The sequence below is a fragment of the Sciurus vulgaris genome (assembly GCF_902686455.1).
Source record: "Sciurus vulgaris genome assembly, chromosome: 8".
NCBI classification, from domain to species: domain Eukaryota; kingdom Metazoa; phylum Chordata; class Mammalia; order Rodentia; family Sciuridae; genus Sciurus; species Sciurus vulgaris.
The window spans coordinates 145,107,379-145,391,098 of record NC_136468.1 but is presented as its reverse complement, the minus strand read 5'-3'; the positions used below and the strand labels follow the sequence as shown (position 1 = coordinate 145,391,098).

General features: G+C 52.9%; 2 protein-coding genes across 15 annotated transcripts in view; one reads left to right on the top strand and one right to left on the bottom strand.

The window, feature by feature from the left end:
* Positions 1–42,324: 42,324 nt before the first annotated feature.
* On the top strand, positions 42,325–274,914 carry CUX2 (cut like homeobox 2). Of its 14 annotated transcripts, none has more exons than XM_079149491.1 (23): positions 42,327–42,672; positions 174,784–174,938; positions 184,312–184,422; positions 187,826–187,873; positions 220,590–220,668; positions 239,266–239,400; positions 244,535–244,658; positions 246,190–246,266; positions 247,026–247,092; positions 248,272–248,320; positions 252,056–252,160; positions 254,456–254,647; positions 254,739–254,797; positions 255,622–255,670; positions 255,744–255,864; positions 256,716–257,381; positions 258,011–258,112; positions 261,930–262,714; positions 263,303–263,462; positions 266,177–266,446; positions 267,558–267,746; positions 268,638–268,911; positions 270,585–274,205. In XM_079149491.1, the coding sequence occupies exons 4-23, from the start codon at positions 187,838–187,840 to the stop codon at positions 271,372–271,374; spliced, it is 4,329 nt and encodes a 1,442-aa protein (XP_079005617.1). In that variant the 5' UTR covers positions 42,327–42,672; positions 174,784–174,938; positions 184,312–184,422; positions 187,826–187,837; the 3' UTR covers positions 271,375–274,205. The 14 variants fall into 14 exon arrangements, with proteins under 14 accessions (XP_079005614.1, XP_079005615.1, XP_079005617.1 ...); XM_079149486.1 differs by lacking the exon at positions 174,784–174,938 and adding an exon at positions 164,830–165,551 and having other exon boundaries at positions 42,658–42,672; XM_079149480.1 differs by lacking the exon at positions 42,327–42,672 and adding an exon at positions 43,256–43,351.
* A 5,327-nt stretch (positions 274,915–280,241) lies between these two features.
* PHETA1 (PH domain containing endocytic trafficking adaptor 1) overlaps positions 280,242–283,720 on the bottom strand; it is a 6,720-nt gene continuing 3,241 nt past the window's right edge. The window contains exon 4 of the mRNA XM_079150808.1: positions 280,242–282,240. Within this exon, the coding sequence (XP_079006934.1) occupies positions 281,581–282,225 (645 nt within the window). The 5' untranslated portion in view covers positions 282,226–282,240 and the 3' untranslated portion in view covers positions 280,242–281,580. The remainder of the gene's footprint in view (positions 282,241–283,720) is intronic.

Sequence of the window (283,720 nt, the reverse complement as noted above, 5' to 3'; positions counted from 1 at the left end):
CTCCGGCCAGGCCTCCCAACCTGGGTCTCCTGCTGAATGAACTATCTTATTTAGGGGACAATGGAAACCTTTGTCCGTCTCCTTCCCGGGGTGGGCCACTGTCTGTAGGAGAATCCAGATTACCCTGTGGGCCGGGCTGGCGATTACCCCTGCGCATCCCGTGCGCCCAGCCCCTCCTGGAAGGCGCGGGGCGCAGCAGGGCCGCACAAAGGGAAGAATGTTATCGCGGGGAGCCAGGGCCGCCGGGCTTGGCTCGGTTGCAGAAAACACACTTCACTCATGCAGAACACGCCAAATTGAAAAGATCGCGGGTTAATCAAATCCTTTTCTCCTCTGTTTTTATCAAACTCAAGAGGGGCTGCCCTATTAATTAGAAACGCTTTTTCATGTAAAACACGGGTGCTTTGGAGATAAGGAGGGAAGACCCTTGATTCCGCCTGCACAATGATGTTTCAGTTATTTCATTACAAGACGCCACGTTCATTGCCGGCCCCGTGGACACGGCACACACCTCCCCTCGTTCCCGGGGCAAAAGTGCCTGTGATTCCAAGAGTTTTCCTATCGGTGAGAGACTTTATTTTACAGGAGCGGGACGCGCTGGGGATCCCAGGCGTCTACGTAGCACTAACAGAAACATTTAGGCTTGCGACCCGTGCTGTCCTGCACGGTAGCCACCAGCCTGTGGCTCGTTAAATTGAAGTTAATTAAAACAAAAATCCAGTTTCTTGGTCTCACCAGCCAGATTTCCAACACTCAATAGCAACTTTGTGGCTACTGGCTCCCGTACTAGACAGCAACGCTGTGGAACCTTTCCATCCTTCCAGAAAATTCTATGGGACAATGTTACCTCTTTTAACACACTTGAAAAATCTATTTGTCATTTGGGGGGAAAAAATCAAAAAGCCTTCATCCGATGCATTCTCTCTTTTGGAAAAAGAAAAAATACCAAAAATCTCGAATCCAAAAATCTAAAAATCTGAATTGTTTCAGAATCCAAGACTTTTGAGAGCGAACAAGTTACAAAATTTCAGTGGACATAGACTTTGTCTCATGCGTAAATTACCAAAAACGGGGTTCGATGTCAGCCTAGGTATTATACAGGGACTTCAGGGAGTTTCTCCTTGCGACCTAGGTTCCCCTCCCACGGGATTCCTCATTATGTATGTGAAGACACCCCAGGTCTGAAGTTCTCCCGGGGCCAGTCACTGTGGGTAGGAGAACGCGAGCTGCCTCGCTCTGCAGGAACCCTGCTGGGCACGCTCTGCCTGGCATCCATTCCCCTCCTTTTGGCTAAAGCTCCCTGATTTTCCTTCCGGGAGTCACCTGCTCCTTCTCTCTGACCACATGGCTCTGCTGGGGATGACCCACTGCCCAGCCCCGGGCGGGCCCAGGATGGCGGAAGCCCCACCAATCACACTACGCCTCTCCTGTGGCCCTGGCAACGGGTTCAATGATGGCGGCCCAATGGGAGGGACCCCTGGGATATCTGCTGGGAAGGGCAGTAGTCAGGAGGTGCTGGCCGCCATCATCACTTCCCCAGAGAGAGTGGCCTGTAAGCAACCCCACTGCGGAAGAAAGCAGAGCTGGGAGGGGGAGGGAGGAAAGGGTCCTGGTGATATGCAGACCTCGAGGGGTGGCCACCTTAAATGACAGATCCACCCTTGAGCTTCCCAACTCTTGTGCTGAGGCCAGTGTGGATGGGCTTTCTGTCACTTACGAACCAAAGATTCCAGATCACCCATGGTCCGAGGATGGCGATCCATTTGCAAAGGAAAAGGAGGCTGTTTTTCTCTTCAGATGCATTTTTATTCTCAAACCGCTATGAAGATCCACGTCAGGGGACAGGAGGTAGCAGTTCCAGATGGGTCTCCTGCTCCTTCCAGGCTGACCTGATCAGACTGAGGAGCCCCCTGAGCCCCCAGGACCAGGTTCACAGGCCGAGGCTGCACCTGTGATTCTCTTTGCTAAGAACTTGGATACAGTCAAAGCAGAGACTGATGGAGCACTGGACAGTGCACCCCCTGGGCTGCTGAAAACATTCTGCTCTCACCCTTCCTGAGACCCAGATCGTTTAAAACAAATCCACCTGTCACTTGAAGCTGGCTCAAGTAGGTGTCTATCCCTGCAGCCAAGTGTGCCTGGCTAAGGGACTCTTGGACGTCTGAAAAGATATTTTGTTAGGATCAACTAATTCTGTTCCTAGGACTTTAGTAATTGAAGTATGTATACAAGGATTTAGCTATGAGGACATTTAAAAATACTCTTCTGCCTCCTATTAAGATATTGGGAGACCCACACACAATTACAGAGGGACTATTCAACACACTCTCAGACACAATGTTAGGCGCTCCGTATTTGCTGAGTAAATGGATGAAATACAAAATTGCCTTAACATTATGTCAGAATAATATATTTATTAACATGGAATATAGTCATGAAATATTAAATGAGAAAAATGTTCAAAGAAATGATGTATTCTGTATGATCCCAAAATTTAATAAGAGAATCACCATATATTTGCATATGCACCAAAGAAGGTTTGCAAGAATAGAATTTTGTGGGGGTTTTTGTTTTCGTTGCGTTTGTTTGTTAACATTTTCTTCTCTTTGCTTGTTTGCTTAGTTTTCGTTTTGATTTTTGGTTGTGAACAGTGTTCTTATGATCAGAAAACGCCGGCTTCATCCTGCCTCATCTAAAATAGTCAAATGGTGATGTTTACACCAGAACAGTGTTAAGCCTTCCAGTGATCTGGGATCAAGCAAGAATCTTCACTTAGTCCGGACAATCAGGGTAGGAGCAACACCCTTAGGAAACAGCATCCGGCCTCCCTCCCGGCCCCTCCCCAGGAGACGCTGGGTTTCACCTTCCTGCTTCCCCAGTTCCTAGCTGTGTGATCTGGGGCAGATTGCGGCACCTGCTTAGGCCCCAGCTCCTCTGTCTGGAGATGAGGGTGATGAATGCTCAGTGAGTTGCCAGAGGCTCCAACGAGCTGCAGCAGACAGGGACCAACTCAGGGCCTGGTACAGAGCCAGGGCTCCCCAAGCAATATTACTAATACTAATAGGGCAAGAGTAGTGGGGTTGGGAGCAGGATTTCCACCCCATCAGCAAGTACACTTCTGACATACACCAAAGCAAGCTGAAAATAGGGACTTGAGCAGGCACACGGACACCGAGTTCCACTGTGGCACTCTTCACTGAATCCAAAAGGTGGAAGTGTCTGTCCACAGATGACAGGAAAACAAAATGTGTCTATCCAGGCCATGGAATATTATTTGACCATCAAAAAGGAATGGAGCACTGACATGCCACAGTGTGGATTGACCTTGAAAAGGCGATGCTGGGAGAAGCCAGTCACAAAAGTTGCTTAGTGTGTGAAGCCATTTACATGAAATGTAAGAAGACAGAAATCCAAAGAGACAGAAAGGAAATGGGCACACACCTGTGCTCCCAGTGACTCGGGGGGCTGAGGCAGGAGGATTGTAAGTTCAAGGCCAGCCTCAGCAACTCAGCGAGGCCCTGTCTCAAAATAAAAAATAGAAAGGACTGGGATTTGGCTCAGGGGTAAAGCCCCTTTGGGTTCAATCCCTAATATGTCCCCCTCCACCCCCAACCAAAAGGAAGTTCGGGGTTATCAGGGGTTGTGGGGAAGGAAGGATGGGAGGAACTGTTGCTTATTACAGTTTCTCCCTGGGGTAATTAACAGTGGTCGCGCAGGATTGTGACTGTACTCAATGCCACTGGATTGTATGCTTAATGCTGAAAGTGCCTCACTTTGTGTCACGAACATTGAACCATGGTAAATTCAGAATTGTGATCTCAGCTGAATGCTTGCCTCGAAAACTCACACCTTCCCTTTGAATTCAGCAACCTGCTTGGCGACCAAACCAATGCTAACTGCCAAATGCAATCGTCACACCGATCAGGTGCCGGGACCCTGTCCGTGAGGTAAAAATGCAGCCCCCTGTTCTGCCCTTAGGCGAAGTGTTTGGGTCCAGCTGCTGAGCTACTTGTTGGAAACGCAGAGGGGAATGAGCTCACGCTGACCCGGATGGAGTTTGTTTGTATCTGGATCATTTAAAGGGGGGGAAAATAACTGTGATCTCTGGAGGAAGTGGGAGGAGGATCTCCGGTAACCTGGAGGGAGGCCACTAACCTTGACCTGGGGTGTCGGGAGGGTTCCTGGGGAAGTTGCATTTATGCTAAATCCTAAAGAGTAAAGAAAATTGGCAGGGACACTGCCAGACACTGGGTCAGGTCAGGACCTTTTACTTCAACCTAAGCACTGAAGCAGGTGGCGATTCTCCCCATGTGCACTTGGGGACGTCTGCTTCCCTGGCGCCCCACGCAGGAGCTGCTCTCCATTTGCAGTGGTCGGAAGAGTGTTCCAGAAGGAGGAATCAGCAAGCAGGAAGGCTCAGAGGAAAAATGGGTGTGGATTCTCCTCGGACTTCCAGTTCTCGAGTGGCGGGATCGTTGAAGGCGTGAAGTTCCACAGGTAAGCAGGACCTTGGTCATTCGAAGAGTTTGGACTTGACCTTCAGGGCAATAGGATCCATTGAAAGGGCTTACGGTGGGAAATGACAATGCTATTCTACCGTATTTTTTGAAAGACCTTTCCCAATTAAAAAAGTGAGATATTATTAGCCTTAGTGGCTAGGGAAATTGTTTAAAAAACAAAAAAACAAAAAGCAAACCCCGCAGGCACGATTTTTAACTTGACAGTGTTTCACAGACACGCTGGAGTGGGGTTTTTTTCCTTAATTCATTATGCTGACACTAACCATCAAACCCCATTCCCTGGAGCTCAGCTGTGTTGTAGCTGAAAACTTGCTCAGTCTGTTTACTCCACACAGCACCCAATTTTCCAAATCTCTGCAAATTTGCCCTTAACAGTAAAATACTGGGTACAGAGCATCTTCCCACTCCACCCAAATTATCCCCCTTGGCGTATGCTAACAGCCTGATGCTATGATTGCTGTTGTGATGGAAGAGATTGCAGCCGGGTCTTTCCAAGACTTTCCAGAGGAGCCTGTGGGCATTTTCTGCTTTTACATTGTCCATATCGGGTCAGGGTTGCTGGGCAATTCATGTGCCCCCCTGTAACAGTCAGGAGAGGCTGGGTTATGCTGCAGTAACAAACATCTCCTGAAGCTTCACGTTTCCCACGCGGGTTCCATGTTGGTCACGGGTAGGCTGCAGCTCTGTTTCATGGGCTCTTCCAGCTGGGATGCAAGCCAGGGGAGAAGCCTCTGTCTGGGGCATCACAGGTCTGGTGGCAGAGGGAAAAGAGAACATGGTGAACCACACACTGGCTCCCGACCCTTCTGCTAAAAAGAAAGCTGAGCTCATTGTCATTGCCCCCAACTTGGGTCTCCAGTGGACTGCCTTTTAGCCCTTCTTGCTCATGATGAGGATGATGAAGAAAATAATTTCCCTAAGTCCCGTTCCTTGAGGACAACTTGCCCCTGGCTGTTGCGAGGGTGCCTTATTATCAGGGAGGTGGACCCTCCCACAGATTGAAAAGCTCCCCTCTTCTTGTCTCTGGATGGAGACCTGCCTACATGCGACAGCAGGTTGCTGGGGTGGGCCGGGATTCAAGGGCCTCAGCCCAGAGTGCACGCTCCCAACCGCTGTACCTTTGCTCCCTCTATTGTATGGATTCCTCTCTTGTCCTTGTTCTCAGAAGCCATCAGTCCCGTTATTTATGGCCTCTGTCACCTCTTCTCTTGTTCGCTAACTATCTCAAGCTTTTTTATGTCTTGCTTGGGCTATGGAAGCATCCTCTCTCATCTGGTTTCTCCTTTGCCTCATCTTAGACATGCTGCCTTATTTCTCTTTGGGAAGCCTGAGCTTGCTCATGCTCCTCTTCTCCTCAAGAACCTCCAGTGGCTCCCCATTGTCCACCGAGACACACTGTGGTTTGGCATTCAAGCCTCCAGGATCTGACCTGGCCTTGTGCTCCCACTGGCTTGGACTAATTGTTCCCAGCTCACTTTTCTCCTCCTTGCCTTCGTCCTTAGAGTTTCTCGCACTGCAAGGGTCTGAACGTGGTTTGTCCCCCAGAATTCACACGTAACGGTTTGTGAGGTGGGGGCTAAAGGGGAGACCACCCCAGCAGGGGTTAATGCTTATCTTTCTAGAATGGGTGAGCCCGTGGGAATGGACTAGTTCTGTGACAGTGAGCTGCTATAACTGAGCCTGGCACCTGCTCTCAGTCTTTCCCACACCCATGTCCCCCGCCCCCAGTCAACCACTCCCCACCTCCTTTCCTCCATGATGCACTGCAGCACGAAGCCCTCGCCAGAAGCCAAGCAGATGCCGGCACCCTGTGCTCGAACCCCCAGAACCGTCAGCTCGATAAACCTCTTTTCTTTATAAATTATCCCAGCCTGGATATTTTGTGATAGCCACAGAAATCAGACTTAGATACATGTTGTTGAGCATCTTATTCCATAAATGCAGACGGGTGTATACATGTTTAACCACCACCAAGGTCAAGGCGCTGGAGAACCTGTCCAACATCCTTGAGGCTCTCTCGGCCCCTGCCCATCGGCTCCCACCAACCTCATTAGAGGGCATCACCTTTTCATTCATTCTCCTGTCCTTACACTTCACACACAGAATTCAGGGTCTGCTCCTTTTGCTCAACACAATATCTGTCTTGTGCTTTTGATAACAGCATGAAGAATAAACTAATGTGTACAAATTTAGAAGAAAAATGGGTATTAGTAAAATGAGGTTTTTCAGTAAGAAATGACACGGAAGACCTGACCAGGCTCAGGACATTCAAGTCCTCCCCAGAGCAGGAGATGCAGAGCTAGGAGGAACCACGGGCTTGATCGGATCCCAGGGAAGACGGCCCGGCGGGAACTTTCCGAAGGCGGTAAAGGGTAGAACCTGAGTGGGGGTGGGTGGGGTCCGCAGGGTCTGTGGTTTTGTGTGAAGGTGTCCGTCTACACCTGCCCCACGGGCCAGAATGCGGAGTTTCCCTCCTGCGAGCCCCCAACTCACGAGGCCTCAGGGAGGAGGGGCGGGGAGTCTGCGACTGGGCTGATTGGGCTGAGCAGGAGCCGCGGCAGGCTGGGCAGGCTGGGCCAGGCAGGCCAGGGCTCTGGCTGGCTGTAGCCAGCTCAGCTGCAGGCTGCCAAGGCCACGTCACCCTCCTCTCACACTCCAGCTCTCTCTGAGATGTAAATGACAGTATCAGAGTAGAAATTACCGAGGAGGGACAAAGTTCAAGGACCGTGTTAGTTTTCTGGCTAATTTTGTGTCTGGAGGGTGATTACCCTTGGCCTTGCAGAAATTCATTGTGAGGCTCGGCTGCGGGTGTGACTGTATGGACGAACACTTGCCTGGTGGGCGTGAGGCCCTGGGTTCAATCCCCAGCATGGAGAGGAAGGAAGGAAGGGAGGGAGGGAGGAAGGAAGAAAGGAAGGAAGGAAGGAAGGAAGGAAGGAAGGAAGGAAGGAAGGAAGGAAGGAAGGAAGGAAGGAAGGAAGGAAGGAAAAATCGTATTTCCTTATGTAAAACCCTGTTTCTGCACATCTGCAAGCAGCAATGGAAGACGGCTGACCTGACCCCCTATGGGTAAGCTACATCTAACTCAGGGACTAGCCTGAGTTATGCATGCAGTAGGTGCCTACTAAGAACTTCCTGAGTTGAAGAAACATGGACAAGAGGAGAGGAGGAAACACACAGAGTGCGGCAGGAAGGCAGGGGGCAAGGAGAGGAAAGGGCGAGAGAGTCCTGGAGGGAGCCAGGGAGGGAGGGCTGGGCAGCCCGGCACAGGGGCAAGGGTCTCTCTGGCCCGGTGCTAGCAGCGCACAGCACAGTGCACAGCAGGCCACGGGCCCCGGGCCAGTGGCTGAGCCCCGGTCCGCTCCTCAGAGACACAGACCTTTCCTGGACCGGCGTCCCATTGGCTACCTGTGCGGGGCTTGCTGAGTGGAGAAGCTGCCCTGATCCAGGAGAGCCAGGACACCTGGGGCAGGCCGTCCCCCTTTGAGCTTTGCTTCCTGATCTGTAAAGTGGACACCCAGGGGGCCGTTCCCTCAGCTCCCCTCAACTCCGCAGCTTACGCTGGACCCACTTCCCCGGACGCCTGCCGACCCGCCTGGAGGATCCCCCTGTGCTGTTCCCCTCCGGAGACTCCGGCGCGTCTCTGGGCTCCTTAGGTGCACCCTGATGCCTGGCTGGACCAGGCAGCCTCTTGGCGCGGATGAGGCAACTACGCTGCTTCTGCCCCAGATTTCCCGCTTATTCTTACGTGATCATCATCAAATATTGGGCAACTCCTGGAAATGCGGTGGAGAACCTGGGCACCCAGTCCGCCGCCTTCCAGCCCAGGTACCCCCTGACTTGGCTTCACTTCCTGGTTGGCTGGAGCGGATCCTCAAGTAGCCTTGTCAACAGTTCACGTGAGTATCACATTGGCGGAGCCTCTAATTATCTGAGCCTGGCTCTTCCCTCCTTTGCAACACGGGCAGTGTCTGGGCTGAGTGTCCAATGACCGAGTTGCTGCTTTGGCTTCCGTGATTCTGAGGCTGTAATATTTGGAGCTGGAGAAAAATTTGATTCTGTTTTGCTCAGGTGATCCCTGGGCCTCACAGGGGGATTGTTCTAGGTTTCTTCCTTGCATCTTCTCCAGGGCAAGGCAGCGTGGAGAGAGGTGCCCAGCCTGCTCCCAGCTGGTCCGGCCACCCCGGCCCGGGTGCCAGACATGCAAGGAGGGAAGCTTTCGAATAGCCTCAGCCCTGCTGCCAGCTGCTGCAAACCCACCAGTGACCCTGAGCAAGGACACCAGCTGCCCCCAGGACACCCATGGATTCACGAGAGGATCATAAACTGACGTGGCTTGTTAGAAAAGGTGGCTGGAACCACGTGTGTGTCTCCTCGTTGACTTTCCCTGAAAGGCGACAAGTCCTTTTTCCTGGGTATGTGGGTCGGTTTCCTGGCCCAGGATGCTTCCTGAAGTTTCTGGCCTCGCTCGTTATTTTGTTCTACTCCTTTTTTTTTCTTTCCTGGTGAGCATCCACTTTCCTAACGCCAGTGGTCTCCCTCGGAAGCGATCTTTCTGCTCACAAACTGTTACCATTTTCTCCTTCTCTTTATTCCCTACCAGTTTCTCAAGTTTGCCTTCCAGTGACTGGTTTTGAATTTGTTCTGGGACAAAGGGCTGAACCCAGGCCTTGTGCATCCTGGGCAAGAGCGCCACCACTGGGCTATATTCCTGGCCCCTTTTAGACCTTTATTTTGAGGCCTGGCCTCACTAAGGTGCTTGGGCTGACTTTGAACTTGCCAGTCTCCTGCGTCAGCCTCCCGAACAGCGTGAATTACAGGAGTGTGCCTCCGTGCCTCGCTGGTTTTGATTTTCTACAAAGTCAGTTTTGCACTTTGATATCTGTTGTTGGGATGTCCATTGTCCTTTTGTTTTTAAATCTCTTGTCTATACTGCCCTTAGAAATTTCTTCCCCTTTTTTTTATTTTTTGGATTGAAATCGTTCTTATTTAAACCTTCTATTTTGTACATGAAGTAACTTGTAGTTTTTTTTTCTTCTGAGCCTACAGTACCTTTCGGAGGTAGGTTCTTCCTTCCTGCGTTCTGTAGTTACTTTTCGGAACCCTCGGTTGACGCACTCTTGTTCGTTCATCTTTGCTCAGGCTGGTCGGATCCTGTGCGTGATGCCTGGGGTACTTCTTGTCGCCCACTGAATGACTGACTGATGGAACGGCCCCACCTGATCCCACCGCCACTTTAGAATCTAAACCCGGGGAGGGCAGGCCAGCTTGTTTGTAGAGCAACTAGAGTTAGTGTCCAGCAGACGCCTTGGGTCGCCCAGTGCGGGGCTGAGCGGGGATCTTCTCTATTCTACTGTCCAACATCTAAAACGGCCACCCATCAGGTGCCTGTGTCAGCCTCTTCCCTGGCCCGTGGCCCTTCCCAGAGACGTTCCTCTCAGGATACAAGTATCTTTGACTTTCTTCCCTCTATTCCACCCTCCTCCCCAGTGTCCCCTGGAAACTCCAGTCTCTAAATGGCAGAGGTGCAGGCCAGCAAGAAGGAAGGTACTTCATCTACAAAGTCACACCCCTCCGCTGTGGAGACAACCCCCCAACACTCACCCGGTCCTGGGCCTCAGAGTCTGGGTTCGCGAGTGGGAAAGGGGCTGAGTGTTTCCCCGTCTCCTTTGGGTCTGGAGGGCTGCCCTGTTTTGGAAGATGAAACTTGAATAGGCTTCTGACTGTTTATCACAACCCGCTCCATCTGCCTTGTATTTATGGAAATTCCTCCCAGATTCTGGCAATGGGCGCCTGCCAGTCTCAGTGTCAGCCGAGTTTTTGATTCTTCCGACTTCCTAGGTGTATCCGTGGGAAGCTGGGCAGATGCATCCTAGAGACCGCTACTCTGACATCAGTTTTAGTCAGCCACACCCAGCCTCTTCCTTCCAGAGCTGCCTTTCACTCATTCACTCATTCAATCAACAAACATTTGTGGAGCCAGGTGTGACCATGCATCAGGAACAAGAAGGTGAATGGAACTTTGTTGGCCTTGAGGTTACCTTTGGAGAAAGTAGATTCATCCTTATCAGATGAGTACAAGAATGGTATGAAACGCTGAGACCTCTCTAAACCAGAGAGGTTAGGTGACCTGTGTAAGGTGGCACAGCGTATTGGAGCAAGGTTCTCCACTGTGCTTCCTGGCCTCCTCCTTCCCTTGGCCCTTTCTTCCCCAGCTCTTCTCTTGCCAGGTGATCCATGACCACTGCGCCCTTCCTCAAAGATATTTATTTTCAGGACCCAGGGCTGTCTCCATTCTCACCCAGCCCAGTCATTCTCATGGAGCCCCTGTCCAGGCTATGGACACCTTGTCCACACACTAGAGGTAGTGTCTAGAGGACTCTGCTGTGCATCTCCCAATTCAGTGGTCAAATGGCTGAACCTATTTGCTTTTCTCCTTTGACCAGGGAGTCCTTAGAGCACCTTGAGACCTTGAGATCCAGAGAATCTGACTCAAAGTCCTAATCTGCCCCCTCTTTGCTGTGTGTCCTTGGCCAAGTTGCTCACTATTTCTGAACCTCATGCCTTGTCCCTTGTGCAAATCAATTTGGAGAACTCTGACTCCTCTGCCTTTTTGTGGGAAATTCAAGCAATCCTTAAGGTGTTAAAGGCTCTGACAACTCCTACATGCAATAAACCTGGGAATTTTGTTGATCCCCCTATTTCCTATGCTTTAACCAAGGAACCTTTTGGAGAAAGCAGATTCATCCTTATAATATTAGGAATTTCCCTTTTCTCATGGAGCATGTTTTACCAACCCACCAATTTTGTGTCCTTGAGGACATTCTCCAGGAGCTCCTGGTGCACACCATTCCTGAATCCTATCCTGTAGCTCCCACCTTGGAAAAATATACCACCAATCAAGTCAGCTTCCCAAATATCTGATGGGGCAAGATTCACATTGGCTATGTCCTTATGGGACACTAATACCAAAAGCTCTGCCATTGTTTTGTACAAGATTAGGTGCTGATGGGGAAGCAAAGCATAGGGACTTCTTTTATAACAACCAAACAGTCTTCAATGTGTATTTTCTTAAATCCTTGGTTTATTGCAGAAGCTACAATGCAAAAATCAATTTTCTTAAAAGACAAGATGAGAGAGTTCATGCGTACTCACCAAAGGTTATTTTGAAGAAGGAGACACTTGCAACTAACCTGAAACCTCATTCCCGTTACGGGTTCCTTAAAAAACATCGCGGGCTTTCAGGTTCCCTAAAGACCATCTGCTTCCCTTGTCCAGCAAGAAAGATGACGTGGAAACTACATATTTATTCTTTGCAATCAATGCTAGGGTCAGAGGTGACCTGAGAATGCCAGAATTCCTCCAGCCCCTTCTGTTCCCCCACCCTCCCTCCCCGTGGTGCCCACGGCATCTCTGCTCCAGCAAGCCCTTGCCAAGCACGACCCTCGCCTCCTTCCTGCCTATCCCTCTGCCTTTGCCACTGCGTCCTCCTTGCTGTGAACACTGTCTCCTCTCCTGCAAGAACAACAACATCAACATCAACACACGCCCCTCCCTGACCTGCTAGGAGTCTCACCTGATGTCACTATTGCCTGATTTAATTCTTCCAGCTACACTTTGAGGAGGAAATTCTTATGCACAATTGACAGATGAGGAAACCGAGGTTCCCAGAGCAATGTGCCCACTAATGGTTCTGTGTCCTTCCTGCCTCCAGCTGGTTTTTGTTGTTGTTGTTGTTGTTGTTTTTAACCAGGTGAAGTTTACATATTTCTTCATCACCCCGGCAGACACCCCTTCCTCCCTGCCCCAGCCTCTAGCCATGTCCACTCTGCCCTCCTGGTTGGTTTTGCCTGCCCAGAATCCAACTCCCTTTCTGGAACAATGCCTCACATTCCTCTGGGGAGTCACCGTCTTCTCACAGAAAACAGTCAAGGCTGGTCTTCCTGGAGGGCAGGGGCTGGTCCCGCTCGCCTCTCCACTTCTGGCTGGGGTTCTCTGGGCTCCAGGAGACCCCTGCTACTCAGAAGCCCTGGTCTGCAGTTTGTACATCTTTGATGAATAAAAAATGGGAATGTGAATTAATTATTACTTAACACATTCAGTTCGGTTGACAAAAATCTTTCAAAACACAAGGCCCCCAAAGCTGGAGCCAGCTGACATGCCCATCAACGGGTGACTGGCTTCACAGAGGATGAGGGTTCCACAGAGAGGCCAGTCAGGGAGGGACAGCAAGGGGCAGTGACCTGGGAAGATGGCCTGGACGCTGCATCAGAAGTGGAAGAAAATTACAGAGGAGGCCAGTGGCACAAAAGCACTCCTGTGGAAGAAAAGAAATAGGTGCATGCGTGCATATAAACATGACGGATTCTGGAGAACGTTCTAGAAACACGCCTACATTTTAACAAAACTGATCTCTGGGAAAGATAGAATTACAGAGAGCTTTCTCTCATTGCTGGGAACTTATTTAAATTACAAAAAGACAGAATTAATGTGAAAACTTTTAAGTCTCACACAACTGTACGGCATCTGCAGAAACACCCCGGTACCCATGCATGGTACAGCAGGAGAGCCCCAGTGTGGAGTGCCGTCTTCCACAGTCAGTTCTTCACAAAACACAAACATAGCGCAAGCGGAAGTACTTTTGGAAAATAAAAACCGGACCGTAGACTCAGGAAACTTTCCCTGTCTACTGCATGCCTTGTGGTGGGCATCTTGCCACGTCAGTTCGTGGGGTCCGCTCCCTTCTTTTTCACTACTTCTCGATATCCTGCCACCTGTGTGCTCCGAGTGCATTTGCCAACTTTGTCACGCCGAGGCTCAGCCCTCAGGTGGTTTCCAGTTTTTTGCTATTATAAACCACAGTGCAATGTACCAGGTGAGTTGAACTCCCCAGCTCATGAGGTGAACAGCTTCGCTCTGCCACACATTCCTGCTTTGATGTATTCATCTCAGGGCCAATTGATCATGCACTGAAACTCCAATACTAAGAGCCAAATAACCTTTTCTCTGCATAAGTTAATTATCTCAGGTATATCATTATAGTAACACAAAGCACAAAAGGTAAATTCTCAGAAGTAGAATCACTGGGCTGTGTGGATGGATCTTGCCAAACTGTCTTCCAAAAACATTGGTTGATTTATCCCCATCTTCTGTGTGACTGGGATTGCCTTTCCCCCACATCCTCACCAACAACAGATGTTCTCCCACTTTTTAATTTAATAAAGATTAAGTTTATTGTGGTTTCCATCTGCCTATTTTTTCCTTTGTGGTGCTGGGGATGGAACCCAGGGCCTCGACCACGCTAGGCAAGCGCTGTACCACCAAGTGCAAGCCCAGTCCCAGACACCTTTGGTTACCAGTGCACTCGAATTCCTTCCCTGCTTAGTGCCCTTGATGTTGTTGTTGTTGTTTTTCCTTTTCTTTTGTGAACATTTATATCCTTTGCCTAGTTTTTGTTTAAGGGCAAGTTTTCTGTTCCCCTAAGGCGCTCCCTTTATCCTTCCATCATTGGATGTTCTGATCACTAGTAGCTAGCTCAGATCTGCCATCCCTTACCTGAAGGCTTTGGGAAGGCATGTTCTAGGATTCTGATCTGCTTCCCTCTTGGAAAGATATCAGGGCTGTGGGCCTTATCTAACCCTCCCAGTGAGGTCTGGGACACCCTGGAATCAAACACGTCAATTTCTGCAGTCCAAGGAATAAACATTCCCACAAAGCAGAATGAAAAAGAAATAGAGTTAGCTGTTCATATCAGGTTTTGCCACCAAATGTGTCACCCATAAAAACCAGTCTCGGGGTGTTGGAGACTGTAGACTTTGGGCAGATGGATTGTGGATCTGCATCACTTTTTGTTTGCAGGGAGGGGAAAAAAAAAAAAAAAAAAAACAAGGCCCAATGAAGGTAACTTTAAAATTAAAGTCACATCTGTGCGGGGAAGTTAAGGGAATGCCACAAGCTCAGGATCCCTTCCCCCAGCTGCAGACTTCAGAGCACTCAGGCAGGTGGGACGGGTGGGATGTCTGGGCTCACCTGGGCTCTTGGCAACAGGTGTGCACACCTCGTCTTCAGCTCACTGGCTCAGCCCTCTCCGCAGCTGAAGCTCCATTTCCATTTCCAGCTCAGCACCTCTGATCCTGCCAGCCCTGCCATTCCCGATGGGGTCCAGCAAGGACCAGCTTCCCACCCGACCCTTCGCACTTGACCACTGCCTGCAGTTTCCTTTGCTGCACGCCAGAATCCAGACATGAATTTGGCCCCATGGAGCATCCTGGTATGATGTCCTCCTGCCTCCCCGTGTCCACAGACGGAAGTCGGTGGTTCCCACAAGGAGGCCCCCGCGCTAATCCTTCCCCCAATATATAAAAACCAGGTACTTCCAGGAACTGTAAATATGAATCTACTTTAGGCTTTTACAGCGACTGTAGAATTGAATAATCATAAAAGACACTTCTTACATGCAGATTTATGCCTTCCCTGCGTCCCCACCCCCAGTTCCCTACCAATAAAAAACACATATTTTACCAAAATATATGTCCCATCCGTGATCCTGGAACACCTCACTAAGTGACTATATTTATTGGGAAATGATTCCCATTAATTTCAGGCATCATCCTAATATTATATTTATGACAGACCATGTTTGTGCTGGCAAGGGCCCCCGCCTGGCTGCAGGCTTACATTCTCCATTCCTGCAAATACATCTGTAAACATTGCCTGGAGGGATAGAATCGTAAAAACAAAATAGGTTATCTTTGGAAAATCTGTTAATCCTCATCAAATAAGACAATGGCCCGCCTGGGTTAAGAAGCCAAGCGGCTTCAACTGAGGTCTAGGCCGATCCTAATGCCACCCCTCCCCCATTCCAAGTTATGCTGCAACTTTTCGTGCTCAGGAGACCCTCATGCTGGATACAGCGTGGCCTGAAAGCCTATGGAGTGGACAGTTGCTCACCCTGTGGAAGGAGAGAGAAGACCCAGGAGGGGAGGGGATGCTTGTTCAGGGAACCCGGGCGGTGAGATGTGAGCAGAGACCCAGATGGAGGGAAAAAAAGATGTCTGACTCAAGGAACAAGATGACTTTGGACAGGTCAGAGGCTTGTCAGGGACAGTCCCTGATTCCAGGAGGGAAAGGCTCAGGGCTTTTGAAATTACAGGGATCTGAGATGTACTTTTCAACGGTGCCATGCGGAGGGATGCAGGGCACCCCTACCACCCAGCACAGTCTTGAGTGGGGGATTCTCCAGGGAGGAGGGACACAGGGCTTTGCTGTGGCTTCTGTCCCTGAGGGAGCTATTACACCTGCCCTTCCTTCATCCCTGCATCTGGGGACAGTGCTGTCCACCCCTCCCCCAACTCAGTCCAAGGGCCCGGGTGCTCCCTAGCACTTGGCTCCAAGCATGGACTTGGCAAGGGCAGCCCTGGCCGATTGGCCATCTCTCGAAAAATCTCAATCTAAAGAGAGCACATCCGCTCCGGCCTCAAATTTCCAGGTGAAATCCTGGAGTGGCTTTCTGTAGCCTCGCCTTGAGTCCTAACCTTGATCCCGGACCTTCTCTGGTCCAATCTCTGGAACCAGGACGACGGGCTGCTCTGATTCGCCAGCCTTGGGTCACGTGCCAATCCCAGAACCAATCCCTGTAACCAGAAGGAGGGCGAGCTCTGATTGGCAAGATCGGACACCAAGGGGTGTGTCTAGGGCGGACAAAATGCTCTGATTGACCAGGCCCGAGTCACATGGGCATCAGGAGCCCATCACGTGCAGAGTGGGTGCAGTGCTTATGTCCTTGGCAGGACCAAAGGACCCACTGCAGGTGAAGCAGCCGGGTTGGACGGTGGGCAGCACAGATGGTGACTTGGTCATTGTGTTCATTAGTATTATGGTCTGCGTTTTTGGCATCAGGAACTTTTCTCTCTCTCTGGTCTGTTTTTATCTATGGATTTTGTTCTCTGGAAGACCTTCCCCATCGTGTCAAAAGGGGTGCCGGGCACTTAAGCTCCACCTAGTGATTCATTTGGTCCTTCAAACAACCTGAGGAACTGAGCCCTTTCGTTACTTTCATGTCACAGACAGGAACATGGAGACAGACAGGTCACTCAGGCTGCAGACTCCCTGATCGTGGCTACTGTGCATGGTTGGGCACACCTCTCGTGTGCTCCGGGTGAGGACGTGGAGAGGAACAGACCCTTGGTGTAATGGTTTGCTTGGGCTGCCGTAACAGTGCTCCTCCAACTTGGCGGCTTACAGCACGAAACTCATTCCTGAGGACCTCATTCACCCTCAGTGGCGTCCCTAAATACCCTGAGTGTTCCGTTCACTTCGGGCTCTGGTGTAGGCATCTGAGGTGATCCGTGCAACACAGCTGGTCTCCAGGAGTCAGGGGTCTGGGCTGGCAGCGGGTAAAGCAGGCAGGCTGGCCCAGGAGTGGGACGGAGCTGTGACTGTGGTAAGTGCCCTGTGCTGGTGACTGCCACCACCTGCTTCTATTTGCAGAGAAACTCACTCCCTTCAGGAGAGAAGCTCTGGCCTCACAGGCCTTCAGAAATGTCAGGGGTATTTTTAGCCCGGGGAGTCGGTGCGTCCTGCGGCAGATCAGAGAAACTAGACTGCTCTTGGGAGAGGAAATGAAAAGCCACGAAAAAGCTGCACATCAGTAGAGGGGCTGGGCCCCAGGGAGGCCTGGGGGCTTCAGGAGAGAGCAGGCAGGCTGCTGGACAGCTGGAACTGTAGAAGGGGTCACACGTGGAGGCTCAGGGCCTAGAACCTTCCCTAGTTCACTCCTGGAAGTGTCTGAAGGTCTTCCGGAAAGTGCCACCTTAGCAGGTGTCCACGGGGAACAGCACATGCCGTGAGATGGCCAAGTGAACAGACCACACAGCAACAGGTCTGTAAGTCATTCGACAAACCTATGGGCTGCTGCCTCGGAGCCCCCATACCATCAGTGCCTGAATGGTTCAGATATGAGGTGCCCAGCAGACTCCTGTGTGAGTGACCGGGTTATGAGCGCCTTAACTTAATCAGCGCGTTAGCCTCCTGATGGGGATTAACTGGGTGGAAACTGCAGGCAGGTGGGGTGTGGCTGGAGGAGGCGGGTCATTGGGGTGTGACTTTGGGGTGTATATTCTGTCCTTGGTGAGAGAAGTCTCTCTGTGCTTCCTGGCACCATGTCCTGAGCCGCTTCCTCTGCCACACGCTTCCACCATGATGTCCAGTTTCACCTTGGGCCCCAGGGAATGGAGTCAGCCATCTGTGGACTGAGACCTCTGAAACCATGAGCCCCAAATAAACTTTTCCATCTTGAAAAGTGTTCTCGTCAGGCCGTTGGGTCACAGCAGTGAAAAAGCTGACGAAAACAATGCTCAAAGCATTCTGTTGAACGAAGAGCACAGCCATTCCCTGGGTGAGTGTTCACGGTGATTTGGAACCACCGAGCTCTGTGCTCCCTCTGAACCTCCAGAACTGTGAGCAAAACCAGCCTCTTTTCTTTATAAAGCTACCCAGCCTCTGGTAGTTCATTATAGCAATGGAAAACTGTTACAGCCAGACACCACAGAAGACACCCTAAGCTCTGAAGACCCCGAGACACCCCTCCTCACCCCTGCAACTCAGCTCTGTGTCCCTCCAGAGGCTTTTGCAACAGTTTACTCTGTCCTGTGTCCCTAAGACAAGCCACTCAGCCACCACCCTTCTTAGTATTTTTCCGTGTGCACAAATCATATGCACGATTATCACTTATTTTATACTTTTCTTCAAATGGACTCAGGTTTTTTTTTTTTTTTTTTTTTTTTAAAAACTGTAAATATATGTATTGGAGAAGGAAACTTTATGTTGCTACTATAAATGAAACACCAGTTTTTCTTTGCAGAAATAGAATGTAACCTAAAAATAAATATATAAATATTAAATTTTTTAAAAAATTCACTGTTCAACTCGGCACAGTCTTTATTGTTATCTCCCCCACTGATTTTTTTTTTTTATTCCTCATAAAGGGAAAAAAAAAATCACAGGAAAAAAAAATCACAGTGGAGAAATGTGGCAGCTGTCACCCCATCCAGGGGGTCAGGTTTATGACACCAGAAAGGGGGCAACCTGACGTCGGGTGCCTCCTGGTTTGATGCAGCAGGACACAGCCTCACAACTGCCCCATCCTGCCCCAGCGCATGGTCCACGTCTCATCCCAGGACCCATCAGGACACCCCAAAGTGACGGACGCCCTCCGAAGTGGACTCACAAAACGTCAAGGTCGAGAAAGACAAAAGAAAGGCTGCACACCATTCCCGATGAAAGGAGACGCGGAGACGCGTTGTCGTCAGTTTCATCGTGTCAACTTAGGGTGGCTCCTGGGCTGGAAAAAGTCCCTGCTATATAAAGTGCGGCCCGAGGACACCTGGGCACATCTGAAGATGGACCTGTAAAATCCAGACTGTGGAACTAGGGCTTCCTGAACGTGCCCGTGATGCAGCGTGTGTGCACAACAGTGACCTCGTGCTCTGGGGATGCACGCAGGACCGTGGGGGACGGCAGGAAGCCACAGTGGTGCAGGGCCTGGGAGGACGGCAGGGAGAGAGGAGAGAGGGCACAAAGCCGGCATTTGGCAGAGCTGGAGAAGCTCAGAGAGTGTGTTTCACTTATTCTTCCTGCCACTCTATTGTTCTTTTTCCATGATAGAATGTTCTGGAAAATGCCCGCGCAGGGAGAGTGAAGGCAACTGCCATGTCGGCAGAGGGGAAGGGGACATTGGGATGTGGCGTGCGCCTGGTCAGCGCCATCTCTGATTCTCTGCCTCTTCTTGTCCTCCCTCCCCGCTGGGCAGCTGCGGGTCACTGCCCCCTCACGTCCCTCCGAGGGACTGGTGACCCTCATCAGCATACAAAAGCCTCTGAAAAGTCCCGCAGCATAAAAATATGAGGAGTGTGTCCGCTGGGCTGAGGGGCTGCCCTCTGTCAGCCCCTGCCTCGTCCCTGGGGATGTACCATCATGCCCATTTCACAGATGGGTCTCCGGGGCTCCGAGGCGCAGGTCCCTTATCTCGTGCTTCCCGGGCTGGCAGAGCAGGCTTGGGAATGTCCTTCCTTAAATGCCCGTCACACCCACTGTTGGTGCCCCAGTGCAGCAGCTGGCGACCCAGTGGCTGAGAGGAGGGACTCTGTCACTCAGATCCCACTGCCAGTCTGGGCTCTGCCGCCTGCTCTCTGTCCATCAGGAACAGGTTGCGCTGCGTCGGTGGACACAAGTCACCCAGAGCAGCGTCTGCAGGGCCTGGGAGGGACGGAGACCCAGAGCCGGCGAGTCACGGGTCAGGCGCGCCTAGAAAGTGGCGGGTGCAGGATTGGAGGTAGCTGGACCCTGTCCTTGTCATCTTGGGCTCGCCTCCTGATCCTGGTCCCACCCGTCCCCCTATCTTAAGCCTCTTCCTGCTCCCGCTGGCCTAGCCCAGGCCGCAGCTGGGTCCATGGGGAAGGCGCCATTGCCTGGCCTGGGGCGGCGCCTGTCCATGCCCCGGGACGGGGCTCTTCCAGGCCCTGTGCATGTCCAGCTCACGTCCCAGCTGGGGACGGTGGATGGTCCCACTGCCACCAGGCCACCTGGCTGCTGCTGTGTGGGCCCGACCAGGGCATTCCTCAGACTCACCCGCCCGCCTCCTTCAAAACTGGGCCACACTGGGCCCTGGCGCGAGGGAGCGGAGCATCGATGACGTGCACAGAGGGTGGGAACCCGCGTCTGCCTAACTGGTGTCTCACACAGTCGGACGCGTCTGACTGACTGATGCATATGTATGAGGACCGGTGCGTTTCCATTCAAACCAACGTAAATTACCTCTGACCGATATATTTTCCTGGAAATCAATGCATTTTAACATGAGATAATATTTATGAAATTGAATTTTTTATTGAAGCTAATGCAATTCTATTCTATTTTATGCATTTTTATTAAACTAATGCATTTTAAATTAATCCATTGTATATTAAGTACAACAGACATTGGTACTTACAGTAAAATAATATATGCCCGCTGAAATCAATACAGTTTCAAAACCCAGCATTTTCCATTTAACTGAAGGATGTCAAGAATACACAGCTGTGACTTGGGGGCATGTAAATGTGAAGTCCTGTCTCTCTCTCTCTCTCTCTCTCTCTCTCTCTCTTTTTCCCAAAATCATTATCACGTAAAAGACATGGTGCCTCAGGATATGGCCAGAAGCCTGGCGGACTCCCACAGCCTGCTCGGTCAGACGTGGGAGTCGCCCGACCTTCTGACCCAGCGGACAGGTACTCTTCATAAGATGTGACCCGTCCCTTATCACTACTAATAAAGCACCAAAGTTTGCAAATTGCTTCCTTTGAAAAAAATAAAAGCTAATATTTAGCATCGGTCAGGTTCTTGGCAGAACGAACGACACGCCTCTGTTGGCGTTCAGAGAAGACCTTAATAAAGAGACTGTTTATTAGGGCGAGGGCAGGTGTCGACAAGGAAGTGGCCCCTGGGGGCCCAGAGGGAGCCGCCAGCAGAGAAGCTGTGCAGCCTGGCAGCCCCTGGGGAGGGAGTCGCGGATAAACACCCCACCTCTGTCTCTTCCCCCTCTCTGATCTCTCCATGCCTTCCGAGGGCCAAACCCACCAGAAGCCAGAGGACAGGGGGGACCAACCACTGCGGCAGCCCTGGGGCCACACAGCGTGAGCTGGAGAGAGGAAGGGCAGAGCGAACCTGGTGGTGATGGCAGCAATCAGCACACCCCCTGTTACATGCCAAGGGCCCTCTCGGTTAATGCTCACGGCACTCACGAGGAAGACACTGTTCCCCTTTCCAGAAAGGGGAAACTGAGGCTCAGAGAGATTAAGTAGGAGAGCTAAGGTTTGGACAGAGATCCTTCTCACTTTACTGAGCAAGGGGACTTCTGGAAAAGAGCCTGCTCTTCAGTAAAAGAGAAGTTTCTCTTTAGCCTCATTTTACACCCCTTTCCTTGCTGCATAGGACTCTAATGTGAAGATTTGATGTCTGGGGTTGTGGCAGCCATCTTGTGACCATGAGGGAAGATTTCACTAAAACACTGAGTGTGGCAGAGCAGAAAGAGCAAGAGAGTCTGCAACCTTGTTGACAGTCTTGAGTCTCTTACCCAAGCCCAGAAACTCCTACATGCAGGCTTCCTGCTAACTAACAATACACACATCCTTGTCTTTGAAGCCAAGGTGGGTGCAGTTCACTGTAATTTGCAGCTGGAAGCATTCCTGATACACCATTACACATACATGGCTTGAATTTTCATAAGAAAAATTATGAACACAAAGTCAAACAGAGTAACTATTTAACCACACCCTTCTTCCCCCTTCAAATTGGTGATGGGATTTTTTTCCTTTCAGATAAAAAACCAGAGGCACGTGACTTTTTAGGGTCGAACTTGCAACCTGTTGTGTCGCATGTCCACGGGGGTTTCTTTCACTGGGCGCAGATGGACAGGCATGTGTGCACCTTGCCGTCCCATCACTGAAGGCCCCACATGCACCCCTCGCAGACTCGATGTGGCTGCTGTTGCATTTCCTGTGACGATTCTTTAGAACTGGGTCCCAATACCCCACCAGCTCGGGGCTGCTCTGGGTCATTCCCCGACCTTTCCCCAGAGCTCTCCACGGATGCCAGCATCTTCCTTCCAGAGAGGAGACCTTTGCTCTAAGCTTCCATCTTGGTCCTGCCTCTGGACATGGATTCTGGCACCTGGAGCCTTTGGGAAATTTGTTCCCCCCTCTGCAGTTTTCCGTGGTGAGATTCCCTAGCCTTCCCGCTCACTCGCCCGTTAGTGTAGCTCTGATGAGTCTCAGTTTCCTCATTGGGAAAATAGGAGCTGGGTGAAGACCCACCTCGTGGGATTGCTGGTGCTGGAGTTGGGGAGGCTGGGATGGAGGACAGCCCTCTCTTTGGGAGTCCATGGAAGTTCTTGACGTCCACGTGCAGGACAGCTGGCTTTAGTGGGGGATGGGAAAATTTAGATCTTTTTAATGTCTCCTCTTGGATGAGTGACTGGGTTATGAATTCATTCCTAACCTTGATGGTCCAAAGGGTGTCGATGGGAACCAAAGGCATGGACATTAAAGCCAGGGAGACCTGGTTCTAATCCGGGCTCCACTTCCCAGCTGTGTGACCTTGGGCAAATCATTTGCCTCTCTGAGCAGCCTGTCTCCTTTGGAAAATGCAACCAGCAAGGGATGCCTCATAGGCTGGTTTAAAGATTAAATGAGATTATACACAGAAAGCCTCAAACACAGGGCTCTCAAGAGCATCTGCTGTCTCTCTTTATAGCCGTCATTTTTTTTTTTCTTGTCATGCCCAGAAATAAGTAGGGAAAGATGAATCCAGAGTCCTCTGGTCTACGTGCTGTTTGGTCTCTGGAGACAGATGGAGAGAGGAAGAAAGTGCGTGGAGGTTATTGGTTGAGTGGGAAAAATTCTCTTCTTCAATAAAAGTGATCTCAAAGTTACAGAAAAGTTAGAGGGGCTCGGCTATGAATATTTTCATACTGTTTCTAGGTTCCCAGCTCTTGGTGGGCTGAGACCTACTGAACTTCACACCCCTCTGCAGTGCTGAGCATGAGGGGGCGCCCATTAAATGCTTGTTGCTTCAAATGGATCCCTGAGTTGGTCAGTCCAAGCTGCCACCGCAAAATACGCAGTCAGGGGCCTCGGCCAACAGGAATTCATTTTCTGTCAGTTCTGGAGGTGGGAGGTCTGAGATCAGAGTGTCAATGTGATGTGTCGCCATCCTCTTGCTGTGTCTGCACGTGGGAGAGAAAGACAGAAAGCAACCAGGTCTGATTTCTCTTCTTAGAAGGGCACTAATCCCACCAGACCGTCCTACTCTCATGACCCCATCTCCAAATGCCATCACATCTGGGATTAGGGATTCAACATAGGAATTTGGGAGGGATACGCTTAATCCATGTCAACACCCGAAAATTTTGTGCTTCAGGTACAAAGTAGGCTGAATTCGAGTTGAGAAATGTGCATGAGCATGCTTGGATAGATAGGAGGACTGGGAGAGCAAGGGAGTCTGGGCAGGGCAACCCAGGGACACTGAGGTCCACTTGGCTCTGGCTGGCCAGTGGTGGAGCAGCCGAGGGCTCAGGAGCTGGAGTTTATTGCTTTGGAGCCACTGATGTGAGACCTGGAGCAAGTGTCCTACCCACTCAGGGTCCAAGTGTCTCTATCAGTCAAACAAAGACTATCAGAACAAGTACTGGTTTTGTCTTTCTTAAGATGGCCTCTTGGTTTTCTCTGATGAACTTCTATCCCTGTAGCTCTGCCCCTCATTGTCACCCAGCCCAACTGAGGGATTGGGCAGTGATGTGGGATCTGGGCTAGGGGTCATCAGGATTGGCTCAGAAAGCATATGATCTAATCTGGACCAATGAGAAATTTCTCCAGGATATTTGATGGAAGCGTTGGGAGAAGAGTCTTCTCCTTGGGGTTGTTAGTGGGGAGGACGGAAGTCGAGGTTCTAGCAGTCAATACTGCCACCCTGAGAATGAAGCCAAAGATGAATAAGTCAGATCCCACGGGAGAAGAATAAAAAAAATCTAAAATTCAACTTCAGAGGTGCTTGATCCACCTATGCCTGAAACCCTTCCACACCATTAAGCTTTCCAGTTAAGCCCATCAATTATTGTGAACTTAAGTCAATTTGGGCTGTGTTCCTGACAGTTGCAACCAGAAGCATGCGACTGTTTCTAATGTGCTGGCTAGAACTTCTCCAGTGTTTCTCGCCTCTGTGGTTGTCACCTGGGCCTCTCAGGTTTGGGATGACAGGCTCCCAATTGTTGAAGCGAAGGACCACCTGTCAAAATAAATAGCAGGACACCCTGGGAAGCAGCCCCGCGGCCTTTCAGCTTGCTGTCCCCTCTTTCTCCTCCATTGTTTTCAAGTTCCCAGGGGCTTCCCCACCAAGCGGAGGGCGTGAGGGGGAAGGAGAGCCCGCCCCGGAAGTCAGGCGCATCCCCTGGCACGTGACCAGAGCTGGCCAATGAGAGAGGAGCGGAAGTCTGCTGGGCGGGGCTCGGGAGAAGTCTGCATCATCCGCCAGCGGCCCCTGCGCTCGTCAGCCTTCGGTGCTGTGACAAAGTGCCCGAGACGGAACCTGGAAGGCGGGGAGGTTTACTTGGGGTCGCGGTTTCCGGTTCCTCTGGGATTCAACCGTGTGGACCAGCGGCCCACAGGAGACTCGGGCGACCTTCGGCCGCCAGGGGAGCAGAGAGGGACGTGCAGCCACTTCGAGAGCCGCGCGGGACGTGAGGTGAGTACCAGGGGCCTCTGAGTGAGGCCGGGGTGGTGCCCAGGACCTCTAGAGCGCTGTCCCCTGCTGCCGTAGAAAGGGACCAAATAAAATGAAAGGGAGAGGCCGGCCCGGGCGTGGGAGCGGAGGCCGTGCGGGCTGCAGACTGCGAGTGGAGAAGCTCCCTGAGGCCCGGGCAGGAGGCCGGGTTGGGAGGCCGGTCCTGGGCGATGCAGGCTTCAGTTCAGGGTGACCAGAATGGGGCGAGCCAGGATGGTTGCCCCACGATGTGCAGGCACTTCCCGCAGCTGAACCCTGCATCAGGCGGGGAGTCCTCCATGGCGCATTTTAGCACCATCTTTAAGAGGAAGGGAGGGAGGGAGGGAGGCCCGGGGTGGGTTTCAGGAACGGCTGGATCCAGGATTCTGTTTGACTGTCAGGCTCTCTTTTTGACCAGAGGGGCTTTATTCTCAGCTGGCTTTCCCTGAGTGGTGACAAAAATGGGCCCCGCCGGTTTCAGGTAGGAGCCAGGAGTTCGGCAGGAAGGGAGCACCTCTGTGCCAGGAGTTCTGAGAGCCCTGCGGGGGACTCTCATTGGCCTGCCTGGCTCCCAAACTTCCAAGCTTTCCCTGGCAATCGCTGGGGCCAACGGGTGGGAATGATCTGGTTAGCCACTGCTGGGGGTCAGGGAGGAGCGCCCCACAAACCCCAGCGAGGGAGAGTAGGCAGGGACGGATCCCAGAGAAACCCAGGGGGCTTTTGCCAGCAGCCCCCACACCCAAGTTAAGTGTTGCATGAGTAGCCACCCAACCCCTGCTCCACCTTCATGGGGGCCGTGCCCTTCTGTCCTTGCAGTCTTTCCAGCAGAGCGGGTCAGTACTACGTACACTCATCATTCCATCCCTGGGTTTGCATAAAAAAACCACGTCCATGAAGTAGCAACTGCAATGTTTTTCAATCACACAGCAAAGATATTTAAAAATATCACCCATATGTGTTTTAAATACAGGCAAATATCTGGCAAGGCAGCCGGCTTCACACCCGCGTGCCATTCTGAGTTATAATCTTCTCGCTTCCAACTCTCAAAATCACACGTTGAAGGCCAGACAAGCCCAGAACTCTGCTAAGGCTGTGTCTCTCCCCAGAATCTCCCCAACCCACCCAGCCCAGATTTCTTTCCTGGTGCAAGAACTATCTGTGATCCCAGAGAGGAATTTAAGGGTCCTGGGCTTGAACTGAATCATTTGCCTATGACTGAAAATATAGAAATGGGACCAGGAAGTTATAATGACCTCCAACCCAACTTCCATAGACCATGGTGGCAATCCAGTGCACACCAGCCCCTGCCTGCCAGCCAGTCATGTCGACTGTCTTATGTTAGTTTTTAAAATCCAACTTTACTAATATGTGATCTTATAACTTAAAACTCCCCCCACTTTCTTACCTTCCAGATTTATACCTTCCTTTAATACCCAAAATGAGGTCTTTCTTGAGCAGCATGTTATTCCAACTCAAACTAAAAATGTATTTCCTTTATATGGATTTGCATTTCTTAATGCTGGGGACACATTCTGAGAAATCCATCAGTAGGGGCTTTCATCATTGTCTGAACATTATAGGGCCTACTCACACACACAAAGATGGCAGTGATGTCAGTAATATAGTCATGGGGCATTGCATATATTCAGGCAGTTGTTGACCAAAGTGTTGTTTTGTATTACTCAAGAAACACAGAGGTAGGTCAGGTTTGGTGGGATTACTGTCTCTGTGATATCAACTCTATACCCTGCTGTCCTCTCTGTGGTCTTTCCCATCAACCTCATGTCTCCAAGATGGCCACCCCAGCACCAAGTGTCACATCTAGACACAGAAACATCCCTAGTAAACCTTCCTCAGAAGCACCCTCAGGTCTCCCTCAGATCTTTGGCTAGACCAACATCACGTCTGCTCCTAGACCAGTCATCAGTGAGGACGATATGAGTGTCTGGTTAGTTTGGACTTCAGATCAAGGTTAGCTCTGATCTGGGGAGAATGTCGTTTTTATTCTCCTGAGTCATGATTGGAAGCTGGGGTATATTTTGAAAGCACAGTGGCTATGCCAGCAAGGCATGGGAGGCATGGCAGTTGGGCTGATGTAACAGACCCCTCAGTGCCTTGCCTGGGCCCCCCAGCCCTGTCATTCTAGTGCTTGTCTTCTGACTGCCAACCGTGTGACCTACATGTCATTGCCAGGGCCTTTCACAGCTGCTGGAACCTGCCTTACCCATCATTCCTCCCCAGAGATCCAGTAGCAGCCCTTGGTGATGACCAATGGGTGTGTGAATACTCCAGTTCCCCCACTCCAGAGGTGGGGTGGCTCCCAGGTTCCTGATGGGTGACACTCCGGGTCAGTTGTCCATAGTGGTGACTAGCTTAATGAGTCATTTTTGAAATGGGCTTCTTTCTTCTCCCGTCTTGCACGTCCTACTCTGTCTCCTCACAGCAAGAACTTGCATTTGAGTCCTTATGGGGTCTGCTGTTAAGGGATAGGACCGCCTGCTGCAGAATGAAGATGGAGGAGGAAAAGGGGGGCTAATGAAGAGAAGGAGGGGAGGATCACAGGGAGGAGAGTTTCAGAACTTCTGAAAGTCCTTAAAAATCTCACCACGCTGAAGCTCTCTGCCTCTCAGTACCACAGTGCAGTCGATGGCTTCTCTTTTTCTCCTGAACCCTTCCTCTGGGCTTTGGCTTCTCGCTCCTCCTGGCCAGCACCCTGTGAGCTTGCTGGACCTTCACTCTGCCGGCCGTGCCGGGCTTCCCAGCTCCCTTAGCCTCAGTTCATCACCGTCCACTCAGCTTCCCGTGAAGCTGGGGGAGGCCCACAGCCCTTTACAACTCAAAAATCATAAGCTCTGAAATATGAGAGGTTTTATTTTTAAGTTTGTGGCAAATTTCTTTAGCTAAAAAAATCAGACCAGGTGCAATGCAGACTTAAAAAAGAAAAAAAGCCCACTTTATGTGAAGAGTTGCACGTTTGCTACAGAAATATTATGCTTAATTGTGGGCTACTGCCCAGACCCTACACATGATGTAAGTATGCACTATCCTAAACACCTGGAAAATTGTGAATTCCAGAATACATCTGGTTCCAAGGGGTTTGGATAAAGCGGGTGATGAAGTTTGATGCCAATGATTGTCATCTCCATTTCACAGATAAACTGAGACTCAGCCAAGTTCAGTGGCCAAGGTCAGAGTCAAGGCCATTGCCAACCAAGCCCTCGATCCTGTCAACATTCACAGTTCTTGCTGTACACTTGTACTCTGTATATTATTATTTACTTCATTTATTTCTCTGCCCTGGGTCACTTTTTACTTAGATGTATTTGTATAAGGAAACTTCCTATCACCTCAGTGGAAAACTGGTATTTCTTGACCTATTTGGAAAGTAGATGGAGAAAAGTATGTTCAGAGTAAAGTAATAAATTATTGCACGTCAGAGGAGCTGAGGCTGAAACCTGCACCTGCTTTCTCTCTCTCTCTCTGTTTAGAAGAAAACTTTCCAAGGGATGGGGTGGAACAGACTCTGCAGAGCCTGACTTATGTTTGTTCTGTGAAGTGACCAGAAAGGTCAAGAACTGGCCAGAAGAGCCAAGAGCCTCAGATGACCATCAAAAAAATTGTCCATTGTTCTGTGGAGGTGGGAATGGGATCTGAAGTGGAAACTGAGTTGCTTTGCAGAAATGAGACACACTATTTCTTACACATCTGACCTGTGAGCCAGTGTCTGCATCTGATGCTGTAATCAGGTGTCCCTGTCTGACATGTGAGGTCTTGGCTGCCCCGAGGAGTCCCCTGGCAGCCCTTTGTCCTGGTCCCAGATGGCCCCACATGCTGAAGCCTGCTCCTTCTACTGCTACTGGGTGGTCTCTTCTCTTGAGGCTTTCTTTGTAGAGGACAGGGACTCTCTTGCCTCATCTCTGGGATTCCCAGAAGAGGCCACAAATTTGTTGGCATCCTAACAATCTCTCTGCCTGAGAATGTGCCTTTTCACCTGATTACGAACAGACCTGTGGATCTTGTGTTTGCACTGACCCCAGCTCATGGAAGCTTCCTCCAAACACACCCAAAAGAGCATCTGCTACCCCTGCACCCTCAGAGCTCCCAGCACAGACCCGAGGATTTGAGAGGTGCCATGGTTGAAGTCCTGCTCAGTTCTCTCTTGGGCACGTGGCAGGACTGTCTTCATTTCTTTGAGGATGACCAGGCGAGAAGAGCCTGCTTTAGCCAACGGATTTTGCATGTCTCTTCTAGGTGAAGCCCTTGCAAGATGATGCACAATTTACTGTATTTCTATTTGTCCTGCTAGGAGCCCAGTGACAGGGGGCTGTGCTATCCTGGATGCCCCAGTGAGGATGAAGGGGCAGAGCTTCTGCTGACCCCCTGTGGATACACAGCAGGAACCAGACACAGGCACTTGTTATGTTGAGCCATTGTGGCTCCAAGGACGTTGATATGGCACATCCTAGTCCCTCTTGACTGAGTCAGAGAGGAAGCCAAGACAAGTCCTGCTTTCTCCAAGAGCCTCCTTGTAACTCTTTCATGGCACCATCTTTAATCCTAGCTCAGCTGTCCACAAATGCATCCCTCTGTTCCTTCCTTTGTCCCGCTCTCCTCCTCCTTCCCTTCCCTCCTTCCCTCCCTCCTGCTTCCTTCCTTCTTGTTTTTAAACAAGTATCTCTTGAACACCTACTCTCCTCCAGTCACCCAGAGTTCTGCTACATTGGCACTTGGCTCCAGGTTATTTTGTGCAGTCATCTTCTGATTGGCTCCTGGGAGTCAGCTGCATGTTCTGTGGACTGTGGTCTCCCTGAGGACAGTAACTCTGAGGACTTTCTCAGCACCATGCGCTGAGTGGGGTTGATCACTGATTTGCTGACTGACAGGAGGATGGTGTCGTAAGCGTGTGGTTGTGCTTTTTATGTGCGCAGTTGTGCGGACCCACTGATTTTGCACTGGGCTTGTGGGGGAGCATCAGCACTCTCCAGTTGGACTGTGTCTGGAAGGCTGTGAGAATCCCACCTTGCAGCCCGTTCCTTGTTCCAGGTCCTTGGTCTCAGAGATGCTGGTGGGTGTGCTGGCCATGAGATGGGCAGACCCCAGGTGGCTGCGCTCCTGTCCTCGCAACACTGACAGTTTGGTCACTCTAAGACATGAAGACTGAAACCTACCCACACGAGCAGTAGTCGGCTCCAACAGTGACCAAGCACTCACTACACACCAGATGTACCCCTGATGTCACTGCAGACACCTCCCCGTTCCCCATAAGGAAACTGAGGTTCAGAAAAACAGTTTCCAGGGATCCTCAGAGACCCTTTCCTTTCCCATGAGACCAAACAATCCTCCTGTTTCACTTCAGCATTTTGAAATGTATTTTGATCTATTTCAGATATGAGAAGATATAAAGAATAACACTTGTATACCTATTACCCAGCCTAAGAAATAAAGGTAACCAGCTAAAGCCCCCACCTATCCCTCCCCAAGCTTAGTCCCACCATATAATCCCTATCCTGAATTTGGTGTCTAGCATCCCTGTGGATTTATACTTTATTAAAATATGAGTGCATCCCTAAACAACATAAAGTTCACATAAACACTGTCATACTGTTGGAATTCCTTTGCAGCTTGCTTTCTTCACTCAGCATTCTCTCTCTGCAGTACTAGGGATTGCCTCCTGCATGCTAGGCAAGTGCTCTACCCCTTTCCCAGCCATTTTTATTTTTTATTTTGAGATAAGGTCTCACTAAGTTAGCCTTGAACTTGTGATCCTACTGCCTCAACCTCCAGAGTGGCTGAGATCACACTTTTCTGTTAGGAATTTTTGTGCTACCAAATGTGCATCAAGCAGGGAACAGTACTGTCCTTTTACAAAAGGGAAAAATTAGATCTTGAAGGAGCCAGATACTAAGGGGCTTGTCTAAAGCCACAAGGCCTCATGGCTCTGGCTAGTTGTGTACAAGACCTAGTAGTACCCCAGAGTTGCAAGCCAGGATACAAGCCAGAGCACCAGGGAACAGTACCCTTGGACTGAGGCAAGTCCTATCATGGCAGTTGGAAGGCCCAAGGGAGGACTCAGTGGGATCAGAGCCTGTGGACAGGCAGCCCACAGTCTTAGGTCAAGGGACCATACTGGCTGAAGATATAGACGTCCCTTGGTGTCCACACTATGTGTCAATAGGGGTAAATCAAGGTTGGGGAGACCACAGGATTGGCTTGAGAGGGGTGCAGGGTCAACTTCTAGGGAGATTGCACCTGATCCAGTTGCTGCAGTAACAAATAGGCCCCAATGCAGAATGGCTCAACATAGGAGATGCTGAGTTTTTAAAATCATTTTCTTTTGCTTTGAGATGAGATCTTGCTATGTTGCATAGCTGGTCCTGAACACCTAGGCTCCAGTGATCTTCCCACCTCAGCCTTCTCAGTAGCTGGGATGACAGGAGAAGACCATGGCACCCAGCTAAGAGATGTTGGGTTCTTAGCTACAGAGAGTCCTCTGCAGGTGGCCCTGGGCTTAGAGGCTTTCATGACCCAGGCTCCTCCTGATATTGTGTCTTGCATCTTCCTCCTGAAGGGGGATAACCTAGGCACATTCTTTCCATGATGAAGGCAAAGGTACACAAAGGCAAATGGAAATACATGTATCTGGAGACACAGGCCCACAGCTGGAAGCCAACACTTATGCCTCATTCTGTTAGTCAAAACTGGTCACACCACCAAACCCAAGATCAAGAGGCAGGATAGGGGCTGGGGCTGTAGCTCAGTGGCAGAGCACTTGTCTAGCTTGTGTGAGGCACCCTGTTCAATCCTTAGCACCACATACAAATTAACAAATAAAGGCATGCTGTCCCTCTACAACTACAAAAAAAACTTAGAAAAAGAGGCAAGAAAATATGCCCCACCTATGGTGGAAGGGTCATTATAGTATCACAAGGCACTGGGCATGAACACAGGAAGGGAGAGTGAGGGATCAGGGCCAGGGCACCATGCGCCACAGGTAGGCTTTCTTCCCAGTCTCTGAAGGAGAAAGCTGATACTCAGGGGTGTTAGGCAGCTGGACTTAGACCACACAGCCAGCTAGCTGCGGATTCAGGATTCAGACCCAAGCACTGTAGGGTCCTGAGTCAGGGCTCTACACTATTCCACACCACAGCAAACGCTGATTCCACAGTGGGCAGAGCACTGGACAGCCCTTTCCTGGTGAATGACTTAAATAAAGTGTGGAGCACACAGTTTCCTACACCTAATCTCTCTTTTACATTCGTCGCTTGTCTGGGCCACCATCTGTCCCTCCATTCTGCAGCATTGCTTCAACAGTGGGGTGAGGCCTTGCCAGCCAGGTTCCCTCCACCTTCCTGCCACTTAGCAACATCCAGCAGATGCAAGTTCTCTAACACAGGCGCCCACGATTAGCAGATGCTCTTTAATTAGCGTAATTTCCATTACGTTTATTGCCTCCCTGAGATTATCTTAATTCCACAGCCCTCTGGGATACACCGTATGTGGCCACTTGCCTTCCTGGTGATCAGGAGAAGAGTGGGCCTGTCAGGGACTCTCATGGTGGAGGACTTGACCTCTAAAACCAGACTTTGGTCCCTAGGAAGCTTGCAGAGTTGGGAGCAACTGGGAGGTCAGAGCTGGTAGGACTGCTCCATGGGAACAGGGAAAGGGTGAAATCCAGCCTGTCTGGATTCTAGTTTGTTCTGGGCAAGTTATGTCACCTTTGTGCCTCAGTGTTGTTATCTGCAAAGTTGGAATTACACCTTATGAAGTCAGTGTGAAGTTAAATGAGTTAGTCAGTGCTCAGAACAGTGCCTGGTACAGAGTGGTTAAATCACAGCTGTTACACTAGGCTCCTTGGGGTCAGCTACCAGTCCCTCCGCTCCCAAGTGTCAGGGCTGAGCATGGCAGCCTGCACTCAGAGTACTCACTGGAGCCACAGCAACAGGAAGGACCCAGAGTGCAGGTGGGAAAACCGAGGTTCAGGGAGGGAGAGTATGTGCTTGAGGTCACCTGTAAAATGTGCCAGAGCCAGGATTTGAATCAGGTTTCAATCCAGGTTCTTCTAACTCCAGCCTTGCTTCTTGTCACCTCTGGACTGGATTTTGGTTTGAGAGAAACAGTGACAGACTTTGCCTCCTAAATGTGGATTGTTTCTTCCCACTGTCTTGTTGGCAGTTTTGGCCCACTGGACAGGTTCAGGGAGGAGGAATGACGTGCCCAGGGTCACATACCTACAAGGGGCAGAACCAGGATTGGCATCCTCATTTGATCGTGGGTCTGACTGTGGTCCCCTTTGGCAGTCTGCTGAAATACACAGCAATTGCTTTGTGTCCATGGTGTCTTGTGTTCTTCTGAAAACCTGTTTTGAGAATTTTGCCCCATTCACAACTAAGCAGATGAGGCCTGAGAGGAGAAGGCAGCTAGTGGCAGAGATCCTTTTGATCTTCTTTCCAATCCCTACAGCCAAGGAAACTGCTGTCTGGGGAATGAATAGGAGGAGAGAGAGGAGCCCTACAGAGGACAGGTGTCCTCATGGTCTACTTTGTGCCCACTGAGTTTTCATGGGCCAGCTTGGGGACTGCCCAAAAGACTCACCCTGGTCCCAGGGCTGCCAGGGCTTGGCGTGGGGTTGGCATATACACTCACTGACCACCAGGTGGGGCTTTTGCCAAAAGCCGTCTTTCAGGAAGTCCCTGGAGCTGCCACAGTGCCCCACCCAGGGAAAGCACAATTGGGCACGCACACCCTCACACATTCACATAGTATGCTCACTCACGTGCACTTGCGGGCTGTGCAAATGTGTGAGTAAGCAAACAAAGCATGTCTAAGTTTTTGGCTTGTGTGTAAATGGTGGAGAGATGCATATGTCTGTGTGTGCATGCGTGTGCAAACCTGTACCCCGTGAATGTGTGCAGAGGGAATACAGGCACACATGTCATGCATGCAATTGTGATCAAATGTAGACAGAAACGTGCATGTCTTGTGCAGCTGTGTGCACATGTGTGCAAATATATACCTGTGTGGGTGCAGAAAAAGGGCATGTGCACACGGGAGTGGCTTAGACCCTGGTCTTGGGCTCATCCTAGAGTCTCTTCATAGACTGTTTGGAGGCAGAGGGGTGGAACAGAGGGCTCTGGGAACCCCTGATGCCTGGAACATCTGATGGACACAGTGGAGCAGGAGAGGTCATGGCAAGAGGATTAAATTTGTTTCCTGGGTCAAGGAATAGATGTGGGGAGGGCTCTCTGTTCCATACCTGCTGAGTTCTTTAGTCCTCAAAAATTTCTGGAGTTGGAGGGATGGAGACCCAAATTTCAAAAGAGAGCTTCTAGAACCTTCATCCTGGACCCTAAGGTTTCAGCCAGTATGGCTAAAGACTCAGTGCAAGAGACAGTGGCCCTGTGTACCACCCCAGCTCAGCTCCTCATCAGCCAGGAAGCAAATTCAATGTTCCATGGAGGTGATAGAGGCACTTGAGGGGGAAGGGGCGGTGTCAGAAGTCAGGAAGTTGAGCCCTAGCATCAAACAGCAGGATTTCACTCCCAGCTCTGTGCCTCACAGGAGGCTGATCTTGGGAAGGTCACTTACCTTCTCTGAGTCCCCATTTCCTCTGTCATGAAAGTGGGGGAGTGGCAACGCCTCCAGGTGCTGTGTGAAGAGGAAATCAGGTGCCCGCTGGAGCCACCTGGGCTTAGGGAAAGCAGTCATAAATGGGGGCAGCATCATTGTTTTTCTGTCTTATGAGGCCAAGTGGATCATCTGTGGGTTTGTGGAAACCAAGAGCTGAGAAACCAGAAGGTCCAGAAGGCTGACAGTGGCAACCTGGACATTTCGTCTGTCTAATGTCATTTTATCCCCTTCCCTCACGCCTGAGCCCAAGACCAAAGGCTGCACATACCCCCACTCAGCTTGCAAATCACACTTCACTGTTGTCCTGCTAAATGAACTTGGGTGGGCCATTCTGCCCCTGTGACCCCCAGTCTGCTTGTCTGTAAAGTGAATGCAGCCATACTTGATGTGAGAATCAAGGTGAGTGCCAGTAAAGCCCCCGTGCACAGTAGGCACCATTATGACAATGACAGTGACCACGACTGGGTATGTTTCCCCTTCTTACCAAAAGAGTAAAACAGTTCCTTTTTGTTGGACTCATGGCCCATTTGGCTGACTGGATTAAATGTGAGAACCTTAGATTTAAAAAAAAAAAAAAAAAAAGAAAGGAAGGAAGAGGAGGAAGAAAGAGCTGGGGAAGATGGAGAAGAACCCAGAGGGGAAGAGCAGAGAAGATGGAATGAACAGTTGTAAGGGGAGAAATTAAAAATAGAGATGGAGCGGCCACTTTAATGAAGGGAACTTTGGGGAAAGAGAGGAGCCCAAAGGATGTTAAGGAGGAGGCCCTTGTGCCTTGCTCCTGAGAAAGCCTGCAGGATGGTCTTTGCTCTCCGTGGAGTCTGTGGTCTGGGGCATGGGGTTTGCTTTGGTGAATGGGTCCAGGGCTCAGGTCCTCGCACAGCAAAGGGGAGACTGCTCTGGGGGATGACAGGGCGACAGGTGGCTGCTCAGGTCAGATGGTGGGCCAGGTGAAACAGCCAAATAGGCACCTGGGTTCCCCGGTGACTGTTCCTGAGGACCTCTGTAACTGCGATTTAGACACGAAGCTGCTGAAATAGGGATGCAGAACTGGGAGGCAGGTTCCTGCTCTGGGGTAGGCTTCTGTGTGTTTGAGGAAGAGCCCACGCCAGTGCATAGCAGGCTTCTAGAAACTCTACCTAGTAATGTGTCTAAATCTTCTGGAAGCTGCCAAATGCCACGTGGCATCTTATTTTGGGGATACTCAAAATTTAGTACTGGTTCTGGTACAGACCCAGTTCTGGAAGGAATCCTGGGCTCTTTTAGGACTAGAGCTATGAGGATGCCTAAAAAACAAAAAGGCGTGGTATCGAGGGGTTGGCTTTGTCCAGGTTTTCAGTTTGAGCGTTGTGTACTGTGGGGGAGGAGCAGGCTGAGGCTCCGTGACTCTGGTGTGCAGGCTTCTCCTGGAGCTGGTCCTGTGTGCGGTGTGAGGTAGGGATTTGACTGCATTTTTCCCTGTGGATAGCTAGTTTGCCCAGCATCATATTGAAAACACAATCCATCATTTCCTCTCTTAAAGTCACTGTCATCTATTTGTGCAAATCTGTTCTATTTCTGAGCTTTTCATTTTGTCCCTACGTTTATTTGTCTGTCCTTCTGCCTCACTATCTTTGTTAGCACAGCTTTATAACAAGTCTTGATATCTGATAGGAAAAGTTCTTTCACCTTATTATCCTTCAGACTTCCCTGAACTGTTCTTGACCCTTGTGTCTTCATAAGCATTTTAAGATGGGCTTGTCAAGTTCCATGAAACTCCTCATTGGGATTCTGATTTGAATGGTCTTATATTTATGGACTAATTTGAGAAGTGCCATTATTAACCTGTTAAGTCCTTGGCCCTTGAACATGGAATCTATCCATTTATGTCAGATCTTCTTTTATAGAATGTTCAGTGGGTGTGATATTTTGTCAGTGTCCCAGGAGAAAGCAGACCTTTTTATCCCAACCAAACAATTTCTGATGATAAAAGTAATTTATGCTCATAAAAAATTAAAATTAAGGTCTGGGGGTGTAGTTGGGTGGTAGATGTACTTCAGTGGTAGAGCAGTTGCCTAGCAGGTGCAAGGTCCTGGATTCCATCCCCAGCACCACACACACACACACACACACATGCACACACACACACACACAAGTGGAAATTGTAAGAGGCCTCTAAGCCCATTTTCCAGAACTGAATCTGAAGCACTTGATATCTGGTTTTCTTTGATTTTTTTCCTATAACCACATTTAAAGCAAAGATGGGAATATTCAGTAATACTGTTCTAAAACTGCATGTACATAATACTGTTCTAAAACATGTTAATATGTGTCAACACATTTAAACAAATAGCACTTGGGCTGGGGCTGGGGCTCAGTGGTAGAGCTCTTGCCTAGCACATGTGAGGCACTGGGTGCTATCTTCAGCACCACATAAAAAATGAAATAAAGGTATTGTGTCCATCTAGAACTAAAAATATTTTAAATATTAAAAAAAAAAAAAACTGCACTCATCTTTCTTAACAATTGAATAGAATTCTGCAGTAGGTGTGGTAGTTGGGGCTCCAGCAGGCTACTCAGCTGGGACTATTTAATAAAGTGATTTCAGGCCACCCTCTTGTCCTCAGTGTCACTTTGTACAATTTCATTTATCTGTGGTGAACTGAAAATGTTAATGGAAAATTCCAGAGAGACTACATTTATATAACTTTTATTACAGTATATTGTTATAATTGTTCTATTTATGATTAGTTGTTCTTGTTACTCTTACTGTGCCTAATTAGTAAATTAAGCTTTATCATAGCATTTATGTACAGGAAAAACAGTATATGTGTCTGGTACTGTCTGGGGTTTCAGGCCTCCACTGGGGGTCTTGGACTTACCCCCTGAGTCTGAGGAGGCACTTCTGTGGCCAGGTGAGGGGGTGCGGTTTGAGGCACCAGGTGCAGCTAGAAGAGGAAGCCACACCCAGACTTGAAGGAGGGAGAGGGAGCAGCTCCAGGGCCCAGCGCCGCAGCAAGGGCGGAGGTAGTGGGCGACCTGTGCAGTCACTGCGGGCTGCAGGGAAGCAGTGAGGCCGCCTTCCTCTCCTCCCTCGGAGCTCCTGTGGGGCTCCCTTGACCAAATCCAGGAGAGCCAGAGAGCAAGAGCCAGCCAGAGGACGGGTGGGGGAGGGGAACACAGGGAATACACGACTCTTCATTTAATTAGTCCCAGACATTGGAGGGGAAGAGAGGCCAAGAGATTCTGTCCCTCTCGTGTTGCTCCTGTGCAGTGTGAGTGGTCATCAAGAGTTGGCACATGGTTAAGGCTGTAGGTTTGGCTTTCTGAAACTCTTTTCAGCCTGTTCTTTTCCCCAGCAGAGGCAGAGCAGCCTCACGTGCAGAGAGCCCCACCTTTCTGTGTATGAACCTAGGTATTGGACAAACCAGCCATTTCTCTTTCCATCTGCTCTGTGGGAAAACTGACCCCAGTCCTGTCCACAGCGAGGGCAACAGTGAGGAAAGCTGGCTGAGACTGCATTTACAGTGTTTTACATAGGTTAACTCACAGACTCCTCATCACTGAATGATCATTAGTGATTTTGGTTTACACACAACAAAATGAGGCACAGAGAGGTAAAATAAATTGCCTAAGGTCACAAAGCTTGTAAGAGGCAGAGCTGGAATTCACACCCAAACAGTCTGACTCATAGCCACAGTTCCTACCCACTATGTCATGCTAATGATTATTTATAGAGCATCCGACAACCAGTAGGTGCTTAATAATGGTAGTGTTTTTCAGTGCTGTGTATAAGGAACTGCCAGTCCGTTGCTTATAACCTGTCACGTCAGCCACTGGACCTTGGACCTGACCGTGGGCTAGCCTCCTCGGAGGACACCTTGCAGGTGCCACCAGACGTGCTGTATCCCTTACTCTCTGCTGGGGTTGTTGGTGCTTCCAGATGCCTTGGGAGTTGTAAGTTGTCTTTCTCCCTGCCTGGCAGCAGCGGTGGGCAACGCAGAGCCACCGAAGGACATTTTCTTTTGTTTCAGCTTTGATGCTGGGGATTTCGCATATCATTATGTTTGTGGCTAAGGGCCTGCCGTTATCTTCCCTGGGATTCTTTCACAGTTTATGAATTTTTTGAAGGATCCTGACTCTGGCTGCTTCTGCCTTCAGGATAGACTGCCCAAGCTGCCCTTTGCAAAAGAGGGTGTCTTCTTTCCATCATAATTTCATAATTTTCATCTTGATATGTGGATCTTTCAGACTCAGGAATCAATCAGGAAGCTGTTTTTTTTTTTTTTTTTAATCTGTGTATATATGTGTTTACAGTAGAGAATGTGCTAAGAACATGAAAAGCAGCTTTCCACAAGAAATATTTAAAATTTTAGTGATTTTAGTTCCCTAATCCAAGGCCATTGTCTGCTGAAAAAGTCTACATTTCCTGGCTTACTATCTTTCATTAAGGACCACCCATAATAATATCATTTCTCCAGCTAACTCTATTTAGCGGGTAAACACTTAACTGCTTAATTCATTATTGCTGAGGCTCAGACGGTTACAGATGCCTTTGGAATATAAGCCCCCACATCTAATAAGGCACAGGCTCACGATGCACTTGGAATATGGTGGGCAGAGACGGCTGAAATTTATTTTGTGAATAAAGCAATAAGCCACTAAGCAAAGCTAATATGTTTCAGCTCAGACAGAAAGACACGATCATTCAGTATTTATGTAGCAACCCATTCCTCAGTGGGACTGCAAGTTTCTACCATTAAAATTGTTGGAATTCTTCAGAGACCCACTGCATTAAGTCATTTAAAAATATCACAGACTTAAAACAATCTGAATTATTGGATTTTCTCGCTGCTCCACGGTAAGCATGTTTGCTGTGGCAATTTCCTTCTCGGTCAAAGGTGCAGCCTACCTCAGTCAGGAAAGTAGGAAAGTTCCAGGCAGAATATTTATTTGGAAACTCACTGATCCCTAATAGAAAAAAATCAGATCTAGACTTATTTTTTTAACTTTAAATTTTGACATAATTTCAGATTCCCAGGAATGTTGCAAGGGAAGTATAAAGAATGTCTGTTACTCTTAACCTAGAATCTGCAAATGTTAAAAATTTCTGTATCATTTTTTTCTTTATAGATAGGTAGCTATTACTTTCATCTGCAGTGCATGATGTCTGTCCTTTTATTCCTAAGTACTTTACTGTGTTTTCTGAAAACAAGGATATTGTGTTAGGTAGCCACAGTACAATGATCAAAATCAGGAAATTAACATTGCTACAATACAGTTATCTAATCAATTTGCTTTATTCTAAGTTTACCATTGTCTCTAATTAATGCACTTTGTTTAAAAAATCCCCAGTCATGTGTTTTAATCACTTGTCAAATCTCTTTAGCTTCCTTTAATCTGAAATAGTTCCTTAGTCTTGCTGTGTGCTTCGTGTGACATTGACATTTTTGAAGAGAACAGTCTGTTTATTTTGTAGCATGTTCCCTCCATTTGGGATTGTCTGATTTCTCCACACTTAGATTCAGATTATGCACTTTTGGCAAGAATATCACAGAAGTGCTATGTCCTTCTAGGTACATCATATCAGAAGACACATGATGTCAGTATGTCCTGTTGCTTCTAAGTCAGACATAAAGCTAAATAATCTTTTATTTTTCATGCAAAGTGGTACACACTTGTAATCCTAGCTACGCGGGAGGCTGAGGCAGGAGGATTCCAGGTTCAAGTTCAAGGCCAGCCTAGGCAACTTAGTGAGAGAATAAAAAATAAAAAGGGCTGGAGATGTAGGGATAGAGCACCCCGGGTTCAATCCCTAGTACTGAAAACAAAACAAAACAAAACAAAGCACAAAACAACCCAAACTTATAAAAAAGCTTGGTTTGTTAAACTTTGCTTGGAAGGGTTTCATACTCACTCTAGATTTTTTTATTACAGGTCTTTTAAAAACAGACTCAAAGACAGGGAAGCTGTAAGCTTTACAGATGCTCACGGGAAAACGTAGCCATTTAAAAAAATTGCAATGCGATAGTTATGAAATTTCCCTAAATTCATTTTGCAGAATGAGAGCTGTAATTTAAACGTGAAGTTATCAAGAGCTGAGATAAACCAGCATCACGTGCAATTTAATCTGGCAGGGAAACAGGCCACTCGGAATTGCTAACTAGGCCTAATTCATTACATCTTGGTGAGCGCTGTACTTTTGGTCTTATGAGTCTTTCAACTCCTGCATTAATATATTTGCCCAGACCTGGAAGAAAATGTATGGAGATGGCAACAGAAATACTGTATCCTTGTTTAAATCACATTACATTTTTTAAACAGCTCAAATGATTGCTCAGAAAGATCACACCTTCTTCCAAAGCATTTATGAAACAATTATTTACATTACATTAAAAACTTTAATTGCCTTGAAGCACGTGCTCCTAGACACAAATATTGGAAAATCATCAAAAATATCCATCATGATTCTTTCTCCTTTACAACTCTTCTAAACTTTATCTTTTTTATAACCCACTGTATTGATCTATTGTCCCTGACCAAGAGTGATGTCAGAAGTCCAAGCTGGGTTATAAAAAGAGAATATAATTTCCATTTGCTGTCCATAAAACCAAATGTTTGGATCAGAGTAAAAGGAAAAAAAATGCCCCCCTTTTTGGGTAGGGAAGTGGGTAGGGTGGTAGGCGGTGGAGGGAGTTGAGGAGGGGACATACTATGCAGGGAGGTCAGAGCAGATTTTAAGCGGTTTGGTGATGGAGAGAGGTGAAAGTATCAGCTTCCCCTTGGAGGTGAGATGCTGGGAGAGGACTGGGAATCTCTGGCTTGCACAGAAGCAAAAAGGGAGGGAAAAGCAAAACAAGAAACCTGGTTACTCCTGTTGTTCAGGGTCCCAGAAATTGCACCGAGAACCAGAACCTCCCCCTAGAGGTCTAAAGACCCTCTCCCAAAAGGCAGTCTTAATATTAAGGGACGCCATGTTGCAAAGGACCTGGAGTCCCCAGCTAGTCTAGGACACTGAGTAAGGATAACAATAGTGCAACCTCCATAGCCATTAAGGATTCAGAGCCCTCACAGCAGGGCTAGGGCCCCTCACAAGATCATAACAATAATGAACCACAGCCCGCCAGGGGACAAAGCCCTCCAGAGGGTTGGCTAAGAACCTCCTCCAGTAATAATCACAACTGTAAAAGGGCCTCCCATTGCAGAGTTGTGAAGAGCCCTTATAATTGGGTTAAAGATCCCCTAAATAACAATGATAGGAATCGCTATTGTAAAGAACCTGACCTCCCGCCCCCCACGGCGCCCAGCCATGGCAAGCCCCAGCCCCCCACCCCTGCCAATAATAAAAACTATATAATGGTGTGGAAAACTGCGTGCGATGGCGGTAACATTTCCCGTGACTCAGTGGCGCCCTCGGGCGGCTCCCACCCACCAGCCCGCCAGAGCGTCTACTTAACCCCAAGTTTGAACTGCGACCCTTGGATCCTAAGCTTAGCTAGCGAGGAGCAGCCCAAGGCACGTGTTGTCTGTGCTTCCATTGCAAAAGGAAAAAAAAATGCATTGCAAACTATTAACTTTCTTTAAGTATGTAATGCTGAGAGCAGGCGGGTAGGCAGGTGCGGGGGAGAGTAGGCGCCCCGCATGCCTGTCTCCCCTTCCGCAGCCCCCCTCCCCAAACTTCCCTTCGCATTGATCAGCACGTTACGTCAGTATTGATAAGTTTGCAAAAAGCCAAAGTCAAGTGCAATCGCGCGGCACACCGACCCCGGACTTGGGGGGGGGGAGATGCAGCGAGCGCTCCGCGGCCGGGAACCGGCTGCAGGCAGGGCAGCGGCAGCGCCGGCGCCTCCCGGAGAGGCTGCTTCTCCCCCACCCCTCCCCTTCCCATCCCCGGCCGCCTCCCCCGGGCGGGCGCCGAGCTCCCCGCCCGGCGCGCTCCGCCCGCGCCCTCCGGGGGTCGGGGGGGCACACGGCTCCCGGCCCGGCGACGGAGGCACGGTAGCGGGCGCGGCGACGCCGAGGGGCAGCGGGTGGCAGGAGGCCGGGGGGCGCCCGAGGGACCCGGGGCGGCGGCGCAAGGGGCCCGGGCAGCTGCCGGCGGCCCCTGGGCTGGGGGGAGTCCAGCCCGGATATTGAGTGCAGCCATTGAGAAAAGCCAAACTCTTGTGTGTGCGCGTCTCGAATAGCCCCCAAGATGGCCGCCAATGTGGGATCGATGTTTCAATATTGGAAGCGATTTGATCTACGGCGACTCCAGGTTAGTGCGGGCAGCGCCGGCCGCGCGGCTGTGGGGAACCCGGGCGCGCCCTGGGCGCATTGGGAAGGTCCCCGGGCTGGCGGGCGGGCGCCCCGGGGCGGCGGGCGGCGGCTGCCGGGGCTCGCCAGGGCTCGGCTGCCCGCTGCCCATCGATAGGTATTAGGAATTGATCTCGCCGCTGCTCTTTGTTCGGTTCAATCATTGATTAGCCGCCACGACCATGGAGAAGCGCTAGTGAGCCTGCGGCCGGGGAAGCGAGCCGGTGGACGAGCGGCCGAACGAGGCGCCTGGAAGGCGGGTGCTGCGGCCCCTGCCGGGGGGCTGCCGGCGGGATCCCCGGCCGCCCCCCGCGCGCCGCACTTTGCGCGCCTCCCAACTTCGCCGCGCCGGGGGAGGCCGCAGAGCGCGCCGAGTGCCTGTCCGCGCCCGGCTGGGGCTCGGCGAGAGAGGGAGGGAGCTGGCGGGTAGGGAGGAGGAGGAGAGAGGAGGAGGCAGCCTGGTTGGCGAGGAGGCGGCTCCGCGCCCCGCCGCCCGCCGGCACCTCCACCGCTGCGGCCGCCCTCCTGGCTGCGCAGCCTGGACGCGCCGCCACCCGGGGGCCACCGCCGCCGCCGCCGCCGCCGCCGCGGGACTGGCAGCCTGCGCCGCAGACCTCTTCTCCTTGGGCCGGGCTCTCGGGGTTTGTCTTTGCTTCTTGCCTTCCCCCGCCCCAACCCCTTCCCAAGTCTAGGTATGAACAGGCGGCGATGGGCCCAGGCGCGCGCAAGTTTGCGCTCCTGCCTCCGGGGCCGTGCTGAGCTGGGAGCGGTGCAGAGCAGGTGACTCCCGGCTCTCGGGCCCATGGGAACTTTTAAATGGGAAATTCCCTCGCCCGGTTCTGCCTCCTGCTTCTCCTCCCCGCTGTTCCCTCTTTTCTCCGTTCTCCATCCTCTTCTTTCTTTCTCCTCTCTTTTTACCTTTCCTTTCCGAGGGCGACTCCCTCCCGAACCACAGTAACCCTTTTCTCCTTCCCGAAAGGCTGTGTGGCTCTCCCAGATTTGGGAGTGTTTTCTGTCCGCCTTCCAGGAGCCTCTAGGGACTGAGGGCATGTGGAATTAGGAGTACCCCGCCCTGGAGGCACTGTGTTCTTTTCCGGGAATGCCCAGGACGTCCCTGAGAAGCTCCCCAAGCAAAGTCGAGACCAGTACAGAGAGAATAAGGGGCGGGGAAATGGTGCGGATAACCGGGGTGATTAGAATGTCCTGCCTTGGCCATGACATTCGTGACATTCGCAGAAGACGCGAGGGCATCGGTCTGGAGATAAAAAGGGACCCACTTTTTTTTTTTGTTTTGTTTTTAAATCCGCCTGCACATCTCGTTAAGTTTCTTTGATAAGTGGCTCCAGCATCCCCCTCCTCCTGGCCACTTCCCAGTCTCCCTCCTTCCTAACCCCCCACTCTTGGCTCCCCTCCTCCCCCAAAGCCTTGAGCTGGAGAGAAAATCGGGGCACTCAGGCATGCAGTTAATAACTGCGAGTGCCTTGCAATTCCAGGTCCTCGCTTTGCTCCAGTTGGGGCTGCAGTTTGGTGGCCGGCTGAGATAGGCAGGGCTGTGAGCTGTGCTTGCTGGTTTAAAGGATGCCAAAGTGGCCTTTCTAGAAGAGTGGGGGTTGGGGGGAGGGATGGATAGAGGAAGGGAGAGAGAGGGAGAGTGTTGGGCAGCCACATTGGGCTTGGCACGAAGGCCAATGGTAATCGCATTCCCTGCTAATGTTTGTAAATGAGACCCGGGCACGGCTGGGGGACAGCGTCTTTATTTATGATTGATGTTCTGTAACATAAGGAATGACAAGAACGTGGCAGACAAGAGGAGAGGAACCAGAAGGGCTGGCGAAAGCCCTTTACAGAGTCCTATTGTTATTCTGGACTGGAGAAAATTTCCGCGGTGAGATTTACAGCACTGGTATTTGCTCCCGGTTGGCCAGAATGTCAGTTAACACAATTTTCATTAGATAACTCGTTTTCAATCCAGGGAGCTGGGGCTGGGGTGGGGGGAGGCAGGGGCTCTCTAGGGGTGGGTGCGGCACTTGGGGGCTTATTTTGGAGCTGGGTGGCTTGAACCTCATTCTCTTCATTCTTTGCTTAGGGGTCTTTTGTGGAGCTGTTGAGGTCACCCAAATCTTGGTTCCAGCTGGACTCACTCGCATCTGGGGACCCTTTGTTAGGGTTTTAGAAGATGCTGAGGTGGTGAAACTGATATGAACTGTAAAGGATGGAGGGGGGTGATGGGGAGGCTTGTGCAGGTGATGGAGAGACAGGGTGGCAAGACCTCTCGCCCTGCAGGGGTGCATGTGGGGGGTATGCACTCACACAATGGTTTTGTGTCTGCCAAAAATATGAAGGCTCCTGGTGACGGGGTAGCTCATTTACATCGATATTAAGTGGAAGGGGTGTCCCCCGGGGAATCTGAAGGCTGCATACTTCCAGAGAACAGAGAAATAAACGTGGCAGCCGTGGCATGCAAACGTTCGTGCCTGCACATCTGCCTGCTTCCCACCCCCATCCTGAAACCTCTGTTGTCCCCCTGCCCACGGTGCAGCTCCTCCATGCTCTCCCAGGTGGCATTTTTGTTGGAGATGGATTATGAGCCTCAGCACTTGGCCTGGGAGCCTCTCTGATGCGTAATGCTAATGACTCTACACCACATTTTGTATTTTCATTTTTCCCTCCCTGCTTTTTCTTCTATAGGGGAAATAACCCCAAAAGAAAACTTCTGCTGGCTTATAATTCGGGTAGGAGAGGCAGGTCCTTACCCAGGGCCCTGTGCAAGCTGAGGGCTTTGGGCCCGGCTGCCTGGGAAGAAGTGTGTGGCTTTCATTCTTAGTTGATCAGCTTGGATGGTTTCTTACAGCCTGGTTGCTGAAAGTAAAGTGGCTGAGGCAGCAAAGGTGGTCCCTTGTCCCCAGGCCGGACCATGATGCTCAGAGCAAACTGTCTTGGCAAGAAAGGTGACCTTATGCCAGGCTGGCATGCAGACCTCTGGAAGCACATATTTTTCAAATATGGAAGTGGTTCAGTTATTATTCCTTCCAGGGCAGCCTCTGAACACAGCGGGATGTTTCCATCTGATGAAAGTCAGTCAACAAACTTAGGGTCCTGTGGATTTATGGTAACAGTGATCTGGCCTGGAGGCCCCACTCTGGCGCCCTTGAAACTGCCTCCCCCTTCTCTTCTGTTTTTTTCTCCCTTTGCTTCTAGCAGCTCAGGAAACGAGAAGAAATAAACTTCTATCCAAAGATAATGCTGGGCATATTTCATTTGGTTATAAGATTGCTTTATGGTGAACATTACTAATGCAGTATTTTTTTATGGCTTTTCTGTGTATAATCGTCGTAACCGGATTCATACCTTTATGACTTCCTTTGCCACCTTTTTTTTTGACATGATGTTCTGGGTTCAGTCTCACAGGCCCTCTTTTCTTTCCCCTCAGGAGAGGGTTCCTTAAGCTAATATGAGTTGGGGGTGCCCCGTCCAGATGAGGGCATGCAGTCCAGCTGCACATCTGTGTTTCTGGAGGTGGCAAGAGCTTGGCTGCTGGGACCACATAGCACAGGTTTTGGAGGAAAAGGTAAATTCTGCTTGTGGTGCCAGCAGTGAAGGATAGGACCCACAGGATGGCCAAGAGAAGCTGCACTTGTCTAAGGGGTTTGCAGAAACTTCTGGAGGGCGCACTCTCTTGGTGCAGGGAAGTGAGATGGTGCTTGATGGAATGTTTTTCCCTGCTCAAAGTTTAGAAAAGAGCGTGGATGTGATTAAAATATTATAACCTTATGATATTCTGAAGTGCATAAATTTTACATATCAGCCACAGAGAGTTTAGACATCCATTAGAGCCTCTGACAGCTTGACTTATCTAAATGTGCTATCATTTAACAATGTGTCAAAATTTCTCTTTCTATAGATGACAGCAGTAAATAAGCTATCAGTCCTGTTGGCGGAATCCTAACTTTGAAAACTTTGCACTAATAGAGTTGCTGCTGGGCGGGAGCCTGGGATGGCAGGACTCGGCCTGAGCCCGGCCCAGCCCCAGCCCTGAGGTGGGTGGGTGCCAGGCTGGGGAGACGGAGAGGGAGGACTCGTGGTAGGGCGCCTTCCAGCAGCAGCTCTGGGAATAAGACAGCCAAGTTGTCCAGGCTCCTGGACACTCTTAAGTCCACCCAGGAGCGACCCATTCCATCTGCCTCCCCAGTTCCTCATGACACACCTGTGGGCTTTTTCTGAAGAAGGACCTGGGAACAGGTGTCAGTGTTTATTTAAGGATCCCAGTTGTCTTCTGGGCACCCTTAAATTCTGGTTTTTCAACTTGACAGAAATGGCTTCTCAAAGATGGGCTCCCTCTCCTGAACATCATCTCATCCCACATCCGTTTTCCTGTTGGGGTTGTTGAAATTTATTTTATTAATACCTGAATTCACTGGAGAAAATTGAGAAACCACAGACAACCCTGAAGAAGCACATCAGTGTCTCAGTAGCTTATTTCAGTGAACTTGGGGCTATTTTGACTAGAGGGTGCAGCATTTCTGATGGGTTTTCCCTCCCTTTCTCCCCCGCCCTTAAAAACCTCTCCTTTTAAAAAGAGCATTCTGTCTTCAAACTTGACGTTCTGTCATGGTGACCTTTCTTCTGGTGGTTGGGATTTCAAACCTGAGCGCCTTGGCTGGTGCTGAACTTGGGCCTGGTTGATGGTAATGGGCCTGCCTGGATTCTGTGGTTCTCTCTGCTGCTTTCTGCAAGAGCTTGTTTTCTAGCTGCTTCCTGATTGTCTCATTCAGAGGCCAGGCCTGGCATAGGTGGAATTTGTGAAGGGAACGGGCCATGGTCTGCCTTTGATCCTGGCCTTGAGGTTGGAGTGTGTTCACCTTTGCCCCGTGGCGGGGGTTGATGCTTTTTATTTATGACAGTGGTTTTTATGGAGGATGAAGGGAAAGTGGAGGGGGCTGGCAGCAGAAGAAAAGAACCCAGGAGCCCAAGTGGCCTCTGGCACTCCCAGGTGATTCCTTGCACTTTGGAGCCTCCCTGTGTCTCATCCACCCACCAGGTTGTGGTAAAGATGACGGGTGGGCACCGTGCTTGGTGCAGAGAAGTGCTCTGTCTTCTTGTGACTTCCCCCAGTCTGATCATGGTTGTTGGCAGTGGGGTGGGGGTAGGGGACAATTGGCCTTTTAAGTCTTTTTTTTAAGACAAGAAATGATGTCTAGGATGGAGGTACTTGCTTTCTGAGCCCCCATAAGCCCTTGTCAAAAATTGTCTATAGTGTTTTGTAGAATATGTACAGTATATTTTTATCATGCTTAAAGTTCCTTTCTCTTGATCATCCCACGAGATGGGCCCTCCTCTCCAGTCATGCTGCCTTCACTCACTAGTCCTGCTGTGGATGGCCTTCTTGCCCCTTGTTGCATTGAGCACATTCCCACCTCAGGACCTTTGCACTTGCATTTCCCTCTTCCTGGAACTCCAGATCTGTGTGGAGCTAGCGCCTTCATTACTTTCAGTTTCTGCCCAACAGTGGAGACTACTGAGCCTCAAGACTAAAGGAGTTTCAACAACTCTTGCCCCTTCATTATGCAAATGTGCGCTGGAGTCTCTTAAGGTCACTGCAGTTTCTCAGGGCTTTGACCACAGAGAGTTTTGACTTCAGAACCTTCTGGAGTGTGGTGTGTCTGGACACACCAGGCGATGCTGGCCTGTCATTAGATACACATGGCCATTTTTTTCTGTAAAGACTCTCATAATATACTTCAGGCTTTGTGAGCCACACGTCTCTGCAGCAACTGCTCCACTTTGCCCTTATAGTATGAAAGCAGCCATGGCTAATAAGAATGAAGAGGCATGGCTGTGTGCCAGTAAAACTTTATTTACAAAGACAGGGCACAGGCCTCCAGAGTTGTCCTGAGGACTGTAATTAGACCTGGTCTACTGGCCTAGGTGATGGACGCCATGCAGACTATGGCATGGCTGAAGTTTTTACTTTCAAACACAGTTCCCAAAACTAGCTCTTTATCTTTTCCCTCAAGAGGGAAGCATACCTAACCAGGGTGGTGAGGGGCCTGGCTGACTTCAGTTCCTGGTTCCATCACCTGTCAGCTGTGTAACTTTGGATGAGTCACTTAATCTCTCTGTGCCTTTCTTTCTTTATTGTTAAATGGGACTAGTAATAGTCTCCACCTTCTAGTTGTTTAATGCTTCGGATATAGACACATCTAGCACAGTGTGGGGCACACAGTTAATGCTTTGTAAGTGCCTTACTTCTTCTTGCTGGTATTTTTAGAGTGTGAGAAAGGGGTGAGAAAGGCAGATGAACATTGGTTGTTGGAACTTGCTGGCCTTGCAGGCTGTTCCAGAGATTTCTAGGCAGGTTTCCTCTTCTCTCTTATGTATGGGGATTTACTGTGTTAACATATTACTAATGTTACTTGTAATGTCTCATATTTTTGGAGCTCTGACCACAGAAGTTGCAGACAGGGAGCTGAGTCTGGGCTGTGTATGTATTTGTCTGGATTAGTGGATTTGTGAAAGTTGTCAGCATTTAAAACATGGGAGATTTTACTTAAGAAACCCAGATGTCCAGTGTCAGGAACTCTGACTGGGTTAGGAACTCTGGCCACACTGGGCAGGTCTCACTGAAAAGGGATGTTGAGACTCAGGAAGAGCATTCCAAGCAGAGGGAACAGCAGTGACTGAGGGCAGTGGAAAGGATCCTGAGGAGAGTCAAGGTCACTGGCTGTCAAGGTCAATGGCTGCCTTTCCCAAGTGTCTAGTGTTAGAAGAGCCTTCTTTTCCAGAAAACCCTAAAGGCTCCTGACAGTCCTGTGGAGAGGTGGTTAATAGGGTGCAGAGCCCACTCGCTGCCTCTGCTTCTCCCCAGGAGCTTAGTCACCTCCCAAAGTAGGCCTGGGGCTACCAGCCTGGGCTCTTCCCAGCCTCCCAGGCTTTGCTGTCCTTCAGTTCAGCCAAAGGAAACAGCAGTTCCCAGATACACATTTGTCATTAAAAAGAAAGAAAGACAGAAAAAAAAAAAAATCAATCCTTTGGCCTCTCTGGCCTGAGCTGGTTGTCTGCCCGAGATGCCTGGAGCCCAGCAGTGCTTAAGACTCTGCGAGCCACCGTCGCTAAAACTGAACCTGGCGAATGGCTCCCCGGGAACCATTATGATCGATCGATGTGTCCAGCCGACTGTTTGGGTGGGGTGCTGTGGGTGGGGAGACCACAGGGGTCACCAGGGCTGCCCAGCCATGGGGCCAGATTTCCCTCAGTGTGACCGTCTCTCAAAGGCCACAGTGCTGGGGACACCTACCCTGGTGTCTGTTGTCTATTAGAAGCATGTGTGGGCCCAGGTTTCTGAGTATGTGTGGTGTGAGCTGCAGAGGCCACCCACCTCTCTACCTGCAAAGATGTTGGGAGTGGACTCTGGAGCCAGGCAGCCTGTATTCGGGTCACAGCCCTGCCACTTACCAGCTGCTGCCCTGAGATGACTCACTTAAGCTCTCTGAGCCTTGATTTCTTCCTGTGTAAAACAGGGATGACAGTAGTGACCCTCTCCTGAAGTGAAGGAGCCTTGGGAGGACTGAGTTAGCAGATGCTGGCGGTTGAGACCTGGCCCCGCAGGCCTGCACTTGGAAGTGTTGGTGATGTTAAAATGAGGAATGATTACTGCTTCATTTACTGTTTCCAGGAATGTGTATTCACCATGGTTGATAATTATATAACTAGTAACAAATATAATAAGTAACATAAGTAGTAACTTGATACCTCAGTGTACAGGGAACTCAAGGTGGCAGCTCACAGTGACCCAGGAACAATGGGAAGGGTAGACAGCAGTGTCATTGGACAGGCGGTATGTGATCAGACATTGGAAATGTGTTCTGAGACAAAAGTGGCAGAGGGACCCCAAGTCTGTTACCAGAAGGAGGCTTCCTGAAAGAGGTGACCCCTCAGTAGATCTCAGAGATGCGGTCAGGGAGTGGCATGTGCCAGGCCTCTGAGGTGGGCAGGATTGTGTGGTAGCACCTGAAAGAAGCAAAGAGGCAGACCCAGATTCCCAGCAGGCTGAGGGCCCCATCCTCGATCTTGCTGTCTGTCACCTGGGGGTAAAATAAGATACTATGCGCACGGCTCCTAGTGAACCCTCTCTCAATGGATGCTTTGTAAATTGTCAAATGCCAGAAAAGCTTTGGGTATAGTTTTATTTTTTTTACAAGGTATTTGTCCACTTCCTGATCCATTGGAAGATGCCCTCCACACCCATCTCCTGACTGTGCATAGGGCTGCCAGGTTTGAAACCTGGCTCTTCCACTTCCTAGCTGTGTGTCCTTGGGCAAGTTATTTTCCCTTGCTGAGGCTTGATTTTTCATCTGGAACATGGGTGTAGTAATGGTGCTCCTGATGGTGGCCACGAGAAGGTGCTCTGCAGCTCTCTGACTATAGGGAGTGTGACTGGCCCCTGCTCCCTGCCCGGAAACCAAGCCATGGCCACTCCAGCTGCGGACTGAGTGCACAGGGATTCCGAAGCTCCTGGAACAGTTGTGACTGGCCTGCCAATTCCGTGGCCGTCCAGGAGCGCCACCACCCCCTGCTGCCCTTCCTTTCTCTTTTACTCTGTCCCTTCTGACAGGCACAGGTCTTGACCATGCATTTCTTTGCCACAAATCCCATCTTCTTTTTTTTTTTTTCTTTTTTCATACTTTTTGTTGTTGATGGACCTTTATTTTATTTATTTTCATGTGATGCTGAGGATCTAACCCAGGGCTAGGCAAGCACTCTACCACTGAGCCACAACCCCAGCCCATAAATTTATGCTGTTTTTGTTTGTTTGTTTGTTTGGTAATGGGGATTGAACTCAGGGCACTTGACCATAGAGCCACATCCCCAGCCCTATTTTGTATTTTATTTAGACACAGGGTCTCACTGAGTTGTTTAGCACCTCGCTTTTGCTGAGACTGGCTTTGAATCTGTGGTCCTCCTGCCTCAGCCTCCTGAGCTGCTGTAATTACAGGTGTGACCCCTGCGCCAGGCTAATGCCGCCTTTTTGTCTGCTTCTCGGTGGGCCACACCCTCCCACAGACAGCAGTCTGTTGTGTTTCTCCATAATGTTCCCAGAACTTGGGAGATGCTCAGTTGAGGTCCCTGGCATGTCCTGTTGGGATGCTGGGAGTGGCCGCTCTGAAGAGGGGACCAGTCTTCCTGGTGGCCTGCCCCACTTGCCCACAGGCTCCATGTGCTCACACCCCCTCCCTCTTGGTCCCCAGTGTTTCTCCCTCTCGTCTCCCGCACCATCCCCGTTGTTCAAGCCTCTCGGCCTCTTCACTGCCCTCCAACACTAGTCCGTTCCCCCTGCAGGGCCTTGGCACTTACTGCCTCCTCCACCTGGGACCCTTTCCCTGACATCCACAGCTCCCCTCCGTGGCCCATTGTCCTCCGTTGACGTTTCCCCTCTTCAGAGAGGTCCCAAACCTGCTTTTCCAAAACAACCTTCAGTTCCTTCCCCTGCTTCAGTTGATGCCTGATGTCTCTTCTTATATTTTCTTACTCCCTGGGGAGGGTGTGACATGATAAATGCACAATAAACGTTTGCATGATGCAGGAAGGGTGTGTGGGCCGGCTGCCCCTGAACGTGGGGCACAGCAGTGGTGTCCACCTCCTCCCAGCCCCCAGCTGCTTCACCTCTCCCCAGCTCTTGAAATTTGCTCACCCCTGCCTGGGAGTAGGGTATGGGCCTCTGGCCTGCAGTGAGTAAGGTTTTATCTTTAGCTCTGTCAGTCTCGCTTTCGAAACTGGTGACCCCAATTCCAGCCTGGGAGGTGGCTTCCATCCTAATTAATACATCCATTAATTAATTGCCGGCAGGCTGCGGGCCATTAGTGATGGTTTGGTGGCCTCAGTCTCAGAGAGCTCAAATGTTTTTAAACCAGGTAATGTTTTGGACCTTGCCTAGTTCCCAGGCCCACCTGATCAACGCAGAGGACATCTGGAAGGGGTGGACCCTTGGGACAGTGACTCAGGGGTGGGAGACTTCCCCACTCAGCATCCTTAGAGCTCTTACTTGTAATCTGGTGGGAGACCAGGACTTAAGTCTGTCTTCCTCAGAGGTGAGGGAATTGTGTTTCTGCCTACAATGGAGCTTCCCTGGGCTGGCCTGCCAGGGCAGGTCACCCACTCATTTGTCTACTAAATTTTATTCAGCCCTTGCTGTGCCAGTGCTGCCCAGAGCAGGCAGACCGAGGCCCTGGCCTCTTGAGCTTCTGTTTTATAATTTTTGGAGATAGAAATACTTTTCTTCAAGGTTCTAAGAAATAAAGAGCAAGAATTAGATGCAGCTTGGGGCTGGCTGGGTAAGCTGTAAGCCTTTCCTAAATAGTGACTGTGATTAATCACTGCTTGTTATCTTTATGAACAGATATCATTACTATCATCAAAACTCAAAGGTCTTGCTGGTTGAATTTCAGTCTCTTCAGGAGAAGCACCTGAGATGAATATGGGCCTGGAGTGGATAGAGCTGGTCTCGTTGCTTCCTTCCTGGAAGGGCTTGGGCAATCCCCTCGACTTTTCTAAGCCTCAGTTTCCTCATCTGCAAAACGAGAAATAAACAGCCCTCTCCCCATAGGGACACTGTGAAGAAAGGTCCTTAGCACCTGGTCAGAGCATGCTCATTCCCCAGCAAACACGAGCAGCAATTATCGCCTTGGTGTTGTTATTATTGATTATTACCATTATTATTGTCATCATCACTCTTGGTCATTCACCTCCGGGGCCTGTCTGGTTAGTCAGAGGTGGCCAGGTCTGTGGAGGCTGGAGGCTTACTGTGGGCTGCCTGCTAGTATCAGGTGAGGAGAACTCATGTGGACTTCAGGTGGGTGCAGACACCCTCAGGGCACCCCAGGGGCATAGGAATCTTAAGGCCGCAACTGTGTCACCAAGTGCTAGAGTTACCCAGGCTGTCCTACTGAGAGCCAGTGGCTAGTAGCTAAGTGGACTGGTTCCTGAAGGAGAAGCTCCAGCTGGGCACAGTGGCACACACCTGTCATCCCAGTGGCAGGGAGGATGAGGCAAGAGGATTGCAAGTTTGAGGCCAGCCTCAGCAACTTAGTGAGATGCTCAGTAACTTAGAAAGAGTCTATCTCAAAATAAGAAGGGCTGGGGTTGTAGCTCAGTGGTAAAGCACCCCTGGGTTCAATCCCTAGTACTAAATAAATAAGTAAGAGAGAAGCTCCTGACTGGAGGTCCAGCCTCGCCACCGTAACCTTTGGTGGGCTTTGGACGTCAGAGGGAAGCTGTTGGGAGAAGCCTGGAGGCCTCAGTTTCTTTAACTAGTAGTTCTTGTGTCTTTGCGCTGGGCCAGGTGGACTAAAAGCCCTCTCCTGACATTATTTCCTTAGTTTTCCCAGCAGCCGTGTGAAGGGAGAGCTTCTGCTACCCCACTTTACAGCTGAGCAGACTGAGACCTGGGCTCCAGGGTCACATTGACAATAGGTGGTGGCCCCTGGGCTTAAATGCAGGACCCAGGACTGTTAGCCACCCTGTTCTTGCTCTTGCCCCACTAGTGCTGGCGGTGCCCCAAACAGGGTGGATGCGCCCCCCGCCCCCCTGTTCTGGTCCCCTAGCAAGAGGTCCCCACATATAGTCACTGTGCTTGTCTTCTTAATTTTCTTTTTTAAAAGTCCCTAAAACAACCTACCACTCAGCTTGTGGAAATGCATCCTGCCCCAAAGCCTGAGCAACTTGGGGCCGGAGGAGTTTTACTAACAACTCCAGAATGATTCCAATTCTGACCTGGAAAACGAGCACCACCTGACCATCTGCCCTGGGCACCCGCCCATCCATCCTGGGCACCCACTGGACCCAAGCCGCATGGCGCCCCTGTCGTCAGCCCGCGTTCCACAAGATGGAATTCTCGGCCTAGGCTGATAATAAGCAGGTATTGATTGCTGCCGTGGTCATTATCAAGATTTATTTAGTCAATATGGCCTCTCCGGTCAATAAATCGTGTCGTTGATAAAGAAGGAAGGAGATAGACTTGTAGGCTTTATTAAAAAAGTTTTTTAGATTTTTTTAACCACCAATGCCAGCCCCTGCCCGCTCCTGTGGTCACACCGGCTTCACACTGGACTTTGTGTCTAGTGTTATGAGTGCTTTCCTTTCACAGCAGAACTTTCCTTCAGGGCTGTGGTTTCAGCAAGGATTTAGGGCAGGGTTGTATCTGGAAGTGGCCCCCAGGTTTGGGATGTCTCCTCACTTTTCCGTACCCCCACCCTGTCAGTACCCTGTGTTCTTATTTAATCCTCATAGCCCTTCGGGGTGAGCTCCAGTGTTGCCCTGTTTGACAGATGAAGAAACTGAGGTCCAGGGAGGCCCATTCACTTGCCCAAGGACTCAAACCCAGACAGAATGGCTGGAGTCTTTGTTCAAATTTGACATACATCCAGCAAATAGCTAATGTTTTTATATCAAATGTTGTACTTTGGGCCCAGCACAGTGCCAGGTGCTGGTGTAGGCAAGTGAAACACATAAATGTGTAATTGCAGAAGTGGAAAGAATGGAGGAAAGAAATGATCATAGTGCTGAAATCCAGATGGAGGGGCACCCGTTTCAGGGTGTTTAGCTACCCTGGGTAGGTGACATTCGGACTGTGAGACTTGAATGACCAGGAATCAGTTAGCAAAGTTCTGGCAAAAGAGAATTCATGGCCCCAGCAGCAGCCTGTAGCCCTGAAGTGGGACTCAGCTTGTACAGCAAGGTGTTGAAGGGAGGCCATTGTGTGTGGGTGCGGGGCATGGAGGGCAGGGGAGGGGAAGGGATGAAGTCTGAGTGAAGGTAGGTCCCTGTGGTACAGGCCCTTGAAGACCACAGTAGAGGGTGGATGCAGGTAGCTTCTATTCTTAGGGAAATAGGAAGACTTTGAGGTTGGAAGCAAGGAGGAAGTGAGATCCAGTTTATCTTTGGGTCCCACTAGATTCAACCTGGTAGGGAACATTGAAGGGAGGGAGGGAACATTGGCGGGGAGGGAGGGAACATTGGCAAGTAGGGAAAAGAGCTTCTGTGACAAACTGGATATTGTGATCTCTGCTCAGAGGAGGGGTCTTAGAGGTGGCAGGGGTACATAAGTGTATTGAGGACTAGTAGCATTTGGGTCCAGAGCTTGAAAAGTTGTCATGGAGATGTGCCTGAGCCCTGAGCAGGGTGGAAGCTGCAGGTCCTTGGAGGGGCACGACTGGCTCCCTGTGCAGTTGGCCAGCTGCTGTGGGCTTAGAGGTCTTTCGTGGTGGCTGTGCAGTGGGGGAAAGGGGTGCAGAGCCAGTTCAAGGGAATGAGGGGGTTTTGGGTTATGTTCTGGGAAGAGACCTTTGCTTGGTGTCCAAGGGCCTGGTTTCTAGTATGTACCCAGGCATGACTTGTTAGGAAGGACCATGAAAGATGAGACAACCAAGGTGGTATGACCATTAGACTCAGGCTACATGGGGGTTCCTTGTGCTGGAGTCCACGTCCTGGCTTTTATATATGGGGATGCTGTGGGATGTCTACTCGGGGAAGTACAGAGGTATGTGGGCTAGAGTACAGAAGAGAGAGAACTTTCCTTACCTTTAGTTTTGTCCAATCCTTGATTACTATAGACTGGAAGTCTAGCAGGGACTGGTGAGCATCTCCTTACCATCTGTCCACCCACTACCTATCACCCACCAACATTTCATTCATAAATCTGTTCACTCATCCATCTGTCTCCAACACTCAGTAATTAATCCAGCTGTTTACTTTTCCATTCCTACTGACTAACCCTATCCATTGTGCATCTATCCATATTGTCATCCATCCATCCACCAACCCATCTACCCATCCACCAACTCATCTACCCATCCATATATCCACCCATCCACCTATCTACTCTTCCATCCACCCATCCATCATACATCCTCTATCCACCTATCCATCCACCCATACATCCACATACTTATCTACCCATCTATCCATCTATGCATCCATCCACCCATCCACCCATCCATTCACCCACCCATCCATTCACCCATCCACCCACCCATCTATCCACCCATCCATCCTCCATCCATCCACCCACCCACCCACCTCCCCCATAGACCTGTGAAGTAGACAAAGGGCTGCTAGAGAGGGCTCTGGGCTGGCAAGAAAGTGATGCTTTCCTGTAGGCTAGGCAGTAGATGGGTGGTCTCAGAAGGAGCTACCTCTAAGGAGATCCCACCGGAAGCACCATCCCCCAAGCTCCTGGGCAGATCCAAGAAGAACCAAGCTCTGTCCTGTAGCAGATTGGAGCTCATCAAGGTACTTGGGAGAGATTTTGGGGGCAGGGCCTCTAAGAACAGGGAGGTGAGCATGCTGGTCTCTAGGCTGCTATTGGACCATGGGCTTCCTGGTGTCCCTGTGCAGCACAGTCGGCAGCATCTGACCTCTACATGGCACTCAGAGCCTGTCAGAATGGTCCCCCATGTTTCATTGGACCACCTCCCATTTCCAAGAGTATATAAAAAGGAAAGAGTCCTATGTTTCCTTTCCCAGGAAAGCGAGTGGAGAGACCCTCATCCTCCGTGCTCAGCCGCATTGCTAGAATGTCTGCTCACACTGTCCATCTGTACCTCTGCCCATGGTTCTCCTTACAGAGCAATCCCTGCTGGTTTCCCCATGACCTCTGTGTTCTCTTAATTTCCCTTCAACCTCCTGCCACTACTTCCTGGAGTTTTCTCAGGCCCATCCCCTTCAGGTTGGCCTCTAAATATGCCCAAGGTTCATGTCTTCTCATTCTGTCCTCTTGGTCCCCTCTGTGACCTCCTCTCTATTCACATCACCACTATCACCCTGACTCTCCATTCTCTACCTCTGGGTTCCAGACCTATCAACCTGACAGTTCTCTTGACATTTCTTTCTTTTTAAAGAAAAAATGGTTGACATTTTTTGAATACCTGTATTAAAGATGTCTCCAGCACAAGATGACCAAATTATAATTCTCTTCACCCGGTCTCTATCTTAGGTCCATCCAGGTCTAGAGGACAGAAACCCAGAAGCTGCCCTGAAACCTGGAAGCTGTCCCCCTCCCCATGTCACTCACATGCAGTTTGTCACTAAATCCTGGGGTTTTTACCTCCTGCAGACCTCCAGTGTCCCTTTACCTACTCTTCTACCATTGGCACTAGGGCCTATGCCCTCAGCACTGCCCCAGGATTTCGGTTTATCAGTTTTCCTTCCTGGACTGCCTCCGCCCACCCCCCAGCTCTGCTGTATGATACCAGCAGCTAGTGAGATTACTTAAAATCCTGCCAAATACCATTTCTCATGGCTCCAGATTGCTTTTGAGGCAAAGTCCCCAGAGTGACCTTCTAGGCTCAGCAAAGTGGTCATTGCCCTCTGTTTCTGGTTTACAGTGTTGCTAATGGTGTGGCTAGTTCAATCCTCTGTTGAAAGCAGGATATTGAAGTCTCCATTATTAAACTGATTATTTTGCCCCTCATTTTGGTCAGTTTTCACATCATGTATTTTGGTGTCCTTTTATAGGTGTATATAGGTTTATAATTATTATATTGTCCTCATGGATTGACCCTTTTTTCATTATGAAATGCCCCTCATTCTAGTAAAATTAAAAAAATTTAATGTCCATTTTGCCTAATATTGGCATAGCTACTCCCTCTTTCCTATGGTTGTGTTGACATGGTTTTTTTTTTTTTTTTTTTTTGGAGTCTTTTACTTTCAATCTACTTGTGTCTTTGAATCTGAAGTGTCTCCTATAGATAATATAGAGTTGGATCATGTTTTTCTATCCAGTCTGAAAACCTCTGCCCTTTGAGTAGATTGTTTAATCCATTCACATTTAATGTATTATTGATGTAGTAGGATTTATGTCTGCATTTTACTTTGTTTTCTGTGTGTCTGATGTCTTTTTTTCCCCTTCTTTCCTGTTTTCTTGTGCATTGAGTGAATGTTTTCTCATGTAGCATTTAAAGTTTACTAATGAATTGTTTTTACTGTATTTTCAAGGTTTTTCTTAGCAGTTGTGCTCAGGTTCACCATATTCATGAGTCAGGTTCAGATTTGTATTTGTTTAATCAACTCCTTTGTGCCCTCTGCTCTTGATCTTGTTCTTAAGCCACATTTTCTCTGACCTCCACGTTCCCTCCCCCTATGACACTTCCCATCCCCACCTACCAGCCCTGTCAACCCCTCTTCCTGGGGAGCTTGCTCGTACAGCCCTGTGCTCTGTGGACCCCACCTCTCCAGCACATACCACTGCAGCTCTTGGACACAGCTCACCTCCTTTCCTCTGTGGACGCTAACCTCTGTGAGGGCATGGGGCAGCTTGTTCCCAGAACTGAGTACAGAGGACTGAGCACGTGCTAGGCCTCAAAAATTCAGTCAAATGAATAAATGGGTGGCTGTAAGTAAGGGTGACTGTGTGTGTGTCTGCATCTTCATGGGTACGTATCTTGAAGTGTTTGTGTCTTGGCATGTTTGTGTCCGTGTGTATCAGTGTGTTTCTGTAGGCATGTCTGTGTTGTTTGGAGTGTGTTTTGCAGGTGTGGTGTGTCTGTGTCCACATGTAGTATCTGTGTGCTATGTGTGTGTGTCTGCCGCATGTGCACTGTTGTGTGTCTTAAAGTGTGTGCGCACACACTCCCTCCTGCTCCCAGGCAGAGCTCCTTTTGATGTCTCCTGCTCTGCAATTATTTTTTGACTAGTTGGTGTAGCATTTAATGATTTCCCCAAAGCTAAGCCCAGCCCCCTGAGTATTGATCTCACTGCAGTAGAGGTGACACAGGGTAATGTGGGGCCAGCCGGCAGGTACTGCCACTGCAGAACTGGCCACCACACCTCCCCAGCCTTGCTCTCTTCAAAGAAAGCTCCTGGTTGGTAGCTTGGCATGGGGACAGAGTGAGCTCTTGCCAGAAGAACAGACTCTGCTCTCTCTAGCTGCATAAGACAGCCAGGGAACTGTCCCCTCAAGCCTCAGTTTTCTCATCTGTGAAATGGGGTCTTAATGTGGAGGAAGTGAGATAATATCAGGGCCTGACACACACTAGGGGCTCCACAAATGTTCTTTGGTCATCTGCTTTCCCAGGACCTCTTACCAGGGCTGCGGGAGAGATGCAGTAAGGAGGGAATGACTAAGAGATGCTTGCCTTTCTGGAACCCTTTCCACATGGCTTCTTTCGGGCAGCCCAAGGGTTGCACGTGTGCTCTGGTGAAGGCAACCGTGCTCACCTACAGGCACCCAGAGACATTCAGAGGCTTCCCACGGACACACAGCATTTCTCTGGCAGAGATGGGACTTAGCTTCTAGAAGTCTTTCTGGTGCTTCCGCAGTCTCTTGCCTCACTCTATCCTGCTGCCCCGCATCTCCCTGCGTTTGGACGCCGTACTCCTGACACATCCGGCTGTTGTGTGTGCCGTTCCCTCTTCCTGGGGCTGTGTTCCCTTGTTCTTTGCAGGCTCAGCCCTCCTTCTCTGACCCTGGGGTCCTTCCCATGCCACCCAGTGATGCCCCAGTTCCATGTCACTCTCCCCCATCAGAGGTGATCTCCTCACTCTATGTCAGAGCTGCAGTATGGGGTGTAATGTTTGTCAGGTGGGGAGGCCTGGAGGCCGGGTGACCTGATTAGAGGTCACATTTTAAAACTCTGCAGGAGAGCTGGTGTCCCTGGGCCTGCACCTCCCTGGGCCAAGAACAGTTTGCACAACTCCTACCCAGCTCAGGCTCACTCCAGGGACTAGCTGTGCCAATTTTGTGACTGGTGTTGAGGTGATTCTGCCTTTTCTAGCCTTAGTGTAGTGACTCCAGAAAGTGGATAGCATTTACATGCCCAGGAGCTCTGAAAATCCAAAAATATGTAATTTATTTTTTAATTAAGTAAGCACTTATCAAGGACGACTGTGTGCTAGGTGCAACTTAATGCTTCACAAATACCGTCGTTTAAATGATTTTGTTCCCTAACAATGCTATGGTATAGGCCCTGGTACTACCCTTTGTTTTTAGAGCCAAGGCACAGAGAGGTTAAATGACTTGCCTGAGGACACACAGCAGAGCCAGGCAATCTGTAGGGTCTGTGTGTACAGGCTTTCTTGCTTTTTCTGTTAATGCCCAAAGCAGAGACCATGTGTAGTTGGGAAGTGGCTACTGTATGTCCAGCTTCCCCTCTGCTCCCCAGAATCTACTGTATATGCAAATTGGTGCCATAGAGGTTTTATATGAGGGCAGGTTGCTTGCAGGGGACAGAGCTGGGAAGAGTAGGGATGGAGACCAGGATTCCTGGGAGTGGGCAGTGGATAAGCAGCAGATCCTGGATGTCAGGAGCCAAGGACAGAGCTGGTCACCATAGCAGGAGCCACTTAGAGGAGCCAGGTCAGTTTCCTGTCTTGTACCTCCTGGGGTTGCTGGACCCTGGTCCCTCAGGCCAGCAGTCTAGGCACCTCTCTGTCCCTCAGAGCACATCCTCTGAAGCCTCCACAAGCAAGGGGATTGGTCCCACAGCCCATGGCCTAGTTAGTGAAACTCATCTCTGGAAAGAAATTCTCTGAGCAGGGTGGCGCAGAGCAGCGTGGTGTCTTGTGGTGGACGAGGCTGCTGAGGTCTTCTGCCTCCCAGACGGGCAGCAAGAAACCCCAGACCCAGCTCCTCCTTCCTGCTTGGCCACCAAGGGAGGACAGTCCCCCAGCCCTCAGGTTGACCTGCTCCCTCAGTCTCCATCCACGTGTTTCCTTGTGCCCTGCCCGGGGGGTGTCCTTGTCGGGGCTGGCCCTGCCTAGTAGCTGAGCAGGCTCGGCCTGACTGCTTCCCGACGTGGCCTGCGAAACACGCCATCGCACGAGGACTCAGTGTTCTGAGCCTCAGCCCTGGGCTGGCTGCTGAGCTGTTGGGGGTCCTGGGTTTTGGTTTCTGGGTTTTCTCCCTCCATGGCCAGGTGGTGTGGTTTGCCACACCTTTGCTGCGTCCACATACGGTGACCCTAGGAGGACTCGCAGGCTGGCAAAGGCCAGTTAGGGCTTTCTTTGTGAGAAGTTCTTGTTGCTGGTCATGTCTCTCCTCCTGGGCCTCTGGGATTGTCTGTGAGGAGAGGCAGGTGTCAGGCCAGGCATCTTACGGTGTGCCGCGGTGCATCTCTGTGAATACATTAGTCATCTCCTGCTGCACGACAAGCCACCCGGTCTTTGTGAGGCACCACCGTGACTCACAGATACCGGGATGCGGAAAGGAGGATGGAGACTAACTGCAGCAGCTTGTTGCTGCTCCAAGGCACCTGGTCTTCTGGGTTGACTCAACTACTCACTCGCCTGGAGTGCGGTGCTGGCTGTTGGGCAAACCTCAGCTCCCTGTGGTGTCCCTGTGTAGCCCCTGGGCCTCCTCATAGCATGGGCGCTGGGTTCCCAGGGAGCAGGGTGGAGGAAGCCCTGGGAATAACCTGGCCTCTGATGACTAGCTCACTTCTGTCTACTCTGCTGGTCAAGGTAGTAGCAAAGCTTGTCCCAGGTCCAAAAGAAAGGGGCCTAGACCTGCTGCTGCTTCTTTTTTTTGGTACCAGGGATTGAACTTGGTCACTAGGCTACTGAGCCACCTCCCCAGCCCTATCTGGTATTTTATTTAGAGACCAGGGTCTCATTGAGTCGCTTAGGGCCTTACTTTTGCTGAGGCTGGCTTGGAACTGGCGACCCTCCTGCCTCAGCCTCCTGAACCACTGGGATCACAGGTGTGCACCAGCACACCCAGCTAGACTTGCTTCTTGATGGAAGAATGTCGAGGTCACATTACAAGAAGAACCTGGGTGGTGAGAGAGATCGTGGTGCCACCTTTGGAAAAGAACCCTGTCCAGTAAGGGCAGTGGTGGTGACCGAGTGCTGAGTGTGACGGGTTGTGAAAGGAGTGAGTGAAAGGAAGTGCCTGGGTAAGGAGTGAGTGACAGGTTGTGTGGAGTGAGTGACAGGTTGTGCGGAGTGGCCTAGGAGGCAGGTATGGCTTTGCCAGAGTCCACCATGATGGCCATGGGCCTGCCGGTGATGTTTCCCAAGATGCCAGCAGCAGCACCATCTTCCTTTGCTTTCCCAGCTTCCCCCCAGGGCCTTGGTGTGACTAGGCCCTTTCCCACATGGGACCCAGGCCTCCGCTGGCCCAGCCGGCACCCTCCTTAGGCCCCGCCGCCCCGCATGCTCCCCTCCTGCAGCCCCACGCTCCCACTCCCACCCGCAGCCTCCCCTTCCAGAAAGAGTGACTCCCACCTCAGCAGCCTGGAAGCCCTCCAACTACTTACTTTTCTTCAAATAAAAGCAGCTAATTAACATTATTCTTTAATTATTGCCTTTATCAACAAGGGGTCTGATTTGTACCAGCAGGATAGTTGCTTTCCCTTAAACTACCCAAGTGAATGCTTCAGTTCCTGGTGCTTTTGAAATGAATTTGATGTCATCTGCCCAGAGTCACTTAATGGGGACGCCTGGGTAATGACTGAACGCGCTAACTCCGTTAGCAGCCCTGGAAGCATGTAATTTGGCCCCTCAGGCAACAGCACTTTTGAAATCTCTGGATAGTTTTGAACTCTCTGTTCTTAATTAAATATGCAATTTTTCACGGTAACCAGGTTAATTCTTTTGTGTTGTGTTGTAATACTGTTAGGAATTTTCATAGTTCTTATTAAACATTATTCAGGCATTGTGAATTCCATAATTAAAAAAAATGAAAAGAACAAAGCTTGATTCACTCCTTTCTTTTCCCTGGCTAATTTATCAAATGAATTTTGCAAATTTTTCTTTCTGTCCCCAGACAGTGTGGCAAGTGTTTTAAAGGGGAAGGATTTAATTGCCCTGTAGGGATTGGCTGGTTATGAAGGATTTGGCTGTTTGATTAGTAAACCCAGTTGGGAATGGTCTAATGCTCCATGATCTTAAAAATTGTCTGATTGTACCCTCTCCAAGGAGGCCTCGCTTTTCGTTATGTAGAGCATCAACTTCACACAAGTGTGATTATTAGGTAGCGAGGAAGGGGAGAGAGGAAGATCTGACTTTAAATTGGGGATCTTGGGAGATTTTTACCCCCATCTCCCTGGCTGGGGAGGAAGGGAGAAAACAGAAGAGACAGGAGAGATAGTCAGAGACAGAGACACACAGAGATGCAGACAGACACACGGGCAGAGGCAGAGACTGCCCTTCCCAGTTCTCGGGCACTAGAAAAGATGGAGGGCAGCCGAGGGGGTGGGGCCTGAGGGGACATCTTACAGATAGTGGCCAACTGGAAAGGCCCCTCTTAGCTGAGGAGGCCCCCTGGCAGGGCTGCTGGGCAGGGCGGGAGGGGATGGCTCCCATTCTGGAAGAGGACCTGCTGCAGCCCTGTGCTCCCCTGGGCATGCTGGCTGGTGCCTGCCGTTCTGTCTTTGATAAGGTCAGGAGCCCCTGAAGAAGGGGGACTGGGAAGAGGCAGCCAGGCCCTTGTAGTGAGGGAGCAAGGCCGCCGTCTCCCAGTAGCCCCACTTTTGCCTGTTACCCCTCTGCAAGATGGAGTAAGTGACTCAGCCTCTTCCTGCTTTCCTGGGTCCTCTCTGTGTCCTAGGGGTGGGGAGGGCAACGAAGTAGGCCAAGGAGCCAGGACCAGGCCCTGTAGGACCTCGAGGGCCATGGAGGGGCTGGGCTTTCCTACAGGCAGAGTTCCTTTGATCGTGGAGGAAGTAGGGGACGACTTGAGAGGGGTGTCGCCAAAGGGCCGGGGCCAGGCCTGCCTGGGAATGAACCGGAGGAGGCCTTTGTGCCACCCTGAGCTGCTTCAGCCCTGACCTTGGGTGGCCAGGTCAGAGGACTCTGAGAATCATCCCTAGGAACTGGAAGGAGGTGGCGGTAACTCACATTAGACCCCATGGCAGTGCCCTCCTGATATTGAGTTAAAGCCACAAACCTGCCTGGGACCCTGTGCCCAGCCTTGGGTGATGTTTACCGGAATTCTCAGTCAGGCCACCGCACCCTCCCCTCTACTTGAACCTTCCTTGGCTCCCATTCGTTCTCATGGGACAGTCCAGGCCTTACCGTGGCTAGCAGACTTGTCTGATCACCTCCCACCCCAGTCCGCCTCCACCATCTCATCTCACTGGACTTCCTTCTCCCCGAGTCCCTGTCCCTTGTGCCTTCTTACCCCTACCTTTGTGCCCGCCTCCCCCCGCCTGGACCTCTCCACCACTCATCCTTCAGGAGGTCTCCTGAACCTCCTGGTTGGAGGTTGCTTGCCTGCCCTTTTCACTTTAAGATCCTGAAGACAACTTTTGTGTCTTCCGTGTTGACACTGGTCACAGGCAGGAGCTTGTGACCTCAGACGCTCAGTGAATATCTGTTAATGGCACCCCACTTATGCTCCCAGGTTTGGGGAGTGGGGATCTCAACTCCTCCTGAACTTACTGGACCCCAGCAGGAAGTGGGCTTCCCTTTAGTTTGAAGGTGCCGAGAGGAGCAAAGTCTACTCCCCTAGGCATGGCCCCACTTTGCCAGCCACAGAGGTTCCGTTGTCTTGCGAGGCGGAGACGTGGCCACCTCTCATGGGCCCAGGGGAGTTCGGCTGCTGGGGCTGCTGGGGCTGCCCTGAGATGCAGAAAGAGGAGAGGCAAAGCTAAGTCCTCTGGGTAGCCAGGCACCAGGGATGAAGAAGGATGTGAGCCTTCAGGATGGAAGGAGCAGCAACACCTGCTCCTCCCCATGCTCAGGATGCTGGGAGACTGGGGCCTCTGGCCTGCCCTGCTGTCCCTTCCCTGGCCAGCCGTGGGAGGCTTCCCCACTTCATGGCCCTGTGAAGCCACTCTGGTTGGTGAGCTGCTGCTTGGCTTCCCGCAGGCCCAGAGCAGCCTGCCCACAGATGCCCTTGTGCACGTGCGCGCGCGCACACCGCACACACCCAGGGCCCCCAGGCCTGCGTTTCCTCTGCTCCCTTTTTCTTCCAGTGTATTTTTATTCCTGTTCAAGTTGAGTCATTAGGGGACAAAGAGGAGCTGAGGAAAGCTTTTTGGGATGAGGAAGGGAGGGAGATGCAGGCCAAGGAGGGATTTCCAGGGAATCTCACAACTGCTAGGGAAAGAAGGACTTTAAAAATTAATTTTGTATTATCAAAGTTGCATCACCAGTTACCAGAGGGCTTTGAGTGTGGGCACAGATGGGGAGGAACATGCCCCACCAGGCCCAGAGCGTTCCCCTGGGTTCCTCCACCTCTGCCTGTGTGCCTCACTGAACCGCCGCTGTGACCCTTTGCGGGTCTTTAAGCAGGTGTCCACCCACCTAGCCTTCCATGAGGCAAGGGTTGCTGCCCGCAGCCTGGCCTGACCCTGGGCCTCTCCTGGGGTTTTGCTTTAAACATCACTGCATTCTGCTGCCACATACTGGGTCCTGCTCTCAGGGCAGAGGGCTGGACACCCCTGGCCCAGAGCCTGGCCTCTGTGTCGGGCTCCCAGGGAGTGCCCCTGGACCTCCGCTTCCTCTTCTCTGGAGGGGGCACCCTCCTGGCCTTGCTCAGGGGCAGGTGGACTTTCCTGATGCATTTAGCCCAGGGCTAGTGCACAGTAAGCTGTCAGGTGGCCGCCTCATGGCCCGGCAGGCCTGTCTTCCCAGGACTGTGCGTCCTTGCTTCACCCATGAGCAAACATGGATGGAGGTGCTTGTCTGTCGGCGCCGGTGTGGGTGCTCCTGCGTGGATGCAGATGGGTGCATACACACATTCAGATACCCACTCAACACCCGCACTCCGAAGCAAAGGGAGTGCACAGGCCCTCTGGAGGGGGAGAGTCCACAGGCATTTTTATTGTAATGAAAAATTTATCTGGAGCTTGTAATGAGAAGGTGGCACTTCGTGGTAGATAAAACACTGTCAGAATAAAAGGCCACCAAAACTGTAGGCCCAGTTCAGCAAAGAGGCAGTTGGCATTGAGGACATAGAGCAGGAGGGGCTTGGACCATGGCATGCATTTGGCCTGTCCATTAGTGGTCCACTGGACAAGTTTTTACCGAGCATCTACTAGATGCCAGCTCTGAACCACGTGCTGTGGATGCCCTGGGGATCAAAATGGACATGCTCTCTGCCCTTATTGTGACATCGGTCTCCATGATGTTTGGAAGTAAGATCCCTTAAGGACTGACATTAATCAAATCATCACACCTATTTGAAATTGTACACTCTGCTAAGGGCAGCAAGGGAAATGAGCTAGGAGTGAGGAGCTTGTGTAACAGGTACCAGATTTAGTCTGGAAGTCAGGGAAGGACTTCTGAGTTAGCCAAATGATGTGGGGTTATGACAGTTCAGATAGGAAGCATGTGCAAAGGTCCTGAGGTAGGAGGAAATACCTCAGGTTCCAGGAAGTGAAAGGTAGCCAGTATGACTGGATCTCTGAAAGGGCAGTGGGTGGGGCGTGACTGGGGAGGATGCACTGTCCTCTGGCTCATGATGCATGTCATGCCTGCCTGGACCCCATGGACATTCAGGGAATTCACCAGTTTACGGGGTGCAGCAGGCCAGCATAGGGACAGGAATAAAGTGCTTTCCCTGGGCTGATGGGAAGGGGTGGGGGTGGGCCTCGCCATGTTCAAATATATGCTGCTTTTCTGCTGTTTATTATTTATCTAGGGGTTTGTGAAAAAGAGAACCTCCCCCCTCAAAAAAAAAAAAGAAAGAAAAGGAAAAATACAAAAAAACAACCCCCCACCTAACATTGCTCCAGGCATGCAGCCTGAGGGAACAAGTCCTTCCGTCTCCAACCTTTGTGCAGGTGTGAGTGAGGAGTGCTGTGCTCAAGCTCTGGCCCTGCTCGAGGGGGGCTCTGGGGCTTGTGGGACAGGGATGCCTTCGGGTGCTTGCGTGCCCCACAGCTCTGGGGAGGCCTGGCACAGTGGGGCACTCTCCGAGATGGGGCTCTGCATTCCCACAACCCAGCGTGGTGTGCCTTGGGGGCTGGAAGGGCTCAGGCAGGCTGGTGTCTGGCATGGTGAGGGTGGGAGGGGGGGAGTCCAGGGGCTTTGGCAGCCGCCCCCACATAGTGATATTCTGTGCCTCACACGTTCTTATTAGCATCGTAATCGCTCCAAAATACTGATTCATTATCGCGCTGAGCTGCAGACTGAGGCAGTGGGGTTTGATGGTTCCACATGAGCCATTCTGGGCTGTTGAGTAAATATTGCTCATTCTGAAAAATTGGGTAAATGTGTGTTTATGCTGTCGACGAGCAAGGAGCCAGCCAAGCAGGTAGTTGGTGTCTGGGCCAGTGCCAGGCAAGGTGCTGGGGGACAGGGGAACAGACTTTCTGAGACAGGTCCAGCTTAGGTCTGGCTGGCCTCGGAAATATTCTGTTGGGCATAGAGGTTGGAATCAGGAAAGGGGTGTCACCCCAAGGTCAAGGTAGAAGGGGCCTCATGTTCCCAGGCTCAGGGAGCAGGCAGAAAAGGCCCAGGGTTTTCCCAGCTCGGGGCTGGGGGGGGATGCGGGGTGGTTCTGAACGGGAGGACTGGACACCATCAGTAGATGAGGCGACAGCCCCGTGGGAAGGTGCTGCATGAGGTCAGCGCCGGGGCCTCTGTTCTGCCACCAGCTGAAAGTGGGCACCCAGGTAAGTTTCCTGACACATCAGTCCTCAGTTTTTTCATCTATAAAGTGGGATGGTGACAGGTCTTCCCTGTAGGGTTGTTGTGGTCATATGCTTAGGACATTGAAATGGCCCCCTGCAGGAGAAACAGTAGCTATGAGCAGGATTCAGGGTGGAGTAGGAGGAGGCTCGGTCCAGGTCTGAGGTCACGGGTTCTTCAAGGTGCCAGTAAGACTCTGGGTTGTCTCTTCAGTAACGAGATCCAGACAGTATTTGGCATATAATTTCAGGGGGTTGTAGGGTTCCCTAGATCTAGCCATGTATCCTGAACTAAGAGCTCATTTCCGCTGTGGAAAACTTTGCGAGGAGGAAGGGAGGCATAAGATGTGGAAACTCCTAGAACTTGGTTTTAGCCCAAGGCTTGGGTTTTATCCTGATTCTGCCACAGATTTGCTGTGTCCAGTTGGGCAAGTGAAGACCTGTCCCAGCCTCTGTCTACACCTGATGTCAAGGTCTTTGCCTAGAAAGGAAAGAGCTTGGCCTATGGAAGCACTGGGTCTGATGCCTGGCACACTGCAGGCACTTAGTAAATATCATTGTCATTCCTCTTGATTCAAGGCCCAGGAAGGGCTAGGTATAGACGGGCCTCACGTTGCTTTTAGAGTTGGAGTATAATCATTTCATGGAGTTCTTGGTTCCGATCCTCCTGTTGTGTCTGCTGATTCTCGCACAGGGTGGACCAGGGTCCTGTGTGTTTTGTAATTTTGGATTGTGAGGTCATCTTAGGGAGGATTGTGTTCCTGTGAATTTTGTTTGACCTGGGTTGATCTGAGTGCCAGAAGTCAGCTGGATAGTAAATATTTTTGGCACTGCAGTCTACGTACAGCCTCTTATATAACTCCTCAATTCTGCCGTGTGCAGAAGCAGCCATAAACAATACATAAACCAAAGAGGGTGGCCAGATCTGACCCACAGGCAGATAATGATTTAGCCCAAAGGTCATGTTTTGTTCACCCCTGTCCTGGAAAGATTTTGTATTTGCTTTTGCTTAATGCCCAAACAGTATTACCAAGCAAGAATGATTTTTAAGGTTAATTTTTTGTCTGAGAGCAGTAATCTCAAAGTGTGGTCCATGGACCAGCAGCATCAGCATTTCCTGGAAATTCTTGGATATGCAAAATCTCCGGCTTCCATCCAGATCTACTGAGTCAGGAATTGGGGTGGGACCCAGACCCAGCAATCTCTATTCAACACGCTGTCCTGGTAATTCTGATGTGCCCTCAAGTTAAAGAACTCTAGATGTAGTATCAGGGTGAAATCCAAGCCCATGGAAGTATAGACCCATGGTGACAAATTCTCAGCCACAGCTTCTTTCTGGTTTTCTGATCTTGAGTCAGGACTGAGACTGGCCAGATCTTCTTCCAGCATTTGTAGGCAGCAGACTCAGGCTATGCTTTCATACTGGGGTGGGTGCTTGACTGCCAAGATGGTCACCTGTCCCCCGTTTCACTGCAGAGGGCACAGAAGTATCAGTTCTCCCACTTGGTCTGTTGTTGAGTTTACTTATCAGTTTTGGCTGTGGATTTCTCTTGCTTTCTTATGGAGCTGACCTACATATGTAAGGGATGCTAGTCTACTTAGTCCAGCTTTTCTGGGTGTTTAGTAGCACAAGTACTTCAGGTTATATTAGCCTGCATATTATCAGATACAGGGGTCCTCTCGTTGAATGAAAAGTTGAGTTTCTGTCCTAGAATTCTTCTTTAGTGTGTCGCAATCCCCCAGCTTCTCTGGGGACCTGACACTTGTCCCTTGCCTGGAGGTCAGAGACCACTTTGTCACTCACAGGGATTAGAAAAGGAACACATCTTGGGGGTCTCTCTGCCTCACCTTTGCCCAGAACTTGAGTCTAGTTCAGCAGTGTTTGGGTGAGCACATACTGGGCCTTCACTCTATCCAAGTTAACAGGTATATGTAGTAGAACATGGCACCCCATGGTCTTTGTACCTGGGGACTTTATCTCAGTCTCCTCCATGCTGGGGAACTTGTCTCCCTTAAGGGTTTATCTTAGGGGACTAGAATGGAGTCAAGGATTAGATTAAGAGCACTGGCTTTGAATTGTACAGGAATCAGGTCCAACACCCAGCTCTGCCTGTTATAAGCTGTGATCTTCACAAATCCACGTTTCTGAGCATCAACTCCTCCACCTGTAAGATGGTGTGACAAAGGGTCGTTGTAAGGATCCAGGGAGATGTTCACGTAGGACATTTGGCAGAGCTCTGGATCCAGTGAGTGCTCCTCATTGTGACTGTGGCCTGAGTCTGCCTACCATTACAGTGGGCTTGGAGAAGTCAGGTTGGAGAGGTGAGCAGACTTGGGTTTTCACGAAACGGCAAACTGAAGCTGTGGGCAGGAGGTCTTGAAGTAGGCGTACCTTGTGTCTGTCCTGCAGCCCCCATTCCTGTAGTGGCCTTCATACTTCCTGTGCCATGGTCATGTGATTCAACCCAGGGAGACAGGGAGCTGGTGATTCTAGGCCTGAATCCCCCTCACCACAGTGATTGGTCTAAAGGGAAGTCACATGACTCAAGCTGGGCCAATCAGAGAATTCCCTGGGATTTTTCAGTTGGGGTAGAGTGGGGAGTCTCTATTTTCTCTCTAGCTGAGTTGCTGGAAGGAAGAAAGCCTAGAGCTGCTTAGAGCCAGGGTTACAGACAGCTTCATGGGGACATAGTGAAACCAGCCTGCAGGGAGAGGCCTAGAAAGATGGAGCCCAGTGGGAGTCATCCCTGAGGCCACTTTGTTTAAGCTCTTCAGATTGTTTCTGTTATCTATGATCAAGTGCCCCCCAAATATGACTCCAGTGGAAGGTTTGGGAACTCTTGGCCACTCCATCCTTTGTGACCAAATTTCTGCAAAGCCATATCCAGCATACATCACATCCACCACCTGACCTCCCATGTTGTTGGAAGAACAATATTGAGGACCAGGGAACAAAGGTGGGCCACACTGGTTCCGCTCAGGGCTTTGGCACAGTGGGAGGGGTCCATCATCCAGATGTCATTCTTTTCAGCAAAGCCCGTTGGGACCCCCGGCAGGAGTCACCTGCCCTCCTTCCTCTCAAGTCTGGTTCACTGGGCCCAGGTTTCCTCCACTTCTTACAAGTGGCCCACAGATGCCCACAGCCCCCCGGGTCTCCCTCCGCCTACCACACCTGATGTGCAGCACAATGCTCCCCCTTCAGCTTTGATCTCAAAAAAAGATCATCTTGGAGAAGATGGTTCCGTGAGCGGTTTATCCAAACGCCACTTTTTTTCTAATTTTGCCAGAGTTGCTCTTTCCCCCCTCTTCCTTTTATTCCTTTCTTGGGTTTGCACTGGGGTTGGCTTCCTCAAACCAAAATAACTCTCACAATGCTCAGGAAAAGTGCTTCCTGTGGATGAGTGACATCCGTATAAAAGCCAGCAAGCCGGCCGATTTCTGTCCTTTGAAGACGCTTGTCAGCGAGTGCTGCGGTGAAGTGTCAGGCGTCACCCGGGGTGACTGTGGAGACGCCTGCAGCAGTGAGCTTTTTTCCAGAAAGCCTTCAGCCCAAACTTTGGGCTCTCCGGGGACGCAGGAACAGCATCCACACTCTGCAGAGATGAAAGGCGAGGCTGGCTGAAGCAGCTGGCGTTTGCTCCTGTCCCAGCAGGGCCCTGCAGTGGTGGCTTTGTAGCTCACCTGCTCTGTTCTCGCAGTTCAACTCTGACTGTCGTGCCTGTGCAGGGCCTGGAAGCTCCAGGAAGACCCCTGAGAGGAGACAGGGTGCTGGCGATGTCCCCACAGCTCCCCACAGGAGGGGAGGGCAGATTTCAGGGCTAAGAATGTAGCTCTGGAGTCAGACTTAGGCTGGGTTCAAATCCCCCAGCTCTGCCGTTCTCCCTGAGTGAGTCACGTCACCTCTCAGAGCCTCAGTTTTTCCATCCGTGGAATGGAGTTGTCGGGTTTAGTGAAGGTAAATAGGTTCTTGACAAATAAGTAGGCTTAGCCTGTGCCACACATGTAGAAAGTGCGTAGCAAACGGCAGCTGCCGCGTACTCTCCAGCTTTTCCCCGCTGACCTCCCTCACCAGGTTCCAGAAGGCAGCACTGTCCCCCCACCCCGTCTCATGTCCCCTGCTCGTAGCTGCTCTCTGTGCTTCGTCTATCCAGTGGGCTCCTGCTGGTCTGCCAGTGCCAGCTCAGGCCTCGCTTCTGCAAGAGTCTTTATCAGCAAGCCCTCCACCCCGAGGTGACCATACAGAAAGCCTGGGGTGTGCACGTGTGTGTGACCTCAACAACTGGAAATAGTCTCCTCACAGTCTGGAAGCGGTAAGTCGGAGACGGAGGTACGACTGGCATGGTTCTGTCTGAGCATCTCTTGGCAAACGGGCTGTCTTCCCTCAGTGCGTGTCGGTTTTCTGATCTCCTTTTCTTACAAGGACACTAGTCAGATTGGATCAGGGCCCACTGTAATGATCTCATTTTTACCTTAAACACCTTTTTAGAGTCTTTGTCTCCAAATAGTCAAATTCTGAAGTACCGGGGGCCAGGACTTCAACATATGAATGGTGGAGGCAGACACGGTTCACTCATACCAAAACAAGGTCACCGTCCTTAGGTGTGCTTCTAGACGACATCTGCATGGGCTTCAGTTCCTGCTGGATCCTGAGCATGAACGTTTGACTGTTTCAAGCAAGGCCCAGCATGAGCTCCCCTGGTGCCCTGCACGGACAGGAGGGGAGGGGTGATGGCTTCCCAGGGAATGCCTGTCTTCCCCTGCCTGAGGCCCACACCCCCACCCCCACATGGTGCCTCCTATCTCTGGTCTTACATGGAGCTTGTCTCTTATCTGCCCACAGCAACTTTGAAGGAGTGGGAAGCCAGAGTCTCAGGTGTCTGGGGAGGGATGGAGATGGACCGCTTGAGTGAACCTGCATTGAGGAGTCTCATGCATCCCCAGGGGAGCTTCAGAAAATCTCCTAGGGCCACAGAAGATGTAAAACTGCTGTTAACACTGTGTAGACTGGTGTGTCTGTTGCAATCAATGAACCTAACCTGATGCATGGTTATCACCCCAAGTTCATGGTCCAAGTTAGGGTTCACCCTCGGCATTGTGCATTTTGTAAGTTTGGACAAATTTTAATGACACATACCCGCCAGTGCAGTATTGTACAGAGTAGCCTCCCTCCCCTGAAAATCCTCGGTGTTCTGCCCGTTCACATCCCTCCACTCCTCTGTGCCAGACACCCACTCATCCTTTTACTCTCTGCAGAGTTTCATGTTTTCCAGAATGCCATATAGTTGGGTGTTTTGTTTTTTTTTGTGCTGGTGATCAAACCCAGTACCTTGTGCATGCCTGGCAAGCACCGTGGCACTGGGCTGCATCCTGGCTGGACTGCTGCTCAGTTGTAGTCATACTGTAGGTGGCCTTTTCAGATTGGCTGCATTTACTTGATGCTAAGCATTTAAGATTCCTCCATGTTTTTATCAAGGCTCATAGCTCATTTTTTAAAAAGCACCAAATAACGTCTCATGGTCTGGAGTTATCGCAGTTTCTTTTTCTGTTCACCTCTTGCAGGACAGACATCTTGGTTGCTTCCAAGTTTGGCAGTTATGAATAAAGCTGCTGTACGTATCTGTGTGCAGGTTTTTGTGTGACATAAGTTTTCAGCTTCTTGGGTAAATGCTAAGGATCCCAATTGCTGGATCATATGGTAAGAACATGTTCATTTGTGAGACCGACAGCCCGTCTTCCACAGTGGCTGTGCCGTTCCGCATCCCACCAGCAATAACAGGGTTCTCTCCGCGCGTATCCTCACCAGCGCCCCGTGTCATTGGCATTCTGGACTTGGTTCATACCAGCTTACAGGCAGCAGTGGTGTCTCATCGTCGTCTTAGACAGGAAGTGGAGCATCTTTTCCTGGGCTTGTTTACTTATGCTGTGTATCTTCTTGGGTGAGGTATCTGTTGTGGTCTTTGGACTGTTTTTTAAATTGGATTGTTTGTTTTCTTACTGCTGAGTGTTGAGAGTTTTTTGTATATTTTGGATGGAAGTCTTTTTTATAAGATATGTCTTGTGCCAATATTTTCTCCCAGCCTGTGGTTTGTCTTATTCTTTTGAAATTCTTTTACAGAGAAGTGTTTAATTTATGAAGTTGAGCTTATCAAATAGCTCTTTGATTGATCATGTATTTGGTGTCAATGTCACCAAGGTCATCGAGGCTTTCTTCTATGATATCTTCTGTGAGTTTTATAAAAGTCGTGCTTCATACACTTCTATATCCATTTTGTTAATTTTGGTGAAGGGTATGAGGACCATGTCTGGATTGATATTTTTACATGTGAATGTCCAGTTGTTCCAGCACCATCTGTTGAAAAGACAGATGTCTTTGCTCCACTGTACTGCCTTTGCTCTTTTGAAAAAGATCAGTTGATTGTGTTTATGTGGGTCTATTTCTGGGCTCTCTATTCTGTTCCATTGATCTATTTGTCTGTTCTTGCTCCAATACCACCCTGTCTTCATTACCCTAGCTTTATAGTAAGTCTTTAAGTCTGATACTGTCAGTCTTTGACTTTGTTCTTCTCCTTCAATATTTTGTTGGCTATTCTAGGTCTTTTGTCTCTCCATATAAGCTTCAGAATCAGTTTGTCAATATCCATAAAATGGCTAGCTTGGATTTCGATTGGAATTGCATTGAGTCTATATATCAAGTTGGGAAGAACTGACATCTCGACAATATCGATCTTCCTATCCATGAACATGGACTGTCTCTCCATTGGTTTAGTTCTCCTTTGATTGCATTCATTGGAGTTTCCTGGTGTTCCTCATATATATCATGTACATATTTTGTTAGAGCTTACCTTGCTTTGTTTATGTAGTAGTGCCTTATCCACACGTGTTTGTGTTCATGTTAAGAACTCACCCCCACCCCACACGGGTTGCTTCCTCTGCGTTTACCTGCCTCCGTCCATCTCTTTCTCAGCAGTGTAGTGCTGACTGTGGTATCTAATTTGGGGAAACCAAATTAGGGATAGGCAGGGAACATTAATGGTGGATTCAGCTCCAGGTAAAGCAGCAGGAAGCTTGTGGGGCCGGGTGGGGGACGGGTGGTGCCAGGCAACTGGGGAGACCTGGCCTTGCCCCAGCTAGATCAAATCAGTTTAGACACTGGGCTGGACAGTTGAGATACCCAAAGCTACTGACGGACCGTGACCCTGAGGCCTGCTTGTTTGTGGATCCTGGATCCTCCGCGTCCTTTCCCTAACGTACCACGACTGCAGGCTCTTCGAGGACAGGGACGCTCCTCCCTCTGTGCCCCACACTGGGGCCAGCAAGTTTTTAATGAATGAATAGCCACATTTGCTGTCACCCTTCTCATTCATTAAGGAAAGCAAATCATGTTCAGTGTGGCAATTATAGAAAGAACAGATAAAAAGAAGGAAATAAAAATTTACTTCTGAGATAAATATCACAGTTTCATTGGACCTTTGTCAACATGTAACAAGCACACAGAAAAGGACAGCATCTGTGTGTTCTGCTAGGTTAATTGTCACAAGATGAACATCCCTGGGCACCTAGAAACCCCTCTGTGTCCTTTCCATGCTACCAGCCACCCAACCCCAGGGGGACCCGTATGCGGATTTCTGACAGCTCGGACCAATGTTGCCTGCTGGGAACCAGCCAGCGTGTGTCATGTGGTGTCTGATCGGCACTGTGCTCTTGGGACTCACCTGTGCCGTGTGGCACTGTGGTTCATTTACTCTCTGGCTGCCCAGCCTCCTGTTGTCTGGTGAACACAGTTACTGGGGTGGCTTCCGGTCTGGGGTTCCTACCAACAGTACTGGTAGGAACGTTGGTGTGTGACTGTCTCTTAATACGCAGGGACACCCAGTTTTCTTGAGCTTGAGTCAAGTTTCCCGGGCATGGCACAGTGGCATTTGGAGCCAGGTAATTCTGTGTGTGGGCGCTGCCCTAAACATCCTCCTGTGTGTAGGATGTTTAGCAGTTCCTCTGGTCTCTACCCCCTAGTTGCCAGTATCATCCCCCAAATTGTGACAACAGCAGTGTCTCCGGGGACTGCCAGTGTCCCCTAGGGGGCAGGCAGAGTTGCCCCTGGCTGAGAACCACTGTGTACATTGAGGCCTGAACTTGCTGGGTTCCAGGGTGTGTGTGTGGAGCTTAGAGGCTGCCGAGTGACTTTCCAAAGTGGTCACACCACTTGTTACCTTATGTGTGACCTTCATGTTATCTCTAATGCATTGATATTAATTTATATAAATGTGGAATGGATCGGGCTTAAAATATGATTCCACTTCACATTAGATGCACAACCTAGTCTCATATCTTTTATTGTTTCTTCTTTGATTAGAGAGCAATAAGGTATTAAGTCCCTGCTTGTCTCAGGGATCTGACTTCTTTCATTTAACACCTGGCTCTGCCTTTTTCTAGAGGTGTGACTTTGGCTAGGTGACTTCACCTTTCTAAACTTCACTTTCCTCACTGTAAAACAGGGGCTCTAACACTGCCTGCCTCGGTTATCTGGAGGACTACCTGAATTGATGGATATGAGGCATGTGCAACTGGCACTTGGCCAGTGTTGTGCTATTATTATCCAATTTAGTGGCTATATAATATTCTTTCCTGTGGAGGAGCTCCAGTTTATGTCAGTAAGCCTTTGGTGCAAGGTCATAAATGGCTTTCAGTTTGAGCTGCCAGATTTTGAAATAAATAAGATACTCAGTTACATTTGAATTTGAGGTAAACAGTTGTTGGTATGCCTCATAATGTTTGGGATGTATTTATACTAAAAAAAATGTATGCATTGTTTATATGAGGCAAAATTATGTATTCCTTTATCTGGTCAAATCTGTGCATCTTGTATTTTCTAACAATTCTTTGAATTGTCCCTTCTGAAAGCTATAATAATCGGCATCCTGGAAGCTAAGTCTTCACACACGCCAACTGTTTCCCCACTTGGCTTTTCATCTGAATCACCCAGGGGCTTGTTAAGTGCAGACCCTGGCCCCACCCCAGGTCTCTTGAAACCCAATCCCAGAGGCTGGACTGAATCTGAGTTTTTCTAAGCCTCCAGGTGATTCTGAGCCAAACTTAGGAGTGAGTCCCTGGGGTGCTTGTCTTTGCCTCTTCTTTACTGGGACCCTGCTGCCCCAGACCTTCAGCTTGGACTGTAAGCTGAGGGGCAGCTCAGCATCTGTCTGCCCCAACCTTTCAGGAAGTGGCAGCTGAACTTTGGCAGTGAGAGGGAAAGGTGGGGTTGGGCACAGAACCTGCTGCATTGATTTGCAGCTCTTGGAAGCCCGTCATGAGGAAAGCGCAGCGATAAACAGCCGCCGGCAGCCGTGAGAGCCCAGCTGGGCCATTCAGGGGCTGGCCAGGTCTGGCTCCTGCTTTCCAGGACACAGTGCTCCTCGGCCCAAGTCTGAGGCCTCCTGGTGACACCCCACGGACAGGCCAGGTAAGGTTGGGCCTGGCCAAAGGCCAGGTCCCTGCGCTCCCAGAATTGCCCCCCCTTCATCCCGTCCCTGCCTGGCCAGAGACCCAGGGACTTAGGGTCTTTCATTCAGTCGCCACTGGCTTTCTATGGACCAGGTCTGGCCAACCAGGTGGGGGGCAGTAGACAGAGCAGCCCACACTAGTCCCCGGGAGCAGCTGCTCCCCACTCCCTGGCTTTTTGGGGGCCAGCTCCGATTTTCCTGTCTCACTCTAGTGGCACCCCTGGAACCACCAGGCTGCAGCCAACTGGACAGGGCAACCCCATCTGTGCAGAGCAGCCACAAAATGACAGCTCAGAGGGTCAATGTGATCAGGTCAAGGGGCCTTCGGAAGAGGATTCTGCTCTGAGAGATCAGAGGTGCTTCGGACTTCGAGATACAGTATTACGGAAGAGTGGTCTCCTGGTGTCCAGGAGGGATTGCTGGGTGAAGTCAGCTTCCTTCTGCTTTTTGGACACCCTGCAGACAGCTTAGGCTGAGGTGGACCGAGGCCACCCTCTAGCTGCACAGGGGTCCTTGGGTTGGGGCCCTGTGGGGTTGTTCTACATTCGTTTACTTCCAGTAGCCTGTGTTGGGTACTGACATTTTCTGGAGGAGAACGCAATGCTTTATTTTTTTATTCAAGCACTTATTGTAAACCAGGCACCTTTCTAAACTGAGTAAGCAGGATTGTAAGCAAGTCAGATAGAGCTCAGGGGCCTCATTACTTGCCTTTATTTGGGAGGAACCCAGGACTTGGAGAGGCCAAGTATCTTGCCCTGTGTCACTTAGCAAGAAGCCCCTGCAGGTTTAACTTTTACTGGTAAATGGACCAAATTGTCTCCAGTGGACCAAGTGGGAAGCTGAGTCTGAACAATGATGATGATGATAGTGGTGATTAACATTAGTCCAGGCCTTACTCTGTGCCCGGCACTGAGCTAAGTGGGTTCCTCCAAGTGAGCACTCTTACCCCATTTTTAAGTTGAAAAAGCTCAGAGAGGTGAATTCACTTTCTCAGAGTCACATAGCTAGTAAGTGGCAGAGCTGGGCTTTGAAACCATGACTTTGGATTTCAAACACAGCCACATATCATGTACGTACTTTTGGGGGTTCCCACTAGCATCTTGTGCACTGGAGCATCAAATTGTTAGAAAAGTCAGGCATTCAGTGGGAGCACCTGCAGTTGAGCAGGATGCGGATCTGAGGCTACTTCATCGAGGCCTCCACTAAGGAGCACAGCACAACTGGCAGAACAGCAGCAGGAGTGTTAACACCTGCAGCAGTGGTGCTCTTGGTTGAGCATTCAAGTAATTCCCTGTGCCTCCTGCCACGTAGAGATGGCCTGAACCCATCTGCTTCATCGTTCCCAATTGATGGGTGAGCAAACCAAGGCTGAGAGAGGCCTAGTCCATGTCCCAGGCTTGAAGGTCAGGAGGTGGGCAGGGCGAGGATCCAGACTCTACCAGCCACTCAGATCACAGAGCCCAGGGTGGCGTCCACACTCCTGGGGTCCCCCAGGAGCCCAGCCCGTGAGGCAGTGGCTCCTCCACTGCTTAGCAGACAGCTTCCAGCGCTGCCCCAGACTCTTCCATTTCCCCTCCCAAATCCTTTTTAATCAGGTGGCTGAACACAGGCCCCAAAATCATAATGCCAAGGCCAGCCCTGCTGCCTCTGGATTTCCTGCTTGCTTAGCAGGATGGAAACTTTCCTGTGGATGTGTGTCCATTAAGACAGGAGAGAGCGACACCACCTTTCTTTACTCTGCTCTTGTTTTGACCTTTGTGTGTGTGTGTGTGTGTGTTGCTGGGGTTTGAACCCAGGGCCTTGTGGTTGTGAGACAAGCACTCTACCAACTGAGCTACGTTCCCAGTCCAACATTATGACTTTTAACGAGACTTTAATTCAAGGTCAGAGAGTCTGGACATTGGTGAGAAGGCCCGTGCCCCTCTGGGCCCCCCTAGACAGTAGCGGGTGGCTGTTTTCAACAGTCCCGTTGCAACAGAGCCCTTCCTCGCACGAGGAGGTGAAATATTTGTGTTGAATGCATTGCCTGTTCTTGTTTGCAAAATGCTGCCATGCCCCCTGGTCGTTATTTATTTGTTCCTTTTCTGAAGTTCAAGGGAAATAATTTATTAACTTGGGAATTAGAAGTCTCTCTCCCCAGCCCCTCTGTCCCCCAAGGCCCAAGCCGGCCTGCTTGCCCTGCTCGAGAAGTCGAGAGAGGCTTCCCGTCAAAGGCACAGCCAGGCGAGGCCTCGGTGCACGTGGGTAATGTATTCACAGTCATGACACACGGACCCCGTGTGTCTTGAACCCCAGCCTCGGGGGACTGGCGGGGCCATGCCATCGACCTGAACCCCTGGACTGCCGCCCTGGTCTAAATCCATCAGGCTCGCCGGTCCCATTCTGGGAGCACTGAGTGATTTACGGTCCCTGGGAGCGGCGGGGGAGCAGGTCACTGGAGTTCATGGGTTAATAACAGGTTTGGTTTTCGATGTCAGCAGCTCTCTCGATAACGTATGAAAGAATCCTATTCTGTTGATTAGATTTTGAAATGGATCAATTTTTAATCAGCCAAACACCTGACTCACTCAATAAGAGATGCATTGTGGAGACGGGATGGAGGCTGGCTTTATTTACAAGAGTGTTTGTTTTTGGGGGACCATACGCAAATTCCCGCCCAGCTCCCTCCTCCTGGAAGAAATTGACCGGGTTATCTCCTACCTCCAATGGCAGCGTTTGATCCCCCCTCTGATTAGTTGGGAAATCCATGGGTCTGTTTAAGAGATAAGAACAGCAGCTAAAGGTTTGATTTAGTCATCTGTGGTTATTGATGGAAAAAGCATTTATTTGCCAATGAAGAAATTTTGCTTAATGTAACAGCAAGAAAAGGAGGGAGGAAACAAAAGGAGCCAGGCTGTGCCTGGGGGTGGTCGAGGCTTGTCGGTGCGGGGCTTGCTAGGGTGTTCAGAGCAACGGTATGGAAATCAGCAAATGAGCACATTGAATTTGTGGACCATTAATGATAGCGGAGGGGTGTTGCTCCGGCCACTTTATTAATTCACTCAGCAAACCCTGAGCCCGTGCTGGTGCCAGGCACTGTGAGGTGTCGGGAGGAGGCTGTCCCTAAGAGACAAGGCTCCTGCCCTTATAGAGCTTCCATTCTGGCAGTGGGGAGCCGGGCTGTGAGGGAAGGGCAGCATGGACAGGCACAAAGGCTGCTGAGCGTGAAGAGGAAGGATGTGGCTGTGCCCCAAGAACGCGCCTCTGGGAAGAGAAGGGGGAGGGGAAGGCTGGGGGACAGCCAGGGCTGAGCCTATGGCTGGCATGCTGGAGGAGCAGGGAGGCAGGGAGGCTGGGAAAGTAGGCAAGTCAGGTTTCCTCGCCAGTGCCCTGGGAAGCCACGGAGAGGTATGGGCAGCAGAGCAGCTTGTTCGAGTTTGGCAATGGAAAGGATCAATTGGAAGAGGGCTGGGGTCGCTGGGAGACTGCCGAGGGTTCTGCTGTGGCCATCCATCCAGTGATGATGGGGGCTCTGGCCAGGGACAGCATGGAGGAGGCGAAGGGGATGGATTCAGCAGCTCTGGTCTGGAGCCAAGTGACTGAGGATGAGGGGACAGCATTTGGGGCCAGCCTGCCAGGTAACTTCTGGCATAAGCCTGCTGTGGATAGAGGGACGATTGTGGCAGAATGTCACCTGTCTGTGGACCATACCTCGAACTTTTCCTCAAACTAACAAGCTGGGAACAGGTGGCAGGGAGGGTCTTGGGCTGTTAAGTCAAGTAGAAGTGGGGACTTCCCATCTCAGCACACCTTTTTCAAGCTGTTAACTCAGACAAATTGCCCTTTGCTGCGCACCAGTGAGTTAGAACAACTCCTAGGATAGAACTTTCCAGAAGGAGTTGTAAGAAACTGCCAGCAGTGGTTGCCCCTGGGACTTGGGTCTTAGGTGGGTGAGAGATTGACATTCTCCTTTGTGCTGAATTTTGCTGTCTAGTTGAAATTGTCCACATCATCTGTGACTCGCTGTGACACACACCTGTGTGAAGTGGCAGTGGCATCTGGGGCAAGGACTGGCCTCACCTCTCCCGTCTTATAGATAAGGCTCAGAGAGGGGCAGCCACTTGCCTGTGATTACATAGCTCTACCCAGAGGACTCCTGCTGGCCTCTCTCTCTTGCCCACTGGACTTGGTGGACCTTGGTGGAGCTGAATTTTGCTGGCACGAGGAGCGATGCCTCCCCCAGGGCTCTGCTCCCAGAACCTCGTTCCCAGGCAGCATTCCCAGCAACACTCCCTCTCCTGCTCTGCTGGGGGCAGAAAGGCCTGTGCACACACCGGGCTAGGTTCGTGTGGGTGTCCACATGTGATGTTCGGAGTGTGGTTTTGGCATTAGGTGGAAGGACACCTTGATTCACGATGGCGCATGTGACAAACAGGCTCTCACAAGCATCTTTATCCATGTGAGACACATGTGATCTCTCATCAAGAGATCTCAGTAGAAGGAACCATCTAATCTGTCCTTGCAAGTCCTGAGTTCTGGTCCTGGAATGTCCACTTGACTGCTGTGTGACCTGAGCAAGTTGCTTCCGTTCCCTGGGCTTCCATTGCATGTCTGTAGAATGACAGTTGTATCTGGTCTTCTTGTCCTTGAACAGCCTGAGCACACTCTCAGGGCCTTTGCACTTGCTGCTGCCTGTTTTCTGGGTGTAGGCCTGCCCCGCTCCATCAGTTCATCTGGCAGTTACTCCCCAGTTACCTCCTCAGGAAAGCCTTCCCTGGCCATGAACTATGCCCCACTGCACACACATCGTACACACGGCCTTCCCTCCGCTTCCCTTCCCTGCTGTACTTTTTCTTCCTTCACACTTGATATGACTGAACACATATTTCAACCATTTCTCTTGTTCATCGATCTCTCCCATTAAAACTCCACCTCCTAGAGGGCAGGGACTTTTGCTTACTGCTGTGCTTCTATACCTAAAAGGGCACTTGGCACATAGTAAATGCTCAATAAATATCTGTTGAAAGACCAGATAAAATAAGTCAATACACTGGAAGGTACTCAGAATAGGGCCTGGTACAGAGTAAGTGCCCAGCAACTGTGAGAAGTTATGAGTACTGATATTACCTGAGCCCCAGTGTCTGCGGCTATCAGAGGGAGATGTTGCTGATAACAACTCTCATGGAGCTGGGAACATTGAGTGGTGTCTGATGCAGTGATTCTTGAACGGATGGGGCTGTTAGGAATGAGCATGCAAAGTGAACCATCAAGGCCCTCCCCAGCCTATGGGGCTTCTGGAAAGTGGAGCAGGAGCCCTCAGACCTGGGGTGGTCCTCATGGATGATTGTGGTGGGGGGTACCAATCCTCTCCTTCACCTCCAGCTGTCATCTACCCAGACCGTCCAGCCAAGGACACCCCCTCGGATTTCAACTTTCTTGAGGGGTGTCTCAAATCCTTCCAAAGTTTGTTTGATTTTGATGTCATGTTTGCTGTTACTTACTTATTTATTTAGAAGTGCATGGGATCAAACCCAGGCATGTGCTCTGCCAGCCCTGGCATGCTGGTGCTCACCTGTAATCCCAGCTACCCAGGAGACTGAGGCAGGAGGATCATAACTTTGAGGCCAGCGTGGGCAACTTAGTGAGATCTTGTCTCAAAGAATTAAAAAGAAAAAAGGTTCGGGGATGCAGCCCCATTGTACAGTGCTTGCTCCCCTAGCAAGGCCCTGCGGTGAGTCTCCAATACAGTTTTAAAAAAAAAAAAAAAAAAGCGTGGGCAGTTCTTAGTATGTGGAAGAGCAAAAGACCAGTTGATTCCTGTTGTCCTGGGAATCGTCCTGGCACATTGCTTTTGGAGAAGAACCACTGCCAAGCAGCATGTGCTGTTGCAATTTCTGTAAATTAAAAAAATAGAGCCTCCTTGGGCGGGGAGGGGGGAGATTTGTTTGTTGGCCCAGGCCCAGGCCTAGGCCTGGCCTGGGACTCTGCCTTGCGAGGGGAGACACTGACCGGGCCCCTCCCAGAGAGGAGGGGCTGACACCCTGGGAGAAGGGTCGAGGCTGGCTGGCCCAACACCATGACACTGTTCATGGCAGTTGGGAGGGACCCTCACAGGAAAATAAGGGGTGACTGCAGGGTGCAGTGCCTGTATAGGCCAGAAGGGGCAAGATTCCTTGTCAGCAGGTATTGTCACTGTCCCTTAGCATTTCTAATGTCTTCCAGCAACCTTCTACCTCCTGGTGACTACCTCTGTGCCTGGGGGCTTTTCCCCAAAACCACAAGATCACCTCTCTTGTGAGCAGGGCAGGCCAGGAGTGGGGCCACCTCCCCCGCCCTCGGGAGCCGCCCTGCGCTCCAGGAGGTGGCTCCTCAGTGCCCAGCCTTCCCCTGAGTGGCAGGACTCTGAGTCTGCCCTGCTCTGACCTTGGGCGGTGGAAGTCGTAGCTCTGCCTGTGCTCCGCTCTCTGAAGGAGGATTATGGGTTTTCAGTATTGAGACTGTATTAGTTTGTCATTCGAATTCAGTCTGTCCCAAAGGGGCAGAAATGTCCCTGGCAAGGTTGGGGCTGTCTTTGGGGATGGCCAGTAGCTTGGTATAATCCATGTCCCTCTTCATATTGTGGACAAGGGCAATTCAGGCTTCTTCCTCAAGCCGACGTGAAGGGGAAAGAGAAGGAAGAGGGAGGTCACCATACATCCTAAGGCGACACTGGAGACACTGGAATCAGTCCGAACGAAGACTGAGAACTTCCAGGTGCACAGCCTGGAAGTTTGCTGGATTTCAAGCTTTAGTGGGAAGAAGGGTTACATGAATTGCACTTCTCTGGAGCACCTACTGTGTGCAGCACCGTGTAGGGCACTTTGGGGGCAGGCATGAGTGAGATCAAACTCCCCAAAGAGAGAGAAGCAACAGAGAGCAGCAACTCCAGGCAGGACGGCAGGTGGCCCCCGGGATGTCCGAGCCCAGGGTTTGGGGTCAGGGGAGAGTTGGCGGTCAGGTCAGCCAGGAGTTGGGAGAGAGCTGGGGCATTTGGAAGCCTTGACACCTCGAGGGCCCAGAGCCAGAGCAGGCAGATGCTCTGGGGACAGAGGGCAGCAGGGGCCAAGCCCAGAGGTGGGAAGCCAGGGCCATGCCTGGGCAGCACGGAGCAGGCCAGCTTGGCTCATGTGTGGAAGGGCGACGTGGGGGTTGGGCAGGAGAAGGCAGGAGCCAGCTGCTCCAGAGGAGGGGCTCCTGGATAGCTTGGTGGGCAGTGGAGAGCAGCGGGTGGGCACTCGGATTCTGTCCTAGGGCTTCACGTCTTCCACACTGTTGACGGTCAGGGCATTTTTGTGGTGGGGACTGTCCTGTGCATTATAGGGCTTAACAGCATCCCTGGCCTTCACTGGACGGCAGTTGCCTCCTCCTCAAGCTGTGACAACCAAAGATGTGTCCAGATGTCACCTGTGTCCCCTGGGTGAGGCCCACTGTGTCAGGTGGGTGGGAGCAGGGCAGCCAGCCAGAAGGCAGCCAGGGCACAGCGATGTGGCCCAGGACTGGGGAGGACTGGGGGAGGTGCAGGTGTGAGGGGACTCGCCGGATGAGGAGGTCGGGAGCCCTTCTTGGGGCCAGACTCTGAGGACGGGGGCCTGTGGGGACCATGGGACCAGGGCCAGATGAGAACAGAAGAAGGACCCTTGGTGAGGGGTTGGGGACCCCAGAGCTGGTGTGTCTTGGGGTGTTGCAAAGGCTTGACACAAAGTGGGTGCCAGTAGGGGGCCATTGAGTGGATGAGAAGCCAGATACGAGGAACTTAGGAGACAGGACGAGGTCGGGCAGGGGGTTGAGAGTGTTTCCTGGGCCATTTGGTGGCACCTGCTGTGTGCACACCATGGGCCCAGTGGCTGCAGAGCTGCTCTCCCTGGCCCTGGGACCTGGTGGGCTGAGTGCCTGGCTGCCAGGCACAGGAGGCACATGATGCTGAGTCAGTAAAGGGCCACACGTGCTGGGTGTGGGGGTCGTATTCTGGGAGTCCTTGGCTGGCAGAGGCCAGGACAAGAGTCTGGGCAGTGTGTTAGGGCGGCCCACTTTTGACCCAGAGGATTCGCTTATCCAAGGTCCTTTTGGTAGAAGCAGTCACAAGCCACCCTTGGCCCAGAGAGTAGAGGCAGTAAGCAGCAGGGTGATTCCCCTGGAAATGGTGGGGCATAGTTAGGGAAGGCTTCCTGGAGGAGGTGAGCTTGGTGCTGAGAATTGGATTGAGTAGGAGCTTGTGGCTGGAAGGGTGAGTGGAGAGCCTGTGCAAAGGCACCGGGGCCATGTGGAGGCGGAGCCTTGACCCACCCTTCCAGATCCTACAAGCAAACAGGATCTCCCTTGGGCTGGCCCATCGCAGGGAGGCCTGGCAGAGCAGAGCCAAATGACTGGGGTGGGAGCATTCCCAGAGCGTGCAGGTCTTCTGACCCCTTCCTCTCAGGGCTGCCTGGCACCAGCTGTTTCCAGAGTAGCAGGTGGAGGGCCCCACAGCTGTCCCCCGCCGCTGTGGCAGCTGGCAACCTGTGGATATTCTGGGAGTGTGATTTTTGAGTGCTCAGTGCACTGCTGGAGAGAGCAAACTTAACTTTTTCTCCCTACCCCTTTTTTAAGGCCAATCTAAAAAAGAAAAAAATAAATAGATTCCAGAACAGGCCACTGGCTATTACGGAAATAGTAAACAGGAGTTAGAGGCAGGGCAGAAGTGGTCTGTTTTAATTAGAACATTAAAGTATTTTAACGCTTACACTTTGTATTTTTGTGAACTTGATTATATAGCATTTTAAATACCTGTGAACGTTTTAAGGACTCAGCGATGAATTATTTGCAGTTTCACAGGAAACTTCTATTTTAAAAGCTGGCGGCGTGAGGGGCTGTGGAGGCTTGGCAGCGGTGCTGCATAGCGAGGAGCCTCGTGGCGGGCAGTTGGCAGAGGGCCACGGTGCCTGCCTGTCACTCCAAATCCCTGGTACCCTGCTGGACACAGGGCCCTGGGGAGAACTTGGGGCCCAGCGAGGTTCCCCAGGCCCCTGGGCACCCCAAGGCCTGCTGGTGCGATGCTGCCTCCCAAGTGCCTCCCAGGTGAGCCCCTCTGTCCTTTCCCTTCCCTTCCCGGCCCCCTCTTAGGGCTTCTGCCTTCACTGACCCTCCAGTCTCCCCCACTGAGTGTTCCGAGTCACCTCTTTACAGCACAAATCGGTCTTCTTGCCCACTTGCTCAGAAAAGTCCAGGAATTTCCGCCATAGCAGGAGGAAATGTCCAAGCCGTCATCAGGGTCCCCCAGGCCTTGGCTGCTGGGCCCAATGACCCTCCTGTTTTAGTCTGTTTTCTGTTATTGTAACAAAATACCTGAGGTTGGATAATGTATGAAGAAAAGAGGTGCGTTTAGCTCATGGTTTGTGAGATTGAAAGTCCTAGTCTGGCAAGGGCCTCATGGGGAGGGCGTCACAATGGTGGGAGCACATGGACAAGATCTCACGGGCCTCGGGAAGCAGGGGGCTTCAGGGTCAGGTCGCTCTTGGGCCTGAACTACAAGAGGTGCTCCAGTGATGCACCCATGTTGGCTAGTCTCCCCGCAAAGGTCCCCACGCCTCCACACCAGCACACTGGGACCGAGCTTCCGGTACGTGAACCTTTGGGGACACAGCATCTCCTTAGCCTATCACCGCAGCCCAGCCACGCGGCCTTCTTACTGTTCCCTGCCTTGTATCTATCTAGCCTCTGCTGTGTGCCGAGTTGTCCAGGCTCTGGTGAGGCCCAGAGCAAGCTGGGTGACCTCCTGCCGCATGGAGATGACCCCCCTTGCCCTGGGAGGGCGGCGGAGAGGCAGACAGATGTGCACTGACCGTACTGAACACTGTGCAGCCAGCATGGCAGTGGAGAGTGGGGCGGGCGGGACCAGGACGCTGTTTTGATGAGGGCCTTAGCGGTTGCGCTCAGGCGGTGACATCTGCGGCCTGGCTGGAGCAGAGTGCTCAGGTGTGCACAGGGCTGGGCTCTGGGATCCCATCGACCCCCCGGCTCCTCGCTTCTGGGGTCACATGGGGAGTTTGGAATCGCCATGTTGGAAATGCTCACACCGTGGAACCCAGCCGATTCCACAAACCTGGGGAGCCTATCATTGACCCTTTTTTGGGGGTTACTAAGAATTGAACCCAGGGCCTCGAGCACTGAGCTGCACCCCAGCCCTTTTGACTTCTTCCTTTGAGACGGGTTCTCACTGCTGAGTAGCCAAGGCTGACCTGGAACTTGCCATCCTCCTTCCTTGGCCTCCTGAGTAGCCGGTATTACAGGCCCATACCACCCCACTGACCTGTTGCTCAGCGTCTACCAGCACACGTCTGAAAGGGGCCATGTGGAAATCCAGGGGAGGGTTGGAAAGGTGGGTCGGCATTCCCTCATGGGAATGTGGGAGTACCATGGAAGCCTCTGGGGATAGGACTGAGTAGAAAGTGGAAGGAGATAAATCTGAAGAAATTCTGTATTTGCTTTTGGTTTCTGAAGTACTCTGGGTCTATTCTGCCTCAGGACCTTGCCACGTGCTGTTTCTGCTGCCCAGATTGCTCCTTCCCTGGCGGTGCCTTTGTCCCCCAGAGAGACCTCTGACCGTGTTTTGCTAAAGCTTGCCGCCCTCGTCTTAGATCAGCACCGCTGCTTCCCTCCCTGGTGTTTGTCTCCATTTGTGTTGGGTGTTGTCTGGTTCCAGCAGCGTGATTCCTGGGTCCCTCCTGGTGAACTGGAGGCAGCGTGTGGCAAGTTGAGGCCTCCCTGGTAACAGCCCTAGTAACAGACGCCACCAGCTCTCAACCCTGTCGGTGAGAGGGAGCACGCCTTCCGTTCCTGCTAAAGATGTTGCCGTGTCAGCGGTTAAACATCCCCATGCGTCGTCGTCATAGAGCAGTGCAGGTGAGTGGTTCAGGACCAAGGATGAGGAGTGCTTCTGGGATGGTACCTTGCTGGGAGCATGTGACCCGAGGTGCCTGCAGGAGGGGAGCATCTTGATCAAGGGGACGAAAACAGAAACCATCCCCGCTGGCTGCCGTGATGTTCCTCCGGGATCCAGGGCACATGCCTTAAATAATCAGGACTGTCTGATTATTTCCTTTTGTTTTCCTATGGAGAGAGCTTAGGACACATTGATGGAGGTGATCTGCATGTAGATCTTTCACACCTAGTGAGGAACCGTCTGATGTGTATTAGAGTCACTGCCCAGGGCCTTAGTGGAGCATGCGATGAGAGGGTCGCTCCACATCAGAGACCTGGGGTGGAGCAAGAGAGGAGGCGGGTCCGTTTCCAGACCACAAACCCCCTCCATCATAGAAGTTTCGAGTCCTGACCCTCCCCTTCCCAGCCGTGTACTCTTCGACCAGTAGCTTAGCCTCTTAGGACCTCGGTTTCTTCTGTAAAGTGGAGCTAGCAGTTTCATTACCTCGGTGGTTTACAGTAGAGGATCACAAGTGACACCGTCTAAAGACCCTCGGACAGTACTGAACTTGGGAAGCAGGCAAACAGTTACCCATTGGTATCAGAGCTACCAGTGACCACTTCTGAAGCCTATGGAATGGAAACATCATAGGATTTTTCTATCACATGAACTTCCTAAAGAAAACACCTGAATGACAAGTCTCCTTGGGGCTTCCTGGCCTGCTGACAGGTTGGGGTGATGCACCTTTCCTCACGAAGCGTACCTGAGTGCTTAGCCCTCGGCCTGGCTCCCAGGAGCTGCCACTAACTTGCTCACTGGCCAGAGAGTCCCTCTGCCTGCATGTGTGCTGCAGGAGAGTGGTCTTTGCCCTGAGTCGTTTGCCAGGTCCTCAGTTTGGTACCAGCCAAGAGGGCATCCTGGGCCTGGAACACCACTACGTATAGTAGGTGCCTAGTCGGGCTTGTTGGGATTTTATAAGAATGAGGGGAGGGCTGGGCTGTGGCTAGTGGGACAGCGCTCGCCTGGCATGTGTGGGGCCCTGGGTTCCATCCTCAGCACCACGTATAAATAAATAAAGTAAAGGCATTGTGTCCTCTACAACTAAAAATATCTAAAAAGTAAAAAAAATGAGGGGAGCTAAGTCATGCCTGGGCCTAAAAGCTTGGCTTCACCAAAACCTGCACACAGACATTCCCAGCTCTGTTCATTCGAGCCTGAAAGTGGACAGAACCCAGCTGTTCTGCACTAAGCTGGCAGTCAGGCTGTGGCATGTCCACGCCACGGACCCTGCCCAGCCACAGAAGGGAGGCTGTCAGTGCACACGGCACCCAGGCGGGGCTGGAAGGAGCCAGTTCCCTCCACATGGCATCCTGAGGAGGTGGAGTCAGGAGCAGAGAGGAGATGGAGGGATGGGCCCCAGGGACATGGGTGGGACCCCATGGGGATGGAAATGCTCTGCGTCTCAACCACCTTAATGTCAGTGTCCCGCTGTGACATTGTACAGTGGGGACGGTTGTCACAACTGGGCATGAATCCACAGTTAGAAAGTTCCGTTGCAGAAAAAGGGAAGGGCTGAGAGCACGTCATTCCATATGGAAAGCACAGAGGAGGGACTGTCCGGGGTCTGTGGATTCAGTCTTCAGAGCTCCGAGAGGTGGACACATGTGACATCCCCATTTGACAGACAAGGAAGCCAGCTCTGAGAGGCCAAGGGATGGCCTGAATACACACAGTGGTGCAGATGGGACTCAAGTCTGGGCACATTGGGCCCTAACCCTGAGTTCCTTCCTCTAGTCTTGTGGTTTGGATGCTGAGCAGTCACCAAGCTTACCTGTCATTCATGTTCTTGGGACATCTGACGATGGGATTTGGCAGTCTCTTCTCCAGTGGCTAACAGCTCTGCAGGGGGGGGGGGGCATGGGCCCCAAGGGGTCCTGGGCTTCCTGACCTTGAGTCACAACCCCTTTCCATTCCACCCCCTCTGCCTTCTCAGGGTGTTGGCATGTGACGTCAGGGGCTGCTCTGGCTGCTTGACAGGTGGGGGAGCTGGGGGCGTTCCGGGTGGAGGTGTGGCCTGCCCGGCTCTGGCACCTGGGGTAGTGATCCCAGCTCCCTCGGGTCATGGTGCCCCAGGCTGCTCTCACCTCCTATCCGGAGGCACGGGCTCTGGAGTCGGAGTCATCTTTGCTCTGCACATCACCAGCCTAAGGCATCCAGCTTCTCTTCAGGTCTTAGTTTCTTCATCTGAGAAACGAGAATAATAATGAAATTACACAAGGAACTGTATTTGGAAACACCGTGAGGGAAAACCCCGGCAGAATCTGAGATCTAAAATGAGGAACTGGCCAGTCTGCTGAGGCTCAGTGCCTGAGCAGTGCATGCTGGGAGGAGCGAAGCCCCTGCCGAGTTGTCCTGCCCTGTGGGGCTCCTCCAGGCCTGTGCTTGGACCCGAGTTCTGCTCGGCTGTTCATTTCCTGAGCGAAATGGCATATGTTATAATTGGGGCCACTGGAAGGACCTGAGAGGCCTCCTGCAGGAGATGACCCCTGGGCTGAGAGCCAAAAGATGACTGAGGGAGGAGGGGAAGGGAAGGGCATTGCAGGGAGAGGGGAACGGCAGGTGACCAAGCTTGGCGTTCAGAGGAGGTGGGAACATCCAGGGAACCGTCACCAGTCACCAGGGCGTTAATGCTTGAGCACTAAACAGGCACACAGCAACCTGGACACTCTGGCCCTCAGTCTTTTCTTCTATTAAAATAGCCCAATGTAAGCTGGAAGAGTCTCAAGGGCCCTGGCTGGGTGAGAAGTGTAGAATTCATTTTGAGAAATACGGGAAGCCATGGAGGGCTTGAGCAAAGGAGCAATGCAGATGAGTGTACCTGCAGGAAGGGCACCTTTGCCAGATAGAATGGAGAAGAGCAGAGGCTAGCTTTGAGTGGAGGCAGTGAGGCCAGGGAGGAGGCTGCTTGGTGACCTCCCCAGGGCCGAGTTGTAGAACTGGACTTCAATAGAAATGGATGGATTCAGGACATTTTTTAGTGTAGAAATGATGGAGCTCTTGGAGGGGCCAGGTGCGGGAGCATCTGGGGAGCAGGATTTCTCTCTTGGATTCTGGGCTGGCCATAAGAGGAAGATCCCTTTGCCTCTCTGATCCTCAGCCTCATCTGTAAAGTGGGTCATTTCCATCTCCCCCATCTCTAGGCGACCTTGACCTCAATGAGGGTCCAGTGATATTCAGCACCTCCCAGCAAATAGCAGGACCCCAAACCCCACCTAGAGGCCACGAGGAATCTCCATGGGATGAGGTTCTGGTGTTGGAGACTCCAACTCCCTCGTTCAGTCCAGTGGGGTGGACGTCCTGACTCAGCGAAGGCCCAGAGGAGACGGCTGGGGTCACACAGCAGCCTTCTGTCCTCCCTGTGCACCTCCCAAGCCCATGGAGAAATGCCCAGGACCACTGAGGTTGGCGGGTTGGGCCCTCATCCCTTTGGCCCAACTGAGGCCCGTTTTGACCTTTTATCCCATCCTGCCTGGAACCTTTCCAAAGGCCCAGATAATCGTCATCCCTGAGTTCTGGGCACCTTTTATAGAAGAGTGTTGTACTCATTCCTGAGGGCCTCTGTCATAAAGCACCACTGCCCAGGAGTTTAAAACAGAGACTGATCCCATCCTGGCTCTGGAGGCCAGAGGGCTGAAGCCAGGTGTGCTGCTGGAGGACGGTTGGCCAGCCTTGGCCTGGAGCTGCCTTGCTCCTTGCTGGCCTCCCCCAGCGACCCCCTGCACACACCCCTGCATCTGTTTTCTCTTGTGAAGAGATAGTCGCTGCATTTGGGGCCATGCTAGCCCCATGTGACCTCATGTTAATTTAAGTGAATAAATCTGCAAAGATCCTTGTTCCAAATAAGACCAGGTTCTGAGGACCTGGGTGTGAATTTCTGAAACCACAGTTCAGTTCAACCCAGGCACCGTTAGAAGACAGTGCTGTGCGGACAAGGAGTGGGACGTGGGCATGAGACCACCCGCTCAGCGGGGGGAAGGCTCCACCTTCCCACCTACGTGTGGCACTGACGGGAAGACGGAGACTTGCAGTCTTGCCTGCAAGCCGAGGGAGGAGCAGAGGCTGAGCTGAGTCCAGAGCTGCTCCTGTTCCCGGGTCTTGACAGCTCACTTCTCCTGGAGCCTCTGTGTTCTTCTGTAAGTGGGTGAGGACAGCGTCTGCCTTGTGAGGGTCACGGAGGCACCACTGTGGATTTCAATGCCAAAGACCAAGGCACCCAGGTCCTCCCTGTTTGGACAAAGAACCTGGGACTCGGGGTGGAACTGTGATTTGCCGTCATGGGCCCGAGGACCTGCTGACTCCAAGGACCTTCCTCAGCTCCAGCCTTGGCCCTGCCCCCACTGCCGACGTGGGCCTGAGCCCTTAAGAACAAAGCCCACAGGTGGGAATAGAGGGACCCTGCGAGGGGAGACCACTGCCATCCTGTCACTGGTAAAGGTGTGTCTCTGAAGACCAGTCCAAGGAGTTTCCAGAGACAAGGGACTTGACTCAGGACCAGCAGGTTCTTGGCATCCCTGATAGAACATAATTCAGCACATGCCAGTCGAAGGCATAGACAGGTTTATTTAGGAAAGTAGGTACATGTTCAAGGGAGAATGTGGGCTGTCTCTAGGGGGTAGCTGGCAGCCGGCTGGTATGGGGTGCCATATCTATAGTAGGATGGCTGCTCAGGTCTGGGGGCCGAGGAGCTACACACTCAGGCAGGTTCCCTGCACCTGCACTTCACCCTCACGTTAAAGAACGCATCGCCCAGGAGCTGCAGCGATCCTGGTTTCCTGCGTTTCCGTGGTTGATGGCACTTCTTTGAGACTCAGCGTCTCCCTCTCTATTCCCAGATTCCTATCTCAGTCCCACGTTACAGGTTGGGAAGCAGGCTCAGGCGGGCTGAAGTCACCCGCCCACGTGTGCACGGCCAGAGGCAGAACTGGCTTACGTGCAGGTACATCTGAGTCCTCGTCTCCCTTTCTTTGGCTCCCCGTGCCTCGGTCTCCCCATCTGCAAAATGACATCTTCCCTGAGTCCCAACTGAGAGCTGCCCTGACACCTGCTGCAGCAGGACCCCACTGGGTCTTGAGACTCGCACCACCTCGGCCCCACTCTACCAGGGTGGGGTCCCGCCTTCCCATTGCCCGTCCCTCACACCCTGGCGACTTGAGGTTTTTACACAGCAGGAACTATGTGTGGGGCGGTGAGCAACTTAGTGTGTGTGTGTGTGTTCACAACAAATATTTTATAATAGACAAGCCTCGTCTGCCACTTCCAAAAGTAGTGAAAAAAAAAAAAAAAAAAACCCACTTTGAGAAAATAAAAATAGCCCAGCGCCTGAGATATGGAAGTCACTGAACTCAGCCGGAAGTGGCTGCTGCAGGCTGTGGCTGTGCCAGTTCCTAGGGGCAGTGGGTCCCAGGCTAGACATTTGGGGGACAGACACCGGGCTCCTAAGGGCAAGTCCCATGGTTGGCTTGTGGGTGAAGTGATCGGCTGCCTATCTTTTATTTTTTGAGCCACAGGGGGAACCGTCTCGCTGAAATGCTTGTCTTCTCTCCCTTTTTTAAAAGTGACTTGACAATTGATAATTTTGCCCTGGCGACGGCCACCTTAGAGCTTTTATTTCTTGGAGGCCAAACATTGATGTTGTGTGAAATGGGAGCTTGGCGGAGCCTTTGTGCGGATCTCAAGCTTCCTGAAAAATTTATTTACTGTGACTGTGATCCGCAGGAGCGAATTGATGTTTATCTATAGTCCTTTGCGCCAGCAAGAAGGGGAAAATGCATAACTGCACTTTCTTCAGAAGCCTTGAGAGGCTGTTTAAATAAGTGTCTCCTGGTGGACGCCCAGCAGCAGCTGGGCAGCCCATGGCCAGGGCGTAGTGTGGTGTTACCCATGGGTCGCTTCGTCTCCCTCATGCTCTGGAGGAATCTTTGTGACCTCCTGGCCAAGGGATTCCTGAGACCAGGTTTTTAAAGCTGAGCAGATTATCCTGGCCATTCCAGAGGCAGAATCGATAACTCTGAGAGCCGCGGAGGAGGAGAGGCGGGGGCTGTGGCTGGGCCCGGCCTGAGCAGCCTGTGCCACCTCGCCTTGGCCAAAGGTCAGACATTTACAGGGACTGGGAGCTGTCTTCCCCTCCAGGTGGGTAAGTGCTGCCATTGCTGGAGCTCAGCGGGGTGGTGGGGACAGGGATCAGGGGTGCGTGCCTTCCCCCTGTGCCCGGCTCCCGGTGGCACCTGCCTGTTTAAGCAGTTAGAAACGATGATGTGATTGTTCACGCAAGTCCATCTTGCCTGGTGGACCAGAGGTTTGTGCAGCCTGGCAGCTGTCTTGTGTCGCCAGGAGGCCACTCTTTCTCTGGACTCCCTGGATGATGGGCCCCTCCCCAGCCCCCTCTGGTGCCCGTCACCTTGAAGTCCGAGAGGCTCGGCTCTGGCTCTCTTTTCAGGTCAGCCACAGTAGCCCCAGGACTCACCCCTCACCTCAGTGGTGGCAGCACTGAACAGACCCTGGAATTTCTTAGGGGCTTGGTCACTGTTTCTTGAATGACAGGCTGCGGGTCTTCCTGGGGAGGGAACAGGTGTGGTTAAGAGCATGAAGGTCAGATAAGCCTGGAGTCGAGTCACAGTCTGTTGCCCTCTATGTGTCCTCCAGCAAATGAACTGCCCTCTCTGAGTTTTGTTTCTTGATCTATAAAATGGAGTGAAGAGGGGTCATTTTAAACCTCAGTCTCCTCATTCGTAGAATAAGCATAGCAACACTACCTTCCTCGGGGCTGTAATGAGGTAAAATGGGAGGGTGCTGGCAGGGACTCACGCAAGGTCAGGTGCCGGCTGGTGTCCATGAGCTACGACTGCTCCTGCTGTGAAGATGGACCCTGTGACACTGCTGTTACTACGTCCCCACTTCACTCTCCGCCACCCAAGGGAGACTCACAGCCTCTGTCCGTTTTTGCCTTCTCTCGATGTTGTCACCCCCTTCAGTGTCTCAGAGCCATAACAGAGGGACACACTGGTACTGCAGTAGGAGATGCTGCATCTGGAACTGGCCTAGCGTGAGACCTGGAAAACGGGAGCCACTCTGGGGCGCGCTCAGAGCCAGCACCATGGATGACCCCGGCCCCAGCCCTGTGTCTGAGCCTCCTCCAGCAAGGGCACAAGGCCCAGCAGAGCTGGCAGTGAGGGCAGGAGAGAGTGCCAGGGGCTGGCTGGGCCTGCACGGAGGGGCTCGTGGGTGAATGACAGCCCAGGATAAGGTGCCACCGAGCCCCCTCACGAAGCAGAGCTAAGAGTCGTCCTGCACTCGGCATTGTTGTTACCAGAGTCTGGGTCTCATTCTCAGCCACACAGGGGCCGAGATGCAGCCCTTCTGGGCATGAGGGAGAACTGGATCTTGGTCTCCCTTGCCCATCACGGCTTTTTTCCCAGAAGCCAGTTGGGTTTACTCAGATTATCGTCAGCCCCTGTGCATGGGGCAGAGTGGAATGGGGGGCCATTGCCATGCTGGCATGCCCCTGTTTAATTTTAGGTGCTTTCCACCCATTTTCCATAGGAGAAAACTGAGTTTCACTGGTCCAAGGCCTCCTGGTCCTCTTGTCACATACCCCTTCTGTCGGATGTTGAAGTCTCTGTTCCCCAACCCAGTTTCCCTCCAGAGGGCTGCTCAGCTGCCAGGTGGGTGTCCAACTGGAGATAGAATTGGCCAGAGCACTGCCCAGGAGTTGGGGGCAGCAGAGGAATTGGCCTCACAGTCTCTGTACTCGGTGTAAAACTTCCTAAAAGTAGGGTCTTGCCCATCCATCAGGCAGAATCCAGTATTTTCTTTCCTCTTTTCTTCTCCTGCTAACCATGAGTCCTGACTTCTGATACCCCCAGAAAGTAGGTGTGGGATCCTTAGTTGTGTGCGTCGCCTGAGCCTACCAGCTGTGGCCTTGAAGTGGCAGCCCAGCTCCCTCTGTGCTGGGCCTAAGGGTCTCAGATCTCAGCTTCTGTCCTGGGCTGATGTGCCTTGTCATCTCCCCTTGCTTCTGGTTTCATCTTGGGGGCAGCTTCCCCGCCCTACTCACCTGCTAGTTCCCCAGCCCTCCCTTTTAGACTACAGCCTGGGGAGCCTAGGAGGAAGCAAAGGAGCCTGGATCTTTCTTTTTGGCTTTGTTTATTTAAAAACAAACTAATCTGAAAGCTGAGAGAAAGCACCAGCAGTAGAGGGAGCTTAAAAATTATATTAATCACAGCAGCAATAACTAATGCATATTCATGTGTCTACTCTGGGCCAGATCTGGGGAGCCCTTAGATAAATAAGAGAGCTCCTGCTCTCAAGGGGGTCACCGGGGAAGAATGCCACCCATTATAGCACAGAATGGCTTTTTCTATAGCAGTGGGCACCACGCTCAGCAGGTGGTCAGAGCCAGGTGCTGGAAAGGAGCCACAGGGGGCCTGAAACTTGGGTCTTGAAGCACGAGTTAGCCAGGCAGGGAATGAGGGTGGCTGTTTTACACCTGGACTGCCTGGGCACAGAGGGCGGGCCCCGGACTTCTTGGGGTCCTGAGGTGCTGCATCGGGAGTGTGAGTGTTGGCACAATAGGACCCAGCCATGCGCAGCCTTCGTGCATCAGCAGAGCATTTATTCAGTATGGAGTCACACCTGATGGACCCACTTTCCTGGTGGAAGATGAGCCACTGGCCAAAGGGGGAGCCTGTGCTTATATAGGTTACACTGAGAGGTGACTTAACTAATGAGCGTGTCAGTTTGGACACTCAGGAATTTGGGACCTGTGTTTTACTGGGCCAGATGGAGGTTCTGGGGTCAGAGCGGTCAGTATCTGGGAACGGATTTGTTTGGGGAAGGATCAATGCTTTGGCCACTTCCCAGAGACTCATTCCAGGCTTGATGGATGTCTCCTCCCCAGGGCTTGTCTTGTCACTGGGGAAGAATGTTTTGGGAAAGGATCAGTGTTATCAGTGTGTTGCCTTCTCTTCACTCCCTCTTGCTAGGCCACACTATTTTGGGGTTTGTCATTTTCCATATCTAATATTGAGTATGGAGTGGCTCGTGGGCATCTGGTAAGGCATGGCTTCCTGTGGACTGTTGTGTACAGTCTGAACTTTTCCCCCAAGGCTCAGGGTGGGGATTTGAGGGTTTAATTTCAAGAACTGTCGGGACCCACTGAGGGTCTGAGCTAGGGAGAGGAGCAGTGGGCACACTTGGGTGTTGCAGAGAGCTCTCAGGCCACGTGCACAGGAGCACTCTGGTAAGAGTCCTGTGGGGAAGACAGGCCACACTGTGTAGGGCTGGAGTAGGGACATTTCAGGGGAGATTCGACAGTTCCTGGAGGCAGGATGCGGAGGCTGCGTGAGCCATCTGTTGACATTTCTTTCTTCCACCCCACATTTTTACGCTCAGGACCCGCAGAGCCCTAATTAGCAATGTAGAGATGCATTAGTGGTTGAGAACGACCAGAGGGGGGCCTGTTGCCACTGCCTCAAAGCTGAACAGGTTGGAGCAGGGAGCCCCTGTCACCTCCCCATTTCTAGCCAGGGCTTACATGGGTCTCCCTCTCCTGGTCACTCTGTGCGAGTCCCAAGGAAGAAGACCCTAGCCATGCTGGAGGGATTTGGCCTTGGCCGGCACATGCTGGCTGTTCATTTATCCAGTCATTCAACAACCAGCTAAGGGCTTCTGCTGTGCAGCACAGGGAAGGCAGGGGACACCACAGGCTGCTCCCTGCCATCCAGGAGCCTCTGGATAGACAGGCCAGGGCAGGAGCAGTCAAGCCAGGAGCTAAGGAGGCCTCCAGAGCCAAGGGCCAAGGCAGTTTCCTGGAGGATGCCAAGTGTGACGTACAGCTAAGGGACAGCAGGAACTGGGGACCCCGTGTGGCACAGGATCTAGACTTCCAACTCTGTGGAGGGAAGTGACTTGGAAGCTCGGAGCTGAAGGGCGCTGAGGCACAGGTGTCAGAGAGACAAAGGGGGCCTTTGGAGACCATTGTTCATAGGGCCCAGGTTCTCCAGGATGCATGGGGCCAGGCAAGAGCTGAGGGTGGAGCAGGGCATGTTAGCGGGGACTGGGCCTTCCGGCTCGGTAAGTGGCATGCTTGGCTTTCAGAGACCATTGCATGCATTTCTTCTCCCTGGAGCCCCTGCCAAGCCTGGCGGGCCCTGCTGGGAGGTATGCCGTGAGCCATGTTTGCAGGCAGGGTGCTCCTGGGGTGGCAGAGGAGCCCAGTGCATACCCTGCCCCCTGGAAGCTGCTCCTCATGCTTGGCACTCACATTGAAAACAGGATTGGATCTGCTGGGATTGAGACAGAATCCCTGGGGGGGGGGGGGTGCCTGGGGGTGTCTCTGCCAACTTTGGGGCTCCTGATCCTCTGACCACCCAACTGCTTTATCAGGTGCTAAACCTAGGGCCCACAGTGGTGGTGTACACTCAGACCTGGTGGCCAGCGGGTCCCCAGGCCAGTGCCAAGGTGCAGGGTGACCCTGTGTCCTCTCCCAGCACGACCAATGGACAGCGCAGGAGGCGAGGTGCCGTCTGGCTGGATCCGGAGCCAAGGAGGTAATGCTAATGTCTTTAAAATTAGAATGAAAATGTTTGTTGCAGAGCAGAACCTGCGTCAGCGTGGAGTCCTGTGGGAAGGGGACGGCTGTATTGCAGCCTTTCGCTTTTATTTTTGCACATTCACTTTTTATGTGCCGCGGTGCTGCTGACGGCCCTCGCGCTGGCTCTGGCTGCCTGGCTGGGCTGCGCCGATCACTCCCAGGGCCTCTCAGTGGGGAGAGGGCAGGAGCTGCCCAGGGTGAGTGCCCAGGCTACGACCTGGTGTGTGTCCTGTGTCTGTGGCTTTGTGTGTGGCTCTCTGTGTGCATCATGGCTTTGAGGGTCATCCACAGGAGCCTGGGTCTTGACTCTGTGTGTTCGTGAGTCGTGCCTTGCCTCTCTGTGCTTGTCTTCGGAAGGTGGCCTTGTGTGGCTGGTGGTGGTCTGGCCCGTGGGTCTCTGCCTGTGTGTGAGTGTGCATCTTGGGAGATGCATGAGCGTGTGACTGAGGGTCTGTGTGGTTGCAGGCATCCATGTGCTTATCACGGGTGAGCATTTGTGAGTGTACACATACACACATGCATGTGAATATGTGAGTGTGCGTTTAACCATGAGCATGCGTGGGGGAGGGAGTTTGGGAGCGTGAGTGCCCGTGTGGCGTGAGAGCTCACGGGGGCGGGCAGCGCTGTGAGCACACACTCGAGTTGTGTGTGAGCACACTTGGTACCCTGGCTTTGGGAGCCCCAGCAGAGCCCCAGGGCAGCTGACTGTCACCAACCTCCTTGGCACTAGGACAGCACACAGGGAAGGAGGCTGCGCTCCTCCCGCAGCCCCAGCTCTGGCCTGGCGGCTCCCTCTGAGGGCTGTGGCCGTTTTTAACTCGCTGCACTCCAATTGAGAAGGCCTGGAGGCTTGGCCTTCTGTGGCCTGGCTGATAAAGACAACAGGCGACCTGCAGGGGAACTTGCTTTCCAAATATGAAATCACTTTGATTCAGAACATGCTTTCCCAGATGCACCCACTTCTGGCAACTAGGACCCCTGGTTGACAAACGCTGCTCTGCCCTGAGGAGTTCTTGTGCTGATCCTTCCAGGAAGCTTCCCCTAGCTGGGGGTGGGGGTGCTGGCCACAGCCCTGTGGATTGTCAGGGATTCCCCCAGACAGCCACACTGCAGTGGCCCGGAGCCTCGCCACCTGCAGGGTGTGACCTACCACAGTTGGTTTTCCCCAACTAGAAAACCCTTGCCCTTCAGGGAATGTGGTGGCTGCTGGGCTTCTCCACGGAGCCAGGGGAGCCTCTCTTTCATCTCTGTCCCTGTCTAGTTCATCATAGCTCCAGGAGCATTTTATTAAGGTATCACCTTCTGCAGAATTGGGCAGCTGGGGTGCGGGAGTCAGATACTACACAGTAGAAACCAGGTGCGGTTCAGAATGCAATATGGTCAAGCCAGTGCCAGAGGTAGGTCCAGAGCCTGGTGTTGAATACCATGTGGCCTTGAGCTTATCACTTAGCGTCTCCGAGCCTCAGTCTTCTCACCTGTAAAATGGGATTGCAACAGTGCCAGGCTCAGGGCTGCCTCTCACTTGTCACCTCAGGGTCTGTCTTGGGCATTGCAGGTTTGCACGGGCCAGGTGGCTTGAGCTCAGTGTCCCATCTGCATGTGATCTTGGGCAGTCAGATTATCTGTGCCTCAGTTGCTTTGCCTGTAAAGTAGGCTCATAGTAGTCCCTACTGCTTGGTGACACTGTGAGGCTGAACTTCACACCTAGCGTACAAGGTTCCGGAAAGTGCCACAGAGTGTTGGCTGTTACCGTCATCTCTGGAACACAGGACCCAGATGAGCACATCCCACCAGCACATGGCACTGTCCTTCCAAACACGGCGTGGGGCTCACTCCTGCGGCCTTGAGCTGGGCACCTGGCTGGGCGTGGCAGGCTGTGTGGCGCAGGTGGCTGGTGGGAGCCCCGCGTGGGCGGGCTGCCCCTGGCGCCATGTTTCATCTCTCCTGCAGTGATTTGGCAAGGTGGGCACAGCATTGGGTTCAGTCACTCTGGGCGGCAGCCAGGGGCAGGAGCCAGCCGGCAAGGGAGCCATCTGGCAGCTCTCCCCTCCGAGGTGCACCCAGCCAGCACGGCCCGTGGCGTCCACAGGCACCCATGCTGACATCTGAGCATCTGCAGCAGACAGTAGAGGGGAGGGTGGCGTGGTACTGCCCCGGAGCCTGGCGCCACACCTTGCCCTGCACTGCCCTCCTTGGACCCTGCCAGGGGTGCGTTAGTGATGAGTACTCAGGCTTATAGGCAAAGCACTCTACCCATCAGGCTGTGTGCCTGAACACGCTGTGCGTTGCCTCGTCCAGTCCTCGTGGAAACTCCTCTGAGTAGGTCCTGCCTACTCCCATTTTACAGAGAGAAGGTATCTTCCAGATCCATGTAGAAGTCCTGGTTCTTCAGTTGCTGGGTGACTTGGAGCCAGCAACATAACCTCTCTGAGCCTCTCCTTACCACACCCCCCTATAAAGTTATATGAAAGATTTAATGAGATGGTACAGCTAGAATATTTAGCCTGCAAGCTGGCAGAGCAAGTGATGTTTTTAAAACGTGATTGTTGTTATTATTAGTTTATCTTTTTACAAGGGAGCATTTCTTGCCAGTTTAACAAACTGACAAGGTTTGAAATCAATGCCATCTATGGGGAGGGACTTTTTCTATTAGCAACATGTGGGTTCTGAGTGCCTCCCTAGAGGGGGCGCTCCTCTCATCCTCTGGGCTTGTGGGGTGGAGCCTTGCCCAGCTCACTGAAAGGAGCGCAGTCCAGTGATCAGCCTCACTCTCCTGCTTTGGGCCACGGTCAGGTGGGCAGTAGTTCCCAGCAAGTGTGTGGGTGGGTGGCTGGGTGGGTGGAGAGGTGCTTCTGGGACCTGGCACCCTGGCAGCTCTCTGGTCGAGGCTCTCTCCCCCACTTCCCCTGCAGAGTTGTGGGTGCGGAACTTGTCCTGGAGTCACCCATTGGCCTGTGATGGCGAAGCTGGCAGGAAACAGACATTGGCACACGACTGGCAGACCAGGGAAGGGGTTAGTTGTGGTGGGCCGTGGAGGGATCTTCCTTCCTTCAGCATGACTATTGCAGTTTAGTACCTGGATGCAAGGAGATGCCCCATGGGGCCCAGTGAAGCAATAGAGCTGGTGGACAAATGAATCTTGAGTGGACGTCTCTAGGACTGCCACGGTGAGGGGGATTCTGGGGTTGTTCTCTACTGTAAAGAGTAGGAGTCTTATGCTTCCGTATCAGAGGAACTCATTTTGAACCCACTTAAACACAAAAGGGTTTTTATTGGCTCATGTGCCCTGAAGGTTCCAAGTAATGATTTCAGGCATGGCTGTATCCAGGCACTTGAATGCCGTTCACTCATCCTGCTCATCTCCTGGCCTAGCTCCCTGTGTGGGTGGGCTTTGTTCTCAGCCAGGGTTCTCCCCTGGCAGCTGTTTCACCAGCTTGCCAACTCCTTGGGCAGGAAATCAGCTCTCTCAGTCGCTCTAGTAAATGTCCCAGAATTCACAGATTGGACCCACATGGGTCCGTGCACTCGCCCGAGCTGTTCCGAGCACCTGCAGTGTCCTTCCTTTCTTCTCACTGTCCCACACCTGCCTGTTCTCCAGTCCTGCTTGGGCTCTCAGCTGCCCCAGCTCCTCCTCCTCTTGCCTCTGTTGTCTGTGCTCATGCTGTGTGCCTCCTCTGCCCACTCCTGCCCCCCACAGTGTCTGTTTCTTTTTTTCTTTTTCTGCTTTTTACCTAATTCTGCTGTGTCCCAGCTGCTGTGCGTTCATGGCAGGCAGACTGGGGTCCCAACAGGTGAGAACACGGTTTTTGCTTTCTTCCTCCCCATTCGTAGTGCAGGAAGCATGACAGGTGGCCGACAAGAGCATGCTGGTGGATTGGGGCATTATGAAGGTTTTAATTTAGAAGCCAAGTCCCAGGATGGTTCATGGGAGGCTCGTGGACAAGCAGAGTTAAGGGAGGCCCAGAAATCATTTTGCCGAGCCCTGTCATTTATAAATGAGTCCCAAAGACTTGGACAGGCTGCCTCACACAGCTTCCCTGGGTTTGAATCTCAGCTTTTTGCTTCTCTGGTTATGTGACATGGGGCAAGTTGCTTCACCTCTCTGAACTCATGGTTCCTCGACTGAAAATGAGGTGCTTCACATAAGACATTTAAGGAAAGAACCTGGCAGCGAGTGAGGGCACCTGGGCTCCTGGCTGTTGTCATCATTGCTGGGCTATTTGCAGAATCAGGTAGGAAGGGATGTGACGAAGCAAAGAGCAGCCCAATGAGCCCTGGGGACACTCCTTAGGGGAGGTCGGGATCACTGGGGACCAGAGGATCCCTGCCCACTCACTTCCACTCCCAGGCAGCCCTCGCTCTTGACCTTGGCCGTCCTGGTTGGAACCACTTGGACGTGCAGCCACTGAGGTCCTCAGAGAGTGTCAATTCTTCTTTTGGAGAAAGGACTTGGGGGACGAACAGTGTGGCCGCACAGGGATGACTAGGACGTCGGTCTCGGTTGCTTGGCCAGAAGCTGTCCTCCCGTCTGGGTTCTTGCCACTGCAGCTTGAGACCTCTGTCCTCTAAGCCGCAGTGGCGACTCAGCCAGTCGGCAGGGCTCACTGCTGCCCAGAGTAGGCCCGGGGCCACCCCGAGGGCCCAGGCCTGTGCTACTCATCGCCAGGCTTTTTCCCCGGGCAGTTCTGTTTATTCCCACCTCCTCAGAAATATTTGGGGTGATTAAAAGGAAATGTTCTTCTAACTGTAATGAAATGGGGGCTGGGGGTTTAGGAAGGACCAGCTGTGGCCTCGGTGGCCCAATGCCATTGATTTGATAATTGAGTTGATAGGCAGTGAGTATCAATTTCTTCCCTCTTCCCAGGGAGAGGCTGAGGACAAGGCGACGCTGCCATGGCGAGGTTTGGAATCCAGGAGGGTGTGCACCCGACCTCCCCCTCAGGGAGGAGCCCTGCCCCGGGAGGCGGGAGGTGTGGACCCCTGCCTCCCGAGCTGCCTGTCCTGGCACGAGGCAGTGGCCTTCCCTGTCACTTCCACTGTAGGTGGCCTTGTGCCAGTGGAGGCACCTCTCTGGCACTCGGGTCTCTGGTCTGCACGGTGGGTAAACAGTACTTGTGCTGCCTGGGCTCTTCAGGACGCCGAGAGCCTGGCAGAGGGGGGTGATGGGAGCTCTGGTTGCAGCGGTGATTTGAACCACTGATGACGAGTCTCCATTGCCAGTGGACATGGGAGCCCAGTGCCAGCTGGAGCCAAAGAAGGGTGCTGGGCTTTGACTCAGGCAATCCTGGATGCCTTCCCTGACATCAGTTCCAGCACCACGTGACAGTCAAGGGGTGGGGCAGAAACATGTTTCTGTTCCAGGGCATCATATGCAGAAAGACAAGGAGGTCCAGAAGTCTCTGGCGAGGTGGGGGCCAGCTGTTGTCCAGTAGGCCTGGAGAGGGCAGAGGGACAGGGAGGGGTGAGGGTGTGGCAGAGGGAATGGGGTGTGCCGGCTGGGCAGCTCGGGTGCCATGGCTGATGGGCAGCTGGGGTGGTGGTCTGCAAGGCCACTGCCCTTGGTTGGGCGCTAACTGCATGCCAGGCGTTGTGCTGGGTGGCAATGCACACCATCTCGTTGAATCTGCACCTCTGCCCGTTTCCAGGTGAGAAAATAGAGGCTCTTTGTGACTTGTACAGGTGCACACAAATGTATAGCAGCCCTGTCTCCTGAATCGCCCCTGGTGACTGTCCTGCTTGGGGCCTAGCCCGCAGGCCCCTCACACAGACCACCTGCCTGGCATGGGTCCGACAGGCCAGGCCAGTTTCTCCTCTGCAGAAACCTTCTCAGCACTCCACTGGGACACAGCTATCCTTGCTCAAGAATCTCTACCTGATTTAATCAGGCAACGTTGTCATGTAGACGTCACTTACAATTCTTTTCTCTGTGTTCCCAGCTAAATCTTTTTGTTGCCTCCGGGAGTTCCTGGAGCTCTGGGCTTCACCCGGGCAGGGCCGGATGCCACCCCTCCACCAGTTACTCGGTCCTTCTGTCCTCGGCTTGGGACAGTTGGAGGCGCTGGGGTGTCTGACCTGGCAGCTGAATGCCCATTCCCAGGTGCAGACTGGAGGGCACAGGAACGGGGAAGGTCTGGGGTGGACCTTGTCAGTTCCAGTGAGAGAAATGCCCGAAGATACAGTTCATATGATGGAACGCAAATAAATAAAGATCCAGCAATTAGGGAAGGCTTCATGGGTAACTCATTTAAAAGTCTAACTTTTTAACCTTTCATTTTTAGATCGTTACAAAAAGATTTACAGAAAGTTACAAAAACACAGTGAAGAATTCCCCAGATTCCCTGAAAGTTAGTATCCAGCCTAACCACAGAGCTGTGATCAAATCCGAAAACCAGCAAGGGTACAACACTGTCATCTTCTCCACTCGACTCTAGCTCGGATTTTTCCAGTTGTCCCAGTAGTGACCTTTTCTGGTGCAGCATGTGTTTCTGAATCATGCTGCTGCATCAAGTCGTTAGGGTCCTTTAGTCTCCATTAATGTGGAGGCAGCTCTTAAGTCTTGGTCTTTCACAACTTGACCCTGTGCATGCAAACTGGCTGTTTATTTTGTGGAAGGTCTTTGCATTGGGGGATGTAGGATGCTCACTCACAATGGGATGCAGACTGTATTCTGACCAGAAACACCGCGGGGGCGAGGCTGTGTGCTTCTCTGCACAGCTATCAGGAGGTACCTGATGTTGCCAGTCCTGCTGCTGTTGATGATAATTGTGGCCACTTGCTCAAGGCGATGTCTGCTGGCTTCCCCACTGAGGAGTTACTATTTTCCCCTTCTTAATTAATGAGTATCTTGTAGGGAAACATTTGGAGACCCATTCTCTTGCCCACTAATTTTAACATCTTTCAAAGTGTCTTGTGTACAACAGTTTTTACTGTGGGGTTTGCCAAATGGTGACTTTCTGTTTCCAAGCCCTTCTACATTTATTAGTTGAAGAGCCTCCCTGTCTGCCCATTATTTATGCAGTTATTTATTTACATCAGTGTGGACACATGGCTCGTGTCTTATTGTGTCCCCCTTCTCTGCCTTGTCCCTCTTTGCTCCATCCATCTCCCTCTCCTCTGCCACCCTCCATCTCTTCCTCTTCCTCTCTTTTTTTGCACTTTTTTCTAGCCAGAGAAGCCAGATCCCTTGTCCCCTAGTGTTTCCTTCCTTTGTTGTTGCCCAAGCATGTTACATCCCCATGGTGTCGTTTAATGCTCTTTTCCATCTCCTGGGTCTCCTTGGAACTGGTGGTAGCCCCAGAAACTTAATGAGAGGCCAGATTGATACTTTTGGCCAGACCACAGGGCAGGTGGCTGAATGCCCTTCCGTCAGGAGCTGCACAAGGTCTGCTTTTCTGTGATGTTGAGATTGATCAGTGGGTTCAGAGCTGTCAGCCTGATCCCTCCACTGTCAAGTCCCCCTGGGTTTTCCATCCACTGGGTTCCTGCACACTGATGAACATGGTTTGGGTCCATTCACTCAGGGCGACTAAACATGGATAAGTTGATTCTCTCTCCCTCCCCTCACTCTTGGCTGGGAGATCTCCACAGAGAAGCCACCCCATAGCAATTATTTGTTTATCCTGAAGAAAGTGTGTGCAGGAAAAGGGAGGTACATGCTTCCTTCTTTCCCTTTAGATGGGATTTTCCAAGAATAAGTTGCTTCCCTGGCATCCTCAAAGGTGGCAAAGGAAGGTTTGAAAAACACGTCATTAGAAGTCCACAGATGCAGGTATAATTGGATCATCCTAATCCATTTTAGGATTATTCCCATTCTCATTGTCCTGTCTCTGACATGTGGGGGCTTGCCAGGTCAGCTCCTGAGCCCCCTCATCTCCCCCAGGGCCTTGGAGTGCTTCCTTGCTTCCTGAGAGGACAAGTTGCCCCAGGTTCACTGTGGCCGTTTCCCACCTTAGCCTGGGAAACCACAGTCAGTGTGCTCAATGGCCATGTACTCAATATCCTGACCGTTTCCAGTGGTCCCCAGTGGATGGGATGGTGGGGCGGAGGGCGAAGCGGTGGCTTTGAACTTGGATCTCATCTCCGGGGGTCCTAGCTCAGTGACTCCACTAGGGCCCTTCACTCACTCCTTTACTCCGACTTCTTCATTAGGAAATGGGGGCATCCCTTTCCAGCCTCTGGCTTGGAGTTGGCATTTTCTTGGGGGAAAGTCTTTGAGGTCAAAGACACCCTTGTGGATCCTGCTGTGCTTCGTGTTGTGACAGAATTGAGCGCAGGGGCTTGTCACTGCTGTTTACCTCTCAGTCTGTTCGGGGGTGGGAAGTAATGAGAGAACTCACTAAGGGACCTCTTTCCCTATCAGAGCCAGACCAGAAAAATGACATATACTACTCTTTTGCCAGAGCAACTTAAAAATTAATATGGGCCTCTGCCTGCCACCCCCGCCTCCGTCCGAGCAGCCGCATTTTACATTTGAGATTAAAACTCACATTTCATTTTTATATGCTGTGCTTAATCCAATAATGATTTCATGTTACAAACAGCAATAATATCTTTCAGCATAGTTAATCAGAATAGACTTAATGCTGTCACTATTTATTAACCTTTGTTGAAAAGCAAGAAGTTTCTCTCTAATCTGTGATTGTTGGTCTTGTCAGGCTCTATCAAGTGAAAAAACAGTTCTGGCATTCATTAAAACAGTGTGAATCCTGAAATGACAATTGCAGCCGCATGGTATTTGGTGCATGAAATCTTCGTTGCGTTCGTGGGGATAACTGAGGAGGCTGGGGAGACACACAGGGGGACCCACATGGTCAGGAGACTGAGTGTTTCATCCCTGGCTTCCTCTTGGATAAAGAAACAATTCTTATGAATTGGGAAAGCGGGGCAAAGGATGTCGTGCCCAGGAGGTGCGGGGCCTGTTGGTGCCTCTCTCACCAAAGAAACACATCATTAGTTCAAGGCAGTGGGTTCAACTTGGATCCCAGATGCCTCACCTCTTGCGCAACCCCGCCCCAGGTTAGTGACCCACTGGAGCCATTTGTTCCCTTTCATCCCTCCCCAACTTCCTGTTCATCTAGAAAATAAGGCGGGTCTCCCCACCGCAGCACTTACTTGGAATTGGAGGGCATCAAAACAAATGAGGCCCATCAGAGGTCGACCCTCCACCCGGTGGAATCCTCTTGGTAAGTGATCTCAGTCAGGCATCCTCAAACCTTAGCACCTAAGAACCTCCTGGAGAGCTTCCTGGACCCCTGGGAATTGAGGCTGCCTGGGGTGTCTTGAGACTCTGCGTTTCTAGTCAGTCAGTTCTAGGTGCTGCTGATCTGTTGGTCCAGGTGTCACCAAGGGCTTTGTGGTGGGGGTGTTCTGAACCATGCACATGTCCTTGCTGGGCCAGCGACCCATTGACCTTGGTCGGTGGCTGGTCAGAGCATGCTTTATCTCAGGGCTGTGGTGGTTCTTGGGCAGCAGGGCTGCACTCACAGCACGGGACAGGCAAGTGGAGGCTTCCTCCTGTCCCAGTGGAGCCAGCGAGGACAGCCCTCCAGTCAGCTCCAGGTCCCTCAGTCATCTCTTCTGCACCTGCACTTGTCAACTCTAATGAGTTCGCTGACCACTGAGGAGCTCATTAAAATGCAGATTCTGACTCACTGGGGCCTGGGCGGGGCCTGAGAGTCTGCATTTCTAGCAGACTCCCCGGGACACTGATGCAGCCTAAAGAGAGCCACACTTTGGGTAGCAAGGCCCTCTGAATCCCTGAAAACCCAGCAGCACAGTCCTCTTCCCGGGCCTTCCTGGACTAGAATTAGAGTTTGAGCCTTGCTTACTGACCTTACTTCCCTAAAGAGAAATTTGCCTTTAGAAAAATGAAGGTTTAAACCTGCAGAAGGTTTCCCCTTCCATTTTTACTCTTGAGAACCCCCAGATATGTTTCTTGGGAAGCCCCTGTTAGATCTTTACCTTCCAAAGGTGATTGAGAGAAAAATCTAATCCAGTCGAGTCCTGATACCAGGCCTGGGAGGGTGTCCCTTAAGCAGGTCAGGTGGTGGTTCTGGGGTCGAGTGGGGGCAAGGGAGGCGGCCACAGCCTCCTTTCCCAAGAAGGGTCCAGGAGTGCAGTGAGTTTTGCCCATGTAAACGGAGAGGTGAGCAGGTGCTGTTAATTATTTAGGAAGAATTAAGCCGTCTGGGTGGGTGGGTTTTATGCTCTGTTTGGTAATAAAGGTTGCTGCAGAAAGGAATTTTAAAATCCACTATTCTCATTTGCCTCATATTGCAAAGAAGCCGAGGCTGGCTTTGACTGGTGGGAGCATCTGGAATTAATGAACCAGCTTCTTACGGTGCAGAAATCAATGTTTGCTGCATTAATTGCACGGCGCCGGAGCCCTGCCTTTTATCTGTGATGTGCAGAGCACGGCTGAGGAACCTCACTGAAGCAGTGTTCTGGGGCTTCGCTGACGCCCGATGCACCTGGCCGCAGGGAGCAGTGGCCTCTGTCATGGAGTGGCCGAGGGGCCGTGGGGAAACCTGGACAAACTGAGCCTCCGAGGACCTAACAGGGCAGGTCCTAGGAAGGCCACAGCAGGATGTGGAGCTCCACCCCTCCTTGGTAGCCCCACTTCTCCTGTCTCTTGAGTGTTTTCGGTTCATCGCTTTAGGTTAAGATTAGCCTCATAGAGGAATTGCATGTTTTTCAGCTGGTTCCCTCACTTCTCCTGTTTCTTCCGCACTATGACGTCTGGAACGCAGACACCTTCATTGAAGACGCAGCATGTCCACCATGCCCTTGGGGTGTTGGATGGCATCAGTCTGCTCACCTGGATGCCTTAAGCATCTGCACAGCCTCAGATGACCACCTGAGGAGGTGTCATTTGAGACACATTTGAAGGAACAAATAGGGGCTCATCAGGGAAGGAAGGAATTAAAGGCATCTGAGATAGGGGACAGCATGGACAAAGGCCCTGAGGCATAAAAGTGCTGGGCTGTGGAGCCCTGTGGTTCCTGCCAGCTGGAGTGCTGGAGGGGAACCTAGAGTGTGGCTGGCTAGAGTTCTAGCCAGGGAGGGGCTTTGAGGCCCTGACATGTCTGTCGAACAGGTGGTGGCAGTGCTCGAGCAGGGGACGAGACGCTGGGTGGAATTGGAGTTTTAACTTACATACTGTAACGTTTTTGCTTGTCTTAGTGTACTATGAGCTTTGACCACAATCGGAACCCTGTGCCACTCCTGTGTGTTCGATCCTTCTCCCTATCCCAGAGGCCTGCCACCTCTAGTCTGTCCCATGTCCCTACAGCTTTGACTTTTCCCAACATTCGATAAATGGAATCATCTTTTGAGTCTTGCTTCTTTCTCTGCACAGAGATTGTCTTGCATGTATCCATAGTTTATTCCTTTTTATTTCTGACTGGCATGCCATTGTGTGATCGTATCATAGCTTGTTTATTCGTCTTTTAAAGATATTTGAGTTGTTTGCAGTCTGATAGATAGGAATAAAGCTGCTTATAAACATTTGCATACAGGGTTGTGTATGACCATAGTTTTTAGCCTCCCTAGAGTAAATACTTAGGAGTAGAATTTCTGGGTGATTTGGTCAGCATCTTTCACTTTTTAAGAAACTGTCCAACTTCTGTTCCACACAGGTTGTAGTATTTTGCATGTGACCCAGTAATTCAGAGTTCCTTTCAGAGTTCCAGTTGCTCTACATGCTCAGCAACACTTGCTGTTATCGTTTTTTTTTTTTTTAACTAGCATCTTAATAGGTACATAGTAGCTCATTTTGGTTTTAATTTGCATTTTCCTAATGATTAGTGTCATTGAGCATTTTTCTTGTGCTTACTTGCTGTCCATATATCTGTTATGCTAATATGTCTGTTCAGACATTTTGCTCACTTTTTAATTGGGTAATTTACCTTATTATTTTTGATCTCTGAGAGTGCTTTATTCGTTCTGAAGATCAGTCTTCTGTCGAATATGTGATTTACAAATGTATTCAGTCTATGGCTTATCTTTTTATTCTCTGAAAGCACAGGATTACCATGAAGACTGCTGCAGCAGTGGAAGTATCTAACTCTGCCTTTCCCTGTCTCACTGGCCACATGCCAGCCATGCTTGCCTTCTTTCAGTTTCTTTTTAAAAAAATCAAGCTCCACACATGTTGCATCCTCCGGAATACTCTCCACCCTGTAAAGAAACCTTTGTCTGCCCCCTAAATCGTGAAGATATTCTCCTGCCTTTTCTGTTTTAGCATTTCTGTTTAGGTCTATGATCTGTCTCACTTTTTGTGTATAGTGTGACATAGGGGTTTGTGAATCATTTTTTTTTTTTTAAACTATGGATATCTGGTGCTATTTATTAACGATTCTTCTTTTCCCATTATATTGTTGAGTTTGTTTATTCAAAAGTCAAATGAGAATCTAAATGTGGGTCTGTTTCAGACTCTGTAATCTTCTTATTGATCAATTATGTATTTCTCTATAGCATTTCATCCCTTTATATTATATTATCATAGTAGGTTTTGAAATCAGAGTGAGCTCTCCAACTTTTTGTTCTTCTCTTTCAAGATTTCTTTGGATATCCTGTTTCCTTTGCATTTCTATGTGAATTTAGAATTGACTTTTCAATTTCTCCAAAGGCAGACAAAACAACCTCCTGGGATTTCATTGACTCTACAGATGACTTTGGGAGAATAGGATTTCTTAATGATATTGAGTCTTTCAGTCCATGAACATGGTATATCTCCCATTTCCTTTCCTCTGCTTTTCCCCCAACTTACTCTTGTTCCTCTTTCAGGTTCCTGATTTTAGTGGCATCTCCTCAAGGAGGTGTTCCTTACCCCCTGACTAGGTGATGTAGTTCCTGTTATGTCCTCTGGTGCCCCTTCTTTTCCTTCTTGGCACTAATCACAATGTTCATAGTTACTTGTGTGATTATCTGTTTTGCACTTGTCTCCTGCACTGGACCATAAGTTCCATAGGGTAGGGACTAGGTCTACCCTGTTCACAGACTAGCATACACTAAGTTTTCAATAAAAATTTACAAATGAATGAATTCCTCTCTGTTCTTTTGGCATAGATCTGCAGGTCACTGACTGTTATCATTCACAGTTTGACATTCACCATGGTCCCTGTTTGCAGGTGGAGAAGCTGAGACCTCATTCTCCAACCCCTTTCTTGGCCTTCTGCCTAACCTTTAGTTCCTGCTGACCTGTATTTTATGCTGAGAGCTCCTATTTATTTGATAGGTAGATGTGTGTCATGATAAAAAAAATTATACGCCTACAGAAAACTTTTAGGTAATGAATACAATACAGAGATTTAATTTATTTGGAGGAAAAAAAAAGGTGTTGATTTCACAGCATCAGTCAGAACATTAGAAAAACCAGTGGCAGAATCTTGATTAATTAGGTTGTGCTCATAATTAGGAAATGCTGAGGCCTGCAAAACATCAACAAGTGGCAAAAAAGTGATGAAATTAAAAGACTCTCCTCTCTCTCTCTCTCTCTCTCTCCCTCTCTCTCTCTCTCTCTCTCTCTCTCTCTCTCTCTCTCTCTCTCTCTCTCAAGGTTTGAGGAGTTGGCAGTTTGGGGTATTGTGTTATTAACTGTTTGGTTTGTGGACACTACTTGGATATATAGATTTCATTCCACATTTTGATCCTAGGTTAATAAATAGACCCCAGTGTTAATTGACTCCCAGGATAAGCATTTGTAAAGAAGACTTTGGGACTAACTTTCTGGGGAGTGAGGTTGTTGGGATGAGTTGTCATTGTGTGCTATAGAGCATTGGGGATTTAGAGCAAGATGAGAGAAGGTGTTCAAGAACATAGAGCCCTGTGCCAGCATCCTGAAGGAGGGGTCAGTAGATGTTGTTTCCTCCTAATTGAATTTCTGGATTTATACAAACAAATCAAAGTCCCAGCTGGAATTTCTTGGGGGCTCTCATGAAGAACAATTGAAAAAAAATCTAACTTTGTTACAAGCTAAGATCATAATTTCCTTCAACCATAGTAGCTTATGTTTCATACAGTGCTCTGTCTCTTTTTAGTTGCAGAATCACCTACAAATGCAGGGGAAATATAGTCACCATTGTTATTCCCATATCACAGATCAGCAGACCGAGGCTCAGGGAACTAACATGACTAGCCTGAGGTTACAGAACTAGTAAGGGTAGGATTCAAGTGTAGATCTCTGGACAATACTCTGCACCTTGCCAACAGGTCAGTACACGCTGAAGTTTTCCTTTTGGAGGTATAGGATCTGGGTTGAGAAGACAGTTTTTGGATGACATTTGTGGTTTTGAAGAATGTGGTGATACTGCTAATAGTAATGAATGCCATTCATTTAGTGGTGATCAGTCAGCGTAGGCTACATTATGCTGCAGTAATGAACAACCTCCAACTTTCAGTAGCTTAACACAACAAAGGCATATTTTTTGTATGTCCACTGGCTGGCTACATGCCTATCATCCTTGGGCAGTGGACTCCACTCATTGCTGGCTAATGGAGCAGCCATCAGCTCTAATGTGCCATTCACACACTACAAGAATGGAGACCTCCGAGGGTCTTGTACCAACAGTGAATGGCCTTACTCAACCAGGAGGAGCCAGGAAGTGCAGTTCCACCTTGTGCCTGGAAGGAAAACAGCCAGGAATATTTGGCAGAAGCATTGATTGCTGTAAGCACCAATAAACAAGTAGTTCATCTGATCTTACAACAAATCTACCTATAAGGTAATGAAAGTGAACATTTTCTGATAATGTACCACATGCTATTTGCCTGGATGAGCACCTTTAACTTCACAATAACCCCACCAGGTACATGTTATAATTATTACCATTTTACAGGTACAAAAACTTCAGAGAAATAAAATTATTTGACGGAGGTCACACCGCTGGGAAGTATTTGAAGCTGGGCTGTCTATCTGCAGAGAACATGTTATAGTAGATGAGAAATCTGAGGCCCAGAGAAGCAACCAACATACCCAAGCTCTCACAGTCAGGAAGCAGCAATCCACAAGCCCCAGCCTTTGCCTTATCATTCTTCCCAAGGGTTGGGAGACTCCCTTCTGAGCTTCTGTTGGTGATTTCCAACCGTTCCTACCCAGCTCTTTCCCCGGCGGGGGAACTCAGAACTTTGGCCTCCTGAGTCCCTGACGTGATTGTGAGTACATGCAGCAGTTTATGCGAGTCAGCTTACATGAGAGCCAAATGTTAGATTCCCAGGACTTTTCAAACCAGTTGTTAAACATAGACTCTATTAAAAATTAAATTACATAAACTTAGTATAAATATAGTAATCCTCCCATATCCTCAGGGGATACATTCCAAGACCCCCAGTGAATGCCTAAACCTCAGATAATATTAAAACCTTTATCTACCATTTATTTTTCCTATATGTATGTTCCTGTGGTAAAAATTTAATTTATAGGGCTGAAGTTGTGGCTCAGTGGTAGAGCACTTGCCTGGCATGTGTGAGGCCTGGGTTCAATCCTCAGTACTGCATGTAAATAAATGAATAAAATAAAAGATCCATTGGCAACTAAAAAAATTTTTTTAAATTTAATTTATAAACGGACTATGGGAAGAGATTACCAACAATAACTAATAATAAAATAGAATAGCCATAGCAATATGTTTTAGCAAAAGTTAAGTACATGTGGTCTTTCTTTCTCAAAATAGCTTTGCTTACCCACCTTATATGATGGCATGAGATAATACAGAGCCATTACCTTGAGCTGAAGTGAGATGAATGGCAGGCCCTGTGACATATTGTTGGCCTACTATATAAGTATTCCTTGAACACAGCACTAATTCTGTGATAGTTAATCTAATAACTGAGATGGCCACTAAGTTACTAATGGGTGGGTAATGTATACAGCATGGATACACTGAAGAGGTGTGACTCAGGACTGCAGGAGATTTCTTTGTGCTACTTATAATCACGATTTAAAACAAATTATTTCTGGGACTTTCTATTTAATATTTCTGGACTGCAATTGATCACCGTTAACTGAAACCATGGACGGCTAAACCACAGACAAGAGGTGACTCCTGTAGATATTTTTTACATTATGCGCTATCAGAGCTGTACAATTCTGTTATGGCTTTGCAAAAGCATTCATGGATAACAAGTAGAGGATTGAGCATGACTGGTTTGAATAAAACTCAGTTTATTAACAAAACAGCGTGCACTGGATTTGGCCCATGGGCCAGTTTGCCAACCCTCATCTGTTGTATCCCTTTAAACAGTGGCCTGCAGCTGAAGGCAGATGGGACTGCCCTGGACATGGAGGACGCTCTTTTTCTCTTTGTCGTTTGAAGTCTTCTCCCCAAAGTCCTGGGGAGGAAAGAGGAGAACAATTGCACACCAAGGATTGGTCCAATTTAAACCCTCCAAAGTCACAGGATGCTGGAGGTGAGCTTAGGGAAAATGTCAGGCCCGCTCTGATTTGCAATTTGAGATAAATGCAGGAAACGTGTGTTTGCTTCCTACCAGAGGATTATGTTGTCTCGAAAGTTGGCCGTTGTCACTTTTGATTTTAGAACTCTCACTTGTGCCTCCAGTAATGAACAAAAACCAAACCACACTGAGAGTCCCCTAGGAGGTCCCCCAGTTTCAGAAGCCCCAAGTACTCTGCCACTGAATTCCTGCCTGTGGCTCACAGATGCCTAAATGCCCTGCGCTCAGGCTGCACCAACCTGGGTGGTTTATTTCAGACAGAAACTAATCTTGTCAAATTACTACCAAAACAAACCCCCAACTTTTCCTTTTGTATGCTGGGATATAATCATTGTTTACCTGTTGATTTAACGTGTAGTATTAGAGCCCACCACCCACACGTTCCCAACTAGGGAGCAGCGAGCCCAGTTAAATTTTAGATTCACTAAACATCATGGAGCTTAAACTGGGAGTCAGATGATGAAGTAAACCTATTTCCTACAAATACCTTGCTTTTTATTTTAATCTGGTAAGAGAGGCATGACTTTAATTCAAAAACAACTATCCATTCTAAGCCACAAACGTCTTCACAGGAGGTGTCCTTAAGGAACCTGATAGTTCTTGAATGGAGTGGTATCTGGGGTGAGGATTTGCCTTCCCAGGCTCTTAAGTTTTAAGTTTTAAGTTAAGAGTCTGACTCTGGCCAAGAACCCCCTTCCAGTGATACTAAAATACAGGTGTTGTATGGCACTCTGGTTGCTGAAGGTGCTACCCACTCCCCAAAAGTGCATCCCCTCCAGGAGAGCAAGTCCTACGTCCACAGCTAATACCAAGCCTCTGTCCTGTGCCCAGCTGCACTCCCTTGCTGGAGTTCTTGGTTCTACTGACCGAGTGCTCTGTGGCCTAAATATAGCCATTTAAAAAGAAGATTACAGTCCCGTCCACTTGGGACTGCTAAAAAGCCTTTCACGATAACTCTTGAAAGCCTGATGGCTTTAATCCTTAACTTTAATTTAAAATAAAGAAATCCTCTCAACTCATATTCCATTTTTCCCTCTCTCCCCCAACCCTAGCCCACCTCCACCCCACCTTTCATTATGGAGGAATAAGAGTCTTTACAAGTAGTGTCTGCAACAAGGAGGGGCTAAGCTGTTTTAATTTCTTGCAAGGATGTTTTTATAGAAGAAAATCAAGTCAACACTCGAGAGTATACATAGCCCTTAACAGAGATGGGGAGAATTAATCAGGCCAGAAAGTTCGGGATATAAAAAGGGAGGGGGGTGGGAAGGATGTTTCATCAAACCCAACTGCTCTGGGAGACGCAGAGATAAAAGGATTTCCCTCTCCGAGTGCCTTAAATATTGGCAGGCAGTGGGGTCAAGACGTTTTCTTTTGTTGTTATGGAAAGCCATACAGATAATTAATGCTGTTGAAAGAAGATTGTTCTGTTGGCGTCTGCTAGGCTGGCCCCCCAGTCTGGGATCTTCTGGGAAGAAACAAGTCAGGGAAAAAAGTTATGCACCCGGGGAGATCCTGCCAATTTACACGAGCAATAAATAACGTCCAGAGAGCAAACAGCCGCTGGCCATTGCTTCGTGGCTGCAGATATTTGCTATGGGGACACAAGTCTGTGCGTGCAGTGAACTTTTAGTGGATTGGGGACCCACCTCCCAGCCCCGCCCTGCCCCAGGCTGCTGCTTTAAACAGTAATTATTAAAGGAAGTTGAGGCAGAAGTCCAGGAAGGTTACACACTGGCTTTGATATTTGCAGTTTTTACTTCCTCCTAGATGGACAGCTTTTGCTCTCATTTAATGGGCAGGAAATGTTTAATCCTATACTTGGACGTCAGATGCAGCCATGGGGTCTGGGAGCCCTGGCCAGGCCTGGGGGGCCCCTTGTGTGCCTCTGATTGACCCCCATCCTGAAGGAACAAACGCACCCTGAGAAAACTCAGTTGGCCCCCAGGGGGACGCGGGTGGCCAGTTTCCATGTGCCAGCCCTCATGTGCTTTGCTCACTTGGCCCTCACGCCCCCAGAGGAATCCCTTTGGTTCCTTTGTACAGATAAGGAACAGCCTTGAGGGGGGCGTTCTCTCAGCTAGCAAATGGCAGAACGGAATTTGAACCTGTGCGGTCTGATCCCCCAATTGACATTTTTCTTAACAATTGAGGTGAAGTTCACATAACATAAAATCGACCATTTCAAAGTGGTATTTAGTACATTCACAGTATTCTGCTACCGTCACCTCTACCTTGTTCCCAAACATGTTTGTTTCCTGCCCATTAAATTTCCCAAAAAGGAAACCTCATGCCCATTAGTGGCCACTCCCCTTATGCCAACCCTGTCCCCTGGGAACCACCAACCTATTTTCTGTCTTTATGGATTTACCTATTTTAGACATTTCCCATAAACAGTCAAGCACCATCTGACCTTTCATGTCTGGCTTCTTTCCTTGACTTCACATTTTCAAGGCTCATGAATGTTGTAGCCTGTCGGTACCTGGTTCCTTCTTATGTCTGATTAATATTCCATTGCGTAGAAGTATCATGTTTGATTTATCCATTTGTTTGTTGCTGGCATTTGCATTGTTTCTTCCCTTTGGCTATTGAGAATAGTGCTGCTGTGGACATGCAGTTACAAGGGCCTGTTTGAACCCTGTTCTCAGTTCTGGAGGTGTATACCTAAGTGTGGAATTGCTGGGTCATGCAATAATTCTCTGCTTAATTTTTTAAGGAAGCACCAGGCTGCTGAGGGCTGACAGTCTTAACCACTGAACCATAAACAGTCCAGCACTCCTCACATTTTGCTAGATTGTTTTGGAAGGAAGTACTATGGCTGTGTCTTGGGGGCACTTCTGGCTTTTTTTCTCTTTTGTTTTTCCTTGTGTGCAGGAAATTCATTTGTTCATTTATTCATTAAATATATTTTGAGTACTAACTTTGTGGCAGATGTCATACCAGATGCTGGGGGTGAACACATTCCTAGTTCCTGCATTTAGGGCTTACAATCTAGAGGGGGAAGGGATGTGTGAACCAGAAACTACAAACTGAAATTCCTGCAGATGCCCAGAGAGGAAGAATGAAGGTGGCAGAGCAGCTGCAAGGCTATAGGGAATGGTAGAGACTGTGGCTAATTAGATGCCCAGGCTAGTGACTAACTGGCCAGGCAGGATGCAAGCACTGTGGTCAGATCTTCCTGTTTTTTAAAAGAAATTGGAAATTTGGATCTCTGTATAAAATCTCTGATATTTGAGATAGAACAGAAATGAAACAGAACAAATGTACAGAGGCCGAATGAACTGTCTTAAGGGTGCTCCAGAGAAACAGAGCCAACAGAATGTCTGTACAGGCACACGCAGGTGATGGTGTTCCAGGCAGCGACACTGGACAGACAGGGGTGGTTCCACACAATTACAGTGGAGCTTAAATATGCCTTTCACCTAGTATTTATACCGTATCATTTCTGTTTAAGGATGTTTAGATACAAAATACTTGTCCTTGTATTATGATTGCCTACAGCATGCAGGGCACTAGTGTGCTGTAATGTTTATAGACTAGGGGCTACAGGCGGTACCATCTGGGTTTGTATCAGTACACTCTGACATTCGCAAAGATGAAATCACCTATTGACTCATTTCTCAGAACACATCCCTGTTGTCAGGTGATGCATGAGTGTGTATATGTATATATATGTGTGTGTGTGTGTGTGTGTGTGTGTGTATGGAGAGAGAATTATGAAAAGGGATTGGCTTGTGTGGTTATGGAAGCTGAGGAGCCCCAAGGTCTGAGTGGGGAGGCTGCAGCCTTGGAGAAATGATTATGTGGTTCTGGTCTAAAAGCCTGCAGGCTTGAGACCCAGCAGAGCCGTGTTTCGGTTCAAGTCCAAAGATAAGAAAAGACCACTGTCCCAACTTAGGCAAGCAGGCAGGAGGAGTCCTCTCTTGCTTGGGGAGGGTTGTCTTTTTTGGTTGTGTTGGGCCTTCAGAAAGAGGCCTGCCCATGTTAGGGAGGACCAGGTGCTAACTCGGTCTGCCCGTCCAGAGACAGCCCTACGGCACAGAATGATGTCTGACCAGCTCTCTGGGGCTACAGGCCAACCTTCAGCACCTTGACACCTTGGCACCCGCACCCTCTCACTGAGCCATGTTCAGTCTCCAAACGAGGACAGCCACAGGTCCTAAGCCTGCCTGTCACCATGCAGCTATCCTGCGTGCAGCCACACACACCAGACCCTCCTGAGGAGGGGCAGAGCCCTTCAGTGACGGTGAGCTCCTCCCACAGCTTCAGTACTGTGATGCAAACTCAGCAATACTTAAATATTCTATATAAAATCAATGATCTTACATTACATAATGAGGGAATGAGAGGAAAAGAAAACAAAGATATTTCCTTTATAATGTTTATGCATACCCAAGTATATTTGTAACACAGCGAGATAGAAATACTTGTACTTATTGCAGTCCTCATTTCTGTAGCTGGCTGTGGTCACAGCTGGTATTGTAACTGTTCTTCCACACCCATCTGCAGCTCCCTCAGCCTTGAGCCAGGGCCTTAGCAGGTCATGGTTCTTCACCTGGTGAGTGACCCACCCCCTCGTTCCTGAAGGGTCTGAGCCATTTGTGGTCCTGCCTGAATCAGGCCGCGGCAGTTTCCCATTGAACTCCATCGTGGGGCTGGTGGTAATAGGAAGAGACCCCTGAAGGGACCCCCTGCGTTCCGACTGCTCTTCCTCACTTCCATGGGGCGCGGCAGCCCCGTCTTCCCCGGCATCCGTGCCCAGCGTGCACAGTAGCACCTCTCTTTTCCTCTGACTCCAGAGGCCTCAGGAGCCCAGTGGCTCCACGAACATCTTACCTTGCAGTTCAGTGGCCTCGGTTCTGTGACCCCCTAGAGCTGAGTTCTCCAGACCAGCAGAGCTTCAGGTGGCAGGAAGAGGAAGCAGACATTCGCTGGAGGGCCCCTGGAGTTCGTTGTGAGTGGTCCACTTCCATTGCCACCCGTGATTCCTATACCTAGGGATCCTGGCTTTGGGAGAAACGCCACTGGACGCTGGATACTGGACACTGCGGCAGCATGTGCAGCTTTTCAGGGAACCTGCCCGGTTTTGCAAGGTGGTGCCGCCTAGGTGGCACTCTGACTGCATCTTCATAAGGCCACTTCGAGACAGTGGGGAGCATGGTAAGCAGTGGCTCCCATGAGCACTGCTCGTTGCCACTCTTCTGTGGTCAGGGCGGTGCTGTGCAGAACGTCACGATGCTGGGTAGCAGCTCTGTAGATCTGTGGATGGTGGCTTTGGTGGAAGCACCATGTCAGGGGAGGCACATCCCCGTCCAGAGGAAGTGTCTCTTCCAGTGAGGACAGTGCACGGCCCCTTGCATGATATAAGAGGTCCAGTGTCTTCATCCTGCCCTGGGTCCCTGGCTAGTCACCCTGGGGAATGGCACCATACTGGACACTCAGCAGTGGCTGGAGCCAGGTCAGCCATGGCAAGTGGAAGTCCCTGTTGCTAGGTGCAGGCCTCACCTCCATCCCTGCCTGTTCGGCCCCTCATTGTGATGCCAGGTGGTTGGGGAGAGAGGCTGACTGCTGTGTGCTTGAACTAGTCATCCTTGTGCTTGAGGGCCACAGTCGCCCTCTGCTGAGCTTATCCAGATGGCATGTGGGCCATCTTCTCATGTGTGCCTTCAGGGCCTGCTCTGGTCTGGTCGCAACCATTTACATTTGATGGTGGACACTGCTGGGCATGCCCAACTTATGACTCAGTGGGTCAAACAACACCAGTTGATGAGCAAGTCAGGTCACATGGTAACTTGATGACCCATGGTGTTCAAACGCTACTAAGGCCCAACAGCAGGCCAAGATCTGTCTCTCAAAAAGAGAGTAGCTGTCTGTGGAGGATAGCTGGGCCTCGCTCTGAGCGCCTACATTGCAGTTCAGCTCTGAGGGCCTGTCAGATGCTCCCAGTAACCCCTAGTCTGCCACTGCCACCTCAGGCACCATTGGGGCTGCTGGGTCACAGGCCCAAGTGGCAGAGCAGCCTTCATGGCCACCTGGACCTGTCAGTCTTCTACTCCAGCCACTGACAATTACCAGCTTTTGGGTCACTGGGTGTGCTTGTAGGAGCAGCATGCCTGAGGTTGGGATTTGTGACTTCCCAAGTCAGAGAAGCCGGCTAGGTGTCGACACTCTGTCTTGGTTGCAGGAGGCACCAGGTGCAGCCTCAGATCCTTCACCTTAGGAGGTCTGTACCACAGCCTCTAGAAATCTTGCTGAGGTAGAAGGCCCTGAATTTTAGTCAGTTGACATCCCACCTCTGACCCTCACCTCATCCCAGTAAGGCCAGAGTGGCTGCTGCAGCTTGCTCGCTGCATCCAGTCAGTATAATATTGTCAACGTCAGGACCTGCGTCATCTCTCGTGGAAGGGAACAGTGACCTAGAGCCCTACCAACTACATGGTGGCAGAGGACTGGAGACATGATGTGCCCCTGAGGAAGGACAGTGAAGGTGCATTGCTGACCTTACAGCTGCAATGGAGGAAAAGCCATTTTCCAGACCACTAACTGCGTTCCAGCTTCCGGGAATGTGTCCGTCTGCATGAGCAGTGCGATCACATCGGGTCCAGCAGGCGCAGCTGGGGTTCCCCCGGCTTAAACTAAAACCACCCAGTGTCGTTCCCCGAGGCCTGTGTGTCTTCTGCATGGGCCAGATGGGCAAGTTGGGTGGGATGTTTTGGGATCGGCATCCCAGTCTTCCCTGTCCTCAGTGGTGGCAGTAACCTCTGCCGTCCCTGCAGGGTGTGGCATTTCTTGTGGTTCAGGATTTTCCTAGGTAGAGGTGGCTCTGATCATTCCTGCTGGCCTTTCCCACTGGCCTTTCCCACTGCAGTGGCTCTTGTTGCGCAGGCAGGGAGGCAAGGTGGGGGCTCGGCAGTTGCTCCGCGTAGCTGTCCACTTAATTCCAGCCCTGGGGAAGGGCTGCAGGGTGGGTCTGGGGTGCGCTGGGCCCACCGTGAGATGAGCCTGAGAAACTCCTCTGATCCCAACCTGCCTGAGGCCTCGCTCTTGACTGGAGGCTCCAGGGACGTTGGGCATCTCCTGGAATAGGTGTCACTGTAGAGATAGTGCTCATTTCTTTTCCTCAGTACAGTCGCCTGGATAAAGGCCATCAGGCCCCCCGAGGAAGTGACAACAGTACCAGCTCTGGGCATGTCCTCAGGCCCTTCCTTCAGGGCGGCCAGCGCCCTGTCAGGCTCGGTCTATACACTGCTCAAGTCTGTGAGTTGCTTAAGGGGCTGTGACAGTTGTTACAACGCAGGTTAGACTTCGTCACTTGATTTGGAGCCTTTCTTCCTGCAGAGATCAGTAGGAACGTGGTAGGCTTCCTGTTTCACTTCTGAGGCGCCAGTCACTCAGCCAGCACCACCGGGCACATCGGGCCCCTTCGGCTCTGCTGCCCACCGTGCTGACCACACGCACCTCACCTCTGGCAGTGGCATGCTGGCATGCTGGCCGTTGGCCCTGCTCCCCTCGTCCCCAGGTGCTTTCTTCGTGTTTGGGTTTCCCAGGTCTGTGCCTCATGTCCCCCCGGTGGGGCCTGGCCTCTACAGAAGCAGCCTCCCAGAGTTCTCGGGGGGCTGTCAGGGCTCCTTCTCAAATTTGCTTCTCATGATATTGGTGAGTGGCGTTTTCTGGACCCTCCCAGGGTGAGTGAGAGGTCAGAAGTCACACGTCCACTCTAACATTCCCAACTGCCAAAGCCTTTGAATCCCTTTATCTAGAGTGAGCCAGGGTGGGCCCGGCATTTCCACTGTGGGTCAGCTTTGGCCCATGTTTCAGCCAATAACCAAGCAAGTTGTGAAAGCTGCTTCACTCCCCAGGTGCAGCATGGCATGCAGAAACTCTGCTCTGGCCATCCGCCGCTAACCCCGCCCGCTCCACCCTCCTGCTCCCCACACCTTGAGTAGCCCTTCCCACGTACGTTCCCTGGACGTCCGTTTAACTTAGAACACACAAGTAGTCCTTTTGAAGCCTAGCACACCTTCTCATGGTCACACCATGCCTCGTCTTTAGGGGCCTGCTGGGACTTGAGTCTAGTTATAGGTCTAGAAGCAGCAGGCAGGGGTAGAGGTAGGTCCTGAGGAGCCGGCGCATGGCACAGCGGCTGTCTCAGGGGATGCCAGCTGGTTTCCTCCGGCAACACAGGCTCAGTCCTGGGAGTGGAAGGTGCGGAGGCTGGGGATACATCTTCACTGGCAAAGGAGACTGATGGGAGTCTGTGGGCTCAGTGTGTCCAGCTTCATCAGGGGCTTCTTCCAACATGGCCCCATCCCATTTTTCAGGGTCTATTCTGTAAACACCGTACAAGTCGGATGGTTCAGACCTGTGTTCTAATTCAGCTGGCGGCAAGGTGAGATTCTGGGTTTCAATGTCAGCGCTGTCCGCTCTGGGACCCCAGGAGATAAGGGTCTCCAGGGCACACGTGGAAGCTGTCAGATCATATCTGTGGCACTCGAGTGGGGAATTCACATGGCTGAGCTTATCCTCCCCGCATCCATTTTGTCCAAAAACATTAGGAGCAAATAGCCGATGTCATACTTGTTAGTTTGCCCAAAGTGTTCAAAACTATCATACACCAAGTCACCCCGTCCTTGTTCCTTATGAGCGACTGACGGGGGCATCCAGTGGCGATGGAGGTACTTCGTACATGTCTACTATGAGATCACAGCAGAGTGTCCATGCTCTCTGCATTCCTGGAAATAGTCATTAGCATCTTTAATTGGAGAGGCAACCCCAGAAATCCTAAAAGCAATTCAGAAAACCCATCCTTAAAATTTTGTTCCTCCAGAACCAGAATCCGCATTAAGGCTCTCCAGAGAGACATGATTAGAAGGATATATATGTATCACGTTTATCCATTTCTCACCACACACACCACCCTGGTGTAGTTGAACCGGATATGTATCCAGAGCAGTGCAGGCTGCTCCACGGTGAAAGAGATACCCAGGCACAGCCACATTACGCCTGGACAGGTCAGGGAATGCCCCCTGGAGGAGGTGACACTTGAACTCTGTGTGAAGGATAAAGGAGAGTGTGCCAGGAAGACGGGGTGGGAAAGCTCGTGCAGAAGGACCATGTGGGGGCAGTTTCCATATGTTTAGCGTCACATGAGCACAGGATGTGTGGCGATGTGACAGGGATGTGCCTGAGAGCAGGGACAGGACAGGTTCCCTGAGGGCCAGGGAGCCATCTAGGGCCCTGAGAAGGGAGTGACTGGGTTTGATTATGCCCTATAAAGACTGCTCTGGGGACTGTTTGTTGGGCACCTACTGCATGCCAGGCCCTGGGGGTTCAGTGGTAAGACAGAAAAGCTCCACCAGGAACTATATTAAAGAGAGAATAAGAGGGTAGAAAAACAGGACAGTGGATGTGAGGTGGGCCACAGTGAGAAGTGCTTGAAGGAAAAGCGCGGCGGGGGGCCGGGGGGGGGTGGAGCGAGCGAGCGTGGAGATGCCCTGTCACCCTGTGGAGTGAGGCTGCACCCAGAGGAGACACACCCTATGGAGCCAGGCTGCGCCCAGGAGAGATACACCTGTCCCGCGAAGCTGTGCCAGAGGAGACACGCCCTGTGGGGTGAGGCTGTGCCCAGAGGGGACTGGGCCCCAGGAGGCTGTGCATAGACGTCTTGAGACTACCTGGGGAAAGAACGTCCGGCAGAGGGAGCCGCTGGGGCAGAGGTAATGAGGGACAGCTGCTGCAAGGTCCAGCTGGAAGGCCGCTCAGTATGTCAAACGTGCTACCACGTGACGCAGCAGCTCAGCTCCCCGGAGTGTACCCAGAAGAACCGAGAACAAGTGTGCACACAAAAACCCTAAGCGCGTGCTCACGGCAGCGCTCTCCAGGTAGCTGGAAGGAGGCGCGACCGAGGTATCTGCCAGCTGGTGGGCAGGAAGCATGCCGTCTGCTCAAGCAAGAGAGCATTACTCGGCCATGAAAAGTGGGAGGTCCTGTCCCAGGCTGCACATGGACCAGGCGTGGAAGCGTCATTTTGAGCAGGAGAAGCTGCTGTGAGTCCATGTATGTGTAATGTCCAGAAGAGGCAGATCCACAGGGACCAGAGACACAGTGGTGATCACGGGCGGGGGAGGGGCTTTCTGGGTTTAGGGGTTTCCTTTTGGGGGTGACAAAGATGTTCTGCAGCCACATCAAGGCAGTGGTTGGACAGCACACTGACCACTAATGCCACTGAGCCGTGCGCCCCACAGTGGTCACCGTGTGCTCTTCCCCAGCTTAGGCCTGGCCACCTGCAGAAGGAGCCGGGAGCCTGTGTGCCCAGGGTAAGCGAGTGAAGAGCCGTGGTCGATGCCCAGAGCAGGCTGGGAGCCTTGGAGCAGAGGAATGAGGTCAACTCCTCCACAGGAGGACATACGGGGTCACAGAATCTGGAGACTCCTGAGGAGGGACCTGATTCTGGCTGAGTTCAAGGTCGAGCCCACAGGACTAGAATGGGGAAGAGAGAGAGGTGCCCAGGATCTGGCTGGAAGTCTGGAGCTGCCCTCTTCTGAGATGTGGGGGTCTGGAGTAGCAGAGGGGCTCAGCCCTGGGACCGGGAAGCTGGGGTTGGTGGCCACTGATGACTGCAAGGCCTTCTGGTAGGGGTCAAGGTTGAGCAGCCTCAGGGGAAGCGGCACGTATGGCCAGGCCAGGAGGTCCTATGTGCAGCAGCAAAGTGACTGAAAGGTTCATTAGGCCCTTGTCACACGCCAGGCACGGTGCTGAGTCCCTCACCTGTGTCATCTTGTTTGATTCATGCTGTAACCCCTTGAAGTTGCTACAGTTATTTATCCATTTTGCAGGTTGGTGTGAAGGGCTCAGAGAAGTCGTGAGAATTGCCCAAGGTCTCCCAGCAAGTCACCAGCAATCTTGGTTTTTGACTCATCCAGTTTTCCTAGTTCGTGTATGGAGATTTATATGTCCATCTTTCTTTTTTTCATGTGACTTAAAATCGTAGCACTTGTAAGATTCTAGCCCCCTGTGTTTCTGCATCTGGAAAATGGGGAGCCCACTGTGAGCTCATTTCTGTAAAACGCTGGTGACGGCATATTTTTATTACTTTTCAGTGCTGTGTAACTTTTAAAGTGTAGATTCTGCCCTTCAGGCTCCTGGGGTCAGGCCTTCCAGAGAGGATGTCTGAGGGCTCCCGGACTCCAGGCTGAGCTTCCCAGAGCTTGTGTTCTGTCCTCAGACCCACAGTTTGGGCCCTGCTGCCCAGACCCTTTTTCCCACTCCGTGGCGACCTCTCACTGCATGTCAGGTACCTCCAGGGGACCGGGCGGAAACTTGCCTTGCAGAGCCTTGTCTACACCTCTGTTGTCAGGGTTTCCTGGCACTCGCTGCAGAGGCTGTTCTGCTCAGGTGAATGAGCTGATGTGAACAGAGGGGTAGTACAGCACTTGGCAAACTATAAGTGCTCAATAATTGTTTATTGCTGCCCTCTTAACAAAATTTGCTTAGAGATGAGCATGAGGAAGGAATGAGGTATTCAACTACTACTCCCTGGTCCTTGATGGTGGCCACAGGGCAATGGAATAAACTCTGCCCATGACCCAATCTGGTCACTTGCCTCCAGCCCTGCTGTGGGGCCTTAGGCAAGTGTCTTCACCTCTCTAGGCTTATAGAAAGGCATGGTGTAGGTCATCTGTATAAAATACTGTGGCCTGGGCTACTGCAGAGGTGGGGGCTCCAGCTGTCAGGACCTCTGCACCCCTCCCCTCGTTCTCTCCCCCAGAGCAGTGGCCACTGCCAAGATGGCTGCCGGGAGGGGCTTGGCATGAAGACCAGCAGATGCCAGTCTCGCTCCGCGCACAGATGTATCTGCCAGTTTCTGATGGGGAGGAGCGGTCTGGGATTCGTTCCTTCATTGATAATTAAATTCAAATTAAGAGAGATTTGCATTTATCAAATGCCTGTTTGACAAGGTGTCATGTTCCCATCCAGCACCCAGGCGCTGGGGAGCCAGCAAGGGGAGATGCAGCTCTGGGGGGGTGGGAGGGGGGTGGGAACCGAGAGAAGAGCAGAGAGCCTGCCTGCAGCCCCTGGTTGTCACGGAGGGCCATGGTTCAGCTGGGCTGTGAACTGCTGTGTGGCCTTGGGCAGCCCGCTTACCCTTTCTGAACCTTGGTTTCCTCATAGCAGCCCCAGGGCTCCCTCAGAGGAGATGAACGCTGCCATTTGATTTTGAGTGATGCCAGGAAACCCCGTGCCTATCACCCTTCCCTGTTGAATGCTAGGAGGAGAACTGTGGCGTCTCTGGGGCCCTTGTTGGTGACACAGCAGCAGCACTGAACCCTTTTCCAGGGAGCCTCAGGGTGTCCCGTCCCACCCTCACTGGAGTGACCTCCTTCCTTGGAGGCAGGACACCAAGGGGACAGCTCCCCCTGGGACCAACAGAGGAGACTCGTGAGGAGCCGCCCATGCCCAGCTCTTCCAGGCTCCCTGCAGCTTCGCCTCCCCAAAGCCACTGGAGCTAAAAGCAGCCTCTCGGCCTCTGCCTGAGCCGAGACAGGAGCCCACCTGCTCCCCAGGACTCTCTCATGGCTGCCTGACTGGCTGTCAGCCTCCTTAGCCTCAGTGCCCTCCTCAGGGAGACCGGCGGGTGTGGCTGCCTCCCTGGCTGGGGCCGCATACAGGACGAGGAGGAGGAGTAGGTGGCATGCCACACAAGTCCCTGGGGGAGCTGGCGGCGAGCGCCTCCCAGGACTGTCCCTCCATAGCTGCTCTGGCTTCCTGCTGCTCGGATCCCACCTCCTTCCAGACCCACTGAGGGCTTCCCTTCTGCTTCTTCGGAAGCCCTCGTGTTGTGCGAGGGACTGGGAGGTGGCGTGCTTGACTCAAGGCCATTTCACTCTGCGGCAGGCTAGCGTCCTGAGGTCATTTGGGAAAGGGTAAGATTTCAGAAGAGTGGTTCCCCCCCAAGAAACTGCCCACTGTGTCAGCAAGGTGGATCCCACCTTCACCTGCCAGAGGGTTATTCCTACTTAAGTTTCCAGATGTGAGAATCAAACAGACCAGGGTTGAAATAACTGCACTGAACAGGCTGTGTGGTCTTGGGAAAATCACTTAACCTCTCTGAACCCCCAGTGCCTTGTTATAAAATAGGGATATTAATGGGCAGTTGGGAGCAGCATTAAGGTGGTCATGGGGCCTGACTCACAGTGCACACGTCAGGGTTTGACATTTCTAGTAACTTCTCCCTTCTTTCTCCTCCCTATCTGGCTCAGCTCCTGACCCACACTCTGCTCCCTAGAGAAATCTTCTCAGTGTCCCGACTCCCGTGTCAGCTGTGCTGCTGAGGTGGAGGAAGACCCAGGGTGAGCTGGAGGCTGAGCAGCCTTGCAGGAGTTGTCGTCCAGGGGCCAGTTCCTGGCCAGGAAGCAGGGGCAGCAGGTTGGGGCTGTTGGGGCATCTGACAGGAGACAGCCTCCCCTTTCATCAGTACCACAGGTGGCCCTGGCAGTGATGCCAGTGTGGGGTTTTTGTCGCCTGCTTCTCTTTCCTTTGTATGTCAAAGCACTGACTGTCGGGTGGAGAAAGCCCCCTGCCCCCACCAGCGCCCGCTGTCTTTTTGTCCTGTTTTTGCAGTGCTGATGACTGAACCCAGGACTTTGCACCTAGAGAGAACCCCCTTTTGATATAGGAGTGTAACATGCAGGGAATTCTTATTTCCCCAGCCCCCAGCAAAGGGGGGCTTCAGAGGCAGCCAGCCCCACCTCCTGGCCAGTCATGTCCCCTCTCGCGGTAGCAGTAGCGAGTTCCCCCAGGAGACGGTCTGCATTTGTGTGAAGCTGGCAGGCCCAGGAGGTCTGAGTTGGGTCTGAGCAGGAAGGTGGGGTGGGGCTTTCTTGCATGATCAGCCTGGGAAGAAACTGTCAGTTCTCATCAGATCAGGGTTGAGGCTCCAGGGCAGTGGAGGGTCCTCATGTAACCTCGGAAGCTGTGTGACCTTTGACAGGTTATGTCACCTCTCTGAGCTTCAGTTTTCCCTTCTCTAAAGGGGCATTGTGTCTCTTTGTAACGTTCCAGGTTTGATTTTTCCGCCTCTCCATTCTTCTGCCTGAGAATGAGTGGGGAGCCTCTGGTGACACCAGGGGTCTGGTCCTTCCCTCCTTCCTCCCCCCCGCTCCTTCTTTCCCTCCCTCCTTCCTTCCTTCAAGATGGACACATACCTTTATTTCATTTATTTTTGTGTGCTGCTGGTATTGAACCCAGTGCCTCACACATGCTGGGCAAGTGCTCTGCCTACCACTGAGCCACAACCCCAGCCCCAGGGGACCCATTTCTAATCTTTTATTTTAGTGTCATCTCAAAGGTTGAGAGAAGATGGTACATGAAGGGAGATGTTCTTCGTTGACCACCAAACTTTGATTTCTTAGGTCCTGGAATTAAGAGTATAAGGTAATTCCATCTGTTAGATGCAAATTAGGGGCTCTGGCCTAGCACAGCACCCCCACACCACACATACACACATGCATGCTTCTCGGTAGGGGTGTTTCTCCTTTTGCTCTTCAACGGAGACAGTCTTTCCTGGTTGTATAGGAGGGGAGCGTGCTCTGGACACAGATGCCTGTGTCTGCCACAGATACTGTTCAGTGATGTGGGTAAACCCTTCCCCAAGACTCTGTTTCCCCTTCTGTAGGATGGGCGTGCTACTCTCTCCTTGGGCTAAGTGAGCTGGTAACAGAAATGGCGTTATGGTACTCAAATTCTGCCTAGCCCCATGAGATAGGCACCCCTGTTAATCCGTGTTACAGGTGGGGAACAATGAGTCTCAGAGACATGACTGTCTCCAGGTCACACACAAAACAAGTAACAAAACTAGGACTTAACCCCACTTCTGGGCTGGTTCAGAGCCTGTGCCCTTGAGCCCCAGGTTATATGGCTCCAGTGAGTGTCCAGGTCTTGGCTGCAGGTCTGCACTGCGAAAGCTCCCAGCAGACATTACCGCGGTGAGCTTAATGATGGTGACGCTTGGGAAACAGTTGCTTGGGGGTAGGGAGACAGCACGTAGGGCGGATCTCCTGGCAAGTCGTATCATGAACTCGCAAATTTCCATGAGGTTTCCAAATGCGAAGGATTGTGCTGAGATGAGCCACACGCAAAGCGCAGCCCGGCCAATGGGAGTAAAAGGGACGTATTTACATACATGCTCGCATCTGGGTATCTCAGGAACCAGGCAGAATATTGCAGAGCATCGTACAATGGGATAAAACATCGTCCTGGTTTAATCCATCTATCTAGTGTTCCATCTAATTACTATATTAGAAAAGTCTTCAGACCATGTATTGAACATTATGAATGGGAATAAAATGATTCTGGTAATGGCTTAATAAAACAGGTGAGGTAGCTCCGTCTGTCTGCCTGTATCCTTGGACCATAGCCAGATTGATTTGTCAGGGAAGAAAAAAAGAAGAAGCAATGACTGTGTTGTTGCACTTTGGAGATTGTCTCCATTAGAGGCCTTTGATTTTATTCTTGTTTTTCCTTATGAGAAGTGGTTATCGGTTCCTTTTTTTAACAGCAAAATATGTAGAACTGATGGAAAAACTGACAGCAGCCGTTTCATATTTTATAAAGCCACTCCCGGCTCGTAATTTGCTGGTTGGGATGAATTGAGGAGCCCTGGAACTCCTGGCAAATTTGCAGCTGCTGACTGCAGCCCTGTCTGAGGCGTGTGTGACCGCCAGGATTTCGCTGCTCCGAGGAGCTGCAGTCGGGAGGGAGGTAGAAGAAGCCCTGGGTCAAGAAATTACGCATCCATCACTTGGGCCTGGAGTTGTCCAGTCGGAAGAGACCTGCGGTCCTGGTGCATCTGATCACCACCTCCCCGTGCCCCTGGAAAGCTACTTGCTCTTTGGGAATCCTGAGGCTTTCCATACAGAATGAACAATGACGGTTCCCCTTCTCCCCTCCCCAAGGCTCCCCCTTCATGCCTTGTGCTCCCATTCCCCTGTCCCCATTCTTTAAGAGCTGCCAGTGCTGCTGAGACTTGACATATCCCTGCCTGCATTCGTTCCTGGCTTTGGAGCCAGCATCCAGCAGCAAGGCCACACAGCCCCTCGGCCTCTCCCTCCCTGCGCCCCAGGCTTGCACCCCGGTGAAGGGGGGAAGGAGTACCAGCCCCTAAGTGCTTTGCTGGTTTCCAGCCCCAAACTATAATTTCTTGCTCCAACTAGACTAATAAGCTGGTGTCAGAGGTTAAATTCCAGTGCATCAAGGAGGTGCCCGGCTCTCCTGGAGCCCTGGCATTCACACCAGGCGTCGTCCGTGTTGTCATGGCGACAAGGGCCCGGGACCCCAGAGACGGGCGCGCAGAATTAATGGCAGTCCCGAGTAAAGGATTCCTGTCTTGGCGAGGTTGATGGATTACATTGATGTACCATTTGTCATACTGTAATTGTTCTGGCAAATGTAATACCCACTAGTATAAACATTGTACTGCTTTGCTAATAAAACCCAAAATAGGAAGAGAAAGGATGATACAGTGTTCGGCTCACTTAAAGAGACAATGCCCCCTTCCAAGTTGAAGCTCACTTCTTTTTCTGGAAGTCTCGGCACCCAGTGCTTTCTCCACCCATGTGTGCTTGTGCTAAGCAGCCGCCCGCTGCTGCCTTCCTGGTGTGCTTGGTGTGGGTCCCCTGGGCCGTACTTGAAGGGGGCTCATTTCCCACCCTGTTAGCGCCTCTGTGACGCCTCCTCTGGGTAGTTGTTGCCCCACGGTCTCTGTGCATATCTTTGGCGCCCTGTGGCAGCCCCGGCGGTGTCTGTTTCCCCAAGTTGACTTGGCACTTACGGCTCTGCTCTGGCCTAGGTGCTGCCTCCAGGAAGCCTTCCCTGACCAGCCAGCCCCTCCCTGAGCTGTCACCTTGCTCAGGCCTCCCCCTGCACTGCATCAGGATCCCCCCCTGTGAGATCGTGAGGTCGTCGAAGGCCAGGACTGGGCTCTAATAGCTCTATCTCCCCACCTCTCCAGTGATGCTCAGGATAGTTTACGGGACACGGAGGTGCCTAACGAGCAGTCAGGGCTGCTTCACCAACTTCCCCTGGCCCCAGAGGCTTAGCTAGCAGCCCCCTCCACCCCTCCCAGCTTTTCAGGCCCCTGATGCCCTCCCTGCCTCTTCTGGAGCCATAGATAATACCTGCTTCTTTCCAGTGGTTCTGAGCGGCTGTTTTGTCCCTGCTCAGCCTCCATCCACACTGTACCTATCTTAGCTGGTTGACTCCCAATGCAAATGTCACCTTTCCCAGCAAGCTTCCCCAGCCCCCACACTGAGCAAGGCGCCTCCTGGGCCCTCAGCTCCTTGGCAGAGAGCAGGAGAGGCTGAGCCTCTTCCTTCCCTGTGCTTGGCCAAGAGCACCATAGGCCATGTGTTCCCTGGGCATCCTACCACCTGGCTTTAAGCTCCTGTCCACTTACAGGGTGAGCGAAGGAGGGACTTACCTACCTTCCATGGTCAAACTCTGCCCGAATCCCCTTCCCAGGGTGGAGCTGGGGAGCCCTGACCAGGGAACTTGATCCAGGTGACCTGGGCATGGGCTGGGCTATCACCCTTTCCCAGGGAGAAGAGCTCTTTGCCCAGCCCACCTTCTTGCCCCTGGGGTAAGCAGGGCAGGGTCTTCTCTGGAACCTGGGGGAAGATGCCACAGGAGCGACCCTGGAGGTCACTTGGCCTCCCTGTTTTTAACCTTGCCAGTTTGCATTCCAGCTCTGCCAGGAACTCTCCTGACCCCTCAGCCTTATGTTTGGCACCTCGCCCCGGGTCCTACCCTGGCCATCAGCAGGAGGGTCTGCACAGGAGCCATGGGCTCTAAGATTCTTGGCTCGCATGGTCCCCTTTATGTAGAGTCCCCACACTGGGGGCCCAGCCAGTGTTCCCGGTACCTGTTGTAGAGGCTCTGTTTCTGTTGGGAATGCGTTTGGCTGCAAATAAATGGGAGCTCAGCAAATGGCGCCTTAAACTCATGCAGGTTCATTTCTTTAAAAAAAAAAAAAAGAAAGAAAGAAAGAAAGAAAGAAAACCTCTAAAAAACAAAATGAACTTTATATTTAGAACGGTGTAGGTTCCCAACAAGACTGAATGGAAAGTTGAGTTCCCACGTGCCCCGCCCTGCACACGCCGTCTCCCCGCCACCAGCAGGACCTGTCCATGCCGCCCGTCGTCCACCGGCTACCTCAGGGCCGGCTCTGGTGGCGCGCGCTCTGGGTTTGGACCGATGGCATGTCGTCACAGGGAGTCGCCTCTCGGCTGCTGAACTCTGTGCCTGCTCATCCTCGTCCCCTTTTAAGCCCCTGCCAACCTCTGACTGCTTTACTGCCCCCATAGCTTCGCCTTTTCCAGGGTGTCATAAGATTGGTGTCTTCGTCTGTTTTCTGTTGCTACCGAAAAGTTCCCGAGAGCGGGTCATTTACAAAGGTTGGCGGCCTGGGGTGGAGGCTTCTTGCTGCATCAGAACGTGGCCAAGATACTGCCTGGCGGGGAGGAGCAGGTGTGCCAGCTTGGTCTCTCCCCAGGACCCCTCTAGCCCGTTACCTCCCAAAGGCCCCACCTCCAAAGGTCGTTAGCACAAAACTGGGGGTCGAGTTTTCAGCGCTTAGCTTCCAGGAGTCACGGTCAAGCCGTAGCCAGTGGAGCCTTTCCGGTTGGCTTCTTCAGCCCGCGGTGGCACAGGCCCCTCCACGTCTTCCTGGCTTGCCGGCCTGCTTCTTTCCATCGTGGGTGTGCCACACTGTCTTTATCCACTCAGCGCCTGAAGGACATCGTGGGCACCTGTTTTTCTGATGTGACAGAGTCAGAGGGAGGCTGCCCCTGTCCTTCCACCTCCCGCCTTAGCTTTCATCTCCATAGCTCAAGACGGCGCCTCCCCGGGGCTCCCCTCTGCAGGCCAGGAAGGGACAGGGAAGCAGAGGGACGGCCAGACAGGCAGAGGGAAAGGGAGGCTCTGCGAGCCTGTCACCTCCTAATTCAGAAGTTCATTGTCCAGAACACATCCCGTAAGGGAGCCACTAGAAGGTGGTGTCATAGGTGAGTCATGTTCCCCAAAATTCATGAGTTGAAGTCCTGACCCTCAGAGTCTCGGAATGGGGCCATAAGTGAGCTTTAAAGAGGTAAGTACGTTAAAATGAGGTCAGTGGGGTGGGTCCTCCTCCAACATGGTTGCGTCATGGTTTTAAAATTAGAGCAGGACACCGACACACACCCCGTGAGGGCACAGTGGATGAGAGCATTCTGGAGGCCAGGCTCAGTGGCGCACACCCATAATCCCAGCCATTCAGGAGGCTGAAGCAGGAGGATCAAGTTCAAGGCCAGCCTCAGCAACTTAGTGAGACAGTGCTGCAAACTAAAAATGGAGAGGGCTGAGGGTGTGGCTCAGCGGCGGAGCACCTGGCTGCCGTGTGCTTGGCTGCGCACCTTCGGTAACAACACTGAGGCTCAGACGGCTTGAAGCCAGCTTGCAGCCGGCCAAACTGGGCCTTGGACACTGGGCATCTGAGTCCCAAACCTTCTCTACCACCTTCAAACTGCCCCAGACTGTGATTAAAGCAGGGGTTCCAACCTCGATGTCGGCAACACGTGGGCTGGGTAGTTCTTCGTCCTTGGGGGGTCGTCTACCGTGAAGGGCATTTAGTAGCATCACCACCTGCTCCACTTGATGTCACAGCAGCATTTAGTTGTGACGTGGAGACGAAATGTTGCCAGACATTGCTGGTTGTTCCTGGGGGCAGAAATCACCTCGGCTTGAGCACCACTGGTTTAGCCGGGCTGGCTGGCAATGCAGAGGCTGTGGGGCAGCGGGCTGCTGCTGGTGGTACTTTTGGCCGCTGGAGACTGAGCCCAGGGCACCGTGTATGCTAGGTGCGTGCCCTGCTACGGAGCTGCGACTGCTCCTTAGCCCCAGTCTGCTCACAGTTTAAAGCCACATCAATCCACAGAGACCCACTTGTGTACAGAGGTAACCTGAAGGGAGAGGGGGCCACACAGGCTTCCTTTCACCTGTCGGAAGGTTTCTTCCCCAGGGTGCGCAGCTCCCCACGTCTGAATTGCCACGTGCATTAAGCGTCCCTTCTTGGCCAAAGGCCGCTGCAGCTCATGCAAGCTGACAGTGCTCGTTGGCAAGATGGTTTAGAGTTGCAAGCGGTGGCCCTGCCGGGGACTGGGGGAAACGCAGCCTTGCACACACCTGGTGGAGCTAGAGCCTTTCACTTAGAGATGTCCAGGACGCCTTGTTCCATGCATAAAGTGGTAGTAGAATGTAACCCCGTTGATGAAAGTCTGCCTACGCACATTCATGGTGGTGGGCACACAGAGAGCCTGGCAGGCCTCACCCCACAGCACTCCAGTGGCTCCGTCCACTGCTGCATTCCCAGGGCCCGGTGCATAGTAGGTGTTTAGTTGTTTCTTCAAAGCTGAATGCACAGTGGTAGAGCAGGGCTGTCGACTCTTGTTCTTCTTCATCATTTGAATTTTTTATAATGAGCATGTATAAACTTTGTGGCTCTGAAAAACCTTCCTCCAAAAAAAGGAAATTAAAAAAAAAAAAAAAATCATGCCTTGAACTTGCCTGGCTCTTCCTTCTGCAGAGCTCCACACGCACATGCCTGTCTTGCCAAAGCCACGCAAAGAAACGAGGCTGGTGTTTGTGGTCCCTGTTCAATCATGCATTGTAACACGGGCTCCTGAAGAAAGCTGCTGCTTTATTCATTTCTCTCTGGTTTTTTCCCTTGGGCTTTTGCAGAGGGAAAAAACACCAAGGGACGGGGGCGTGGACAGGAAGGAGGGAGAAGGGGCCTGGTAGCTTCAGTCTCCCTTCTGCCCCAGGCAGGAGGCCAAGAGTGAACCGGGTGACCTCTTGGTGGAGACCAAGCACCGCATCTGTGACTGTCCTTCTGTGGCTTTGAGATCCTTCCAGAGCTTCCAAAGTGCTAGGGAAAAGGCTTAGGGGTACATGGAGGCCGGGCAGGAAAACAGGAATTAGCATCTTTTAGGGAGCAAGCATCTGGGCCACAAGGGTGAGGTGTCTTGTTGCTTTTCTTTTTTTTCTTTCTTTTTCTTTTTTTTTCCCCCAGCAATGTGGAGAAGGAGAAGAACCCCTGCCCAGTTTCTGGTTTCTGTGAGTTTGTACAGTTACATCTCAAGTGTTTTTTCAAGTTTACAACTGACCTGATTCATAGAAAAAGATAAACACCCTTCCCATGTTTGGAGTCATATGTAATTTTTATCTCTTGACCTTTAAATGTAAGCAGCAGTAAAATGAAGAACTATTGCCGTCATTTAACACTCCGGCTGTACTAACTGGTTCCTGCCTGAGAACCGTGGTTTTAAATTGGCTAATGCAGAATACTTGCAGAGCTAATAATAATTCAGATTATTCCTGTCAGCTATTCCGGTTTCATGGGTAATTTAGTAGTTGAATAAATTTTTAAAAAAATTCATTCGTTACCATGCGCTGTTATGAATCAGTAGATGGTTTACCATTGGCAGCAGTAACTGTAAGAAGATTTAAATTGCTACTGAAAAGGATTTGAGTGAAGGTAATGTTTTATAATGTTCTAAGCCATATGCACTACTTTCAGGCCTCATCAGTTTTACATTGATTCCTAGTGAAGTGTTTAATTGCATCATGAATGCAATATAATTCAGTTCTTTCTGCTAATATGGTATATATCTCAAAGTGATATACAGCACTGACAGGGAGAATTCGCAGTTCCGCCTGGATTTGGGAGGGCGGGGAGAACCGGGCACCTCCTGGATGCGTGGCGGGCAGGCGGCCTGGGAGGAGCGCGGTGGCCGGGCGCCTTCCTCCTGAGACAGGAAGGCGGCAGGGGCATAGGTGGGGAGGATGGACTGTGTCTGTCACTGGCCCCGATGCTGATGCCAGCCAGGTGTGTTGGCCTCCCTAGGAGGGCAGGGAGAGCCAGCTGCTGGCCACAAGGCTGCTGAAAGCCGGTTGGTCCTGTTGCCTGCTGGTGGGTTAGGTCCTGGCATCTTACTGGCTGTTTCCAGGTGGTGACTGAGGCCTAGCCTTTCTGCTGCCATCTCCTCAATCACTTGTTGACCCTTTATTGGGGATCCACACTGGGAGGCAGTTGGTGGACCAGGCGTGCCTCTGGGGAGCTTGGCCTGAATCGCTCAGTCGTCAGCTCCGACAAAGGTCTAGCGAGGCCTTCCGCCACACACCCCTGCAGGTGCCCTAGCGGTGGCCAGACACCAGACGTCAGCTCATGAGGCAAACGGGGAGGTGTCCCCAGAAGGGGACCATGGCCCCACACAACTCCAGCCCCTTTTCAGTTTGGTCAGAGTTCTCATCTTCTCGTGAGAGGGTCGGCGTCCAGATTTGTATGGAAAATCACTTGTTTTTAAAGAAAAATCAAACCACATACACCACACAGGCCGATCTGCGGGCTTCTTCTGCCTGAGGGCCACCTGTGTGCCGGGTCTGGGACTGGGTGTGCCTGCTCACAGACTGGGATGGTCCTGTGGCTCGTCACACACGGGAGGAAGGAAAGTGGCATCAGCTCCCGGCCTGGTGGTCAGGGACTGGGGACAAGCCGCCCTGGATGGCATGGCCAAGCCCACTTGCAGCATTCCCAGAAATAGAAGGGGCACCTTCTCGGAAGACAAAAACAGACAAAGGAACAGTCAGCCTGCGACTTGTAAGTGGGGAGGCCAAAGAGGTTGGTGTGGAGCCTCAGGAGGTGGGGCCGGGGGGTCTGCAGCAGGTGTCCCCTGGGGCTGTTTCTTCCCTGATCCGTGGAGCAGCCCAGGCTCCTGGCTCTCCTGCACTCCTGCCCCTGGCTTCTGTTTCCAGAAGCATCACTACCTGTCCTCCCGGGTTCAAGGTGCAGCCTCTGATCCACAGCGTGTGCAAGCAGCCGCGTCCTCGCTGGCTTTGCCTCGCTGGCCCCATTTGTTTATTCAGCTCTGTACGACGGACCAGGCACTGTTCTGGGCATACTGTGGTGACCAAGACAGATCTGCCTGCCCCGCAGCGTTTCTATGCCAGCGGGGACAGACAGGCCGTAAGCAGACCTAACGTCCGACAAAGCCCCGAGAGCTTAGATCCTACCACCTCGCCCCAGGAGGACCCACTCAATGACAGCTCCCAGCCAGCTTTGGAGAGGTGCCTCTCGTGCCTCCACGTGCCAGGCTGCTGAGGCAGTGTCACCGACCAACTGGTTTGCAGCAGGAATCGTCTTTCCAGTTCTGGAGGTTGAGGGTCCAAGCTCAGGGTGTTCCTTCTGAGGCCTCTGCCCTTGGCATGCAGGTGGCCTCTTCGGGAGCTTAAGGCACCTCCCTGCACACACCTGTGTCCAAATGACCCCTTTTATAAGGACACCAGTCATAATGGCCTAGCGCTGCCGCGGTGACCTCCTGTGAACTTGATCGCCCCTCCAGAGAAGATTGGTGACCTCCTGTGAACTTGATTGCCCCTCCAGAGAAGATTGGTGACCTCCTGTGAAATTGATCGCCCCTCCAGAGAAGATAACATCTGGAGTCAGTGTCTCAGTAGATGGACTTGGGGGCTCGCAGTTCAGCCCGTGACGTCTCACCTGGGATCGTGGCAGGGTAGATGCAGCTCTCAGAAAAGGGGACGAGAAAGCAGTGCCACACACACTCTGCTCTGGGGCTCTCCCTGAGTGACGCTGGCTGCCTCTGGCCCTTCCGGAGTCAGACCCTCTAGTCCGCATGGGGGCACGTCAGCCATCTGATCCCCGGGCAGTCTCAAAGCAGAAGCTCAGGCTCGGGGCTGCGCCCTCAGCCTGGCGCCGCGATGTAATCAGAGCCTCCTTTTTATCCTCACTCTGAAGGCCAGCCGGGCCACCTTTTTGATCATTGTAACCTTGACGCAGGAGAATAATTTATCCACGCCCCAGATGGGAAAATTGCAAAGTGTTATTTATGAAGGCGAGCTGTCGCGCCGTTACTCTGGCCCAGGGTTCTGGATGTGGCTGGCCAAGATGAGGAGACCCAGGTGATGTCAGATGATAAAACCGGGCATCACACCCATGAGGTGGTGTTGGGGAGCAGGAAGCCCCGGTCTCAGAGAGAGATCCCAGGGAGCAAATCGTTCCAGGCAGCCCCAACCACCCCTCCATGGACTCAGGTCAGAATAGGGGGCACCAAAGTCTCCATAAAGGTGGGGGGGATGCTGAACATAAGCTTAGGGTAGGAAAGTGTGGGGACCTTCCTGTGGTTTTGGGGGTTCAGGAGATTGTGTGACATGGTAGTGATGAGCCCTGGCTTTGGAGCCAGCCAGCTTTGGGTTTGGGTTTGCTTCTTGTGTGCTCTGTGCCATTTAGCTGGTTGGATGACTTTTCTAAATTTTACTCAGTTAGTTCATCTGTACAATGGGAATAAACATATCTACCCCAATCTTGTCTTGAGGTTAACCTGAGACAGTGCAGGTGTAATGTGCTTGTCTGACCCGTGGGCCCTACTTCTTACCTGGTGGTAGTTAAGTTGAGTGGTTAAAGAAGGCAGTTGTGGAGCCACGTAACCTGGCCTCTCTCTGTTTCTCCTTGACTCTGTGACCCTGGGCAAGTCACTTCACCTCTCTGAACCTTCATTTTCCTTATCTGTCAAATGGGTATAGAAAAGAGTCCTGTTTCCTAAAGTGATCTTGAGGGTGGAATAAATGAACGTCAGGAAAGAGTTTAGAACAGTGCCTATCCTAGAGTAAATGTTCAGTAAATATTGGCTGTTAATTTTACCTCCTGGACCATGATTCTTAGCAGTCTCTCTTCTGAGAAGCTGTTCCCAACCTTGACTCAGATTTAGAAGCAGCCTGTCCCCCATCTGCCGATGCCATCAACGACATGCTTAGTTTAAAATCCAAATGGATTTACATTGTGTTTTGAAAATTTCTTCCAAGCATTGAGAAATTCCTCCTGAGGTGACAGGGATGTGTGTGCAGGGTGGGGCAGGTGTCACCCCACATCTGTCGGCCACGGTTGGGGTGGCGCACCCAGACCGCTCTGGCTGCCGCTCCGCTACACCGGATACACCAGTCCCTGCAAACAGCCTCACGTTCTCAGGCACCAGCCAGAAAGTTCAGCCCAGCAAATGTTTTTGTGGCCTCTCAGCAATTTGTGGTTCTACTGAATTAGCGTTTGGTATTGAATTAGTATTCATTTTCTCTAATATGATATAAAAGTATAATCATATTAGTGACTTTTATAGCACATTAGATTATACATTTGGAACATATCCCCGCCTGAAACAGCTTTGAAAAAAACAAAAAAGCCACAACAAAACAGGCAGACCCTCTCTACCCTGCTCCCGAGCACGGCTTTTTCAGCTGGTCTGCAGCAACCTGGATGGAAAATTCTCTGCTCTCTGCTTCTTGGTCCCCACAGAGGAAGAATTTTCATTCTACTGCCCTGATTTGTGAAGCAGTGAATTTAAGACCTTAATAGTTGTTCCAAATGAATGTTTCTTTAATCCTGGGGCAGAAGCAGAGCTGTGCTTGAGATGTAATTAATAGCACTAATTACTCTTACTGTGCTCCCTCTCCTTCTCTCCTGCCCTCGCCCCCGTCCCCCAAGACACCTGGCTGAAGCACCAGGGATCAGACGTCCCTGGCCAGGGAAGAGAGTCAGTGAACACCCTCCCTGGACCCCCTGTTGCAAAACAGTTTCCCTCTACCTCCCAACAGTTCCTCCAGTTCTGGGATTTCTGGACTTTCCAGAAGGCCAAATTTTTCTGGAACCTGTTTCCAGCCATTGTGGTTGACTCAGCCAGTCGTGACAGGGATATTTCAGAACATCAGCGCCCAGAGCTGACTTTCCTGAGCCTCTGTCTGCAACAACAGCCTCACTGCTGCACTGGTCCAAACACAGGAAGACTTCCTCACAGACACACTCCCCAGGGCCCCTGCCACAGATGCCCAGAGTTCAACCTTGACATTTTCCACCACAGAGTAAAGGATTCAAAAGTTGTGTAACTGTAGCGAAAGAAAGTAAGCTGGTCCAGAGTGCTGCAGTGGTTTAATTGTACATTGCCCCATTCCCAAATCATGGGAGGTGGGAAGACCCTCCTAGGATTAGGACCGGCTTGGAAAGTAGGTTGCATTTTGCAGCTGACTCTGAGGAAGCAGTGGTAGCTTCCTGGAGCACGGCTTTGGGAAAGATTCAGGTTGCGTTCTGGCGTAGCAAAAGGGAGTCCCATTCAACTGCAGACCTCCTGCCGCCACTCAGGGAACACCCTGTAGCCAGGAGCTAAAACCCCCGCTAGAGGAGCTCAGACTCTAGTCGGAGAGCGCCATGGTGGATACCAGCAAGGCCAGCGCCCGTGGGGATCAGCTAGAGGAAGCCATCGGAGGGCTTTCCATCAGGGAATGCTGGCATCTGGCTTCGTGTAAAGAATTAAAGCCACCCTGGGTCGTGTGTGGGGAATGGACAGGAGGAGGACAAGTGAAAAGGCCAGATATGAGGTCATTGCAGGCATCTCAGCTCAGAATGGTGGAGAGGTGGAGAGGTGTGCGAAGGATCAGCAGACTCTACACAGATGTGCTCAGGAGGTTCCAAAGAAAAGAGGCAAGGCATGTGGCCATCGGTGGAACTGGTCATAGAAAAGCAGTTTTCAATTGTGTCCAGTGAAAACAAGGTCAGTGTCCTTTCCCCTGTCCCACAAACAGGAAGAACCGAGTCAGAGGCAAACAACCAGCTGGAAGGACCCTGGTTTTTGTGGCTGTGGTTTTGCACAGCCCCCTCTCCTCTAAGATCCGCTGTGGTCAGATACCTGGAGGCAGCCGTCGCCCTGGCAGGCAGTGGAAAGAGCCTGGGACAGGTCGGAAACTGGACTTCTGGGGGAAGAGGTCTTAAAAGGCAGGGTTACCCACATGAGGATGTGAGGAGTCCACAGTCCGGGGGACCCAGAACTGGAACACACTATGTTTTCTTTTGCATTTTTTGGGTGTGAGAAAATTTGTGAGATTATATTGAACAGGGCCATGGATGCAGCACCTTTCTGTTGAAAACAGAAAGCCCAAGGACAGCCTTTGTGCCTTTGACCCAGTTACACAGCTTCTAGTCCTCGGAGTCAGAAGAAACTGTCAAACTATGAACCACGGTCTCTGTCCCACACCCTCTGCAGTCCTAGCCAGCATCGTGCCTCTGGGTGCTTAGGAGTGACGTTCAGCCCTGGACAACAGAATCTTCTCCTTGACAGACTGGCCAGGACAGAGGGGTGCAGGAAATGTGCCTCGCAGGAGACCCCACCTCCAGCCCTTCTGGTGTCAGGACCCCTTGCCCCACCCCGGGCGTTGGCAGTCCCTGCCGGGGAGCCTAAGCTGCCATCTCTTCCAGGATCTTAGAAACACTTCCCAAGGATTCTGATGCTGGGCCAGATTGGAGAACATCTGGGCTAGGCCATTTTAAAATGTGGATTTTTCCAAGATGCATTACTCCATAAGCAATATACATGTGATTTAAAAACTGAGACAGACGTCAACGGCGGGTGCCAGCTGAGCGTGTGTCTCCTGGCCCTCCAGGCTCCTCCCGGCTGGGAATCTAGAGATGCCCCCACTGCCCGTTGTTCCACTCACAGGTTTACTCAACGGTAGCACGGTGGGATGCCAGGGAAGCTGTGAATTTTGAATTTTGAATTTTGAATTTTGAATGTGGGTCTTTCCCTGGGCTAGCAGTCTGCGGTCTGATCCTGTCTCGTGAGGCTGGGCAGCGGCACCAGACGCAGCCCCCAGTGAGCTCCACGCACTGCAGGGCACTGCCGTTAGGTAGGAGGTTCTGCAGGTGATGTGTACGAAATGCATTTTCCACCAGGGATGTTTTCAGCCTGCCATGGTCTTATCGGGACACAGTCCTGTCGTAGGTACAGAAGAACATTCTAGCCCATAGGCAAGCATACAGGCAAGCACAGCCCCCTTTTGAAGCAGAGAAGGGTTAAGGGAGGCGCCTTCTTTGCTTCGATACTTACTGAGAAGAACAGCCGGGGTCTCCTGGCCTCAGAGGTGCTGGCAGGACAGATGTTAAGCACGTAAACAAGCAGACAGACAAAAGTGTGATTTTATAAGGAGGAAAGCGTGCTCTGGTGACCCCACGGAGTCGGCCTGGGACGGAGGCACGTGTCTGCCTGTGCCTGTCTGCGTGTGTGCAGGTGTGTGGCATGTGTGAGAGAAGCTTCCTCTGTGCCTCAGTTCACGTTACTGAAGCCCACGGGGTGGCGCACAGGTGCCTCTCGGTGCCCTGGACACTGATGGAGATAAACACACGTGACAGTGTCTTTGAGGATTCCTGTGGAATGGCATCACGGCAGGCACGCCGGGTCAGAGGAGGCTGGGAGGTGGCCTAGGACGGCTTGAGCTCGGCCTTGGAAGTGGCACTTCTGGGGCTCGCTGGTGGGTGGTGTCACGCAGTGGCACAGAATGACAAAAATGTCCCCAGCTTCTGGCTTGAGCAGCCGCTGGACCCAATGCTGCTTCTTGAAAGGAGAACCGGGAGAAAAGGCGGAGAGTGGCTCAGGGAAGCCGAGCTCCCACCCAACCTGGGGAAGCCCGAGGCGCACTTGGCCTTCTGGAGAGGACATGGGGTCTGCAGAGCGTGGGCCCTGGAGCCCAGCCCTGCAGGCTGGAGGGGAGGCTGGCTCAGCCTCAGACGGGCAGTCAGCTCTCCCTGGCTCTGAGGGCCTGGTCGGCCTGGGCCCTGGGCCAGAGCTCGGGACCGCCTGGAGGGGGTTGAAGCATGGCCACTCCCCCCAGGCCCCCAGCCATTTACAGACATAGACATAGGCATGTAGATACACCGTTAGCAGGATGTCCCCTCTAGGGACCCAACCCCCAAAGCACCCAAGCCACAAGAGGAGCACATCTGTAAAGCTACCTCCCCAAAACACTGGGTCACCCCTGGGGGCCCAGAATGGCCTCCCAGCCTTCCTCTCACCCTTATCTCAGGAACTAAGGACTCATCGCACCACTGAAATCTCCCGTGTGCCCCAGGAGCCAACGCTGACCCCTTTCCCGTGTGTCAGCCCTGACCCCCCATCAACAGCAGCCCTGGAGGCGAGTCTACAATCAGTCCCGTTGTACAGATGAGATCACGGTGGCCCAGCAGAGTGGTGGCTGTACCGCAGGGCGCTGCAGGCAGGGTTGGAAGCCAGGCCAGTCCGACTGCACCTGCTAGGCCGAGCACTGGCACTGGCTCCCCTTTTGCGCTTGGGCCACCTGGAGTTGGACTGCTGCTGCTTACACCCCAAGAGCAATACAGCCCTCCTGCCCATCTCTGCCCCTCGCTCCCACCCTGCCCGGGCGCCAGGACTCAAGTGTACACGCACGGGCCCCTCAGTCCCCGGTCACACGGACCACATCCACGCTTCCTGAGGGACTTGTTTCCCTTTCCTTTCCAGGTTGCAGATGCTTGAGCCCAAGCTTCACTTTCACAGCCTCTGTGGGGTTGATGGTTGGACTGTCACAGGGGCAGGTTAAAAGGGTTACTACCTGGACACCGAGCTCCCAGGCTCGCTCCGGTTCCCCTGCCAGGAGGAGGAACCCACAGCTCCCTGAGGCAGGGGCGGCGTCTGTCCATGCTCCCAGCGCCAGCCTGGCCTGGCGTCCAGGAAGCACACAGAGATGGTTGAAAACCAGGCAAAGGACTGTAATAGAGAGTGAGCAGCAGGACGCCACGCAGATCAGAGCAATCTCAGAGGTGTTTGTGGTTTTGTGATTCGTGTTAAAGCTGGAGAGCCATTTATGGTGAGAGAGAAGGAGGGCAGCTCAGAGGGAAGTGGAGCCAGGAGAGAGAATCAAACCCTGATGCTGTTTGAACTTCTGGATCCAGCCGTGCCTGAAGCTACCCCTGCACTGTTTAGTCATATAAGCAACAGTTAACCCTTTTTGTGCTTACACTACTTTGTAAATGCTGCTGACAGGGCCTTTGTGTCACAGGTGGCTCCTTATTGGGTGAGGACATGGGGGATATGGGCTTGTCCACTCTTAGGGGGCGTGGTGGCCAGCTGGTATATCTAGGAAAAGAGATGTGGGAAGGTCATGGAGATCGTTACAGGCGGCTGTCAGAAGGGTCTACAGAACCAACCTCCAGTGTTCTTGGTGGGTCAGTGGTCTCCAGAGAGCAGTCAGACTGAAGTGAGACCTGAGGGTCTGGGGAGGAGTGGACACACGCCCCCTGCCACCTATCTTCCAGGATTGGTGTTTCTGCGCTAGTGAGGGATTTGGACCAAGTGCAGAGAGCATGCACTTTAAATCAAGTCTAGAGACCTGGACTTGAATCCTTATGCTGCTGCTGCTTGCTTGCTGTGTGACCCTGGGCAAGGAAATAGTGTCTCTGAACCTTACTGTTCTTGCCCATAACAGGAGGATTTAAATGGCATTGACCTCATAGGGACACGGGGAGGGTTAATTCAGCAGTAGTTAATTCAGCTGGCTCTGTGGGTAGTGATGTCACAGTTGGGGCTAGAAGTCTACCAGGACGGGAGTTTTCACCACAGAAACGATGCAACCCCTGTTAAGTGACAAGATGCATTTGAATTGCTGTGCCCCACGCTCAGGGTCACTGATCACCGTTGTGTCCTGCAGCATGGTTTTCACACTTGGGCTTTCTGTGCACTCAGACACTTACTGGAACCGTGCTGACTCTTGGGCTCTCCGCGTCCTGGGTGGGTACGATCCCGTGGATGGCAGTGCCTGCAGTGGACACTGATGGCCCCAGCCCAGGGCCAGGCAGAGGAGAGGTGACACTGTGAGGTAAACGCTGTTCTGAGCCCCAGTATGTGGAGGCAGACTGAGGCCCAGGGAAGTTCGGTGACCTGCCCGGGGTCATGCAGTTGCTGGACGTGGGGCCAGGCTGCAGGCCGTGGCATCTCAGCAGTGGAGGCTGAGCTGGGCCCCTGGGTTAAACACGGAGAGGCAGGTGCTCAGGGCTTTGTGGGGAGGCTTTGGGGAGAGCTCTGGACAGTGGGCAGGACCCAGGAGTCTGACAGCGGTGTCTGCCTGGTGGACATGTGCTGGCCACATTCTGATGGCGAGGGGACGTCTCAGTTGGAAGGGAACCTTGGCCATTTGCCTCTTGGCGCCGCCTCCTGGCTGCGGCTTGGAGCCGCGTGGCGGCAGTGGTGGCAGTGCAGCCTTACAGTTTGGCCGGAATGCAGCATGGTGGGCCAGGCGGGGACCCTGTCTGTACCCCCGACAGGCTGGCAGAGAGCATGAGAACAAGCACGGGCCAGAGGAGCCAGACGGGGCTTGTTCGCTCTCCTCCCAGCCTCCGTCTCCATCTCAGCACCTCCTGTCCTCACAAGCACCCTCCATCGTAGGAAGTGCTTGGGGCCCTTTCTTCTGCTCTTCCCCATTTTCTGCAAGACAAAGTTCAGACTCTGGTTTGGCGTGGAAGCCTCTTGTGATGTGACCTCTGCCTCCAGGTTCTGACTCTGGTCTCCCTAAGTGAACTGTGTGCTTTCTGAGCAGAAGGACTGTCATAGTCAGATTTTCCTTTTCTGCAGTGCCTGGCCCAGAGCTCACTAGAACCTGTGGATGAACTTGAAGGGCAAGGAGGCGGGGCAGGGAGGCCTGACATGCAGGTCACGCAGCCGTCGCTAGTGTTGCGTCTTCATGCATATTTACCATGTGCCAGGTGCGTTGAGGTCCTAGGATTTTTCTCTTCCTGCCTCAACTCTTTATAGCCCTAGGAGGTGGGCTCTCTTTTATCCCCAGGTGGCAGCAGAGGAAACTGAGGCACAGGGAGATTGAATTCAATGCCAAGATACCTGGCTAGGTCATGACCTCCAGCCAGTCCAGAGCCCAGGCCGACTGCAGAGAGGTGCTCCTTACACCACTTTGCAACCCCCGTTCAATTCAGTGTTGTCCCTGCCCCCACCCTTTCCAGTGGCCTCCTAGGCACAGCCACGCGGCCTTCTGGCCCCTCACCCTCCCTGGTCTGCTCTGTCCAGTGAGCTTCACAAACCAGCCTTGGCACCCAGCCCTGCTCGTTACACCTGTCAAAGCTTGGAGGACGTGACAGACCCCTCGCAATGCCTGCCACTGTTTCCCGACAGACTCCAGGGCTGCCGGGACATTCAGGAGAGCCAGACCGTCCCATGCGGGGACTGGGAGCCGGGTCTCTGGAAGCAGGAGAGGCGCGCTCTGCGGGCCAGCTGCCTCCACACCCAGCCTCGCCCTGGTGGTCATGGGTGGCCCGCCTGGCGGTACTTGCCGGGACGCTGCCCTCCTGTGCCACGACGCCACTCACCAGCCCGGTGTTCCTGCGCCTGCAGGGCAGTTGCGATGCGTTAGCAGGTGCCCTTCGGACTGGCACGTGGGACGCACTGGGACCTGTGGTATCAGCAGTTGCTTCTGCTAATGTGACACGAGAGTTGCTAATCCAGGAAGACTCCTGCATTGCGCTGGGGACACAGGTATTAATGCGAGGCGATGGAAGTGGCTGATGAGCCACTCAGTTGCTGATGTGACTTGATGGGCCAGGGGAGGGATCAGGTCAGTGCCTGGCCTTCTCCAGAAGGCTCAGCGGGGCTGGGGTGCAGAGTGGCAGGGGCCTGTGGGCCGCCCTGCAGAGCCAGGTCACCGTCTCCCCTGCACACTGGGTGAAGCTGAGTCACGTTGCCCAGAACCTCAGGGTAGGACCTCATTTGAAAATAGGGTCTTTAGGAAATAGGGCCTGTCAGGTATTAGTTAAGAAGAGGTCACACAGGAGTAGCTTGGGCCCTCGGTGTGATGGCCAGTGTCCACCCAAGGAAGGCACGCAGGGAGACAGCTGCGTGGCGACAGGCAGACATGAAGGTATGAAGCAGCTGCCAGCCAGGCAGTACCAAGGACTGCCAGGGCCACCAGGGGCTGGAGGAGGCAGCTGTCCCTCAGCCTCTGGAGCAAGCATGGCCCTGCCAGCCCACACCTGGCCTCAGGACTGTGGGGGGTCGCTCCCTGTTGTGGACCCAGCTTATAGCGATTCATTACAATAGCCCCAAGAGATTAATGCACCTCCTTTCCCATCCCACCCCAGAAAATTGTGGGTGGGAGTGAAAACACCCATTTAGCTTAGAGATGGCGGAACAAGTCAAGGATGTTCCTCCCCGCAGTGGGCTGGCCTGGCTGCTCAGTCTGGGGAGGACAGGCTTTTCTCCGCCCCATGTGCTTTGTCAAGAAGGGAAGATGTGCTCGTGGGGCGGGTGGTTGGCATATGGGCCCTGCAGCGCCTTCCATCACGTTAATATGTGATTAAAGGGGTCTTAAAATGCCCATTAGTCCCCCTCTGGTATCTAATAGTGCTTTTGGATTTAGAAGAGAATATTATTTACTCATTAGCTGATAATAGGCCCTGAGTACGCACCGTATGTATCGGGACAATTATTAGAGTCAATTACACCCAGAGACGCAGAGCTGCTGGTGTGGCTGGTGGCAGGATGGGGTGGGCCCTCAGGCTTGGGGCGGCACAAAGTGACTGCAGGTCCTCAGGGAAAGCAGGGCCTCACTGGAGATTGCCCAGCGGTTTGCTGTGGACAGAAGTGAGTTCTTGGTGCAGAAGGAGCTCCTTGGGACCCCCAGTGTGGGAAGCAGTAGGATTTGAGGAACAATCCCTGCACTGGAAAGGGACTGTACCCAAGCATCAGCCTGACCTCCTGGAGTGAGCGTGTGAATTAGTACCATGAGTGCCACCCCACCACCCCGGGGTAGGTGATCAGCCCAGGCTCACAGCTAGACCGGGGGTCCTTGCCGGACTCTGCTCTACCCACTGCAGAAACTTCTAGCTGATTCCAGTCTTCCTTTCCCCAGAAGAAAGAGGGATCTTGACGTCATTTCCCCTTACGTTTGGCTGTGGAGAGGTGAGAATGATGGGTTCTCCCTGCGGTGGGTCCTGGTTCTAAGACCGAGGAGCAGGAGTAGGATCCAGCGGGGTGAGGAAGGAGCCGGAGGCCACAGGGGACCTTTGGGAATCTCCTGGGAGGCGAGAGGGACCAGGAGTGCCTGGCACGGCAGTGTCAGGGACCAGCGACTCTGGTCCAGGGGTTTAGGACTCAGTCAAGGTGATGGAGAGGCAGGCAGAGTCTAGGGGGTTCCTGGTACCCGGTTAGCAGGAGAGAGGGGTGTCCCCCTTGCAGGGAGGTGTGGGCAGCCATTTCCTCTTGGGGGTGTTGAAGATAGAGGTGTTGGGGCAGCTCTCGTTGGACAGAGAGGTGGCAGAGTGTGGTAGGGAAGTCTCGTTTGACCTTTTCACATGCCTTGACCTTGTCAAACCCGACCTTTGGCCTGTGGGTTTGCAGTGATTCAGGAAGTGAACGCGCGATCCTCTACCGACACTCCTTAACTCGGGAACCATCCCAAGCTGGGCACCATCCATCCTCTGCAGAGCAGCATGGGCGCCAGGCACAGGTGAGCCTGGAACTGGAAAAGCGCCAAAAACCTCCCTTGGTCCTCAGGCCTGCTCAGCTCCTCTGAAACTGGGCTTCTTGTGGAGGGTATGCCTCTCTCCGACTAGGGCAGCATCTGTGAACAGCTTGCTTCCCGGCTTCCAAGGTATTCAGGGAAACCTGGGCCCCGGGTCCCTGTTGTTCACACGTGGCCTGGGGGCTTATGGGTTCTGGGAGGAAGGCCACGCGCAGGGTCAGGCATGGGAAAGATGGTCGTTCCTGCTGAGGGCTCAGCGGCACCCAAGTTGCCGAGGGTGTCAGGTATATTTAGAGGCCTGGTGTCCTTTGTTACCACCCAAGCCAAGCATCAGGTTCCTGGTGGAAGGCCAGCAGCGTCCCTTTCCACTACCTGGGAAGGAGCCAGGGAGAAAGCAGAGCTTGGCAGAGGTGGCCTGGTGTCATCCCAGCCCCAGATGTGTGAGTCCCACACCTCAGTCGGGCCAGATAAATAAACCGCTTCCCAAGGGGGGGGTGCGTGCGGCAGATGTGAGTCTGTGTGTGTGCGCATGTGTGTGTTTTAATAAAGCTCACCAGGAACCAGATATCAATTTCTGTCAGAGAGACGCAAAGCATCTGAACCAGAACTAAATAAAAATAAACATTAAACAATTATTGGAATTTAGGTTTATTTAAAAAATCAGCAGGGTTGAGGGAACAAGCCACCCATTAGTGAGGCACAACTATTGGGCCTTTTAACAACCCGCTGTTTCTTGGCTGCCAGGGAGATTTGGGCCGTTCGAGCCATGGAAACTCTGGATCCTATTGATTAAAGATGATGCAGTAACAGGCCAATTATATCGTCGAGGCTGCTTGCGGCGCTGGCCGACACTGGCTACCCATTTGTCTTTATGGAAATGGCTTTGTTTGGGGGCAGGGGAGGGTGGCTTGGTGTCTCCATCCTGGGCAGCTTTCCACCCTCGGTGGCCCCTGTGCTGGAGTGAAGGCTCCAAATCCTGAGTGGCCCCGGATTCTTGCATTCTTTCCTCCCACCCGCTCCATGGTCAGCGCAGTTCAAAAGGAGCCTGTGTCTCGTCAACCCAAATCAATGCAAATAACCGGTGAGCGCTTCTCGACTTTTCAGTAATAATTGATCTTCCCAGAACTGATACCGTTTGGAAAACACAAGTAAGGAGAACAGCAGTGAGCCAGATGCCGGCGTTAAGAGAATATAATTGCTTCAAGTTATAGGAAAAGAAATGATTTCCCTTCCAGCTTGAGCTCTAAGAGCTGAGCAGACTGCCCTGGAGCACCAAAAATCTTCCAATACGCTCTGGGCCTCGTCTGGGCAGGAAGATTTGGGTAGCTGCGGGACAGAAGTCTTCCAGGCTGATGGTGGATTTCCTTCCTGCAGTTTTTTGGGGTCTCCAGGTTTTTATTCGGAAGCTGTCTGCACAGTCCATCAGTGTTGGGGTGGGAGAAGCGAGTGTCTGCTGTTCTTCTAGAGCTGTGTTCAGGCTCAGCCACTGAGTGGCCCACCCAGTGCAGGGATCTCCTCTCAGCCAGTTCCTTCCCTTCCCTTTCCTCCCTCCCTCCCTCCCTCCCTCCCTTCCTCCCTTCCTTCCTTCTCCCCACATGATGCTGTGATTAGTTCCTGACTTGATACTTTTTTAAAATTATCTTTTTAACAGACTGCATTTTGATTCATTGTACACAAATGGGTCATTTCTGTGGTTTTACACGATGTACATTCACACTATTCATGTAATTATATACTGGGTGGTGATACTTTGAAAGTCAGATGGAGAAACGCTGGGGACAGGGACAGTCTGTGGGTTGGTGAATGGAAAATAGGGTGCCTGGGGACACTTTCTTTATGAACATCTGCCATTCTTCCAGGACATTTGTTCATTCAACGCATCATTCCTAGGTACCTCCTCTCTGCCAGGCACAATTAGGTGCTAGGAGCTCAGGGTGACCTGCTTTCCCAGAAATTTCTCTAGAGCTTCTAGTCAAGTTCTGAAGAGACACAGCCATGAAACAGTTAATTACATCAGAGTCACCATCATGGGTCATAGAAATGAGGAGTGGGGAGGGGCGTCCTCTAGAGTAGGAATCTGACCTCCCCAGGGATGCCGGTCTCCCGGAGGAGTGTCTATGCTGGAACTTGACTGGGAGGTAGGGTGAGCAAGGCCACTGGTCCTCACACTTGAGTGTGTGTTAGAGTCACTGGGAGGTTTCCTTGGAAAGATTGCCAGGCCCCACCCCAAAGTTCCCCAATCATTAGGTCTGGAACTGATCTGAGAATTAGTATCTCTGAGAACTTCCCAGGATGCTATACCCCTGGTCCAGGGATGACACTTTGGGTTCCCCTGAAGTGGGTGAAGAACTGGGAGATGAGGGCACCCTTGGAGCAGAAACTGTGTATGCAAAGGCCCTGGGGCAAGTAGGAGCTTCATGGTTTCCAGGAACAAAACGAAGGGTCAGAATGGTGGCCCCAAAGTAAGGGACAGTAGAGGGCGTGTATTGGAGAAGCAGACAGGGCTGGAAGCTCACTGGCCTGGCAGGCTGAACTGGACAACCGGGGCGTGTGGGGAGTTTCACCGGGGAAGTGCAGCATCTGGTTTGTGTCCTGACACGTCCTCATGGGCTGCTGCCACAGGGGATGGGATGGCAGAGAAGCGCACCAGGCCAGGGAGCCTGCAGGAAGGCCCTGCAGTCGTCTGGGAGGAGTCGGCGTGACTGGGGCACAGGATGGGTCTGAGTGCTTGAGTGGAGACTGCCACTTCTCAGGGTCAGCGAGGTCCACCGTTCAATCCCAGAAACCCAGTTTCTCCTGAGGGAGTCACGTCCCTGTTCCCAGCCCTGACGCCCCCTGCAGCCCCTGCCTGGCTGCACAGTACCTTCCACTGGTTGCCTAGAGGGAAGCACCAGGTTGACATGGTTGACCATTTAGGGTCCCATCTGTGCCCTCATTTGATTTTTTTTCAGGTATTCTAGGGGGCAATTTCGTGGAGAAGGAAAACTCAGAGTCAGAAAGGTCAGGGGATACTTGCAAGCTCACCCAGCCAGGCTGAAGGAAAGGCAAGACCCCGATCTGGCTGGGCCACCCTCAGCGGAGCCAGAGGAACTCGATGCCTCCACCTGTAACTGCAGACCACGACCCAATTTAAGTGCCATCAGCAGCTGCCCCAGGATGTCGGCCAGGCCAGGCCCCCAGAAACAGAAATCGCCATTTGGGGGCGGTCAGAGTGGTCGCTTGGCAGCAGTGTCCTAGCTCAGCCCGAGTTAAAGCTTGGTGGAGGTTGCCTTTATAAAAATCCCGCAGCAAGACAAGAGGAGCGCCAGGCAGTCAGCCCTCCCCGTGGCCCTCCTGGCCCTGGCACGGAGCTGACGAGGGCCGTACGGGATGCAGCATCCTAGAATCAGTCTATAATGCAATCAATTTTGTATATCCCTGGTGAAGCAGCAACATTTATTTAACGTCTTTTATAGAGCAGCTGAGTTTTATCACAAATCACATTCCATTTCTATTCATCTGGGACTCCTTGAAGGCTAAAATGCACTTACTTTTCTCCGAGGAAATTTACCAATTCCTCAATAAAGACCCATTTGCCTCTGTATGTAAAATTGACACATTTATTGAATATTAAACATTTAAGGTTTTTCCCCCCAGCCCTCCCCCTCCCCCACACTTTTCCACGGAGCTTCACAGTCACCAGGCTTTTCAGAGTGGCAGGAAATGCGGATTTATGTGCAGAAGCGGCTGGCACTTAAGGTGGGGTCTTTCTTCTTCTCCCTGGGAAATGGTCTTGTTACATCATCAGTTTAGAGAGCAGCGCCCAAGGCTCCCAGCAGCCACTTGAGCCGTGTGCTTTTCCTGTCTCTTTGTGGCAGGCTTGGTCACGCGACAATATCATGTTGGGTTCGTGACAAAAGTTTTTTTGTCCACATTTGTAACGTTTGCAGAAGGCAGGGCCAGCCTCCCCGACCGTGAACTGTGCTAATTAGCATGAGGGCCTATTAATAAAGTGATTTTTCTTTCATACATGTTCCTGAATGGTCGGGGACATCAATTAAAGTGTGTGCTTGGAACAATGTCTTTTCACTGCTGGTTGCAGTGTTTTTGTTTAAAAAGATAAGCAGGGGTCTGGGCAACTTGCTGAGCATGTTTTTGTGTCCTTGACATGGCGGAGGGCTGACTGGTGAACTTGGCTCTCCAGCCCCAGGTCCAGATTTCCTAACTGTGATTCTCAGTTGAAGCAGTGGCAGGTGGTAACGGCGGCACTTTCTCCCTGGGGTTTAATTTAAAATTAACACGAGGGCCGTGCTTTAAGAGGACAGGGAGAATCGATTACCTTTGCAGAGTCTCTCTTGAACTTTGGAATCAGGCAGACTCAGGTTCGAATCCTGACCTCCATACTCCCCAACTTTATGACCTCAGGCGAGTGATTTTACCTTCATTTTTTTTTTCAACTTTTTTTTGTAGCTGTAGACGGGCAGCATACCTTTATTTTATTTGTTTATTTTTATGTGATGCTAAGGATCAAACCCAATGCCTCACACATACAAGGCAAGCGCTCTACCTCTGAGCTACAGCCCCCAGCCTGATTTTACCTCCTTGAGCTTCATTTTCCTGTTTCTTTTCACAGGGCTATTGTCAGGATTAAACGAGAGGATCCATTTAAGGAAGGTTCTAGAAGGCACCACAAATGTCATTGTTCTTATCCTGGAGACTTGGTGTCAAATTGGGATAAGAAAAGAAAAGTTATCATGTCCAGTCCCCTGTTCCAGGCTCAATTTTCCTGTCCCCAGAAACCAGTTGACCTTTTGCTGCTGGGATGGCTTTGGGGATGGGGATTTGCTTTTGGCCCCCAGGACTGTGTTTCTTAGGTCAGCCTGAAACCTATCTGTAGTAACTTCCTCTGCCCACGTGGCTCTGAGCACGTGCCCCAGGGTCCCTGCAACAGCTCTTTGTAAACCTGGGGTTCTAACCTTGTGCACTGCTGACATCTTAGGCCTGATGCGTCTGGGCTATGGGGCTGTCTTGTATAAGGTGCTCAGCGATGGCTCTGACCTTGACCTGCTGGGTGCCAGAATCCAAAGTATCTCTAGAGGGCTGGGGGTGTGACTCAGTGGAGAGACTTGCCCAGCCATATCTGAGACCCTGGGTTCCATCCCCAGCACAGGGGTCTGGGGGAGAGTCCGTAGGCATTGCTAACCATCCCTGGAAAAGCAGCACCCCCCAGTTGAGAACCACTGTCCTAGAGCTTGGGTTTTCCCCACGCTGGGCTCCTCCAGCCAGACACTGCCCATCTCGCCTCCCTGTCACTCTGGCATGGCCACAGCCCTGGGGCCTGGCTTCCAAGATGGCATTGGTGCCTTGTTGCTAGCATAGCTCACATGTGGCCAACAACTAAACCTCTGAGGTCCTGAGAAGTCAGAAGCAAATGTCAGGAAAAACTAAGTCAAATTGCCATTTTGTTCCTGCAAATGTCTCTGCAAAAGGTAGACACCACCAGGACCAGGGCAGCTGGGGCTTTCTTGTAGGAATTTGCATTTGGGGCACAGAATTGGTTGCTTTTGAGTGTATCTGGACAGGCAGAGTTCACTTTTCCTAGAGAGGAACATCATGGTCATGGAAGATTTCTGTGGGCCAACCCCATGTCTGGGCTAGCTGGCTTTGTCATTGGCTGTCAGAGTGACCATCTGAGTCTCAGTTTCCTCAGGCCTGTAATGGGATAAAAATAGCTATTATCTCACAGATTGTTGCCACCATCCAAAGAATCCTCCTGTGGTACCCCATAGATATGTGCTATTTTTTATGGTTTTACAAATCATTTAAAATTTTTAAAAAATAAAACATTTAAAACCAAAACATCATTCCATGCAAAGTGCCTAACATATAGTAAGCAAACAGTAAATTATAGCTATTTTTTGTTGTTCTTATTGTTGCTTACAAACAAGAAACACACATCAAAGAACAAAAGTAATTCAGTCAAGGTCACCCTGCGGGTCAGTGTGAAAACCTTGAGCCCAGCATCTTTTCCCAGAAACCCCAGAATTTTCTGCAAAGGTCTGTCTGTGCATACAGAGGAAGGATTTGAAGACGATCCGTTTTATGTGATTCTCACCCCATTAACAGCCCTCGGTCTTGTCAGAATATCCTCTTTTCGCTTTCATTTTAAAAACGAGCCACTGTAATAAATCTTGCTCCGAAATCTCGGCAGCACATCTTGGCTGGAGTGTACGATAAATCTAATATACTGTGGCCTCTCTGTATGAGAGACCCTGGGACATATCTGTATTTTGGGCAGACAGCCCTTGGTCAGGCAGGATTATAACTTGCTCTTGGGCCTCAAGCCTATAGCCAGGTGCGTCTGTGCTCCAGCTTCGCTGGCTCCACGTGAGGGGAATTCACGGCTTTCTTCTTTCACTCCTCCTTTCCTTCCTTTCTTCCTCTCTAGCTGCCCTTCTCCACCATTAGATCAAGATCGCAAAGCGTGTCTTAGAACTAGGACTGAATTTGGAAGGGACTCAGCTGGGATGAGGGAGGGAGGGCCACAGGTTACCCAGTGTGGACCAACTAACTTTGGGGGACCCTGGGGGGGCCAGGATTCCCTGCTTTGATGGTTCCACAAATATTTCTTAAGTACCTTCTATGACCCACAAGGTCTGAGGGCTGGGTATACAGAGGTAGGCGAGACAGGCAGGGTCTGGGGAGACAGACCCTTGTGGGCTGTTCGTCTGAAACGAAGGCCAGCCTTTACGCCTGTACCAAGGAATCAGACATGGACACAGGGCCTTCCCAAGCCAGCCTCTTAGAGCTGAGTCAGAGGACGGTGGGCATTTACTAGGCTCAGGGTAAGGACAGCAAGGACAAGGTCGGCACAGGTCACGGGTGGCCAGGGGGAACTGAGTGCAGGCTGTCAGGGCCCCTGGGCCTCCTCAGAGGTGGTGCGCCCAAGAAAGGGGGTTAGAAGGAGCAGTTTCCATGCTAATGGCTCCTCTGCTCACCTCCTCAAGAGCAGAGCAGATAGAGTAGTAGTGGGAGCCCGTGAGGGGCCATGGATTCCCCTCAACAGGGCTCACAGGAGCCCAGCAAGGCCCCCTGAGGGGTCAAATTTCAGTGGACTCCAGTGCCAGCTGCACCCTCGCTGACCTCTTTCTCCCTGTGAGCCTCAGCTGCGGTCCAGTGTGGGTAATGACGATACCACTGTGGAGCCGTGTCAGATAAACCCAGAAGACGCACGCAAGGAGCACAGAGCAGGGGACTCTGTCAGATTTGTTTACTCGCCCAGTGACCCCCCCAAGGGTTGACTTTGGGCCTTTGGGCCTCCACTTCCTGATCTGCAGAGTGGGGATAATAATCACCCCACTCCCAGTGGCAAGCAGGTAGAGTTGGCAGTGCCGGGCAGGCCGTGGGCTTCCTGCTGCTGTCCTCCCCTCCCCCGCCTCCATCGCACCTTCAACCAGCAGGGCCATGATCTTCATCCCACCGTGCGAGGCATGCCTCACTGGCCATTCCCTCCAGCACGCCCTCTCCTGTGCCCACGCTACCCACTCACCCCGCACAGTCTACCCAGCTGTGCGTGTCCCTCTGGGGCAGTGTCCTCCCCCATCTTGGACAGTGAGCTCATCCAAATGGGGTTCCTTCCCCACAGGCCCTCCCTGCAGAAGTGTCTCTTCCCCTCCCTGCTGGCTTCAGGGAGGCAGGGCTGCCACCTTGTCACCCTTCCTACTGCTCTGGCCAGCAGTCCCTTCTCAGGGGTGAGATGAACCCTGCAAGTCGTTCGTCTCCTGCTGGAGTCTCAGCCCTCCCCTGGGGAGGCCTGGACCTGGGGCCTGCAGATCCGGGCTGCAGATGACTTGCAGCTGCCAGCGCTCCCTGAGAGGGAGAACTTGGGCCTTCTTGATACCCCGTGCTCATTTCTTTGGATCAGTGTTGGCATGAAAAAGCAAACAAAAGTCCCAGGAAATCCCACTTTGGAAAATGCTGGCCTTGGTCGATGTATTCCCGCTGTCTTATTCTGGAACTCTCTTTATCCCTGGTGCATAGGACCCAAAACAAAGGGCCCGTGGGCATCTGGTGGGACTGAGACCTCCAGTCCTCTCCTGGACCTCTCAGCCCCTGCCGCTTAGGTGGTCCCATGCCTGGGTCCCAGGGACCCCTGGTCCTTGCTGGTCACCCAGCACCACCACCTTTCCTCGAGTGAGAAGGCCAGAGGGCAAGGCTCCCCAGTGTTACTGAGGGAAGAGGCACAGCCTAGAACCCTTTCTGAAAAATGTCTCCGGGCTCCTCCTGTCTGGGTGAGGGAAAGTGCTTAAAATGCTTAGAGGAATAAACAGCTTTTAATGAAGTTACATTGCCACATAATGGGTATCATAAAATTGCCTTCATAGTACAGGGTCCCAGGATGGCATTTATTATCGACTGCACCGGAATAGTCTTTGCAGAGCTCCGGCAGCTGCAGAGAGAAGAATGCAAAAGTCTCCTTAAATTACCTGATTGAAATAACCAGTGGAATATTCCATGGGGCCACTGCGTGCCAGGGAAGCCGCCTTTGGGGTGGTCTGTCAGAGGCGGTTTGCACATTCTGAAGAACACAGGAGTTTCATTGCAGCAAAACAGATGTTCATCTTGTTTCTCCATCGGCTGTTTGATGAGAAATTTATTGCTCTTCCGCTGGGCAGGAGGCCCCTCTCGGCTGTGGAGTCTATTAGACAAGCCAGCAGCTGGCGGGAAGCCAAGGTGAGGCTGTTTTGATGAAACCCATGAAAAGCTTTGGCTTCAAGGCGCCGGTAATAATGCACTGGCTAGACTCTCCTGATTGGGCGATTGATTGGCCTGATTTGATTTATTGATCAATACCCTCAAATTTGGCGTCTGAGAAGCTGCACTAATCTTTAACTGTTGTGAACATCTCTGCCTGCTGGAGAATTAGACCCTGATAAGGAATGTATGAAAGGAATCGGGGCTTATCTTAATCACACACCGGGCCTCGGCGCTGCCCGAGCTGGCGAGGGCCTCCGAGCGCCAGCCCCATCGCCGGGCAGGCCTGTGCAGATCTATAAATTGATGGAATTCAAAGCCTCCAGCATCGATTACCGTTATAACAAACAGTGGTGCACAGAATGTCTGATTATTTTTAGACAAAGATTCTGTTCTCTCAGCAGCAATTTTGCAAGGCTGTCACTGACTCAGATGTCTGCCGCTGATTGCAATTAGATGCAATACAAAAAAAATTAAACTCTCCGCATCCTTACTCTTATTTCCAGTTATTAAATCTCTCTCTTTGTTTGCTGTTTCCTCATGATATCTACAGCTGGATGAAATATTTGGTTGGCAGGAGAAATCCTGGGGATCCAGTGGGGCTCCTGTGGCCCACCCGCTCACTGGATTAGCTCCGACGGGGCGCTCCTGATCTGGGGCGGGGGAGCCCCACAGAGGCGTGGGCGGCTGTCTGCTTAAAAGCAGGCCAGAGGAAGGCTTGATGCAGAAATGTGCAGGGCAGGCTCGGGTGGAAGTCGCTCTCCGAAGCCCTCCGAACGCCTCTGATGTCTTTACCTCCCTGTTCCTTTCACATCGGGCAGCAGCTGACCAGGGATGTGCCCCCAGCCTCAAAGCCCAGGAGGGTCTCCGAAGCCGTCAGAGCTTAAAGGTTGGCGCCACTCGAAATAATTAATTCCTCCAAACAGAGGCCACACTTGGGACCCTTCCACACTAAATCACACCTGAAGAGCAGGCTCCAGGTAATTGTGGGTTTGAACAAATTAGGCATTCCCTCTCACATGCGCCCAGCGGCCAGCATCCTGCGTTGGGCGAGTCCATTCATCATCCTGACGCTCTCCAGTTGATCTGTCTTCTCAGAGCCATTAGCCCCAGCGTCCTTGACGGCAGAACAGCTGTAAACTTGAGACCATCGGTTGGGTGGCCGAGACTGACAATTCATTACGCAGTTGGATGGAGAAGGCGGCTCAGGTGACAATGCCAAGGCCTCCTGGTTCCCAGAAGCTGGCTCTGCTTGGAATTGGCAACCACAGGCTAATTTTAGAATGCTCGTCGCTGGGAATGGAGGAGGACAGAGTAGCAGCTTTGACTTTGGGGTCAGACAAACGGGCCCTGCAGAAATTGACTGAGCTCAGAACTGTATCGATCACCGCGAAGAGCGTGGGCAAGGTTGTCTTTGGGTGGGCCGGGGACAGTGGTCCCAGAGCCAGCCCAGGGCCAGACGTTCAAATGACCCCAAAGGTCACTGCAGGGGGACTGGTGGAGAAGACTCCAAGCTCCCCGGGGCCAGGCAGAGGTCAAACTTGTTCAATAATAATCAGAATAACTCCCGCCACATGCTCACTGCCAGCCACCCGCACGTGCCTCCCTTCTTGCGCCATCCGGTATCCTTAGGAGGCTGGAATAATTAGACCCCTTCAGTAGATGTGGAAAGCAAGACTCAGAAGCATGGAGTGGCCTGCCCAAGGTCACACAGCAAAGAAGTGGTGAGCTGGAGGTCGAGTGCAGCTGGTCCTGGAGTCTAGGTGCTCAGCCCCGGGAGCCTCCAGCAGGCCCCTCCATAGCCAGGAACGGCAGGGCCAGGCCTTCTCCAGGTGGGCCTGCATTCAGGCCTCTGGGGCTGCTAGGGAGGCTCTGGCTTTGCCCTGGCTGGTGTGGAGCTATGCCAGGCCCTGGGCCCCTCAGGGAAAGCAACCAGTTTGATGCCACCAGGAGGCTTCCAGGCAGGAACATCTCAGGGTTTGTGTGAGGGATCTGTCACAGGGAGGAAGAAGGCCAGGTCTCTGTCAGCTGGCTGGAAGCTAAATAGCCTTAGGCTGGCTGCACAACCTGGCCAGGCTGACCCTGGCTCGAATCCTGGGGTCATCACGTTCTTAGCTTCTTGTGACTTTGGGCAAGTGATTGGATCTGTCTGGGCTTCCCCCTTTCTGGGTGACTGAGGACCTCACCACGTCACAGGGACTGGCACAGGTTTGAAGGGGTGCTCCTTGGTCTGGGGCAGTTGGGACTAACAGTCTCATGTGGCTCAAGGAGAATTCCAGGCCAGGGCAAAGAGGTGTCATGTGACCTCTCTGAAGTCACAGAGAAGGGACTGACCAACTGGACATCTTTCTTGTCATCCATTGCACCCACTCTGGACACCCTTGGGTTACCATATTTTTCCTCCCTTCTCATCCTTGAGGTCCCAACCTGCTTGTAAGATAGGGGGTCTCCACGTGGCTGTGGGGAGAGGCTGTCCCTCGCAGAGTTGGTGGAAGCAACCACAATATAGTCCCTTTGGGGTATAAGCTGGCAGCATCTGTCACATTGACAGATGTACCTGTCCTGTGACCAGCACTGCCTGGCCTGAGAACTTACCTTTTAGGTCCACCCACACGTGGGCACCAAAGCAAATGACTTGGTGCACGGATGCACCAATAGGAAGAGCCAAGCCTGGGAGAAACCAAGTGGCCATGAGTGGGGGTCATAATTCTAAGTATCTGCATGAGGGGGATCTGGAATAACCTAAGTGTCCAGGATAGGGGAATTGGAAATAACCTCAGTGTCCATGAGTGGGGGATTGGAAACCACCTAAGCATCCAGGAAGGGGTCTAGACACAGAAAATGAGGCACATCCACACAGAAGACTCTGAAACCACAAAAACAAGGAGATGTGCTTCAAGTACTGATAAAAGGAGCAGGAAAGATAAATCCCATGAGCGTGGCACATTGCATGACGTGTTAAACAGTGCTCTGCGTAGAAAGGAGAAAACGTGCACGCGCCCGCTTGAGCACGACTGGAACACCCTTGGGCGGATGGAAGTGGGGTCCCAGGAGAAAGGAACTTGCCGCCGACCCCCTGTGTGCTCTTGTAGTGTCCACCAGCTGCTTGTGTGCTTTGTCAGTAAAGATTTTACTCTTAAAAACAACGGACAGAACTTGGATTCTTGGAGCTGAATTTAGAGGCAGATGTTGGCTGCTGCTCGCTGACGGAGTGACCGTAAAATGGTGACCACCAGGGGCAGTGGCCGCAGTCTGTGCGCTGGCCTGGACTTGCCTCCTGCCGTTGTTTTGGTGGTTGTCACCAAGGGCAGAGGCAGCTTGCGAGTCCCTGAAGGGACCCATGTTTGCCTGGAGGGTCCAGCAGTGGATCCTCCCCAGGTGGTCGCAGCCCCTGTGCTAAGGCTCAGTCCGTGGTGCCCGCCTGGCGCCTGCAGGCTCTCTCCCCTCACCTCCTCTCTCCCGCCCTCCCCTCCCCCTTCCTCACCCTCTCCCTGAACTTCTTTGCCTTCCCCTCTGCATCTCTTTCACTCCTGGCGGTTCTCCTTTTTCTCCTCCCCTCTCTTGCCTTCCTCTAGACCCTTGTCTCAGAGCCTGCTCAGGGATAGGGGCTTCCTGGAAACTGTGACACCAGAGCATGAATTAGGACCTGAGGTGGTAGCCAGGGAGGGAGCATTCCAGAGCCTAGAAGGCATGTGCAAAGGTCCAGTGGCTGGTGGGACAGTGGACTCTATATTCCATCCCCTCCCTTCCTCCCCCCGGGAGAAGGGAGCCTGTCTGGAGTGAACCTCCAGTACGGGGTAAGGGTGGGGAGGATGGAGCTTGGACACTGAGTTTCTGGGTTCACCTTCCAGGCCCCCCCACTTTCCAGCCATGTGACTATGTAGGATCTGGCTACCACACGCCTCAGCTTCCTCTGCAGATAGTAGAAACCTAAGAGGGTGACTGAGAGGTGTCCACGTGGTAATGGTTATAAATGTGCTAAGAGCATGCTGGGCGTGGGGCCTGGCTGTCCTGGCATTCACCCAGGCTCTGCCCTTCGAAACCTAAGTTGTGCTCCCTGCTCCTTTGTGTCCATGCCTCAGGGTCTGCCACACAGCTGCTGGCTGTATTCTGTGAACCCTGCTTCAGGACCCATTCTTTCTTTGCTCCCGGCTGCCTCCAGGCCTTTGCAGTTACTGTGCCCTCTGCTTGGAGCCACAGGGCTTTATTTCCCACCCGCCTCTTAGACCTTTCCCCGAAGTCCCTTTTCCATGAGGCCCCCTCTGGGTGCTCCGTAGAATGAAGCTCCCCTGTGCCCATCACTCCTGACCCCTCCTATTGGGTTTTTCTCTCCGTGTGTCTGCCCTTAAAAGCATCATGGTGGCCCCCATTGCTCTTGGAGTGTAGATCTGGATGGGGGTTGGGCAACTTGGAGGCCACCCCAGGGGATGGCGCCTAGTTGGTCCTATCTGCACGGACAGGCTGGCAGGTCATCCCAGGTCAGCAAGCCAGTGTCTTCCGATGGCTGCTGCTCTGCAGAGCTCTGGTCGGGGCCGGCAGACTGGCCTGCCAGCCTGCTTCCTCCCTGCTGACCAGCCCACAGGTGTCTGTCTTGGGTAGTGAAGGTGAAAACAGTCCTGGCATCCCAGCCTGCCACCTGGTGCCAAGTCACACCCCGTCTCTGAGCTTCTTGGCTGCACTTATAAAGGATGGAGCCACACCACCTGCCTCCTGGTAGCGCCATAGGCCCGGGCTCAGCCACACACCTGCCTGTCCCAGAACGCCCGCTGCAGTGCTGGCCATCTTGGCATTGCTCGAGGGGTGGTGCAGGGTGTGCTGAACGCCAGGACGCCAGAACCAGCTACCTGGGTTCCAGTCCCAGCACAGCTCCTCACTTGCTGTGTAACCCTGGGCAAGGCATTCAACCTCTCTGCTTTAGCTCTCTTGGGTGTAGAATGGGAATGATAAAATCACTTTATAGGGCTGGCATGATGATTAAATTAGTGGGCAGAAGGCACGTGGAGGAGGGCCTGGCCTGGGATCGGCGCTCAGTATGTGTTGGTGGAGGGAGCCGTGTGGTCAGCGCACTCGTCCGAGGTGTCCCCGTAGATAGTGGTTCCAGGCCTGAGGCAGTCCCTCCACTAGCCCGCTAGTGGTGACGATCCAGCCCTCCGCCTTCCTGTCAGCCAGCTGGAGGGCAGCCCCTGCCGGAGTCGGCTGCCGGGGGCAGTTGCACCTGTAGGCAGAAGGCAAGCCTGCGTCGCCCTCCAGGGACCACACTGCAACGTAGCCAGTTGGCTCCCAGGACCCTCCAGAGTGAAGATGTTCCTTGGGATCGTCATGAACTCTTGGATCTTCATCCTTGGGGGACCTCAGTCCACTGGGGTCACTGTCCTTCCTGACACTCGTTGTCACCCCTCTCACCCCAGGAGCCACCTCACCTCCACCCGGTGGCCCCGGCAGCTTCCTCCACATGTGGGGTTGTATACGCCCCAGAGAGCCCTGGGCCGGGGCAGGGCCCCAGGCTGAGAAGGAAAGCTACACTCTTCCTAAGCTGTTGGCCAGGCCGTCCCGCCCTCTGGGCCAGCTCGCCACTTCCTAGGACCCAGTGTTCAGGGGCAGCTGGGCTTCTGAGCGCCATTTCCAGTTGTTCAGGAGACCCAGGTAACCCCAGGCCACATCACCCTTGCTTTCCCACGGCAGCTCTGGCTTCAGTGTGCAAGGGGCTGGGGTGATGAAGCCCTGGGCCAATGGCCCAGCCGTGGGTGAGGTTTCGCCTAGTCACTGTGGCTCACAGTGGCCGTCTCACCTTCCTGCATCCCTTGATTTTCAAAACCCAAAGCGGGCCAACCAGGCCATAGCACAAGCCCTTGACCAGTAAGAGCCGAGCGTCAGGACATGTTCAGGAATGCTTTGCACGCGTGTCTTTCAGGTGTTGAGGCCACCTCTTGCCGTGTTCCTTTGGTAAGCACTTACTGGACACCAGCTGCATGCACTTCTCTGAATGGGTGTCCCACCCCCATCAACGTGTCACCAGCCCCCAGTGTCATAGCTTAGAAATGAAGAGCAGGTGAGAGATGGCAGAGGAGAAGAGAGAGGGGAACAGGAGAGCCAGGGCGGGGATGGCCCACGGGGGCAGACCCCATGTATGCCAGGCACTCCCATAGGCTGGGGACACAGAAGACAGACAGGGACACTGATACTGGTGTTAAGCAGGGAAGCGTCGTCTAGACAGTCTGCAGAGTGCTGCGAGGAAGCCACTGGGGCCCCGAGGGGATGGGAACAGGGAGCCCTGTGGCTTGAAGGCCAGGGACGGTCCAGAGGAGACGCAGGAAAACAGGGGAGGAGGGATGGAAGCAAGGGGAATAGCAGGTGCAAAGGCCCTGGGACAGAGAGGCCACCTTACAGACAGCAGGGGGCTGTGAGGCCAAGGAGGTGGGTAGGGCCAGATTACACTCAGCTTGCCAGCCCAGGGGCAGACTTGAACTCCAGCCTTCAGAGAAGCGGGATGTCACTTCTGTCATGGCAGAGCTGTCAGCCCAGAGTAATGGGATCTGGTCGACGTTTGCAGAAGCATCTTTAGGTGCTGTGGCAGAAATGGCTGCTGGGAGGAGGCGCCATAGGAAGATGGAAGAGATCACTGCACCAGACCAGGTGAGCAGTGATGCCTTCACGGCAGTGGGCGTGCAGGACAGGGACTCAAGAGCATTTGTGGATAGAAGAGAGTGGTTGGTCTCCCTCCATGTCCCAGAAAGTGCCGAGGCTAGAGGCCACCGTTTAGCCAGTGACCACAGAGAACACACCATAGAACCAGCACCGAGATCCAGAAACAGAGCATCTGTAGCCACCAGAAGTGTCCCTCGTACCCAGTCAGGGCCCCAACAGAACCACAGCCTGACCTCTGACCACACAGCTGCATTTTGCCACGTCCTGCTGCACGTGAATGGAGTCCAGCAGCGCCCGCCCTGCTGCATCTGGCTTCCGGCTGAGCACCGCATCTGTAAGATTCATCATTATTGCTTCTGGTAGCTCCTTCGCCCCCGAGGCTACACGGAGCGGGGTGAACACATCAGTTATTTATCCATTCTGTGTTAATGGCCATTTGGGTTGTTTCCAGTCTGGGACTCTTATGCAGAGTGCTTCTATGAGCTTCCAGACCAGCACTCTGCACACTCTGATGTACATAGGAATCACGTAGGGAACTTGTTTAAATATGGTCCCCATGCAGGAGATCTGGATGGGACCTGAGCGTTTACCTTTCGCAACAAATTCTCAGGTGAGCAGTGCACTGCCCGCGGCTCTGCCTGACATAGTGGGGCGCGATTTTGGCTGACATATTCTCCAGGGTGTGGACCCAGGAGTGGGATTACTGTCTGGTGGAGAGGCGTGTGCTCGCCTTAATGGACACTGCATGCAGTTTTCCACAGATACCCGTAGACAGCCTTCCAGCCAGGTTCCAGCTGCTCCTGGTCCTCGTCAACACTTGGTGCTCTCTGCCCTCCACTGTGGCCACTCTGCTGGGCACGTCGCAGCATCTCATGGTGGCTTAACTTTGCAGTTAAGCCTATTTCCCTGGTGGCCATGAGGCCGAGCATCTTCACATGAGCTCCTTGTCTGCAGGAATCTCCTCTTTTGTGGGTCTCTGGTCTAATCTCATGCCCATTTTTCTCTTAAGCTTTCTCTTTTTCCTACTGAATTTTAGGATTTCTTGATTGGACACAATTCTTTATCAGAGAAGGTACACGTCCCTTCTCCCACCTCGTGGCCTTTGCACTCATACTTCCTGTTCTTTTTAATTCAGTTCCTGCTCAGGGTACGGGGAGGGGGTGCAGGCAATTCCAGTCTGCTATCAGAACCAGCTTACAGCCCGTAACCAGATCATCCTCTGGGCTCCTCCTTACCTACACACCCCACGCCCCAGCCTGACCCTCCTAATAGCTTCTACCTGAATTCGTGGCAGGCATGCTTCACCTGCTCCCGGGCTGGTGATCCAAGCTTCTCCAGCTGGTGTGTCCACGTACCTTGCTGTCCTGTGACATTTTCCCACCACTTGATGATTCTGACTACTCCATGAGTTCATCTTCCCTAGACATCCAGACAGGTGACCCTCATGGATCCACAGAAGCACACTGGCAGGTGGTGGCAGGTGGTGGTCCCAGCCCTACAGCCCTAGAGGGTGAAGGCAAGAAAGCCAGGCAGAGCCAGGTACGGTGGCTCACGCCTGTAATCCCAGCGGCTCGGGAGGCTGAGGCAGGAGGATTGTAAGTTCAAAGCCATCCTCAGCAAGAGCGAGGCACTAAGCAGCTCAGTGAGACCCTGTCTCTAAATAAAATACAAAATAGGACCGGGGATGTGGCTCAGTGGTTGAGTGCCTGACAACAAAAAAGAGAGAGGGAAGCAGGCGGGAGTCGGCCCCGTGTGCGTCCCCTGGAGCCAGGGTTCGTTCCCATCAGACTGAGAGCTTGCGTGGCTGCACTTGCTGCCCCAGAACTGAGCCCCCTGCTCCTGATGGGGTGTCAGCGTGGAGTGTGGAGCCCTGTCACTGACCTGACGGCTGGCGAGGGCCCTCCTTGCTCCACTCCCAACCCCTCCTGACCACCCTCACTCGCAGCCAGCAGGATCGTGGCACCCCACACACCAGGAGGGATCACTCGGCGCTCTGCCGTGATGGCTGTGTTTTTCTGAGGGTGCCCAGGCCCCTCTCCCCCCTCAACCGGGATCCCATCCTGCTCTCTGCGCTGGGGCTGTGGACCTACTGTTTCTACAGCCCAGACTGCTTCCTCCTCTTCCTACCTGGGGACCCCCCTCTTCACTCATGCCCCAAGGCCAGTGCCCCCATCTCCTTTGGGGCACTCCTCTGACCTCCCAGCCTGGGCACAGGGGCACTGGGCTTGCCCGAGGGGCACATGGCTGGTCTCACCATGCTGACGATAGGTGTTTGTGCCGATAAACATGTGGGGGCCTTCCACTCAGATCATTGTTGGGTCCCTCCAATAACATGAACCCCTGGTGACAGATGCTCTTGCATGCAAAGCCCAAGGTCAGGGTTCCGCGGCAGGAAGGTGGCTGCGAGGACTTGAGCCAGCCTGGCCTGTGTGCAGAGCCCAGTTCTTCTTGCCCCTCCACGAGCACACAGCCTCCGCAGCCAGCCTGGGGGCTGCTGACCGCTCCTTCCCCCACTGAGAACCCCAAGGGGAACATGTCGCAGCCCACATGGGTCCTGACAGCAGGGCTCAAGAAGCATGGGTCAAGTCAGCAGCTCTCAGGCTGGGTTGGTCCCCCCAGGGGTCCCCAAGAACTTTGGGGGAGATTCTGCAAGATCAAACTATTTTCATAACAGGACTAAGCTGCAGTTTTCCCTTTTCACTCCTCCTCTCCCGAGTGCACAGTGGGATTTTCCAGAAGCCCTATTCTGGTTCATGGAATGTACGCCTGCCTCGCATTGTGAGTATGGTAAATAGCAGTCGCAGTAATCATTAACAATGCTTTTGGGGGTCCTCGGACATTCTTAAGTGTTTAAAGTGTCCCAAGATAGAAAAAAATGGGGGAAAGGACTCTGCTCCCTGACAGGAGAGAACAAATGCAGTGTGTGTGAAGCGGGTTGACCGGCCTGTCTGTGGGGTGGTGGCTTGGGGCCTGCATCCCAGTGACTGTAAGGGACCCAAGAGGTGGGGACCTGGGATTCTTCAGACACCATGGAGCTGGACGTGCCTCTGAATAGCCCTTGACCCAGCACACACATCCCTAGCACAGCCTGCGGCTGGCTGTTCCAAGGTGTTTTCGACAGCAGAACAATTTGAAATAATTAGAACTTTACAAAATGTCTTTAAACACGCTGGTCATGGGCATAAGAAAACACTGGTGAAGTGTAATCAGTTATTAGCAGCTGATCAATTATCCCCGTGGATAGCTGTTGAGGGGGAGAGAAGCGGCAATAATAAGCCCCTTGATTAACTAATTTGAATATCTTTGGAGAACAAATTCCAAAATTTCTTTCTATTTTCTCCTCGGCTATTGTAACGGCTGCACATCTGCTGGGTTCTCGGGATGGAAATGGTAATGAGGGCTCCGCTGTCAACGGCTCCTTGTTTGGGATAGGGAGGAAGCTCCTGAGGCAGAGTGGGTAGAGGGGCTGGGGACACTGGGGGACCCCAGAAGACATAATCAATTCCGCTTGGCTTGGCCTCTGCCTCCCAATGAGGAATCAAGGTGGAGGAAGGTCAGGGAAGCTGGTTTCTGCAGACAGAGGGCAGAGGGCACAGGTGGACAGGTCCCCATCGAGATGCAGCGCAGATTCTCCTAAAGACCCTCTTGGGCCAGCTGGGCCAGGAGCAGTCCCAAGACGGAGCAGAAGCAAGAGAAACCTACATTCTGGACTCTGTTCCCCACCATGGGCTTCTCCCCAACTTGTCTAGGTGACAGGTTTATAAAAGACAAGAAGGGATGAATCTGGACTGCATTACAGGACCCTCATCCCCAGGGGCCTCTAATCCCCCAGGACCAGTGGCTACCTGTCTGCAGTTGTCCTGTAGTTAAAGCAAGTCCCTGGAACCAGATGTCCTAGCTTGCAGCCAGCTCTCTCACCTCAGCTGTGTGACTTTAAGCCAGTGACACAATCTCTCTGTGCTCCAGCATGCTCACTGTGAAAAAGGAGGCAAGAATAGGCCCACCTCATGAGATTCTTGCAGCACAGGGCCATGCACACAGTAAGCACCACAGAAATGTAAGCCGTCACTGTTGTTGTTCTCTGCACCCCACATAATTAACAGGCTAGACCCAAGTTTGCAAACTGGTAGGCCAGGGTCCAAATCCCCCGATAAATCTGTTTTGTTTGGCACAAACTGCATTGTTAGATTTTTCTCTGAATCAGTTGCCAATGATTAAAATTTGGGAGATTTTCACATAAAAAGTCTGGATTGGGGGCTCTTTTGAAGAATGAGACAGCACGCACATGCACATGCTGGGTCCACGGTCCTGAGTGTTGCCAGTCATCCAGAGCTGAGCGGCATCGCCTCCGGAGGTGGAGCCCCATCTCCCACTCACCACGGCCTGCCCCAACCCTTCATCCCAGGACATCACCTGCCGGACCCAGGCCCTGTTCTCTAGCCACATGAGGTCATCTGGACAGGGGGACTGATGGGCCCTGTGCCTGTCACATAGAGGGTGCTTAAAGCGTATTTGGACAAGTATCATTCCCGTAAGTCTCAATGTAGCAGGCCCACGTCACGAGGACCCTCAGTGACAAGGTGGTCTTGCCTGAGAAGGGGTGGCAAGTCCCAGCCCTGGTTATATAGTCTCGTGGTCCCCCAGCTCCCTACCCCCCCCCACCCAGCAGCCATTAGAAGACAGACCTGCTCTCTTCCCACTTTCTTCTCCCATCTCCCCTCTGTCCAGTGCTCCTGTCTCCTCTGTAGGAGTTCTGGAGACTCATATACAGGGACATCCAAACACCCACCCCTGAGCCCCAGAGGAAGCCACCAATGCCCCACACCACACCAACAGGACCATTATCTCATGCAGACAATGCCCATTTTATATTTTGTTAAAAGCTGTTCCAAAAAAAATCATCTGAAATCACCTTTAAAATCCCTCTCTCCCTCCCCTGACTGTTCCATTGCTTAAAAATGGCTTAACCAATTTAGGTTATTTTTAGAAAAATGCCTGGCATGTTGGCTGACAACCTGTATTCTAAATTTCAACCTGCTATGGAAAAGACAGAGTTTATAAACCTCTGGGGGGAAAAGAAGAAGAAGAGATATACAAAACATTGCTTTAGAATAGAAATCATCTGAAACCGACCCGGGGTCCTGGCCAGCAGGGCGTCACTGGGCACCAGCTGCCAGCTTGGGATTTCAAGGACGTAGAGTAGAATTCGTTCTCCAAGCTCATGCCTGCATTGCTGGAGGGTGCAGCATCCTGCAGCCTGAGGCAGGCAGACACAGGTTTGAATGCTGGTCCACCCCGCTGTGTGCCCTCGAGCTGGGGAAGTAACTTCTCAGAGCCTTCAGATTTGCAGTTTGTGACATGGAGATGCTAGTGGCCGGCAGACGCCCAGCAGTGCTGGTTATTGTCCTGATGGCGACAGACAAGCGCTCTGGAAAGAACTTTCACATGCCTCCCAAAAAGGCCTGGCTGCCGAGTGCGCGCACCCCGCCTCCCGACTCGCGTGCGTGGTTTTGAACGGCATGTTGTGGTGGAACTCGGGAACCATGGAGTCCACCTGCTGTACCTAACAGTGCCAGCCGAGGCCAGTGCATTGGTGGAGTTTTGAGACCGTCGCTACAACCCACTCTAGAATGTTTCTATCACCCCAAAAAGACCTTGTCACCCTACAGTCCCTTTCCGACCCACTCCCGGTCCCTGCGCCATGGCTCTGCTTCCTGCCTCTGATCTGCCATCGGCCATCACGTAGGGACGGGCCCTGCGGCCTGTGGCTTCTGTGCGAGCGAGCACTGCCCTGAGCGTCACCCCCGAGGCGCGCCATGTGCTGCACGCGTGTGGCCGAGCGTTCTGTGCTTTCTATTGCCACATAGCATTCCAGTGCCCGGTGGAGGCCACGTTTTGTCCTTCTTGCGGGTGGACATTCGGGCAGCTTCACTTTGGGGCCGCGGGAAGAGCCCAGCGTTCCTATGCAGGCCTTGGTGCACATGCATCCTCCTGTTGGGCAGAGGAGCAGGGTTGCGCAGCCCTGAGCAGATGCATGTGTGCCTTGTGGAGAAACCACCAAGCCGCTCCCGAGGGGCCGTGCCCTGGGCCTTCCCCCTGGCCCTCCACGAGCTCAGAAGTGGCTCCCTTGAGATCTCAGTGTGCATCTCGGGTCCCTGGCTTAAGGCAGGGCGGGGGTGGGGACCATGGGCACTGGGGGGACTTGAAGAGAAGCACAGATGCCGGCAGGCAGGGGACAAAGCCACCCCTCCCCGATGTCCCAGCGCAGTGCTGCTCTGTGGAACTTGAATAGTGAGTGGTGCATAACAGCTGTCCAGTAGGCTGCCACCAACACTGGACGATGGCCTGTGTGGCCAAGGGACTGAGTCTGAGATTGTGTTTCATTTAAGTTGGTTCATTCTTTTGTTGAGATAAGTTCTCGCTCTGTTGCCCAATCAGGCTTGAACTCCTGGGCTCACACTGTCTCTTATCTCGGCCTCCCCAGGAGCTGGGACTCCGGGAGTGCGCCACTCTGCCCAGCTCACGTGGGTTCACTTAGGTGTCCTAGATGTAATTAACCGCAGGGCGCTCCCGGCAACCTTGTGGGACAGAGCCATTCTGGAAACTCAAGATCAGTGCTGAGTGTTCTGTGCTCTGGAGGAGTCGCTGCAGATTGGCCAATTCTCCTCTTAAATCATAGATCCGTGGGACAGGAGTGGAGCTCCAGGGTCACAGAGCCGTGTGTGCCCAGGAAGTGTAGTCTAGGTGGTACTCGGTGCTCCAGGGAGGCAGGCGGGGCATGCCATGGAGTCTCAGGAAGAGCACGTGTGGGCTCTGGAGCTGGGGAGCTAGGTTCAAGTCTTACCCAGTCTGTATCTAGCACAAGAGACCATCCCCTCTGAGCCTCTGGTTCCTCATCTTAAAAATGGAAGTAAAAACATCTCTCTTGAAAGACGGCTGCAAGACTCAGGGTACCGAGGCATGTGCTTGGCCCCATGCCTGCTGTGAGGGGCAGAAAGGGAACAGTCCCTTTGCTGACTGTCGTGAAGGGTCTCAGCCCCCATGGCAGGAGAACAAGGGCAGAAGCATGACATGGGTACTTGGCCATAGTTTTACAGGACACCCAAGCCGCCAGACTGAAGACCCCAAGTCCCAGGGTGAGCTTTCCATTCCCATGCTTCGGCTGGATGACGAGGAGAGCCGTGTAGACACAGCTGGACAAAGGTCTGAGCTGGTGTTGCTGGTGGCCTCAGGGAGCCCAGCAGGGCCGCTGCGCCCACACTCCCTGCTCACGCGGCATCCGGCCTTGCGGAATGGGGTGGGGGCGGGGGTCTTGGCCTACATCAGACAAGAGGTGGAGAATTCCTTCCTGTCAGCTTTACACAGAAAGGCAGGCAAGTTAGCGCAGCAGCTCCAGCTCATGGCTGGCCTTGGAGGAAGGAGGTCTGGTTTCTCAGACTGGCCTCGGGAGAGGACCCTCATCTGGGGCTTGCTGCAGGGAGGCCCAGGGCAGGAGGTCGGGGAAGCCTTGCCTCCGGGGCCTCAGTGTGGGGGGGTCATCGTGGGGGCGCGAGCAGGCGTGGCGGAGCATCCGCTTCTGTGGTCACCTCTATGCAGCTCTGCCCGGCCCCAGGCTGGATGAGCCCGAGATGCTGACAGCCACGTCCTCTTGTGCAGAAGCCAGGCTGAGATGATAGCGCCACTGGGGCAGGGACCGTGTGTCCTCTGGCCACAGCTGGGTCCCCAGAGCCCAGCACAGGCCCAGCACAGGGGTGCTGAGTGAGTGGGTGAGCAGGTGGGTTCCGCTGGCCAGGCAGCAAGCGGCGTAAGCAGCGTGGAAGAGGATGGCGCCGTCCTCAGGAAGCGCGGTCTGAGGACGGCCCCAAGTTCAGTACCCTCAGCCGTCCACCTTGCGTGAGAGCAGAGTCGGCTTCACGGCTTCCCCACAGCAGGAGAACATGGTCAGGCCAGCCCAAGTGCCCGAGGTGGGCTGGGGTGCGTGCGGGTGGCAGGTTGCACTGTATCCCAGGCTGAGGTTTGCCTGTGGAAGTCACGCCAGGTGCCTGGCCCCGCGGTGCCGCTCCCGGCCCTAAACCCCCAGATGTGCTCCCCCTCAGGCCGCGGTGTCCCTGCCCCAGGCCTGCGTGGGGAGATGTGGGGGCTCCGTCTCGTCCATCCCCGTCTCCCCACGCCTTTTCCATCCCACCCCTCTTACTGTGCTTGCTCTTTCTCTCCTTCCTCCGGACCCGTTTGTTTTTACATAATTGTTGTTTTTCCTCATTCACGTGAGACACCTTCTAGTTATCAGAATCTTTTCCTATTCATTATTCTCCTTCAGTATGCAAAGAAACGCAGTGAGGCAGACATTTATTCAGAAATGCCTACTGAGCATGGCCCAGGCCTGGGAGCTGGGGGCCCAGAGGTGAAAAAGCCACTGAAAGTCACGCCTTCTTGGAGCTTCTGGGCATTGGGAAATGATGATGGGTAGTCTGTGGGGAAGGAGGAAGGCGTGGGGTGGTCTGCTTTGGTACTGGGGGTGGATCCAGATCAGGGAGGGCCCCCACAGAGGAGGTGCCAGAGTCATGGGGACAGGGAGGGACTGCAGGTGGAGGGAGCTGCATGTGCAAATGTCCTGGGGTGGGAAAGAGGCTGGCCTCTTTGAAAGATCGGAAGTAGTCGTTGAAACACAGAGGTGTGGAGAGAAGGGTCTCCTGGGGGCTAGAGCTGTGAGCAGTGGCCAGACCCCGTGAGTCTCAGCAAGGAGGCTGATTTAATCTAAGACCATGGCAAATACATCGCAGAAGAGTTTCAAGCCAGGGAGAGACGAGCTGATTCACATCCGAGCAGCTCACTCCCGTCTGCCACTCAAGCTGGGCGCCAAAAGAAGGAGGAGGCCCTGGAAATAGCCTGGGCGGGGGGTGGTGGCAGCTTGGACAAAGGCGGCAGTGGGGCGGTTGTTATTTCTGGACGGTTAGCGGTATTTAAGAGCGTGGATGGGTTTGCTTGGTATCACTACTGTCCTCGCACCTCAGGTGGGAGATGGAGGCTCAGAGAGGTGCGATGACCAGCTCCCAGCCTCAGACCTAGCAAGTGTGGCCCACGAGGTTCAGGCCAGGTGTGCATGCTGCTGATCCCAGCGTCCTGCACTGCTCTCCACCTGACTCCCAGGAGGCTCAGCCTGACGTCCGGCCTTCATGTCCAGCCAAAATGACACCCACAAAGCATTATCCCCATTTTGCAGATCAGGAAACTGAGGCTCAGGCATGAGGATCTCCCAGCTCAAGAGTACCAGAGGCAGGATTTGACTCCAGCCTGCGCTTCTGATCCTCCGTCTGGGTCCAGTGCCAGAAGGTGAAGCTGCTGTGTCCTCCTCTGGGCTCTGGAGAAAGGATGTAGGTGAGCAGGCAGGGAGGAGGAGGGGGCCCAGGCCCGCCAGGCAGGTCTGTGTCCTGCTCAGGTTTTCCTGTCCATTAGTGGACACAGCAAGGACCCGGTCTGTTCGGACTCTGTGCACATCTGAGTCTGGATCTGCCTGCGAGAGCGTGTCTGCTTTTGTCCCTTGTATCTCCATGTGTGTGCACATGTGTCTGTGTATTTGTCTTTGTGTGTTTGTGTGTGTGTGTGTGTGTGTGTGTGTGTGTGCGTGCACACGTGCTAAACTGGAACCAGGGCCTTGCACATGGTGGGAAGCTCCATCACGGAGCCACATCCCCAGCCGTGCATTTTGTTCTCATGTGTTTGTGTGTATTTGTCTCGTGTGTATACATCTTTGTGTACGTGTTCCTGTGTCATTTATATGTTTGTGTACATCTTTTCCTCGTATGTTTCTGTGTGTGTCTGTATGTCCTGTGCTGTATCCGCGTGGATGTGTGCATGTCTCTGGGAGTCTGTCTCTGTGTGGCTTTGCATCCGTGTATGCATCTCTGTATGCATCTGTGTCCCCACACTTGAGAAGGCCAAGGAAGGGTCTTTCCCTGGTCTGCTTGGACACTGGGCATAGCCTTTAGTTCCTGGTCTCCGCTGATGGGCGGAGTTTCTGGTGGCTGGGGCTGGGCGAGCTGTCTGGTATGAAGGCCCCTGGCGTCCGGGGGGGAGGGCATTTGGAGGGAGACTCTGCTGTTGGTGTTGGATGTGGCTCTCTGTGGGTCAGGGAGGCAGCAATGCCCCCTCTGTGGTGAGTCCAGGCCTTGTCTTTGAACTCTGATGGCTCGGGACCTGGTGTAGGGACACCCCATCCATGACTGTATCCACTGTGCCAAAGAAGGGGGACACAGTGGCTCTTGGGCTCGTGTGGTTTCAGGTGATTAAAATCAGCTGGGTGAGAAATGCATGTTAATGTTGATGGTAAATATTTTAATAAAGTAGCAATAGGTAAAAAAAGGATGTTATGTTTTTTAAAAACGAAGCCAGAGCTTAGGAGGGCTTCAGTGTGGAGGTTCGCTTGGTTCCACCCCAGCAGTGCAGAGAAAAGGTGGGTTTTGTCCTGGCCCTCTCCCACCCCCTGCAGGAAGTGTGTCACGGGACCCTGCGCAGCTCCAAGGGGAACCGGGCTGTGCTCTGCCCGGACACCGCCAGCAGGATGCCGCTTACGGAGGTGTCAAGGGGAGGCCAGGACAGTGGCCTTGCCATGGGTCATCTGAGGAGGAGCAGAGTGAGGGACTCCGGTGACCCCCAGCCAGCCCCGGCAGTCGGGGCCTCCCTATCAGATGTGGGAAAGGACTCCCAACAATCCGAGCCGTGTGTGATTGTCTACGGCCAACCTCGGCGGGCCCTAGGGCATCCCTGGAGGTCAGGGACAACAGCAGAGTAGGCGGGCATTTCATCTGACCTCTGCTGCTCCTTATCAGCCCCGCTGAATATTTCCCTTTAAAAATGTTTCCTAGTGCCAGGTGGGATGGCGCATGCCTGTGGTCCCAGCAACTGGGGACACTGAGGCGGGAGGATTGCAAATTGGAGGCCAGCCTCCCCAACCTACTGAGGACCCTGTCTCAAAATAAAATGACAGGACTGGGGATATAGCTCAGTTTTAGAGCACCCCAGGTTCAAGCCCCAGTGAAGGAAGGAGGGTCGAAGGAAACTCCGAGGGTTGCAAACGGTTTAAGACTGTTTCCATCTTCTGGCTTACCAGCGAGGCTCCACAGGAGCTCCTCCATGTGTTTAGGAGGAAACTGCCTCCACAGATGTCTCCTGGTCCCCACTCAGCATGGGCCCTCAGGAGGGCAGGCACTTGCCCGGCGACAGCAAGCTGGGGGACGAGGGCCTGAGGCGGAGCACCGCCCAGCTGAAGGGCGCCGCTCCGTCCTCGCCTCCCTCTTGCTCACCTGACAGATAGAAGCCAGGTCTCTCGGCCTCCGGCTCCATCTCCTGCCCGTCCTCCCTGGCCAGCAGTGCCCTCTAGGTCCCACTCGCTTTTGGCTCTTGACCCACAACTCTCACCCCATCCACACGAGTCCTCGTGGCAGCCAGGGGCAGGTGTTCCCTGTGGACCAGGCTCACACCCTGCTCTTCCTCCTGACCGCACACTCGGGGCTGTGGTGTGTCTGGGACTCCTCTCCTGGGCTGCAGAAGGCGGCCTGAGGAGGAGCTCAGGCCTCTGGAAAGGTGAGGTGCTTCGCACAGTAGGTGCCAGGTCCTGTGCTGGCGAGGGGTCACACCGGTCCTAGGGGTGCTCAGTGGGTCAGCACTTGACAGCTCCCTTTCCCCTGCTCCCCGCTTGACAGAGGAAGGCAAGGAGCCTCCAGGCCAACTGCCAGCTGCCCCAGACACTCTAGCCCTAAGAGCGGGCTGGGGGGTCCCCATCCCTACCTCACCCTCAGAGTGGGGGCATTAAATCCCGAGAACACTGGATATAGGGCAGCAGTTGGCAGGAGGAAGTGGTCCGACGCGACGCTCCGCAGGGCCTGCCTGAGAGGGTCAGGCCTCTGAGCGGCACCCTCTCTCAAGGGCACAGAGGCACGTCTGTACCCCAGCAGCTCAGGACACTGAGCAGGAGGATCGCAAGTTCAGAGCCGGCCTCAGCAACGTCGTGAGACCCTCGGCAGTTTAGTGAGGCCCCGTCCTGAAATAAATAAAAAGGTGGGGGCGGTCACGCCTCCCTGGGTTCAGTCCCCAGCCCTAAGTAGTGGTTGGGGCAACAGCCACCGCTCCATCCCACCTGCATGGCACCAAGGGGAGCAACTGCTGAGGGAGGGGGTGGGGACCCAGGTCGACCACTCCATCCTTCTTCTGCTCATTCGTTCCTTCAGCAAGGATTGAGCACCTAGTGTGCGCTGGGCATTAAAGATATACAGCGACCCTTGTTGGGTTGACACTGGGGGCTGGGGCAGTAGAAAGAGGCCTTAAACAAATGGAGAGGTAACTACATAACTGTGTCAATGACAGTTGCTAGAGAGAAAAGCAGAGAAGGGGCAGGTGAGGTGGAGAGGAGGTATGAGCTACTTTAAATAGGCTTCTTGGGGACCGTGATGTAAGAGCTAAGACTCGAAGGTGGGAAGACCCATGTGAAATTTGGGGGCAGGGCCAGTGCAAAGGCCCTGGGGCAGTAATGTGCTTGATACCCTCAAGAACAGCCAGGACTCCTTGCAAGGGAAGTAAGGTAGAGATGAATCATGGACTCTTGGCTCTAAGGCAGGTGGGAGCCAGAGGAGGGTTTCAAGTAGAGGAAGGGCAGGATGTGACCGTTCTAACAGTATCCCTGTGGCTGCCAGGTGGCAAAGAGACTGTGGGAGAGTGATGGCAACAGCAGGGAGCCCAGAAAGGAGGCTGCTGTGGTCCCCAGGGGAGCAATAACAGGACCTGGCCCAAGTAGCTGCAGCAGAGAGGCTTAGAAATTGTTGGATGTCACCGACATGATTTGCTGATTTGCCTTAGCCCAACACCCAAGCGCAGCAGGTGGCTGCCCTCCCTGTGCCCTGGGTCCCAAGGTCGGTAGTGGTTCAGAGCCCCTGGGACTTCGCAGGCCCTCCTGCAGCCTGGACTCCTGCAGACCACTGGCCCCTTATCCTGCTAGCACCCCCAGTGTGGGTGAGGTGACGCCACCTTACGGTGACGAAGCCTGAATCCGAGGACTGTGCAGAGCTCGGGAGCTGCGGCTGGGTGTCCTGCTTGCTGTCCAGGGTTGGCTCAGGCCTTCCTGGAGCTCAAAGCCAATTGCCACCCGGGTCTTCTGGAAGCCAGAGCGTAAGAACTGCCAGGAGGGCCTCGTCAGCTCCCTGTGTAACCAAGGGTTGCCTGCAGGAGGACCTGGATCTGTCCTGTCCTTGGCAACATCGTGGGCACGGAGTTGTTGCGTGGGCGGGTGGATAGGTGGATGGACAGACGGACCAGCCCAGCCATGCTCCTGGGTCTTTAGACCACATGACCTGACTAGAGCCAAGAATTCAGGGACCGGCTCCCCTGTCAGTCTCCAAAGCGTAGCTCCAAGGAAACCCAGAAGGAAGGGCCAGGGGGCATGAGCTGGAGTTCCAGTGAGGCCACTCCCCAGCCCAGTCCCGGGTGAGTGGCTTTGTCTTTGCGGTGCCAGGTGTCACATGGACCTGCATCACAGGGCAGCTCACTGCCTCCTCAACAGGACTCCTGGAGGACCCACCGTGCTTCAACACTGCTGGGAGAGCCAAGTAGCCACGCATCAGTCAGCCTGGGCCTGGTCGCCGGGTCCTAAGGCAGGGGCCCTGGAAGCTGCCAGAAGGCGCTGCAGCCCCGCAGTGCACACCCAGGCCTTGAGGTGGGCCCCAGTGTGAACTGTCTGCCACCCGCTGCTGGGAAGTGTGAGGCCGGCCTGGCGGGAGCCCTCTTGCAGGCACCGCCCCTGCCCCTGCCTGGGTAATTGGCCCAATACCTCTTGGCAGTGGGGATTTACATACAGCCCGAGTGACGGATGGCTGTGGTCACCCGGCTGTCTCTCAGCCGGGCTTCGTTCTCCGTCTCGGCCGCTGCAGGGCCATCCGTCTTGTCTGTCTCCTTGCTCGAGGCAGGCCAGCCTGTGCCCCCCAGAGCCACCCTTCACGGCCCCTCTGCAGGCAACACTTGAGCCTGCCCACCACTCCTGGAGCCATGCCTTGCCCTGGACCACCCCAAAACCCCGCTACTGGCAGCCGCCAGGGACGCTGATGGCACAGCCCTGAGTGGCACTGACCTGAGGTGCAGGTGGACACTTGGCTGCCCCAAAGACAGTCCTGCCTCACTCCTGCCACAAGTGCGCCTCACCCTTACTCCCACCGACAAGTATTTTTTGATTTGGGGGGAGGGGTACTGAGGATTAAACTCAGGGGCACTCGACCCCTGAGCCACATCCCTGGCCCTGATTAGTATCTTATTTAGAGACAGGGTCTCACTGAGTTCCTTAGCACTCCACCATTGCTGAGGCTGGCCTTGAACTGACGATCCTCCTGCCTCAGCCTCCCAAGCTGCCGGGATTACAGGCGTGCGCCACCGCACCCAGCTCCACCGCACCTGGCTGCACAAGTAGTTTTGAATGTTGTCGTGCATCAGACACGGAACCAGAAGCTGTGACCAGGTCCCCCTGCCTCGAAAGACTGGCATTCCGCTAGAGGTGGCTGCCACTCTGAAGACCCTGGATGCCACACGCCAGGCACTCAGCTGCTGCAATCTGGACCTATGGGCCCCACCTGTGCAAACTGCCATCCCCATTTCACAGATGCAGAAACTGAGGCTGAGTTGTTGGTGAGGTCACCCCTGTCGCACCTGCCAACCCTTTACAAAGACAACAGTGCTCTGTTTGCACTCTGCTGCTGGCTGAGTGGCCACTGTCTGTTTATGCCACAGGATTCCATAGTGAGTTTCCATTTCAATACAGCTGTTTAGCTCAGGGGTGGGGCATCATTATACAAAGGTCAAGAACAGGCAAGCCGTAACTATGACGCTTGGATCAAACACTGGATACTGTTAGGGACACAAGAGGGCCTTCTCGGATGCCAGGAATCCGAGCATTCTGTCTGAGCCGAGCAGCTGGCACATGGATGTAAAAATTCATCCAGCTTGGCTTTGAACTTAAAGTTACGCATATCTCAATCAAAAAGGAAACACTAGGACTCAACTTGAAGTTAAGCATTAAGTGGATAGCAATTCAGGTAGAAAGACAACATGGCGAGATGTGTGCAAAGGGATGTGCGTCTGATCTGGGACCCACGGGGCCCCTGTGGCTCCTATGTGCTGAGGGCCCGGCATGTGCCCCGCATGCCACAGACCCTGTCAGAGCTCAGGCTGCCCATCCAGCAGCAGAGTGCCTTCCTCCGTGTCCCTGCTTCTTCCTGCACACTCAGTCTGGGGTGTGGCCCGATTCCAGCTTCCTCTCCCTCTCTGCACATTGGCCCGAGCCTCAGCTGCATCTATCATCTGCTTCAAGCTCATTAAAATTATTTCTTTTTAGTTGCAAATGGGCTGTTTATGATGATCATTATTTGAATGGTCTGCGCTGGGCTCCGGGCTGTCTGTCTGCTGCTGATGGCCGGTTAATCAGATGAGTCTCCTCCCAGCCTGGGCCCGGCCCAAAGTCTGGGGCTGTGTTAATCACGGCTCCCCTCGGGCTGCGGGCTGCGGGGCGGGGGCTGGCTGGATCATCGGAGGAGGGGCCCTGCGGGCTGGCCATGCTGGTTTGCACTTGTGTCTCTAAAACTCAACTCAAGACCAGGGCTGGTTTGTTTATAATAGAATATTTTTTTCTGTTCTTTCGAAATAAATACAGTGCCATGAGCTTTTTGATGGTAAGTGTGTTTATTTTGAAGACCTTTTTCAGTTCTGCTGCTGGACCTCTTGCTTGGTTGATGTTCAGATATTCATTTCTTCTTAGGGTGGGCTGGGTGCGCTTTTCGTGTCTTCATACAGAAAAACTTGGCAGCACTATCTGACTCCCATTTTTGCTTTTATTTGTTTCTGTTTTTTGTTTGCTTTTGGGGTCTGACCTGTAAAACCCAGAACTCTTGGAGTCACTGATCCAGTGAGGTGTTCGATGAGCTCTCAGTGCATCTAAGATTGCTGTATGCTGACGCTTTCTGAACACTTGGAACTGAGTGTGACGCTTACACGTTTACATCACATCATGTAAGATAAGCCCCGAGCACCCCCAGCTAGTGGGAAGTGCAGCAGAAGAGCAGGGTGTTGAAGCCTGCCTTCTTGATCCACTGAGGAGGTACTCCACACCTCAGTTATTAGAACTGACTGTCGCAGATTTCCTAGCCCCTGCGTGAATCACCTTTCAGTCACGTGCACGCATGTCACATGAGATGGTGTGTGTTCTCATAGCATGGTGCCTGGTACATCTAAGCACTCAATAAATGATAGCTGTGATTATTACTGTTATTTACTATGATTATTGCTGTCGGTTTGTTTACCATAGAAATGTGGCAAAAACTCAGGATTGAAGGGTGAACATAGATTTAGGCCAAGTTGAGGGAGAAGGTGGCCATCATGGCATCATCTACTCAAGGAGTGGCAGGGGAGCTGGGACCTGGGCAGGGGCTGCTGATGTTCCCCTGTCTATCAGAGCTGCAACCCCCAGCAGCCCTGGAGGCACGGGCAGAAGGAGACCTGCATGCTGGCTGGGTAGAGCAGTCTGGCAGCTGGGCTTACCTGCCCGGAGACCTCCTTTTAGAACCGAGTTTGGTTGTGTGGAATAAGGAGTCTCAGTCCAGCTCTGTGGGCTACTGGGGTATGGAGAGGCACGGTGGCCCCAAGATAAGAAGATATTGTCAGACCATGATAGTCCAAAACCAAGAGAGGTAAACCCAGGTCCCAGTCTGGTTTTCCGGCAGCAATGTAAAAAATCACATCTTTGTCTTCAAAAGAGATGAGAGAAACCCAAGGAAAACCGCAATGAATGCTCTGCTGCCACTCAAATTGACCATGGTGCTCCGGTCCTTTCTCTCCTGCCAAGTGAGATTCCATCCACCTGGCTGCACCAACTGTTGGGTTTTGTCAACCTCGATCTCTTGTTACCAAGGCGGATCTCTCCTCAGTCACTTGGTATTTTGGTTGTGGTCAGCTGGGCTTTCTTTATTGGAAAGCTATGATCAGTTTTCACTGATGATAAACCAGAAGTCTCCTTTTTTTCTCATGACACCTTGTCTCCCCTGGCTCAGAATTCCACAGAGCTTCTGGCTGAAATTCGCCACTCAGATGTGTCCTGTGTTCCCGCAGGAGTTGAGTTCAGCACCTTGGAGAGCGCTGGCCCCAGCCTCTGTCCTAGCAGCTACTTCTATCCCCCAGACTTTCAAAACCTTTAGCCTCACAATTCCCCACAGAGGCTAGACATTTCCCTACGAACAGAAATTCCTTCCTTAATTTCTCCAAAGGCTCTGAGGGCCAGAGACAGTTGGCCAGGTTTGGGACAACACATTTATGAAGCTGTGGTGAACTGCCTTTGAGCAGATCCACCGACTCTCAGACATGATATAAGACAATTACTGTGCATTTCGTCTCTTAGAGGGAAAAGGATTTGCAGCGGGTTAATAGTACTTTTATTTCATTATCTAATGGTAAAAGTGTTTCATTGTGTGTGCAAGATGAATGTGTATTAGCGATGACAAATGGGGTCTTTCAACACGGTGCCGGGCCTCATCATACATATGTTAGATTAAAGAGTTCACCCTGGAAATACCCTCCCGCATCTGCGTGTGTGTTTTTAATAAATCTGATTGCAGAAATTTATTGCACCACCGGATTTAGGAAATTATGGAGCTTGATTGCTGCAAATATAATCGGGTGATATATACAGAAATGCTTCTCGAGTTATGGTCCAGAAAAAAGCCCATCTCGGGCTGGTGCCAGAAAGCAGCAGACCACATAAACAGAGCATTTCTTGAATTATGCAAATGAAACCCATGACAACTCCTGGTGAATTGTGCTCCCCTGTGAAACTGCCACCATTAAAGTGAAGAAAGCTTGGAGAGAGCGATCAAATATACCTGTACAACCAGACATCATCTGTGACAGGTGGAGGGGCAGCACCCCCTCCCCGCCCTCACCCTTGTCCTGTCTGGCACCTTCGTGGCACGCAGCAGACGAGGCGCCTCCCCGTCCGTCTCTGCTGGATCCAGGAGCCTTGGGTGAAATATGTCTTATACTCGTGGCGAACCTTAAATGATTTACTGGAGGGTACTCAAAAGGTCAGCGTGCTTCTTATTGGCACCTTCATTTTTCCAAAATCTACTGAAATTAAAAAGCCATCTATATCTTAAGAGGCGTATTTATGAACCTTTAAGTGTAAGTAAGTCATAGTTGGAACAGTTCCCACCTCTGATATATGAAAGCTGTCGACAGCACTTTCTTACACTATAATATGCCCATACAATATGCCGCACTTTACTATTTTGACACGGTTTGGAGATGTTTTCTACAGTTACTGACAAGCTTATGCCATCGCTCCTTTGGAAATATAAGAGGTGGGGCAGGAGGGTGGCAAGAGCTGGGGAACAGCTCCATCCAAGTTTATGGGAGATTATTGATCTGGCCTGACTTTGAGCAGAAAAAGCTGTCCTGGGTGCATACGTGTAATATTATATATGTGTACATATATATATATATATGTATATATATATATATATAATTTTTTGGTTGGATCCCCAGTTTTGTGAATTATTCATTTGTGCCAGGAATCAATATCTTGTCTTTACTCAGTTTTGTAAGGTACAAAAACTTGTTCGGGAACGCCGTTTTTGTACAGTGATTTTTAGAGAAAATGGGGGGGGGAGGATCCTTTTCTTTCTCTCTTTTTTTAATTTTTATTTTATTTTTTATTTTTTTATTGTTCCAGAAGGAGCTGAATTCCGTCGCTTCCGAGTTGTCTGCGCGGCAGGAGGAGAGTGAACATTCTCATAAACATTTAATTGAACTCCGTCGGGAATTTAAGAAAAATGTACCTGAGGTACAGTATATTTGCTGTTATAGAATTAACTCAGTAGGAATGCAGATTTTTCTCTGTTCAAACTATATTTTGAAAACTGTAGACATAAGTGACTAACAAGAAAAGAAGCTAATTAGCCACAAAGAAGAACCACAGCCCTCAGTCTTCCTGTGGTTCTGGATACTGGGGTGCTCAGCCGCTGCCCCAAGTCAGGCCAGCCGCTTCTCGCTGAAGCAGTCGCTGCGAGGACTGCGGGAGACATCCTCCAGCCCCGCTCTCAAGTCAAGGGCTTGACCTTGGTGGCAAAGACAGTCTGGCCAGAGCTCTTGAGTTTATTTTGCCTTTCTCTTGGAGGCCGGGAGGTGGCAGCTCCGGACCCCATGCCATCTGTGGAGCTGTGCCCCCACCACCTGTAAAAGAACCCGTCCTCCCCTCCTCCTCCCTGTGGTGACAGCCTCCAGCGTTCTTTTGTTCGGCTGCTGTGGGGTGGCCCAGAGGAAGAGCAGCCCCCAGCAATGGAAGCCACGTCCCCCCACAAGGAACGGACGGGCATAGACATGTGTCTGTTCTTTGCAGGGGTGAATGTGAGAATCCTCATCCTTCCTCTATCAGCCCCCCTGTTGCTTCTCAAATTAAAAAAAAAAAAAATGATGGGAACAAACACAAATAGGAAAAATAAAGCCCCCTGACTCTCACACTGACAGGGATGTGCGCATCAGAGCTGTTATGGAAGCAGATAGGCCAGCCCCAACCCAGAACCCATGGCTTCTCCCTCTGGTCAGCAGAAGCCTAACATTCGAGAGCTCTTACCTGCCCAGGTGTGCTGGGTCCAGGGTAGGTCAGGGTGTGGCGTCAGGTGGTAGCCCTGAACCCCCAGGGATTCCTGTTGCTGTCCTGCTAATGAGGCTGAGAGCTGATGAGGCCCCGCCAGGCAAGCCACGTGGGCAGAAGGCTCGAGCCTGCGCCGGCCTGGCCTCTTAGCTAGAGAACCTCTCACTCAGGCCACCGGTGTCATGACTTTAAGGCAAGAGAGGGGACTGGGGTTCAGGTAGAACTTTCCATGTGCAAGCCCAGCAGGAATCTTAGGTTTGAGGGCTGAGAGAGGATGGAAGAGAAGACACAAATCTCGGGTCCAAGAGTGTCTCTCAATCACAGCCTCAGAAGGCCAAGTCAGGTCTTTGGCTTGACTCTGGGACATGAGAAGCCCGAGGGATGCCAAGGTCCCCTCTCCCTTTTGTACAGCACATCTTGGTCTTCAAAATGATTTTCTCCTCAGATTGAGAGTAATCCAACTCTCCTGCCTCTGCCTCTGGGAAAGAGCTGACTCAACCCCAGACCCTCACAGCCCTGTACACAGTCACTCTTGTGCGCATGCTGTCTCTCCCTCTCACTCTCTCTCTCTTGTCCACTCAGACCCTCTGCCTCATCCTCTTTGCCCCAGTACAGGGTACTTCCCCTCCTCACCATTCCCCACACCCCCTGTCCATGTGGGAGCCCCCAGGTGATGAGGGAAATCCAGGCCAGGTTTTAGGCCTCCAAGTTTGACTTACATAATTTAATACTGCATAATTATGCAATTATGTAATTAGGAATAAGTTTCCACTCCTATTATAGTCACGGCTCTGAAAATTCTCATTTTTGGAACTCATCTCTCCTGATGGAAGAGTCGTGCCAAGTCTTATTTAAGAGCATCATCTGGCTGGTGCCAGCTCACCCGCTGCTCGTGCCTCTGCCCGGCTTCCCTCAGTTAAGCAGACCGGGCAGGGGGCTTCCGGAAAGTGTCGGCTTGGCCCAAAGCCCCCTTGGAGTCTCCCTCTGACAGCTCTCAGGTGTGACTTGAGCAGGTCGTGAGAAGAGCCTGTGTGGGGATTGGGCCTGGATTTCGATTCCTGCCATGCCACCCACTTGTTATGTAACCCTGAGCAGGCTGACCCCTCCTGGGCCCTGTGTCCCCTTCTGTAGATCAGAGGCCTGCACAGTGGCTTTAGAAGCCCCTTCCTCTGCTGACGTTCCTGAACTGCACCAGGAGGCTCCTGCCGCGCGTGTTTTATTTGGCCTGTAAAGTCTTTGAAGCTTTGTAGTGAGTTACCCATGTTCAGCTTCTCAGATTTCTCCTACAGCTTGGCTTCCCAGTGTTTTTTGAGACTGGTAGATCTTGCAGCCTGGAGGCTATACACCATGTCACAGTCACCAGCCAGCACTGAGGCACTGCCACCCCTGTGAGATGGTGCCATGTTCTGCCACTTCCTGCCTGGCCTCAGTGAGCATTGGGTTCTTGACCATGACTTCGAGTCTCGTCACTTTGCCCTGCCGCCATTTAGCTGTGTCTGGGGCTCCTTGTGATCAGATGCTCTAGGCTCATGGGCACCCTTCACGTCTGACTAACGTCAGTGGATCAGCAGTCTGGAGAAGCCCGGGCAACAATCGGAGGGGCACCAGGACCCACGAGAGGCATCTGGTCTGGGGCAGAAGCAGCACAACCTTATTTTCTTGATAAGGGTTTTCCCTTTACCTGACCACAGGTGTTCTGCCCCCTCCTCCTTTCTGCCTCTCTCTCTCACCCCCTCCAACTCCCTTAGCTCCTCCTCCCACTGGACCTTCTTGTGGCTGTGTCCAGGGGCGCAGGCTCCCCTGTGGGCCTCAGAGGACGCTGGAGGTTTCAGGGCTGAAATCGAGGGATGCCACAGGCTTCCCTCGCGCACTCTGGGGAGAAGAGCCATAGCAGTCCTCCAGGGAAACCTCTGGCTCTGCGAGGCGCAGTGTCACTTCAAAGGTCAGGAAACTCAGATGAGGAGTGGCCAGAGACCCTGCCCCCCTGAGGATGTCCCCAACATCCACGCAGCCCTCCTGAGGTTGGGACTGCAGGGGCCCCGCTGAGACCCCAGGAACTCACATTCACGTGCGGAAGGAGAGACAGGCACAGGAGGGGCATTCCAGGACACAGAGTATTCACCGGAGGTCGCGACTGGGAGACGGAGCCTGAAGAGTGGGTCCTTCGGGACCTGAGTGGTTCCGTGAAGGACAGGGTTTCCTGAAGGGACTTGGATGAGTGGAGAAGCGGGGCCACCTCTCCCGCCCCCACTGCAGAGTGTCCATGGTAACTTGCCGATTCTACAAGACCATTTGCATAAAAAACGTGTCTTGATCAAGTACTTGAGAGAAATGCCACTTCCTTTCTGCCTCGAATAGAAATTTCCAATGTGCGTTATATTAAAGGCTCTGAAAAGTCCTGCCGAATAAAAACTTCCTGGATTTGATGCTTCCCAGTCTGATTTGGCTTAGCCTGGGTGTGTGCGTCTGTGTGTGTCCCTGCCCCTTAAGAAATCCCACGGGTCCCATGGAGCACGCCGGGGGCGCTAACCCTGACAACAGGGCCGCCTGCCCACTGGCGCCTTGGTGAACTTTCCACTGCTCTCTCTTTCAGGAAATCAGAGAGATGGTGGCTCCTGTATTGAAAAGCTTCCAAGCCGAGGTAAGACCCAAGGCCAAGGCTGCCAGAAAAGTACCCCCCACTCCCCTCCCGTCCTTGCTGGAGTTGCCCGAGGAGCCAGCAGCCTCTGCAAGTTCTGGGAAGCCGCCCCACTGCACACTGCCCCACTCCCACCAGTGCCCCGTCCAAGGGCTCACAGTAAGCATGGGCTGTGTTCTGGGTCACAGGTTCTAAGCCTCCCTCACCCTAGACTGCCCAGCCTCCCACTGGTTCTGCTACTTGTGGAATCTGTGATCTTGAGCGAATCCTTCACCTTCCAGACTTGGTTTCCCATATTTAAATTGGAGGTCCGTCCTCGGAGGCCCTTGTGTCCCCTCGGCATTTTGCTCTGCTTTGATTCCCTAGGGCAACCTTGCCGATCAGCCTGCTTGGAAGTTCTTTCCGCCCGCCCTCTTGGAGGAAGGACTCAGCCTGCTCATGTTCTTTCCTCCAACCCATCAGGCCATGTGTTTGGACAGCAGCTGAGCTGTCCTCAGCGGGTCATTTTCTGGACTTCCTGAAACCCTGCTGAGGAGTTTGGACCTTCTCATTTCTCCCCGTTCCTTGACTCCGTGGCCAGGATCCTGGCCTGGCTGGCACGGGAGGTAGGCCAGGAAAAGAATGGAGTCACGCTGCTCTGGGAGCAGCAGGGGCCACGTCTACACCATCCCATCTCGGGTGCCCCTCTCAGACTTCCCAGGGTCCAGGCAGGACCAGGTGGGCTATCCTCTGAGCCCACCAGCAGGGTGCATTTTAATTCGGTCGTCCACCAGGTGCCACCTGCAGCGCGACATACGCACCCAAGGCCACGTGAAAGTAAACGGTGACTGGATTTAGTCGGTGTCGCTGATTCTCATGTTTTCAGCTCTTGGTTTTATTACCAAGTGGACTGATCTGCTTATTTATTTATAGGGCCATCCAGTATTGATTCATGTGGCTGTGAGGTGCCTGGGCTTGGAGGGAAAGAAAACAAAAAAAGAAGACATAATGTTAGGAGTGTTTTCCTGGCTTTGTGTTTTTAAAAAGACAGAGGTTCCTAGCTACCGACTCCCAGTCCCAGAAGGAGCCTCAACACAGGCTCCCCAGGCAGCCGACCCTCCGCCATCCCAAAGACAGGTATTGAGCTCTCTCAAAGACACCGTCACCTTCTCAGCAGTTCCCTTGTTTGAGCCTCAGTTGCCCTATCTTTAAGATGGGAATAGCCTCTATGGGTCTTTCTGTGTCATTCTGGGGATGGACTGAAATATAATGAAGAAAAAGGGGGTAATGTGACAACTGTCACTTGGGAAGTTTTGAGGGAGTGAAGAGCAGCCTAGGTTTGAATCCTACTTCTGCTTCTAACTAGCTGTGTGACCTTAGGTGAGTTACTTGACCTCTCTGTGTGTAAAATGTGTAATAATTATAGCTGCCTCATAAGGTCATCATTGAGGAAGACAAAGTTAATACTAAAACAGTGCTTAGAATGCTGTCTTGCAGGTTAAAATCTTGGGTAATTATCATTGGCCTCCAGGCCAGGTTGATTTGAGCCCTACTATAGAAGGAAGAGGTTGGCACCTGCCTCTTCCCTAACATGCTTTTCAAGGTTTTTTTACCCAAAAGAAGGTGACTTTCTGCAAGCATAACTTAGGTTACCTTTTAAATAGTAGAAAGAATTGAACAGTAGGTGCAACCGTGTTCAGAAGACCCACAAGCTGACCATGAAATATACATGCAAATCATGCTCAGACAGGCCTGCTTTGAACCTCAGCCTTGCTCCTTAAAGTAGCTGTGTGGTCTCAGGGATATTCCTTAACCTCTCTGAACTTCAGCTTTCCTCCTCTGGCAAATGTAGCTGATGATAAGGATTCAAAGAACTGAGCTGCTCCCAGGCAGCCAGCGCAGAGTACAGAACACAGTTGGTGCTCAATAAATACTGGTGTGGAGGAGTCTCAGTGGAGCTGAAGGGGAAGACAAAGCAGAACGCTTGTTTCCAAAACCCATGTGGCGCGTCGCACAGTCACTGTTTTAATAGCTGGGCAGCTTCAAAGAACTTCGTTAATTTCCTTAAGAGGGCTTTTCATCGTCCCTTTAATGTGCCAAAAAGACTGCATTTGTCTGGAGTTTTATTCCCGAAACCCGGCTTTCTTCATGATCTATCGACTAAGCCATTGCGCCTGCCTGTCTCTTCCCAGGCCCGGGAGGAACTGCCGCCAGGGAAGGAAAGGTGCTAATAACCCGCCTCTTCCCGGCCGGAGCAGGCTGCTTGCACTGGGCTGCTTATGATCCAAATATGATCTTCATTTTAATTTTTTTAATGAGGGCCCATCCTTTATGCCCTTCCCCGGGCTGGAGCTGCGGACTCCCCCGGGGCATCAGTCACCTCCCGGAAGTATTCCCCGGGGCAAACACTGTCCTGAGTCACATAAAGTAGCCCATAAATGCCACCAGGACTGCACATCCCACCGCCATTCCTCCCTCTGCCCCTGATACAGCCTCTGGTTGAAAGGCACCAAGGTCAAGTTCATCCTGGTGTATGCAGAACCTAGGCACCTTCTCATCTCGCATCCTGTACGTGTGCGGCCCGCGCTCGCTCTTGCTCTCTCTTGCTCGCTCTTGCTCGCTCTCTGTGCCGGGGGAGGGTGGAAAGGAAGTGAATTTGCCCTGCTGTGAATCAAGGAGGATCTTTCTGCCTTGATTGCTTAAAGGATAATTTTGATTTCCCCTGCTCAGGGAAACAAAGACAGCCAGAGAAGGTGGCTTAATGGAGACAGCTTGAAATGGCCAAAGTTTGAATATCCTTGCGCACAGAGAAAAGAGCAAGACGAAAGCCCCGCTAATTACAAAAGTTGCTTTATGAAAGATAATTCAAAGCAATAATTTAGCAAACATAATCAAGTCGCACAGATGGGGCTGTTGATGGATGGATTGCAACATGCAATTAGCAGTTCTCGCAGTTACATATCATTAACCCTCCGAGCACAAAAATTATTTTCTCATTATTAGTTGAAAAGGTAAAATTAAGCTGACTAGACAGTAAAGGAACAAACTACAATTAATTACCTTCATTTATTACAGTCATTATTTTAAACTTATTTTTACTTGGAGAGAGAGATGAAAACATCTAAATTAAAAGTTTTGTTATGCTAAATCCGAGGTGAGACTTTTCCACTGAGCATGTGAACCAGCCCTGTCTGGGAGGACCCAGGGCTCTGCCAGGAGGTTTTTCTCTGCCACCTCCTTTCACTGCCAAGGGGAGGTGGCCTCCTTGAAGGAAAACACTTTGGTTGTACTGGAACAGAGACGTTCACCTGGGCCTGAAGGAAACAGCATCTAGGCTGACCTGGCCTCACCCACGGGCAGGCAGCAAAGTGAGGATGAGCCTGGCGTCCGGGTCCCCGCAGTTCTGTGTGACCTTGGCAGTCACCCTGTGCTGCGAGACACTGTTCTCTCACCTGTAAACAGAGCAGCTCCTGGAGTTGCCCCGGAGTCCGTGAGATGCCGTGTCTCATGACGGGAGCCGTGAGCACTCCCAGCCCTGGTATGGGTTGCCCAGGGCCAAGAGTGTCCTCCTGCGCCCTCCTAGGGCCTGCGGGAGCTGGACAAGGCCACCATCTCGGAGCAGAGAGAGGGGAACAAGACCACCCCCAGGAGAGCCTGAGGCCGCAGGCGCCCTGCCATTGTTTACTCGCTTGACGAGCCTTTGCTGGGAGGCAGCGTTCTGGGTCACAGCCCAGCGATCCTGGACCCCTGTGGGCGTTACGCCTGGACCCCTGTGGGCGTTACGGACGCAGGAGTTTGGGTGATACCCACAGGACTTCCCAGAGAAGACGGGGCCCCTTCTCCTTGGCCTGCTGCAGGGCCATGTGTGCAGCACCACCGTGCGGCCCTCAAAGGACATCCCTGGAGCAGAGTCCCTGTGATTGAAACCATGGCCATCGGTCCTGCCCGCAGCCCCTGAGGCCTGGTGCTCCTCCAGAGCTCCGACCTGTTGGCTAGACTCACCTTCACTCTCCAGCCCCACGGTGGGCACAGCGATGTTCCCGCCCTGCGCACAGCTGTGTGTGTGCCTAGACTCCCCCTCCAGACCCAGAGTCGGGCCGCCACCCTCAGGGCCTGGGCCACCCTGACCAGTAGTGCGAGGTGGAAGTGGCACGGTGCCAGGCCGCGCGCCTTGCCTGTGGCAGCTCTGCCCTCTGCCTCTTCAAGCCTGGCCTTCACGTAAGAGCGAGAGGCCAGTCCACGCGCAGAGGCCCTGACCCAATCCCTACTGGAGGGCAGGGACCAGGAGCCATGCTGACACCTGTGCTGTGGAACTGTCACCACCTGGCCATCCGGAGGACAGCCGCACAGCCGAGCCGGGTCCTGCAGAACTGAGGGAACACAGCAGGTTGTTCTGAGCTGCTCTGTTGGGGGTGCTTGGTCACCCGCAGGAGACCAGCAGAGGGCGGCTCTCCCCTCCCACGCCCCCACCTGCACCCCCGCCCCTCCCTCAGCCTTTTGGCAGGTTTTGGCCCCATCGAGAATGTTCTCCAGTGCCAGGTCCCTAGTCCTCTGCGTTGAGAGACTACAGGCTTCTCTCCCCGGCTCCGAGGAACAGTGACGTGCCATCAGGGAGCCATCACTGCTCAGGCCCGGCCTTGCCCCCAGATGCCTGGCTGCCTCCCGGGACCCAGGTGAGGAGCACCAAGGTCCTGCGGCTCTCGGGCCCCGCCTTATGGGGTGGGTGCGTCTCTGAGCTCCCGGAGCCTGAAGGAGCGAGGGCGGAGGACCGGGGCTTGGCGTCTCTCACCTCCGGGGTGGGTTGGGCGAGTGTGACGCCCAGTGGCCAATCTGCCGGCTCCAGCCTGAGTGGATGTGTGTGACCAGCAGATGGCTCGGTCGTTGGCAGATGAGCCGGCCTTGGTCGATCCGTGCTCTGTTGTGCCCGCTGCAGTGGTGGTGACCCTTGGCTGGCCAGAGTCACGGGCTCCAGGGGCACCATGTTGAAGAGGTGAGGTCTCATGACCTGCCCTGGTCTGCGTGTTCCAGACCCTTCCCTGCAGCAGTCTGCCTGGCCCCAATCAGACCTGGCCAGATGGACGGGTGGCCAAACAAGCGAACCCCAGGGTGCTGATGTGCCAACTCCTAATGGGCATCATGGACCCTGGAGCCACCCACTGGTGTCCCTTCCTCAGCAGCCATGCTCGGCACCTAGGGCGGCCACTGCCCTAGAGAAGTGTCCAGAAGAGTTTGGGTTGCAGACCTACCGTGGGCCTCGTGCCTGTTGTTGGTGGTGTCTTTCTGGAGAAGTGCTGCGGTCATCCCTGATGAGGAAGCCGGGGCCCAGGGAGGAGATGACCAGCGTCCATCAGTGCCAAGCCTGAGTCTGTGGCAGGGAGAGAACCGAGCGACGTGAGCATTGGGCCCAGAGGATGGAGAGAGCACTTAGCAGAAGTTCTCTGCCCTCGAGCCCGTCTGCTGCTCCCTCTGCCAGCAGCCTGAGTCTGGCTCCTTCCGTCCCACCTCAGGTGGTGGCACTTACTGCCCCCTTGCCTGGGACGATCTTCCCTGTACCACCTGGTTAACAGAATCAGGAGGCCCTCCCTGACGGCCCCCACCTCCCTCAAGCTCCGATCCCCTGCATATCCAGCAAGCCAGGGTTAAGCCTCTGTCTAAGGTGACGAATACTAGTCGCTGGGGCTTGGGGCCACCCTCAGGTCTTTGGGGCTGTGAGAGACTTCAGAGCAGAGGAGGGACGCGCTCTGACTCAGGTTGGACAGGATCACTCTGGTGGCTGATCAGTGGCATAGGCCCCCTCCCGAGCAACGTCTGGACGGTCCTGGGGCCTCCTGCTCGTCCCTCCCAGACAGCAGTGGGTGGTAAAGTGGGGGCCTAACTAGGACAAGATCCCAGGGCATCTTGTAGCCAGGCCACCTGAGCAGGGAGTGGGAGCATCCTCAAAGCAGGATCACTCCGGCCTGAGGCCCGCAGCCCTGCAGCACACACCCTCATTTGCCTCCTGAGCCCCTTCCCTCTGCCCCTGCCTGTGGCTCTCCCACAGACAGTTGTTCCTCTCCAGCCATCTTCGATGTCATCACCCTCTCACTCCCCAGCTAGTCTCTCTCCAGCATTCACAGCACTGCTGTGACTTTCCTTTGTGAGTGGGGTTCCCACATGAGGTCCTGACCAGCTGGGGGGCTGGGGGAGAAATGGCTCTAACAGCTAACCAGTGCTCCCCTGCCCCCTGGGAGTATGAGGAATAGGCAGGTGTCAGCTCTGGAACCAGGTTGCCTGGGGCTTCCATCCCACCTCGTCTACTTCCTAGCTGTGTGACCCTGGGCAAGTCACTTGACCTCTCTGGGCCTCTGCTTCTTCTGCCTCTAAATGGATGTAGTAATAATGCCCACTTCATGGGGTCAGTGGAAGGGCTCAGCGAGGTGTTGCTTGAAAAGCCCACCCCTTGGAGAGCACTCTGGAGACAGCAGTCGTCCCTCCTAGCAGACGAGGGACTGGCCATACCTCCTTTGTTCCTCCTGTGAGCCTCCTGACGTGGTCCTGCTCCCATCCATTTCCCAGCCCCCAGCCCAATGGTAACTCAGGTGGGGACGCCAACCGGTGACATCTGTTGAGCACTCAGCAATGCTCTCATGCCGCCTCTTCTCAACAGGAGGGGACATACCAGTGTCACCCCTGCCATGGTCATGTAACAGGCAGCGAGGGAAGCCACTTGCCCATGCCCAACAGCTCTTCCCTGGCAGAGCAGAGGGTGGGGGCTGCCAACCTCAGCCTGGAGGGGCACACAGGCTGCTCAGGAACCTGGGGTGCAGGAGGAGCTGAGAACGTGGGTCTGGCTTAGGGTGCCGGGCAGAAGATGGACGGGCCAGCTGCTGCAGGGCTCGAGAGGACCTCGCCCTTGGCCAGGCTGGCGCCCTGCACTGTCTTCGCTGAGCAGGTCCCCAGGGAGGCCCACTGCATGCCGAGGTGGGACTCAGACCCGGCCTGGTCGCGTCGGAGGACAGACGGTGTTGCTCACAAGTCTGCTCACACCCTCTTTTATGGAACCCAGGGCCTCGTGGGCGCTTGGCAAGCGCCATCCCTCTGAACCACATCCCTGCCCCTGTGTCCCCCCTTTGGATGACACACTGGCTTGGATGGTGCGCGTCTCCTGGGCTACCCGTGACCACGTCTTGGCCTCCAGAGCCTGGCTGCCCGCTTGGGGTTAAGTCACGTGGAGCCTAAGCGACCTGAATTTGATACTGAGAACCACCAAAGCGTCACTGGACCTGCCACTCAATATCACAGCCAAATCAAGAGCCAGCAGCCGTCCTCTTGGCTTCAGTATCATATGCCTTATAAAGTAAATTATTAATGCTTTCCCCCCCAGTTAAGCAGTTATTTGCAGTTGTTCCGGGTATTTCTCATTAGAAATAACATCATCTAAAGAACGATATTGATTGATTTTTTTAATCTTGGAATCATGGACGTGAACCACATATTTATATGACATTCCCTTTAACTAGAATTCTCATGCTTTATTTTTATATTATTGATCTTTTTGACACGAATTGCTTTTTGGCCTTGTGCAAGCATTGTAAGCCTTCCGCCTGCAGAGGGATGGCCGGGCGGCGGGGAAGAGGGATCGCTGCAGCCGCGTGGCACTAACATCCCCGCACATTTAACAGCAATTAGTCAGCGCTGACGCCAGGGCAGACTTTCGGTATGAAAATTTACAAGCCTTTTAATGGACTGCATTATGGAAGGCAAGTGGCGGGCGGTGGGGAGATAAGGCCGCGGGTGCACATCCATCCTGCAGCCCGTGGCCCGCTTTTCCCGGCGTGCGCCCCTCTCCTGGTCAGGGCGCGGCTGCCACAGCAGCCTGGCGACTCCAGCAGGGTTGGAGCGGCTGCCCCGCGCCCACGGGCTCATCCATTCAGTGGGTGGTGTTGAGCGCAGGCCGTGTGCCATTCATGGCAAGACAGGGAGCAGAGTCCTGGCACACCTGGCACCGTGGGGTAGCAGGGACACGGCCCAGAGTCCCGCAGACCCGGGTGCACGTGGCAGCCCTGCCCCCAGGCAGGTTCCACGGTGAACCTCCGTTGCCCTGTCTGTGAGGTTGACCCGTCAGTATGTCTCTGTGACTTCGGACACCCTCCCTGTTCTCTCTAGGACAGAATGTTCCAGATCCGCGTTCCCTGCTCCCTGTGGGCCAGGCTCGGGCTGCCTGGCTTCCTCTTCTGCCCACTCTGGTGCCCAGCAACGCAGTCTTGTTGGGAAGTCAGCAGGGTGGCCGGGGGGCCAGGCAGGAACCCGGCTTCTCCCTCTAGCAGCTCCCCAGACACGCACAGCCCTGCTTCCTTCTCACTTCCGTCAAGACCTTCATTCAGCAACGTATATTTGGCACCTGCTGTATACCAGCACGGTGAGTGATCACCTGTGGGTGGCTTTCCTGTCCTCAGGGCGCTCACAACCCCACGGGAGAGACAGACAGACACACACCCAGACAGTGCCAAGGACAGTCGTGGCTATGACTGAGTGTCACGTGGCCAGGGTGTGAGCCTGGGAAAGCCCAAACCGCCCACCCATTCCCTCATTCCGACAGTATTTCTTGAGCTCCTACTATGTGCAGAGCTTTTGCTGGGCACTGAGAGCAGAGAACAAGACAGACATGGCCCTGTCCTGGAGAGATTGGGAGACAGCAAGGGACATGCACACAAGGTATTAGAGAGCAGTGTGGCACAGTGGTTAGGAGCAGGTGTCTGGAGTAAGACTTTCTGGCCACATGGCCAGAGAAGAGCCCAAACCAGGTCACTCCACTCCAGCCTCAGTCTCCCGTGCTGTAAAGTGGGTTCTCGTGTCATGTGTCTTACCATCAGGGGCATGAGCGTGGACAGCATTGTGACTGCTCAGCTAAAGAGGCTCACGCTGCTGGGGCCCCGCTCTCAGGCCCGAGCGGCCGATGGTCTTGGCCAGGTGTGAGGCTCAGGCGTCAGGAGCTTTCAGACTTCTGCGGGTGATTCTAATGTTGGGGAACTTTCGCCCAAAACCCATCCAGCAGGGGAGACAGGTGGAGGGAACAGCCCTGGCCTGCAGCATGTGTCCGTTTCCATGGTGCAGACACCCCCACGTTGGCCAGTTCCAACGTGATGTCACTGCCCTGCATTCGGGAATGACGTGCAGTCCACCTGGTAGTGTGTTCCCCACAGACGCAGGCACAGGTGACCTCACAGAGGTGAGTCGAAGGTAGTCTGACAGCCAGGGAGTGACAGGTCTTCCATGTGTGTTACCTCGTCCTTTCCTCTCCTCTTTCAACTTTTTTTATTGTGGGAAAATGCACCTGACTGTTTACCACCTGCTCCGCATGTGAGCGTACAGATCTGTAGCATTAAACACATTCACATTGCTGTGCCACCGCCACCTGCCTCGTCGCCAGGGCCCTCTGCACCTTGCAGACCTGGAACTCTGAGCGCATTCAGCACTGGTGCCCCGTCCCCCTCCCTGGCCCCGGCCGCCCCCATCCCACTTCAGTCGCTATGACTCTGCCCCACTGGGTGCCTCACGTTATTACTCTTCTTTATTTACATATTTATCTTCTGCAGTGATGGGGATTAAGCCCAGGACTTAGCAGATGCTAGGCCAGCGCTCCGCCACTGAGCTCCACCCAGTCCTGGGCATTTATTTTGATACAGGGTCTCACTCAGTTGGCTGGCCTCAAACCTGTGAGCCTCCTGCCTCAGCTCTCAGGTAGCTGGGATTACAGGCTTGGGCCACCGCACCCAGCTGTTGCACCTTTATGTGTAATATCATTTGTTTAATTTTCAGTTTAATAGGATTTAATTTTTAGTAAATAGCTGTTTTATAACCAGCTTATAAAATCTATGAGAATTTGAAAATCAGTTTTGGCAGACCACTACATGTCAGCCCCTAGCACACCTGTCACCAGGTGAGAACAGATGCAGATGGCAGACCTTAGGTCAGAGGTCAGCAGGCGAGGCCCACGGGCCAAAGTCTGTTTTATTTGTAATAATTATTTTTTTTATTTATTTTTGTGTGGTGCTGAGGATTGAACCCAGTGATTCACAGTGTTAGGCACGCACTCTGCCACTGAGCTACAGCCCCAGCCCCCAAAGTCTGTGTTTATAAATAAAGTTTTATTGGAAAGCAGCCACACCCAGCTGCGTACACATCTTCCAGGCTCTTTCCCCACCACATTGGAGTCGATTTTTACAGCAGGACTTGTGTGGCCCCAAAGCTGAGAGGCTTTATGATCCGGCCTCTTATCGGAAACATCTGCTGGCCCTGCTTTTAGCTGTGCTCCAGGGGTGCGAGAGATTCAGTCGTCTTCTCCATCCCTCCATCCGTCCATCCATCCATCTGCTCAGCAGATGTGTGCAGACACCGTTGCAGGCTCAGGAACCCAGGAGACAGCCCCTCCCAGAGCTGGCCACCTCCTAGCTCACACGGCAAGGAAACAGCCACCCACTGCCACAGAGCTGCTCCAGGGAACCCCGTGGGGCAGTCAGGGAGGGCCTCCTGGAGGAAGCGACCTGAAGCAAGTAGGGACAGCATAGCCACAGGCAAGGCAGAACCGCCTGCTGAGGCCAGGGGGCTCACAGGCCCACAAGCCCAGGGCCCCTCCCTGCACCCCAGCTTCCGGTATCCCCAGATCCACTCTGCCAAACACAGCAGCACTTTGGGCCAGGCTCCCCCACCTGAGGGCCCCCAGGGCCTCCCCACCCTCAGAGGCCATCCCACGCCTGTCCGTCCCGCTCCTGCCCTGGAACCCACACTGCAGCACACTTATTCCCTGAGGTTAAAAACTCCTGCCCTGTCATAAAATCATCCTCGGCACAGGCACAAAATACTAACACGCTTATAAGATTTACAAAAGCCAAGGGTAGCGGAGACCAGTAGAGATCAGGAGCAGCTGAATCCTGCATCCCAGAACCCAGCAGAGGTGCCGCCAAGCCCCCAGTGTGAACACCTGCGCGTCACACTTGGGACTGGTAATCTGACAGCTGGGGTGTTGCAGAATATTCTAGATAATACTAGATTGAGGAGACTATGTTTCTCTTACAAAGGGGAAACAGACAGAGAGAGGTTGAGACCCCAGGTTTCCATAGCTGAGAGGAGGGAGCTGAGTTCTGAACGGTGTGTCTGAACGCATCAGCCTGGGCCTAGTTCCAAAGGTGTGGTCTAGCGCAGCGAGCCCACCAGGGGAAGGAAAACCAGGGTTGGGTGAGCCTGGAACCTTCTCCGCTGCACTGTGTCCCCCACCCCCGGGACAAACACCTCACGAGCTGTTGGATAAAACGTTGGGTGGACAGGGGTGGCACTTTAGGGGCTCGCCAGGTCCAGGGGCAGCAATGCAGAGCAGGGATGTGCTTCGACAACTCAGCAGATGTCGCAGTGCCTGCTGTGTGTCCAGTTCTGTGCCAAGCCAGCCAGGGAGAGAGACAAGCCCTGTTCGGCAAGGAGGCTGAGCCACCATTGGGAGCCCAGTCAAGATCCACTAGGAAAAACAGATATGCAGTGGAAGCAAGCTGTCCTGGGTATGCCAAGGAGAGAGCGGTCGATTTTAGGCAGGCAATCCAGGAGGACTTCCTAGTAAAGGCAAGGTCCTAGTTGAGATCAGGGAGATATGGGTGGAATGGAGTCTGAGGTCTGGGTGAGGCTGGAAGAGCTCAGGCAGACCTGGATTGAAGCCCCAGTTTGATCCCTGGATGGATGATCTTGGCCAAGTCCCATCCAAGCCTCGGTTTCCTCGTCAGTGAAGAGATACCCAGGTTAGGGTAATCTCGAGGACAAAATGAGAACAGTGCAGGTGCCGCGCTGGGCACCCAGAAGCTTAAAATGAGTCGCTCGCTGTTCCTGCGGCTGCCCTGGGGGGGGGGGGGCTGAGGCCAGGTGAGGTAACAGCTTGGGTCCTGAGCAGGAAGGCGGGCAGCAGAGTGTGATGGGTTGGTGCCGGAGGAGCTGGCTTCGGGAGAGCTTGGGGTCCAGCTGGAGCCCTCTAGGAACCCAGGGGGCCTGGCTGCACCCCGGCTCTGCCTTACTGGCAGCTGGACCTCAAACACGTCCCCTCCATTCCCTGAGTCTCAAGGTCCCCATCTGGAAAATAGGGGTAATACTCGTCCCTCTGTGAGAGGGCTGTTGTCGGGGGCTCTGAGATTATGCCCGGCACAGTAAGTGCCCAGTCACGAGCTGGTCCTGCTTACCAGCAGCTGTGCAAACGCTGGCTACCGGGAGGGCTGGTGCTGGGTGGCAGGCTTCTCTGGCACCTGCAGGTAGGATGGTGACCTTGATGGTCACTGTGGCCAGAGGTGCACCAGTGCACACAGGCTTGCTTGTGAGCTCCACAAGAATTATCTGTCATTGTCACGCCCCCAGGATGACCATGTGTTTTGCAGAGGTGAGCGAGCCAAGGCTCAAAGGGCGGGCAGCTAGGAGGCGGGGTGAGTCGAGAGGCCTCAGCTTACACAGAGGCAGATCCGCCTGCCAGGTGGGCAGTTTGGCTTGGGCCTCACAGAGGCCTCGGGACTAGAACCACTGCCACAACCTGACTGGCACTGGTTTAAGAGAAAGACCCAAGAGTCTGTTTTGAGTTGTGAACATGGTGTGTCACCTGAGTGCCACCTCAGAAACCGCAGCTTCCAGTTGCTTGATGGTCCCGTGCTTTGGTATCCTTTTCTATCACAACTGCCAAAAATGACTGTCTAAGTCCCAGGGCCGCCTTAATGCAGCAAAAGCTCCCCAGCATCCAGGCTGAGAAAGGGTCATTGTGTTGTCCCTCATCACCTGCCAGCGTGACCCTGCATCCTGGACAGAGCTGTGGTGCCAGGCTTCTGAGCCTTTGCAACTCTGTTTCCTTGCCTCAGAATGCTGTGCCTCCCCTGAGGCTCCTGGCACATCCCCATGTGTCCTCAAGGCTCCTCCCAGACGTGGCCTCGGCTATGAGACTTTGCGACCCGTTCCTCACCTTAGCCTCCTGAATTACAGGCCTTTCTGCCCTCCCGAGCCATGCTCAGGGCACGGGCAGCGTGGGCTGGGGACATCCTGCCTCTCTTGAAAACAGCTCCGGCGCCACAGAATCCAGCCCCTCTGGAAAGCAATTCAGATTAATTTGCCCAGCGCCCTTGCCAGCAGCCCCCGGAGCTCTCCAAGGCTGACAGCACTCAGATGCTGCTCTGATTGACACCCTCCAGGAACATGAAGCACTGCGTGGAATGTAGTCCAGACCCCTGAGTGCCCCTCCAATGCCTTCTGCTGTTCAACCTGCCCTGCCCACGCCCTTCCCTACTTTCACCCTTTCTTGGAAGCTTTCTCCCCGACACCTGCACCTCAGGGCGTTTGCACCTGCTCTTTCTTCTGCTGATCTCCACTTCCCACTAAATGCAGGCCTCTCAGCCTCTTCCCCAACCTCTCTGCCAGCTGGCCTCTACCCACCAGACGCCAGCGGCACCCTCCCTCAAGACAGCAAATAGTGTCTCCAGGCCTTGGTAGACATGACCCAGGGGGTGGAATTGTCTGGAACCAGTGACCTAACACCTACACACCCTGAGCTCTGGTCAAATGTTGTTTCTCATGGAAGGCCTTCATGACCTCCCAAAGCCAATCAGCCCTCCCTGGTACGCCACTCCGTGGACCCTTCTCCGTGCTCAGCACAGTTTGCGGTTATTTAGCTGTTTGCCTAATTATTCAAATAGTGCTCACCCCCACACACACACACCACCTTCACAAAGGAAGGACGGTGCACTTTGTAGACTGTTGTATTCCCCAGGTCCACGTGGTGCCTGACACAATAGGTGCTGAATAAATATTTATTAAATGAATATTGACACATCATAACGTTGGCAAACACTGCTCTGGCTATTCCTGGGCTCCAGCAGCTTCCGGTGCTTTGTGGATACCAAGTCATCATTCCCCATGACCAGCCTAAAAGGTTATAGTGTTAGTGTTGACATTGTACAGACAAGAGGAAGAGGCCCAGAGAGGTTAGGTAACTTGCCCAAGGTCACACAGATGTTTCTAAGTGGCCAAGACAAGATTTGAACCCAGGTAGTCTGGCACCAGAATCTTGGCCCTTAGTTATTAAGTACCTACTGTGTGCCAAGCCTGGGGATACAGCAGGAACAAGTACTGGACCCTGGGTTTTACATATGTATACGTGCATACGTATAGTACACGTACACGCATATGCAAACCCCGTTCAGGTCAGAGAAGTGGTCACAGGAGCACAGATAGTCACATCATGAGAAGGTCACATGGCTGGCTGAGGCAGAATGCCTCTCTTTATTCTAGGCCTGCCCTGCTTCCTGCTACACCCTGTGTCCACAGGGTAGGGACACTTTGACAGTTTAACCAGTCAATTATAATAATATTTTTCTCTCCAAATGTTTAAAAGAAAAAAAAAGTTGGCTTGCTAAGGTATAATCATGGCTCAGAGGCCAGCCTGACATTAGTTATTAATTAGGCCATTATGCATTCCACAGTGATAATTGCTTTGCTGCGGAGTCACCAAGCATGAAACGGACCCCGCGCAGGAGTGTAATCTATCAATCTGAGAAGCTGCAGGCCGGTCGCCTTCTCTCACCTTGAGCCGGGTGGACGCCTTAGTGGGAAACAAAACGAAATTAATGATACGTCGCTAGGCAGTCGCAAGCCCATCCCTCCCTAGTCCCAGCCCTGGGAGGACTTCCTGCTTGGCCACAGGGACAGCGTTTAAGTAGTGTATCCGCGGAAGTGGCCGTTGCTCTGGTCCACCTGGTTGGGAGGCTTTTCATCGCCCTCCCGCTCCTCCACCTGGTCACGCAGGGAGAAGCTCTTCCTCTTCATCTCTGTGCTGCCTGCTGCTTGGGCAGTGGGCAGGCCTGGAGCGGCTGCTGCGAGGCAGCCCAGGCCCAGGGGCAGCTGCAGCCTCCACCAGGGTTCCATCCCTGTCCTTGGTGGACCTGGGGAGACCCTGACGCACATCCTGGGGGCTTCTGAGTGGGAGGCATGAGTAGCAAGGGCAGCTGGAGGTCGATCTTACCAGAAAACTCGGGCGCAGGAAATAAAGATGCACCCTGTGAGCTCCCAGAGAACCCCTGGGCACATCAGCCGCGACCTCTGTTGCTGGGCTGGCTCCTCAGCAGCCCTGAGAGGGAAGCGCTGGTGTTGGGCCATTGCACGGAGGACACACAGGCAAGGGAGGTGACATGTTCCACAGTGAGAGCAGCTGGGGTTTGGACCCAAGTTCACACTACAGCTCTTTCCTCTGACTCCAGCCTGACAGCTGCAGAAGCACAGCTGGGCTTCCAACAGGCCTGACGAGCAACCAAGAGAAGAGTCCAGAACCCGGTAGGCAAGGTCCCTCGTGCAGCCTCCCTAGGCTCAAGGAAGGTGCGGCCAAGAAGGCCGCCTCAGTTTCCGGTCCACCCCACAGTCACTCGCTGTACCGACCCAGGAGCACCTAAATCGACCAGTTCCAGTTCAAACTGGAGAAAGTGAACATCCTGCTCAGTGGAGAGCACGGTGGCCCCGTGCAGGCAGCGGCGTCAGGAAGGTTCCTGGCCCGAGCATGCGGCTGGGGCTGCTCCCAGGGCAGGAGGGAGGATCACAGGTGCAGCCCGCCCTCGGCTCCGTCAGCCTCACATCGATTTCGTCTGCCTGGCATAGAAGCTTCTCTAAAATTGGATGCAGATGCAGATGCGCGCAGACAGAGTCCATTCTCCCCACGGCCGGTCCCGCCCCCAGCCCTCGTGGCTTCACTCCCCGGGCTCACCTGCTCGCTTCCTGAAGGCATTTGGCATCTGGCTCCCTGGAGGAGCGTTTGAGTGATTCTCAGCAAACGGAGATGGTAGACAGGTGTCTGTTTCAGGGTCTAGAAAGCTCCAGAAGTGTGCAGGCATCAGCCAGGCCTACGTTAAGGTCAGGAGGAGCCCAGTAGGACCGGGTATGACTCGGGCAGAGCACACACTTGGCATGCACAAGCCCAGGGCCACACAAACAAAAACGGGAGGAGGTGGGGGGGTGTTGTGTCTGGTTCTGCCAGTGGAGCGGTTTCTCATGCCTTCTCGTTTCATCCTGTTTTAGTCAGCTTCCCTCACTGGGTCCAAAGTAGCTGGCAAGAACAATTTTGAGGGAGAAAAGTTTAATTTGGCACACAGTTTTAGAGATTCAGTCCATGGTCAGCCAACTGCATGGCTGTGGACCCAGGTGAAGCCAAACATCATGTTGGAAGGGTATGGAGGAAGGAAGCAGCTCAGGACATGGAGAGAGCTCTCTGCTCACCAGGGACAAAATTTACGCCCCAAAGTCACACCTCCAGTAATCTACGTCCTCCAGCCACACCCACCTGCCTGCAGTCACCACCCGGCTAGCCGCACCAGTGGATTAATCCACCGTTCAGTTACAGCGCTCACAGTCCAGTCATTCCACCTCTGAACATGTTCGTATCATCTCATTCAGGAACTTTTGGGGCACATCACATATCTAGAGCATAACAGACCCTTCCACATGGTTTGCTTGCTCCAAGACTTCACACACGCACACACACACACACACACACACACTGTGAAAGAGGAGTGCAAACCACTCCAATGGCTCCAAACAAGATGTCAGCCAAGGCCGGATGAAGACTTCCCACATTGGCCCAGCCCCATGGGTCATCCAGTCCTGTTCTTGTCTCTGACTAGGGGGACTTTAGGAGCAGAGACACTGGTCACCAGAACTTGGACTGGTCAGCTTCCCTGGACCACCCCTTCCTGTTGAGTTCTACCCTGAAATGTTTCCGGCACTTCAGGGAACTCAACCTCAGGCTGCGCGACCCTCAGGAAGTGCATCTTGTGAGCCAGCGCCCTGCAGAGGGAGGGAGAGAGGGCTCGCACATCTCTGCCCTGAGTTCCCTCTTCCACGCTGCACTGCACTGCACGGCGGGGTGATGTTTTGAGCAGTCGTGAGGAGACCACGTTTTCCGTTTGTGCTTCTTTGCTTGCAGGACGCAGGTACAGTCATCCGTCATTTCAGTAGGTGCTAATGGGCTTGTGCCACGTGCCAGATGCTGTTCTAGGCAGTGAACAAAATGCTCTGGCAGGGCGCCACAGGTGGGTTACAGTGGCGCCACAGGTGGGTTACAGCATCTCCCGCTGTTGGCTGAGGACCCACTCAGTTTGACACAGGGCCAGCCTCCCTTCACTCATCATCGCATTTAACTTGGCCTAATCATCACTGTTCTTAATCCCATTTCACAGAAAAGGACACTGAGAAAGACTGAGTGACTTCCCTTAAGCTCACAGGAAATCGTGGTGGAGCTGAGCCCAGGGAATAACCTTGAGCAGAGATTGACAGATGATAGCCCCTGGGCCAATTCCATAGCCCGCTGCCTATGGAACAGCCATATCCACTCATTGTCTCCTGCTGTTTAATGCTGCCAAGACAGAGTCGAGCCGTTGTGCAGAGACCATTGGTCTGGAAGGCTGAAAATATTTACTCTCTGGCCCTTCACATAAATGTTGCCAGTCCTTGCTCCAGATCAGATGTGCATATTGTGAATGGTCAAATGTGACTCAGCCAGGCGCCACGGTACACAGTTGTAATCCCAGCAGCTCGGGAGGCTGAGGCAGGAGGATCAAAGCCAGCCTCAGCAAAGCAAGGCCCTAAGCAACCCAGTGAGACCCTTCTCTAAATAAAATACAAAATAGGACTGGAGATGGGCTCAGTGGTCAAGTTCCCCTGAGTTCAATCCCGGGTACCCCCCAAAAAAAATTTGACTCAGATCATGTGTCTCTTCCTATGCTCTTCCTTTCTTCCCTCCTTTTCTTCCTTCCTTTCTTTATTATGGAAAAATCCAAACACATTTCCAGCACTGGCCACGCATGTCCACTTCCTCATACCTCTGCGTTGTCACACAGCAAATCCAGGTCAGTGTGTGATCTCCCTTGCAAATACCTCACTTAGTGTCTGTCTCTTTAAAAATTGCAAAGTAGGGAATCTCTTTTGAAACATGACCACAGTGTAAGTCTCTTGCCCCAGTTTTAACAGTGATTTTTTAATATCAAACACCCAGGCGCTATTTCAGTGCCCCTGACTGGCTCCTCATTGTTTTGGAAGTTTTGTGTTCATACCAGGACCAGGCAAGGTCCTCCCATGGTGGTTGGTTGATTTGTCTCTTAAGTATGGTGACCAACTGTCTCAGTTCGACCCTGGACCAAGGGGACTCTTGGGACTCAAAAATGCCCATGCTGAGACCGGGAAGGTCCCAGGTAAACGGGGACAAGTAGACCATTGCCTTCTAATCTGTAAGCCGCAAGTGTATTCAGGCACTGTTGGCGTCTGTGAAAGTAACCGGCGTCCTTCCCCTAGCACAGCTGATGGGACCAGAACTGACACTGGTCTCAAGCTGAGCAAGGTCATCCGTCGTGCCAGGCAACCTTAAACTGGTGGGCTTTGATTCCTCAGGGTTGTGAGCTTGAGGGCTTGCTGTTGTTCTCTTATTTGTACGTGACAGCAGAGCTTGTTGACATATCATACGTACATGGAGTGTAGCTCCCATTCTTGTGGCGGGTGTGTCGGGTTGCCCTGGTCGCGTATTCACGGGTGAACATAAGCTCAAGGGATTGTCTGGTGGAACCTTCCACTAGGGCCTGTGAGGAGGAAGGGAGCCAGCCTAGAGAGGGGGCAAGGGAGGGTCTCGCGCCGGTGGCAGAAGTGCCCACCGTGGTCCTGGGCAGTTCTCCTGGGAGCTTGTCCCACCCTCCAGAAAGCCCTGCTGGGCTTGGTCCAGCTTCTTGCTGAGTTGCAGGCGAGTGCAGGGCTCATGAGCAGAGGGTCAGCTCCTTACGCCACCCCAGCTGTGGGGCTCAGGCCAGTCACCTCACCTTGCACTGAGTGTTGCTGGTGGCGTCCCCCAGGTACTGTCAGTCTTGTTCCTCAGTCCCCTGCGTTTGCTGTGCGTGGGCCGTTGGATCGAGGGGCATGGTCAGATTCAAATTCGATGCTTTTAGCAAATCTCTCTTCAGCTGGCACTGGGTGGTCCATCTGGAGGTGTCCAGTGTGCCACCCAGTCAATTCCAAGACAGGGGAGGGGTCAGCTGGGGACCTGCCTGATGAAGGACAGGCTGGGCTTGGCCACCTGGGGAGAGCCAAGCCCCCTTCCCCAGCATGTCAGGAAGCCTCAGCCCCTGTCCTCTGATAGTTGACATTCCTCATTAATAATGGAAGCGGAAACCGGGAAACTTCAAAGCTGTGCGAGGTAATTAGCTCACTCGCCGACTCTGCTCACCCTTGATTGTTTCCATGTTTCCCTCCAACTGTTCGCCTCTCTGCTGCTGGCTGCCATCCGGGCCTCTCAGCTGGGAGCAGTAAGGGTCACTGTGGGTCTTTAAGAAGCAGCAAAAACTGGGGTCTGTCCCCCAGGCCCCCTCCTTGCTACCCAGGTGTGCAACCCACAGAGCTCAGTCCCAGTGGGCACGGCGGCATTTTGGGCTGCAACCCAAGGCAGATGGGCCCAGTGTTCTCCTCTTTAAGTCTCGTTTCCAAATCTTGCTGTACAGGACAGCAGGAGGCAAGAAGGGGGCGAAAGGTCCTTTTTTAAAATATTTTTTTAGCTGTAGATGGCCATAATACCTTCACTTTATTTACTTATTTTTATGTAGTGTTGAGGATCGAACCCAGTGCCTCACACATGCGCTGCGAGTGCTCTGCCACTGAGCCCCAGCCCAGTCCAGCACAGGGCCTTCTTTTAAACTAAAGGTGTCCGTACTCCTGGCAGGGGTAAGGAAGATGGGGAGCGATTGGATTTGTGTCCTGGCCAGGGGCAGAGGGAAGAGTCCAGGTGGAGGAAGGGATCCAGGTCTACTGCATCCAAGCCCCTTCTGTTTTTGTCTGGGTATCTGGGGGTGTTCCCAAAAGAGGGGGGCTAGGGTGAGGCTTTATCCCTAAAGCAGGGGCACACCCCCAGATCATCACAGGAGCCTGGCACAGTGCACAGGGAGACCACAGGAGGACCTCGTGTGCCACCCACAGGAGTGGCCGCTGCCCAGCAAGGCTGAATACAGTCTGCACATGGTGGGGACCAGGAGCACAAAGTTCAGAGCCAGGCTGCCTGTTTCCAGATCCTTCCTCTGCCCACTTCCCCTGCTGTGTGATCATGAGCTAGTCTCTTGGCCTCTGTGCCGTGGTGTCCTGTCTGGGAAGTCAAGTGGATAGCTGGTGTGTTGGAACGGCTCCTACAGTGAAATCCACTGTCAGTGACCTTGGTGGCTTGAAATCTGCCCTGACAGGAAGTTGGCTCCTGACAGGAGATTGGCGTTTCACGGAACAGCCTTGTGAGGACTGCTCGCTTCCTGTGCGGAAAGCACTCAGATCGGCACTTGCTGGCTGCGTTGCTGCTTTGTCAGTGGAGCTCTGTGTCGTGCGCCCGCGGGGCCACATCTTCCAATTTTCCCAGGAAATCTGGGGATCTTGGTTCCGTGTGTGTATACAGTCTCCTAAATCTCTACATACTGCTTAGTAACAAACTTGTTCTAACCCTGAGCAAAACGCCCGCCTGTGGGGCTTTGGACGTGAACCCTGCACTCCCAGCCTTGCCCGGGGGCCTCACTCCAAGGTCATCTGGTCAGGAGGGCTTTTCTGCACTCCGCCTTTGCATGAGCCCACTGTCCTTCTGCTGGTCAGCAGCGGTCGAAGCCACCCCACCAAGCCCTCCTCCGCAGGCCCTGCAAGCCTGCTCCTCCTAAGGTGCCGTCACCTCCTGCTGCCCCCAGCCTTCCTTCCTGGCTCCAGGACTGGGCTGGGCCTGAGTCCCGTCAGTGCTGGCTGCACGCATGGCGTCTGCCCAGCCTCACCTGCTGGCCTGCTGCAGGCCCCTTCTTAATAACCAGCATTCTCAGATGAGGACCTGGCACAGAGCAGGCACCAGCCCGCCCATGGCCACACAGCCCAACTCTGGAGCCCCTATCGGTGTACCGAGTCCACAGTGAGGTCGCCGCTGGGCCCAGTGTGCCTGCCTGTCTGCACCAGCTGAGGCTTCCACAGGGCTGTCTCCAGCCACACTCTGCAGGGACCTCTGGAAAGGACGCTGCTATATTTAAAAGCCTGGGTGGGGTGGCACTCATTTGGCATTTGGGTGGCCGCCTCTCTTTAAAGGGCACACACATTCTTTTAGCTTTGCTCTTCTGGGCTGGCATTTTGGAGAACTTGCCAAAAATCACTCGGAGAGGAGAGACTCCTGCCGCCTGGGACCCCTGCCGGCCTCCCAGGGACAAGGCCATCAAGGCTGAAGGCTGAGAGAGCTCAGGGAAGCCCAAGCGCTTGCTGGGTCGGGGTCACCAAGCCAACAGGGCAGCAGGTTAACAGCCTGGCCTGCAGACTTGGACAGCCGTGAGTCCCAGACCGGGTGGTTCTCGGCCTTGCTGACACTCCTGCCCACACTCTGGCCAGTTGGTGCCAGCCCTCGGGTTCCAGCAGTTTCCATCTCTCAGATGCCCCATGGATGGTGCCGACTTTTGCCACTCTCTAGTAACCCTCAGACTCAAAATTCTAGGAACTGTCTTGGATCTGACTGACCTCACCCCTTATTTAGTAGTGGACAAGGTGAATCTTTTCACATGCATCTGGCCTTTGGTGTCCCTGCTCTCCAGGCAGGGAAACTGAGGCATGGGAGGTCAAGGAAAGATACTACTTCAAACATCTGTCACCCAACACATGGTCAGTAGTGGTGCTGGCCAGACTCTGCCCGCTGCTCGCCTCCCTGAGCTTGTCCCCTGGCTGCTCTGGAATGTCCCTGAGTCCATTCCCCAGTGAGCACCGAGGCTCTGAAGCTGCAGGAAGGTCACAGCCAGAGACTGGATTTCAGATCTCTTCCCTCAGACCCAACTCTTTGCAGCCCACCTTGAGTCCCCAGGCCTTTATGAGGTGCCAGCTGTACATGGCCCCGCCCTCTCCCTCACCCACCCCGCTTCTGGGCCCCTTTCTCACCAGAACCCACTTGCCCATCCGCCCCAATCAGGACACAGAATACAGGTCCTCCCAGGAAGGCACAGTACTCTGGATGCTCGGTGGCCCTTTTCCTCCAAGCCAGGCAGGCCTGGCCTTCCCGTATGCAGGGTTCAGGGCTCCCATGGAGGTCTTCCAGTTTGGAGAGGCTGTTGGCCAGCCTCAGGGGCAGCCTGAAGCCAGGAAGCAGAGCAGAGGGGACCCAGTCCCACCACTGCCTATTTGTCATCTGACTTTGAATCACTTTCCACGAGGTGCTGATGGCCTCGAGGAAGGCGAGGGGACATAGCAGGGGAAGAGGCTGTGGGCCTAGGTGGGAGAGCATGCTCGTGGAGTGGAGTGGGCACAGGCGTGGGGGCCTCCAGGAGATCTGCAGGCCCCGGCCTGTCCTGACAGACGGCTGCCAGCCGGCTCCAGGTGGCCGTTGTCAGTGGAAGCGGGCCCAGGGTGGCCAGATCCTCTCATTTCCCAAAAGAAGCCAGCAATTTGGAACTCTTCTGGTTTTTAAATACTGGCTCAATATATATGCACATATTTTCATGTTCACAGTACTTTATGGAGGTATCATTTACATACAGTAAAATGCACAGATCTTAAGTGTATGACTTGATGAATTTTGACAGCTCCAATATTTTTAAAACACTACAGGATCCAAGAAAATATGGTTCTGGGGTGCATCTGGCCCTGGACCCATCTTTCATGACCCCCAGTCTGACATGCCACATGACCCCCATGAGCGAAGTAGGACGCACCTGAGCCACACCCTGAGCACAGGGAGCAGGGCCAACTGTGGAGAACCAAATGATGATGTGTCACCTCATTATTCCCACAGCAAGAGCAGACTCTCAGCTCTTCCATTTGCTGTGTGACTGCACACAGGTCACTCGCCTCTCTGAAGTCTTGTTTTCTCTATTCGTAGGATGGGGAGATGATGGCGGTGCAGACCTCACAGGGTTCATGCCTAAGCACTTAGAACAGTGCCTGGCACCGAGCGAATGCTGTATGTGTCCACTGTCCTCTTTCTAACTCAGACCTCTGCTGTAGAGCAGTTTTAGGTTTAGAAGTTGGACTGACAGTACAGAGCATTCCTACGGGCTCTGCACCCCTGCCACCAGCCCACTTCCCCACTATGAACACCCTGCATTTGCAGCCGCGGGCAAACCTGCATTGATGTGTCATTGTCAGCCGACACTGCAGCTGACTTTGGGCTCAACATGTCGCGCAGCTGGGTGGGTTCTGAAAACTGCACGGCATCGCGTGCCCAGTCACAGTGTCCTACAGAATGGCTCCCGCCATTCACAGCTGCCGCAGAGAGAAGAGCGCTGTGCTTAGGAGCATCTTCTGGGGGCTGACAGGAGGCCCCTTCTTTGCTCCTCACGGGAAAGCACAGCTCATTCCCATGAGGGAAGGGAACATTAAGGGGTGAACTGGAGATTGTTCTAGTTTACCCAGGATGGAAGGCACCTGCCCACTTGCAGTGGGAGGAGTCACACAGATTCCATCCCGCCCCCACCAGTTCCCAGCCACAAGACTGGTTCCACTCCAAAGACACCTCCCACCCCCGTTTGCTTCTTGCCTCCATGTCTCCTGTGTGACTTGGAGCCACTGCCTCAGCCTCTCTGGGCCTCTAACACAAGAACCGTCTTCCTGCCTGGGGCTGCCCCAGGGATGTTTGGAGGCTCAGATGTGCTAATATCTGTGAAAAGTCTTTGTACTGTATAAAAAGCTCTAGATTAAAATCGGAAGGTATTATGATTATAATGTTATGCAGAAAAACTGGGCTTCTGTGATGGGAACTGGCCTCGGGGGCTAAGCCGTGGGAGGATTTCCTAGTGGGCTGCGCACGGGGCCTCTGCAGCAACCAGAGAGGCAACCAGAGTCCACGCTGCAGTCCCCTCAGGACCGGAGCACCCACGCCTGGCTGTTGGGGTGGCGTAGCCGACCAGCCATCTACCAGTTGGCACAGAGCCACATTCTCGGTATTGGCAGCTTCCAAAAGGAAAGCGGGTTGCGGCGGCTTCCCAGAGCTCGGGATGGCGGCCTCCATCCTCCGGCCTCCTCCTCGGCCACACCCGGCTTGACAGGGAGCATGACTTCTCTCCCGCCCTCATCTCCACATACAGCCTTGCCGAATAATTGATAGCTCTCCAGCTCATTATGTGAGCCTATAGTTGATTTTTTTCTTTATTACCCCAAAGCAAAATTTATTTGTAAGGCACTAAAGAAAACCTCCTGTCCTTTTTATGCTGGGAGCCCTCAGAAGAGAAGTGAAATTGTGTATTCACTGCTAAAAAAAGCCCCAGCTTATACAATTTTAACAATAGAAAAATGATCTTTGTGCTTCGGTGCGTGGATGCTTAGAGGAAAACAGGCAGTCTGTTCAGGTGGCTGGTGAATTACACATGAGTGCTTCGCCTTTGTTTTGAGTGACAAGCAATTTCAATGCCGTCTTACGTGGAGGCCTGGAAAATGTTTTTTCCCAGGAAGAGAGAGAGACGGAGGCAGATGGGGAGAAAAAAAGGTTCCTTTTCGAACTGAGAGATTATATTAGTTGCCACTGAGCGGAGGTGAGAAGTTAGAACTTCATTTGATAATTATAAAATCAGTAGTTTGTGATTGGACGTAATTGATGATTATACCGTTGCTAATAGCAGGCCTGCCAGCCTTTGCTCGCGGGACATTCCATTTTGGCGCTGTTCTGAGCCGTGAAAGCCAGCCCTGCGTGGAGCTCTGCTCGGTGTCTCGGGGAGCCTGACACAGATGCATTCTGGGGTCCACATTGTGTGGGATAAAAGTGTTCTTAATGCCGACGTCGGAAAACACCATGCTCCATGCCTTATTTTTAGCCTGGGAATAATTACAAATATTAGAATAAAAGTGCACATGGTCCTCGCCCCAGCAGAGCCTGGAGTGGGCTTCCTGGGTCCTGCACCAGCCTCATGAAAATCCCAGTGGGGAGGGGTCCACATGCTGGAGGAGAGTGTCTGTCTGTCAGTCTGGGTGATGAGAATCAATGCAAAAACAGCTAGCAGGGGCCTTGGGCCTGCAGCCCAGCCCTTTCACTGTACGATGGGGAAACTGAGGCTCAGCAGGGGCGTGGCTTGCACAGGGCACAGGCTTCAGGCACTGGTGGGACAGGATCCAGGCCTCCTCATCCCGGGTTCAGCTTCTCAGGTACTCCTACATTGCTGCGGGCTTCCCGGGAAGAGGGCTGGGGACCTGCCAGCAGGTCCTGGCCTCTGCCCCCGCTCCCCGGCTTACTCCTCAGTGAGCTTGCAGAGCGGTCAAGGTGGCAGCCTCGTTTAGGTTGCTCATCGGCTGCCCTTTGCCATCCTCTGGGCTCGGGAGGTGAGCTTGCAGTGTGGAAGATGACCCCAGGGTGCCTCTTGGGTTCCTTCCAGTCATTCCAGGTCTGTCCTTCGTTCAGAGTTGGTTAGTGCCCACTGTGCCCAGCCTGTCCTGAACTGTAAAGGAGAAGATCACAGCAGTGGCCATTGGAGGTGTTTGAGTTGTTCACACCCCAAACTGTCAAGTCATCCTGTCATGCTCTCATGCCACTGCAGCGACTCTATCCCCCAAGAACAAATCCTGTTCTAGAATCTAAGCATTCCTTCCCACTGCAGCTACAACCACCCTGCTCTGCACTGCCAGCATCACTCGCCTGGACATTACAGTGACCACCCTGCTGTTTTCTTGCTTTTGCACAGGTCCCACCATGCTGACATCTTTCCTGTTGCTCAGACAAGCCAAATATGCAAATATGCAGGGCCTTTGCACCTGCTGTTCTCTCTGCCTGTAGTACTCTTCTCCCACATCTCCCCATGATTCATTCTCTCCCTTTCTGTGAGTCACCTTTCCCAAGGCCTTTCCTGGCCCTATATGCAGCACAGGCACCGCCTTGGACTCTTGTCCCTCTCCTGTTTCATTCCCTTCCCTCTTGCACTTGACCGTCTCCCACTTTGTACATTGCACACTGTGTTATTGCCCACGTACATTTTGAGACACGAGCTCCACCAGGCCAGGTGTTTGGGTCAGCCTCGCTTGGTTCTGAGTGCCCAGCGTCTACAACAGCCCCATCTCTGGGAGATACTGGGTGGACATCTGTTGTGTTGGTTGGACATCTGCACTGTCTTTACGTTTGCCATGCACTGTTCCATTTCAATGTTTTAAATGCCAGACTCTGCCCTCCAGACACGTGCAATCTGATTGTGGAAATGAAACAACGTCCACATGAAAAGCCAGAAGCATTAGAAGCAGGCGCCGTGGTCCACCCCTGTAATCCCAGCAACTTGGAGGCTGGGGCAGGAGGATCACGAGTTCAAGGCCAGCCTCAGCAACTTAGTGAGACCCTGTCTTAAAGAAAAAGTGGAGGGGTGGGGACAGGAATATAGCTCAGTGTCAAAGCAGTTCCCAGTACCAAAAAGATAAGGCAGCCTGGCTCTGCCCTTCATCATTGGAGGGTGGCAAGTGGGGAGCAGGATGCCCACAGCAGCCACGGAGCACAAGTGCGCCCTTTAACGTGACGCTGGCAGAGTTGGCGGCTTATGCAGAGCAGTCGAGTGAGTCAGTGATTTACATCCAGACACTCCGAGCTGGGCTCAGAACTCGCTTCCTCCCCGTCGCTCTCTGGGACGGGGCCTCCCGGGACCCCAGGTCTCAGGCCAGCCGAGGTCCTAGGCGGCTGCCCCACTCTGGCAGGAGTCTTGAGAGCCCAGATAACAACAGCAACGAAAAACAAAAGCCAAACTCTTATTTCTTATTGACACCTTGACATTAAATTGTAATTTTCATTTGCTCGGACACATCAAAGATTCATGGCGGAGAGCGCATTAGTCCCCGCCCGGGACCTGCTGCTGGCAAACGCGGAGGCGGGCTGCAGTCCCGCTGCCCCGCGGCCGCCCAGATGCCCACCTACCCTGCTGGTGCCCACTCCTCGGGTCAGACCAGCCCCCACAAAGCCCCAGCAGGGAGTAGTCCTGGGTGGAGGAGAGAAGCTTGGGCTGGGTCAGGGTCCCAGCAGCCAACCCAGAGTGGCGCGCGCCCTTCCTGCTCTGACGCCTTCATGCCTGAGGTGGGCCGCACACCCCTCCTCCTGCGAGGTGCGCAGGGAGGAGCACAGCACCCAGGACGGGTGCTCGCCGTGGCCATTATCATTGGTGATAAAGATGCCCAGGCCAGACAAGGAGCCGTGGTCCCATCCTCTGGGTGGGAAGAAGGCAGAGCGTTACTGCACGGAAGGGAGCTGTTGCGTGTCCTCTGGTCAGCGTGGGCCTCCTGGCATGCAGGGCTCTCCAGTTCCCTCGCAGCCTCAGACGGATGGGCATGGGCCTGGTGCCTCCCTGGTGGGGAACTCGGCACCTCATGGTGCAGCCCTTGGACAGCTTCCTGGAGATTTCTGCCCTGCCCACCCATCCATCCTACCTCCAGAATCCCGAGGGCTCAGCATCTATTCCTCTCGACACAGTAGCTGAAAGGTCTTCCAAGGACCACAGCTGCAGGCCCTGGCCCCTCACTCCTGGGCCGCCTGTGTCTGGGCAAGCCTCTACCACCCAGCCACATCGGCCCTCCCTCAGACTGTGCTCCCCCTTGCCCTCTGCTCACCCCACCACATGCCCCCAGGGGAGAAGCCTCCAGAAGGCATTAACAGACATCCCGAGCTGACCCGAGCCTCCCAGAGCTCATCCCAAGCCGCCTCACAGTTGCTCAGAAGTGCCAATCCCAGACCCTCAGGCACCTACCTCCTTTCCATTGCTCATCAGTCTTCAATTTCTTCCAGAATTTCTGACATCCCAGGTCCCCTACCCCGTCCCAGAACCTCCAGGCCCTTCCCTCCCCAGAGCCCCAGCCCAGTGATAAATGGCAAGCTGTTCTCAAAGCATGTTCCATGGAACCCTAGTTTCCAGATTCACTCCCTGCAGTCCCGGGGCCAAACGTGTCTGGGGAAACACTGGGTCAAACCAAGCTGAAGAGGAGTTTTTCCCGTGGGCCAGAGCATCCAGTGTGCTGCTATCTTTTGTGCTGCCCACGGAGAAGGAGTGTGCAGACTCCAACACAGGGTCCCCACTCTGAGAAACTGTCTGTTGGTGTAAGTCTAAGGCCTGGAATGAGAGCCGGCATTGACACCTCTGCAGCTAACTAGTTCCCTCATCTCCACACTGAGCCTCCTCAACCTCAGTTTTGTCCTCTGTGGAATGGGGCAGTAACATGTCCCCAGGTTGTAGAGGTGGGGAGGGATTCTGAAGATAAATCGCTAAGTGCACAGTAAGGCTTTGATCTCCAGAAGCCACAGCCACCTCAGCATGTGCAGTGTCACCTCTGCTCACAGAAGTGCAGCCTCCTGGGCCCACCGTTTTACCGTCTTTTAAGCCCCTGAGCCACGAGAGCCAGGCAGCTACAGCAGACCTTGTCCCTCCAGCTCCACTGTCTCTGCACCTGTTCTGTTCCTACTGGAGACCAGACACACCCCACCCCTTGTAGCACAGGGCCGGTGTCAATGCCAGCACTCACAGATGCTGAGCGTTTCCAGTGGTGACCTGAGGTGAGCGTAGCTGCCCCTGCCGCCGCCTCCTCCCCTCCCCCAGATGGCCTTCAAAGGTCTGCCAATCACAAGCCGAATCTGTCATTCCAGACACTCCTCCGCCCTTCTGTTCCATGAGGCAGCCACACGTGGCCTGTTATTTCTGCAGAGCCTCCCTGGCCTGGGCACATGGGTGCAGTGCAGAGGGGCAGCACTTGGAAAAGCCATCCTGCGTGGTTAGGAGAAGAGCGATTGGAAAGCTTTCACCAACTTCCACAGCAACACAGCCTTTCTGCTCACCTTCTCAGCCAGGTGGGGTCACTCTACCCGCTTGATGCATCCGCAGACTGAGGCCGTGCGATGCTTAACATGAGCCCGAAACTGAGTCACTCTCTGGAATCAGGAATTTATGGGTCTGGTCTTCTAGAAATGGACATTCATTATTCTTGAACAAGACTAAGTGAAGCAGGACATCCAAACAGATCCTGGAGAGTCACATTTACTGTGGGACATCCTAAATGTGACCTGATTCCAACTGAAGGCCATTCCAGGCTGCCTTTTGATCTCTGCTTTTGAAAATACTGTCCAGCTGATAGATGAAGTTCTAAAGCAGAGGTCAGCAAACGTGTTTCTGGAAGGGGCCAGATAGTTAATATTTTAAGCTTTGCAAATCACAGAGTCTCTGTCACAAGTACACAACTCTGCTTGGAAGCGTTAAAGCAGCCACAGAGAACACATAAATGAATGACTGTGACTGTTTTCCAATAAAACTTTATTTACACAAACAGATGCAGGACCAGATTTGAATTTGCCAGTCCTTGATCTGTGTATTCACTGCCAAAGTAGAAATAAAATGTAACCAACCTGGGAGGCTGGGGCAGGAAGAGTGCAAGTTCAAGGCCAACCTGGGCAACTTAGTGAGACCCTGTCTCAAAATAAAAGGTAAAAAGAACTGGGGGTGTAGGTTAGTGACAGAGCACCCCTGGGCCCAATTCCCAAGTAGATAGATAGATAGATAGCCAGTCAGCCACATAGGTAATTTAAATTTTCTAGTAGCTACATTTTTAAAAGTAAGAAGCAGGTAATTTTAGTTTTAATATCTTTTATTTAGCCTCATCTGTTCATAACATGTCACTCCAAATATAATCATTGGGATCTTTCGTGTGTGTGTGTGTGTGTGTGTGTGTGTGTGTGTGTGTGTGTGTGTTTTAGGCTTACAACTCACCTCAGTTTGGAAGGTTTGCATTTCGGGTGATCAGTAGCACATGGCTGGTGGCTGTAGTGCTGGACACTTAGCTCATGGGAAGATCGGCATTGTAAGGACACAGTCAGAGATAAATCATATGCATTCCAAACTGATGAGTGCCATTCAGGGAAGGTAGTGGGGGCAGTGGGCAGGGCCGGGGAGCTGGGCTCTTCCAGCGCTTGCCCCAGCCTCGCTCAGAGTTCCTCTTTAGAAATCGAGGGAACCAACTCGTGCCTTTTCTAAGCCTCACTGCCCACTGATCTGCTGCTGATCTTCACCTAGGAGTCAAGGGATGAGTCACTTTCACTTCTTGTGGTTTCCTTGGGCACCAGGTCTGCCACACAGTGGCCTCTAACCTCACACAGCCCAGAGGACCTGTGAGGCAGTGGGGTCCAGGTCCCAGGAGCCAAGAGGGCTGGTGTCTGAATTCAGACCCCCAGAGCTGGTGTAGGTCCTGGCTTGGCCATTTGTTAACTGGGTGGCCTTGGGTTTCCTGAGCCTCGGTTTCCTCATCTGTACAAGGGGGATAATGGGAGCCTCAGTTCAGCGATTGGCATGTCCATGCAGTTAGAAGATCAAGAAGAGAAAGCACATCTGGTGCCTGTGTAGTACATGCCAAGTGCCCTTATTTGTGTCTGCCCATCAGTGGTGCCGCCAGCCTCTGCATTCATTGACCCCCACTGCCCAGGAGACCCCAGGGAGCATTTACAGTTCCTCCCACCTTGTGGTTCCTCATAGCTATGTCTCCCACACAACTCTGAGACCCCAGGGAGGAACTGCGTCTTGTCCATCTCAACAAGAATAAAAATCTGCCTGCATTTGGTGATTTTCCCCCCTTTGCCTAGATTCTAGAACATCCTTCTTGGCCTTTCCCCTCCCCCACCACCTTTCCCTTCTGGGGAGATGATTCCTTAGGTTCCACCACCAAAGTGGGTCACCTCCCCCAGCTCACCCTCTGCAGGCACCCATGTACTTTTCTTGCCAAGCGTTTAGCACTTGTAATTAACGAATTGTCTGGGGAGTCTGCCTTAATGTCGGCCTCTTCGTGAGCCACAAGTGCCATGGAGGGGCCCACGCCCGCATGTCATGGCTGGGTTCAGCCCCACTGCTGGGCGCACAGCAGGCCCTCGAGAAGTGTCTGGAGGGAGTGAAGAGCTGTCTCTCACTCTGAAAGGTCAGGGAGAAACAATGGGAAGAGAGCTTTGGTACTGGTCTCCTTTAATCACTTGTTCAACTCAGCCATATTTCTCTCTCCCTGTCTTAATCAACTACTTCTACCTGGGCCTTGTAAAGTCTTCAGACCAATAGAAATACAGTGTGATCCACAGATGCAAGTTTGTATTTTCTAGTAGCCATATTTTTTAAAAGTAGAAAGTGATTACCTGTTATCACTTCAATATGTAATCAGTATTTAAGACAGTGTTGAGGTCCAGGAGCAGTGGTGCACACCAATAATCCCAGCAATTCAAGAGGCTGAAGCTGGAGGATTGCAAGTTTGAGGCCAGTCTCAGCCACTTAGCAAGACAGTGTCTCAAAAAATAAGAAAAGTGCCAGGGTTGTAAGTTAATAGTGGAGGACCCCCGGGTCCAATCCCTGTATGGCAAATTAAAAAAAAAAAAATTTAAGCATTGAGGTCTTGTATTTTTTTAAACTAAAGCTTCAAAACCCTACGTGTGTGTCATACCACAGTCTTGATCTGGACACACCGATTTCAAGTGTTCAGCAGCCACATGTGGTCTGTGGCTGCACTGCTGTGGGGGAGGCGGGGCCTTTATCAGGTGGCCTCTGTACGTCACCAAAGCTAAGCACAGCTCAGGTCCGCACGTGGCACTGTGCAGAGCCTGTCACTCTTCCTGGCAAGAAGGAAGGTATTGGTCCTAACTGAGAGTGACGCTGTGGGGCCTAGTCGGTGCCAGGAGTGTTCCACAGGACATTACTGTGTTGGATCATGTGATGCTGTCAGCGTCCCTTTGTGGGAGATTGTTGTATTATCACCCCCATTTTACAAATGGAGAAATAGAGGCACAGGGATTCAAGTGACCGTTCTGCCCGAGGACACACAACTTGTCAGCAGCCGAGCTAGGATTTGGACCTGGGCAGCTTGTCCCCAGGGCTGTCCTCAGTTGGCCACCTTTCTCAACGGACCATCCCCCACCAATGGGAGACCCCAGGCTGGTGTCATGGTCAGGACCTACAGTGGGAGGCAACCCACTTGGATTTCCTCATTCAAGGAATTAGGTTGAGCACCTACTGTGTGCTCCGAGCTCACTCTAAGGAGAGGACCTGAGATGTGCCAAACCCTAGGTCAGCCGCCACCAGGCCCTTTGAGAAACACACGTCCACATGTTCCAGGATGACGTCTGTCTTGCCCAAAGCATCTCACAAAGTCTCCTTGGCTGAAGGAGAAAGATCCAGAGCAAGAGAATGATGGCGTGGACGTGGCTCTTCCGCGGGTTACCCACCGTGCATTTATCAATTTGGTCAGGAAGCTTTGGTGTGAGCATTTTCAGTCTGCCCGACACCATTTCACCTAACCCCTTTGCTCTCTGATATCTGTTGAAGCCGCTTGATGTCTTTCAAGAATTTTGACAATTTCTCTCCAATTTTCAGTAGTTAGAAATATTCCCCAGGGAAATAGTCCCAATTTTTCCCAAAAATATATGTCCTATTTGAACTTCCAATATAATAAACATTTTTATAACAAAAAGATGAATAATAACTACTAATCTATGTTCAGCATGCTTAAGCAGCTTCATTTAATCCTCACAACAGGCCTAAGAAATAGGTCCCATTGTTTGCTCCTATTTTAAAGACCAATAAACAGGATCAGAGAGGGGCAATGACTTGCCCCAGAGTCACACAGGCTGGACACAGTGGAGCTGAATTGGAACCCAGATTCCCTAACTTCAGAGTTTGTACTTGTAACCTTCATCTCCCCACCCTCTCCCACGGTTGCCCAGAGAGAAAATGATCACATTTCTTCCAGATATCATGGTTACACATGACTCTTTCTCTTGTTTCCAAAGGTGGTGGCCCTTAGTAAGAGAAGCCAGGAGGCAGAGGCGGCTTTTCTGAGTGTTTACAAGCAATTAATTGAAGCACCAGGTAAGAAACACTTGGTCTCCATAATTGAATAATTATCAAGGAACAGCCATGAGGACACCACACAAGGTCCTCCAGGCAGTGAAATCTGGGGACAGGCCCTCTCAGGCTTTGAGCTCCACACCCCATTCTGGGCCTTCCTGGGGAGCTGGGTGTCTTGCGTAGTAGAACCCCCGTCCTGTGACTGCAGATAACAGAAGGCGCCAACCCTCCCTGCCAGGAGGGGGTGCAGGAGGTACAGCCTTTCCCCAGAATGGCATGACCACCCTCAAAACCTTGATGCTGAGGGACGGACACACCCGCAAGAGCACAGACTGAACGGTTCCACTTACAGAAAACATACACGCAGGCAAAGTGAAATCTGTTGACACTGCTCAGGTGTCCAGAAGGGAAAGCAGCCACAGGTCCATGGAGGGATGAATGGATTTTGAAGAGGTGTCTATCCGTACGATAGAACGTCATCCAGCCACGAACAGGAACGACGTCTGACACCATCCCGGCATGGACGAAGCTTGAAAGCATGCCGCCATGTGAAAGAGCCACACATATAAGGCCACATGTCCCATGATGCCCCTCGAGGAAATGTCCAGGAAAGTCAAGGCCAGAGACAAGCAGATTGGCGGTTGCCAGGAGCAGATGGGAAGGGAAAAGCTAGATGGACCTAACTGCAGGACTGGTGACTATGCCAGCTGCCCCGCATGGTTCACGCTACAGTGATGAACTCTGTGCTGTCACTCATGCTGTTGGAATCGATGTAGTGGCTGTTCTTGGAGAGCGACGTCCCTGGTGGGGCCCAGTCGGGCTGGGTGCCGTTTCTTGGTCTGGGTAGGGTGGCAGAGGGATCAGTTTGAGAACACTCAGCTGCACACTTGGCACATACAGGCATGTCCAGGGATGTGAAGTTCCCCTTTCCCTGCCACATGCCCATCTGTTGACCCAGAAACAAGAACAGAAAGGCCGCCTGCTTTGCTCAGTAGTGCTGGACCTGAGAGGAAGCCCCACTGTGCTGGCCCCAGACAGCCCCTGCCCCTTTTGGGCATCCACGCCACTACAGGAATCAGTGCTGTTGGAATTTGGGGTTGGGGTCCATGAAGAGGAAAGTGAGATCCCACCTGAGCAATGTGACCTGTGAGAGGACAGAGCTGTGTCTGTTTGATGTCAAGGTCATCTGGGGGGTCTTTGCCTTTGGGGTGGGCAAGGCCCTGTTTTCAGTCTTGGGCAGTGGTCATGGGTTGAATAGCAGGGGGGTGCTGGGCTGTGGGAGGAGGCTGGGCCGCGTTGACAGGGGCCCCAAGATCATTATCGACCAAGAACCTTAGAATGTAGCCTGTTTTTTTTTTTAAATAGGGTCTTTGCAGATGTAAGTGGTTAAGGATCTCAAAATGAGATCATCCTGGATTTAGGGGAGCCCTAAACCCAACCACTGAGGCCCTTCTCAGTAGAGGAAGGACACAGGAACCCTCACTCAGGGAGGCGTTGTGGGGAGAGAGGCAGAGGTGGGAGGAGGCAGCCACGAGACCAGGAGTGCCACAGGCTGCAGCAGCCAGGGAAGCTGGAAGGGCAGGGAAGGGCATAGCCCTGTCAACATCCTGACTTTGAACTTCTAGTCCCCAGAATTATGATTTCTGTTGTTTGAAGCCCCCCACTTGGTGGCGCTTTGTTACAACAGCACCAGGAGACTGACCTGGCAGTGCCGTGGAGCCTTGCCTTCTCAAGGCCCCCCGGGCTGAGCAGAGGGACCTCCCCAGCTGTGGCTACTCAAAGTGTGGTCCACAGACCAGTGGTATTGGCCTCTCCTGTGAGCTGCTTAGAAATGGCCTTCCCTGGCCCACTGAATCAGCCTCTGCTTTCTAGCCTGCTCCGCAGGAGTTCTGTGAGCGTGTGGAGGTTTGAGAAGTGCTGGCCTGACGGAGGGGTTACTTGTTCTGTGCTCTGCATATGAACAGGCTCGCCTGGATCCCTTCCTCAGCACAGAGAGGTCACATCTGATGCGCATGGTCTCAGAGCCAGAGAGAGATGGGACTCAGGGTTCTGCACATTACGCAGATGCACTTCAAGTGCCCGTCCCGTGCTACAGCCTGGCGGCAGTGTGGAAGTCTGCGTTGGGCTCTTGTAGCTGCTGTGACACATCACCATGACCTTGGTGGAGACGGGTGTCTCTCCAAGGAGGAGGCCAGGGCCACGCTGTCAGGGCCCTACTTGTTCCGAGGCGGAAGGGGATCCTTCCTCCTCCCCAGCTTCTGGTGCCCCCTGCATCCCCAGGCTTGTGGCTGCATCACTCCAGGCTCTGCCTCCTTTGCCTCATGGCCACTCTGCCTTTCTGCCTCAGCTCTCTACTCTCTCTTGTAAGGACACTTGCCATTGCCCAGGCCCACCTGGGTGACCCCAATTGTTTCATCTCGACATCCTTCGTTATATCTGCAGAGACTCCTTCAAATGAAGTCCCAGTCACAGGCCCCAGGGATCAGGACACAGATGCATCTTTCGGGGACTCTTCAGCCCCCTGCGAAGTTATCTGCTGCCAGGTCCCCAGCTCCATCCCGATCTGCACTCCCAGTGCCACGGGCCGCGTGTCTGCAGCCTGGGGCATTCCCCCAGTGAGGACACAGCACCCACGTGGCCAGCAGGCCAGGTAGCACCAGTTGTAGCCTTTTCGCTGATTTCCCCACTCTCATCAGTGGGATCTGCAAAAATGCACCTTATGTCCCACCCCTTTCAATCCTTTGGGTCCCACAGTCTCAGTGACAAGTGACATTGAAAGGTGACCAAGGACCTCGAGGGCCTCCACCTGGAGTTCATCCACAGGCCCTACAGTGCCTTACCGACTCCAGGAGCAGCACTGAGATTGCTTCCCAGCCCGCACCTGCCCACAGGTGGATTCTACCACCTTCTACAAACTGGGACTAAATATTCCAGCCTGCCTCCTGTGGTTGTCAGGAGACTTCCAGGAACATGGCACACAGTAGGTGCATACTCTCAGCTTCTCACATTATTATCATGTATGTTTCTGGCTCCCCTAGGAGAAAGGGGATACTCCAAGCCCGGGATCAGGCCATACTAAACTATATACCCAGAATGCGGTACACTGTAGGCACCTAATGATTGTTGAATGACTTAGAAGACTAGGCAGTGGAAGGGGAGGAAGAGTTATTGGACCAAAGAGGTGCTTTTCAATTAGTTTCTCCACTCTTCACTTGTTTATTCAGATAGCATTTATTGAGTGCCTGCTGTATGCCCAGCATTCACGGAACACAGGGAACATAGCTGTGAAACCACAGACTCAGGCGTGGACCTGGCCCTCGGAAGCTTGCATTTTGGTGGCAGAAGTAACCAGGTGACCACTCAGATAAGCTGCAGTCGCAAACTCAGGAGCATTAGCGGGGCTCGAGCTTGGGAGTAGAGGGGCAGACAAGACAGGGACCTGAGCAAGGGCCACAGCCCCAGTAGGGAACAAAGCTTCTTCTCCAGGGCACACAGGGGACACTCGCCTTTCCAAGTACCAGGCTGTTAACACAGACACAGGACCAGCCAAGGGCCCTAAGTCCCCGAGACAGGAGCATTGCAGAAGCCTCCCGTGCTCTCTGGCCCCCTCTCCAAAGCCTGGGGACACAGAGGTCACTCTGAGCCCAGTGCTGACTCCACGTGCCTCTGATTTCCCAGCTCTCCTCCCCAGAATGGAGGGGCGGTGGGGGACGTCCCCGCTGTCACTGAGCTGCAGAATGAGGAGCCTTAACTGATGGAGATGTACCATACAAACAGCCCCTTCAGGGGCTCTAATTCATTTTCGAGACATTTAAGAATAACAAAATGTTTTAATGGTTTCTTAGGGGAATTAGGAAGACATATTTTTGTTCTCATTAAATTTTATCCTCAGACACAAGAACCAAATGTCAGATGCATTTTTGGAGCTCTGAGCTTCCCCACCCGCCACCCCCCCACCCACAGCGCCCAGGCCCCCCTAAAAATCCCACCCTGGAAAATGAGCCACAGCGCGCTCCTGTTTTTATATTTCTTGACAGGCGAGGTATTTGTCCAAACGCTCCCCTCCCCCCGCCGCACACAAGTCCTGATTCAACGTTTTTGTTTGAATGGCTGCTGCCAGCACAGATCTTTGGCAGAGCCTGTGATATAGCCTGATTGCTCAGCAAGTATTTTGATAAGTGTGCAGCCTGTATGTCTGTAATTACGAAAGAAAACCGTAAATCTTTTGGATATTGTTCACACAGATGTGGCGTGAAGTGAGAAAAAAAGCAGTAAAACGTGTTAAAAGCATAATTAATGTCATTGTTGTGGAGGAAGATTTGATTTAAACCTCTCTGACTTCTGTATTGGTGATGGTTGATTTCTTTATCGTGTGCATAGAGTCACTAGGTAGCGACCCGAGCTTCCAAGAGCTAACTTGTTAACTGAGTGATTAGTTAAAAGGGGAAAAAAGGAGCAAACAAAACAAGGAGAGAGCGAGAGGGCAGGCAGATGCGCACTGCTGAGGAGGAGAGGTGAGTGCCCACAATGCTTTCTTCTGCTTTTCTCTGGTTTTTAAAAATCTGATTTAAGATTTTGCCATTCCTGGCAGATGCTCCTTGCCCTACTCCCTCCTTCGGGGGCAAGGCTGGTCAGTAGAGTGGTTACGGCTTGGGCTGCAGCATACGACATGACTGGGTGGGATTAGCAGCTTGGTGTTTTGGGCTATGCGACTTTGGCCAGGGGCCTTAACCTCTCTGAGCTCTATCTTTAGATAGAGGGGAGATGGTAGAACCTACTCATCCATCCACATTGGATTCTGTGCAAAAGCATTTAGCATGAATAATCCACAGCCTGTGGACATCAGGGTCTAAGAGTTACGAGCATCTGCTGTCAACTACATATGGTTTTGTCAACTGTCAAGGATGCTGGGTGAGCAGTGTAGACAGAAGGGCTACTCAGTCTGTAGAATTGGAAAGTGCTTTACAGTGTTTGGGGGTTTTAAATTTTCTCCCCAGTTACAAAAGCCACTCATGCATACTGTCACCCTTAGAAGAAACAAAAAAATTGAAGGAAGGAATATAATCTCCTGGAAAAGCAATTTGTTGGATTTCTTTCTTCCTGATCTTTTCCCCATGTACTTTTTCAAAATGGTCACTGATCCTCCTTGTATCATTTTATGTCCTGCATCCTTTACCTAGCATGAGCATCTGTATTTCCCTGTGAGATGACAGATCCTGGATAACTTTGGTTTATTGTGTCTTTCATGGCTATATTAAAATTTACCTAGCACCTTTCCTGTGCTGGGCTTTTATGGTGCTCACAAGGGCAGAGCATATTGGTACTGTGCTGGTGTAGTTCTGAGGGTGAGGAAGAAAACTTGGAAAATCTGTTGTAGTCGTGAGCAAACCCAGGTAGTCAGAAAGAATAAGATTTTGTTTTCTCCTTGCTGATTTGCATTATACTTCTTTATTGACTAACCCACTAGGTATCTTTTCTTGTTATGAACCAATTGTTTATTCTTTTATAAATTGCTTGTATGTTGCTAGTCCACTTTTCTTTCAGAGTTTACTTTCTTATTGATTTATAGACACTCTTTGTATATTAGGGATATTAACCTTTGTGCTGGTATACGCTTCATATCTTCTTCCCTAGTTCTGAAAGTCTTTTTTTTTTAAACTCTGTTTATAATGTCTATCATATATGGTATATAATAGGCATTCAGAAAGGATTTGCAGAAGGTAGGAAATCTTACCAAACCTTTCCATTATGACTTCTGTGTCCTGTTTTTGAAAAAACCTTTTCACCTCAAAGTTAGAGGTATTTGGATACTTTTTATCTTATATTTTTAAAAAATAAATTTGAGACATCTGAAATATATTTTGATGAAAATAGGGAGGGAGGTTAAGTACTGAACTTCATTTGTCCCAAATTACTAATTCTAGCACCATCTAGTGGAGAGGCCGCCTTCATAGCCAGAGGAAATAGTGTAATTAGAAACGCCCTCCCTGCTGCCTGCCCTCTCCCACTCCCCCTCCACATTTAGCTTCTGCTCGGTCCTGCCAGGGTCACGGGAACACCTAAGGGTGATATAAAGGAAAACCCTAATAATGTCAGGTTTTCCTAAAGGCCGTGCCCATCCTTTCCGCTGCCAGGAGCACCCTCTCCCCACAGCCACTGGTGGCACAGTAAAGGTCAGAAAGTGGACTCAAAGCAAGCTCCTGCCTCCGTGCTGGCACCCAACAGGGGCCCGACAAGGCTGTTCCCTGTCAGAGGGAAGACCAGGACCGGCACTCCCGTGCGCTGTGCGAGGGTGCTCCCTGGGCCCAGGAGACTCAGGCTGGAGTTCAACCTGCCTGCCCTGGGACTGTGCGAATCAAAGACTGAGGACCAGAACTGACCGCAGGAAACAAGCTCCGAGGAGGGGTGGCTCCAGGGGCACCTTCAGGGTGCCCTGAGTCAGGCAGCTGGCTCCACCCTGCAGACACAGCTCTCGGACCCCACACACGCTGGAGGAGGCTCCCTGTCCTGCCTGTGCACCGTCCTATCAAGGGGGTCACATGGAGACGTGTGGGGCCTCAGGCTAGGCCTCCAGGACTGCCAGGATCAAACGCAGCAGGCCTGGTGGCCATGACGCCTGTAATCCCAGCAACTCTGGAAGCTGAGGTGGGAGGATCGCAAGTTCAAGGCCAGATTGGGTAACTTGGTGAGACCTGTCTCATTAAAAAAAGGGCTGGTGGTGTAGCTCAGTGGTAAAGCACTTGTCTAGCACGTGTGAGGCACTGGGTTCCATCCTCAGCACCACATAAAGATAAAATAAAGGCATTCTGTCCATAACTACAAAAAATTTTTAAATAAAAATAATCAAAAGGGCTGGGGGTGTAGCTCAGTGCTAAAGCACCCCTGAGTTCCATCCCTGGCACCTAAATAAACAAACAAAATCAAAGGAGCTTGGACAGGAAAGCTCAGGGGATCTGAGCTCTGCAAACAGTGGACAGCAGCCACAGGTCTCTGCCGCCAGGGGCCTGAGAGGTCTTGCTGGGAGGGGCCCTAGCTGGAATGAGGAGTGCCATGTGGCCCTGCACCCGCAGGGGACCCTGTGCTCCTGGCCCACGGCTCCAGAGCTGGACCAGACCGCTTCTGCTGGGGCGAAGCACAGAGCTCTAGACTTGGTGGGCAAAGGAAGGAGAGCCCGGCGCTAGACTGACAGGCGCTCTCTGCAGAGCCAGGCCAGCCCCGCTAGCCACTCGGCTCCTTCCCATGTCACACTTGACTTTCCCACTTGTGATGTGCCGTAACACCCTCCACAGTTACCGGGCCAGGGAACAGGCCAGGGAGCCCTGGGAACCCTGAGCAGTTGTTTCAGCGAGTGCTGAGCACCTGCTGGCCGCCAGGCATTCAGCTCAGCAAGGGGCGGGCTGTCCCTGCAGCTCCCTGTGTGGCGCTTCATTTTTATTATAATGCAGGTGGGCTTGCTCCCAGCTCCGTCCCTGGCTGCCTCCTGGGGAAGAGTAGACAGCCCAGTGTCCCACGTGTGAGGAGGTGGTGGCGCCTTCCCACGGTGGCTGCCGCTCACTGTGTTCGCTGCTGTTGTACCTTCAGAACACCCAGTGCCCAGAAGAAGGCCCTCATCCCCAGCCCCTCTGTCCCTGCCCAGGCCATGAGACCCCCAGGCAGGAGGGAGGGAGCAGGCCGGCTCACAGCTCCACATAGGGCTCCGCACCCCATCTGCTGCAGAAAAGTTAAGACTAAAGGATCAAAGTTAGTCTCGCTGCCACCATCGGGAGCCTGAGCCTGCCACCCACGCAGGCGCCAGAGCACAGGCCCAGATGGGAGCAGGCTTCTGTCTCAGAGATATTTTGGAGGGACACACGCATACTTCTGCATATATGTGTTTCTAAACAGCCTCTCGGACAGCCTTCCGGCTCCAGATTTCCTAAAAAAAGCTGCAAATGCCACTTTCCTTCAGACGGACAGAGGGGGAGGCTGAACTGCCTTCCCGGCATCCCCAGCTCTCCTCCCATGATGTTCTGAAGAACTCCACGGGCTCAGCTGGGGCGGCCGCAGCAGGAGGCGCACGGTCTCCGACTGCCTCGGGAAAGCCTGGTGAGGCCTGAAGACCCCGAGAAGCTTCCTGCCGTGTTCACAAGGGCTCAGACCCAACGTACCCGTGACAAATAAGTCACTTTTCAGGGTATTTGTGCATAAAGAACAGGCTGTGAGGCAGAGGTCCTGCGCTTGGCAGGATGTCCCCGGCCTGCGTGGCCCCACAGCCTCGCCCACTGCCTGCTCGTTCTCGTTGGTCTTGTGCCTGCTGCTGTCTCTGACTCGTCAGAGGGTTGGTCACATTCAGACACCGAGGTTTGAGGTGCCCTGCTTTTGGTTTCATAACCCAGCTAGGATGCAGCCACCGGGCTGCTCTGTCAGCATAGACTGCAGGTGGCAGGAGCAGGGGAGGATCCCGGGGAGCCATGTCCCGGGCAGCTCTGCACAGCCACGCAGGCTGGCTGGAAAGCTTCCGGAGGACATGCTGAGCCTGACAGAAGCCTGGGCCACCAAGGAGCCGCAGGGATGCTGTCACTTCTGACACCTGGATGCAAGGCTGGCCAGACAGTAGAGGGTCGTGGGCCATTTTGGAGGTCAGAATCTGGACGGCACCCATGTGGAGTCACCTACCATCAAGGGTACCTCAGGGTAGCCAGGCAAAGGCTGTGACTTGGAGCGAGCTGCAGGACATGATGGGTGTTCCCTCCCTTCCCTGCAGAGACAGCCTCTGCAGCCAGCTCTCCCTGGGTGGGCTCCGGGGCCTGACTGGGAAGTCAGCATCGGCATCCCTTCGTTTTTGTATTTTGTGTTTTTTCCTGTTGTTTGGGTTGTTTGGTCTCGTAACAGTTTCTCTATGCTGCTCAACTGGTCTTGAACTCCGGTTCAAGTGCTCCTCCTGCCTCAGCTCCCGGGTGGCTGGGCCACAGACGCGCACCTTTGCCCGAGTTCCCCTACTATGACTGAAACACCTGTCTGTGACAGGATCCCAGCCTTCTGTTTACCGTGGGGACACAAACCCTAGGTGCACTATCCCTCATCCAAAATGCCTGAGCCACAGTGTTAGGATTTCAGATTTCTTCAAGTTTTGAAATATTGGCCTATGTAGCCTGTGAGAGTGTAGGGATGGGCCCCGAGTCAGAAGGCGAAATTCATCACGTTTTGGGTGTTCCTTACACGTGTGGCCCAAAGGTGATCTCAGGTGCTGACCTCAGAGATTCTGAGCGGGAGACCATTTTCCTGGTATGGCGTCTATCAGTTGGGCTTCCAGCTTTCAGAGTGCATCAGACTTCAGATTGTGGATTTTCAGACTAGAACCTGCAGGACTTTAAAATAGGTCTTGAGTTTTAAAATCGAGGCACATGAGGACAGAGGCCGGGTGGGGTCCTCTGGGGGGCACGGGGACTCGCAGAAGTGGTGAGTGCCCATTTGGCCTCTGGGCCACACCATTTAGGAGGGCCTGGCTTCAAATCCAGTGCTGTCTTTCTCTTCTGACCAAATGACTCTGAGGGAGTGGCTTTCCTCTCGTGTGTCTCAGTTTTCTCATCTGGAAAATGGGGGTGCTGGCGTCTCACAGCTGTTTGGATGAATAAACATACGCAAAGCGCCTGGCTCCTATGGGGGAGGGCAGGGTCGGGTTCCTTGGAGCCTCTGGCTCGAGACTGGGTGGGTATCCCGTGTGCCTCTGGCCCCACCTGCTGTAGTTTTGGGGGTGAAAACCAGAAACTCGTGTTTAGAAGATCAGAGCCCACTCTGACCCCACCGTCTGCACCAGACCAGGCACAGGGAGGGAGGAGATACCAGACCAGGACTCCCCTGGGTATCTCAGCCTCTCTCGGCCCCACGTCCTCATCCGTAAAAGTGATCACCAGTTGTGAGGACCCATCGTGTTTGTGTTCTGGGGCAGGAGCCCTGGGGAGATGGGCCGGCAGCAGCCACCTTTCCTCAGGGTGACCTGGGCTGTTGCCCCTGATACTCCGGTGCCTGGAGCATTCCCCGCTTCCTTCCCACCCAATGGCTGCCCTTAGACAGGCCTTCCCCTTAGACAGCCCACCCTCCACCTTGGCAGAGGGTCTCTGCCTTGGGCTCGTGTGCCCATCTTCCCCTCAAGAAGGTCAGACCTGTGGGCAGGGATTCCGTGTCATTCACCACTCCATCTCCACAGCCCAGAACCTTCCCTGGCACACAGCAGGCACCCGGGAAACGCTTGACAACTAGAGAAACTGTGCCTGGCACCTAGTTGGTGCTCAATAAAAATGACTCGGTGACTGCTTTGGACTGCCAGCTCGCTACAGCTGCCATAACAAATGACCGTGGTCTCGGAGGCTCAAAGCAGCACACGTCTGCTATCTCGGTCTGGAGGTCAGAAGTTACAAAAATGGGTCTCACTGGGCTAGAAGCCAAGCATGCACAGGCCTGTGTTGTTCTGCACGTCCAGGGAGGATCCATTCCTTGCCTCTCCCGGTATCTAGAGGTTGCCGACATTGTCATCTTGTGGCCACTTCCCTCACTGTGAAAGCCAGCAGAGTCATCTCTGAGCCTGACCTGCTTCTAACCCTCTCCTGCATAAAGCCAAACGTGCACATCGACGCTCAGCAACAGCAGGCGGTGTCTTTGAGAGGAACATGACTATGCAGACACCCCCCACAGAAGCCCCTGAGACCTTCTGGCACTGACTCCATCATCTTTCCCCTTTTTGGACAGTCTGCACTAATTGAGCTCCTGCTATGTGAAGGGCCAGAGCTGTGCTGGGGGAAAGGGAAGACTTAGAATGAAGACAAGCTGCCCCCAGACCCTTCAGTGTCTGCTTTTCTCAGAAATCTCTCCCTACAGCTTAAGGATTTTCTTTCCTTTCTCTCTTTCAGTTTGTGTTCATAAGAGCAGCCAATGACATTTAGCTGATGCATCGGATAATACCACTGATAAAGTATTCAGGGAAGCCAGGTGCAGTGGCACACACCTGTAATCCCAGAGGCTCGGGAGGCTGAGGCAGGAGGATCATGAGTTCAAAGCCAGCCTCAGCAATGATGAGGCACTAAGCAACTCAGTGAGACCCTGTCTCTAAATATAAAAAGGAGGGGGGGGGGGCTGGGGATGTGGCTCAGTGGTTAAGTGCCCCTGAGTTCAATCCCCAGTACCAAAAGAAAAGGATTCAGGGAGCTTGGCAGGAGACTTCTGTCACCAGATTTGGCAAAACAATCCAGCTGTCTGGATGCTAAGAACGTTTCTCTCCAACCTAGCTAGGCAGCTCAGGGCATGGCTCAGGGCTCCGTGGGTTTCTCCCTGATGCAGGGCATCAAAAGAAATGAGTTACCCCATGAGGAAGTCAAGTCTGGGAACCCAGCTCCCATGTACTGGGCAAGTAAAAAGCAGAAAACACCCGGGTAACAAAATGTTGTCATCACTGTGTACTTTTCAAAGCAGAGACCCAACTCAGTGCAGTTCCTCAGCACTGGAGAGAAGGAAAAGCCAGAGGATCAGAGTCTAGGATGTGCTACCTCCCTTAGGGATCCGGCTTGTCTCAAGGATGGCAGATGACAGTGGGTACAGTAGGGCTGGGGTTGTGGCTCAGTGATGGAGTGCTTGCCTCGCATGCGTGAGGCACTGGGTTCAAGTCCCAGCACCACATATAAATAAATGAATAAAATAAAATCCAGGGCTGGGGAGATAGCTCAGTTGGTAGAGTGCTTGTTGCAAGCACAAGGCCCTGGGTTCAATCCCCAGCACCCAATAAATAAATAAATAAATAAATAAAATCCATCAAGAACTAAAAATACATATAAAAATTTTTTTAAAAAGAAAATGGGTACAGCAGGAAAGCAGCAGGTTTGACTTACATGAGGACTTCCTTCCTGTCATGGCTTGGATTTTGTCCCCCAGAAAGATAAGTTGAAGTCCTTACTGCAAGTACCTGTGAACATGATCTTGCAGGGTGTAATCGAGTTAAGATGATCTTGATGCATGTAACCAAGTTAAGAGTGTCCCCTAACCCTTTAATCACTGGTGTCCTTACAAGAGGTGAGAAGAGAGAGAGAGAAGGCCATGCCGTGATGGCTAGGAATGCCAGGGTTGCCAGCCTCGCCAGGCGCCTGGACCTGTGAGTGAGCCCAGCCCTGCGCCATCTTGGCTTCAGGTGTCCAACCTAGAACAGGGCTGCTGTGCCACAGTACACAGCCTGGGTGGCAGCAGAAACTCCTCTCAATTCTGGAGTCCAAAAGCCCAAAACCAGGGTGTGGGTGGACAGGCTCCTGGAGGCTCACCCAGCTGGCCAGCCCCTCTCCAGCGGCTCCAGCAGCCTCCAGGCGCCTTGCCCTCTGACTGCCTCCATCTTCACGTGGGCCTCTTCTCCGTGCCTCTGTGGGTCCTCCCTCTTCTTTGAATCAGGGCCCACTCTGCTCCTTAATGATCTGGTCTTGACCGTATCTCCTCTACAAAGACCCTGTTTGCATACAAGGGCACATTCTGAGGTTCCAGATGAGCACAGACTAGGGGAACAGTGTTCAGCCCAGACCCCCCACGCCGTCAGTGCTTCCCGTCTAGCTCCTGATTGAGCATGGTTCCCCGCTGCCTGGCCGCCATGCTGGCCACAGCCACCCTCCGTGCTGCCTCCTGCACCCCTGCTGCCGCCTGCTGCCCGGCGCCCTCTAGAGCCACTCCTCACACTGTGCATCGCTCCCCACTGCTCTCGGGGTCAGTCCTGTCCCCAAGAAGGGCTGTACCGGTCAACCCATCCCCTGACCTCACCCAGCTGCGCTCAGGCCACCAGGACTCAGGGTCATGCCCTGAGGAAGCCACAGCCCTGGGCACAAGCCCCCTCCAGCCCCCAGCCGTCTGCTGAGCAGCACCCTCCACCCAGCTCTTCAGCTCCTGGGTCACAAGCACAAGGAGGAAGCTGACTTGGGACACATGGGGTGGGAACACCCTCTGGGGTTGCATACTTGCAAAGGAGCCTGTGACCCCCGGAGGCTGCCGTGGGAGGCCAGCCTCCTCCCTCAGCCATGCCATGTGCCCAAGATGCTCAGCAAACTCCTGCGGGGGCTCTGGAGCCCCTTGAGTTCTACCCACCTGTAGTTCCTCACCCCTGTTTCTGGTCCACAGAGGAGGGACCCTGCCTGTCCCCATGTACAGATGGGAAAACCAAGGCTCCAGGCAGGGAAGCAGTAGCATGTGTTGGCGTTACAGCCAGAACTACCACCCCCACCCACCCCCACCCCCGTCTCCTGAGGGTTCAGTGTTCACTCCTCTCCGAGGATCCTGGTCTTTACTGATCACCCTCCCTGAACGGGGGAGGCCCAGTGCCAGAGCACTCACCTCAGCGGGGTGAGCACCTGTCCAGTGGCCCCCATGCTGAGTGCGAGCCATGGATGTACTTTGCACCAGAATTTGGACAGGGAAGCCCAGTGAGGCCAGCACACAACAAGCCAGCCACAGGGATGGCCCTCAGTCCCGCACTTCTGGTCTGCAGTAAGAGGTCAGCGCCCCTCATGCCCTCCTAAAGGCAACCTGACCTCCTGCAGAGTCCACAGCCCTGGGCTCAAATCCCACCTCTGCCATGTCTGAGCTGGGTGGCTGTGGGCACCTGATAGCTCTTTTTGAGCCTTTATTTCCTTGTCTTGGGGACACTAGCCGTATCTACTTGACTGTGCCATTGTGAGGGTGAAGGAGAAAGCACGGCGTGCCCTGGCACAGCCTGGAGTAGCTGTGGTTGTGGCACAGGAGGGGCCGTCCCAGCCCCATGGCTGCATGCTACCTGGTGACACAGCATGGCGTCAAACCAGATCATTGCCATCTCCCCAAAGAGTTTTGCACCAAACATATAGACCTGCAGTGGGAGCAGCCCTGCACAGCCTGGCCCACCGTATGCAGCCTGCCCTGAGGGTTGCCGTGTTAACGTTGCTGTGACTTCCATGTCTTCCATGTCCTTTGCTGAGGCTGTGTCTGCCGCCAGGACAGCCTTATTTCTTTCCTACTGAATTCTAGCCTCTGGAGACCTACAGTGAAGTCCTTTCCTGCCTCCCATGCCTTCTGTACGTTGCTTCAGCTGGCATGGACATGGGTAAAACCCAGGGCCTGGTGTCTTTGCCTTAGTCTTTGGGCCTCTCAGGACCCTTTGGCAGCTTCCGGGGGTCTCCCATGGCCCCTGTTGCTGGGATCTGATTAGCCCCTCCCCCACATGAGAAGCTGCCATCCTGTGCTCTGTCCCTTCCAGATATCCAGCAACTTCTGATTCTCGTCCTGCGATTCTGTTGTCAGCAGAACCCAGGAGACAAAGCCAGGCGGTGCCACAGCAGGGCTGTGCTCCCTCAGCCTCACTGAGAATGGTCGCTCTGCCCTTTGCTGGGCGCTGATAAGAACAGGTACTGGGATGATCACTGTGCAAGACTGATCCTTGAATCCTCAGGGTGCCTTGGTGGATGCTCCATGTTACAGACAAGAAAACTGAGTCTTAGAGTGGCGAAGCACTTTGCCTGAGATCCCACATTGAGTAAGTGGCAGAGGCGGGCTTTGGACCCAGACCTCTGCCCCCAGAGCCCAAGCCCTGAGCTCATGCCCTCCTTCACCAGCTTCTCACCAGGCACCCCCTGCACTCAGGGCATCAGCTCCTGAGCACCTGCCTCTCATTGTTCAGTTACAGAGCAGACGTTTCTGAGCACCCACTGTGTGTCAGCAAACACAACATCTGAGCACCCACTATGTGTCAGCAGACACAACAGTGTTCCCTCCCCTGCATCTTCCTCGAGGCTCCCTCTGGGGCCATCCTTCCTGGTTGCCCTGAGTTGGCCTCAACCATGCCTGGCAGGTTTCCTTCATGCCTCAGACCTGAAGTGTTGCCTAGGGAAGCCCTGGATGTGCCTGGCCCACATTCTTCTGAGCATTTGTTCCTCCTTCCCTTTGTCATTTGGCCCAGTCTTCACCCAGCCTTCACAGATACCCTTGTCACAATCATTGAGCACCTGCATTGGTCAGGTTCCTCATGTGGTGCAAGAGAAGCCAGCTCTGGAAACACTAGTGCACAGGAAAGGGACTTGTTAAGTGAGGCTCAGACAGAGCCAGAGCAGCTGGTAACTGAGTGGAGGGGTCCAGATTCACAGAGCAGCATTTGATTGGCCAGCCTGAAGTAGGTAACCCTCTTTGGGGGTTGGGGGAAGGCGGGACATCTTGATTGATAGCCCCACTAGAAGCTAAGAAAGCTTCACAGGCACACCAGCCAAACAGGGAGAAGGCCTAACAGCCAAGCCTGAGGATCCCGCCTGCTTCCCCAGAGGACTGGGAGTGACACAGACCATGTCCCTGAGACTCTTCAGGACTGAGGCCCGAAATGTTGGGTGAATCCCCCAGGGACTCCGATGTGTCCTGCTGGGGGCTAGCCAGTCTGGATCCCAGCCTTGACAAATCCTGTGCCTCAGTTTCCCCATCTGTGAAAAGGGAATATGACAGCATCCTCACAGAGCCGAGGTGAAGAGGGAGTGAGTTCTCATCCAGGTAAAGGGCTTTGGTGTTAGGATTCAGTTGAAACTGGACTTTGGCCACCCACACAGCCACACTCTCCCTCAGATCAGGGAACCAGGAAGAGGAGGAGGAGGCCCAGGGGTCTGTCTCTCCCTGCAGCCCGCTCTTCCCACCCTGTGTCCTGGGGTAGAGGAGACGCTGGACAAACCCAGCTGACCGCTCCCTCCAGTTGGTTTCTGAACTGAAATCTTTGACTCCCAGAGTGGAATGAGTTCAGATCAGGACTGTTGAATTCTGGGTTTCCTGGGCTCTGATGCCAACACATGAGGCCACCCGCTGTGTCCAGACTCCACAGAGCATCACTGCACAGCTGGCTCCCAGCCTGCCCCCAGCCTACATGCCACCTCTTCTCACCTCAGCAGCAGCAGCCAGTGCTCAGCCAGCTCCACTCATGTGTGGCCCGTCGGATCCTCCAGGCCCAGAAACATCCCACAGACAGCCTCATTGTACGGATGAGGAAAGAGATTCAGAGAGGGCACTAACCACCCAGAGTCCCGTTGGTGTCCTTCTTATCTCCCCAGTGGTACCCCCAGGCAAGTAGGAGCTGCTACGTGGTTCCCTTTTACAAGTGAAGAAGCGGAGGCTCAAGTCCTCATGGGACTCAGACCCAGAGCTGAACTTCAGATTCTGTGAGCATCACCAGCATGATCACCACTGGGCCAGCGAGCAAAGCACCCTGAGCCTGTGTGGAGACCTGGCCTCTCTCATCAGCCTCTGGGGGTCATGGAGACCAGCCTCCAGGACCAGGCATGCAGGGCCCAGAGGGCCTTGGGGCTGAACAGAACGTCAGTCCTACACCCTGAGAAGGAGGTGGATGGTGGGCGTCCTCACCCCCAGGGGAATCGTCTGGCCTGGCCAGCAGGCTCCCTGATCCGTGGGAGAACTTTTCCTGTCCTCGGGCCAGAGCAAGCCTGCAGAGGCCGGCAGACCTGCTCCCGCCCGTGTTTATCTAACTTCCCTGACCCCGGCGAGTGCTGTCACCCCTTTCTTCCTTCCTCAAAAACCAGGACACAATAGGAAGCAATTCCTTGAACTTATTAAAAAATCCAGACTTGTAAATTAATTTGTTCATGTTGTACAAAGGCGGTGCAGATGGACTCATTAGCATGCACACAACAAATAATTATAGATGAATTTTTAGCTGGCCTGCCTAATGCGCTTGCTGGGTTAATTATGTCAATGTATAATTACATCAGCCCTGGGAGACATAATGGCATACCCTGCTGAGCGGGCGCTGCCTAATGACGGGGCGTGGGGGCTGCTGACAGAGGAAAGCCGCTGTGGCACAACCTCGCACCTGCTCACCATGGCACAAACACCCATTGTCCAGCCTCCCACCACCAAGCAAACAGGCGGCAGGAGAAGAAAATGAGAGGCCACCTTGTTCCAGCCAGACCTGAAAGCCTCCAGGCAGGCACTGCCTCACGTCATCTCCTATAAAAATGTATTGGGTAGGACTCTGCATCAGGCTGCATCCTAGGGACTAGGGGCCAGTGGGGACTGGAGCCAGGACCAGTGCAGCCCTTGCCTCCCTTGTGAAGTTTGCAGTCTGGTGCATGTTAATTAGGTGGACTTGCAGATGAACAAACTGGGACAGCACTAGGCGCTACCAAGGAGAGCTGCAGGCTGCAGGCAGCTGGGGGAGCACATGGGAGGACTGACTGGTCCAGGAGGGCTCCCTGGAAGAGGTGGCATTTGAGTTGTAACACAGAAGGCGGGTAGGCATGGACTTCTGAGAGGAGGGAGAGTGTTCCTGCAGAGGCTCGGAGATGGGAGGCTACATCTGAGACTGCAGAAGGCAGGAATGGTGAGGGTCTGAGCTGACAGCATGTCCGACACCATGTTGAACACTTTGCCTGATCCTCGTCACAGCCCTAGGAGGTGACCACTTTGATGGTGAAGCACAGAGAGGTAGAGTTGCTTGCCAAGATCACACAGCCATCCCAAGAAGTAAATATGGATTAGACCAGTGTCCAGGCACATCTGGCTCCAGAGTCTGTCCTCTTAGCAGAGAGCATTAGCCATGCAGATGCTGGCAGGAGATGCTGGGAGACGAACCAAGAAGAGAGGGCTCCAGAGAACTAGAAAGAACTGGACTAGGCACTAGGCCCCAGGACCTGGATGTGGAGGCCCCGGCTTTCCTGGGCCCCATGAGCACTGTCTGTGCCTGCTGCTGGGCACAATATGTGCCACACCAGGATAGGAAGTCTCCATGGCCTCAGCAAGAGACAGAGTCCAGTGTCACCTCCACCACCTCCACCCTTTAGCCAGCCCTGTGGCTTCTCTGGGCCTCAGTTCCTTCCTCTGTGAAGACTCCTTGGATCCAAGCCAGCCTCCAGGGATGCTGAGGACCACAGCTCCCATCTGTGGCTGATCTGTGTAACCTGCAAGGTGCCACCAACCTCAGGAATCTTCCCATGGCTGCCAGTCCTTGCCCTGGGTGGATAGTCGGGGAGCGTCCTGGAGGAGGCAGGGCTGGGCTCTGGGGAGAAAGGAAAGGGAACTTCTCCACAGGCGAAAGGGAGACAGTGGGAAGCGAGCCAGGCAGGACCCACACCTTCCTCCCCTGTGAGCCGTCAGGAGGCTGGGGGATCTCACACCTGGTGTGTGGGCTGCTCCCAAGACGGCCACTCGTCCACCCACAGTGAACACTGCAGAGTCCCGGGAGAAGCCGCTGCCAAGGGGCCGGGGAGGGTAGAGCCAGGGGAAGCTGGCAGCACCTCAGGCCACATGGCAGGCTTGACCCCAGGGAACAGGTGGAGAGGACATTGGACACACCCGCAACTACCCCAGGGCCACACGCAGCGACACTGTGACTGGACTTGTGTGAGGCCTCATCTCATGGCTACCGCAGATGGCATCACTGAGGCAAGAAAAGCAGTGACAATGATCCCTGCTGGTATCCCCGGCTGAGCAGGACACACTCTCCACGGTGTCCAGGTGCCTGCAAAGGACATTCACATGGCTCTCCCTGGCCAGCAAGAGCAGGACTCGGTGGCTCCTGTGGATGGTGCCCCCGGCTCCCTGCAGAAGCCTCGGCCTGGGCCTCCCACCTTCCAGCCCGACCTCCTCCCTCTCTCTCTGCAGACCCTGTGCCTACATTTGAGGTGGCGCGTAGCCTGGACGACAGACTGCAGCCCCCCAGCTTGGACCCCAGCAGGCAGCCCCGGCGGGACTTCCACACCTCCTGGAAGAGGCACCCTGAGCTCCTTGGCCCCAAAGGTACTGACGAGCCTTCCCAGGATGCCTGACAGCAGGGGCTGCAGGGGGCTGGTGGGCGTGGAACTGGGCTTCGTCGTTGTGGATGGCAGGTGGGTTGAGGGGACGCTTCTGCTGAAGCAGATGGCCCCGGGTCTCAGGACTGAGTACTGAAGGATGCGGGATGCACCACGCCGCCACTTAGGGATCCCAATGGTGGAGACCCCGCCATCTTACCTGCGAGACATCCCGTCAGTGACGTTGACAATCCGCCAACGGGCAGGGGAGGCCACACAGGCGCTCCTCCCACCCTCCCATTGACTGGAGCTGCTGGGGTCACAGCCAGCTGCAAAGGGGGCTGGAAGCATGGTCAGGCTGTGTGTTCAGGAGTCCAGGGTGCGGAGAAGGCTGCATCTGGACGAGTTGCAGCCTCCCTTCTCCCTGAACACCAGGGGGCCCGTGCACCCTGGGAGGCTGAGGCAGGAGGAGTGCAGGTTCCAGCCCACCTGGGCCACTGGCAAGACCAGACCTCAAATGAAAAATAGAAAGGACTGGGGTGCAGTCGGGGTTGCACAGCCCTGGTTCAACCCAATACCGGAAAGCAAAGCCAACTTCCAGAACTGCGCCAGGTTCCGGGCAACATCCAGGCTTCCTCTCTGCCTCTGAGTCCCTAGACCAGAGCTTCTGCTCACTGGCACTCTTAAGAACTAGGCATCCAGTGGTGGAGGTCAGAGCTTAGTTTCTGCAGAGCGAGACTGGGAGCCACCTGTGAGCCAGAGCAGAGGCCAGGAGCGGGACTTCGCAGCCTCCCTCAGAAAGGCAGAGGGATGGGCTGGGCACGGGCAGGCTGCTGGACAGCAGACAGCCCCAGGGGCTGAGCCAGGCATGCCAGCTGTCCCCGCCCCTCCATCAGGGAGCCCTGGTGCTCCAAGGCAACGTTCCTTGAAGGCTTGAGCAGGCATTTCACTGAGGGGGAAGCACGGGAGCTGAGGACCTCATGTGTGGCCAGGCCAGCTCATCAGCTGGTCACAGCCACCAGCGACCAAGGCATCAAACTCTGAGCAACTGGCCCTTGGTGTAAATTGGGACTGCTGCTCTTTACCAAAAGCTGGGCCACACTGGGACCCTGCACATTCGCTTGGAGAGATCACACTGTGCCCAAGGAACACACTCAGGAGGGACACTGGGCACAAGCTTTGTCATGGTGCAGAACTGGAGCAGGGAAGAGCCTGGTAGTCAGAGACGGATCCGAGCACAATCCTGGGCAGCACAGATGGGCCTTCAAGGCTGCAGGAATGCTTTGACTCCCTTTTTATAAAAGCCAAGAACTGCAGCAGAGCTAAAAATAGAACCTCTAAGTGCACACATATCATGTTAAGAATTTTTTAAAGCAGGGACATCAGTTAAACATAGACTTACCATATGACCCAGCAGTTCCACTCTGAGGGATATACCCTAAAAAATCAAAAAGAGGTGCTCTAACAAAAATGGGAACACACACATAGCAGCACAGTAGCCAGAAGTGGCAACAACACACAGATGGATAAACTGGCATATCTATAGATATTTGACCATTGAAAGGAACTGTATCAGTCTGCTTTATGTCACTCTAATGAAATACCTGAGGCTGGGAACTTTATAATAAGAAAAGAGGCTTATTTTGGCTCATGATTCTGAACCAAAGTCAAGGGGCTGCATCTGGTGATGGCCTTCTTGCTGGTGGAGTCCCAAAGCAGTGCCAGGCATCATGTGGCAGAGGCAGGGAGCACACCTGTGCTCTCTCCATTTTCTCATAAAGCCACGGTGTTCAGTCAGGGGGGTGGCACCCTGTGGCCCTTGTAATCACCATCACACTCTTTTTTTTTTTATACATGTGAAATATCATATGCATATTGCACACATATAAAACTTAATCATGGTGTTTTATATTATTTCTTAAAGTGAATATACTATAACTCAAAATTTGGATTTTTTTAATTTATTTTTATTGTAAACAAATGGGATACACGTTGGTTCAGTTTGTATATGGAGTAACAGCATACCATTTGCATATTCATACATTTACATAGAGTAATGGTGTTTGATTCATTCCATTATTTTTTTCCTTCCCCCACCCCCTCACCTCTCTTTTCCCTCTATACACTCCCTCCTTCCTCCATTCTTGCCCCCCTCCTACCCCCTATTATGTGTCATCATCCACTTATCAGTGAGATCATTCGTCTTTTGGATTTTTGAGATTGGCTTATCTCACTTAACATGATATTCTCCAATTTCATTCATTTGCCTGCAAATGCCATAATTTTATTATTTTTTACAGCTGAGTAATATTCCATTGTATATATATACCACAGTTTCTTTATCCATTCATCAATGGAAGCGCATCTAGGTTGGTTCCATAGTCTGGCTATTGTGAATTGAGCAGCTATGAACATTGATGTGGCTGTATCTCTGTAGTGTGCTGATTTTAAGTTCTTTGGGTATAGGCCAAGGAGTGGGATAGCTGGGTCAAATGGTGGGTCCATTCCAAGTTTTCTAAGGAATCTCCACACTGCTTTCCAGAGTGGCTGCACTAATTTGCAGTCCCACCAGCAATGTATGAGTGTACCTTTTTCCGCACATCCTCTCCAACACCTATTGTTGCTTGTATTCTTGATAATCACCATTCTAATTGGGGTGAGATGGAATCTTAGTGTAGTTTTGATTTGCATTTCTCTTATTACTAAAGATGGTGAACATTTTTTCATATGTTTGTTGATTGCTTGTAGATCTTCTTCTGAGAAATGTCTGTTCATATCCTTAGCCCATTTGTTGATTGGGTTATTTGTATTCTTGGTGTAGAGTTTTTTGAGTTCTTTATATATTCTAGAAATTAGTGCTCTATCTGAAGTATGAGTGCCAAAGATATTCTCCCACTCTGTAGGCTCTCTCTTCGCATTGCTGATAGTTTCCTTTGCTGAGAGAAAGCTTTTTAGTTTGAATCTATCCCAGTTATTGATTCTTGCTTTTATTTCTTGTGCTATGGGAGTCCTGTTAAGGAAGTCTGATCCTAAGCCAACAAGGTGAAGATTTGGACCTACTTTTTCTTCTGTAAGATGCAGGGTCTCTGGTCTGATTTCCAGGTCCTTGATCCATTGTGAGTTGAGTTTTGTGCAGGGTGAGAGATAGGGGTTTAGTTTCATTCTGTTACATATGGATTTCCAGTTTTCCCAGCACCATTTGTTGAAGAGGCTATCTTTTCTCCGTTGCATATTTTTGGCACTTTTGTCTAGTATGAGAAAATTGTATTTATTTGGGTTTGTGTCCGTGTCCTCTATTCTGTACCATTGATCTACCTGTCTATTTTGGTGCCAATACCATGCCGTTTTTGTTACTATTGCTTTGTAGTAGAGTTGAAGATCTGGTATTGCAATACCCCCTGTTTCATTCTTCCTGCTAAGGATTGCTTTAGCTATTCTGGGTTTCTTATTCTTCCAGATGAATTTCATGATTGCTTGCTCTATTTCTGTGAGGTACGTCATTGGGATTTTAATTGGAATTGCATTGAATCTGTATAGCACTTTTGGTAGTATGGCCATTTTGACAATATTAATTCTGCCTATCCAAGAACATGGGAGATCTTTCCATCTTCTAAGGTCTTCCTTAATTTCTTTCTTCAATGTTTTGTAGTTTTCATTGTAGAGATCTTTTACCTCTTTGGTTAGATTGATGCCCAAGTATTTTATTTTATTTATTTATTTTTTTTGAGGCTATTGCAGATGGAGTTGTTTTCCTCATTTCCCTTTCAGCTGTTTCGTTGCTTGCATATAAAAATGCTTTAGATTTATGCATGTTGATTTTATAGCCTGCTATTTTGCTGAATTCATTGATGAGGTCTAGAAGTTTTCTGGAGGAGGTTTGTGGATCCTCTAAATATAGAATCATGTCATCCACAAATAATGACAGCTTAAGTTCCTCTTTTCCTATTCGTTTCCTTTTAATTTCTTTAGTCTGCTAATTGCTCTGGCTAGAGTTTCGAGGACAATGTTGAATAGAAGTGGTGAAAGAGGACATCCCTGTCTTGTTCCCGTTTTTAAAGGGAATGGTTTCAGTTTTTCTCCATTAAGAATGATGTTGGCCATGGGCTTAGCATAAATAGCCTTTACAATGTTCAGGTATGTTCCTACTATCCCTATTTTTTCTAGTGTTTTAAGCATGAAGGGGTGTTGTATTTTGTCGAACGCTTTTTCTGCATTAATTGAAATAACCATGTGATTCTTATCCTTCAGTCTATTGACATGATGGATTACATTTATTGATTTACAGATGTTAAACCATCCTTGCATTCCAGGGATGAACCCCACTTGATCATGGTGCACAATTTTCTTAATATGTTTTTGGATACGGTTTGCCAATATTTTGTTAAGGATCTTTGCATCTATGTTCATCAAGGATATTGGTCTAAAATTTTCTTTCCTTGATGTGTCTTTTCCTGGTTTGGGTATGAGGGTGATATTAGCTTCATAGAATGAGTTCAGTAGGGTACCCTCCTTTTCTATTTCTGGAATACTTAGAGAAGTATTGGAATGAGTTACCATCACACTCTTAATACCTCACACCCGAGCCCTTGGGGACACCTCACACTATAGTGGGAGTGAAGTTTGGGTCCATGCCACCTGGGTGACCTCAGCGTCCCGCTGAGTGTAAGAAAGCAAACCCAGAAGGTCAAAGGACACATGGTGCCATTGATGGAAAACATCCAGAATGGCGTGTCTCCACAGAGTGGCACGGTGGAGGCCAGGGGCTGGGCCGCGGGAGAGCCATTTAACTGATAAAGGACCTCCTTCAGAGTGAGGGGTGCATAATAATGTGGATGTGCTAAGCTCTCTTGAAAATGCTGAGTTTGTGTCACGCATATCTAATAACAATAAGGAAGGGGCGTGAGCTGGCGCGGGGTGCCTGAGGCTGAGGGGTGCCGTCTGAGACTGTGCAAAGGGTCGCCACTCTCAGACCCATCGGCCGTGGGGACAGCAGGTCCACGCGCCTGCACTCTTCCAAAAGCCCAAGTTTGGGAGACTGATCACAGCCTGTCAGCTGATCAGTCGAACGGTTTGTGGGAACCCTGTGCCGGTCACGGTGCTCTCTTGGCAATGGCTGTTGCTCCCTCTCTTTCTCCCTGCAGAGCAGAAAGAGGGGACATCTCCAGCCGGGCCCACGCTGACAGAAGGGAGCCGCCTCCCCGGCATCGCTGGGAAAGCCCTTCTGACAGAAGCCTTGCTGCAGAGAAATGAGGCCGAGAAACAGAAGTGAGGACAGAGGGCCAGCTCGGCTCCCACGGGCTGGGAGGGGGGGCAGGGAAAGTCCCTGGGTGCCCCTGCAGGGTGCCCACCACAGGGAGTCCTGGTGCAGGCTGAAGAGGACAGGCGTGTATTTTGAGGATTCAGCTCATGCCGTCATGGGGCTGGCAAGTCTGAGGTTGGCAGAGCAGCTGGCAGCACACAGACGCTGCAGTCTTAGGAAGAGTTCCTCCTTCCTCAGTTTGCTTTTAAGGCTCAACTTGGTGGAGCAAGACTTCAGCCCAGATTCAGGAGGCTCCCTAGAGCCCAAGAGTATGAGACCAGCCCGGGCAACCTAGCAAGACCCCGTCTCAAAAAAAAAAAAGAAAGAACCTTCAGCTGATTAGCTGAGGCCCACCCGCTGTTCAAGGACAGTAACTCAGTTCATGGCAGACATCAGTCACATCTACAGTGTCTGCATGGAGAGTCCTAAGTTAATGTACAACTGAGTACCAAGGGACCATGCCCTAGCCGGGTGGACCCACAATCATGGTGCTGTTCTCTCCTGGTCTGCTACAGGAATGAAATGGGATGTGCCCATTAGTGCTTGGCTTAAGCACAGTGCATGGAGAGGCGGTCACCTGCAGTTGGCACCGTGGGAATTGCCCCAGGCCCGTGGCCCTTCACAAATGGTTCTGTGGTGGTCACTGTATCCTCACGTTCACTCACTTTTTCCTCCCTGATTATTCATCATCCATATTTATGGAACCACACTGGGGACACTAAAGGGACAGATCAGACAAAGCCCCCTGCCCTCCTGGAATTCACTTCCATTGAACAAGGAGACAAATCAATGGTGTGCTCAATAATGATGAGTTAGGAAGAAAAACTAAGCCAGGGAGGGGGAGAGACGTCACCAGGCAGTGAGCAAAGCCCTAGGGAGGTGAGCAAGCCCTGCAGATGTGAGGGGAGGACGTTATGGTGGGAATAGCCTGCAAAGGCCCTGAGGCAGGAGGCCACCTGCCATGTCCGAGCAGCGAGAGGTGTGAGGATGGAGTAGAGTGACGGAGGGACAGACAGGTGAGCTAAAGGACTCCTTCCCAGCAGTCACCGAGCCCGACAGCGTCAGGCCCCAGCTCTGGTAGACCCTCTTCCAGTCCTAAGAGAGGCTTGGATCACTCCTGAACTAGGCCGACTGAGCATCCTCCTGCCTCACGGGAAAGGCACCTCCCCTGGACAGTGATAATGGAGGGAATGACCACATACAGTGGGAAGGCCCCGCACAGCACCCAACCCCACGTCACGGACCAGGAAACTGAAACCCACAGAGACAAGCCACTTGGTGCTATAAATGTTTGCCCCCTAAAATGCTGACAGGAACTTAACAGAGCCAGCCACGATGGGGCCACACCACCAGCAAAACAGCAGGACAGCAAATCCTGAGTGCCACATCTCTGCACTCCTTGAAGACAGAGGTGTAGGTGACAGGGAGCGGGCGACGGACAGGGAGCCAGGGTAGGCCCCACGTGGGGCCAGCGTGAGCAGCCCTGTCTCCCCACAGGGGCCTTCAAGAAGTGCAGGTCACGTTGGCAGCCAGACTGGGGGAGGCAGAGGAGAAGATCAAGGTCCTACATTCAGGTACGTGCCTGGTGCCCCTCTCCGCTTCAGTGCCTCCTGGGGTCGGGGGCAGTGAGCTCTGCTCACAGGCCATGGGTTGAGTGTGCGAGTCCAGGGCTTCTATAATCAAGGCAGGCAGGAGCCAGGCAAGGCAGGGGCAGGGTCTGCTGCTCCTGACCATATCGCTGTGGAAGGAGAATTGGGGACAGAAGTGGGGCGACCAAGAGTGCCTGCCGAGGCCAGGCCCAGACCAGGTGCAGGTGAGGGAAGCCAGTGGGAGGGCTGAGGTCTGGGACTGGCAAGCCAGGCTGGTCTGAAGAGCAGCCCCACTGGCACCACCAGGCATTGCCATAGGACTCTGGGACGCCTGGCCTTCAATTTTCCTACCACAGTCAGAAATCTGGAACTTAGAGAAATCCAACTCCCACCATCCAGGAGCCTATTGGATTAGTTGCACCTCCCTGTCCTCTGCCTGCCAGTCAGAGCCTCAGGGTGAGCCTGGAGGTTGCTGGGGGCTTGTACCCCAGCCCACAGGACAGCCTGCCCCACGCTGAGTGTACTACCCCAAGGTCTCTGGCCTGCCCTGCCCACTCCCCCGTCCCTCCCTGCTGTTCAGAGCTCTTCTTGGGACAGGAAACTCACTGCCTGACACCAGATCTAACTAAGAGCAGGGTCCCCATCTCTACCTCACTCCGCCCTCCAGCACCCCAGAGTGGGTCCCGCCTCCTGGGAGGCCCCCATTGGGGCCAGGGCTTCACCCGCCTTTGTACTTTTTCCCAGCGTTAAAGGCCACTCAGACAGAGCTGCTAGAGCTGCGTCGGAAGTACGACGAGGAGGCAGCGTCCAAGTAAGTGAGCGTCCTGCTGGGGTACACCTGCGCCCCTCTGCAGACACGCCACCTCCCTCAAACCCTGCAGGGGTCTGCCCCTCCCTCGGAACGTCCCTGATACACCTCTTCTTTCTGAGTCTCTGCCTGAGGGCCCCCTTTCATCACTGCCCTGGTCCCCACCATCTGCTGTGCCACCTGTATACCACAAGCCGTAAATAACATCCTGGCACCTGGCTGGGTGGGGCTGCTGGGCAGGGCTCTCCCCCTCACCCAGTTCCCCTGGAGCTGTCCCCACTCCCCACCTCCACAGTCCAACCCTTTCAGGTCACGTGACATCACCTAAACTGCTCTGGACTCAAAGATTTCTGTCATTCGTTCCATAAACATTTTTTGAGTAGCTACTATTTATCCAGAGTTGTGCTGGGTCCCTGGGGGAAACATTGGAGAACATGACTCTGTCCTCGGTCAGAGAGGAGATGGTGATGAATGATTTGCTCAGACACTGTTGAGCACTTACTGTTTGCCCAGCACCATCCTCAGCATGTGGTAAATGCTTTGAAGGGAAGCACTGGCCACAGGCAGAGAGGGTATGGACGAGGGATGTCGGGAGGGCTCGCTGGGTATGGAGGAGGGATGTCGGGAGGGCTCACTGGGAATCGAGGAGGCTTTCAGGATGAGGAGTGCCCTCCAGGAACAACGGGAAGGAGCTCCAGTCAGTGGGAACAGAAGGTCCTGCGGTGTGGGTGACACGTGTGGTCTTCAGTTCCCAGATGCTCCCCAGGGCCCCTGGGGCCCTTACCCCATGCCAGGCAGAGGGGTTCCTGTCCTGAGCCTGGCAGCCTGGAGAGGGTGGTGCCACCATAGACAGACACCTGGGACCGTGGAGGAAGCCCCCCCACACTCAGGAGCTGGGTTTGAAGCCCAGTGTGCTCTCTGGAGAGGAGAAAGGCACAGCAAGGGTCAAGGCCTGGCCAGGTCACTCTCCAGAAAGTAGGGGCCTGGGGAGGAGGGAGGGAGGGTGCAGTGCTGAGGCCGCAGCCTGAGTTCTTTTCTTCCCCAGCCTGAGCTCTGTGGGTCAGCAGAGGGGAAGGTAGCCTCCTCTGCCCCATCGCAGATGGGTGCAGGCAGAGGCTGGGCCATCAGGACGGGGCCTGGCGGCTGCCAGAACCCCCCTCAGGGCCTCCCTTTGTGTCTCAGGGCAGATGAAGTCGGCTTGATCATGACGAACCTGGAGAAAGCTAACCAGGTGAGCAGCACGCCAGTGGGGGTGGGGCGCTGGGCCCGGGCAGCGGAGCACCATGTGTCACGTGCCTCCAAGGGCTGGCGCCAGTGCAGGTGTGAAGATGCCCACTCAGCCAGGGTCTGCAGGGCAGCACTGCCAGAGGCAAGTGGCTGTTGTCCTGGGGTGGTTGAGGGGGGCCTCTTGGAGGGGGACATGGACTGGGCTTTGAGTCCTCGAAGAAGGACATCCAGGCAGAGGGCAGAGCAGAGGCCCAGAGACAGGGCACTTCAGGCACAGAGCAGGGGCCTCCCTCCTGAAGAGGACACTTAGATAGGAAGGTTGATCCCACGTCCCTGTCCCTACAGGAAACTGCCTGTAGTTTCTAGGATCTTCTTCCTCTGCCAGTTTCTAGTATCTTGTTCTAGCGGCACTCAGTCCATTCACAAGCCCATGGATATATCAATTTCTAACTTCTTTTTAAAGTAAAAGGCCAAGCTGACCCACCCTCCCTGCTCTCAGGGACATGTTTTCCAGCTGGGTCCCTCATGATGCTGAGACTTCATGAATCCCTCCCCCCTGCCCCTGACAGGGGCACTGTTCTCTAGGAGGGGCAGGAAGCCCAAAGACAGGGCCAGTTGACAATGGTGGTGGTGACCACAGGGGCTTCCCTGAAGTGACCATTAAATGAGCCCTATTTTTATAGCCCACCTACATTTTTAGTTTAATTTTTTAAATGTGTAACTCCTTTACAAGTTCAAGACCCAGTGAAGTTACATAAGGGGACATCAGGAGATTCCAGTTGACCTCCCCTCGGCAACCTCTGCCAGTTTCTGGGATCTTCTTCCAGTGATGCTCAGTCCATTTGCAAGCCTGTGGATATATCCATTCCTAACTTCTTTTCAAAGCAAAAGTGACACACTATAAACACCTTACTTTCCCTTGGGTCAGTTGGGGGCTCCTTCCATGTCTAACTCAGTTCCTCCTTTAGTTGACACCTGCATATCCTGGTGCATGCTGAGTGGACACACCATCATCCACCCAGGGACAGAGGGCTTACATTTTTGGCTTTGCAAATCACATGGTCTCTGTCGCAGATAGTCAGTTTTGCCACTGCAACCCAAAAGCATAGATGACACACAGGTGGAAGAGCATGGCTGTGTTCCAATAAAACTTTATTAAGAAGTGCAGGCAGCAGGCTCTGCTCGACTGACCCCTGGCCTAACCAGGTCCCTAATGATAAGCATTTATGGTATTTCCTATCTTTTCCCATCACAATCAATACTACAGTGAATGAACTTGTACAGATATAATTTCATATATGCACAAACCAATATGTACGGTGTATTTCTCCAAGTGGAGTTGCCGGGCAAAGGGTGCGTGCATTTATTACAGATGTAGCCACCCTCCAGGGGATTGTACTAACTACTGTCCCTCCACCAGGGCACAGAAACTCACCAGCCCTGAGTGTCCTCTAACTTTTGGATCTTTGCCAATCAGTTTTTTATCATACTTATTTATTTTGTGGTATTGGGGATGGAACCCAGGGCCTCACACACACTAGGCAAGTACTGTACCACTGAGCTACATCCCCAGCCCTTCTTATTGTTCTTTTTTTTTTTTTTTTTTTTTTTTTTTTTTTTTTCACATAAGGGAGTTTATTAAGCAAACAGAGTGTCTCCCTGCAGGGTAAGAGAGAAAATGAGAGGAAGAGAAAGGGAAAGAGAAAGGGTGCATGCTAGAGAGAGTGGAAAAGCGAGGAGGAGAAAGAAAGCAAGTCAGGGGGAGAGAAAAGCAAGGGAGAGCTTTTTATTTTATTTATTATTTATTTGAGACAGTGTCTCACTAAATTGGCCAGGCTGGCCTTGAACTTTGTGATCCTCCTGCCTGAGAGGCTGAGATTCCCAAATGTGTGCCACCATGCCAAGCCAGAGGGGTTTTAAAAAAGAGCTCTTGCCGTAGTTTGAATAGGACACAGTTTAATAATGTCCCCCTTTTTTCTGAGTATTTAGCTAAAAGCTGCGTATTATAGAAAAATATGGAGAAGAAAATAAATATCACCATATTAGGTTTTAATATCTATCTTTAATATCATCCTGAGTGTAGCCACAGAATTCTGAAAACAGGAGGTACCTAGGAGCACTCACTTAATAATAACCACTCCAGTTAGCCCTGTGGAGACCAAACCGGAAGCAGATGTCATCCTTGTGTACCAGAGTCTGTCATAGGCCAGAACCCCTAACCACCAATCTGCAAAGTTATGTAGGAGAGGGGCCTTCTCCCAGTGGGAGAAGAAGACTCTATCTCCCAGGTGCCATGGACACGGGGCCAGGACCCTTGGAATGTACCCGCACGTCCTCAGGAGGAAATAGAACTTCCTGCTTTAGAACCCGCTTCACAACCCAGGGCATACGCTGTCACCTCGGTCTCCCACTTGAAATGCAAGCACGGAGCTGCAGGGAGGAAAGTTTCCCTCAGGCGTTCCCTAGCTCACCAGCCCAGAGTCTGTTCCCAGGCTTCTTTCTTCTTTCCTTTGCCGCACTAGGGCACAAACCCAGAGCCTTGAGGTGCCAGGCATGGCTGTACCACAAAGCTCCACCCACAGCCCAGGGCCCATCTTGTAGCTGGACCTCGAGTGCATTCATTTTCTCAGAACACCCTAACTGTGCAGAAACATAAACACACTTTCTCTACAGCCCCATGTACCCAGAACTTCTTCCCAAAACAAAATTAGCTTGAATCCTTTCTGCTACAAGGCAGGGTGCCAATAAATAAATTACAAATAAATTAAACTGTGAACATGTTTTATTTGGATCTCTGTGTGCACACAGTGGGCATAGCATTCTAACCGTCAGGGTCCACAGTAGTTAAACATCATCACTATGACCTGCTGCACCAGCCAAAGTTACAAATGTACCCAGAGGGCTGGGGCGTAGCTTGGTGGTAGAACACTCATCCGGCATGCATGAGACCTGGATTCCATCCCCAGCACCGCAAAATAAAAATAAGAAACAACAGCTCTTCTGATTTTCAAATAATAGCTCAAGTGATGTACCCCACTGATTGACAATGAAATGAACCAATTATGGACACACTTCATGGCACCCAGCTAAGACACCTAATGAGTGCATTGTACTAAAATCACTTGGTTTGTGAAGTAACCCTACAAAGTAGCTACCTTTACAGCTGCCATCTTACAGATAGGGAGACAGACTGGAAAGAGGAAGCCTCTTGCCCAAGGTCACCTAATCACAAAGTCCTGAAGTTAAGCTAAGCTCAGATTTCTCTCCAAGGCCGCAAGACTCTGTTGTTAACATTTGGATGCTTCTCTCCAGACGCAAATTTTTGAAGGGTTAGGATCTACCATAGACCAGTTTAGGACCCTTCCGACGTTCTCCCCATTTCATAGAAGGGGAACTGAGACCAGGAAGGGAAAGTGACTTGTCCAGGGGCCTGCAGCCATTTGTAAGCTGGGGGCACACCCCTCCAGACCCACGTCTGGGGCTTTTCCCACATCATGCCTTGAGAGCAAGGGAGATTGCCTTCCGCCCAGCCCAGCCCGAAGCCTCCCACAGCAGAGCTCCCCTCCCTCCTGCCCTAGTGGAAGGGAACAGCACCCCAGCACGCACTGAGCTTCCCTCCAGCTATTCTCTGTTCCCAGCTCCAGGACTGGGTTCAGGGCCAAGAAAGCAGCCACTGCTGCCTGAGATGGGGCAGGCAGAGGGGCTTACCTCCTGACCACGTGTCCCTCCTCCTCCCCAGCGCGCTGAAGCGGCCCAGCGGGAAGTGGAGAGTCTCCGGGAACAGCTTGCCTCTGTCAACAGCTCCATCCGCCTGGCCTGCTGCTCCCCACAGGGACCCAGTGGGGTAAGAGTGGGGTCTGGGAAGTGAGGGGAAGCAGAGGGAAAGACTGGTAGTAGTTGGTGGGTGACATTTGGCGGTTGTGTGCATTGTTGTGAAGTTGTGAGCAGGGATATGTGGGCCTCTGTGTGCACTGCGGGCATCATGTCAGTGTGAAGGTGAACTTGATTAAACAACCCCTTCACCAGCTGAGTCACAATGTAGCCAGGGTTCTTGTAACTGTTCAAGCCCAAGCTTCCTATGCCCTTGTTTAACAGGAAGCCTTGTATCTTCCTGTGGAGGCCTCCTTCACCCCCACCCACCCAAGAATGCCAGGCGCTTTCTCAGGCCTAAGAAGGTCGTTCCCAGGGCCAGGTGACCAAGCAGGGGGCAGTTGGAGCAAAGCCCAGCAGTGCAGCTTTGGTGGCTGCCACCAGGTGTCACTGTTGGGCGATGGCTTCGCACCACTTGGTGTTAGAGAGCCGGGTGCTCTGGCTGGCTTCCAGGCACCACCGGAACTGCAGTGAGGCCACAGACCCAGCCTGAGGTGCAGCGCTCGTAGGCAGCCACCATTCCCAAAGCAGCTCCTGCAGGATGGCCCAGTGGGACTTCTGCCCCAGCCACCTGTGTGAAGAGCCAGTTTTCAACCCTGATGTTCCTGTGTTAAGCCTGGCTGATCGACTTATCTTTCTCTTTCCTGCTGGTTAGTGCAGGCGTTCTGGAATCATCTGCCAAAGGATTTTAGTCAGAGCCACCCCATTCTGCCTCTCCGTCCCTCCCCAGAAAGCCATGGGCTCCTGATGTGGATTGATCTGCCTTCTTTCCACATCTCTGCGTAGCAGAGGGTTGGACTCACGTTCCTTACGTAATACCAGGTCTGCTTCAGGGTGATTTGCTGCCTCTACCCCTGAAGCTGAGGCGGCTGGGTGGTTTTCGCTTCACCTGATTCACAGGCACAAGCGCCCATGCCCCTCTTTCTGTTTGAATACTGGATAGGTCTCTGTGAACACGTGTTACTATATGTGTTCTCGTGGCTTCTGGGCAAGGGACCCTGTCCTTAATCTGACTGCACCTCAGTTTCCTCATCTGTGCAAGTGACATTTACTTTATAGCATTGTTGAAAGGATTATTTGTGAATTGCCCCAAATGGTGCTTGACTCAGAGTCTATGCTCAGTAGATATTTGACACTCTTATTGGTGTTATTAGTGTGTCTTTGGTCTGTGCCCATGAGAGCATGCACCCTCTGGAGCACACACACGTCTCTGTGTCCTGGTGATATGTCCCTGTGTTTGCCTCCTTGCTGCCTGTGTGGTTTTGTGAGTGTGTGTGCCAGTGTGAGAATTCAGGGAGGCACATGTGTCCGTGTGTGCTGGGACTGTGTGGTGCCAGCTATGTGTGTGCCCCAGAGACAGTGTGTGTGTCCCTCTGCCTGGGTGGCTTCACAACACACAGCAAATGAATGTGAGAGAGGAAGAAGGTGCGGAGAGGATCGAGAGTGAGAGCTCACAAGGATGCCTCAGAGAGGAATTTGCCAATGGTTCTTAATTAACCCCCGTGGAACCCAGCAAATGCCTGTGCTAATCAGCCACAGGGAGCTTGGCTGGTTTGGGAGGTGAGCTTTTCTGAGCACAACGGTGGCGCTCGATGCTAATTAATTTAATGTATTAATGGCATCCGCTTCCTGTTTTAATTGGCATTTATCTCCATGGAAGAAAGCTGGGGTTGGTAGCTATGTTTTTGTTTTTGTTTTTTTGTGCCTGTGTGTGTTTTTTTTGTTTTCCTTAAATGCTTCTTAGATATATTTGTCACTGAGCCAGAGACCAACCTGGCTTCATGTACCTCAAACAGCAACCACTCCACCGTCCTCTGGGACCAAGAGGCCAATTCCTAAAACCAGGAGAAGCCATGGGTTATGGGGCTATCAGCAAATTAGGAGGAAGGAGCCACCCACAGGGTGGCTGCAAGGTCTCCAGTCTAACCCTGAGGTCCCTTATCACCTGGGACAGGGACATTGCTCTAGAGAAGAATTGGAGGACAGAAACCCAAATCTTTGTCCAAGCCATTCCCACCATCGCCAGCACCCAGTCCCCGCTGCCGCGACTGCCTTTTGTGGTTGTTCCTTCTTGATAAGCTTGTTACTGGAAGCATAGTGTACAGGAGAAGCCAACCTAATCATGATTCACAGTGAATCTTCCAGCATGAACTTCCCCATACCCCATCTGGATTGACAAATTCCACCCTGTTGGGATTCAGGGCGAGGAGGCCAGCCCTGTGACCCCCATCCCACACCCCTCAGCCCTCAAAGCCCGCTTTTCCCCCAGGAGAAGGTGAGCTTCGCCCTGTGCTCGGGGCCTCGGCTGGAGGCTGCCCTGGCCTCCAAGGACAGGGAGATCCTGCGGCTGCTGAAGGACGCACAGCACCTCCGCAACTCTCTGCAGGAGCTGGAAGAGGCCTCCGCCAACCAGATCGCGGACCTGGAACAGCAGCTCACAGCCAAGTCCGAGGCCATAGAGGCAGGTCTTGGGGGGAGACGGGCAGGCACCCCCTGCAAAAGGGTAGCCTCCATGCCTGGGGCCAAGTTCACCCTCTTTATTTTACTTCCAGAAGCTAGAAGAAAAGCTGCAGGCACAGTCGGACTATGAGGAGATTAAAACGGAGTTGAGGTACTGTGCAGGGCGGGACTGGGGGCCAAGTGCTCACCTCCCTCCTTCCCCCCTGCCATGCTGGCTCCTGTCTCCCCCACGTGGACACCAGGCATGTCAAAGCTTGGCCACCCTGGATCTTTTCCCTTGTGACCACCTTGACTGGGCGTGGTAACCAGGGGTTGACAGCTAGATAAGCACAGGCCACCAGTGTGGGGGTCAGCTGCTGCAGCCGTCTCCAGAAACACCCCAGCCTGCTGACAAGCCTGCTGCTTCAGACCTGTGGTCACAACAGGTCAACAACATACACTTGCCCCTTGGCAGCCCCAGGGGTGGGTTCCAGGGTCACGTAAGGTACCTTATATAAACCATATAAAACGGCATAGTGTTTGCTTAGAAGCTGCACACATCCTCATGTAAACTTTAGATCACTTCTAGATTTCTCAGGATACCTAATACGATGCTGACTCAGCACTTCACTGGCGTGGATTCAGTGGAAATTTTAAGTTTTGGTTTTCAGAACTTTCTGGAATTCTTTTTTAATTAATTTTTTTTTCAATTTTTTTTTTTTTTTTTTTTTTTTTTAAACAGTGCTGGAGATTGAGCCTGGGCCTTGCACATGCTAGGCAAGCACTCTACCACTGAGCGGTTTTACCAACTCAAATATTTTCTGTCCTTGGTTGATTGGAGCCATGATGCAGAGCCCACAGACACAGAGGGCCTTGTGGGTCCCTGGGTGGGGTGGGGTGGGTGTGGCTCTCCATCAGAGACAGTGAGCCTCTTGCAAGGCCTTGCCTACAGCCCAGGGGCCTGGCTGACTCAGGCCTCTGCACTTTCTCCTGCAGCATCCTGAAAGCCATGAAGCTGGCCTCCAGCACCTGCGGCCTCCCGCAGGTAAATGTCCCTGCCGTGCCTCGGTCTTCAAGGGAGGCTACCCCTGGGGCCTCCAGCCAACATGCCCTCTCAGCCCTGCTTCCTGTCTCTTCAGGGCATGGCCAAGCCTGATGACTCGTTGCTCATAGCAAAGGAGGCCTTCTTCCCAGCACAGAAGTTCCTTCTGGAGAAGCCCAGTCTTCTGACCAGCCCTGGTAGGGGAGCAGCAATGCTGTTGGGCTGAGACGGTGTGGGGGCTGCAGGGTCTGTGGCCTTCCTTGAGCTGAGGACCACTACTTTTCTCAAAGCACTAGAGCAAGGTTGCAAGGGTGGGTGTGTGGACTGAGCACGTGCTGTATGCCTGCTCAGCAGTGTGTCCATCCACATCCAGGCCACATCTAGGGTTGCACAGCTCATTCCCAAGCCCCTAAGAGGTTCACCCACTCCTGAGTCTTGTTGAGCAGCAGGGACTTTAACGAAGAACTCAGACCAACCCTAGGCATGGCCTATAGTCATTGCTTGTCCCCCAAAAGCGCTTTCTCCTCTCATATGGCTCTGCAACCTTTTAGTCTTGTGACCTGCTTAAGACTCTGCTGCCTGTTTCCTCGTCTGTAGAATGGGGGCAATGCCGAGGTCTCCCTCGTGTGTGCTTTGGGGTTGGATGAGGTAGACCCAGGAGAGCACCTAGGATGAGGCAGGCCCCCAGCTGGTGCCAGGGAAGGAGCCACCCACAGGCCCAGGCCGTGGGAACAAGGTGGCAGGTCCACAGAGAGCGCTGGGTGATGCTCAATGGCAGGACCAGGCTCCCAGCCCTGGCCTTGGGGATTGGGGACCAGGGACCCCAGCGGTGACGCCACTGCTGCTGGATGCCTGCAGCGCTTCTGCCTGCCCTCCCACCTCAGCGCCCTGAGTGCTGCTGCCCTTTCCTCTCCCGGCTCTGCTGCCTGCCCCCGCTCTTCCTGCGCGTCGTGTCCCTGCTTCCCTCCCCGCCTCTCTCTGCCCGGCTCCTTTGCTCCCTGTCGCCCTCCCCGTCACCGTCTCTGGCCTGTCCCTCTTGGCATTCTAGAGGAGGACCCTCCCGAGGACGACTCCATCAAGGACCCTCTGGGCACGGAGCCATCCTACCACTCCCCTCAACAGCTGCCACCTCCACCGGGGCCTGAAGATCCTCTGTCCCCCAGCCCTGGGCAGCCCCTGCTGGGCCCCAGCCTGGGTACTGATGGCCCACGGACTTTCTCGCTGTCCCCGTTCCCCAGCCTGGCCCCAGGGGAGAGGCTGGCCGGGGACACGTTGCTGTCCAAGCACATGATGCCCCCAGCCGCCTTCAAGGGAGAGGCGGGCAGCCTGCTGGTGTTCCCTCCAGGCTTCTATAGCACGAAGCCCCCCACAGCCCCAGCCACCCCGGCCCCTGGCCCTGAGCCCCCCGGGGCCCCCGAGCCTGCGGACGGCGGGGGCAGCGCAGCAGGGGCCGGGGCAGAGGAGGAGCAGCTGGACACGGCAGAGATAGCCTTCCAGGTGAAGGAGCAGCTGCTCAAGCACAACATCGGGCAGCGGGTGTTCGGCCACTACGTGCTGGGGCTGTCGCAGGGCTCCGTCAGCGAGATCCTGGCTCGGCCCAAGCCCTGGCGCAAGCTCACAGTGAAGGGCAAGGAGCCCTTCCTCAAGATGAGGCAGTTCCTGTCAGACGAGCAGAACGTGCTGGCCCTGAGGACCATCCAGGTGCGGCAGCGAGGTGAGCGCGGCCTGTGGCCCACGTGGCACGGCCAGGCCTGGGGTCGGGGCTGGAGGCTGACCTCTCTACCTCCCTGCTGCGTGACCCAAAGCCGGCGACTGCCTCTCTGGGCCTTGGTTTACTCCTCTGTTAAAACAGAAAACATGTCCTCACTCTCTCCTTCCCAGGGCCTGTCCAGGTGGGTACCCCTTGGGCCCCTCTGACCCTCAGCTTACCCATCTGTGAGGTGGCCTGGGTGGACACTGGGTTTAGGTTCATCGATGTGCAGGGTCCTGGCTCTGGTCTCACAGACACCGGGTTTGGATACTGGCTCAGCCACATCCACTGGCTGACTCAGCTCACCTCTGCTGCCCTGTGCCTCGGTTTCCCCACCTGTCAGCCTCCTGGGAAGTCCCGGGGATGACAGGGGCATACAGCACTGACCACTGACCTGGCACCTAGTGACTGCTGCGGAGCCATCAGCTGAGGCGGTTGTCACCGCTGTCGTCATCGCAGTCTTTATTCATCATTACCTCCAGCCAGAGCACGCAGACCAAGCAGCAGGCTGCCACCCTCAGGGACAGCCGACCCTACTCCGCTGGCTTTACTCTCCTGCGGATCCCACCACAGCTGCCTTTTTGCCCCCCCAGGCAGCATCACCCCAAGAATCCGCACACCTGAGACAGGCTCGGACGACGCCATCAAGAGCATCCTGGAGCAGGCCAAGAAGGAGATCGAGTCCCAGAAGGGGGGTAGGTACACTCTCGGCCATGGCCGAGGCCTCCAGGGCTGCTCCAAGCAGCAGGGTAGGCTTCGTCTGCCTCCCCAGATGGCCTCCCAGTAGGTCAGAACCTCCAGAGGCCAGAGGGATCTCTCTAGAGCATATACAGGGTCACGTCACTGCTCAGATCTCACGTAGCTCCCTGCTGCCCTGGAGGTAATCCAGCCCCTCAGCAAGACTCCAAGGCCTGCAGTCCTCAGACTCCTCCTGGGCCACTCTGCTCTCATGGTGGTCACTGCCGTGCCCTTCTTCCTGCTGCTCCCTCTACCTCTACTGCTGTCCTTGTCTGGACACTTTTCACCTGGCCAACTCCTGCTTATACCTCATGACTCAGCTCGGAAGTCACCTCCTCCAGGGAGCCCCCCACTCCATCCAGGTGGATTGGATGCTGCCCCTTTCTTGACATTGCCCACCCCCATTATCTATAATGCTTGGTACAAAGGAACTAGCCTAGCCACAGATCCTGGCTCTGCTGTTGATTGACCATGTGACCTTGGGCAAGTTACTTAGCCTCTCTGAGCCTCCATCTTCCTCTCTGAACGTGTATGAGGATCACATGGGATCAGGCCTGGAGGCCTGTGGCTAGCACGTGGTGCTCCAACAGGTCTATTATCATGCCTCTCACTGCAGTTCTGTGCTGCTGGTGTGGCTATACCTCCCACTGGTCTGGGGGCTTCATGCAACCAGGAATGAGTCTGCACCCCCCACCCCACCCCCGCTTTCTCCTGGAGCTCTCAGTACAGTGTGGCACATGGCCACTTGAGCCAGTCTTGCTGTCCACCCCACTTTGCAGGGTCAGCTGCCCCCTAGTGGCTCCTCAGAGCAGGTGTCCCAAGCGCCTGCGGCTGAGAGCGTTTTCCAAGACCTGCCTCCTCCCGGTGGAGAAACAAGGAAGAGGGGCTTGACCTGGGACCCCTGCACTGCTCCACCCTGAGACCCCCTGAGCCCTGCACTGCTCTGTGCACTGTGCTTTCTTCCTGGTCTGCTCCAGGAGGACGAGATGCGAGGCAGAAGCGAGTAGTAAACGCTCATCACACTCCTCCTGTGCTCTAAAAGCGGGTTGCGGATCTGGGTGAGACTTGATAGTGGGTGACAAGAACCATGGGAAGCAAGCTGGCGATGGACTGGGTGCAGCTCAGCAGTGGAGCACTTGCTATAGGCACCAGGCACTGGGGAAGTGTAAAAGGCAGCGTCACAGCAGAGGAAAAGGTTTGCCCTAGTGGGCCAGCCAGGGGTTTTACATTCAATTCCCAAGGTCACCACCACGCCCCTGACCGTGCAAGTGCTAGGCAGAGAGCACACCAGCCTTAGTCCCCTGAGGAAACAAATATGGCTGCCTGCCAGCTCAGGAGCTCTGCCTCAGGGAACTGAAGGAAAGTCCAGAATGGAGGCAGAGATTTACATACAAGCTATTCCTCTATGCTTGTTTACAACAGTGGCAAACTGGAAACAACCTAAGTGTCCAGCAGCAGGGGATCCAGGAGTAAGGCAGATAATATCCCATCAGTGGCATATGCACCCGTTAAAGATAGAAGATTTTTTTTCTGTGGTACTGGGTGTTGAACCCAGGGGCTCTCTACCACTGAGCTACACTCCCTGCCCTTTTTATGTTTTATTTTGAGACAGGGTCTCACTAAGTTGCCCAGGCTGGCCTTGAACTTGGGATTCTCAGCCTCCAGAATCACTTGGAAGAACTTTTTTTTTTTAATAATTTTTTAGTTGTCAATAGACATTTATTTTATTTTGTTTATATACAATGCTGAGAATTGAACCCAGTGTATTAGGCAAGCCACTGAGCCCCAGCCCTGGGAAGAACTTTTTTTTCTTTTCTTTTTTTTTTTTTTTTGTAGTTGTAGATGGACAGCATGTCTTTATTTTATTTGTTTATTTTTATGTGGTGCTAATGATTGAACCCAGTGCCTCACACATACAGGGCAAGCGCTCTGCCATTGAGCTACAGCCCCAGCCCAAGAACTTTTAGGAATAGGAAATCATTCAAGTTGATACTCACTGGAGATAAACCAGGCACCTGTCTGCTATGCTCCTACGGTGCGTGCAGCATGGAAAACAGGCTCAAAGAAATATAAGAGCGTATCTGGTGTCACAGCCTCTGGGAGAGAAAGCAGGGGGCTTTATTTTCTCCTTAGGCTCTGCATTCTTTTTGTGCTTTCTTGTGCTCTCCACAGAGGTGCTTATGACCTTTCCTATTGTTGACCTTTTTTAAAATTGAGGTAAAAATCACATAATAGAAAACAAATTTTAAAGTGTATAATTCAGTGACATATAGTATATTTGTGGTGCTACGCATGTGATCATCTCCACTGAATCTCACTTATCACCCCAAAGGACAGCCCACGCCCATGAGTCAGTGGCTCACACCCCACCTGTGGGCCCTCTGCAGCCCAGGTCTACGTTCTGCACCGTGGATCTGCCCATCCCAGACACTTCATGTAAATTAAACACCCAACGGGTGGCCCTTTGTGCCTGGCTTCTCTCACTTCACATCATTCCTTCAAGGTTTTTCCAGGTTGGATAATGGATCCGTGCTGTGCTGGAGAATATCCCAAGTTTAAGGCCAGCTTAGGCAACATAGCAAGACTCTATCTCAAAATAAAAAAATAAAAGTGGGGCTGGGGTTGTGGCTCAGTGGTGGAGTGCTTGCCTAGCATGTGTGAGGCACTGGGTTCCATCCTCAGCACCACATAAAAATAAATAAATAAGTAAGTAAAGGTATTGTGCTGATCTACAACTGAAAATGTTTAAAATAAATAAAAGGGGCTAGGGATGTAGCTCAGCAACTCAGTAGTGGAGCACCGCTGGGTTCAGCTCCCAGTACTGCATAAATAAATAAATAAATACGAACGTACATAAAGGTATGTTATACTGCGTCATCTTCATCTTCTGAGACTTGCTATTTTTACCCAATACTGTGTTATTAAGAGTCATGCATGGGCCAGGTGGTGACCCAGGCTGTAATCCTTACTGCTCAGGAGGCTGAGGCAGGAGGATTGCAGTATAGGCAAGTTAGCAAGACTGTCTCAAAATAAAGTAAGAGGGTTGGGCAGGTAGCTCAGGAACAGCACTTTCCTGGCCTGTTCCAGGCCCTGGGAACAATCCCCAGCACCACCAAAAAAATAAAAAGTAAAAGATTCACACATGTTTTTACAGGGTGGGCGCCTTTATCGCTGCTGCATGGTGTGACCATGCCATTATTTATTTTCCATTCTTCAGTCCAGGGGCATTTGGGTTTGCTATAGAATACCAAAGAAACATGTGCCACGGAGTCTTCCTGGTCTTTGAACATGTGCATAGTTGGATCATAGCATATGTGAAAGACAGGTTTTTTTTGTGTTACGTTATCCTTGTGGGCACTTTCTCCACATATGCTAAAATCTGTCACCCTTGACTTTTGTTTGTTTTGTGGTGCTGGGAGAAACCTACCACTCAGCCACATCCCAGCTGTCAACCTGATTTTTTTTTTTTTTTTTTGTAGTTGTCAATGGACCTTTATTTTACTTATTTATATGTGGTGCTTAGAATAAAACCCAGAACCTCACATGCTAGGCAAGCACTGTACCACGGAGCCACAGCCCTGGCCCTGTCAACCTGATTTTTAATGGCTGCCTGATAGCCTGCCACACAGGTGGACCATACCTTAACTAATCCCCAGCTGCTGAGCAGAGGGTGGCTCCATGTGTTTATGGTATGAATTCTGACGCTCTAAACATCCTGCCTTCAAACGGAGCCCTGATGATGGGCCCTGAGCTGCCCTGCCCTCTTCCCCGCAGGCGAACCCAAGACTTCGGCAGCCCCATTGAGCATCACCAACGGCACAGCCTCCACCAGCACCTCAGAAGACGCCATCAAGAACATCCTGGAGCAAGCTCGCCGTGAGATGCAGGCCCAGCAGCAGGCCCTGCTGGAAATGGAGGCCGGGCCGCGGGGCCGCGCGGTGCCCCCATCTCCCCCAGAGCGGCCTTCGCTGGCAGCTGTGAGCCAGAACGGGGCCCCGGCCTATGTCAAGCAGGAAGACGGCACTGGAGGTGGAAGCGGGGGGACCAGCAGCAGTGCCACACAGACGTCCCTCACAGTCCTGTCTCCCGCGGCCTTCGTGCAGAGCATCATCCGGAAGGTCAAGTCGGAGATTGGCGATGCTGGCTACTTCGATCACCACTGGGCCTCCGACCGCGGCCTGCTCAGCCGCCCCTACGCCTCTGTCTCGCCCTCACTGTCCTCCTCCTCCAGCTACTCTGGCCAACCCAATGGGCGGGCCTGGCCCCGTGGAGACGAGGCCCCCGCTGCCCCTGAGGACGAGGCAGCTGGGGGCGAGGATGAGTCCCCCAGGGTCAGCGAACTGAAGGCAGAAGGGGGTGCACCCGAGGTGGGCAGTGGCGGGCGGCTGGCCTACTACCCAGCCTATGTGCCACGCACCCTGAAGCCCACCGTGCCGCCCCTGACACCCGAGCAGTACGAGCTGTACATGTACCGTGAGGTGGACACGCTGGAGCTGACGCGCCAGGTCAAGGAGAAGCTGGCCAAGAATGGGATCTGCCAGAGGATCTTTGGGGAGAAGGTGAAGGCAGTGGGCTCTGGAAGGCCCTGGGGCCCAGGAGGGAGAGCCTCTCAGGCCTCAGCCCCAGGCCCTGGTCCACAAGGTGGCCTGAGAGGCAGGAGTCCAGCCCCAGCAGAATCTCACACGCCCACACGTCTAGCCCTGTGTCCAGGACCCGGCTGTCCCTGGGCTCACTGAAGGAGGGCCGTGGCACCGCTGTGGCAGTCCTGTGGTCGCTGAAACAGTCGACTCTTCCCAGGCCACCAGAATCCACTCCCCTCCCCTCCCCTAAGGCCCTCTGCACCTCCTGTGGCCCAGTCGGTGAAGGGCTAAGGCTCAGACAGTCAGGGTCTCCAGGGTCCTGGTTGATGTGTCCGTGCAGTGCCAGCAAGCTCAAAGGAGGGAGAAGTGACCTAAGAGGGAGGCACAGGAAGGCCTGGGGTGGGGAGGAGGCCAGGATTGGATTTTCACACAGTTTTCTCAGGAAAGTGGGGGGCACCGCGCAGGCACCCAACAGGCCCCTGGAGATGCACCCAAGGCCTTGGGGACAGCCCAGGATGGCGGTGTCCAGGGCCTGCTGACCTACCCTGCCTGCCTCGCCCACCACAGGTGCTGGGCCTGTCACAGGGCAGCGTGAGTGATATGCTGTCCCGGCCGAAGCCATGGAGCAAGCTAACACAGAAGGGGCGGGAGCCCTTCATCCGCATGCAGCTGTGGCTCTCAGACCAGCTGGGCCAGGCTGTGGGCCAGCAGCCCAGTGCCTCCCAAGGTGAGTGTAGGCCCTCTTGGGGCGCTGCTGGCCCCAAGGCGGCAGGGCCGCCACACTAACCTCTGCGCCCCACCCCGACTGCACCCTGAGACTACATGTGCTTCTGGCGGCCTCCCTGTCCCTCATCTTCCCCCCAGAACCGTGCTCCTCCACCCATGTGAGGCTCCAAGCCTGTCTATCTTACCCCTCTAGGGGGTGCGGGGTGCCCAGCGCTGGAACAGGCAGAGAATATTTCACCTGCCACACCCCACCTTCCCCTCTGAGTCCGGAATGGCTGTTGACCTCGGCTCTTCCTGGAAGACCCAGCGCGCAGCCTCAGGGTCCTCAGCACAGGGTCTCGGCCCCTCCCCCGCTCCCTCATGATGGCGTGCAGGGGAGAGTCCGAGCCTTGCGGGGCAGGAAAGCGAGGCTGAGAGTTGCCCCAAGTCAGCCCAGGAGTGCGGAGCGAGCTCCCTCCTGCCCTGATGGCCAGAGGGCTGGTCTGCTGGGCCAGGGTCAGTGGCCCACCCAGGACCTGCACTGGGATGAGGGCACGTGGCTATAGGATGAGACAGCCGCCCTGCCCACTGAGCTCAGCCTCAGTCTCCCCGCCTGTAAGTGGGGACCAGTAGACAGGACGAGACCTTGGCTTAGGTTCCTCTCCACAGGAATGCAGACTAGAAACAGAATGTCACGTGCCAAGAGCCCAAGTTCCAGGTGACTGTGCTTACTTCAGCTGGGAAGGCCCGCAGGACAGGAGCACACCAGTCGTCCTGAAGCCACAGCCCCTGAGCACACGGAGGCAGCCCCACACTGGGCAGGCCCGGGCAGGAGGAGGCAGGGAGGAAGGGTTTGGGCAGAACTGTTGCTTTTTCACGTTTTGCAAACAAGAAGGGAGGGCTGGGGCTGTCACTCAGTGATAGAGAGCCTCCCTGGCACACACGAGTCCCGGCCTCCATCCAGCACCAACACAAACTAGCCTCCGCATGTCCGCGGGTGCCAGGGACATCTTCTCATCACGGTATCACCATGTGCGCGTGTGGTGCTGAATGGAACCCGAGGCTCGACCTGCTGCGTAGGTGCTCCCAAGCCACGTCCCCAGCCCTGTGTTACCTACGGTTGCTGCAGGGCTCCCCCGGTTCCATTCGGCTGTTCTCTGGTGATCCATCTTGCGGATCACTGCCCACTTCCTTCTGTTGTGGTTTAACCCTTCGCTGGACCCTCCTAATGTACAGAAGAGCCAGGCAGAGCCGTGAGCTCCTGCACACTCCACCAGGCAGCCCAACCACAAGAGCCGCGTGCGCACTTTCTGTTCATTTAGGAGTTCAATGGCTCACCCCTCACACCTGAGCAAGTGCTGTTGTCCCCAGGGATGCCAAAGTGCAGAGGTGCCAAGTCCCACATGTGAAATGCTGACGTGTTCCCATACACCCTTGTACAGCCTCTCGTGTGCCTGAAATCATCCCTAGGTGACTTGCAGTACCTGATACAATGCAGTAAATATGGAATTGTAGTATTTAGGGACTCGTGACAAAGTCTGTACTTGCTCAGTATAGACACAACTTTTTTTTGCGGGGGGGGGGTAACCAGGGATTGAACTCAGGGGCACTCAACCACTGAGTCACATCCCCAGCCCTATTCTGTATTTTATTTAGAAACAGGGTCTCACTGAGCTGCTTAGCACCTCGCCTGCTGCTGAGGCTGGCTTTGAACTCAAGATCCTCCTGCCTCAGCCTCCTGAGCCTGAGGCATGCACCACCACATCAGGCGGTTAGACACAACATTTTTAAAAAATATTTTTGATCAGTATTGGTTGAATCCACGGATGCCAAACCCAAGGATATTAGAAGCCAACTGTATTTCCAAAAAAATAGAGAAATGAAACTTTACACTGGGCATCAGTGGCACATAATCAGTGGCCTGTAATCACAGTGTCTGGGGAGGCTGAGGCAGGAGGATCAGGCCAACCTTGGGAACTTAGCAAGATTTTGTCTCAAATGAAATTTTAAAAGGTCTGTGGATATAGCTCAGTGGCAAAGCACCTCCAGGTTCAGTCCCTGGTACTGAGAGGGAAAAAATGAAACTTTACCATGATTCATGGTACATAACTGACTATCCATAATTGAGTTTCTCCACTTGTTCCTATTATATCATTTATATGTATATGTAAATGTGTCATATGTGAGTGTGTAATATAAGTATAAATTTTAAACCACACACGCGCGCGCGCACACACGCGCGCACACACACACACACACACTTCCCCTTTCCAGGATTAAGTTCAGCGCACTTGTATTTAGTTGTCATGTTCTGTCATCTGGACAGTTCTGCCTCTTTCTTTGGCAGTGTGACATTGCTAAAGGCTAGAGGCGAGGCACCTTGTGACCATCTGAGTTTGGGTGTCTCCTGGCTGTTAGGTCGAGGCCCCGTGCATAGCGTGAGTCTCCCAGAAGTGACGCTGCGTCCCTCGCGGTGTGCCAGGTGGAGACACAGTGGCTGCTGCCTCTGGAAACTTGGTTTCGGGGTGTCCCTAGAACCTCGCCTCTGTGGTTCTTCTCCCTTTGTACTTAATACTGTGGGGAGATGCTGGGACACCTGGTGAGCATCCTACGGAGGCCCCCTTGGGACACGGTTGGTTGGTGGCAAAATGGATTATTGCCAAGCTCGAGCCTGCCCAGGCTGTGTGTGTGCATGCCAGATGACAGTGACTGCCTCTGTCTCTTTGTGGCCCACAGCCAGCCCTCCCGAGCTGCGGTCCTCACCATCACCACCCCCAAGCCCCACAGAGCCTGAGAAGAGCTCCCAGGAGTCCTTGAGCCTGTCGCTGGAGAGCAGCAAGGAGAACCAGCAGCCGGACGGCCGCTCTGGCTCCTCACTAGGTGGAAAGATGCACACAGGCAGCCAGGCCGCCGGAGGCATCCAGGAGATTGTGGCCATGTCCCCAGAGCTGGACACTTACTCCATCACCAAGAGGGTCAAGGAGGTCCTCACAGACAACAACCTAGGTACGGGTGGCTGGAACCAGGGTTGCTGCCCCCTGCCCTGGGTGGCCTCAAGAAGAAGTGTCCACGGTGAGAACCTAGGGTCTTGGGCCAGCTGGAGGTACTGCCAGCCCTGGGCATGCAGGACCCCACTCCAGGCCTCTCAACTGACCTGTGTCCCTGCAGCAGGTGAAGGCAGGTCTAAACCACCTGGAATTCTTAGCCCGCACTCCAGAAAACTTTTTTCTGGGGGTTCAAAGAACCAAGTCGCCGTGAGACTCTAGCATGGTCCTCATCCAGGGCCAAAACTTGCGATCTGGGGCACAAGACAGGGACATCTGTTCTAGGGATCTTTCCTTTCCTGGATCACACACTCTTCTGAGTCTTAGATGCACATTATACACTCCCCCTCCCCGAGGAATATCTGTAAACCCCAAGTTTTCACTACATTTCCTGTTGTGAAAATAGGTCTTATTCATCGCTTTAAAATGCCAAATGGTACATTTATTAAAATAAGTTAAAAAGTAAACACTCGGGCACAGTGGCACACGCATAGAATCCCAGCAGCTCAGGAGGCTGAGGCAGGAGGATTACAAGTTCAAAGCCAGCCTCAGCAATTTAGCAAGGTGCTAAGCAACTTAGACCCTGTCTCTAAATAAAATATAAAAAGGACTGGGGAGCCAAATAAATAGATAAAGTAAAGGTATTGTGTCCATCCACAACTAAAAAATTTTTTTTTTCAGAAGGTGGGAGCTGGAGATGTGGCTCAGTGGTTAAGCACCCCCAGGTTCCTCCCTAGTACTGGGAAAAAAACTAAATAAGTAAGAGCCACAGGTGGTGTGCAGAGGTGGATTGTGAGCCTGGCATGCACAGGCCATGGGTTCAGAGCTCAGCACCTCGCACAGGAAAGTCAGCCAGTGTGCACCTTTATGCTGAATCCCAGGGGTGGGGTTGCTGGATCAGAGGATGATCCCCCATCAGCGTCACTGGGTGAGGGGCCTCAGGTCTCAGGCTTCCCTCCTGAGTGAGTGGAGACAGCTTGGCTTGCCTGTGGCTCTGGCCTATTCCTGCCTCTCCTGGAAGCAGGTCTCTGCCCAGCCTCCAGTAACAGGCTCCCTTCCTCCCCTGTCCCCAGGGCAGCGGCTGTTTGGAGAGAGCATCCTGGGCCTGACCCAGGGTTCTGTGTCTGACCTGCTGTCCCGGCCCAAACCCTGGCACAAGCTGAGCCTGAAGGGGAGGGAGCCCTTTGTCCGCATGCAGCTATGGCTCAGTGACCCCCACAACGTGGACAAGCTGAGGGACATGAAGAAGCTGGAGAAGAAAGGTAAGAGCTGGGCAGGGGCGGGCCCAGGGGGGCTGGCCTGTCTTCCTTTGGAGCCTGCCTGGCTGCACCCAGATAAGCCCAGGCTCAGCCTGGGGGGAGCTGACATGAAACGTACAGTCCAAAGGACAGCACAGTGGGCGCGCCTGAGCATCTGCCTCTCCTGGGAAACCCTGCCCGGGCTCCTGGCGCCCTCACGGCAGCTGCTCCAGGGCACTCGCCAGCCCCGGCAGCCTTCCCCAGCACTCCCGGCCCTGCCTCCGCTCCCTGTGCTGCCCCTTGCGCAGACGGAACCCACCCAGCAAAAAAGAAGAGTAGACCAGAGTCTCCAGTCCCCTTAGAGGGCACACCACAGTGACCTGAAGGCCTCCCACCAGGCCCCACGGTTAAAGATCCCACCGCTTCCCGTAGCGCCCAGCTGAGCTGAGCTGAGCTGATCTGAGCGGGCCTTGGGGACATTCCAGATGCGAACGACAGCAGTGCCCTTTTCGTTGGGTTGGGTTTGATTTGGTTTGGCTTGGTTTGGTTTTTTTTGCATTTTGACAACTGGGGTTCCAGGTGCACCCGGCAGTAAGGGGGTTCATTTAGACTGCTCTGAAACTCAGTGAGGCCTCACAACTTCCTGTGTGTGAGGCATCCTGCTAAGCCTTCTGCTCAGGTGACCTGACTTTAGAAACCAGTGCGACTGGGGTCCGACCTACTCAGGCCAGCATCTCCACAGAGAGGTGGGGAGGAGGTGGACAAATCAGGATAAGTCGAAGGACACCAGGTGGCAGGTCCCAGAGTTCACAGCTCAAAGGGCTCTGAGCAGGGCTGGCTGATCACTGCTGTCCCTGGGGGCTGACAGCCGTGGCAGTGGCCCCTCAGCCTCCCTCCCCCCCCACCCCGGCCCAGCCTACCTGAAACGCCGTTACGGCCTCATCAGCACTGGCTCGGACAGTGAGTCTCCAGCCACACGCTCCGAGTGCCCCAGCCCCTGCCTGCAGCCCCAGGACCTGAGCCTCCTTCAGATCAAGAAGCCCCGCGTGGTGCTGGCACCCGAGGAGAAGGAGGCGCTGAGGAAGGCTTACCAGCTAGAGCCCTACCCCTCCCAGCAGACCATCGAGCTGCTGTCCTTCCAGCTCAACCTGAAGACCAACACCGTCATCAACTGGTTCCACAACTACAGGTGGGAACCTGGGCAGGCGGGTGGGGCAGACCCCTCCCAATGCCAGGGCCTCTGTGGGCCGGGGAGATCATGACCCAGATGTGCCCGAGTAGAGCCCAACTCTGTCCCTCCAACTGCAGGACCCTGGGCATTCACTTGCCTCCCCTCAGCCTCAGTCTTCTGACCTATACAAAAGGGACAGTAGCAACATCCACGCCACAGCATTGTCCCGAGACTGACCCAGCGTGCTTATGTGACATACCTGGAGCATAGTTAGTGGTAGACATGTATTGATGTCGTTGCTCTCACTGCCATTATTATTCTACCCATCTTGCTCTGCGTCCGCCCCCAAGAAGGCACGAGGAACAGGACTTGCGGCCCAGGCCTGAGACGCTCTTGCAACCACTGGACTCGGGTCCTTCCGCTCCTGAGGCTGAAGGAAGTCCCCTGGTCCCTTCTTGGGGCCACCTGCTTGGGGTCCTTGGGATGGAGCTTCCTCTTCTGCAGTCACTTCTCTCCACGACCCTTCACACTCACCAGCCCCTGCTCTTGGGAGTCACTGACCTCTAGGAGACGGGACTTTTGGGGGGTCATTCCCAAGCTGGCTCCACAGAGACTGCAGAGGTTCTTCCTGAGCCCGGGAAGAGACCCTGGGAGCAGGCTCATGGCAGGATTGCGGGGGCCCCTAAGCAAAAAGCATCATCAGTGCCCGTGTGGTGCCAGAGAGAGTCCACTCATCCATTCCACAGGTGGAGAGGTCTCATCTCCCCAGGGAAGAAGGAGAAAAAGGAGATGGGGAGGGGCATTCAATCTCAGCCTGGACTTCGGCATCACACAGACCTGGGCTGTGTGGCCTTGGCAAGTCACTTTACCTCTCTGAGTCTTGTCCTGATTTTACAGATGAGGAACCTACTACCTATCCCACGATACTTAATTATGGTCAAATGAAATAACTTTGGGTAGAAATATTTTAAATATTGTGTATTATCTGACTCAGACCAGAGCCTGCCAAGTAATGAATGAGATAGGTCCTTACAGACTTCTCCCACTCCTTCCTTCCCTAAGTGATGTGGGAACATCTTCTCCCCTCTGATTCCCATGGGACTGAGCACCCATCACTGCCCAGCATGACCAGGATTAGAAACAGGGTCAAAGCCATCCTGCCCTCAGGAGCTTATGACCATGAACCCAATCACTTTACTACAACCCAATAAATGCTGTAGGAAAAGGAGGAATCAAGGACATAGGGAAAGGGAATTCTTCCTGGGAAATACTTTACAAGAAGAAGTAATTGAACTGGGTTCTGAAGGAAGAATAGGAGTCTGCACCAAGGAACAGATTCTACTCCTAAAAGAAAGAAGTCTCAGAGTTACTGTTGCAGGAGAACAGAGTATTTCATCTGGTAAATGTTTGTTGAGCACCTACTCTGTACCAGGCACTGCAGAGAACTAGACAGAATCCTTGCCCTCAGCATCTTGCAGGCCAGCAGACGCTCACATTAACATATCATAAACTGCAGTGAACTCTGGGAAAGGTATACAACAGGACGTTGAGAAAAATCACAGAGGAGGCCCTGCTTTAGATCTAGGAGTCCCCAGGGCCACTGGTAGGGCCGAAGTGCTGCTCATGCAGACTGAGTCCAGAGTTCAGGGGTCCCCTGTCCAGCCCCAGGCTCACCACCCTCTCTGCCCCAGGTCCCGGATGCGCCGGGAGATGTTGGTGGAGGGAACCCAGGACGAGCCAGACCTTGACCCAAGTGGGGGTCCTGGCGTCCTACCACCTGGCCACTCTCAGCCGGATCCTGCTCTGCAGAGCCCCGACTCAGAAGCTGAGGATCAGAAGCCCACCGTGAAGGAACTGGAGCTTCAGGGGGGCTCTGAGGAGAGCACCATGCCCCTGACTGCCCCCGACAGGGCCCACGTGAGGATCAAGCAGGAGCAGAGTGAGGAGGAGGTGGGCAGCCAGCCCCAGGACCCAGGGGAGCCAGAGGAAGGCCAGCGTCCCCCCAAGGAGGAGCACCCTGACTCTCTGAGTAATGACGGACTCCCCACAGTGGCCCCAGAGCCCCTTCTTTCAGACGGAAACACCTCAGACTGCACCTCACTACATCCCCCCCAGGAGGGTGAGGCTGAGGGGCGGCTTCACTCGGACCCTGTAAGTTTTAAGTCAGCCTCGGAGTCCTCACGCTGCAGCCTGGAGGTGTCACTGAACTCGCCCTCAGCCGCCTCCTCTCCGGGCCTCATGATGTCCGTGTCACCTGTCCCCTCCTCCTCTGCCCCCATCTCCCCATCCCCACCTGGCGCCCTCCATGCCAAAGTGCCGAGTGCCAGCCCCACTGCTGACACAGCTGGGGCCTTGCACCCCAGCACCAAGGTGAACCCCAATCTGCAGCGGCGGCACGAGAAGATGGCCAACTTGAACAGCATCATCTACCGGCTAGAGAGGGCTGCTAACCGGGAGGAGGCCCTGGAGTGGGAATTCTGAAGGCAGGGGTGAGGGGGTGCCCAGCCCCCTTCCTCCTCTCGCTCGCTGTCCCAGATGGGGTGGGGCCAAGGGGGGGCACGCGGCCACCCAAGCGTGGACAGCAGTGTTATGCCATTTACGTTTTTTGTTGTGATCCTATTCCCTGAAGTTGCAAGTGGGCAGGTGGGGCGGATGCCATGGCCTCGTCCTCTTGGCCTCCCTGCAGCAGGGCGCTTAGGAGCCTGCTGTTCTTCCCCACCCTGGCCCCCCTGCAAGAGGCAGGAGCAAAACAGCGCCTCATTTTCTCCTGAGAACTCCAAACTTTTAGAAAAATAAAGAAATATTTATAGACCTCTTTTAGATATTTTAATAAAGGATCCTTTGGAATTTATTCCCAGCCAGTGCTGTTTTGATATTACAGAGAGTTATGAAATCAGGATGCTATCACGACTGTTGCGAAGTATACACGGAAGTCGTGTCGTTTTTTGCCACTAGATGAGATTAAAAGAAGACGATTGTTCAAAGCCATCACTAACACTACAAGACTGACCAGATTCAGATAGCCTTTGACCACGGTTTCCCCACGCCTGTCTGTGAGACCGGCACGTTGCCGTTGCCCGTCCAGAAGCCGTGCTGAAGGGAGAAAGTCCAGAAGACTCTAAAGGAAACCTCAGTGCGGCTGAGGACGTGTTCCCTCCTGGTGGTCTTTTTGCAACCCTGATAACACGGGTTGTCCCGTGCTGTTGTAAATGTCATAGAGATGCGGTCCCTGGCCCAGCATCCTAGACGAGAGGTAGCATGGCACAGAGCAAACTGTCACGCGCCCTAGCTAGAAACCATCTTGCCCGTCTGCAGACAAGATGTGTTTCCAGATCCTTCCAAAGGTTGGGTGTCAGGGCAGGTGCTCAAAGGGTGGTGCTTGCGCCCGAGCGACCCAGTTCCCAGCCTGAATCATGGCACACCCAGCAAGTTTCCCCACGGGGCATTCCAGAGACTGGCCGCCATCTTCCCTCCTGTGCTTTAGAGGGACAGTGCACTCATCCCACTCGCAGTGAAGCCCAGCAACCAGCGCCAAAAAGTGGGCTCATCAAACAAGACCCCTGTGCCCTGATCACCACCTTCTCAAGTTGACCCCCGTGCTTCCCCTGGAGGCCAAGTTCACAACAGCATGTCCACGAACCCCAGTTGCCACGTCCCCCCTTCTTTCCAGCACATGGCCACGGGAGAGCAAAGACAGCCCGCGACTCGGAGGAGCACTTTCTTCAGCGTTTCCTCACGCGTCTGGGAGGGCGCCCCACTGGGAGGTGGCAGCCACCCTGCGCTGCTTAAGCTCTCCTTTTTATTTCTTTACATTTTTCAAACCATGGCAAGGCCGAATTGGGCTACTCCATGGAATGGTGATGAAAAGGTGACCAACCGGAGCCAGTCCAGTGCAGGGGGAGAGATGGCGGGCAGCTGTGCTGGCATTTCGAGACCACAGGCAAAACCCAGCGGCCAGAAAGGGACACACAAAGACCGTCTCAAATCCCAACTCTCGTGCACCCAGCCCAGCTGCAGCCTCCACGCCAGGCAGCGTCAGCACACCCGAAGGAGGGCCTCGTCCTCCGCACCACAGGCTATGCACTGAAGAGTTTTCCACTGTATACATTTTTATCCAGATGAAGGTATTTTTATATTTTGACAATAGGAAACAGTGACCAATTTTCAGAGTACTCCAACCTGGACAAACAGAACATCTTTTAGCCGCCACCGCCCTGCTGCATTAGACACTGGGGAAACACCACTTTTTACTCTCGAAACCAACACGACGTTGAAATCCAGGACTCCAACCTTAAAGGACTCACGTTGGCTTTAGTGTGACAGGATTTGATGAAGCACTTAGTCTAGTCTTTTGAACACAGAAATCCTGTTGTACTTAAAGCTGGCAGACCCGTGAACAGCTTCGTCCATTTCATGTCCTGCAACGGTAAAACAACAACAACAACAAATACACAGAACCCACAAAACTGTTTCTATGAGAGATCGATGAACTTTGTTTAAAATTTTAAAAAAAAAGGAACACATTCTGTAAACGAGTCGCTAAATACAGAATTGTATAATAATTCCGGGTGTCCTGCTTCTTTGTTCTGGAGCTGGGGGAGAACACTGGGGGTCTGGACAGGCCCTCAGAAGTCCTTTGCAAAACTTATTTATTTTTAAAAACTAGTTTTTGAGTTGGGTGCCGATATTAAACTAGGAGGGCATGTCACTTAGAAATCGCGACTACCAGCTCATCCATCTTCCCATCTGTAGACAAGATGTGTGTCCAGATCCTTCGGAAAGCCGGGTGCCAGGGCAGGCTCCCAGAGGTGGTGCTTCAGCAGGGTGACCCCATTTCCCAACCTGAACCACGGCCACACCCAGGAAGCGACCCCTCTGGTGTGGGCACAGGCATTCCTGGGAAGCCGGCAAATGCCAGCTTCTCCTGAGACCCCTGGTATCCGCCACACTGGGCCACCTTCTAAGGTGACAGCAGCCAGCTGAGGAGCGGCCCTCCCTGTAAGGGGCACATGCCTGTGACCCGTCTCCACTTGGGCCCTGTGGCACCCGGGTTGGCGACTGTGCTTTGGCCTCCCCCTGCCCTGAAGGAAGAGGGAAGAGCTTTCCCACACGTGCAGCGGAGAGGAAGCTGGTTTGTTAGACTCTGGGCCCTGGTACCAAGGAGTCAAGGTCATACCTTGCCCCCAGATCAGTGGCCCCAGGCTGTGGCTTCAGACCAGTCAGTTGATAAGTGTTTCCCACTTCAGGGAAGTATAGGGGTGGTTGGTGCCCCCAGCCTCAAACTCTTCCCTGCTGTGTAACCGGGGCCTCAGGTTTCCTCATCAATGAAATGGGTGTATCACCCATTTCAGACCAACCAGACCAACCAGAGGTCATCCTGAGGAATGAGCCCAGAGCATGAGACACGCACAGAATGGGTGCACAGCTGTCACTGGGAGTGGGCAGGTTCCTTCTGTCCACTGATGGGCTACAGAATGGGTTTTGTGTGTGTAAACAGTAGTGTCAAGAGAGCCCTGAAGTGGTACTAAACATGATTCACCCATGAGCCAAAGCCACATGGCACCTTAGATGTGACTAGTGGTTGTCTCCCCACCCCAGCTAGGAGAACTCACTGCGAGCCCAGCAGGTCAGCTCCTCGAGATGCCTGGACACCCCACCACGGGACACGGGGCCGGGAGAACTGGGGGCCAAGACCCATCAGAGCCGTCATGAGGGGTGACGTTTCAGGTGAGCCCAGGCTCTCCTCAGCTGGGGAGCCAGCCTGCCTGGTTTCAGCCCCAGCTGTGCCTCTCAGAGCTGCGCCACCTCAGGCGCATGCCCAAATCCCACACTTCCCCAGCTGCGAGGGGGGTCGGTGACAGTATCGACACCTTCCCACAAAGCTGTTGCAAAGGCTCAAAGTGGTTGTAGAACCTGAACTGCCAGGGAACTGTTTGAATCTTGAGTTCTCAGCTCTTGAGAAACTCGAAGTCAGAAAGCGGGCAGGCACATGGCGTCCTGTAACCCCAGAGACTCAGGAGGCTGAGGCAGGAGGATCACAAGTTCAGGACAGCCTGGGCGACTCAGCCAGCCCAGGCAGAGGGGAGCAGAGAGCCGAGCTAGGGGCAATGTGGCAACTGCTCATTCATCTGCTGAGTATTTACTGAGTGCCTGCTGTGTGCTCAGGGCTTGATGGGGAAATACAAGACCTGAGAGCAGAGGGAGTGAGGCCCAGGAAGCCTTCCTGAGGAGGGAACACCAGCAGGAGATGGGACAGAGGCAAGAAGGGGTGAAGTCCAAAGGAGGCTGGAATGTGGGGGCAAGGGTGTGGGAGCAAGAGAGAAGGGACCGATCAAGAAGTACCTTGGGGCTAGATGGGAAATTCACTTTTCTCCCAAGGGCACTGGGGAGCCATGGAGAGTGAGGCAGGGGTTGCAGTGTGCAGACTTGCACTTCTAGGAAGTTAGGAGGTTCCATCTGCCTGGGAGATGGCAGGCCAGAAGACAGGGGCAGGGTCCACTCCACACAGGCCTCCCTGCCCCTTGCTTGCCCCGCCCCCAGGTCTCCTGGTTTAGCTCCTCCCATTTGCCAGCAGCCACATATCCCAGGTGAGTGAACAGAGCCAACCTGGCCTCAGGGCCCGTGGTCACTAGGTGGGGGGGAGGGTTGGTAGGGGTTTACTCTAAAGGCCTGGCTCCTAAGCCAAGGCACAGGGTTTGTGTTACTATGGAAACTGGGCTGCCTACCCCGTGCTAAAGCCTTCTATGTATGAATGAGCATTGGGGCTGGGGCAGGGTCTGCCCAGAAAGGCAGCCAGGTGACCTTGACCAAGGTGACTCCTTACTCCAGGTCCCATGTTGTCTTTAGTGGCCTGTGTCCTTGGGCCAGGGTGTAGCAGTCAGTTGAAGCACTGGCTTTGAGCTGACCCGCCCTAGGTCTGAGCCTCCACCTCAGCATCCTCGGGCCCTTCAGTGAGCCTGGGTTTGCTCTTCTGTAGACTGGCGCCATCATGAAAGCATCTACTCGCCTGACTGCTATTACTGTACAAGTGACCCCACAGCCTGGTGGCCGAAGACAAGAAACATATGTTCCACAGCCTCTGCAGGTCGGGAATCTGAGACTGGCCTAACTGGCTGGTTCTGGCTGGCAGGACTCTCAGGTTACACTTAAGCCATAGCCAGGGCTGCAGGGACTGAAGGCAGCTCTGGGGCTGCCATCTGCTTCCAAGATGGCGCACGCCCATGGCTGCCAGGCAGTGGTGGGCCCCCGTTCCTCTCCAGCTGGGCCTCCCCACAGGGCAGGTGACTTTCCAGAGCACCAATGCCGAGGCTATGGGGTATTCTGCAACCTAGATTTGGACATCCTGTTATCCTACTCCCAGCATCCTGTTGGCCCCACAGGCCAGCTAAGATTCCACGTGGAGGAGACAGTTCTAGGTGAGGACACCAGGAGACAGGCATCACTGGGGCCACCCTGGAGGCTGCTGCTGAGACTGGTCTTGGAGAACAGGAATGGGTCCTCGTTCCCCTGGTGTTGAATGTTAAACACCAAGAAACACTGAGGCAAGCATAGAAAGCAAGTTTTACTTAAGAGAGGAGAGCACGCCTGTCATCCCAGTGGCTTGGGAGGCTGAGGCAGGAGGATCATGAGTTCAAAGCCAGCCTCAGCAATTTACAGAGGCCCTAAGCAACTCATGAGACCCTGTCTCTAAATAAAACACAAAAAAGGGCTGAGGATGTGACTCAGTGGTTGAGTGTCCCTGGGTTCAATCCCTGGTACCACAAAAAAAAAAAAAAAAAAAAAAAAAAAAAGAGGGACAGAGGTAGAGGTAGACTTCTCTGGAGAGAAGGGGGTCCCAGAGCTGGGTGCATGCAGGAGGGGGTGTGCCTTGCTCTCTTATAGACCCCAGATCCCACATTCTCCTCCTTCTCCATGTCACACCTAAGGGCTGGAGGGAGCTGCACAGGGGTGATTGCTGGTGTTGGGAAATGTGATCCCCAAGGTCAGCTGTCAGCAACCCAGTGACAACCAGCCCTCATCCTCTCTCAACCCCCATCAGTCATTAGCTACAGTGGCAGCCAGGCCTTTCACCCCCTGCCTGGGTTTGTGGAGGAACTCAGATTTCCTGACCCTCATGCCAGGCAGGCTGCAGGCAAATTGCTTTTTGGCCATCTCATTGCCAAATGCATGGGCTCACTTCATGGAGTTATCTCTTAACTCGGTGTCCCCACCATCTTGCACCTTGCACTACCACACCGCCTCACAGGTTCCTGAGAGGAGTAAGCAAGCATTTTGTCAGCCACAGCCTGACACATCTTTCACATGCAGTCTCCTGGGCCCTGCCCAAGCTTCTGGCCAGAATTCCTGGAGCCTGAGCCCAGGAGCCTACGGGTTAAGTGCCCCAGCTGATTCAAATGCAGCCTGAAGGTGGGCGCACAGGTCTGACATCAGGACTCCTGAGAATGGCCTCCCGGTCCATCAGGTCTTCAGCTTAGTGCCCTCAGGTACCTTATTCTCTGTTCCCCAGGACCCTGATTGGCTCAGCCTCTGTCTTGGGACCAACTCTTGCCCAGGCACTTGCAGCCAGGAGGGGGGGAAGAATCATTGCTGGGGGTGCATGACTGGCTTTGGTGCCAGGCCTCTGTGGCCCCTGCCCTGAGGAGCTGTGTCTGGAGGGGACCCCTGCCCCAGGACTACTCTACCCCACGGCGAGCAGGCCACTGTGTCCTGGGCCAGGAAGAGAGGGCATCACAATGGCCCCGGCAACTGGCACACCCAACGAGGTAGCCCAACCATCTGGCAGGAGTGGGCAACCCTTTGGCACCCTCAGAAAGAGAAACTTCCTGGCCACATTTTGACTTTATTTATTGTGGCACTGGAGATTGAGCCCAGGGCTTCACACATGCTCGGCAAGTGCTCCACCACTGAGCTGCATCCTTGCCCTTTCCATTTTGAGACAGTGCCTCGGCCTCCTGAGTCACTGGAATCCAGTGTGAGTCACCCTGCCCGGCTCCCAGTTACTTTTTAGGATGAATGTTACTCCACTGTTCCTCCAGTCCACACTGCGTCTACCCACTCATGCGCTGATGGACACCAGGGCTACTTCCTCTTTGTGGCCGTCTTCAACAGGACAGCGCTGTGAATGCTCTTCAGCCCCTGCTCTCGATTCTTATGGGCATCCACCCAGAAATGGGATTGCTGGTGACTGTTCTTAACTGTTGGAGGAAACACCGGCTGCTTCCATAGAGGCTGCACCATTTCACATCCTACCGACACTCCTTGGCGCCCTTGCCCACACGTACTGTCTTGCTGCCTGGCAGTCCTCCAGACAGATGCAAGGTGGACTCTCGGGGCCCTGGTCTGCACTTCCCTGTTGCTTAGTGACATGGGGCATCTTTCCAGGTTCTCATCGGCCACCTCCGGATCTTTGGAGAAACGTCTGATCAAGCCCTCGCCCACTGGTCAGTAGTTTCACTGTGAGCGTTAATGTCACAGGGTCTTGGACCTCTCTACATATTCTGCACCTTGCTCCCGTAGCCAGATCACAGATGACCTGTGAAGATCTTCTCACAGCCATCTTCACCAGAAAATGCAACATCCGTACCGACCTAGCAGTGTGTTGTTTGAGCACCACGGAAGTGCTTTGTTTCACCTGGGATGCTGAGACTGAGCTGCTGGGCCAGGTGGCAGGCATACTCGCACAGTTTGTGTCAGGTAAGGGCTGAGGGAGTGGCAGGTGGCCTCTGATCTAGCCACAGTGCAGGGACAAAGCCCCACAAGGATGAGATGTCCACTCTTGGAAGAGCAGGGACGGAGGCCCCCAGGAAGGTGAGCAGAGCAGCCTCTACTGCTCCAGGGAGACCCACGCCAGCCCCGTTACCCAGAGCCGCCTGCCCCAGAGGGGCAGCTGCAGTGACTCAGGCTCATCCACTAGGAAGCCTCAGATGACAAATAACAGAGTCCCACTTGTGGCTCTAAACGAGGACATTTATGCCCTCAGATAACAGACGTCTAGAGGAAGGGCAGGTGCCTGGATTCACTGACGCAGCAGCTCAGGGCCATGCCCCAGTGTGTGCCCCGCTCACGTGGGGCGGTTTCTCGAGAGTGGCCTACTTCGCGACTGCAAGGTGACTGCCACACTCCAGACGTCACAAACACTGGCTCCCACCAGGGAGCAGCGCCACTGTCTCTCTCAAGAAGCAGGAAGACCCTTCCGCTCATGGCCTTTCCTTGGCAGCTAAAGTCCAGCCAGTCCTGCAGGTCAAACAGCAGCAGCATAACCAACAGACTGGGACTGTCATTCGGGGGTTGGATGGCCTGCCAGCTCCCCTTGAGGGTCTCACCCTCACCCTAAGTGACTTCTCACAATATTCCTCCTGCCATGTACAGTGTCCCCCCTAGACTTGTGCCCTGAACATCCCCTCCCTGCCCATCAAGAGGAAATCTGGCCCCTCGGCGGATGACGCACTTTTGGGCACTGAGAGACTCTGACCTGCCCCCTGCCCCCACCTTCAGGCAGCTTGGTGGCAGTGAGGGCACCCCGTGACATCCCCCTTGAAGTCGGCTCTCTCTCCCATGCTGTGCCACGCCCTGCGGTGGGCACTGTGGTCACAAATGCCACAGGCAGTGCCCTGACTCAGCCTGTGTGGGGGGCCACTTCCCCAGCCCCACTTGGCTGAGGTCCCTCCAGCAATGGGACAAATGACGGGCACATGCCAGGATGCTCAGTGGCATGATCTCCTGACCTTAGTATTTTTAATTTCTTGAACTCGAGGACTATAAGTGGCTCATCCTGAGTCACATTCTCCTGAGCATGTTTTCCGGGCAGATCCACATTCACATACAGATGGCCGAGGCCCAGCATCGGGCTGGCCCCCTTCTGTGAAGCCCCATCAGCACCACCACAGGGTCACTCATAGGACCTTCCCTCACTCCAGAGCCCTGGCAGCCACCAGGAACTGATCCGTGACAAGACCCAGGTTATGATTCTTCCATTTGCCATGCCCAGCAACTGTCCCTCCCCACCGTCAGGCCCTGTGCTCACAGATGACTTGCAAATCCTCTTCCCTCCCCCTGCCTTCTCTCCCTTCTGCAAAGCAACTTTGTGTTGCATTCTTCCTCCTCATCTTCCTGACGGCACTGCCTTCCACAGGATCCCAGCTATTGGCCTTGGCGAGTACAGTAACCTCTCTGAGCTTCAGTTTCCTCATCTATAAAATGGGGTCAGCATTATCTCTGAGAGATTGTGAGAACGTGCCTGGCAGGACATCAGCCACAAGGAGTCACACACTGGTCACTTCCCTTGAAGGGCCCGCTGTAGGCTCTGCCAGGCACACCTGTTGGGGGGGAAAAAGGACACAACCAGCCAGTCCTTGACAGACGTCTTTATTGGAGCCCTTGAATCTCCCTCCCAGTCTCGCATCTCTCCCGGCACTCAACCCTGGAGGCAGCTGGAGGGCAGTGTGCTTTGGGAGGAGGGGAGCATCCCTTGCCCCCAGGAGACCGGGACCACTGTACCTTTAGAGTTTGTAAACCTGCACCCACCAGCCGGGCCTGGACAGGACTTCCTGAGCCCTGGAGCCTGTGGACAGCACCCACTACCACCCACACTGCTCAACACTCAGGAAGGAGGGACCGTGCCAAGACGCAGAGGCAGGGGGGCAGGGAGAAAGGCAAAGAACCAGATGAGGTCCCCTGTTCGGGCACCTGGGCACCTCAGAGCCACTGTGCTGTTGCAGCTGAGGCCACCCCTCCATAGGGACTGTGCCACTAAGACAGAGCGCCATCCTCCCTGCCACCCAACAGGAACAAAAGCAGTGAAAACACCAAGCTTGGTTGCCAGAAAAAAACAAAAAAGTACACCCTAAATATTTAAAAATAAAATTCACAGCCAGGGCCAAGCCCCAGCCCACTGAGCCAGCAGGAGCTGGGGAGGCCTTGATTGCAGACAGCCCCCAAGCCTTGATTTCCCCAGCCCCAGGCTCTCCAAGGACGGGGAGGAAGGGGCCAGGGACTGCTTCTGTCTGTCACCAAGGAGCAGCCTTGGGAAGTAAAGGTGGAGGTGAGGTGTCCCCAGGGCTCCCTGGTGCAGGGAGCTGAGGACTGTAAACATGACCCAGGTGGAGCCAGGGGTGTCCCAGCCCCAGGGTTCTTCCTGGACGAAGAACGGGCACTGTGGTGAGTGAGGAGGAGAGCCGGCCAGCACAGGAGTCCTGGAAATGGGGCGCGGGAGCTGGAGGAGGGGTCCCAAAGCCAGGCGGCTCTGCGGGGCACTCCCCGCCCCGGGTGAGCCCTATGCCAGGGCTAGAGGTCAGGCAGCTCGGGAGGGCCCACCCAGGCCTGGGGAGGTGACTGAGGAATGCAGTCAAAGGCCAGCGGCGAGGGACGGGCTGCGGCCGCCAGGAGCGTGGCCTGCGGGCCAGGCAGGAGCACAGCCGCTGCCCCAGCAGCCCTGCGGACCTCACAGGAACCTGCACCTGCTGCCCCTGGAGGCAGCAGCCGGGCCGGGCGGGGGCGGTGTCCCTGGCAGCTGCTAGAGCCAAAGGTCGCAGCCCTCCCTCCACCCGGACGGCGCCCTGGGGCTGGGCCACAGGTCCCGAGCCCGGAGCCGTGGCGGGCGCTCTGGAAGCCAGCCCCTCGGGCTGCAGCGCTGCTGCTTAGGGCAGGGCGGCCTCGGGCACAGTCTGAAGGGCCGGGCGGCCCGGGAGCTCAGGGCCGGGCGCGGCTGCTGAGCCACTGGCTGCGCAGCGCCCTCACCTCCTGCCCGTACCACTCGTGCAGCCGGCTGAAGGGCGCCGAGTCCGGGGGCGCGAGGGGCGCCGAGGCCCTGCGGCGCGGCGGCAGCGGGGGCCGCGCGGCCGGGGCGGCAGGGGTCTCGGCGCTCCAGACCGCGCAGGCGCAGCCGTTCTCCCGCGGCGGGAGCGCGCTGGGCCTGCGGGGCGGGACCGCACCGCCCGCCGCGCGCATGGCCGCCAGCTGCTGCTCCAGCTCGCGCACCACGAGCCGCAGGTAGTCGAAGCTGGCCCGCGACAGCGCCTTCACCCAGCCCTCCATGGCCGCCTGGCTCTCGGCGGCCAGCACGTAGGTGCGCGCCCGCGCGCCCGCGAAGCGCACGGCGAAGGCGAACTCCTCGGCGGCCTCCACCAGCTCCACCGTGCAGCCCTCCAGGATGATGACGCCCACGGGCTCGCGGCTGCCCGGCTCCTCGAAGTAGAAGAGCATGTTGCCGCGCAGCACGAACCAGCGGCGGTGGTAGGCCGCGTGCCGCCCGCCCTTCTTGTACAGGAAGCCCGCGTTGTCGACCGGGGCGTCGCACGTGGCGTAGAAGGCCAGGCTGCGCTCGTTCAGCTTCATGCCGGCCGCCGGGGCCTGCGGGCAGCGCGGGGGCGGCCGGTTACTTCGGGCACCACCGACTCGGGCCCCGTGCCCGCGGCCTCCCTCTCCGCAGCCGCACCAGCCCAGCCTCGCCACATGGGAAGAAGGAGGCCGGGTGGAAGCTGCCTGCCTGAGCCTGCTCGCTCCAGCCTGGGGCCCTCCTGTCGCTCTGCATCTGAATGCTGAGAACCCTGCCTGTGCCGGGCACTTCACGTCCCATCAAAACTGGGTGGCAGGGTGGTGTCACTCCCATTTGACAAATGAGGAAAGAGCACAGGTCACAAGGCAGGCTGGGCAGAGCTCAAGTTCAAACCCAGGTCTCATTTCAGGCAGGGCTGTTTTCACCACCGCTGGACAGAGTTACAGGGACTTACTTTGTTCATCAAATATTAAGCACCTTTTGTGCACGAGCCACTGCTCTAGGCACTAGGGCTACGGCAATAAACAAGATGGACAGGTCCCTGCCCTGTGGTACCAACGTGCTGGTAGCAGGTAGAAGGAGGTGAAGGATTAACCAACAGCAGATTTTAAGACTGCAGCTGGGGGCCTGTAATCCCAGCAGCTTGGGAGGCTGAAGTTGGAGGATGCCAAGTTCAAAGCCCAAGCAACTCAGCACAAAATAAAATTAAAAAGGTCACAAAATAAAATTAAAAAGGGCTGAGGATGAGGCTCAGTGGTTAAGCAACCCTGGGTTCAATCCCTGGTACGAAAACCAAACAAGAAAAGAAAAGATTAAGACTGCAAATATCAGTTTTAACGTGATATGGAAAAAATGAGATGCAGGCGGGGCACAGTGCTGCACACCTGTGATCCCAGGAACAGGAGGCTGAAGCAAAGGGATGGCAGGTCCAAGGCCAGCTTGGCAACTTACCAAGACCCCATCTCAAAAGTCAATAAGTAAAAAGGGATCAGTGGTAAAGCACCCCAAGGTTCAATCCCCAGGACCAAAAAAAAAAAGGGGGGGGGGGTTGGAGACAAGAATAAGGTGCTCAAAGGAAGCCATCCTAAGACAATGTCATGGCTGGGGTTGGGGCTCAGTGGTACAGCACTTGCCTGGTTCTCAGTACCACATATAAATAAAGGTCCATCAACAACTAAAAAATATATATTAAAAAAGAAGAAGATAACGTGAGCAGAGGCTAGGAGGTGAGGGAAAGAGCCTTTGCCTTTGGAGGAAGCGCATGCCAGGTAGAGGGAACAGCAAGTGCAAAGGCCCTGTGGTGGGAGCCTGCTGGTGGTTTGCAGGACAGCAAACAAAAGGGGGAGAGGAGGAAGATGCAGTCAGAAGAGAAGTAGTTGCTGGGAAACAACAGAGATGAAGATGTGGGCCCAGGGCCAACCGGGCTTAAGGGAGGAAGGGGCAGGGAGTGCCTGTGCCATTCGGCAGAGAGGAATCTAGCTGGTTGGTCAATGGTTCCATCCACCTTCTCTCAAATACATGACTGGGTGACGCTGGCCAGGTAGGATTTGCTGG

Excerpts from the sequence above, each read along its gene's own strand:
- CUX2 (XM_079149486.1), top strand. The coding sequence starts at position 165,420 with ATGGCAGAGCTGTCAGCCCAGAGTAATGGGATCTGGTCGACGTTTGCA. Across the intron at positions 239,401-244,534 it reads TGAGCTCCTTGGCCCCAAAG|AGCAGAAAGAGGGGACATCT; the intron begins GTACTGACGAGC and ends TTCTCCCTGCAG. Across the intron at positions 258,113-261,929 it reads GATCGAGTCCCAGAAGGGGG|GCGAACCCAAGACTTCGGCA; the intron begins GTAGGTACACTC and ends TCTTCCCCGCAG.